Genomic DNA, 259,528 nt, shown 5'->3' with positions numbered 1-259,528 from the left:
CACGCGGTGCCCTCGCGCTTCCTCCCGGGCGCACGCCGCCCCTCGCGCCGATACGCCGCCCCTCACACTCGCGCGCCCACGCCCGCCCCTCGCACGCGCGCCCGCCGCGCGCCCCTCACAGCCGGTCCTCCGGCGCCCCTCGCGCCCCAGCCCGGCCCCGGGCAGCGAGATGGCGCGGGGCTACGCGCCCGGCCCGACCCGGTGGCCGGCCGTGACCCTCTGGAACCGCGCCTGACCCCCGCTGGCGACGCAGCGGTCTGAAGGCCCGGCCTCATCCAGCCGCGTATCCCGTCACGTTGTGGTGCTCCGTCGGGTGACACGGAGCGTGAATGTTCCCGAGCTCGGGGTGCTCGGCTCCTCGCTGCTAACCAGGCGTTTTGACACATGGGCATCGAAACCTATTGCACAATGGGTTGCTCGCTGACTGGCAGAGTCCAGTGGATTCCTGACAAGCTTTCCTTACGTCGTCCTGGCAGCACACGTGGGAGCGCGCTGACATCCTTTGCTGCTCCCCATCATGGATCCTTTCTGGCTCCGTCACAGCAGAGCCCACCGTTGGCTTGTTTGTCCTCTGCAAGCACCACGAGTCTTTCTTGTCTCTGTGAAACCAAGGCATGATGCTCAGCGAGTTTGTCACTGGCCTTGTGGGCACCCCAAACCAACGTCCCTTCCCACTGTGTGACCACCGTTGTTGCCATGCTCCCCTAGGCTTTGCTGTGCTATTATTGAAAGATGAATAATGCACAGTTGCACTCAACTTGCTGCACTTTTTCATAAGAAGGCGCTTTGCCGGCATCAGCCCTTATGGCAGAGGTGCCCACCTGTGAGGTGAGGTAAGGCTGGTGCTGAGGAGGCCCAGCAGCACCCAGCCACCATGCCAGCAGTGCACAGACCACATCAGCAAGGGCATCGGCAGAATGCTGCTTTCCCAGCAAAGCAGCATCAGCTCCGATTCAATATTTCATCACGGCACTTGTTTAAGAGCCCTTCATGTCCTCTGAGGTACCAAGTAGTGCTGAGTAAATGATTCAGAGCAAATCATTTATTCAAAACTTCAGCCTACATTTTCTGTCAGTCCAAGAACACAAAATGATTTTCTTCCTGCTTGGGTTCAGTCAACCCGTGTTTCAGAACTTGCTTTTAAATCCCAGGCAAAAGCCTCAGGTCGTTGCATGGTGACAGTCAGGGTTTCTCAAGCAGTACCTTCTGATTTGTTGGATTCATTTCCTTTTGTCCTTAGGATTATTTTTTAATATATAGCAATATATTATATTTTGAGGATATTTTGCATCTCAGAGCAGCCCCAGGTTCTGCCCAGAGAAGGGCAGCAGTGCCTGGAGGGTGTGTGCATGATGCGCAGGGTGCGAAGCAACCAGAAACTGCTGGAGCTGTGTGCTGCACATACAGGCAGCCCAAAGCACTGGCAAGCAGGGAAAAGCTGAGCCAAGGTGGTGGCAGAGGGCAGCGTCACTCAAAATAGCGCTGCAAACACCTCTAAAAATCCGAGTCCAGCTGCATGGGAGCCTTGTTAGCTTTTTCATGCCTATCGGGTAGCCTGTTCATTGGCAGAGCTTTCTCCAGCAGCATTTGGGTAGCGTATTGTGAGTAAATGTGTGTGATTAAAAAGCAGTGTGGTTTTCGTGAAGGATTTACACCCAATTTTTTTGTCTTAGAAAAACTGCCTGGTTCTAGTAATCTCTAGACCAAAACCAAGGAAAGTGGGTGAGACTTTGTTTTCCATTTCTCCACCACACAGTGAAACAGGACAGCGCCTGAGCCCTCAAAACAGAGAAGGGAACAATTATTCTTAGAAATAGTGCCTCTGGAAAATGCCTTGTATCTCACTGGAAAAGAAAGCCTATTCCTTCATCATGCAGAAAGGGAGATTTTACATATTTTAATTAGAACAGCTGAAAGGTTGGGAAAAAGAGAATCTACTTTGCTGTCAAGCTCTTTAGTGAGGAAAAGTTCTCAAAGTTCAGGAACCTGGAGGGAGCTTTAAATCTCCATGGCTAAAAATAATTTGTCCCTTAAGAAAATGCCGTGGATTTTTTCTTTATTTATTTCTTTTTCTTTTTTTTTTTTATATCTCTGCCTTAGATAACTTCAGGTCATCAGAACATGGAAGTTAAACTGGGAAAGTGGAAATCTTTTTAACTTTCTGCACTTCAAAATCTTTTCACTGTTAACTGGGCACTGGCTAATCCCTGCGGGGCTGCCATTTCACTCATGTTTGGAGGAAGTGGTGCAGCTTGATGAAATACAGCTTGACAAGATATTTGGGGCTACAGCTGGTGATACAGATGTGAGCTGCTTTCTCTTCTTTAGTTTTACTTTTTCTCCCCATTATCATTCTTATTATTATTACTATTTTTTGTTTGGGTTTCATCCTTTTCATTCCAGCAAACGCATACTGAGCAGGAACCCCAGGGCACATGCTTTGTTGGTGTATGGTCAGGACAGCCTGGTTCATTTGATGTGCAGAGCAAGGAGTCACATCAGGGGAAGTTCAGGCATTCAGGCCTGAATGGATGTACACCTGCTGCTCCCACCAAACTGCATGGAAATGCAAGTTTACATCCTGTTGTCGCGATATTGCTTTTATCCTGCAGTGGATGTGTTAGCTCAAGGGCCGTTTCTTTATATACTTGTAAAATTCAGTCCCTTTTTTCCCTAATACATTTTTATACACTTTGTATGTTTTAAATGTAACAATATTTTGCATCTGGATTTTCTGTTTGCACACAGATGTGCTATGCTCTGTTTAGCTGCTCCCATCAGAACAGTTGTTTGCTGGCAATGCTAACACGAAGCTGTACAGCTGGCAAAATGACCAAAATTACCCTTAGAAAGCCATCGTTTCTATTTTAACTTTTTCTCCAATCCTTTAGCACAAGCCACGCTGGCTTTCATCCTGTTACACTCATCTCTGTGCATCTCTGTGCATCACTGCACGAGTGCTGCTTGCTGCAGGAGCCAACAGGAGACAGATGACCGTGAGCCACAGACTCACCACTGCTCACAGATTGCTGCTCTTTAGTTTTGTTTGCTACTTGTGTGCTTGTGCCTGTTGCTCACTGCAGCCACAGGGTGCAGGGTGTTTGCTGAGCTCTGCTCCCTGCTTGCCATGCACACAGAAATCTGTGGGGCACACAGAACCCCTCTGATTTTAGCCATTAGAATGAATGCCTGTGAAATTCTGCATTTATGCTCTCTAGCTGTGATCTGGATAACTGTGTTTGAATGTTTTTTTCCTTTAGAATATAATTCTTAATTCTTTAAAAATAAAGTTTTAAAAATAAGTGGTAACTCCCAAACTAGTCATAGTTTACTTTGGATTAAGAGACTGAAACTATTTTATATTCCCTCACTGCCTTGCATTATTATGGTTAAGTTTTGTCCTTGGCTTACAAGCTTCCTTTCTCCAGCTACCCTAAACAACACTGCATTTCAAGAAAGCCACCAAATCTTGAGATAGAATTGGGAAACAATTGGCAAAGTCATTTTTTTTCATCCTATGCCAGCTGGGCAAAAGACAGCACTGACAAATGCTTGATTGCAAAGAAGGTTTCCCTGGTGGCTTGATCTGCAGCACCTGTCCCCACCGTCATGCTCCCCATTTACAGCCTCAGGGCAAGCCCTAAGGGGACCCTAGAGGCAAGAAAGAAGACAGGATTTGGGGTGAAATGTGAAGCTGGAGGATGACAACATTTCTACTGGACACTTTGTTCCCAGTGCTTTAGAAACAGAAGGGCCATTTGCAAAATCTACACTTGGCTCCAGTTCAGTCGCTCAGCAGGTCACAGCAGAGAGATTTTGACGGGGATCAGCTACGGGTGGTGGCTGCCAGCTGATGTGGATTTAAGGGTTCAGCCAGCTCGCAGCTTCCCAGGCAATATCTCAAAACGCTGCTGAACCACATAGCTGGATACTGTGCCTCTTCCTATATGCATCAGCCTCCAGGGAGCCTACCAGCAAATTGACGCAGCTTATCGTCAGCCGTGTTTAATTAGGAATTGCATACTGGGGACATCAAATCCAGTGCTCTATCCTTGTCAGGGCACTGTTCAGGCTGAGTTAGAGAAAAAGGCATTGTGGATACAACTGGAATAAACAGCCTGGAGAACAGGCATCCTCCCGTCTCTGCTGGCAGTCAGTTTCTATGCTGAAGCATGAGGGATTACACCCCTCAGAAAAATACAGACTGCTTCTGTCTGATGCAGTGGAGGAAACTCTCACCTAACAGAGAGATCTTGCCACGTGCCATCTTCAGTGCTACCTATCTGCTATACATCACAGTCTAATTATGGACGGTTGCTTTCTTTGCCAGCCTTTGTCTGCCTTAAAGGCGGTGTCTTGCAGTTTTGATCAGTGTGTTCTTTGGTTTTGAGTTCTGTTAAATCACAGAAAACACATGAATACAGAACATGCAGTATATGGCTCCTGAACCTCTAGCCCTCTTCCTGAGTCTTGCCCTGTCTGCTACCTTCCCATACTGAATCATCCTCATCTTTCCCTTCTTTCCTCCGGAATGAACTTGCATTATAATTCAGGACACTTTCTTTCCAGCTCTTCAAACCTTCATCCCCTTGAGCTGAAGCAGAATGGTGATGGACCAGAGCCCACCAGCAAATCTGATGCTGTACCCTTGGGCTTGGTCACCCACAGCCACGCTGATTTCATTTACATGCAGATTTAGCCTAAACAAAATATTGATTTCAGTGGAGTTTCTCAAGATAACAAAATTGCTTCTGCTACAAATACTCAATTTCTCTTCTCTGTGTAATGGAAATAAGGTTCTTCAGATGGGAGTAATTTTGCACTGCTGCTAAAACTGACTGCCCTGGGGACAGTATAAGAGAGCAGAAAGTATACAGTAGGACTGATTTTACTAAATAAGAAAAATCCTGATTTTGCGTAGTTCAGTCTAAGATTATTACTTGCTCACAGAAACCTCGCATTTTTCTATTGCAAACTTTTACAAAAGGGATCTGTTCTGTCATCTTTCCATACTCTGTATGGTTATTTATGAGTTTAGAGATGGAGCCACATCAGAAAGATAACAAGTTGATTATCTCTTATGACAATTCTATCACAAAATTGCCAGTGTCATGGGATTTAGAAGGACACCAAGGACAAAAGGAACAGCTTGTTTCATATTTCAGCTTCTAGCTGCAATTTCAAGCTATGACATCAAAACAGATCCTTTAGAAGGAGCCTTTAAAATAAATTCCTTTGCTTGTGCAAAGCCTACCCTGCCTTCCCCTTAGTACTTCTACCCATTATCTTTTAATACTTTCTTTTCTTTTTATGACCCCATTTTTATTTACAGTACAGCCCTTAATTTAGCAGTGCTGACATAGTTATATTATCAGTAATAGCTTAATTACCATATATTCATGACTACAGTGGTTAGGGATAGTAGCTATGAACATGACAGATTCATTTGCATTATTGTCATTAGCATGCTGCACAAATGAGGTTTTGTTTGTGAAGGAAGTGTTTAATGGGGCTATATTGCTTCCACAAGAACTCAAGACTGGAGGAGAACTGCAGGCTGCTGCCGATGCTGTGCTAGTCTGAAACTTCTGCAGATTGCACTGTGATCAGGCTGACAGATGGTATGCAATGCCTTTTTCCAACTCAGCAGAAATGAGAAAAATATAATAAAGAGACTACAGAGATTAGAGCCTTTATCAATGGGACTTGAAATCTAGCGCACCATATGCTTAGTATAAAAAGCAACATTTATCAGAAAGAATTAAAGCAGAGCATAGACAGAATTTATCTGCTATTCTTTGCAGAACTTGTGGATAGGTTTTAATCTGTAATTTTGAGCATAAGCTTAATTGCAGTGAGTAATAACTGGGTGCTCTGACATCTCGCCAAAGTAGGGAGGCCTTCCTCGCCGCTCTGGGAAGAAACCTCGCTCTGCATAATGGCAGTTTTGCCAGTGCGAAATGTGTTGGCAGCAGCCACTGTCCCCGCTGCTTCCCCCACGCTGCTGACAGGTGGCAGAGCTGACCCGGGGAGTCTCAGAAGCAGCTCCCTGACCATCAGCAGGAGTCCAGGGATGCACCTTCCAGCATTCTTAAATCAACACTGGTGTTTCTGCAAGGATCGTTACTGCTGCTTTCTATTTAATGTTTGTTGGTGGCAAATGATGAGGTGTAAAAAAGCCTTGGGGTACCCTACATGTTCGCTCAGTACTTGAGATCTAGTTTTATGAATTCTGCTGCCAAATATATTCCCTAAACATATTCCTTTCAGGTAATATGCAGAAATATCCATCATTCCTCATAAAATGCCAATCACTAATTCAAATGTATGTATAATGCTGTCTGCTGCACGTCTTTCATCTCTGTGCATTGTGTTTGCTTCAGAAAGGCAAAACTGCAGACCTTGATTTGCCAGGCTAGGTGCGTGTCTGATCCTCAGCACACAGGAGGTCTCTTGTGGTTATTTCACTTGCAGACAACCAGGTATTTATGGAAGTGTGTTCCCTAATCTAGATCAGAATTAAGGTCTGCAATAACAGTGAAGCCAAAATGTTGTTGTGAATCCCCTGTAAAGACGAGCCTTCTATTTACTTAGCCATGAGATGAGTGGTTCAGATGATTAAAGACATAGAAAGCAGTGTAACCCAGCAATGGTTCTGCTCCCACTGGGGCTAGAGGGAGATTTGCCAGCTCTTGTTCTGCATTTGCAGTATACAAAGCTACTAACTTTAACATCATAGAAGCAGAGATGACCAAGGTTGGAAAAGACTTCTAAGGTCATCTGGTTCAATTGCCCACCTACCACCAATATCTCCCCACTAAGCCCCTTATATTAGAACAACATCTAAGTATTTCTTTAATAACTTCAGGCCTGGTAACTCAACCACTTCCCCAGGCAGCCTGTTCCAGTGCATTACCACTCCTTTGGAAAAGAAATTTTATTTCCAACCTCAACCTCCCCTGGTGCTTGAGACCATTTCCTCTGGTCCTATCACTACTTACGCGGGAAAACAGGCCAACCCCCAGCCCACCAAAAACTGCTTTCAGGGAGTTGTAGAGAGCTATACGGTCCTGAACTTCCTCTTCCCCAGACTGAACAGTCCCAGCTCCCTCAGCCAGTCCCCATAAGACTTGTGTCCCAGTCCCCTCAGCTTCATTGCCCTTCTCTGAACACACTCCAGGGCCTCAATGTCTGTCTTGTACTAAGGGGCCCAGAACTGAGCAGAGTTCTCAAGGTGCAGCCTCACCAAAGTGGAGTGCAGGGGGATGATCACCTCACTGCTCCTGCTAGCAACACTATTTCTTATACAAGCCTGCTTCCTCTTTCCCTACTTGTTAACCAGCTCCTTGGGAGCCTGAACAAGAGCTCCTTTCAACCACGCTTACCTGAGAAAACAGCAATTTGTTTGAAATAGGTAGAAAGGTAATTCAACTTGTTTCTATTCTCTCCTGACACTCCAGAATGAGATAAGAGAAAAGGAGAGATGTGTTCAGTTTTCTTTTTCATCCATATGAGACTGCTGAGGCAGCAAGGCTATTAAAAATAAAATTGCACCTGGCTGAGCGTTAGGAAAGCTTCATCACAGAGAATAAATATAAAGATACCTACAGTATGGCTTACTTGGAAAAACATTCTGAGGCAAGACAGGCTTGATAAAGACTGGGCTCATCCTGTGTTAGGAAACTTTGAAATGCTGTGGCCAGGCTTCCTCAGAGGTTTCCAGCTCTCCAAGTCACTATTTATGAGAGTCACGCAGTCACATCTTGTGTCTTCAGCACAATACTGACAGTATGAGGGCCTTATCTGAGCAGTTTAACTTGTGCTCTCTGTCTCTAATGAATGGCACCAATGCCTAGGGACCAGAGATCCACGGCTGCTTTTTGGCCATTTTAGGCACACACCAGTCATGTTCAGTACAGGTTGTGAGGCCTTCAGTCAGAAGGGGGCAGTGACCACGCTGGCTCACGCTGAAGATCTGGCTAGCTGGCAGGAGAGTTCCAAAAGGGCCACCCAAGTGTTAACACTTCCTAGGAAATGCTTCCAAACTTCCTCAGCTTGCACCCTTAGGGATTCCCAGTCCTCAGATGCTGGCTTTCTACTTGAGCTACCTCAATGATCTTTTCTTTCTCTAAGCTTTTCTGCTTTCTTTTGAACTCTGTCATCTCCTGGCACCCACAGCACCCTCCAGCAAGGTACTCCACTGCTAATTTACATATTCTCTGAAAAAAAAGAGAAGAACACAAACCAAAACCAATTCCTTTTTGAACTGACCATCTACTTACTGTCCATTCCTACTGGTTGACTGCTCCATAGGAAATCCTATAGCCCTGGCTGCTCATGCTCTCAGAATGTGCCTGCAGGACACAGCTGGCAGGGTTTCAGAAGTGTCTGAGTGGAGTAAGACTTGGTCTCTGTGTTCCCAAGCAGCAAAAACAAGTATATTACTCAGCAGTATATTCATGCTATAAATACACTTCTTTTTCACATTAATTTATCCTTATTTACCACAGCAGATAACAGAACTCAGGGCTCAGATTCATGCAGCAATAAAAAAAAGAAAGAAATTTCTACCAGATTATAAAGATCTGTCATGTTGTCACTATGTTTATTTTCTCTATCTATTTCTCCTTTCTGTGCATTGCTTTATGCTTTGCAGGGCCCTTGGGGAAGGAAAAGTGGATACTGTTTTGAAAAATGTAAGTTTTTTTTTATTAAAGGATACAAAATTAATTTGTTCCACAGAGCCTAGAAGCACATTATTTGACAACTGTACTATACTGTGCAAACAGAGCACACATGGCCAAATTTATCGTGTTGCTTACCAGACCCTGATCTTTTGCTCCTTGGACTGCGGAGTCTCTTTTGCAATTAGAGAACATGGATTTGGCAGCACACATCTAACCGCAAGTTGCTGTTTTTTCACTTGCTTACACAAGGATAAAGCAAGGATGTAGCTACAGCTCTGAGTGAACATGAAAGAGCAGAAGTGCAACTCCGATCACGCTGGTACAAGACACCACACAGAGCTGGAGGCTGAACCACCAGTACCAGTAAGCTGATATCTGAGCTTAATAGCAAGCATCACCATCCACGCAAGCAAAGCAGAAGAGCATTTGTTCCTTGGGATATTTGTACTCCAGAAAATGGGAGGCAGAAATGCATGTAGTTGTGCTGTCTTGGGAAAGTGTCTGCATGGCATGGCCCCCTTTGGACACAGCTCCATTGGTCCTAGGTGGGCCACGTGCACGATGCACAGCAGCTATGCTGCCTGCGATTTCTCATTTCTGCTCTGTGTTTTTGAGTGTGACAAGGAAAAGCCCAAAATTACTCATATAGGCAGAAATGTCTCTATGGAAACGAGGAGACAGTTTAGTACAGTTTGGCCACTATTGACACAGAAGCTCCAATAGCTCAGGAGATGATGTGACCCCACACGTCTGCAGCAGAGCTCCCCAAGGAGCAGATCCACTGAGCATAGCACAGGGCGTAGAGGTTGGCCAAAACAAAGAGCCTTCAGAAACCTCAGGTGTCTGTGTTACAAAAATCAAATCCCTGGGGCCTCTAAAATACATGTGCAGGTCGCTCCAAAAGTAATGCCTCTTATTTATTTCAATGGAAACTACAACAGCTACAAAGAGTATGATAACACTATTTGGTAGAACAAATTCTCAGCTACAAAATGCTATTTTTCAACACAGTCCTACCACTAGCTATGTATTTTTGCCAACAAGAACCTGTATGCCAAGCTTGTAAAAATCTGCACCAGCAGAGGTGATCCACTGTTTCACAGCTGCTACGACAGCACCTTCAGCATCACATTGGTTCAATAGGTCCTGACAAACTTGCATGCAATGTTCATTCTATTCCTGTGTGAGCACTGTGGAACTCACCCAGATGAGATGAGATTTGTGCAAGCTGGTTCTTTGCAAAGCAAAGGCTCCATGTTCTGTCTGTCACAGCCTTTTTAAAGGATCAGATGTATAATTAGAAATTGCATTATGTTCACACACACACAGTAACTGGTCTGTTTTCTGCAGTCCCAGGTGGCCTGTGGTCCTAGTCTTCAGATGGAGAGTGCACAGATCTGCTATAGAACTGACAGTGACGCATCAGCTGGACTCACAGCCCCAGCAATCACTTCTCGTGTGTGCAGCACAACTACCTCCACCAACCAAGTGAAAATAATGTTATAAAAAACAGCTGTGCAGGGAGCAGTTAAAATCTTGCTACTGGTGAGCCACAGGGAGAGCCACCCATCTCCATTCTCACCAAGACCAGTTCCCTGCGTTTGCCTCAATCCATGCAGATAGCTTTCATAAAGATGCTGCTATATCCATTTTCTCTGCAGATATACTCTCTGTGGGGTCTGACTCTGCAGTCACTTGACTGAAAGATGAGCGTGAGGAATAATACAGCAATGAGACTCTTCCTGCAGCATAGCACCAGCCTTCCCTAGCAGCCCAGACTCATACTTCATGTGGTACAAAACCAATTTAAGTTGAAGACAAAATTGGAGGCATCCAGGGCTTCAAATATCTCCCAGACACCTCTGTGCCAGGGAGAAACTCAGCACTGCGCCCAAGCGGGGGGACAGTGCGCCGATGCTCCCCAAACACTGGCTGGGAATAGGCCCTCCAGGATCTTTTGGGAAAATCTGGGTACACAGGAAACATTCACAGGGATCCCACCACGTCCCAGACACCCACAGCTTCTGCCAATTAGCCCACGGCAGACAAAGTAATTAGTCTGGTCATGGTTTTGTTTTGTTTTTGTTGTTTTCTAGACCTAGTTCCATGGGAGAAGCAGAAGACAGTTTTAAGCATCTGCATCTGGTACAGATCTAACTTACTCTCTCCCAGAACCCGAAAAGCATTTGCTGGTCTCTGGACCTCTGCAGGGAGCAGGACAAGGCTGCTGCTTAAGGACCATTTTCAGTAACAGCAAGAGTTGCCAGGGAGAGGTCTGTGTGGAAGGAAATTCACCTTGATCCTCATACAGCATAGAACCTGCTGCAACACAAAAATTGCTCCAGTGATGACAATCCACTAAGTTTGCACAGCGACAAAAAGGCCTGTTCTCTTTTTCAAAGTCTGAAAGTAGCTGCAAAGACTTCTGTCCCACATTAAGGTTAACACTTCGAGACTTTTTTTTTCACTGATTCACTACACCCAAATCGTTAGAGTGTCTTCCATCTCTTAGATGATACTTTCCAGGAAGCTCTGACCAAAAGAAAGGCATGGTTTCCTCATGGCAGTAAATTAGCTATTAAAGACAATAACTGATCCGTTTGAGCTTCCAGATTTGCATTCCTCACCCTTTCATCTGTGGTCCCTGTGGCACTTCCAGCCGTGTGGTGAGCAGGCTGCAGTGAGGGCTGTGAAGAGCACACAGCAATCTGCCAGACTGGGTGGTGTTTGGAGGGACAGGCATTGTGTTGGGATCCTCTAGTAAACAGTAGTTATAATATGTTCCCCCATAGCTAAAGATGAAATAATTTCCTGTATATAATACAATTTGTGCAGGAGGATGTTGTCTGCTTCATTAGCTGTATACTGAACGTGTGCTCGTTTTCCTGCATTGTGCTTTACTTTAAAGTCTTATGTCTCAGAAAGATTCCCCTTGGAAATCATCAAAATTAAAGACTGAAACAAGAATGAATAAAGTCTGGTCACTAACTGCAGTTTTTTGGGGTCCTGGACAGCAGCAAAGAAGCAGCAGCAGCTCTGCCCTGGTGGGGCTACTTCAGCCAGGGAGGAGCTCATCATTTGCTTCCAGTGCTTCTTGCTGTACCTGGTGCCTCAGTGAACACACACAACATCTGCTGACATGTGGTACCTGTCCTGGGATAAACCCAGGCAAGCCACAGGGTCCCACAGAGCCTTGCCAAAGCCTTTATCCTCTCTGTGTCAGTCCTGTTGCAGAGCCACATGAATTGAGCCAGCAATGCTGGTGAATAATCTCCCAGTGTGGAATTTTCCTGCTCTCAAACCAGGTGGAACGTTTCTATGCAGTTCAGGTGGTGGTGAAGGAGAAAACAAATCTGTATGCTGCCCACAGAGAAGTGTTGTCTCATACCCACATATCACGTTCTCTCTGAACTTCTGATGTGCAGCTGCTTGTAAGCATATGGACTGTCAGAAGAAGGGGAAATGAAGCTTATGCAGTGTCCAGAGGCATGGCTCAGGACGCGATAGCAGCATGCTTCTCTGTCTGATGAGAATCCTACTTCTTGCGCAGTTTGCTGTAAAAAAAAGAGGGGGTTCTGTAAAAGAAAAATGATGTAATTACCTGTTTCTGGCTTCTTACCTCCCTCTGCTTGGAGACTGCTGGCTTTCATGTACAGAAATTGGGACACATCCCTCTAAGAGCTCTTGAGGGTCTTCAGGGTGCCTATGGGAGGAAACCATCCAGTTCTGATGTCAAAACATTGCATGCACATTCGTATATATATATATATACGTATATACAGTATATATATACATACATATATATATACTAGTATGTCTACCTATATAGGTATACGTGCCTAGGTCTATTTTCATGTAGAGACTAAACACTGTGGCATGGCTGTACATCTGTGGTGTTCTTACAGTCTCAATATTGTGTAGAGAACAAGAACAGAAACAGGAAAGGAAACAGGATTTTTGCTCCAAGCAAACAGCTCTTGACATATATTTAACTGGGAAAAGGCAGAATGATATTAAAAGAATAATAACACAGAAAAGCAAAAGCCCATTTTTCAAATTAATTAAACTCGTGTACAGCCCAGCTTCTTGGTAGACATCCTTTGAAGTGCACAGAACTACTGCTCTTGCTCAAAAGCTGAATATAAAGCACATCCTTTATCTGTACTCTCCCAGCCCACCTGTTCTTTATGGATTATCCCAGCTGCAGCCCAAGGAATTGTAATAAAACAGTAAAAGGAGGAAAAGGTGGAGGAAAGAGATGGCTCCACAGTCTCATCCCCAAGAATATCTGAGTGCAGTGAGAGAGCCAAACACAGGGTACACTGGGTGCCCTTTTACAGCTGTGTCCTCTGAGAGCCCCAAGCATCTGGAATCAAAGCAACCTTTGCACTCAGCATCCTTACACTTTCGGGTGGTGGGGGCAAAACATCTTCAGGAGGGACAAAATGGCATTTTTGCTGTCACTTGCAAAACCTGCCCAGTTATCACAGTCTGCTATCACAGACAGGGATCTCTTGGAAATAGTCCAGCAGAGGGCCACGAAGATGGTGAAGGGCCTGGAGCATCTCTCTTATAAAGAAAGGCTGAGTGAGCTGGGTCTGTTCAGCCTTGAGAAAGAAAGACTGAGAGGGGATCTGATCCAGGTCTATAAGAATCTAAGGTGTGGGGGGCAGAATGGCGAGGCCGGACTCTTTTCAGTGGTGAATGGAGACAGGACAAGGGGAAACGGCTGGAAACTGCAGCATAGGAAGTTCTGCACAAATGTGCGCAAGAACTTCTTTACAGTGAGGTGACGGAGTACTGGAACAGGCTGCCAGGGAGGTGGTGGAGTCTCCTGCTCTGGAGATGTTCAAGACCTGCCTGGATGCCGACCTGTGTGACCTGCTGTAGGGAACCTGCTTTGGCAGGGGGTTGGACTCGATGATCTCTGGAGGTCCCTTCCAACCCCTACAATTCTGTGATTCTGTGATTCTGCTTCATCAAAGGTATTCCAGCTGCTCCTGCCATGCATTAGTCCTGAGGACAATGGGAACAGCTGGGGAGAACAACTGGGAGATGTCTGCCTCATGGTTTCCTGCAGCCATATGGCAATTTTTAATGTAGTTTCAAACTGACCAGGCTGCCTAAAAAAGCAGAGGCAGCACTGGGCCACGAGTGGAGAAGGTACCAGCACTCCTGAGTGCCTCAGATCACCGACTGCGGCTCAGCAAATGCATATCCCTGGCCTGCAGCATATTTGCAGGGGGAAAAATTGGCTTGATAGTGTTTTCTGTGCGTTCTGGCAGCAGATATCTCTAACAGGGTCACTACCCGGAAAAGGCTGTAATGATACATCGTATATTCTGAAGGTGTCATTTGTTGGAATTGTCACTTTTATGGAGAAATCAATAGCATTTTGAAAGTGCTTTTAATGTTTTATACCACATGTACAGCTAAAGGAAAATAATGGACTTTATCCTCATTTACCAGGAATGACATGTTCCTATTGGAAACCAAAGTTTTAAAAGAACGATTTCTGCATCAGAATTGAAATTAGATATTTGATACACAGACATTGAGGCATTTGATGAATATCTTAATCCACTGCTCATGGAGCAGCATTACTTGTATAACAACACAGAAAATGGAGACATTCTTCCATGAAGGTTTTCAAATGGAAAATTTTCTTTGGAAACTTATCTTCAAAATAACAAGCTTTTCATACAATAAGTAAACAAACAAATAAATAAATAAAATAAAAGCTAATCTGCAGCTAGCTGTCCTGCTGAAATCTCTTGCTCAAGAATGTTTTGCTGAATTTAAGGCTATTTCTTTCATTGCTTCTCTTAGAAGGTGATGGTATCACAACAAACTGCTGATTAAAGTAAGGACAAGAGATACAAAACAACGACCACAGAACTTCCACCAACAGCTGTCATGCAGTGCCATCATTACTAAATCTCGTATTTCACTGTCATCCAAAACTGGATGACATTTTCACAGGCCATTCACCAGGTGTTCACCACTCCCTGATGCTCACTGGTGGCAGACTGCAAAATCTTGCCAAAAAAGGGTGAAAGCCCTCAGAAACATTCCTGGAATCGTTTATCTGCAGCAGATAGCCCAGGCACTTCCCCACGCGCCTCGAGCATTTGCTGAGAGGTGCTGCGGGCCCCCCAGCAGTGTGCCTCAGGTGGCACAGCCCCTCCACCACAAGGCTTCTGCGGCTCTGAGGGGCAGCAGCACAGAACGATCAGCACAAAAGGGGCCAGAACTGAGATTCTGAGAGGAGAATACGCTTTTAATTTTGCCTCTTTTTGTAAAAGGCCCACCGAAAACCCAGAAAAGTGAATAATTAATGCACGAGCCCTGGGAGCAACCTGGGCAGCACTTGCAAGGATTTATATTATAAGCGCAGTTTAATTGTGCCTGCTAGCTGTCTCCCAGCAAAGCGTGGCAGCATGGACACCTGGAGGGGACAAGGGAGCGGCATGCTGAGCTGCTTTGATGTCTGGGGCTTGTCCTGGCCCTCGGGGGCCCACAGGGTCTGCTGGCATGCGGCTGTGGTGAAAAAGGGGGTGAGGAGACAAAACGTCCTTGTGGAATGAGCCAGGAGCTGCACAGAGCTTTGGAGGATGAAGAACGGAGTGACCTGAGGTCTTTCCACAGTTCTAAAGAGAAAAGCTGACGTTGTTTCTTTGGTCTTTCTGAAAACCAAGGTCAGTTTTCTGTGGAATCAAATAATCATCTGGGTTGGAAAACGCCTTCCAGACCCCCATCCTGACCTACCGTGTCCCATCACTAAACCACACCCCTGAAACAGTTTGAGATGAGGACTCCACTGCTTCACCAGTCAGCCTGGCCCAATGCTTTACCAGAATTTCTGTGAGGAAAGTCTTCCTACCATCCAGTCTAAGCCTCTCCTGGTACAAGCTAAGACTGTAGAATAATGTAATTTTGTTAATCTTCAAGGTTTTGACCTTCTTCAAAAAAAATTAAATTCCCCATCTCCCTTTCCTCCAAGCCACAATTGCTAGATGCATTCAGATGAGATTCACCAATGATCTGTCTGATCTGTGCTTTATGATGAACAATTCCACCTACAAAGATCTTCTGGATCCAGATGAGTCTAAAGCAAGGAATCAGATGAGAAGAAGCTAATCCCTTCTGATAGTTACACCATTGTTTACACCACAATGCATTAAAACAACTGCACATGAGCATTGTCCCCATCCTTGTTAAGAAAACTGAAGACTCAAAGGTCACTCAGTGGTGCTGCCCTGCCAGGACCGTGCTGTTGGGGCCATTAGGATGTCCCATTGCCCGGCCAGCGCTGGTGGCCTCTAGAGCATTTGAGTCACAGAAGGAGGGTGCGCACACTGGCAGACAGAGAAATCTGCGTTTCTTTGCATCTCTCCAGTTGCAGGGAAAGGTTCTTTGCTTAGCGTTCAGCCCCCGTGTTCATAAGCTCTCTGGAGCCACACTGGAACAGGAATCAGCTCCCAAAAGACATTTTAAGAGTAAATAGTTCCAAGTACATTCCCAGCAGGCAGCCAGGTTTACTGATAACAGAATAGCTTTCAGGTTGCTAGTGCAGGGTTTTAGCTGTTATTCTGAGGCTGGAGCAGCGGCTAGACACGAATGTCATAAATTCAGCAGTGGCTCCGGCATGTGTGAGCTACTGGTGGGAGGTACTGTGGGAGCAGCAGTCCCTCTGCTCCTGTAGGCTTCTTGGCTGGTGCGATGCTCTTGCATCAATACTATCTGACCATAAATACCTACCCAATGCCCTGGCATGGGAGGCCCCACTGACCACAGGCATTAGGATGCCAAATGTGTTGGCCACCTGAAGGCAGACACATTCAGAGAGGATACAACATTCAGCAGTGAAATGATCTCTGTGGCAGCAACATCCTAAGTGAGCCGGCAGCTTCTGCGCTGCCTGAATTCAGTGAATGATTACTACCAATATTCCTAAATAACACCGGTCTTTCACAACATCCTCAAGACACTCTGTACTGTTTCAGATGGTCGTCAAAACAAGGCTGCATATTTGAGGTTTCTTTTCTGAAGAATTTGGCCATTATGATAGAGAACAATGTGAAAGAAAAAATATTGTGCATTTTGAGCAAGATAACACCTGCAAGACCCAGGTTAAGACCTTCACTCCGCAGTGCTACTGCAATGTGTAGTCTCCCACAGTAACAACAATATGACTTCATATTTAAATGAGGCTTTTTTAAAGGGGGAATCACTTTAATCCACCTTCAGAAGAAAATGGAGGTCAGTTGCCCAGGGCTTCATGGTGAGACTTGGCAGAGATGGCAACAGATGAGAGAACTGGGCTGCCAGCACCACAGCCTGACTCTTGGCTGTGTCAGCCAAATTGCTGGAGATTCACTAATTTTTTCAATTTTCTTCTGAATCTTCAGCAATTATGAGCTGGGGAGCTGAGGGCAGCATGATTCCCCCAGACTTAGAGTCTAAGCAGGTTCTTCATTTTCCAAGCTCTCGGGCAGGTTAGAAACTCATTTTTGTTGTCATATTTAGGCCCATTAGTAGCCTGTCATATCAATTATCTCTGATCCCGCTGATGATGCTTGGTTGGGCTCCAGCTCCTGACACACCACAGCGCTGCTGACAGCCGCCTGTTATTCCCAGCCAGTTGTCAGCAGATAAAAAAGTCATTACAGATTTTGTCACTGTCATTCAGTCCAGATTGGACAAATTAGGATGGAAAACTTAATGTTTCATGAAAACAGAATCACTGGCTACAAGTGGTCTTTGCTTGTGCTTGCTTTCTGCGCTTACTGTATGTAGTCAAACCAAAGGTTTTATAGACAGCTAAGAGTGAAGGAAAGTTGCAGAAAAAGACATAGGAGTCCTGGTAGACACCCAGCTGAACATGAGTCAACAATGTGCCCTTGCTACTGAGAAGGCTAATGGCATTCTTGGCTTCATTTGTCAAAGTATTACCAGCAGGTTGGGAGAGGTGTTCCTGCCGCTCTGCTCAGTACTGGTGAGGCCATGCCTGAAGTGCTGAGTCCAGTTCTGGGCATGCCAGTGCAAGAGAGACCTGGACGTACTGGGAAGAGTCCAACACAGGGCCACCAAGGTGATGAAGGGCCTGGAGTACCTCTCCTGTGAGAAGGGGCTGAGAGCAAAGGGGCTGCTCAGCCTGGGGAAGAGGAGGCTCAGGGGAATATCTCACCCGTGTCCATAATTATCTGAAGGGAGAGTGCAGAGAGAACAGAGCCAGGCTCCTGTCAGTGGTGCCCAGAGCCATGACAAGAAAACCAGACCATGGGAAGTTCTGCCTGAACATCAGGAAGCACTTCTTTGCTGTGCAGGTGATGGAGCCCTGCACAGGCCCTCAGAGACGTTGCGGAGACTCCTTGAGGATGTTTGAAAGGTTCTGGACATCGGCGGGGGCACCCTGCTCTGGGTGCCTTGGTTGAGCAGACGATGAATCTACATCTACAGAGGATGTAGAGGTTCCTTCCAGCCTCAAACATGTGATTCTGAGTCCAGGGCTTTCTTATGGCACACACAGTCACAGGCACTTCACTCTGTGTTTCAGCTGTCAGCATATTGTTGCTTGCCATGGCTACAGGAGTGGGAGGGACAAAATGAAAGCTAGAAATTATGAATGTAAACATATTCTGCCTTTTAATTTATTTGTGACCAATGACTGACTCGTCACCATAACCCACTCACATTTTAAATAGCATTTTGGCATGCTTCCCCCACCTAATACAATACAGATAATTCTCTCACAATGTACCAAAGATAATGCAATTATCATGGAGTTTCCATAGACATGTTTTATATTATCTACTTAAAATAATCCGATTTCCTTGCTGTAATGTAATCTAGCTATGACTTGGTTTGCCCTAAATGAGATATATGCTTAAAGACAACTCAGAAATAACAAACAAGGGGAGGATAAATGCTGTACCATTCATTTTGATTAAGACAATATGGATTCAGAGGAGTAGACCAAGCACTGCGTCTGGCTTGGGGAAGCATATTTCTTAGTCACTTGACAGCACGGTGTGTGAGGGCATCGCTGATTTCCAGGGGCAGGGAGCAGAAGTCGTACCACTGGACGAACACGATGAGCTCTTTGGCCAGCACACAGGGGATGAGGGCTGTGGGACCTGTGAATCTCCTTCTCCTTGAGACTTTTTGGGAACTAAATTATGAAGCCTCATTCCTTAACTATTTCTTTCTGCTCCTTGGCATCAGGGCCCTTGAACCAGGATCATCCTTCTGCAGCTCTTCGGCACCAGCTTTTCCTTTAGCTCATCTGGCATGGTGATAAATAAGGCTCCACAAACGCCAACGCTGTCAGTGTTGGAATAAGATTTGACAAATATGGTTAGCAGATTAAATAAGGATTAATAGGACTTGGCCACTGTGCTATACATGTCTACTATGGGAAACACATCTTCTTCACATGAGTTGGAAACCTAAGTGACCATGTCAAATCACCTGCATTACATCCAGGAGTTTCCATGCAACGTGTGAAATCCCCCTATCTTCTCCAGAAAATGGTTTGGGTTATTTTTTCCTTTCTCATCCTCTAACGATCTGTCTGCCACAAAATGAAGTTACAGTTGGCTGAAAACTGGATGAGCTTTCAGTATCTATCCAAACTTCCCATCTGACATTTGTCCTCTGCAACCACATGCATCCATCAATTTTTCTTCTCCTGTCTTCAAAACACTGCACCATGAATGAGCAGGAAGCACGGAAATTCAGAGGATTGACAGGGAGAAAGCAAATCTCCTATTTATTCAACAGACCAGACTGCCTCACGCTGCTATGCAGCCAGTGTGGCATCAACTGGGGTACATCCCTGGTGGGATCTGAGTTCATGTTCCTGCAGGTGGGATTCCAGGTGTAACAGGCTGCCACATTTTAGATCGGTACAGGTGGAGGGCCAACTTTAGTGTCAGTTGTACCCACTCAAGGTTTTGAGCATTTAAGCATTTAAGTACGTAGTTGGCTATATGAACATGGATCCCATCTCCTCATCTGCTAGATTTATGGCCATGCATAATGTCAAATACATCTCCAAAGTGGCTCAAGTGCTGCAGTGAGCAGGAATGAACATCTCACAAGCTTACGGTCTTTGCCAAACTGTGTCTTTGAGCAGATTTTACAGCTCTCAAGATGCCTGTATACGTGTTCCTCTAGCAAGACCTATGAAGCTGAGAGTGGCTGAATACCCATATAACCACTCCTCATCACCTCTCTGTCCCTAAGGGTCATGTCTGTCCCCATTTGGTTGATCTGGTCGATGCCTGCTTTGCAGGACTGCCTAAACACAGCCACCCTTCCAGGGCCTCAGTTGCGTCTCTATCTGGCAACAAGATTTGTCTCAACACCACCAATTAGGAAGCTACAGTTTTCTGCAGTAATCTGTTCCACGTAGGTAAAATAATACACACTATAAAAATAAATTCTGTTCTAAGCCCCTGCATTCATAGTATTTCTCATGTATGTTTTTTTTTTCTCTTTAAAATTATTCTGCCACCACTGAGCTGCAGCTTCTCTGCGCAGATGAAGATGCAGGAAATGCATGATACGTTATTAATGTACAGCAATTCCCAAAGCACAAGGCGCTGACGCATCTTGTGGCAGGTACTGTTAAAGCAGCAGAAAAACCTAACATATAAAGCAAGAGCAAGCCTTATTCTGGGAAGCTTTGCAAGCTACTGAAGTGAAATGCAAGGGGCAGGAGTCTCTGATGGTGCAGGGTCGGTGAGTGAAATGGTGAGTGCACCCCATCCACAGCTCATTAGTGAATTAATTAGAGGACAGGGCAAAGCTGCAGCAGCCCAGCCAGGCATGGTGCTGCCTTTAGAGCTGAAAGAGCTAAGCCAGCTCAGATACACTGCTTTAGCTTCTTAAATGCCAGAGACCTCCACAAAGCATCACTCACATGAGTTTTATCTCCTTAAACTCTAAACACTCTAATAAAAATGTGATTTAAAACTTTGAAATATAGGAAAAAGAAGCACTCAAAAGCGGATAAAACAGATTCAGCAGAGCAATTCTGCACACACATGAAACACTCACCCTGTACGTAGTTCACTGGTTTTATTTTATAAATTCTCAAATAATTCCACATGAATTAGTGCTGAATGTAGAATGGGAATCTACATGATAAAATGAAGTGCAGTAGCAGAAAAAAAATCCCTAGACCCTAAACAAATCTGCCTTCTGTCCTGCTCTGTTCTGCAAGCACAAGCTCGTTGCACCTATGAATTACAGTGTCTGGTACATAGGACACTGGGGATGTGATTTCATTATTTCACCAAGGGAGGATCGTAAAACCTGGTTTTATAACAACCATATATTTATTGCCTGAAAAATGCCTGGAGTGGAGATGGGCCCACCGCCGCATTCCCTTCCAAGACATTAAAATGGATTTCATCAGGTGGAGAATACTTATTAACTTCTTCTCAGCCCCTAAAGAACTGGCATCATTGGGCTGGCACAGGGACGAGCTTAGAGGGATGCTGGGGGACGTGTCCTTGCAGGCAGTGTCCCATGGTGCCCAGCTCAGATGCTCCATCCCTGCTGCAACGATCAGCACTGCACTTGTTCCCTCCAAATCAAAAAATACAAAGCTGGACTGTAATGTAAAGTCAAGTTTTCAGACTTCTTCCTTGCTTCTCAGAGGCCAGTGGGGCTGGAACGCAGCGTGGGGCTCCAGCCAAGCCTGACCTGCCCACCTGTGTGTGTTGTTCTACGCAGCACTAAATTCAGGAGATTTCTTTGCCCAGGTGACAGATGAGAGAAGTAGAGAGGTAGAGAGGCCACCAGGTTGTTTGATTCTCCAAATCCTGTTTATACTCCATTGGGGCAGAGCTGGGGGTGCTCAGAACCACCACTGCTCCCCACACCCGCTCCAAGGGCTGAGGATTGATGGAGGCACTCAGTGCACGCTAGCGGTGAGACAAACCATCCTGAATAATTCACAATGCCTTTTCCCCAGGCATCAAGCAGAGTACCTCTTATTTTTCACTGCTTTTTACTGTGCATGTGAGAGACTCTAAATTACAACTATCGGTACCTTAATTTCTTTAAAAGTAACTGCCTGTGGGGTGCAATGAATATAATTTACTTTTGTTTTCTAAGTTAAATAATCTTTGCATTGGTGCAAAACTCCAGCAGAGAATCTAACACCGATAGACAAGAACATACTTTCCACCCTTCTACAAGTGCAACTCAAGTATATATTGACAGTTGAAATGATTTCCAACCTGCAAATGAGTCAGAAAGACGTGAAATGCACTGACAGATGTCCTGGACATATTAATGGCATTCCCAAGTCTGCTCTCAGGAGGCAGCACTAACGGTTGTAACACTAACTAACTTTTTAAAGAACAGTGCCATGGAGCATTACGGTGTTTGCTCTGCGGTTACCATTTATTCTGGGTCAGGAAGCACCGTCACCCGAGACTTTGGCATCACAATTACATACGGGCAGAAGCATATGGGATGGAGCAAGGAGTTATAGAGACCTGAACCCAACATTTAATTGAAAAGTCACAGAAAAAGAGACCAAGGGCTTGGAACAGGAAGTATCTAATAAGCCCATGCTGTGTTAACCCCAGTACTGACCTGCCTGTGACACATTTCTAAGCACAAGGATTGGGGATGTTATTAAAGCTCTTAGAGACCTGGAGACCTCATCCAGAGCCATGTCCAGTCCCAATGCCAACAGCAGCAGTGCTGTATGGCACCTGAGCATGGTCTTCAAGGCTTCCAGGTGCTTCACTTTCCTGCTCAGCAAAGCTTAACATGCCATGCACATCCACACACACAAATATGAAAACTAACAAATAAGATGTAATTATTATTTTCTTCTAGTCATAAAGCTGCACTACTCTGGGAATCACTGTACTACAGCACTTAGGAAGGAATGAGTCTTGTCAATAACCTCTGACTGAGGAGGGCATTGGTGTCACCCCCCCTAGATGTTGCTCTCTCCACAGTGATGCCTCCCGCAGCCCCCAGCAGCCTCCAGGCCCCAGCTGGACCCACGGAATGAACACAGGGATGGGGAAACCCTGGACAAACTGCAGCACTTCTGCCCCATGCTCCCACCAGCCGTCCCTCATGTCTGTCATCTTTTTCTCCCCAGTAAAATCAAACCAGTACCATGAGTCCCTTCCCTCAGCTATTCCCCCACAGATGGGTTTCAACAGATTCAGGCTGTGCTCCCAGCTATGAACAAGTTTTTTGCTTTTTGTTTTTTATTATTATTATCAGCAAACCCTGCATCCCCTGAAGCCTTATCTTTCAAAACTAGATTTTCTTCCTTGCCTGAGGTCTCATTACACTTGCTGCCTCCTCCTTGTTTTCTGTCCTGCGCTGCAGGTAATTGTATCAATGTTCTTACTCTTAACTGCAGCAAAAATAAAATACTGCTTTGTTCTCTGTGCTGAGAACTGGTATGACTTCCTAATCATTACTTTTATCCAGAAGGTACCACAGCTCTGGAATTTACTTTAAAGAGGCATTTCTTTTCTTATCATTCATATCTGGCAAGAGGTGGGAGATGCTCACTTTGGTGGGGGATTACTATGGCACATTTGGGGTTGCTTCACTCCAAATCAAGGCATAGCTTTAGGAGAAGCCAAGATAAAAAAATGTTTGTTGCTCGCTAAAAATGGGAGAGGAATTGATTGAAACAATCTGCTTAAGATGGACACAAAATTAGGGCCGATCCATCTAGGCTGTAACTTCCATGCACACAAACCACAGGCAAACCCATGCCCGCTCGAGCAGGCAAACACACATCATTATTTTCAGTAACGCAGGTAACGCGCATTGCCAAATCGGTCAGAATTGCCAAACTACTTTTAAAAAGACATTAGCAATTTCTGGAGCAATACTGGAGCCATATTTCTGTGTTATTTTCTTGAGCAACCCTCATTTATTTGGGCTAGTTCCAGGCCGGCAGCAGGGGTGATAAGGCAGTAATGTAGCAGGTTATCAGCTATGCTGCTTTATAAACGCTGTGTTATCTACAAGCTGATCTTCACTCTGCAGAGAAGCTGGTGCATGCAAGCACAGCGGGCTGCAGGGTTATCACTTGTACGGCACTGCTGCTCAGCAAGGCCTTTCCGCCTTCTGACCAGGAAAGGACGCAGCCACATCCTTCCCATAACTTTGAGCAAACTGAATGCAGACTGATGGCATCCGTGAAGATCCCATTCTTAGCACAGAATGGCATTTTGTCCACAACAGCCCAGCCACTAAAGATTGCCAGACCACAAGCCAGGCCAGACTCTACGTTTTAGAGTTATCACTGCTTTCTTTTGTGTTTGCAGCTGCCACAGATCGTAGCACAACAGCCCTGATGGCGCAGGCATCCTTATAGCAAAAGCACGTTATGAGCCCAGCTTCTGCCCATGATAAGCAGGTTTGTGAACACTGGATGCAAAAATTCACAGCAGGAGAGCTGTATTTTTGGGTCTCACAACAGGTGAAAACTTGGAGGAGGGCGGCAGGATTTGGATGAAGGAAACAGCTGAAACTCCACCCTACATCTCTTGAATTTCTGTGAGTTTGGGATATGAGCTCACTGAATCAGGAATTGGGCATTTACTCTTCTCCCTTTGCACACTGCTCCAAGTAGATCACTGCAAACCCACTGCTGCCATGTCCCATCAAGTGTGCCTTGTTGGATGGAAGAGGACTGGTGATTAGATTGCACCGTACCCTTCAAGAAAGACTGCTTTTGGATTGCTTATGATTAATTGCCATGTCTTTTGAGCAGACCTCCTGCACCATCCATTTTGTACCCTGGGACAGAGGGGATGAGTTAGTAGAGGGGAGCCTGGCACTCACCCAAGTGAGGAAACATATCTTGTGTATGTGTATGTATATACACACATACATACATACATAGATGTCTTGAGCTTGATACCCATCTTCTTGTGCACTTACATCCATGCAGTGACTTTCCAAAACACCCTCTCATACACTCATGCTCATGCCTTTGCTTGTATGTGTAAGATGCCTTGCATGTGCAAGATGGGATGCTGCCTCAGCGGTGCTGGACTTGGCAGGGGCCAGCTGTGTGCTTCAGCCGTACTCAAGGGAAGTGTGGTGACACTTCAGGGACGTAGCACATGGGCAGCTGGGATGGTGCAGGGGAGACAACTGTCCCAAACTGATACAGAAAGCTGGGGAATCGAGGATATTTGACAAGCAGACTTAGAGCAGCTCTACAGAGATGGGTTCTCCACGCTTTCGTCTGTGGCATCTTACGAGAACAGGGATGACAGAGAGCAGCATCAGCACCACCAGCAGCTTGCAGCAAAGACAGGCTCTATCCCTCATGCACTGACCCAGGCTCATTTTCATGTATTCAGGAGAAACATAAGTATGGATTAAAAAAAAATGCCAGTTAACAGCATTGGTGGCAAATATTTAACACAGAAATCTGCATCAGAGCCAGAGCTGGCCCTTGGCCACTGCCACATGCCAGTTTTGCTCCTCACAGCAAGGAATGCCCACAAGCAAGGCCACACTCTCAAAAGCGTTCGGGACACAACACTGGCCATGGGGCTCTCTAGCCTTTGGAAACACTTGGTGAACTCCTTTTGGAAAGCTCACACCTTCCTCAAATTGTCCAAAACTGCTCCTGGGGGTTGCTTTGTACCCAGGCCCCACAGAGGCATGGAAAGCACTGCTGTACTGCGGCTGGAAACCCAGCGTCCCTCTCCCTTGTGTTCCAGGGTTACACACAAAAAAAAGGGAGAGCAAGAAGGCGAGTTCTCATTTTGTTGCCATAGCAGCCTGCTGGAGTATTTAGACTGATAGCATTTGTAAAAATTCAACAAAGGGTTGTGTATCTTTTGGAAATCAGAGCAGATGTAACACTGCCTGCCATATGCCACCAGGAGAAATCTATTGGCAGAGGAGACATCGTCGGAGAAAAAGCTGAACCCACATTGTGCAGTGCAAAATGTTGCTTTCCCTAGATTACAGGGTAGAGCTATAAAGAAGAGGAAATTGCATTCACATATATAATTGTCACAAGACATTGCTGGCAGAGCCACAGATGCTGCTATGGGTAAGAAGGTGCCTTAGCTGCCCTCTGCTACTTGATGGACCGCCACACGCTCCAAAGAAAAGGCTGCTAACATTAAAAATTCATTAACCCTCACAGGCAGTTTCACTCCTGAGAAGCCCTGCCCACACACAGACAGACAGACAGACAGATGGACCTCCTTGGCCTTCCCAGGGTTCACCGCAAGGCTGGGGCTGCAAGAGTGCTTTGCTGTGAGTGACCAAAGTACCACCTTCACTTAGCTGCCCTAACAACTGCACAGACTTGTCCTAAGCCAATTAGTATTTAGAATTAAGAATTAACTCTAAAAAGCCATTCTAGTTTTCATATGCACAAAATCAATCCTGTTTTCATTCCAGCATCACACTCTCAAAATTTCTTTCAAAGCTATGGATTTTGGAGCCTGGCTTGCACCTGGATGAGGAAGGGAAGGGCTGGGAGCTGCTTGGGGCTGTTGGACCAGGCTGAAGTGGGTGGTGTTCTCAGTGTTTATGTCCTTTGTTCTTCCAAGATAATACAATTTTAGCTCTCCCTCAGCTGCTCAGATGCAGTGTTTCATGTTTCTTTTCCTGGGGACACGGCGCAATGCCCAAGGAGCAGAACCCATGCTACAGAACCACTGAATTATCCAGCACGGAGAGACCTTCATCAGCCAGCCCAAACACGAACCCAGCCTGTCACACCTCTACACTGTGTCCTCAGTGCCACAGCCACATCTCTGCAGTGCCTCCAGGGATGGGGACTCCACCACATCCCTGAGCATCCCGGTCCAACGCTTGGCCAATGTGTGCCCTTGAGCACACTGGCAGTTCACAGGGACACGGGGTTGGCACAGGCGTGCTGCTGGATATCCTGCCAGCTGCTGTGAGAGTGTCAAGCTGAATCCAAGCAGCTCACTGAAGCCACACTGAGAGCCGAGGTCAGAGGAAATTGTTACCTGGCCGCCGTGGAGCAGGGATGGATCAAAGCCTGGAGCCACAGCATGCGGAAGCAGCAACGCTGCCAGCCTTACAGCCAACAGAAGCGACCTCATCAGCACGTTCCAAGCAAAAAGCCACTTGATTACATTACCAGCCCATAAGAAATGAAGCTCACATACCTTTTGAGAGGAAAAAGCCGCATAAAATCTGGCTTCTTTTTGCTGTGATGCCGCCAGTGAGTATAAATCACACGTGGTTTAGTTCACCTTTCTTCTGCAGCAGTTCAGGCAGTTAGCAACGGCATGTAGGCTATCCATCACTGCATACACCAATTAGCATTTCACTGGCAGCAGGGTCTCCATGAGCTCGCCATGAGCTCCTGGCATGCAGAGGACAATATTTGGTGCTCAGACCTCAGGGAACAGAAATTCAGGTAAAAGGGAGAAAAAATATTCCAGTGGGGCTCAATAAGTAGGGCTGCACCATCAGCACAGGGTGGTGATGTTAACAGACACTGAAACGTCTCCTCTAGTTAACTAGTAATAAAAGAAGCAATTGCTTTTATTTCAAACCCTTGCAGCCCACATGCAGGAAATCCAAGCATCTCAGTGGTATACCAGGTAAATGGTGGAATACCTCTTTAAAAACAATGTTAAAAGCAAAAAAGCCACAGTCTCCAGCAAGCTGTGCAACGATTGTGTGTTATCTGCTCAGTTCCAGGTTCACCTGAGGTTTCGGCAGTAGCGTGCAGAGCTGCTGCCATGTGCAATTAACACCCGCAGTTATTTTTACAGATGGTTCCCTGATTCTGTTCCCTAACTCGTGCAAACCAAGCATAGGTGGCAACTCGTCCTACAGACCACCTCACAGTGAAGACATTCTTCTGCCTCTTTTTCTGCCACAGCCTCTGGCACATCCCCTAGGAAGGTATCAGTCTCTGAGCAGGTTGAAGCTGGGGAAGAAGCAGCTGTTTTCATGTTTACAGTCACATTTCAGCCCTCTTTGAGGCAAGAAGGGGCTCACACTCCTGCCTTGGCAGCCTTGTTCCTTGGAAGCCACAGTTCGGGGCTTCTGAATTTTAAGCTGGTTGGGAGAACAGGGATAATTAGCAACAAGGCCTATGTATTACAACGTGCAATTAAAACCCATTGGGCTGTAATTTATGTCTTACCCTTCTGTGCGTGATAATTAAACAGTGAGAGGCTACACGTAGTGGAGCAGCGAGGAGCAGCGCGCAGGTAGGGGACACCAGGACAACAAACCCAAGTGTAGGAGCCACATTCTACCCCTGCACCCCTCGATCTCAGAGCAGCGGGATGCTGCATGCCTGTTCTCTGAATCGTAAATACCAGAACATCAGTAGGAAGGAGAGCATTCAGGAATATTCCCTGTTCCTGCAGTGTCCAGCAGAAGCCTCGATGTGTTTGTAAGATCCCAGCTCTCTCCTCCAGAAGAGCTGTGGTTTCCAGCCAGCTCTGCTTATGGTCGACAGCCTCGGTTTGCCAAGGGCAGCATCCCTGCCAGTGGCTGCGGGCAGCAGGGCAAGCGCCGAGCAGTGCCCAGGGCGGGTGGCTCAGCATCTGGCTTCTGTGAAAGATGTAATTAGCAGCAATCATCACACATGAGCAGCAGCACACTCGAGATCTGGGTGAGTTTGCATGCTGGGCAAGGGGATGTCTGCCTTCAAGTGAGAGAAGCAACAGCAAAATGGAGACAAATACAAAGGAGAGCCCGAGGCTGCAGGCAGAGCTGGGGGGGTTCAATATAAGACATACACTGGGCCATTTTTTCAGAGTTTATACAACGTACCAGCAGCCTGGCAGGGAAGCAGAACTGCATTTTGCCAAATCCCCTCCTATGTACGTCCCCTGGCCGCAGCCAGGCTTTGCCTGATACCCCACAAAGGATTCCCTGAGAGCACATGTAAGTTTTAATTTTTTATGGTGTCTGACAGTTATTTTTAACTGAAGCTGTGCTGGAGCAGGAAGGGGAAGAGTTGCTGCACCCCCAGCAGACACTTGTGGTTGTGTCAGCCCCAGACTGGGCAGCAGGGCAGGATGGCTGCTGGGGCACAGCCCTGCTGTTGGCTGCTTCTGATTCACTGGAAGGAAAATACCCAGAGTGACACCTGTAATGTCAACGTTCTAAGAAACAAGAAGCAAAGAAACTCTCACGGGCTCCACTTGCCCCTGAGACATCCAAGTCATTAAAACTCATCTTTGATGCTTATGAATTACAGTGCACGTGCCATCCCTCTGGAGAAAACAGAAGTGCAGAGCGGCAGCAGTAGCAGCCTGGCTGAGCAGCGCCATGGGTGCCACACACCGGCCATTACATGTCCCTGCTCCCACATGGCCCCAGCCCAACCAGCAGCAGAAGCCCAACTGGCCCAGTTCCCCACGCAGGCACTGCCAGAGCCGAGCTGCTCCTAGGAAGGCAACCCAAAGAGATCCTGTCCTGGATGGAGGACACGACTCGGGGTGGGTCCGGCCTTCCCTCAGCTGGTTTCCAAAACCGGGCGCAAAAGCTGGCTTAATTACGTTAGCAAATGGCTCCCAGGAAATAATTGCCGCTTTTATGGAAGCGACCTCATTAGGCACTGTTAAATTGGGCAGTAACAGACATCTGGTGTCCGTGACATCACTGCACCGGTGCAGGACCCGGCCGTGTCAGTGCTGCTGCTCCCAGGGCCGCACAGGATGTCGTAGGGCCGCAGCACCCGGCCACGTGCTGCCAACAGCTGTCGGAGAGGGGAAGGGGAAAAGCAGACAAGCCCTGACGGAGCTGAAAACGCACTGAAATCGATAGCCAGGCTGTGCGGCAGGAATGAAGGTAATTCATCACCTCTTACTGCATTATTTGTCATTCCTCTCGCCTTGCTGCCGAATGAACCTCCAGCTTCAGGGCAAACCCTTCTTGTGCACCAGGGAAACTCGGTCCCGCACTGCAGGCGGCTCCCGCACGGTGCCGAGCAGCTGCTGCCGGGCTGCACAAAGAGCCGCGCTCCGGCCCCAGCGCTGCGGGAAAAGCCCCGCGTGGGGGCGGCTGCGCGTGCAGCACCGGCAGTGCGGGCGGCCGCGAGCCGCGCAGCTGGGCCAAATCGCGCGCCACGAGTGACGCTCGGCACATCGCCGAGGGCAGCCAGCGCTCCGCCTAAACCGGGTGTTTCACACTTAGAAGCACGCTTGCACGCGCATCTGCGATGGGAAAGGAGCCTTTTCTAGCAGACCAGAGGGGCACGGCGGGCGCTGCGGCCGCGCCGCAGGACAAAGGCTCCGCCCGGACGCTGCACCTCTCGCCCTTCCCGCTCCGTCCCTCCGCTGCAGCCGAGCGCCACCTAGGGGCAGCCCGCCGCTCTGCTCCCACGGCCGCCCTCCGCCGGAGGAGCACCCTCAGGTCCCCTGCCCCGCGGGCCGTGCTTCGCCGGCGGTCTGTTTATCTCCTTCGCCGAGAACACGGCCCGCCCGCAGCACTGTCGGCACCGTTTGGGTGGCAGATGAGACGTGCTCCACGCTCAGCTGTTTATGAAGCACGAAAGTGTCATTTTACAAGCATCAATATTTAGGAAAGTCAGCGGCCCGTTCCTTCCCGCCGACAGCTGGAAGCGGTTCTGCTCAGCTCCAGGTGGAGATGCCGGTGCAAAACCAAATGCTGCTGCTAAATGCAGTGCTTTGGTTGAACCTCCACGGGGCATATGTTGCTTTCCATGAGCCCACCCGCTGGCCCCAGCAGTGGCAAAGTACTTCCTTCAAAGCACTCATCCGACACAGCAGGGATAGCTGCGGGGCTGCGCTGTGCTCTGGGACCACAAAGCAGCAGGAGATGCAGCTTGCCTCCAGTTTGCATCCAAATCACAGCAACGAGGTGCCAAACACCGCAAGGCCAGACCAGCACAGAACAGGCCAGACGTGTGTCCCCATCACCATGTCCAGGCAATGGCCCCGTGCCTCCTTGGTTTGGAGGAAAACAGAGAGTGATTTTTGAAGCACTGAGATTTTCTCAGTGCAGGACACTCTGCAGCTCCAGTGCCTCGGGCAGGTGAGGACCACACTGCAGGGTAACTGAGAGGAGCAGCCCCACAGCTTTGGCCTTTGGTTGTGTCACTCCACAGTGCCCTCTGGTAATGCAGCGGCACTGGTCAACCAGGAACGGTCCCTGGGTGACTGCTGTGAACTAAGCCCCATTTGGGATTGCAGCTGTTTGTCCATCACCTCTCACCAGGAGGGAGCTTTGCTTCTAAATGACAAACAAGAGGGGAACCAGATGAGATATTTTCCAAAATGCATCCCTGCCTCAGCATTTTCCCAGAGACATCTCCTCTCCTGCACTAATGGCTGCAGGAAAAGCAACAAGAGGAACTTCAGCTCTCTAATAACATTTTTGGGCTTCAAATCCCCCATAATTAAAAAAATACAGATGATTTCAGCCCAGCTCTGTGTCTCAAAGATAAACATTGCTTTCTTTCCCCAGCGGCCCCTACACAAAGGAAAAAGAGGCAAGAGGTTGAACCGAGCTCTGAATGCTGCTGAGATGCTTTGTTTGGGGTTTATTTGCTCTGGGCTACGGCGGCCTCCTTAAAACAAAGGCCAACCCCACACACACGTATGGAGAATAAAGCGCCAGTGACATTTTTAACATTACCCACGAAAACTTCCCTGGAATCCATCCCTGGTGTCCCCAGACATATGGTTTTGTTTCTTCTTTCATTCACACACACACACCCCATCAGAAAAAGGAAAACCAGCCCCAAATGTGCATCCCCAGCAGTGCTGCTGCTCTGTGCTCAAGGGGCACCAAGCTGAGCCGTGCTGCTGCACTCAAAGCCACCAAGTCACAATGCAAGCACAATGCCCACAGCTGTGCTGGCTGTTACAGCTCCATGTCGTGTTCTTACTTAGCTGTCACCACCTCTGCTTTCAGATAATTTGCACTGGCACTAATGCAATTACATTCTAATGATTATTTGCTTCTAGACTTAGGATGCACAGTGCAAGGCTTTGCTGTGTCAGAGTCCACAAAGCAGGTTTGAGGAGAAGGAGGGAGGTCTCCCATGTGTGATTTAGAAGGATGAGCTCACCCTTCACCATGATCCTGAGCTTACTGGTAGCCAAGGCCAGGGTGTGGAACAGAGAACCAAGCTGCTCTTCTGTTCCTGCTCCTCTTCTCTTTCCTTTGTGACTTTGTTCCCCTTCACACCCCATGTTCCTTCCAAAGCACCTCTGCAGAGCCTCCCCCTGGGCAGCAGGAGTAGGATGTGGGACAAGCAGTCATCACCAGGCCCCAGCCACCCTGACCCTTCCGAGTTTTACCCCTCTGAGGCCGAATTACCCATGGTGCAGAACTGGGAGAAACAGGATCTGCTTTGAAAGAAGGGCTGGAAGTCTTAATTCCTAATTAGCCGGTTGCTGGCACTCAGCAATTACCGCCGTATGGCATAGCCCAATTATGGTACTATTAACTTTAGTTCTCTGGAAATTCAGTGATTAATAATACTAATAATTCTGCTGACCTCAAAGTAATTGCAGAACATTAAAGGAGAAAACTGTTTCTAATTAAGCAATCCTCAATCCTTCTGTTTTCTCTATTTTTTGGAAGCTCCTGGTACCTCTCGTTGGGCCGTCATTGCCCTGGGGATGGGACTGGCAGGGGACAGGGTAGGCCCAGGAAGCAGCTTTTTCCCCCAAGAGGTGACATTCCTGGAACAATCTGGCATTTAAAAACCAGCCTGTGTGAGCCATAACCACATACCCTGCATCCAGCTACTGATGGGCTCTGGCATCCTGCTGAACGTGTGCCTGTAGATCTACATGCAGGCCTTACACTTCAGAGGCTTGCACTTCTCTTGGCAAAGGATCAGTGGAGGTTTCCCCCAGAACTTTTCCTCTAACACACCAAGTGAAGATTATCTCCTTCAGTCACTTCCCTAGATCTAACCACCACCCTGAAGGAGCCTTTGCAAGGCCAGTCCTTTGCTGCCATCACATTTTACTCCTTGCAAAATTCAGAGCAGTGTTCCTAACTATATAATGTGCACCCGCTTTGTTTTTCTTGGGGAGCAGGAAGGGAAGGCAAAAAATCTGCTCCTACAGAGGTCAACCTTTTAATCTTTTTCTCCTTTTCTAAGGCCCGAACCTCGTCATGCTGAGGGAGACGCATTTACTGTGATGCACCTGGGACAGATGTACCTGGGACAGCCTCTGAAGGATGGTGATGTCCAAGAGGGCAGGTCAGCACATTCCCAAGGGAGACCAGGTGATGTGGAAACCCAAACCAATGCTGCACAGAGCCCAGTCGGCCCGAGCTCACTGCGAGCTGTTTGGCAGCAGCTTCCTCCCAGCTGGGCTGCTACCAGGGTGCTTGTTGCAAAACGTCCAAACACTCTGCTCACACCCATTTGCAGATGGGCCACAGTTGGTTTGCTAAATAAGCTGGCTATTAGCAAGCTTCTGTAGCTGCACTGGGTTTTTGTTCTGTTTTTGGATGGGTTTTTTGGGGGTCTTGTTTCAGCTCTGGCATGCCAGAGAGATTTACAGAAACAACATCAAAAGCCCAAAAGTGCAGGGGATATATGCACTAAGCTGACCAGCAGCCTCCAGATTTGTCAAGCTGCTATTTATTAAAGCACTGGCAACCAAGGGTGGCTGTAACTATGTTAAGATCAATTCCAAAAGTCAACAGCGAAAAAATGCATCCATGCATCCAGTGACCACTTTCAATAAGCTTCCTTCCCCACAACCCCTGCTCCTTCCCCCTCGCAGCGTGATGGGAGAGGAAAAATAAATTGGAGGCCAAAAAAAAAAAAAAGAAGAAAGGACCAATACCTGAACAGAAAATATGTTGGTCTACTGGAGGCCGACATGTAGAACACCCACGGCTTCAGGCTGTTAGATGTGGGCTTCTGAAAAGCACTGCAGCAGCCAAAGGAGAGACGATGGGCAGAGGCTCTGCAGCTGCAGGCTGCTGTAAGCTGTGCTGTTGGTCTGACGATTGAACGAGGGAAGTCTGCAGCTCTGTGTGCAGCTGCAGGACTGCTCAGAGAGAAATCCAACAGTGACGGTTGAAGGAAGAGACTGGAATGATCTTTATCTTTATCTTGCAAAATCTGCTATCGGGTGAAAACATGAAGACGGATGCATGCGGCAGCAAGAACTAGATGAGGTGATTATGTTCGTTTTATGATCAATAAGGTCTTCATATTTAGAAAATCAATCATAAAACAAGCTGATCAATGGAAAAAAAAAATTGAAAACACAGCATCTGTTCATTAAAAACACACAAAATACTTTTATAGCTAGCTACAAACATAATGACAGACACTTATAAAGTATCTATATATATATATATATTTAAACTTAATTTTTCTTTCTTAGAATTAGAGCTGCCATTATCTTCAAAGACTTCAGGACTGTTTCAACAGTTGAATTACAAGACAGCTCGTTCAGAATTACAAAATAAGCTGGGTTTAAATAAAGAGGGAAAATAATCCACAAAACTCACTTCAATATAAATTTATATTAAAAACATCATTCTCTCGATGCATTTTCTGAAGTTGTGAAATGTTGAACTTCTAGAATTTCGATCTGTGCTTTGTTGGTTTGGACTCAGGAGTAAAGCAGTTCACTGCTCACTTGTTTCACCCATTTCCCCCACTGAGCTGCTACTCTGTGACCGGAGACTCGAATCCCAGGGCAGAGTCATGACCAACACCCCTCTGGGGATCCGTCCTGCTCTGCAGGCAGCAGAAGCCATGCTGCAGCTCAGAGTGCAAACAGCAGCTCTGGCCCTGCTCTCTCCAGAGGCAAAGCTCAGACACCGCGCTGCTTCCACTGGTGCCCAGTTATCTAAGCATCACCACTGCTGATGCTGAGCAGAGACCATGCTGAGCAAAAGCAAGTATTCAAACACCTCAGAATTTGGAGTAACACAGGGATTCTGCTTGAGTTAGAAGGGAAGGCGGTTGTCTTTTCCTTAAACCTCAATAGTCTAGCACAGCCCTCAGAGTAGACACAAAAGTGCAAAGCAGATGGGTTTCAATGCTTCCGAAAGCCTCAAAGATGGTGTTGTTGGAAGTCAGACTCTAAAACAAACTTAAGGTAAAGTCTTTTTGAAAAGAAATGTATTTTCTTCATAAATACAGTACAATTACATTTTACAATGTCTTTTTACTTTCTAGACATAAGAATGCTAGCTTTTAAAAAACAGTTCCTATACAAATACATGGAAGAGAAGCCCACCCCACAGCCCCCACCCCAGCCTGAGCCGCGCCAGCCCCAGAGGCAGGGGATGCCCAAGCGCCCTGGAGCTTTGCTGTCCTCACTCCCCCATGTGGCCACCATTTTGTAAGCAATGGAAGAGCACATCCTTTGGCCACAGTTACCAGGATTTGCCACATGGGTACCAGCAGTGGCTCCTGTGCTCTGTCCTGACTCGCGGATGCGGTCGGCACACTCAGCACGGGATCACGGAGCAGGAGGTATCCTTGGAAATTATTCTGGCCTAAAGCCCCGCAAGTTCCCTTCTCTCAGGCAGCCTCAAAATCAAAGCAAAGCTAATGCTAGGGCCTCACATTCTTCCGATTGCCTGCAGAGGCACAGGCCACACTGCATTTCAGCTCCCTGCCAGTCTTGCTTACCTCAGCCACCCCCTGCAGCCTCCTGGGGAGCAGCTCGGATCCCCAGGGGTCCCACAGACCTCAGACAATGACAGCTGTAGACCAGGAGCTGCCAGAAAGGAGCTGCTCAGAGTTAACAAGGAGACTGGGACAGCTGGGAAGAAAAGCTTCCCAACCCCAGCCTGCCCCCTGAACATCACATCTCAAAGGAACTGCCCGAGGAAAGGACTTGTGAGTTCGGCCGTTCTGTAAGTAGGGAAAGGAAAGAGGAAAAGTAACTACACTTGATTTTCTTGTTTTGCTCTACAAAGAAGAATATGTGGCTTTTTTTTTTTCTTTTTTTTTTTTTTTCTTTTTTTTAAGAAAAGCTACAATTCTGCTTCTAATATCCGAGTTTAAGAAAAACTCTTAGTCTAGAATTTTGGTTTGCAAAGAAAGTCATTGCAATCACTGTGTTAAAAATCACGTTCTACTAGAAACAAGCTCTACTGAAGAAAAAGGATCTAGGTGTGCAGTTTGTCTCCTTAAAGCGGTTTCTGTTTAAAAACAAAATAAAAATCTGTACAGGGAGACTGAGGACTATAGTACACATCTTCCTCAAAGAAAGCAGCGCTATTACATTCACATGAGGGTGGCTCTGAGGAAGCTCGAGGGGAGGACTACATTCCTGATGGCCGTGTTTGTCACACAGGAAGATGACCTCAAACTTCCCTGTCAAACGTTTTGGGGGTTTTGTTTTTGGGAGAAATCAAAACCATAAAGTAGGGCAAAGAACTCAGCTGAAGGAATGTGAAAACGCATCATTTGCTTCCAGATTGGCTTCCTTTAGCACAGAACCACTGAGATCACTGCAGTCCTGATGGCTTGGACTGTCAAAGGCCACCTGGCTGCCCTGTCCGGAGGAGACAGCCACTGTGCAGAATCTATCCTCTTATCTCCTATTTTTTGTTTGTAAAAATAGGATGTGGTGGAGTTCACTTTGAAACCAGTGAGTGACAGAGAATAAACAAACTATTTTACCTAGCCCAGCCAAACAGCCAACACCAACTGTGGAAAAGCAGAATGACAAAACACATTGTATCAATAAATGATCAGAATGTTCCTAGACACTGTGGAATCAATGAGAATCAAGTGAGCTGGAACTGTTTGTGCAGAGCCCTGCAGGTGCAGAACTTCTTTCTTACTGCTAAGAAACACTTGTAAAAATGGAATGTCACTTTTCCTGACTTTAAAAGAATAGAAAAAACACTTTTTCCCTCCTCTCTCACAGATACCCCAGTGGCATCCCATCTCCCTTATTGCTCAGTCTAAGCCCAAACCACAAAATATAATACAGAAAATGATGCTGAAATGGTAGAAAGATGAATATAGTGGCCTAACAAGAAAAGCTTCTCCTGCATTTCCAGCAATTGCAGCGGAGGAAGAGAAATCACTCAAAACCATCAGAGTGAGCACTACTTCATATAATGGGATGAAATTAAGTCAAGAGAAATAAACATAAGGAATGAGAGCAAAGAGGCTGTGAGCAGTTTGTCTAGAAAGGGGTGGAGAATTAAATCAAACTGATTATTAGAATACCCTTAGGAAAGGTCTACTGTACGCTGCAGAGCAGTGTGGACCCATTAGGAAGAGACAGTCCAAGCCTTAAAGTGCAGCTCTGAAGCATGTCACATGGCAGAGATGGAAGGGAGACTGGGCAGCCTGCTAGAGAGACCACTGGTAATTCCAGGTCACTTAGCTTTCGCCTAAATTTTGTACATAATATGCATTTTGCCAACTGACTTCTGGGGGTTAGGCAGGCTGAGGAATACTAACAAGCAGGAGATTTGCTAGAAGCAACAGGAACTGTTTGCCTTGCTTTTCCAAGTGACTGTCACTGGGGAGGACAAACAGAAACCAACTCAGGGCTGACTGTTAGGCACTGCTACGTTACCTGTGCAGCAGGGAGAAGGCACTTCCCTTCAGCTCACACCCCTCCATGGTAACATTCACATTGCACCTGTTGAATGGTAAGGCCATTTCAACTGGACACCTTATCAGTAGTGTCAGCTAAGTAGGAATTGAGGACATTCATTAGCTGTTGGATGATTAATTGATGATTTTCCTTTTTTTCTGAAGTGAAATGATCTGAAATAAAAATCTGGCTACTCTAATGTTGTCCAGAAAGCTGAGGCTAGCCAGGTTGCAGACCTGTGACTACTGGCTAATTAAACATTTTAACATTCAAGTAAAAAAAAAAAAAAAAAAAAAATTTTTTTTAGAAATAAATATATAGAAATTTTTTTAAAAAATGCAAACAGACAATAAAAAAAATACTCAAGCATTTACGTCTATTGGTCTTAGTATTTCCTTACAGCATCTGCAATCAAAGCACTGCTGTATTCTTGCTAGTCCCCAAGGATCTGAGAACCTGACAATTAGAATGTGTAACTTCCTTCTGTAATGCCTCTTGGTCTTTATTTAAGCTGCTTTCTTCAGTTAGTTAAAGAATATATATTTTGGAAGGACAGAATTTGCCATCTGAAACTTTATACACAGCTCTTGTTTAAACCTCTACCTCAGAGGCTTTGCTATGTAAAAAAGAATCTATTCTCTCCCAGAACAAAGGAGGGCATGGGAAGTAAAGAAAAAACTGCTAAGGATGCAGTAGGTTAAGTTGTAACACTGGAAAGCAACAGGGCTTGCCACTTGCACTATTGTAAACTGGGGGAAGCTCCACTAACTTCAATGGAATTACAATGGCAGAAATCTGATCTAACAGATCAGGACTGAGTCAGCAAAATGTCCTTTTTTCATTTATGTAAAACATGAATGCAATATATTACTTACTATCCACTGTATAAATTATTGAACAAGTACTTACGTATAAGACTATGGCAACTTTTTCGATGCAAACTGAAAATGTGAAATGTTACATTAATCACTGGAGTCTTTTTTTGTTGTTGTTTGTTTTTTTTTAAAGACATAATACAATCTGGAAAAAAAAGTTACCATACTGAAAATGGAAATCTTTCCAGGCTATGAATGACAAATACCTATTCTTACCCAGAGTGAAAAGATAAACTCCTGTGATCATAGCTCATATTTATGAAAGCTCCTCAGCTTGAGAATACTTGCATCCTGGAGCCATCAAGTGATGCTTCCAAATTAGACCCTGGCTCCATCACTACAAGCCCAATCTGCCCCTCTTATTGTGTTCACATTGGACAAACAACCAACACCTATGAGAGTAGGTACTTCTGTTTAAGAGACAACTTTAAAAATACTGATATGAAATATAAGATGTAGTGCACCTAAGTTATTGATTTTTATCCAGGCATTACCAGATCCAGTATTCAACAAATAAAGGGGATACTTTCAAATAACAAGCACTGTGGATTTTTTTTTTTTTTTTTTTATAATTTAGAACAAATTATAAATTAACCTGTCCATACTTTTGAGACATAATATACAAGAGCAAACAACTGAGTGTTCTTTTATTACTCAGGTACTACAATTTTTTCCCAATAAAATTGTCTTTTAAAAAAATTCTTGCTATTGAATCCGAGTTCAGATCCGGTACGGGCTTTCAGATGAGGTATTCTACCATCTCTCCATCTGGGAGGTCCTGCCCCATGGTTTGAACAGGGGCTTTTCTTTCGAGAGTACTGGAGTGGAAGAGTGGCCCATCTACGTGATGAGGGAAAACAAGAGAGACAATCATAGCTATAACTTCAATCACAGACGAACTGTGAGCACAGGATCAGAAAAATGAGGTTAACATTGTAAGCCATCTTCTGTCATTGGCCAAAAGGCAGCTAACAACTTATTGGTTAGTTAGTAAAACCCACTATTCTAAAATACATAAGGTATTTTCTGAAATTCCCTTTCAGCATCTCTCATGGATACACAACATCATATAAAATGGGAGAAATTTCATTTAAACTAATGCAGCTAGTGTACACTTTCACCACAAACAAAACCTGTTCCCCTGCTTCTCTCAATGCAAGATGCGCAGCAAACCAGCCAAATTCACTCTTCCATAAAGAGCAACATAATTGTAATGTGTCTGCAAGTAGAAGAGGCAAGGTTGTATAATCTGCATTGATTTGGCAGAGTGGACTGGAAAATGAGCAGTTCTTGCCAGCTCAGAGCTCTGTGGGAAGCAAATTCAGCCTCTGTGATAGTCACTGTCAACGTGATCTACTTACACCACTGCTGAAGTTGGCCCTGCAATGGGACAGTGTAATAACGAGACAGCTTTATCATGGTAGTTACCCTTCCTTCTTCTGTCTCCCCCTTAACTGAGTCCCCTTTGCTCTGAAAACTCACTAAAACCTGATGGCCAGTTTCTACAGCTCATTTTCATATGCTATTTAAAGCCCACAGACCACCCTCAACTTACTTCAGAGGAGACTTGCCCATATACCTGCTCCAACTCTGAAATCACGCTGTACTTCTCTACTCAGTGTGTCCATGCTTATCGCACCACTCTGAAGGCATTATTTTTTTCTTCAGAGTGTTTGAGATTTCTCAGAACAGGGCCAATTCTTGCCTCTGAAACCCACAACAAGTAAACCCAGCTTTCCCAAAGAGAAGAAGGAACAGCAGAGCCTGCTCGATGGAGCAGAACAGTCAGTGAGCCAGTGGCACAGGACCCTCTGGGAGAGAAGCTGAGCTTCCTTACCTGTTTTGTCAGCACTATAGGGCAGGCTGGCAGTGGGGAGCCGTGCTGGTGTGGGGGCTCCAGGGGAAGGTGCAGCTTTGCTTTGCTCGTTCCCTCGGTCAGTCTGGGTGCTGCAGTCCCGGCTGCCTGTTTTAGAGTGGGCTGACAGCAACGGGGTGGAAGGAAGGACAGGAGAGGGCGTGGAGGGAATGGATTCGGAACGATACTCTGTTCCCAGCAGAACACCTGTGTGGAAAAAGAGAAGGAAATTTCACAATCCCAAAAAAATAACTGGAATCAGTTCTCCCCATCTATGTAGTACTTGCTCTAGGATCTACACTTTAGCTGCCAGCTTTAATTTACCTTTCCATAGCACCTTTCACCACTTGGTGCTGAAGTACCTGAAGAGTAGCAGTGTTCTCATGTTGCTGCATGCAAAGGTAAGCGAGCTGGCTCTACCATCTTAATTCCCTGACTCTGAGCAGTTGCTCAGTTGCGGATGGATAAATCTGCACACCCTGAAATCAGCTGCAAGAGATTTTCATTTACTTATCAGAAACTTAGGGAAGGCTTATGGGTCCAACTTCTTTCCAGAAAGAAAAACATCATCTAAGATTCCCTTTGATATGATTTCCTTTCTCCAAACAATAGTGCCGAGCCATTCCAGGCAGAAGTCATGTTAGCGCGGGCACAACTCTACAGGACAGCAATCCTGATTTGTGTCTCTGCTGGCTGAAGGAGACTTTACACCTTCAGACAGCTGTAACAGCCCAGCTGAAAGCAAGTGCCTGGGAACTCTGAAAACCAGATCTCAAATATTGCTTATATCAGGTACCAAACCAAGTGGGAATTAAGGCTAAAAAATTTTCATGACTGAGCCTGGACATCAGAAGTCACCGCTTCCCCAAAAATGATTAAAGCAAGCAGCTGCTGCAAGTGTGTTCCTTTCTGCTTGCAGGCAGTTTTCCTGCATGCTAAGCTAGTCAATCTGTCTGTCAGACATCTACCTTCTGCTGTTCCTGCCTCCCCTATAGGCAGTGACTGGTGTACCTTAATTGCCACCATTATTTAAAAATTACCTAGGCTGCCTTTCCAGCTCTTGTCCTCCCTCTTCTCTTCCAGGATGGGAGTGCTGCTCAGAGTGGATGAGTGGGACAGCAAGCCCGAGCCAGCATTTGAGATTGACATCAGTGACTTGGCAGGCCTCATGGAGGAGAGCTGGTCTGTCTTACCAGGCTCCTTCCGGGAACGCTGCTGCAGGACTTTGATCATGGCATCCTTCTCTATGATCTGAGCGTGCAGAGTCTTGATCCTTTTTGAGAAGAACAAAGGACGACAATGTGCTTGAACTTCCATCGCTTTGGACTGAGGCCTCAGCACCCCACAGCTGTGACCTGAACTCCCCTGGGCATTCAGGGAGGCATGGAGAGGACACCCTAAATACCCTCCATGGCATAGTGTATGAGGCCTCCTGCACATGTACACAGAAAACTTCACTGAGACACCCCCTCACCTCTGGCTACTGGAAACTACTCTGAACAGGCATGGGAGAAGCTCTGAAGCAAGGCTGAGAGTTATGGGTGGGGCATGAGGCTGACAGAAAGAAAAGAAAAAAAAAAAAGAATATTCACAAAGTCTGGGGAGTCTGCAGTGAAAAAAGCCTGGGGAAAAACAGTGAAACAATAAAGAAGTGGCTCAAACTTGGGGTCTGATGAAGATGCCCTGAAGAGAGAGCTAGGCACGAAATCTAAATACAGATTTTGGATTGCTGTGCAGTTACTTCCTTGGCCAAACAAATGTCTGGCATTCTACAGTGTTGTAATTGGTGAAGACATGTGAACTTCTGATTCTGAGGCATCTGCCTGAATAATTAGAATCCCTGTCCTAAAGTAGCCAAATAAGAACAAACTGCATTTTACCTTCCCTCCATGTCCAGACACCTCCTGTTGGCAAGCAGGATCTCTTCTTCCTCCTTCTGAATGCGAGCTTCCAGCGAGGTGTCATAGCTAGGGTTAGGTGAGTGGCTGATCACTGTCGTATCCCTGGGAAAGAGCAGTAGAGCAGATGAAGGGCAAGCTAATCATGCTGCTTTCCTTCTAGCAGTGCTAAATGATTGCTCAAAAGTAACAAACAAGAAGTACTGTTTCTGAGTTTAGGCTGGTTCAGTGTCTTTTGAAAATCCCACTCCCAGTCCCTAATGAAAGAAGATATGCAAATAATACTAACAGTCAACTTGCTGTCTATCTCAGGCCAGTCTATGATCTAACTGATTCACTGTGCTAACTTAAATAGAATGATGGGGCAAATCCAAGGAGAGGAATAGGAAAAGATAATATAGATTGTTAGGCACTTTTCTTCCACTGGAAAAGTACAAACTTTGCTTCAGATGCAAGGTTTTTTCCCCTTCTCTTCCAAGAAGTGGGTATCTGAGTATCAAAGGGAACTAGGCATTGAAGTTTCTTAAGTAATTCTACACAACTTGATCCAAAAAACTTAAGAGTGGGGCTGAAAACAATTTAAGATCAATTCCATGTAATGCCCAATGTTAACACTGTAATGGTTGTTCACTCGATTAACCAAAACATAATATGCCATTCTATTTGTTGCTGTACAGTCAGAATGAAGTCACTGTACTATGCTCTAAAACACTGTATGATTCCTAACGCTTAGGAGCATGTTACTGACATAGCTGTGTTAACACAGTAATAATTAAAAAATTAGCTGAAGTCACCAATAGCTGCAATTCATTGTAATAAAAAACTTGCTCTCTTAGACCCAGCAGCCCTAAGAACTGTGTGGTAAATGCACATTTAACCCTGCAGAAGTTCAGACCAGGAACAGCAACACAGCAGCGTGAAGGGCATAGGAAGGTCACTCATCAAAGAACCCTAACTTGACCTGGGTTCCTGCCTGTGCTGTAAAGCATCCTTCCTGCAACTCCATCTTCCTAAGGGATGCTATTTTCTACCACCAAAGAAAAAGGAAAGCAAATTTGTGTGCAGTGTAGATGAGGTTACCACTGAAATTAGTGAAATCCCTTACAGCCTGTTGTTGAGAAGGCTATAATAAACAGCATGTAAACTGGCAGCAGTACTGATGGAACAGTTTATTTTAAGGGAGAAGGAGCTAGAAGGAAACGGAAAAGTAGAGGTTTGCTCTTTCCTGACTGGAAAGCATTCTTTGTTCGTTTAACAAAACCTAAACAGTCCTAACACATCCCCTCTCATTCCACGATAAACAATAGACCAGACCCCTATTTATCAATGCATGCTGAAAATATAACATAGCCTCCAGGGCCAAGCAGCATCAAGAGCCTTTAGAGAATCTCTAGGGAGGCAGAAAACAGTTCACAAGAAACTCAATACCCCAAAATAATAGCCTGCTTGGGGAGCAAGGTAAGTCTTCAAATGCTAACACAGCAGATCTGCAACTTTCCCCCTGTAATTTCAGTATGATCTTATGTGCTAGGAAGCCAGCTGCGATAACATCCCTATTTGAATCTCGTTCGTGAAACAATCTAAAATAAAATCTGCTGTTAAGAGACAGAAACTAGTGATCAATGAAATTACATGTAAGCACTACCTGAAGTTAAAGAGCTGCTCTCCAATAACAGCACTTGTTTACCAGCTAGCTGAAGACTTGGGCCTATTTATAACCATAATAACTGCTTCTATACAGCTGCATTGGAATGTGAGCTTGTTACCCAATTTCAGACACCCTTCCCCCTCCCACAAGAACTACTCTCCACACACAACAGAATGTTTTGAGCAGAATTTCCTAGTAGATGTTTCTGGTTAGTAACCATGTTGAGGACAATACCACAAAGTGATTTGCAAAAACATTCTGGAGAACAAGCAAGCCATTCAGGGAAAATGATGTGAATCACCAATCTCACTCCATCCCACATGACTTCAGCAAGGACTGACTCCTGTTTGAAAAGGAAAAAAAAAAAAAAGAAAAAAACAACCCCAACAACCCTCCTCACACATCTACTTTTGAAGCAACAGCTTCTAGGAATGGCTTAGGACAACTCTAGTCTGGAGAATGGCTCTGGCATGTGGTGGAACCTTCCCTTGCAAAAACGCTTTTTACAGTTAACAGTCACACAGCTCCCAGGAAAAGCAGCCAAGCTCCATTTGTATGCAGAGGTTTGAGAAGATGTGCAGACCACAAGGAGAGGTATTGTGGGAAGGTGATGTGACAACACTGTTTTGTGGAAAATATGACATCCAACAGGAAAAAGAAAATAATCCCTGTACTGTGAATAGTTTAATTTACCTCTGAGCAGCCACAGTTGCAGCTGCATCTAAAGCAAACTGTCTCATCACACTCTCCTCCAGGTACTTCTGTTCCCACTTGGTCATGTCAGCTTCCAGAGCAAGAATCCTTTCTTCCTTCTCGCGCAGGAGTTCCATAAGCGCTGTGGCATTGTACTCAGAGACGTTGGCAGCCTGAGATGTACCCTGACGCTGATTGTGAAACGCAAAGCAAAGACAAGTTTCAGGATGCACATGTTAGACTCAGGGTTGGTTGGTCTGCTTTTCTCTGAGTGGCAGGGGCTGGTGCAAGAACCCCCCCAGAGTGAATTTGCAGTGGCTATGCCACTCGAGGCAGTCTGGCCTAATATACCTGTGGAGCAGTGCAGCCTCCCTGCGTCCAAACCTGGAAACAAAAGCAATGCAAGCCAGGCTCCTTCTGTATCCACATGTTGAAGCTCAAAAGCCATAAAATACCAAGAACTGCTCCCAAGAAAGACAGCTTAAGTCACAGCACTTGTGGTAGAGCACTTCTTTGTGCTACTCCAGAGCTGGTAACACTAACAAGTGGGTATCTGAGATGGAAAATACTCCTTAAGGCTTTTTTCCACCTGCAAAGCCACAAGAACATGTCAGGGAGCTGGATATGCTACTCAGGTCTGATGTCTCTAGCCCGTTCTCACTGCCTAAAGTAACCACACTTACATCCATTCCAGCAAAACAGTAACTAGTGTACAAGATTTATCAGTTTTAAAAAAAATCCAAATATTTTTATGGCATTTGAATACTAAATCAATATGATCTTTGTATACCTGTGGACTAAGTAGCTGGTGGTTAAAAATAATTTAGTTCTAACAGAGGATCTGGAAGACAGACAACCTTTTCTCATAAGTCAATATTAAAAAAAATGGAGATCTGCTGTGCTGAAAGTTCAAAGATAAAATGCATCTTATCTGGGATTTGTGTGATACTTGACTTGAAGACAATTGGGCAGCTCATCCGCTTTACATTCAGCTCAGAATTCTTAAACCATGACAAGAAAGTTAATTTTTTGCTTTGACTAAGGCTCAAAATCAGAAGTTGGGCGTTCAGATTACTTCCTCTTCCAAAGGTAGGCATGGAAGAAAATTTACCAAATTATGTTAACTCCCATTAAAAGCACTACAAAATATAATTATTATGTAAATATCTGCTCCTACACAGATATGGCAGTTGAGGACCAAATTTAAACTAAACATAAATTAGATTATAGGTGAACTGTCGGGTTTGCAAGTTATTCTGGAAATATGATGCAGGCCTACATTGGATGCAAGCTGAAATAAAACTAAAACCTCCCACCCAATTTACAACGCCTCTGAACAATCTACTTCTCATCCATTTTTTTTCCCCACTGAAAAAGACTCACGCTACAAGAACATATTCTACATGAAGCTCCTGTTTCCAACAACTGCATTTACAGAACTGGTTTTGTGGTTTTGGCAGTTTTGTGTACTTTTTTTTTTTTTTCCTTCATATAAAAGTTTTTTGAAGGGCCTTTCATTTCAGTCCAGTTGTTATTGACTTTTACTTAAAATTTCAAACTGTAAAGAATATTTTAAGAATAATATAAGAATTAATACAACCAGGTTGCCTAAAATTACAACACCATCTAGCTATATGGCTCTCTTATCACAGGATGCACAGACTGTTGCTCTTTTATCTGAATTTTCTGGTTAGAAAGAAATAAGTAAATCAAGTCAAAACAGAGGCCAACATATTCGTTTCCAAAAGAAAAAATTTGCTGATTTTACAAGATGAAAAAAACCACTGCCTCTCTTTTGCACATGTTGTAGTGTCAAATCCTACAAGAAGCCTAGCCAGGGCCCAGAGAAAGACAGGATACCTGCTGCATCCGGAGAGATTCCAGCTCTCGCTCCAGCCGGGTCCGCAGCCTATGCTCCAGCTGTTCCCGTTTCTCACACGCTGCCTGCAGCTGAACCAAGGCCTGTTGCATCTTCTCCACTTTCTCAACATAGACCTGCTTCTTTTTGAGCTGAAACAAAAAGAGAAAAAACATAACATGAGTTAAATAAGGGGAACTTTTGGCTCTGTATGCCTTGCAGAACACAGCACTTGCAGCCAGAAGGATCACGTTCACATTACTGCTGTCAGGGTAACCTGGACTCCAAACAAGCCTGCTGTTACAAGCCCTTCCCATCTCCACTTTCCTGCTAGGTTTATTTCTCCTTCTTGTCCTCAGTATCCCCATGGTAGTGATGGGGAAACTGAGGTATGGATCTACTGTGAAAGACTGAGAGCATTAACAGGCTGGAAAGGGCACCTGAATTGGTGACGAAGGCATTTAAGTGAGTTGGTGCATGCTATTGAGGTACCTGTAGCAAAGACAGCAAATAGAGCTGGCCTGCTGTCATGGTTTGAAGAGTTAATCACGTGACACTTATCCCTCCCCTAGGGAGAAAGGGGGAAAAGGAAGAGGGGAAAAAAACCAGCTGAGATAAGAAAAACTGATTTACTAAAAGGAATGCAAGATAATACAGAACAATTAAGTGTAATAAATCAAAACGAACCAAAAATAAAAGCAGAGGAGAGAGAATCAGTCTGAGTCTTTATCAGCAGCCCCCCACAGCTCGCATCCCAGAAAAGACGAGAAAGCTTTTCCCCCATCACCCAGGATTGGAAATCATGTGGAGGCTCCTGGGAAATGCAGCACATCCCAGTGCATCTTCCTCTTGGAGAGTCAGAACTCATGAGAAACCAGGAAACACAGCTCCAAAGTGCACTGTGCCTCTGCACACAACAGCCTGCCGTGGGATGTCATGATCTGGAATACCAGGACACCTACAAGTTGGGAACAGCTTTTTCAGTGTAACATTGAAAGCTATTGGTGGTATCCTATTCCAGCTGTTCAACACTAGAATAATGAACAAGATGAAAGCACGCATAGAGGTTTTGCTGGCAGTCCTGGCATTCAACTACCATCTTGGCCTGCTGTGAGCTGAAGGGGCCTGTTCCATCCCTGCCACTGCTCTCCATTGCCCACCCTGCAAACAACTGCTATTCTACCTCACCACAACAATGAGAATTTCAGTGCTGAAACCCCAGGAACCATCTTAGCAAATTCAGTTCAGGGGTCACACAGAACAGAAATGAACCAAAATGTGAATAAAATATGAATAAAAAGCCAGAACCAACCCCAGGCCTAACTCTGCCCCAACAGGCAGAATACTGCACACTTAGGGACATAGTTTTCTGCTGAGGAAATTATTATGATAATTGCAATTAGCCGACCTTCCACAGCAAACCCAGGGCACTGCTTTTTTAGCTGTGAATGTCATAAAGTCTGAAATACAAAGTAGTAGGAAGAAGGCAACTTTTCCCAACAGCCACAACCAAAGCCTAGTGTAGCAGCACAGCACAAAACACAAGATTCTCTTACGCGGCTTCAAAGGCTGCTCTACAGCCTCATGGAAGAAAAGTCCATTGAGAGATATTAAAGAACATTACTTTGCGCTCAGGAAGTCCTTCTTGGAATTGGAAAGTATTCTGGGAAAGTACCATTTGTTGGTCCTATTTAAGCGTTCCCTAGGAATCTGCTGGAAGTCATGGTGCAAACAGGATACCAGGCTTGTGGGGCTTTGATCAGAATGAAATGAGTTGTTCTCACATTGTGCCTTCCCTCCGGAAAGGTCTTATCACGTGTTTCTTCAAAATCTTCCCTTTTCATACTCCTATTCCTTGAGACAACCCAGAGACTGCGGAGAGAGAAGTCTCCAAACACTATTAATCCCAGACATGGTATCCCTTTCTTCTCTTCCTAAAGTCAGCAGGCACCTAACCTCACAGCATGAATGCTGCTGCCCTAGAGGATTTTCCCCAAACAGCTATTTTATAATAAAAGTTACAGTAATAAGTGAGTAATCCAGCCAAAGGCCTTCCCACCAGTGCATGTACAGTAGAAAGGTATTTTTATGCTTTGATTGCTCAAGATTTCAAACTCGTTTGGGAGGGGAGGGACAAAGACATTTTAAAACAACTAAACAGTCAACGGCTGCTCTGCAGAAAATCAATGAAAATGTTACATTTAATAGATCTTTTTATTCTAGGTCTTAGCTGATTTACGACTCCAATAAGTACAGCAGTGTTACAGTCTGATTAACAGTAGCTCCAAATAGTTATGTAACTAGGCAGAAATGACAACCCACGAGTCTGCAGCAGAACCGGGACATGGCGAGTGCCTTGGCATTACATGGGAGCCTGCTTACCTGCACAAGAGTAAGAAATGACTCAATCGGCAGAGAAATACTGTGCATCAAGCAGAACAATAAGTGAAAACATGATCTCCCACTCTTCTGCGCACAGAATTAAGGGCAAGGGGGAAGGACAGATCTTTGGTTTCTCACTATCTACTGCCAAGTACTTAAAACTCTGTTCAGTCTTCTAACACAGTGTAAGCACGCTTTGCAAAAGGTAGCCGACAATACCATTTTCCTAGTTTCATAATTAATGAACCTGAGAACATATATAGGTGGATTAGCTTTTTGGCAAGCATTCAAAGAATAGCAAGCACCCAGCCAAAAAAGAATTAGGACACAGAAATTCCGCTGAAACGTTCACTTCATAAGTGCTCCCATCAGCCGAACCTGCAGGTGAAATGTTGCAACACAAGCTGTTGCCCAACTTAATTGCACTGCCTGCACATGCCTAACTCATGCACCAGACCTAAAGTACAGGCACAGCTTGTTTCGTGGCTTTTCATACAGTCTTTTTATTCCCCCTCACAAAATGCACTTCAACTTCCTGCATCAACAGAAATTGCGAACGTGAGAAAACTCAGGGCTTTTGCGCATTCTTTTTTGAACACAGAATTAACTCTGATTTTATCTGTCCTCTTGATGTAAAGAGGACCAGAAATAATTCTTCCAAGCACAGAGGGATTTCATTACCGTAAACTGACAGCATGATCGTGTTTTCCTAAGACAGGAATTGGAAACAGAATTTCCTATCGCCAGTGTGCTGCAGACATAAGAGAGATGGGAGGAAGGAGAAAAGCCAACACGCTGAGGCTTGTTCCTGGTCAGCAGCCAAGGATTCCCCACCCTCACTCACACAGCAGAGAACCCAAACTGGCTGCTCTGTGCCAAGGGCCACGGTAACATCTACCACAGGGGAGATGGCATCAAAGGACGCTGGAATTCCTTCTTCTGCAACAGACCTTGCAGTGAACACGTGCTCTAGATAAGAATTCATTCCTGAAGCTTTACAAGGATGCAGTCACACCCTTCCATCTATAATTTTAAACAGATTTGACAAGATAGTAATTTTCCTTTTGATGGTACCACATTTAACTAAGAAGCAAGCTCATGCACACATAATGTATTGTAACTATTTTGCCTTGAAGGGTGCTGTGAAAACACAGAGCATTTTATTTATAATAATATCTTTATTATAGTATCTCTGGAAGACCATACGATCTCAAATAACCTCGGTGCATGTCTGGAAGCAAAGCAGTGCACTTTGGCGTGACTACGTTCCTTCCCAATGTTTCCTACAGCATATGGCACAAGTCTATTAGTGCAGATAAGTTCTCATGGTCAGTCTGTGACTATGTTAGAAAACATCTTAGTGAGGTATCAGAAGCCAAGCTTTATCAACAAGATGTTCTAATTAAATCATTTAGAACAAGAGCAGTCACTCTCCAGTTCACATCTACTGTGATGTTCACAAGACTGAGGATGAGAAAAATAAAGAAGGCAAGGAAAGCGATGCTGCAGAAGTCTATAGCTTTGGTTTTGATGCAGGGGATCAAAACCACGATGCAGGGAATATGCCTAGAAAGACTCCCTGGCACCCTGATCAAGCATTTCTGTTTTCATTTCATTTCTCCTCTTCCTTGTCAAGATTGCTCTCTGCAGTTGAGAGGCAGCTAGGAGAAGCAGGATACACCTGGGATTCAAAGGCTTTGTTGCTCTGAGTCTGGCTGACCTGAACAGCAAACTGTCTCCAAGTTAGTCAGAAAGATTTACAGTCTGAAAATGTCTGCACACCAGTAGCCCTGAACTGCGGGGCTTCCAGCAATGGAAAATGAATCAACCACTATAAACATTCAGGAATGAAATGATTAAACAAATGCATTCACTAAACCTAGACAACTGAAACTTGTCATAAGAATTTTTCTGCTGAAGAAAAGATTTCTTAAGATGATGTAATGCTTGGCAGAAGACAACGTGAAGGTTTCTCTGCTACAGAGAGCATTTGCATGGTCTAAAAACAAGGGTCAAGGACAAGGTGCTCCTATCAGAATTGGACAATTATTACTCTGTCCAGCCGAAAAGGGATTAACGTTCTAGAAGTCCAATCAACCCTGTCCTCCTTCACTGAAGGTAGACTTCTCAGTAAAGTCTTCAGCAAAACACACTACTGCTGTTAGGGATCCTGGTCCTTGCAGAAGAAAAGGCTCAGAAGAAGGCATGGAGGTTTCATGCACACAGCGCACAGAGCAGGGGTATGCAAGGCTATGCAGGGATGAGCAATTTTCACTGCAAGTCGCTGGATGCAAGGGAGGCAGAGGCTGTAACATCCTCCAGACTGGAGCTGCCTCTGCAGTACAAATGTGCTCCTGGGCAAAGCAGGTGAGGGGGAAGAAAAGAACTTATTTTGCAGAGAGATTCACCACTTCCAGATGCGTTACTGAGCACAGAGTTTTTTTTTGAGGAAGAAGAGAAGACTTCCTGTACAGCTAGCAATGATTCAGAAAGCCTCCCAGGCACTCTGACAAACCCTTCTTCTTCATCTTGGACAGCTCCGATTTCACCAAATTGGTAACACTTGCCAGCATCTGCTCATCTCCCACCCACTACTTCTGATGTCTTCAAAGTCCTTTGTTTAATATATTCAGGGTGTTTTCAATACATTCTGGACTTATTCTAAAGCTGAATCCATTCATATGCAGCTGAAAATGTGTTTCCCCACAAAAATTTGACTGCTATGGCAGAAATGTAGTACAGAAAAAGGACAACAAGCATGTTTAAACCACCTCTCCCTCCTGCAGTTGGAATATATTCCTCTAGGATGCCTTTGAACCCTCAGTGTTTGAATTTAGGCCCAATAAGGCGCCACTGGCTTCAGCAAGAATGCATGCTGAAGCAATTTAGTAACACTATCCTCTTACTGGGGAGCAATGTTTGTTGCATGGGAATGTCATAATGTTGTCTCTCCATTCATTTGTGTTAAAAGAAGTTAGAACTTTCACAGCCACCTCTGGAAAATTACTAACAGGCAGAATATGGGAGGTAGAGACACGGCAATAAAAAGCCAGTTCTGTGTCGTTACAAGAAGAGGTCATTAGACACACACAGCAGTTACAGGGAAGAAGGGGAGTTTTCTCTCCTGACTACCCTACTCATCCACAACAAGACAACATCCAAAAAGTTGTTCGCTTTGAAAGCAACTCTGTCCTGAAAGGAGAGGTTACAAAGCCTGGAATATCTTTTTATAGACCCAGAAGTAATTAGGGAAAAAGAAAAAAAAGACAAACCTTCAAGCACACAAACTCTCCTATGGGTTACTTCCTTACAAGCCACAGCTCTGTTCTGAAAGTATCTCAGATATAATAAATGAAGTACAATAGCTGTCATTTCAAATGGATCTTTCTATGTCCCCTCTCAAACAGAACCCCCGGTGTTATCAGACACAGTGCACAATTCCTCTTCACAACAGCTGAGTTGGAAATGAATATAGTATCTTAGCTCTGATATCTGTTTTATGTTGAACTGTGATAGCTGACAGATCTTACAGTCTCTAAATACAAGTCACTTGGAGAAAAAATATTTCACTCAAGCTTCTTCCCTTCCTCTAACCCTAATTTGCAATCATGAAATAGAATGCCGAGTCTTTTCTATTGAAAGGAATAGGCATGAGAATAGCAAAGAATAGCTATAAATGTCTTCTTGGTTGTAGTCACTATTTTTCAAAACTGCCTCCTTAAAGCACTCATTAAAATGGTGGTTTTGTAAAGTAGTGAAGCAAGGGAGTACAGATCAAAGCACTAAAACAAAAATGAAATAATTTTGCTAAGTTGAACTGTTGTCTTCCATGGTATGAAACAACCAGGGTGAGTAGAAACGTCAGAGTCCAATAAAAGCTCTGAAATTCCCTTTCTTTTTTTTTTTTAAAAAAAAAAGGTGTAAAAGTAGTAGCAGTTGAACTCCCAATATCTAGGCCAAGTACTTTGCACCAAACTCCCTGGCACAATACTACCAGCCTGGCAAGGACTCACAACACGGCAGTCCTTACCCAGAGCCTCAGGCTGGTCAGGACAGTCCTTTCTGCCTTTGGCCCAGAGCAAAGCTGAACCACCTGCTTTGCTTGCCAAAGGCTCTCAAGGTGTATGCTAGCAGATGCTGGTTAAAGCATGGAAATATGACAATTTGACAGACATGGGCCATCTTTGACTACCCCCCAGCTACACATCTGCTGCACACTGCAGCCATTCAAATCAGAATGGAGACCGTCGTGGCAACCTGTGCTCCAAAGTGAGAAATTTTAGCTGCATGAGCTGCAGATATTATCACCAGCCATCTCTGTGATACACATTTTTAAGCCAACAAGCATTTTACCTCACAGACATTGGATTTATCTCAAAAGTCTTGCATGTAATGGAAATAACCTGAAGTTCTGATAAAAAAAAAAAACAAACAAAAAAACAACAGACATACTTCACTAGCAATACTTTTAATAAGCTGCTGACTTAAGCATTATTGTGCAACATTTATTAAAGGGAAGAATGAAAATAGAGATGTGAACACGGGTTAATTACTGGGTATTTTTATGTATAGAAGTAGTAAAGTTTAAAAATAACATATATAACATACACATACTTTGCAAGCCTGTCTAGAGGCATATTAAGTTTGTTTTAAATACCCATGATCACTCACCCCTTTTAGCACTTGGCAAAAATTCCATAATTTTAATGGCAGATCGTTCTGAACTTGACAAGTCATTTCACCATTGCTAATAGACATGGGAAATACTCTGAATTTCTATTTTTGCTTCCAAAAGCAAAGTATCTCCAAGACCATTCCTTTCTCCATTGCTTTTACCACTCCTTTATCTCTTCCTACTCTCTAATTTGAATGCTAAAAATCCAGTGTGCATAAAACTCCCAAAGCTCCATAGGAGTAGAGAAGTACATACGTTTTATACATGGGTGGCTTTGCTCAAACCCACAATTCAGGCAAAGGGTTTTAAATGGAACACGTAAGTTCCAATACCAACGCAAATTCAGTCATTGTGATACATGGCTTGTAAATCTCATTACAACAGAAATAAAATATTCTTTTCACAAAGGTTCTGCTGAATACAAGGCAGAGTAACTCTGCTCAATAGGAAGTCAAAACGGAAGGGAAAAAAAGCTGAAAACTCGCATTACAGGATGCAACTGAAATATGCACACTCCCCTCAGGCCTTGAGCCAGAGCGGCTGCCAAGCCTTAGCGTAAGAAACTCCACCCTCTTCTGCAGGACTAGTTTGGAAATTCCTGACAATTACAGGGACCAGCAACCCAGATGAGGCTGGCAGGAACAGAAGAAATAATTGACAAATTGTTTATATATCTTGGTCACTGAACACCACTGACTCAGACTGACATTCAGACTCCCTTGTGAAGGTGCCCTGAGCACAGCTTGCTTGGCTGTCTGTCGGCAAGTTACCATACAGCTCAGGGATTTCAGAAGTTCCCACAATTTAAAGCTAATGAGGCAACAAATGCTTTCTAATCCTAAGTATTTCATTAAAAAGTGATTTGGAAAATCTGCAAAAGTGAGTCTTCATCCCTTCTTTTTCCCTTATTCCCCCTCACCTCTAGGAAAAAGCACAGTTAATTCCAGCTCCCTCACTGAGACAGTTCCATATTCATCTACAACAGGAAGGGTGGCACTTCCTGTACACCCTGGGATCTGAGCAAAGGTCGGATGCAAATGACCACAAACCCTCATGCAATCTGAAGTAGGGCCTTTCACTCTGTACCAGCATAGGTGTGTTTGGGTATTTTTTAAGCTATTATGCAATCCAGTCATATTTACCTACCTATTTCCCTGTTCTTTGCATCAGCACCGAAACCACTTTTTGTAGTAAAACGATATGTCTTTTGAAAAGAAACCATACAATTATTATTGCCTCTGAAGACTGAAACCCTACATAGAAGTTTGACCTAGTCAACTGCTATGTATGCTGGCCCTGGCTGATTACAGCATCTCCACACAAGTCAGCTCCAAGCATGTGAATAGTTTGAGAGAACCCATGAAGTTGTCCTGGGTATTTAGATTCGTCATATGTGAGACTCTTAGAATCATTAAGTTGCTGAAATCCGAATAGGAGGCAAGCATATTCCACACATTGCAGGATCAATTGACAGAAGAGCCAAACAGAACATTTCACATGTTTTCCCTATACCTAATGCTCCCTGTCCCCAGAGACACCAAGGTGCAATTCCGCAAGGAAATACTGCCATCCTAATGAAATCACTGCACTTGTCAGCTGTGCATGAGGCTGAATGTGGCCAGTGATATTTAAGCATTCCTCTGAATCTGCTCGTCTTTCTTCACTATCACAGTTTGTTTTGTGCAGAAGCTGGCTCCCCAGTTTGTTGATACTAAGCACTGGACTAAGCTCTGCAAGCATTCCAGCACAGGATGCTTTTGAAGTGGCCTTGCCAGTGGTTTGCAGCAAATCTGAGGGCAGTCTGGGAGAAAGCAGTGCTTGTTTGGGGTGGGGAAGATGGGGTTATTTGAAATTGGGAACAAACGAAGGTGAGAGACATCCTATCAGTAAAATGGGGAGAAGAGAAACAGGATGGCATAAACCACGGTGATACATAAACCATGGAAATACACTTAATGTGATGGAGATACGAAAGAGAGGTGGAGAATGGCAAAGAAAGATAACTGAAGCGTGATGACTGGTAACCCAGCATCCATATCCTACATGGGCAGAGCAATTCCAGGAGAGGAGATACTGAGGGAGGGCCTCCATGAAGCTGTAGAGATTAAAATGATACTGCAAGGGGAAAAATGAAGGACAGCAGGGAAAGAAACAACAGGAGGTTTGGGGAAAAACTACTGAGGCAAATACAAAGCTTAGAGAAGAGAAGACTAAAATAAGATGAGTGCATATGTACGTGGAAGAGAATGAAAACAGGCAAGTTATGACAGGAAGATGCTCACTAAGTATCGGACCACTCCTCCTCTGTTGGCAGAAATGGATCCTGAACAGAGAAGAAGAAAAACAGAAAAGGAGAGGGGTCTGAGGAATGTCTCCAAGACAGCAAGATGCAGGTGGATGTAAGCATAGCCCTCCTGAGGGTGATCATGAGTGCTGGTAGGCAGGCAGATGGCAGAACTGAAGAAAAGAACAAACCTGCAGCAGAGGAAGTCTGCCTGGTCATGAAATTTCCTCCAGGGGCTCTCTATGGAGGAAGAGTAGGAGTAGAGGAAGCAGAGGCTGGGACAAGGAAATGGAGCCTTTGAGAGGAAAGGAGTAGGCAGGACAGTTAGTATGACGCAGAAGGGCTGTGAAGTGGGAGCCATGAATGACAGGGACAAGGCTACAAAAGAAACTACTGTGAAAGCTGTCCAGCTAAGCAGCTCAACTGCATTATCCCCTCTGGGAGGAAAGGGAAAGAAAACAACCAAGGTCATGTCATGCACAGCTTATTACGAACACTAGGCACATACAGTGATCGGCACTGCGCGCCATGATAACCTGGTGTGAGTGGAACACCTGGCTAGGGGACAAACTGCATTCATTCGCTATTAATTAGAAGTCCATCCAGATCTGAATTTCTGCCAAATTCAAGAATTTGCGAGGGCTGGGATTTCAGTTCCAGCCCATTTTTATCAGTTAAAACAAAAAGAAAATGAAACGTGGCTGCTCAGATGACAGAAATTCCAAGAAAATACAGATTTGTGGCTTATCTGTGAGCAGTTCAGAGGCTTAGCTAACCAACACAAAGCTAGGCCGATATAAACAGCTTTGAAGCTAGTAGATTTCCTTATTATTTCACAACATACACTTATTTCCAGAGTCACTTCTACTGGAATGCAGATTACCCCAGTTTCTCTCTCCCAGCCTCCTTACCTCCTCCTCCAGTTTCACCACCTTGGCCTGAGCATTGTTCAAGGCCTGGTCTCGGATCTCAATGTGTCTTCGCTGGTCTTCATTGGTGGAGCGTGCAGCAGCCAGTTCTATTTCCAGTTTCTCCTTTTCCCGCTGTGTTTCTTTGTCTACCAAAAGGAAGTGAGAGTTACCAACAGAAGGCACTCTTCTCTACTCAACTTTCAGGAGTTCTTTAATTCAGAGGTGAAGGAAAGATGGGGCAACTTCTCACAAGACACAGAACGCAAATCTATTGCTTAAGGGATAAAAATTATGTGGCTTTCAAGGAAGAATTTGTAACCCTGAAAAACAAGCATGTTACCTTCAAGTAACAATATGCCACAATGCTAGCATGGAGGAATAGAAGATGTATCACTCAGTACAGTTAGGTAATTTGCTCTGATTATACAGATGGTTAGCAAAACTTGGCACCTCTTCACCTCTGAGCTTTCAACACTAGAAAACAAACTGGGTAGTTTTAATATCCCTGGCTGGGGAGGATAGATGGTAAGCTTTTGTGCCTGAAGACGTTGTACTCCTGCTTGTGGACATGGTGTGAAGAAAAGGTGTTCTGCTTGGGGCAGTTGCCCACCTTCTCAAGAGAACATGCACTCACCCCACTTGGCAGTCAGCTTCACCAGAGGAACAAGCAAGGAAAACTCCTTGGTCCTCCTCTACTGCCCTTAAAATCATTTGGGCCAGGACCTACGCACCTGTGTTTGTCCTGTCACTACTTAAAACACACCTGCAGTTCAACAAGCTTTCTGCACAGTACTGAGAGCTCATGCTTAGTGCTCTAAAGCCACTCCAAGCACAGTGGCTGGTCACAGAATCACAGGAGTTGGAAGGGACCTCTGGAGATGACTGAGTCCAACCCCCCTGCTAAAGCAGGTTCCCTGTAGAAGGTTGCACAAGAAAGCATCCAGCTGGGTTGTGAACTTGCTTTGGCAGGGGGGTTGGTTGGTCTCGATGATCTCCAGAGGTCCCTTCCAACCCCTACAATTCTGTGATTCTGAATAACTCCAGAGAATGAGACTCCAGTCTCTCTGACAGCCTGTTCCACTGCTGTCACCCTCTAAGCATTTTCTCATGTTCACATGGAATTTCCTCTGTTCCAGTCTGTGCCCATCATGTTGTTGAGCTCCACTGAAAAGAGCCTGGCCCCATCCACTTGATACTGCCCATTAGATATTTATGTAAACAGTGCTGAAATCCCCTCTCAGCCTTCTCTCCTCCAGGCTGAACAGCCCCAGGTCTCTCAGCCTTTTTTTGTACAGGAGATGCTCCAGGCCCCTCTTCATCTTTGTGGCCCTCCACTGGACTCTCTCTTGGCCATCAGGGATCACTGCTCACTCATGGCCATCCTGTTATTCACCAGGACACCCAGGTCCTTCTCCGCAGAGCTCCTTTGCAGCAGGTCAGCCCCTAACCTGTACTGACGCAGGCACTTATTCCCTTTCTGCTGCACTCCAGAAAGTGCTGGACATAGTGGGAGTGCCCATGCTTTGTGTGTCAGGAACAGGTTAACTGCTTTCATTTAAAAAAAAAAAAAAAAAAAAAAAAAAAAAAAAACAACCATGCAGGATACAATAACTTGGAACTGATGAAATTATCACACAAAAGTGTAAGGCAAAGCCACAACACAAAGCTGATGTCCTCTGCCTATGCTGTCATTCCCAGCTCATGCCAACCAGCTACAATGATAACATTAACATACTCACTGGATACATAACCACAGAATACTCCCTGCAGTGATCTACACCCAGCACTGACAACACCAGAGAAACTACATTCCAGAAAGTAATATCCCACGACAAAGGAATGAGGACAAGGAGAGTAAGGCTTGAAAAACAGGAACTAGATTCTGGGTGTTAGGACAGACTGCATATGGAGTACACAGGCACATTTGTGCAAGCATGTGCATAACTATATTTACAGAACCACAATTACTCCCTTCCTTCTGCCAGCAGAAGAGCCAAGAGCAAAGCTTTAGCAATACAGAACAGCTAAAGATTCCCTTTTGCTAGGGAACTGATGCAGCCCACACATAGGTTACAGAAGAAACCTCTCAACCAGCAGCACCTCAGAGCTCTGCATAGCAAATTCCAACTGCAATTCAGAGCTAACCTTGGACATAAGAGACAAGGATAAAGGCTAATGCCAGTACCAGCCTATTCTGTTCAGTTCCCCATCTTTCCCATCCTAGCACTTCTCCTCCACCCAGGAAATGAGCCGCTGACAGTGTCAGCATGTTTAAAACGTATTGCAGAAGATGGGCAGAGATGAGGTAGGGTGGCATTACGCCAGAAGGTATCAATCAGTGCTGGCACTCTGCTAATCTGTAAGTGCTTGCAGCAAAGCTTTTGGAGGTTTTATTCCAGATTTTTCTTCAAATGAGTTCTGCCTCACCAACAAGTGCCTACAGTATCCCAAGAAATACTGGGATCGATAAAACACAGCACTAAGCTTTCCACATGCATCCAGAAGTAGAAATGGCACCTATGGCTTCACAGCTTTGGCCTTCCCACCTCCTTGGGCAAACGTATGAAATCCTAAAAGCCAGAGTACAATCACAGATTTCCCACTACCACCAGGAGAGCAGAACTCACACACTGACAGCTTTTTGCTTGCGATGTAAGCCACAAGGAATAAGCTATAGACAACACAAGAGGGGGGATACCAGCATCTGTCAGAGCAGAAGCAGCTCGTGTTACATCATAGAAAATCACTATTTTGCAATGTTACTTTCTATTGCATTACCTTTATATAACAATTGTGAAAAGTAAGCATTGTCAGAAGGGTGGGGCGCAGCACGGAATGAAAGGAAAGTTGGCTCGCTGCCATCAGCCTTGAGACATTTTTGTACAAAGGAAAAGCAGCATTTCACATCTGTCATTTTGGTTTGCCCTGTGATAAATCCACTGCTGCACACAGAATTCATGACACACAGCACAACATACTGCAGGCATTTTTAATTCCCCCTGCTTGTGCTGAGCCGGATAGTGAGCAGCAAATTAAAGAGGAGAGAGAGATGGGAGACCTTCAGGGTTCCAGTCCCACTGTCCATAAGTCATGCCAGGATTTTTGGCAGTCTGGGAAGGTTTAATTCCAAAGCTTTCAGGGAAGAAAATAGTTGCTCAAATTCTATTACACATTATGGAGTAAACACTATTTTTACAATGCAACCGTACACTACATTTGCTCCAAAATCTCTAGCAAACACCATCAGATAGACTGTACATACTGACAGAACAATAATTCTTAAATTTGTCCTCCTCTCTGCACTGCCGGTTTTGGACTGCCAGTGCCCCAGTTTCAGTCCTGGTAGGTCAGATCTGTCAGTTTCCTACATTCATCTGCTGCATGTTTATCCTTTTAAGAGTGACTAGAGCACTCCTAATGACCTATAATGACTGTATAACTCACTTTGTGCAAAGAGTTGAGAGATGGTTTTCCGATTGTCTTCAGACCCCTCAAATTCCTTCTCCGCAAGCTGCTTGTTGGCTGTCTCCATACGTTCTGCAGAATTTGTCAAGAAAAGAAATGCTAAAGAATCAAAAAACTTTCAAGCATTAAAGACTCTCAAGCTCAGGGAGTGGATCTTCTACACAGTCAAAAGCGAAAAGACTATCAAAAGCTGCCACTCATTTCTTAAATGTTTCTAATTACGTCCTTCAGAAAATATTTTGAAGGAGACAAAACAGATTAAACAGAGTTTAAAAAAAATCCTTTAAACAACTGTAACCTAATTTATGTTCATTTTTTTCTATTTTTATAGATGTTGAGATTCCCTATAGAATTCAGTATGAAGAGCTGATACATTTCAGTCTTCTGTGTCACAAATTTCACAAAAAATGGTTTCAAAAATCTCTTCAAATAAACTCATTTTTCCCACACAAATAAATCTCCCCACGTAATTAAAAGATTCCCTTATAATCCTCCACTACATCTTAATAGTTTGAAGATTAAACCACTGTTGTCTAATTACCTGACTTCAGAGAAAAACATAAAATCCCAGGGATAGCTTAGCAGTTCTGCTGCTGTAGGCTACTAGAAATTTGTATCAGATTATGAAAATAAAAATGAAATATTTATGCAGTGTTTTATTATGAATAAAATTATTTAATGCGGGCCTTTGTGTACTGTCTCTCTCACTAGCACTGGGCAATTTATGGCCTCATATTTTGGATGCATATTTTTTAGCTTCTGAAAACATGATCTTACTCCGAGACTACAGACAGAGAAAGAAGATGACATGTAGGACAATCAGATGGCTTTCGGAAAAAAATTAAACGTACATTTTAAAAGACCAATTATACACTTTCACAGATCTAACATTGCAGTTGTTTTTCACCTTTCAAACTAATGTTAAAAACTTTGACTCATATTAAGGTCAAATACCATTCAACACCGCTCTCCACTGCCAGCCATTCTGCAGCCTCAGCCTCTTAGCAAGAACCAGACACTAACAACATCTCACTTTGGAAAAGGGATCCAAAAAAACAGATGCCTATGTTGATAAGGAATGACAAGACCTTCAGGAAGAACAGACACTGCAATTTGTATGTCAGTGCAGAGAGGTCATTGGACAGGAAATAAAGTGAACATGCCTGGTGTGGGATTAGGCAGTCAGCAAAGCATCTTCCCATTTGGATAAACTGAACAAATTGCACAAATTTTGTCTAGGATAATAAGACAAGAGAATTCCAGGCCTGCATCTGGTTTATGGCATTTGGCTTATCACATTTCTTCTCAATGAGAAACAGGCTAGAAATGAGACACCAGCACTCTTCTAAACCTGCCTTCTCATACTCTCAGCAAATGCTTAAAATCCCAGACTACTGAATATACCCGAGTATCCAGTCACATCCAACTGCGTCTGCAGACATGACGACTCCCATGGCAACACACTGGCTTGATGAGTAAGAACAACAGTAAAAATACAATATTGAAGAAAAGTTTTACTTCATTCACCTCTCAGATCCCTGTTGAAATCATGAAGCCTACGAATTTCTCCTTCCAGCTTGTTTCTCATGGCCTTCTCCAGGGCATCCCGCTTAGAGGATGATTTCTCCAGGTTTTTGTATGCCTCTGAAACTTGCTGAATTTCTGTTTCCAGCTGCAGTGGAAGTGAAAACAAGCACACACTATTTTATCACTTACAATTCGTTTCATTTAATCTCAGAAGAGATTGCCTTCTCTTGTTTTCTTTGTTGAGATAAAATGCAGCTACACATCAAACGAAATGACAGAATCTCATTTTCTGAGGGATCCTCCTTAAGAATACCAGTGGCTGGAACAAAAATCTGGACCCTGCTTCCAGTCTCTAGTTCTACTTCCCCAACACAATCAGAGCACTAATACAGTGAACTGAAGAAGTGCAAATGTCATCTACTTTTTTTTTGTATGTCCAGAACTGTTTGATACTAGTATCAGTTTGGGCAAAAAAAAAGAAGATATATACTGAAGAAATAGCTAATGTGATACTGAGTTGGTTAAATAAAATAAAACAAGAAAGTCAACCTATACTAAAAAATGCTAGTAGCAGATCCTACACTGCTGATGAACTCTGCTGATCTGTAATTGTTACAGTCCAAAATTCACAATAAAACCTCCTGATGTTCTATACTTACACTTCCACATCTTAGTTGTATTTTAAAATATTCCATCTACGTAACTTGGGGGGAGGGTGGAACAAAGGCACACATAAACAACTGTAGTAAAATAAGTTTTCTCCTTCCTTCTAGCCTTCGGTGTAAAGCTGCTCGATTTAAGCTGCAGCAAGCAGCTGATCACCCAGAGCAGGGGAACATTCACTTCTAACTCTCCTTGCCAGGCACAGCTTTGCACTGCTACAGAAGTATGGATGCACGTACTAAGAGATCAATAGGGGCATGGAAGGGAAATCATTGGTATCCTTCTTTCATTATCAGGAAGCAGTCAAACATTTCTCTAAAGCATTTCCTGGTGAGGAACCTTCCAAATAAAATACAACACAATGAACATATGTCCCTGGAAAGAGGCAACGTAGAAAATAAATCAGCGTGGGAAGCCACACTGGTCATCTGAACTCAAACAAGTGTTTTAATCAGACACACATTTTTATGGTCCTGGAGACTGCTCAGTGCAAAGAGCACAGAAAGGCCCACAAAGTCCTAGGTTACAAGCAGCATTAGCCTTTTCACAGCTGCAAAGCAAAGCAAGGCTGACTGGCTGTGCAACTTTAAACTGTTGGTCATCCAGAAGTTATTTCTAAAAGGCTGCAATGAAAATATCCCTCAAGCTTATTAGTGATGGCTCTCATTGGAGCTTTTTATTACTGTTTTTAATGTACGGGAGAAGGGTTTTATCATCACCTATTCTACTTGTTCCATAAAGCCAAAGGTGGTAAATAGCTTGATCCAAAGAGACTTCTAAGTTTTCGTAGCAGTTGTGCAGTACTGAGGGAAGGCTTTTTAAATGACTCCAGTGACAAAGCGTTAGTTTCAGCCCTGCAATCCAAATGTCTCTAATGTAGCCATAGCAGCAGTACTTCTCCTGCACTATGTCCTGCCAGCCAGTTTTGCAGTCATGCTCCCTGTTGTCTACTTGTGTGACCATGTACTCAAGTCAGCTCAGATGAACCCTTCCCACAGTCTCTAAACTCTTTCAAACTGATGGGAAAACAAAGTCTGCTGCTATGTGGAAATAAAAACACTAGCTTTAATTAAGCAAGCCAAGCAGCCAGCCTATTTGAGACAACTGATGAGGATGCTCTTTTGAGCATGGTCAATTACCTGTCAGAATAAAACTGAAGGCTTTGATTCCATCTTCCGATGAAGTTAAGGACTGCCCAAAGGGACAGGATACAATTATTCTATCTACATATAAAAGACTGAAGTAGATACATCAATCCCTTAAGCAAGCAACATTAACAACTGCAGATTAGATTATTCAATTATGGATGATACCAGACACAGGAGAGTGTCTGACATTCAAGAACACCCACCTTCTGCAGTCGGGCTACCTTCTCATAACACCCATCCAGCTCCTGTCGTAGAGATCGGTTTTCTTCCGACAGGATTTCCACCATTTGCTGGGCCCTGGAAACTATGGCAAAAGGATCTACTTGCATTTGCTGATATGGGGAAGGTATCTGCTGAGCCCGGGACATCACTGAATAGGAATCGCCTTGCTGCTGCTGCGGGCCAAGGAAAGGCTGGCATAGTCGGTACAAATCTCCCTGATGGACTTGGTTTGACAAGAAAGGCTGCTGGGTCCGTGGCAGAATGCCAGGATCTCCCTGGCTTGGAGTCAGGGGTTGCTGGTGCTGGGAAGGGGACAGCCTGGATGGCGGTGGAGACTGAAGCAAGGTCAAAGATCCCAAAGATGTCAAGGAAGAAGTTGGACTGTGATGGTGAGGTGGTCTCTGTTGTAACTGCAGCTGTACATCTGGGTTCTGCCTGGAAAACAGAGAGCAGAAACTCCATCAAAGTCACATAGATGATGCATGAACCAAGTGATAAAGGCGTGAGCTGTATAGCTCCTATTCACAGGTATTTCCACATAGAAACCTCTCATGTTCAGGGCTTTGAATATACATTTGTTTAAATAAATACTTCAAAAATCAATCTGGTAGCAGAAAATCAATTCTAACTATGTGATGGTCATAATCGTGTGTCTATTTTATATAGAAACACTAAGAGAAATTCCATCAGCAACCACTGGCAAAAATTATTTTTACAACTTTTTTTCCACACACTGTGAATAAAATGGCTGAGCTGAGGACTTCTCTTTTGTCCTGAAAAATGCAATCTCTTAAATAGAAAACAATTAATCTTCTTCAGTAATTAAGGATACGAAGTTAAAGGAATTGGCTAAGCTCCCTGTTGCCAGGCCAGCACCAGTGGTGCAAGGTTTCCCAAGCATCAACCAACACGCCTGGTCAAATCAGACAGTTAAAGGACGTGAAAACAAACCTAAGAGTCAGAAGGAGCCTTTTGTCCAACGTACCAAGTGTGCTCACTGTTCCTAACAGTAACGTCCAGAGGATATCAAACACAGATCTAGACATCTGCAACACGCTTGCAGAGAACTAACTCCGGCTCACGTTTCATGGACTCTGGAGATCCCCATTTTAACCTGTGCTATGTTACCATTGAAAAAGCCTTTTTTAGAAACCGTGGATTTACCGTACTTGGATGATCTCAGAGGGCAGGCTTTGCTGCTTCTTCCCATGACATTCAATCTCTAACTTCTCTAGACATTCTTTACACTAGCAGCTGAGGTCTACCCTCTCCAGGCAGTCTCTTCTCAAGCATAGAACTCAGGCTGATACAGACCCACTCTGGCAGTTCAGTTCTGCAGTTCTGTTCTGATAAAATTTCCTATCCTCTGGGCTGCAGTTGAACCCTGCAGCTGGAAAAGTACACACTGCTCCACCTGTCTGGAGCTGCTGCAGAATACCCCCGTGGTTGTTTGTGCTCACAGGAAGGACCCTACGGAATGGCTGTGCTGAGCACACCAGGGATACTGATGTTCACAGCAGCCCCCAGCACTGCTCTCCCACCACACCAGGAGGGTTAGCCATGTGTCAGTTAACGGCAGCAGATGTGGACCTGAACTGGAAGCCAAAGGGTTACACAACGGGCTTCTCGGCCTATGTGCAAACACTCGGCATCATCCTTCCTGTCCTGTGCAGAGCGAACGCATCAACTCTTCATACCCGTCCAAAGAGGAAACGTCTGTATTACTCACATCTGGCTGCCAGTGCACGTAGGAGTCAATACGTTCTCAGGCAGGGTTCACCATTTCAGAGCTGCATCTCATTTTCCCTGCTTTCCAGCAGAGAAGGTGCAGAGAAACCCTCAAGGTGACATTCAAGTTCTCTAATGGGGAAACAAATCTACTCATTCTCACACTTGGGAAGAAACAAATAATTACTGCTCTAGTTACTGTTCTTCCCTTCCTCCCACTCAGGTGACTGTGGCCCCCAACAGCATCATCATTTCAGGAGCTGCATTTTCCCAGGAATGATTACATGTGGCACAAGGATCTCAGGGGTTACGCATAAGACAGTTGTGCAAGTAATTTCCTCAGGAATGTTCAAATTAGTAGCAGCAATTTGGTTCTTCCTCTCCTGGCAGGTCAGCCCCACTTAATGCATTTATTTCATTACTTTTATTCATCAGTTCTCACAACGAAGAATAAGGCAAAAACCAACACAGGATGTGCTCAAGGTCATCTAGTTTGTCTCAGGTGGTTTCCAACACCGTTCTCAGCTCACTCAGGTTAGTTAAAACTTTGCATCTTCACACACTCTCCAGCTCCTCCAACTCTCTCTTTACATGATGTCATGTTCCTCTGATTTTTTAATCAATTAAGGACTAATCTTGTTGTGACAATCTGTGATGGCCTGCAGAGGTTAGATCAAAATACATATGTTGCCAGTCTGCCTCCTGGCTGAAAACAAACCTTTCCCATTTTGAATCCACAAAACTCTTTTTGAAAACAACTTGAAGCAGTTATTCAGATAGGATTAACCCAATCTGCATGTGCTGGTAATATAAGCCTGGGGACTCTTTAGATAGGGATGCTGACAATCTGGGATATTTCAGTAAATGCATCTCGTCATCCTGCCACCAAAACCTTGCTGTTTCCACAGCATACGAGCCCTAAAGAGAGGAACTCAAAGGAAAGGAGGTCGAAGATGCAACAGTGGCAGCTAAATTCTGAAGGGACCCTCCTTGTACTGACATACTCAAAAACAACTTTAAAAAAAAAAATCTATTGTAAAGAACTCCAGGAAATCATGGCCAACTATTTCTAAACAAGATATATTTCCAACATTTCCAGCATTTTGGCACTCACATCCAAAGCCTCTCACATCTTCAGAATACAGCAATCTCACAGGTTCAAGCTACAACATGAGAGCTGGAAGCCCCAATTTTCTTGCATTACCAACAGCTTCAGAGTTTCCAAAGTGACACAAATTCCCAGCAAGATTATCCAACAGGGCTGATACAGCCCATGTTTAAAAAGAATATTTCCCAGTAACCCCCCAGTGACGTCTCAGCCTTTTAAGATCTTCTATGAAAACCTTCATCTGCACATTTACAGAACTTTTTAGTATCCTCGCTACTTTCAATTCTGTCTCACAAAATACTTACATACATATTCTTCTCATATATATTCTTCTCATATATACACTTCAAAATACCCAGCTCTGAGACCCTTCCCTCAGATTAATGTGAGAATTGTGGAGTTTATTTAGGAAGGCAGATGAACCCAATGGTATTGCTTGAGATTTTTTTAAGTCAGAGTCTTAAATCTTAAGGTACAAATCACTCCTGAGGTCACTTCACAGAACTGCTGATAGAAAGGTAGCAGAAACTGTTCTCCATGAGAGAAACTGTCCTCAGGTAACCTGCAGCAGTAATTGCAATTATATCATGCAAAAATGCAGACAGACTCTTGAAATACTTGAAAAACAAAATTACTCAGTATCTTTCAATTTGCCTTGCTGTCATAAACACCTCAAACCCTGAAAACAACCCTGCAATAATTCCTAGAAATGTTTAAGCTTGAGAAAAGAACTTTAAGGGCCACTTCATTTTGAATGCTATGACACAAGAATCTCCGCTTCCTTTACAGTCCCTGGCAAACACTGGAGAAACACGCCACGCGGGCCAAGTACAACTGTGGATTTATGGCTCCGCAACTACAAGGGTCACATTAGCTTTTAAGTCACAAAGATAGAGATACGGCTCTGCAAGCAAACCCAGCCAACAGGAGTGCAGAGGCTGCCAGGATTACAGGAACCAAGCCATGCAGAAGATCTATGCGCAGAGGAGCAAAGCGGGGAGGACAGAAAAATGAAGAGAGCAGAAAAGGTCTCTGGCTTGTTAAAAACCATTTTTTCCTTCCCAGCTTCTCCTGCTACATCAGGCTCAAGCCATCACGGGTCCCCACTGCCTCCAGCCCTCCCTGTGAGCCAGGACACAGAGTGCAGGAGGGAGCAGGCTCCGCTCAGCCAGGCGGCTGAAATCAAACTGATGCGGTTTTGTTCTGCCTCCATGCCGCACCTGATTATCCCCGCTTTGATGCTGCTCGGGGGAACGTGGGACACAGAAGGGATTTACTAATTATGGGACAAACTCTTAAAAAGTTTCTGTGCAGTCAGCGGGATTAATCCCAGCAGCACTCGGTCACTTGGGCGGGGGATGGCGCTGGAATCGGAGGCAGCAAGGCTCCTCAGTGCACAAGGCAGAATCCAACCAGCCCCTTCGTCCCAGTTCTGCCATGGGGGACACGACCGCTGCACGCTGAGGCCAGGACTCCTCTTAGACCTGAACGTTCGTGGCATCACCGGTGCTTAGGTACAATGGAGATGTTGAGGAGAGAATGGGATTCTGGAGCTTTGCATGCAGCCAGTCCTCTTCTGAACTTTACAATTTCCAAATAGCAGCGCAGATGCCCCTGGCATGCCCAGTATTTACATTAAACTAACACTGCTACGAACACATACATGTTCCCAAACTTACGCCGCCCAGGAGCAGGTGAGGCAAACTGTTTGCAGACTGGTTTAAACTTACCACACAGCCCATTCCTTTCCCAGAGCGGGGAGGGTGAAGCATGAGAATGTCGTGAATTCCCCAATGTTTATCTTGCTCAACGGGTTTTATTTAACCACATCGTTAGGTCACCCTCAAATTCCCCTGAACAATGAGGGGAAAACCCGCAGAAAAGGGTGTGGCTTCGCCAGCAGAAAGAAGGGGCTTTGTTTCCTTGCCGTGCAGTTCAAAAAATGCACACGTTTACCAATCCCAATTAATCCTGATAAACAGAGCTGCAGCCCAGGAAAGCTGCAGCGGCTGAAAATACTTTATCGCTGCAGAGAGGCTGCAAAGACGCACTGTCAGGTGCCAGGCAAACACACTCCTCACAGTCACGTGCCTTTAAAATGCTCATGCCACTGCCCAGCTGCACCTTTGGTAGCAGAGAAGATTTCTTGTCTGAATGACTGTTTCTCTTAATATGGGAGGGGACTCGCTCCCTTCCTTCACTACACCGCTCTGTAATTTATGGATTAGTCTTGCAATTGTTCTACTGCTTCAGCATTCGCTTGCAAAGGAAACCTCTTCTCTGTACAGCTATTTAGGTTAAAAAGTAACCTCATTAGATTCCCAGTGCTTTGAAGACAAATTTCAGTTGCTTCCCCTACTGGAAACCTCGCCAGCTGAACCTTTCTCCTCCTCCCCCCTCTTTTTTCCAAGCAGCCAGGATCCATCCAATACAGACAAAAATCACCCTGTCTAGAGGAGCTGACTGTTGGCATGTTTTCAAATACCTCTCCCTTGCACAGCAAGCAGGCAATGTCTCAGACTCACTATATTAAATATTAGGAGCATTTATGATGCAGCACAAGCACTAAGGATCTGTTTCCTTCCCCTGCGTGCAGATTTGAGGCCTTTGAATTTTCAAAAAGATTTGCAATGAGCTTCGACAATCACTACCACCCCCCCCAAACCCTTTACTTCCCCTCTTCCTGGCCTCTTTATTATTTATTTAGCCAGATCAAAGGGCCTTTTCATCAGGCTTGTATGCTGCTGAAGTCATTTCAGATCACAAACAATGGTGGACAAACTCTGAAAATAGCTCCCCATAGGACTAAGAAGGTTCTGAGCAGATTCAAATTCTCCAAAGCTCAGACTCTGTTCCCAAATACAGACTGGTTTCTTCCTCCCACTCCCCTGAAAACACAACACAGTATGTGCAAACACAAATGCAGAGAGACCTCACCATTTTCTTCTGTAGCAATTCCCTCCCGTTGCTCCTTTGTATTACTCTTTTAGGTTCAAAGCCAGGCCAAAATCATAATACCAAAGTTCCCTCTCCCCAGCCTTGGATAGAGATGAGACAGTAAGGAAGCAGGTAAAGGAGAGCCATATTTTCAATCCATGTGAATAAAACTTCATCTTCACCCACGTGGCCATCAGCATTTGGCTCAAGCCAAATCTACTTTCTAATCTAGAGAGAACCAGAACAGGCTGGGATTTCAAATTGTGCAAGGAAAATTAACAAAAGCCAAACAAGCAAGTCTTGAATGAGAAACAAAGCACACGCTTTCTACTCCTACGTGCTGGCCCACTGAAAAATCTGGAAAACTCTAAGGGAAGCTCTGGCCATTTTTGTCCCCCACACCATTACTGATTTCACTCACTTTCTTCTTTACTATGTGGCATTTAGGTGCAGCTTGAACCTAAAAAAAAAAAAAATAAAAATACTTTCCCTTGGCAGATGTAATTAAAGCACAGCTTAAGTACTGCAATAAGTAACTGCAAGTTTCTAGAATGAATCACACCACAACCTTTTTTTCCCCTTTCCTTAAAGCAAGCCTTCTGCGTGGCTCTGGAGCTGCATTAAACTTCCCCTTGCCATAAAATCAAGCTGGTCTGTTGTTTTTTGTTTGGGTGGTTTTTTTTTTTTGGTTGTGCATTTTTTTCCTCTCTAAAAGGCGTCAGGTCTCTCTAGCTAAGCCAGTGAAAGAGCTTACAGTTCTTCCAGACACCGTCTGCAGCTGAACACAATACATGGTCTCATATGAAAGAGATGAAATCTTTGCTGAAAGATAATCTACCTCAGGAGTGAAAACAGTGGACTGAGTTTTATGCTTTCTTTTCTTATCTGGCTGCCATTTTAAGAATCTTGCTTACCTGACTGACCCATACTCAGGGGGATGTTGATACCTCATCATAGGCCCATCGGATCTTCCCTGCTGGCTCACGCGATGATCACTATAGAAATGCCCCGAGTCCTGAGGTTTGCAGTTCATAGATGGGGTGGACACATTTTTGTAAGGATACTCCGGAGGAGGACCCCTCTGCTCCATCCCTTTCATGCTGGGCTGGGAAGGCGGCTGCACAGAGTTCTTGTAGAACTCACTGGAGCCAGAATTTTTATAAGGGTCGCTCGACTGCTGAGGAGAAAGTGGAGAGAGAGGGGAGAGCGGTGCGCTCGTGACGGGCGCGTGCGCCTTGACACCACTGGTGGCCAAGGACAGCTGCATCAGCCTCTCGCTCAGGGAACGGACGTGTCCTTGCTTGAGGTCCTTAAGTCCTTCATCCTGGTGGACCTTCCCTGGGCTCACCCGCTGAACTGTGGGCCGCCCTTCAGTCCTCATTTTTTGGTTGGTCACCCCCGTTACATAAAACGCTGCCCCGACACTAGCATGTGGCTGGCCCCTGAAATACTGTGACTGCACTTTGGCTTCCTCATAGGTCGGGAGGTCCTCGCTGTTCTGGAGTCGCGGGGAGAGCTGCTTCTCCATGATGCTGTTGTCCACCTGTATTTCCTGGCCCTGGGGCTCCTGACGGGCAGCATGAGTCACGAGCTGATGGTCCTGGGAGTTCAGCCCTTCGTTCTGAGATGCTGGACTCCCAGTGCTGTTGAAAGGGGGGGGCATTTCCTGTGGCTTGCTGGTGTAAGGCAAGAAGGTTACGGTTGTCATTTGGGTTTCCGTATCTGAGCTGCTCCTGCAGCAGGCGTTGTAAAACTGTCGTAGCTGCTTGTTCTTCTGAATTCCTCATCTCAAACTGTGGTGCCTTTTGGGTGGAATGTAAAAGCTGCCCTTGACCTAAGAAAAGGAGACACGGTTATTAGCGCCTGAGTAGATCAAGCAGAAGACATTTAAGAGCAATAGCTTAAAATACAGAAGAAAAAGGCAGGTTAGATTACCAAAGGTTCCCATAACAATGAGGGTCATTAAGGCCCTTAGACCTTCGAAAGACTTGCATGCTAGGGGGCAAAGACTCAAAGGTGATGAAAGGTGACTTGCAAGTCTATAGGAATATCAATCGACTGCAAGCTGCAGGGATGCAGGCTGAATACCTCAGACAGCAAGGCTGCTTTCAGGAGAAAGGAGACCCATAATTCACAGGATGATGGTAAAAAAGCCTGACTCTTGTTTGTTTTGCACTTATAGCTACCAACAGTAAAATAAGTTCCCCATATTTGCAGGCAGGCAAAGATAAAAGGGTGAAATCAGCAAATTGTCAGCTTTAAGGAAGGGGAAAAAAAAAGTTCAGTTGAGATTGTATATGGATCACAGGAAGTAGATGCATCTCTTAGTTTAGATCAGTTAAAGCAAGTAATGAATACCTGGATAGCCAGCAGATTTTTAGAGTTAATAAATATGCAGAGTGAGATCAGTTCCTAGTCTCCCTACTGCAGAAAATAGTACATAATGGGGCAAGTGAGGACTCTGTAACTTCCTGCTATACAAAGGCAACCAAATCCTCACACATCTTAATATCAGCTGAACACATGCAAATGCAAGAGGAAAGTAGTTGTAATCTTTTTTGTGCCTTAGGTCAGAAAAGTGACAGGAAAAAACACTGAACCAAGGAGAGAAATTCAAAGAGTGAAGAGATTCAACAGGCAGTAATCAACAGCAGTTAGCCCTCACTCAGTCTCCCAGTAAAGTCAGGAGTTTGTCAAGGAAGCTCATACCCATCGGCCTTGCATGAGCTGAAATATCCAAAATGAGTAACATCTCTGTGGCATTTAATTAGAAGCAGAGCTACTTCTGAGCTAGAACAGTTCAGAACAGAGCATGCTTTACAAACACACATCGGTATTCTGGCACTACCTTCTGACATCTTTTTTTCTGTACAACATTGTCCCTTAGGAAGAGGCAATTTGCTCACTCTAGCTCGTTCTCAGGCAGACCCAGGGATGAGCTGCAGGAGTCAGGAGACCTGGAGGTTTGCTTTGTTCCAGGTCTCCACAACCAGCCAGTTTCCTCCCTCAGCACTGCCCACCACACGAGTCTTCCCCTGGAACAAAGGCCTCGATGGCTCAGGCAGACAGAACCCTTCCGCATAAGTTAATGAAGAGAAAGGTAAAATCCACCTCAGCCCCGAGCTGCCTCATCAAACTATGAATTTGGGCCCCACCGAATGGCCAAAAATGTGATTCATCTGAAATCCTGTTTGAAGCGGCACATACCTACGTCCTTCACTTTGACTTCCTTGGGAAGGAGGAGCGGTTCTGGCACATGGGGGGACACAGCCTTCCTCCCGCACGTCCAAAATTTCCACTCAGAGATGGCTTCAGTCTCCTCTTCAGTGGGACAGATCACTTGATACTCTCCTCGCTTCCAAAATAATTCTGAGGAAAGCATTGAAAACATCATTTTAATCGGCAGACGAGACCCTAGAAATAACAAACCTTGGCCCATATTTAATATTTTTCTTTGTAGTTTCTTATTTTCTCCCAGAGCTCGGCAATTCTGATTGCTTTAGGATGAATGAACCCCCATGTCCCTAACAATCTACTCCAGCTGCTGCTTTAATCATGACAATTTCTGCTCCAAGATTAAATGCTGCCAACAATGCTCTGTTCCATCTGCGCCTCCAAGTGAAACAGTGATTAAAACCCTCTAATTCTTTAACTCCATTGTTTTATTTTTTTGCTAAGAATGAAAGCTGCAGCACAGATGACAGTACTCTGTGCTTACAGCTCCTTTTTTCAGTGGTACTGTATATGGCAAATTAGAGCAGAAATTCTTTGACGAGAGGTGCTGTGCTTACGTGCTTCAGAAACTTACCACAAATTATGCTTCAGAAATGACTGAGAATGATCAGTATATAAGCATTAGCTTTATTTTACAGACTGGGAAAGTGAGAGAAAGAAAAAGACACTGCCAAAGTCTATGCCAGAAATACACTGCAGATCCCAGCTCTAATTCCCCAAACATTCTTTCATTACGTTACTTTTCCCTTTCTGAACATAAAGAGCTAAAGAAACTTTAACCATTAAGGGGAGAATCAGAAAAACGTGCTTCTAGGTACATTATTCAGATGTAGTTAAATCTACTACTAAACGTGTCCTGAGCAAAAAGGCAAAGAAGCAAAAGAAGTGAAACTTGCTTGTGAACACTGTGTTTGTACTGTAAGGGTAAGCAATTAAAACTAGCAAAATTAAAAATATTCAGTGGGATGTATATTTTGACTTAATTTCCTGGAACGCTGTGAAAAATAAAACGAGCAGACGTAGCAGAGGAATGCAGACGTGGACACTTCTGCCACCATCTCCTTACAGCACACAACACACCCAAGAAAAATTATCTCACATCTGCAAGTTAAATACTTGAGGTGTCAACAGCAATTTCAAGGCACATGAACAATATCTAACCAGGGAACAAGGCTGTGTTGTGTGGTGTGGTACTTCAAGATGGTGGCTGAAAAAAACTTCTAATGTCAAATTCTTAACTGGTGACTGAGCTCGAGAGGAATATATTGAAAACAGCTGCCAGCAAATATGCAGCAAAGAACCTTAAACCAGGCATTAAGATAGCATATAACTAGAGCAGTTTCTTGCCTCCTTTCCCAGTTTTGCACAACAGAAGTGAAGGATTCCTTTCTCCCCCAAGCTGGTAGAGCTGACTCTTCTTTTTCTCTCTTAAAAAAAAAAAAAAAAAAAAAAAAAAACCCAACAAAAAAAAAAGTTGCCCTAAGCAACCTATTTTATTAGAGCATAAAAAGGCTTTTATTATGCAATATGATGCTGCCTTTTCCACCCAAAGATTTCTTTTGTCTCTACTGGAAAAATGCAGGGGGAGGGGGGCTGGTGGTGTTTATTTTCTTAATACAAAGATATAACCCAGCTTGAGATTCTGCCTCTGCCTCAAAGATTCTCTCCACAGACAAACGCAATCTGTGCACGCTGAACTCACGTAAACGCCGAAGGAAGCGGTGCTGTATGTAACCATCTCACACACACCGTTCCACCTCACAGCCACATGAGCTCATTCTGCTCTGCTTCTGCTGCTTCTGATCAGAAGATGGATGGGCACGGTTCACACTGCAAGGATCTGCTGGGAATGAATACTACCAATTTCAGGGCAGATGCAAAAATCAGCTCTGAAATCCAGAGAAAGAGGTGGATGGGGATGCAATACAAAGGTCCTCTGGCCAACAAACCCAGTTTCTTTGCACCACGCTGCCTTTCCAACCAAACGTTCTCTTTGTCTTAACCGTAAGACTGTCAGCACGAAGCCTAGCTTTTTTTCAATTCTACCCTATTATTTTTAATTAATAAAGAAAATCTTGTGCAATTAACTTGGGTGGCAGCATTCTTGGAATCCTCTTTCTGGGCAAGTTGGAAACTCGTGGCACAGACCAGTTAGCAGGGCTTTTTTATGTAACAAAACACAAAAATAAACAGCACCAACGGTTCTGAAGCCCATGTGCTATTTCTTCGGACATCAAATTCTATTTGCCTTTGGCTCTTCCAGCAATTTCAATACTAGTGTGCCAAGCACTGAAATTAGTGAGGTGCACTGGAAAAGTTGTTATGATAGAGTTGGAAGAAAATTGATAGGTTGTGTAAATATTCTAAGCAGACATCTTTTTGAGTTTAGCCTAAATTTATTAAGATGGACAAGGTTGAATAGTTGACTACACTCGGTTCATTTCAGTCTACCAAATCTTGCAAAACTACTGGCTTATGCACTGCATGATACATTCTTCATAACCACAAAGCCTAGCAATACTTTGCTTTCCAAGTGGAACATTCAGTTTTCAAACAATTCTGCTTTAAGGAGCCACCGCGGTGTAGAGTTCCCAGGCTGAAAAGACTTGGCAGTTTGCTCCTGTGCGTCATACCTCATGGCTGATAATCCTACCATTTTGCCCCAATCCCTACTCCTGAAATTATCCCTGGTCTATTTGTATCTGCATGTTTCCAAGCCCAGAACTGGTTGAACTAACACAAGAACTGCAAAGTGTTGGATACAGCCATGCTGAGGCCGAGAATGAGCATAAAGGAGAGCTTAACAGGTGCTATTTAACAAAGAAAAGGCCAGTTTTTGCAGGGCATTGTGTAAAAGTGTAGTAACCAAAGCTTCTGTGTGAAACATCATGCAGTTGTGCACAGGAACCGTGCCAGACCATCATAAGGAAGAGAAATTAATGAAGATTTTAAAAAGATAATGCTGCCAGGCTGTAAGGAACCAAAGCAGCACATTTCTATACAGCATGCAAATATTTTTCAGCATTACAAAAATAAACAAGCTTAGACAAGTGAGATACTCACCACTGCTTGATGAGTGGCTATAATGCTATAGCACAATTAACCTGCATGGAGCAATAATAACCTCACAAGCGAAGAGAAGCATCTCTAGCTTGTGAAACAAGGAGGAATGCAAGAGTCCCTGTGAGGGCAGCCTGTATACACTTGCCCGGAGTGACTGCTTAGCCAAGAAGCTAATTAGCTTACGCATCAGGTGGGATAGAAACAGGTTCATCACCTCAAAAGCTCTATAGTACAGTTAAGCACTTTCAGTTTTACTACCAAACTTTGCGTCAGTCATATACAGACAGAACAATCCAGTGACAGTCAGATTTCAAACTCGAGCACTCAGCAAACATAGCTTCTTCAGACAGAAAGTTTCTAAGGGGCCCAAAGGTTTTGCTAAGTAATTCTGTGTTTCACAAAGCACATACATGTAATACTAAGCCTGGCTGCCAACAGGTGATGGGATGCTTATCAGTCAGATAAAGTCCTAAGTTGTTTTTTTAGGTACAGAGTTATCTCCAAACATACCTGCATGCTGTAATAGAGAAAGGGAACACAAACCAGAGATGGCATGGAAAGAACAGCCTGTAAAGTCCTCGAGCAATAGCAGAGAGCAGCTCACATGCTAAGCCACTCATTGTTTAACAGGAATATGCCCTCACTACACAGCCTATGTGAAACTCAGCATGCAGATTGCTTCATACTGCAAAATTCACAATGCCTGTAAGATCACTGGAAACACAGCTCTTCTGCACACACACTCCCTTTGAATGGTTAGGAGCACAGGTCTCATAAGGGTGGGGTCCAAAAATTAGACCAGACTATCACTGCATGCTCTCCATTTCATTGCAGCCCTACCCAAGTAGGAGGAAGGGAGAGCACATAGACTGAGATAGTCTCTAAGAATAAATGTTCCCAAGGCCAATACCCAAATGCATGAGGCAGCACACAACAAATGCCAAAGCTCTGATAGTGCTTCAGTACCTGCTCCAAGCCAAAAGAAGCTTTAGGCTCCAGCCATAAGCACTTCCACAGCTTTCACTCAAGCATCCCATCCCTGCTTGCCTGGATCTGCTGACTGTGTCTCAGGTGATCTTGGAGGGTGGCACTGAGCAGGTGCATGGAGCAGAGCCAGCATTACTCATCTTCATACCAGAGGGACAGAGTCACTGGGCAAACAAGAAAAACTTCCTTCTTTTAACTAAAAACAAGAACAACGTCACCCGGAGGGGTGCAAATAATGCACATACCCTTTAAATTAGCTCATCTGGCAATGATAGTGAGAGCCACCAGAACACCCAAGCACTGGTCCCAGCTCTAATGACTCTGAGCCCACCTCGGCCCTACCTTGCCCGAGCCACCACCCGTTCCCCTCCAGCGCTTGTGGGACCAGGCCTCGGCCACAGAACAGTGCAAGGAAGCCTGGAAGGCTTTAAAGAAAAGCAGCAAGTCATTTGGACTTGGAAAGAAGTCAGAACACCAACACAGGAAAAGCCCCTCTAAATAACAGCACCATGGAAAAACTCAAAAGGCCTTAGAATTACTTCTCTCTCACTGGAAAGTATCAATTTCTTCACAAAGAGGTACCTATAATCTTAACTGACATAATTTAGGCTTGGCATTAGAAAAAAAGAAAAAAGAAGAAGGACTCACAGAAGCTGGTATAAATAGGAGTGCTTCATGACTTGAGGCATTTTGATAAGAACATTATGGAACTTCAGAAAGCTCGATAAAATTTTGAAAGTGAAACTCAGAGAGATGCTTTTTCTGAATACACTGCTCTAACAGAAAAACCAGTCTAGGTACATTCATCCAGCTGTCTGTACTGGGAATATTTCTAAGTGAATACCATACCATTCCCTTATTTAAACTGCTATGCAGCACTACCAGGCATATTGACACATCAGTGCAGACGGCCCTTCAGCAGCACGTACTGCCATTTCTGCATATTTCATGAAACACCAGCTCCAAAAGAGGCAGCAGGAGCTCTGCTGCTAGCTTCATAAAGGCCAAGATCTCACCTTTTAGATGTCATCTCAATAAAACCATCGAGCTTACACCGCTTTAGTCACACCAGGTCTTGTTTCAGAGATCTGCCTCCCAGTGCACACTGAACAACATTCATCTGCTTCAAACTTCACAGATTTCCAGTAATTATCCTTGTCGAATTTAGGATTTGTCATAAACCCAAGCCACAGTTTTAATTCAGCATAGAGCTTTGTTTTGTCTTTGTAGAATGCTCTGCTTCTTTCTGCTGCCAGCACTAAGGCAGTGCCCTGCTTCTGTCGTCAGCAGCCCCTGTCCCACAGCTATCCCAAGAATGCCCCGCACCGTTTTCATTGCATTGTGTGGTTTCTCCATTCCTTCACTGATTTAGTCCAGGCCTCTCCTCAGGGCTCGCAGATAATGGAAACCATGTGAGAGTAAAATGTAATCTTCAAACATGCAAACCAGTTTCATGTGCATTATCAGAAGTGAGCAAAATGTTGACAGCGCATCATTTGTCCCTGCCGATAGGATCAGGCTGCGTTAATTGCTGCCGAGTTTTAAAAAATAATTACAATCGGCATCTGCATCAAAAATGAAGGCAAAAATCAAACCCAAAAGCTTAAGCCCTGAAAACAGGAGGAAAACACTCCTGGAACAGCTGTAGCCCTTTGATGCTACTTTAAGGCTGTTTTTCCTCAGATGCCAGTTGTGACATCTGAAAATTTGTGTCAAGAGTTGATACAAATAAAACTTGCAGGCAGAGAAGGGTGTAGGGAAGAAATCAGCATGCCTAACACTAGCATGGAATTTGCTGGCTTTTTCAAGCACTACAATTTAAACTATGTTAAGCCCTTTTTTAAAAGGAGAAACTCTTCTCATTTTACAAAGCAGTTCTAAAGAATTCAGTGGGAATAGTCACAGAGCAAGGAAAGCAATCGTTTTTCCAAGGGTTGTCTATTTTTCTTTTCTTACTAAAGAAAAACAGCGAAACCTCAGCCCACATCCCAGCTGCTGCTCACCTGACCAAGCTGGCAATGCTGCTCTGGGATGCTGCAGGAAGGGAGCAAGCCCTGCTGCAATGCTGGGATGAGCCAGGACTGTGGAGCCCATTCTGCGACCTCAGTGGATAAAAGATGAACTGCCTTTTTTTTTGTCGTTCAAGCAAAACCCAACCATCCAGACCACCACATTTTTAGAAAGCAAAGGTGTCGTAGAAGTGGTTTGGGTGTTGTTCTTTTATCATAACCACTTGGGTTTCTCATGCGCACCTTGTAAAAATCTTTAATTACTTGTAGGATGATTAATTAAGCCTCACCACCACACTGGGAGGCAGACATTATGAAGCTCACCTTAGCACAGTGCGATTGGCTCAGCCCTGGCCTACATGGATGGTTTTGCTGCCCCAGCTACATCACTCAGGAATTGGTTTTTTTCTATGTAACTATTCCAGCAACCACTCTAAAGCAGATGTAGCTATGATAGGAAATGATGGTGTTGAGGTACATTACTCAGCAAAATGTCCTTGCTAATACAAACTTCATCACTACTAGAAGGATTTTTCATAATAACTGAAGCAGCAAATGTTTTAGTACAGATTCTGCCTAAATGTTGAGGACGTGGACATCCTAGAACCTGTGCAGGGAACTCTGAATATTATCTACAGCTGGAGAAGAAGCACTTGCAAAGTATTCCTGGTGGCTGCAGAAAAAGGAAATTAGAGCTATGCAATATTCCTCTAGTGAAAGGCACATACACGTTCCAGTTGCAGTGGGGCAGCGTTAGGAGCTCATAGCACACCGTGGATGCCAAGATTTTTATTTCATTTTTTTTAAACAGGATCCAAGTGCTCCATTCCCATCCTAACGCAGCAATGGCAAAGGGCTGGTATTTTCACACACCTTTGGAGTGCTTTTCCTCCTGCTCTCCAAGGTCCCCTTGACTTACCCAAAGGTGGAGAGGACTATGCAACTGCTCGCAGTCTCTTAAATCTTTATTATTCTGTAGTAAAAAAGAGTTTCAAAGTCATTTTTACCTAATACAAATTGTACACAGCAACAAGAAGCATTCACTTGTGACTACTTCAGTGAACTACAGATGACCAGTTCCTTGGGCACTGCTACAGGCTATCTGACACTGCTTTCATGTTCTGTCTCCAAAAATATGGAAGACGTTTCAGTTTTGGTTCTTAAAAAAAATAAAATATAAAACAATTAGCAAACCAAGGGAAGCTTTCCCATTCTGTTCTCCCCAGCCCACAGCAGACAGGCCAGCCCTAGTATGAAGCAGCACCATTTGCTCCAGCTGGCCACAGAACTGTCCAGATGAGCAGACGAAGAGAAGTCCACCAAACCCTGAAGTGAAAGGAGCCACTGAAATGTGCAATTACTTTCTCTGAGTCGCAAAGAATAATCCTAAAAGGTTAAAAAGGTTAACTAATCTACTTAAAAATAAGCTGCATAGAGACATAAAGCATTTTAAAGCAAATGAGAATTGCTGCAATGCAACTCTAGCACAGAAAGGATGCTACAAAATCTAATTAATCAAAAGCTCAAATTGGCTTATTTCATAGGCATTCATATAAGAGAACTGCTCAGCAATATCTTAGTCTACAATCAGACGTTACAAGCATTATACTGACACAAATACCAGCCAGTTTTATTATATCAGTGAGCCCCATGTCCATCTGCTAACCAACAGTGATGAACGTGATACACTTCAAAAGTAGTTTTCAAGGAAAATGACCAAAGACCTGCAAAACCTCCCAAAGAGATTTTCAAATACATGTTTTGAAGAAGAAAAGGCTATTTTATGCTTCGACAACCAACCTCAACGAGTCACTCTATGAGACAACAAAAGAGTAAAAGCAGCAATAGGTATGATAGGCATTATCCATTTATTCCACAGGACCAAGAGTGCAGGTGGTGTGTCAGCACAGCACAGGAAGATTCAGCTCTTTGAAGGAAGAGAGCCCTTGGTTCTTCAGCGCCAGCAGTAGAGGAGCTGCTCACAACCAACCATGACAACTGCTGCAAATGACAACCACAACCTGTGATCCTGAGGTGTTGCACAAACCTGCAACATAAGTTCTTCCTTAGCTTAAGCTATGTGCTCACACTGCTGTGACTCAACTACAGTATATTGAAGCCCTGAGAATTCTGCTTCCATGGGTCTTTTCATTTTGTTCTTTGTTTTCTGCTTTGTGCAGAACCTTTTCTTTTCATTCACCTATTCCTATTTGCTCACCAACTCATCAGTATGAACCCATCTCTCGCTTAAATCAGGTGCCTGGTTTGCCCTGAATGGCCATTTACATACAGATTCACACAGGCAAGTTTCAAATATATCATTACTTAAAAATTAAATTTGAGTATCTAGGTAAATGCAAATTGCAGTACTCGTGAAAAACTCCTCTCACCTACAGGCATAGTAAGCAAGACAAATACTATGCTGCATACTTGAAAATGATTTGCTCCTCGGGCCTCCTTCACACTATCATTCTCCAAAGTTGCTGAGATGTTTTTCTTGAAGACTACATTTCAGAACTACTCAGGAGAGCCAAGCAACATGCAAGATTTGGATATCTGCTGACTCCAGAGTTCTCCTACCCAACAGTGCAACATTTTCACATGGATACAGTCTCAGCATCAGATCTCCTTAAAGCACAAACCAAATGCTTACACAGAGCAGTTGATATGACCATGACACAGAGGCCGCGGTGCGACTTCCTGCGGCCAGCGCTGCGTTCCAGAGCTGGTTGGGAACGTGCTCCCTCCTGTCTAACAGGTTAACAACTGTGAAGCTCCTGCAGCCAGCCTGGGATCACAGGGCAGCTGTGAGCCTATTTGTTCAGAAAGATCATGACTTAGAGCCCATGACACGAAGATGACATATATGGGTACACATAGAGAGAAGATCACACATACGAGGAAGGCAGAAGTCTGATCAAAAAAGCAACTGCACGTCAGAAAGCAAGAGAAGCAAAGAATCCCAGCCAGCAGAAAACAAGCTCTCAGAAATTGCCTGTGGCCCAGATTCAGCACAATGGACTAAATCATTCTGACAAATCCTCTACTGCTTCCTGTAACTTTACAGCCCCGGCAATGGGCAATTTGGAACACTTCTCTGAAAAACCAAGAGATCCAAGTTCTCCCTTGTTTTTCAGGGCAAAGAAGAGGAGAAAGAGAGCCTTCAGCCTCTTTGCCAATCATCAAGAATGGCTGTTCTCACACTATTCTAAACTTCTGGTCTCCATGGAGGGGGGATACCTAGCAGCAAACATTGGCAAGTAAGGACATTCCACTCCCACTATATCGTCCACAATAGCAAGGAAAGAAATCTGTTAGGAAACTTCCGTTAGGAAACCTTTCAGAAAGCCTCTTCACAAGTGTCTGAAAATACCCTGAAATATGGGAATGTCCAACAAAAGTTGGATGGGGGAAAACAGGCATCTTACTTTATTCTGAAAGCATTTACACTTCACTCCAATGTGGGAACGTCTAATAATCCAAGAATCTTTTGCCAAGAACGAGGTCAGAGTTTTCTAATTCAGAACAGAGCCTAACACACCCTGTTCTACCCTGCACACAGAATCTCATAATTCACAGGTGTTTGGAACCAGGCTTTAGTTAGTTTAATACAAAACCTTAACACATAAGAACTTTCTTACATTGGGCTTCTTCTTTCCATTGGGTTACAGTTCTGCAGCTCTTCAAGAGCTGTCAGTATGAATGAAGCAAGAACTGCAATCCAGAGCTGTGCCCCGGAGAGATATGAACAGACAGACCTATTCGCAGCTACAAGTATTTTACATTAACATGTACTTGGGCTGTTGATAATTCAAGACTTATTAATTATTAGAATTAAAGACTTATTTCTGCATATACATTGATATGGCAACAACCAAAACCTATGCCAGATTTTGCTCTACGTTAATAAAAGAAAGCCTTTAATGAGCTGAAATTTTACTTCATTATAGTGACAGTGAGCCTGAACCAGGGGCCAAGACATCATGTGCTGAACACTGTACAGAGTTAAATAGTGCATGTTTTTCCAACAACAACAAAAAATCACCAAAACCAAACAACCCACATTACACTCAACTGGAAGTCAAAAAAAAAAAAAAAAAGAAAAAGAAAAAAAAAGAAAAGATAAAAGATAAAAGGGGGAAAAGGTTTATGTATGGAGAACATAGGGATTGCAGATTCTCAATTTCATTGTCAGGGTTCGGAAAACACAGCAGTAAGGCAATGCAACCTCACTTCTAAATAAACCAAAAGAGCAGTCAGACTGCTGGTGCACAGGAGAAAGAGAACAAGAGGACTATTAAGTTATCTACACTTCTGAGATTCTTGTACTTTTACAAAGTGAATGGCTTATGCTAATCAGGACGCATCTGAAATATATCATTCAAGTCTTCTTGGACAAATATAGCTCTTATTTATCCAGAAAAATCCCCACCAGCTGGCAATGTTTGCATACAGTGTTAAACCCAACTTCAAGAGCTCATGCATTATGAGTCATTTCACATTTAAGAACATTAGTTCTCTTAGCTGTAACTGAAGATGGAGTATCCCAAGAGAAGAATTTTTGTGGAATTTAACAATGCACTATGTTTCCGTCCTACTTCCTCCAGCACAAAGAAGTTGCACGCTTTTGTCAGTTCTTTTTTCCCCTACCAGGGCCTTGCCTACAGAATATCTTTGGAGAAGGAACAAAAGGATTTGCACCAATCCCTTCTATATGAATCAAATATTTATGCTACACCCTCTTCAAGCACTTTCATCTAGTAACCTGTGGAATGTGATCTCCTGACCTTAACACTCAAGCACATCTAAATCAGCTGCCCTTTGAGCTGCATTACAGACTGGAGAGAATTTTTATACATTCATATTACAGGCGTATGAAAACCTTGTGGTGCATCTGCGGCGCTCTGCAGTGCAAAGCAGGCCACGGGTTAGTCCAGAGTCACTCAAATACGCTTTGCAAAAGAGCAATACTCTGATTCCTCAAAGTTTATGGCACAATCCGATGTCGTGCATCACCACAAGCAGGTAGAATAAAGACCACGGTATCAGTACATTAATCAGCCACCACAACTCAAATATGCTTCACGCAAACACTACCAAAATGATGAGGTCTTGGCACTGCCAAAGGAACCCACAGCCCCACGTCCCACTGGATGGCCCCCACTGCCTGCTCATAGTGCAGTAACAGCGAGTTCAGGGAGACCAGACTCCTCCTTCTGTCCGCATGGGAATCCTTTCCTTTGTTCAAGGACAGCAAAAAGAAACCATTCTGCATTGTGTTTGAGGTTCCCATTAATGTTTTAAGGATAGAGGTTCTGTTGCAACTAAGAGTCTTGGAGAAAAAGAGGGAGATCAAGCACTCTGGATAAACCCCCAACCCTGACTTCTACCACAGGACTAGCTTTTTAAGGGCTAGCCATGAACCAACCCACAGCTAGAAGCAGCAGTCAATGAGAGAGCCCTGGTCCAAATATGACCCAAAGATTTAAAAGGGTCATGGGCTCAGCGGTAAGGTTCCTTTTTTTCTAGCAGTCCTGAACAACCAACGCAGTGTTGCCATCACTAATGCAGCCACAGCATAAGCTTGAGAAAATAGTTCTTGTGATCCCACCTGTGGTTTGGTAGAGAGACCTGGTCATCAGAAGAAGTCATGATGGTGGAAAACAGTGAGACAGCAGCCAAAACCTGTGTCCTGTCCTCTGATGGAGCTGGGTTGGACACCTGCCCCAGGCAAGCTCTTACACCTCAGCTCTGAGGGTCTGTCAGCTTCTGCCCTCCCCCGTAAGGAGAACAGCACACCTTTTCCACTCTCTTTTCCCACCTACATTCCTAAGGAGGAGAGGAACAGGAAAAAAAAAAAAAAAAAAAAGAGGAACAGGGAGCAGAGCAGACCGATCTTTAGCATTTCCTGTATCATCGGCAGGAACAACCCACGCAGTGGGGAAGAGCATGATGTCAAGGCTGGTTTCACTATATAAACAGCCAGATCCTCCTGCTGGGGGATGCTGCGTGCTTCCACGGGGAACAATACAATCCTCCCTGCAAAGGAGGAGTCCGACTATGAGCCACGTGAATTCCACAGGTTCTTCCCTTGCACAAAAGCCCAGCAGCAATGGAACTCTGGCCTAGGGAAGCGGGGACAAAGACAGAGCTGGGGGAGAAAGAAAGATCAGAAACTCACAGCAGTATTTCCACTTGTAAAACAGCACACATCCAGCACTTGGCCCCTAGAGAAAGAAGTATGCTCAAAAACATGTTTCCCTGCACAGATTGGGCCTCCTTCCAGTTATTATGTGCACATGTCCCTGCTGCACTTTCAGCCTTACTTGAAAAACACAAAAAACAAAGAAAATATCTTCATGTTCAACTCTGTACAGTGCCAAGCTTGTTACCAGCCACATCCAATAGGCTGATAAGAGGTGAATACACCTTAATTACAGGCTCAACACTTCCACACCTTGTGACACAAGGATTAAGGCACTTAAAGGAAAACAAACTCCAGCATGGAATGAGAAATTCCAACTGATAGCAGCAGCCCTACTCACATGCATGCATAGATCAACGTACACGATTCTCTGCAGAGCACCACAAGCAACGACAACCTGGACACGTGGATTACAACAAGCACAACAACAGTGATTGCTTTCTGAAAAGAAAGCCACAAGAAATGTGGCTGACACAGACCCACTTCAGTGCCTTCCAAAAAATTTTGCTTCTCCAAGTACACACGAGCACACAACTATTAATTTTAGTTAATATTTAGTGACAGCGGTGAAACGGTAAGGGTATTTTATGTGTCGGTTTGCAAGATGAAGAGCAGTCTTTGCAGGAGAGAAACAACTGCCAAAAGCCCACAGGGCCGGCCTGTCTCTCAGCTCTGGCTGCATCTCTGTGCCATGAGAGAGTCTCTTACCTACTGATCTGCTGAAGACAAAAGGATTTTCTTCTTTTCAGAAACTGGACACTTGGAGCTCGCCGGGGTGGCCACACAAAGCTGCCCTGCTGCCAAAGGTATTCTTTTCCTCGGGTTTTTGTTGTTGTTTGTTTTTTTACCCTGGAGAGTAAAGGGCAGAGCAGCGGATTCAGCAGGGGCAAAGGGTGGAATTCGAGACCCAACGGGTGAGCTGCAGGGCTCTCTCCAAATGATGTTGGCTTCAAGGCGCTTTTGCTTGCAAATCCTTCTTCATCCTCAGCGTCAATAAAACCGAAGAGGGAAGCAAACTATGTTAGCGGCACAAATGTACCGGGTTCCGCAGGGGCTTGGACGCGGTTGGAGGCGGATCCGCGGCTGGATTTTTCTTTTTATTGGAAACGAACGCGCTCAGAGACGGGCGACCGGGACGGAGGGCAGCGCTCCGACGCAGCCAGCCGGGCCGCGCGCACAGCCCTCGGCGCCTCGAGAACGGCGGAACGAGCGAGCAGAACAGCCCCGCGTCCCGGGCCGCGGCGTCAGCGGGGAGCGGGGGCCCGCAGCATCGCGGCTGGGGCAGACAGCCGGGCTCCCTCCGCTCCGCGCCTCGTCCCGCGGTTACCTGAGCCGGCCGAGCGCGGCGAGGCAGGGCGGGGCAGGGCAGAGGCGTCCCGCGATGCTCGCACACTGCTCCGCTCCGCGCCTCTCCCGCCTCTCTGTGCGCGGAGCGCCCCGCGGGCGGCACTCCGGCAGGGCGGGCAAGAAGCACGGCCCGCCCCGCCCCGCCCCCGGGCCGCCCCGCCCCGCGCTCTGCTACTCGGACGCTGGAGATAGTGGAAAGTGCGGCCAGCATACGTGGCCAACCGCGTAGAGACGGGATATTAAAGGAGTTCCCCCCGTATCGCATTCCGCTTAAAACGAAAACACTCATCACGCGTTGTTTCGCTCTGAGCATCCGCGGCCCCCTACCAGCCCGACACGGCAGAACCCGAGGGTGGCTGTGAGCCCTCCCCATTTTCCTCCGTAGGAGTAACCACACAGAGGTGATTTTCACTGAAGGCTTCAGCTCCTGGAGGATTTCAGCTTAGAACACAGCGTGGCTTTACACACATGATCCGGCCTCCCTCGTGCCCACCTCCTCCCACAGGGGTAAAAGGGCCCCAGGTGGCTGTGAGGATCAGCATTTCAGCTGCATCAGGGAGATGCAGCCTCCCTGCTTAGGAGGACCTCGTGCTAGAGGGCAGCGCTGCTCTCACAACACCAACTCCTGCTGCTGAGTGCCAAAGCCCCGGTTTTGAAACGGGGTGAGCACCTTTACCATCTCTGATGCTGTAACGTAGGCAAATCCCCAGCCTTAAACGAGAGCCAGATAACAAGCTAGGTCTTCAACACAGACGTGTTTGTGTACAAACCACAGTACCCTGCCTTCCTCGCCATGCACCGCTGCCTCCCCTGGCCTGTGCTCACAGCACAGCCGGACCCTTCTGCTGAGGTCACTGCCAGCTGCGGGCACAGGAGGACAGGCACAATGTGGCAGCTCCCAGCCTGGCACCTTCTGAAGCCACATGGCTTCAGAAAGGAGCCAAAGGAGGATGGAGAAGCAGCCGCAGCGCACCCACAGCAGGTCAGGTATGTTAAGACCTGACTGCAAATACGGAGCCCATTAAGCAGCGCCTGCTCAGTAAGGCTTGGCCTAGCGATCCATTTACAAAGGACTCAGCGTGCCAAAAGCATCCATATGTCAAATCTCTGTGCTGTGAAACTTGGCCTACAGACTTGAATTCATCCAAGCTCTTCGTGCGAGAAAAGATAACCTGGTCCAGCCATTGACCCTTCAGCTGCGCAAAGGAAATGACTCCTTTCCAACATTCACAACTCTTACTGTTTAAAAGAAGAATCTGGAAAAAAAGTTCAGGAAGTTAAACTTCAGAAATGCAGCCATATATAAACATTGATTCTTTTCCCCTGTAATTGATTTCCATGCACTGGAACGCTGGCGGAATAAATGCAGAAACATATGTAAACAACTCATTAACATCACATAACCTTAGAGTTTGCAAAAAAGAAAAAGGAAAAAAAAAAGAGGACAGAACAAATTAATGAAACACATATTTGCTAGATGCTTGGGGTGGATTTGTAAGGGAATTACACAGCTACAGTCAATTAAGGAGTTATAAACTATGCTTCAATCACACATCCTACCTTCCTCCCACACACCACAAGAAAATGGAGTGGGGAGTAAAGAGAGAAGGTAGAGTCATTGGAAGATGAAAATATTGCTTCATTCAGGCACTGAAGAGCAGCTAGCCTTGCCCGAGGCACGTTAACCTCAAGTCATTCGCTGCTGTTTATTCTACAGGGCACTAGCTGCTCGTGCTTAGCCCACACAGTTGGAGATAACAGCTTTATCGGAGCTGGAAAAGAAGATGCACGAAAGGCAGATTCTCTCTCTAACAATCCTGTCCTCCCGCAGCTCCCTCTGCCAGGATCCCAGCACACACAGGCTGGAGGAACGGCTGCCACTGGAGGAAGCCAGCAGTTTCCACACACATCACGCCACAATGTGGGAATTCAGGAAACGACACAAGAAAGGGGCTCCTAATAACTGTTCCAGAGCACTCGGGCCAATTTATGCAATCACGCAGAGGTCACAGTCAGTGTTAAAAAGCACAAAAGAAAGTGTCACAACAGCAGCTATTTCAAAGTAGGAAAGTCAATCTCAAGCTTACAAAGCACTTGGATGACATGGAATTGCTCCACCTACAATTTTTTAAGAGGTTGTCCTTCGCATTCTTCAGAATTCCTCCATCTTAAAGTTCCTCCCTCCAGGAATCTCTGCTGCTCTGTGTCCTTTGTCCACAGCAGCTGGAGCTCAGGAAGCTGCTCGCATTATCCTTCGCCTACAGGCAGGAATCCCCACCCGATCCCACATCCATCCAGCACGGTGAGAAGAGTGCAAATTAATTTCTGTTCATCCCTGGTCCTGCGCCAATTTCACAGTGCTTTTCTTCTGGTATGTAAAAAATAAACCCTTAACAACACTGAGAAGTGCCAGAGAGCTGCTGGATCAGACAAGGCATTCCCTCCACCACCAAGGCTGGGAATTCTGTGTCCGATCTGCAAATTCATTGTTGAGTGAAATAATGGCCCTACATTAAATTCATGTTTGCATTAGGTGCAAAGCCAGTTCTCATTCACTGTCAGGGGGCAACGACAGATATTCATGCACCACCACCAGAATCAACCACTGTAAGACAAAGTTTATGGAAATGCCAGAAAAACTCTACTTTTCAAAACACAAGAACAGGAAGGGTTACTACGTGCTCCTCTGCCCTTCCCTCTAAGCTCTTAATTACAGAATCATAGAACAGTCGAGGCAAGAAGGCATCTCTGGAGATTACCCATCCCAACCCCCTACTCAAGAAGGATCCCCTGGCACATAGCCCAGGGTTGTGTCCAAGTGGCTTTTGAGGAACTCCAGGGAAGAATTCCTCCATCTGGTGAAACTTGGCCTCTTTTCATGGAGCATTTTGGAAGCAGGTGTGTAACCGGAAGAATGCTGAACATCAGCTAGCTACATCAGAAACAAACGAAGTGTTCAGCTTTGCTCTACCTGCATTCGCAGCCCAGTCCTCTACACTGTATCAGCTTGACAAAATAAGGGCTTCAATATCAGTCTGGACAAAGAGATTTCCTTACACGATCCTTATTCTCCTGCAGTACAGCCTGGAAGCCTTTAATGTCTATCACATGGTAAGATCCTTGATGTATGAAAGCTGACCATCTCCCTTGTCTCTTACGGCTTTTTTTAATTATGATTTTCTAAAGAAATCTCTCCTTAAATTCTGATGAATGAATTAAGAAATTCCCTAAACTTCCAAAGGATTTGGATCCGAGTGCCGTGCATGAATCAGGCAAAGAGGCCCCAAACTTCTACACAGTCTTTGTTTGCTCTTGATGGCTAAAGAATGTATGAAGTCACATGAGAGAGAGAGATGTACAGCAGGTTCTGCACAAAAACATTTAATAATCCTGATATGGCCAAAACGATTATGAGGGGAAAAACATGCCTGATTTAACACCAAAAATCCTAACCACTTTCACATCTCCAGGACTAATAATGGTCCAACAATTATCAATATATGTCTTGTGTCTTCCACAGAAACAAGGGAGGGAGGCAGCATCCCTTTTTGATTTCAAGTTTTGCAATTCATTTTTGATACTGCCATCAGAATCAGACTGAGACGTGGAAGAGGCCCAACTAAAAGTAACATTTGGCTGGGAGAAATCTCTTGTTGCCTTGGGAGGTCCTAAAATTGGTCTGAGTGATACAATGAGCACCGCAAAGATGCTAGAGTTCTGCTGTCTGCAGGAACGGGGCTACCTTCTTCCACTAGGCAGAAGCTGTGCTGAATAGAAAACAGATTACTTTCAATGAAAAATAAAGAGGAGGAATAAAAGGAGAGAAAATGCTGTGTATAAAAAAGAGCCAATGCATTAGAGCAAAACAAAATTCTATTAAATAATTGCTTCAAAAAGTGGCAATTACAGTTTCTCTGCGTATAGTGCTCTTCTGAAAGCAGTCTTTCTCCTTTAGTGAGCTACAGAAAGATTCATAATTAGAGGCGGCAGCAAGATATCAAGTAACAGATAGTTCATTAGCATTTTATGTTAAAAAAAACTAAAAATAGAATTACAGAACAAAATCTGATTTGATTTTACACCATTTCAGAAGCTTCTGCAGGATTCTGGAAGAGCACCAGCACTCTCTGCTGGTCATCTTTGTTCAATAGTTATCTAGAGGAGAAATGAGGCAAGAAAATGCATTGTTTTTTAATGTGAAATGCCATTTTTGCAGTAAGAGGATGATTAATTAGATCCCTACCAACTGAGCAAACAGCAACTAAGAGCTAGTTATGTTTCTGGAAACAACACAGTCATTACTAAGAAGTGTATTTACTACAGTCAATCATCGTTTGCTGGAATAAATTTCACTGTTGCAAATAAACATCTGATGTTTAATGCTTCGCTTTGCAGAAAGCACTTTGCTGAGCTGCAGCACAAAGACAAGCTGGTGTGAGAAGTTCCCAGGATGCCAGATTCCTTCCTTGGCTCCTTCCTGACTTTCCATCAATTTCAGAGCTATGCCAAGAAAAACAGCTCTTCTTAAAGAAGCCCAGTGCAGCACCGGCATCTTCCCCTGAAGCTACCACGCTTCAACCCAAGCAAACCTGCTCTGAGCCCATCCTTGTTACACCCCTCCCCAGGAAGACTTCTCTCCCTCTCCCCACACACATCCACACGTTACCTGCACCTCGTGGGCTCCCTCACTGCATCCATGCCAGAGACTGCACGGGGCAAACACGTTGACAGCAAAACAAAATAATAAAAGCAAAGCCAAGTACCTAAGTGACAGCTGTCCCAGTTTCCAAACTATGTACAGATCAGGCATCAGCAAGAAGGGTTAAGACTGGCAAATTGAATCCATGTGCAGCTCATGAAAGTGTGGGAAACAAAAGAGACAATGTGAGTTAAGGACAGAGTATTCATTAGCAAAGGGCTCAAGTTTCTTGGCTTTTGCTGCCCTGCTTCCCAATGGCTATTTTTTTCAAGGTAGCTTTTTGTTCTTCAGTTTTGTGGAAAGACATTATACTCAAACTAACAAACTACAGTTCCACAGTACATGTGGAACTGCTTACAGTAATTTGTCTTTTTAACTCCTGGGGACACGAAAGCAACGTCAGAGATAGTTTTCTGCTGGGCTACGGTGGGCTTTGGGTCAGAGCTTTGTATGACATAGCTGATCCAAAGACCCCACACTCCTCTACAAATACTCATTTACACTACGGTATTAAATAGGGAAATCTGATCTGGAGAAAGAGGTCTCAGTCACTCAGAGCAGAGCCTGGGGCACAAGCCTATCCACAGCCCAGTGAGTGATGGAGGAGCACAAGAGGCATCAGTGAGTACCCATGGTACGTCTGCAGCCATCCACCGCTTGGGAGACACTCAGAGCAAGCACGCCAACCTTCTGGTGCCAGGGCTTCAGGAGCAGCTCCATCTCGCGTAGGACATTAATGTGGTAACATTAGGATCTCTTATTGAGGTCCCTACAGATCAGAAGAGTATTGAAAATTGAGCCTCAAAGTCCATCCTTTGGGTCCCCAACAAAGTAGAATTCAAGTAATTCTTACAGGGGAGTCGATTTGCTGGTGGAGTTCTGGAAAAAGCAGTTGAAATAGTATGCTGGAAATTGAAACTAAGGTTCTATTTCACTGTTTGAGGCAACAGATATCTATCTACCAAGTTCAGCAAGATGTGCTGCATTTTTCTTTGACTATTTTACTTTTTGAAGTAAAAAGTAAGAAAAAGGGTTCTCAAATTAGAGCAACAGCTGAGAGCCCTAAAAAGAATATACAAGGTGGGAAAGTAGGTAATTTTAACACAACTGCAAGTCAAAGTCAGAAATAATTGTTCTAATGCATTCTGTTCCTGACAAATCTGAGCTTCAGAATTGCTTTGCATCCACTGAGAGTCCTAAGGAACTTTGAAAGCATTTAGGGATCACCTGGCAGAGCAGGGCCAGCAGCAGCAGCCAAATGCCAAGCAGAACATTCTAAAACACTGTGTGAGGAACAGATTCCTGCCTAAGGCGTCAGAGCAAGTTTCCCATCGTGCAAAATGGCTAAAGGTTTCAGACCTCAAGTTTTCTACTTGTTAAGTTAGTATTTTGAATATGACAGGACTCAGCAGGAGACCATTGATCTACATTAAATGAGAAGATGCTAAAAGCCCCAAGAACTTGAGTAACTGTAGGAAATTAACATGCTTTTTTTTTTTTCTTTTTAAATATTAACCATACAGCCAGACTACTCTTAAACATTCTCTTTCCACATTCATATCCACACCTTTGCTTTGTAACATTCAAATTCGGTATTCAGCTCTGTCCCTTGATCATTAATGCAGACTCCTAAGCTTCAGACTTCAAAGAAATGCACGCGTAAGAGTCACAGGCACAGGACTGGAACAGCGTCAAAGCCTCCCTGTGCAGTAACCTCCATCTTCTGTTTGACTTCACTGTACAAATACTTCGTTCTATCAAGACTGGGAAATTCAATGATTTAAGTGGGGCTTCCCACAGATTAAGTTAATAAGGGAATCCAACAGTGCCGCATCTCCTTCCGCCTTCCAAACACTGGTAAATGAAAGGAAATAGGAATGTCTCCTGGGGTAAGAGAAAGACGTGAGCTCTCTACAAATGTGCAAGGGAAGAAACCAAAGGCTTCTTTGTGTGTATATATACTTTTCCAGGAATCCTCTCCCTTCGCTTCTCCCATAAGTGGCACCAAGTTTTTCTAAGAATGTTATCACATGCAAAGGCAAAGCCTTGTCCACGCAGCACTGCAATTGGCATCCACAACTGTGCTGGTTTAGTTTTCTTCCTACATCCTTCTAGACCTGCTCTTCCAAGGCTTTCTGTCGGCCATCTGCCCCATACGCTGTTTCTAATGTTATACTTTTTCTTCCTTTGACCTTCCCCCTTTCTCCTGCTCTCATCCTCCCTCTCTGCAGCTCCCAGTGCTCGCATGCCCCACTGCCTTACTGCTGTGGGTGCCCTCTTGCCACGTGCAGTGCATGTTCAGTGTCGCCAGTGCTTCCCAGAGCTCCAGCCATCCCTTACTATTCTGAGCTCCATGCATATAAAACAATTACAGTTTAACACAAAACATTTGGGTTTGACAAACAAAGAAATTATGGCACAGATCGATCAAAATCAGACCTCTCCTAAGCCCTAGGGGACTCAGTTAATGTAACTTGCAGTCAGCACCCCTTTGAGTTTGAAAATTACACCTACATCTCCTGGCTGAGACTAAACCTCTGTACGAGGCAATCTAAAAGGAGTCTGGCAGCTTTAGGTTTGTTCGTAGCTGCTTGTGTATTCCCAGCTTTCAAGGAAATTACCCAACACCAAACTAACACAGGTGTGGTTTCTTTAGTGGTAGGAAAGCTTATACAGCTCTTCAGATTCTGCCATTTTCACCTACAAGACAGTCTGCTCTCTCTCTGAATTAAGTCACATGTTACAACAGGATAGTGTGAGAAGCTGTTACAGATGTATTTCAAATGTCTTACGATGCCCCACAAAACAGACTAAAGTGACAGTACTGATGGCAAAATGTACTATGACTTACGGACAAAGTGAACTAGAAAGTCAAACTCAGAAATTTCTCTGCTAATGAGAACATTGCAACTAGGTCATCACTGAATGCTGTGTAACCAGGAATCAGAGCACAAATATTGCCACAGAATAATTAATATATGTGACAGCAGGTTCTAGGAATGAGAACAGGAATTTCACCCACACAGCCCTACTGTTGAATTATACAGATAAAGAGCAGACCTGAGATAGTCAGCTTCCAGAGGAGGCATGCAGGTAAAACACAGAGATCCAGTTTAGTACAAGCAATCTAGAGCCTAAACTCCCAGACATGAAAGCTCACATCCAACTTTAATGAAGATAGCATTCAGAGTGAGTTTCGGGGTCATAATTCTATTTAGGTCACGTATGAACTTGATTCAGGACACAACTTTCTTTAACTATCTTCTGGACTTCAGTTTGAGCAGCATTTCTGGATTTCCAGTAATTATTTCTCTTGTGCTAAAAAAACTACATTAGTTCCACCTCCAACTCTACTCAGTTCAGACTGCGGGTTTCAGTAGCTCTCTAAACATTAGACTTTTATTCAAACCAGAATGCTTTTTGTCACAGACACCCTGACCCTCTCCCTCTCTGGGGTCCTGCACAGGCACCTGGCAGTACCTGCTGCTGGGGCACACAGGTCAGGAGGGCAAAGAGCTGCAGGCTAATGGGACTCTGCTCTGATCAGAGAGGTTAGGTTACAAGGCCATGCCTTTGAAGACTGACTTCTTCAGTGTGGCCCTCTGGTTTACAACTGGGATTTCTTTTAATTAGATTGTATTATTAATTATTTATGACCTATATTATCTGCTGCCCAAAGCCAAAAGATATCAGCCTTAATGAGGATAATTGGAATAGTTACTTTTTTTTTTTTCCTTTACCTCTTTTGTAAAGCACCTTGGGCCTTACTGATTAGAGGTGCTAGGACAGGATTAGATGTTTAATGAAAAACTATTATTAAAACGTGGAATAAGAATGAGGACTGAATTAAAATAGAATTTTCTATTTTCTATTGCATTAGGGATGAGCAGAGGATCATTTATTAGAGGTGACACAGAAACTTTTAACCTCAAAATCAAATGGGCATCTTCTTTATGCTCCTCACGGTGGAGGACTCCAGGCAAGGATGCCAAGGGCCAGAGCCTGGGACCAGATGTTGTGAGATGTGAAGACAGCCCCCAGGCACCTGTGCCATGGAAACACTGGGTATCCTGGCACCCACTGTTGGTTCCACTGGATTCTGGCTACCTACAACATCAAGCAAAAGCAACAGCTGCCAGGTTCCTGCATGACTACACATTCAGCCTTCCGGCCTTCCACTCTCTCAAAAAGATATTTTGGAATTAGCACAGATGGGACTTGTGGCTCTGCTCCCACCATATGGCGAGTCTCACTGAGGATATTTATACGCCTACCTTAAGCAGCCTGCCTATAAAGGCCCAATCTTTCTACCTGAGGCAGCACAGGGATGGCTGAACCCAGACTTCAGGGGGCTGCTGGAGCCTTGCATCTCTAAGGAGCAGGGATGCAGATACACAGCTTCCAACACTTCTGGGATCATCAGCCACAGACTGACGTTTTCTTCTCTCGGGGCCAAAGTCGGAGGGTTTTGAGTCCTTTCTGCTTAATTTGGAATTCAGGCAGAGGCAGACCAGCAGGTGCTGTGGACCAGCAGGAATGGGAGAGGTGGGCCAGGAGGCACTGGGGCCCCAGGGCTCCTCTATGGGACTGCAGGAGCAAAGCGTCCCCTGGCACTACAGAAAACAGACATGGGAAGGACCAGGACAGCTCTGTTCTCCCCTTCACACACACACACACCCCTCTGATCCCAAAGCAGGTACTCACAGCAAACCCTCATAGCCTTCTCCGCTCCTCGAAGCTTTCCCAGGAGTCTTCCTCGGGACTCGCAACGTCGGGCTGAGCCCAGTCTCCGCCTCCCTCCCCGGGGCAGCGGAGAGCCGCGGCAGCCCGCGGGGCCCGAGGCGGGGCGGAGCGGCAGCCGTGCCCTCAGGCCGGGCGCGGGGCGGCGGGCAGCCCCTGAGGGAGGGCCGCGGCCGCGAGGCGGGAGCCGGCGCCGCGTTCCCCTCTCTCTACCCCCAGCGGCCCTTCTGCCTGTGGAGCCCGGCGCCGCTCCTCCGCACCTGCCCGAGCCCGGCATCCCGGCGGGCGGGGCGGCCGCGGCCCCTCCGAGGCGCGGAGAACCGGCCTCACCGCGGCGGCCCGCGCCTCCCTTCGCTTTCTCCCTTCCCGCTCCTTACCCGGCGGGCGCCTGCCCCGGCGGCCGCCCGCTCATCCATCCTGCCGCTTTCCCCGCCGAGGCGACAAAGCCGGCATGGCAACGGGAGGCGCCGCGCGGCTCTGGGAGGCGCCTTCCCCAGGTCGGGTGGTTAACTTTCACCGGGCGGCGGCGGCGGCACCCGACATCCCCCGCTGGGCCGGGCCCTGCAGTGGCTGCCGGGAGGCGTAGTCCGTCCGCCCCGCCTCGGCGCCGCGGGCACCCGGCCGGCACAGCGATGCCTGCTGGACGCCTTCGGGCGGCGGCTTTTCGGCGAGCGGAGGGACGGCGGGTCTGCGCGGGACTTGGCGGGGCTAAAAGCTGAGAAGTCCTCCTCAAAACGCCGAAGGAGCCGTCGTTACCGCAGATAACGCGGTGAGGAACGCCAAGGAGAGCGCGCAGGGAGAACAAAAGGACCCAGGGCTCACCCGTACCTCCAAGGTGAGTGGGGTGGCCGGGCTCACAAAATGGCTGCTGCCCCACTGGAGGCCCCTCACAGAGTCACAGAACTGCAAGGGTTGGAAGGGTCCTCGGGGCACCATCGGGTCCAACCCCCTGCTAGAGCAGGCTCCCCGCAGTGATGGTGTGCTCCCATTGACTTGATTCCCTCACCTGAGGTCTTCATAAACAGCGGTGAGATCCCCTCTCACCATTCTCTTATCTGAACAGCTCCAGGTCTCTCAGCCTTTCCTCGTAAAGGAGATGCTCCAGGCCTCACTTCATCTTTGTGGCTCTCCGCTGGACTCGCTCAATGATCTTGGCCTTTTATGAACTGGACACGGTGCTCCAGATGTGGCCTTACCAAGGCAGAGCAGTGGGAGGAAATGCTTCCCACGTCCTCCTGGCCGTGCTCTTTTCAATACACCCAGGATATCCTTGGCATTCTTGGCCACCAGGCCACACTGCTGGCCCATGGCCACCCTGTTATCCGCCAGCACACCCATATCCTTCTCTGCAGAGCTCCTTTGCAGCAGATCAGCCTCTATAACCTGTACTGATGCATGCAGTTATTCCTCCTTAGCTGTAGGACTCTGGGCTTGCCCTTGTTCCTCTGTGCCCAGTCCAGATCTTGCTGAATGTCAGCATAGCCTTCTAGTGTGTCAGACACTCTTCTCAGCTTCATATCCTTGTTGGAAAGGCTCAAGTTTTGATGGTTGTGTGGTTATAAGGGTACCTTTGCTACAGCTGACCTCTGGCCAGCCAGGCCTCCAGCCATTACAGAGCTTCTGCCCCACTCTGCCAAATGAAGGCTGACGTCCCCTCCTGTTACCTCGAGTCACCAGTGCTATGACCCTAGGTTTCATTACTGGCAAATGCTATCAATTACACTTTTTTTTTCTACACAGAAACACTTTCTCTACCTCCTGCTATTTACAGCAGATTTTACATGGTACATAGAGACATCAATAAGAAAGCACATGTTTTTGTGCTTATTATTATTTTACTGCCAACTGCAAATTTAGTATTTCACCTTGACATTTGATGATCTCAGCCATGAGTTCTTCGCATTTTTTGCCTTATTATTACATTTATTATCAGTCAATGTATATGCTAAATATACTACCTTCATCATGTTGCAAGCTTTCTGCAACCACTTTATCTTATAACCTCTCTTCTGTTTCTACTCAGCAGCGTTACCCCAAAACCATTCTCAGAAGTACTGGACACCTAAAAGCACAACTGTTGGAGATGCATATCTAGAAAAATTGTCTCAGATCATAGAACCATTATGTTTGGAAAAGACCTCTGAGATCATCCAGTCCAACCATCTACCTACCACTAATACTGGCCGCTACTGTGTCCCTCAGTACCACATCTACACGTTTCTTGAACACCTTCAGGGACACTGACTCAACCACCTCCCTGGGCAGCCTGTTCAATGCATCACTACTCTTTCTGAGAAGCTGTTTATCGTAATATCCAACCTGAACCTCCCCTGGCACAACTTAAAGCCATTCCCTCTTGTCCTATTGCTATTACCTGGGAGAAGAGGGCAACCTCCACCCCACCACACCTCCTTTGGGGTAATTCTAGAGAGTGATAAGGTCTGTCCTGAGCCTTCTCCAGATTGAACAATCCAAGTTCCCTCAACCAGTCCCCGTAAGACTTGTGCTCCAGAGGCTTTGAGGCCTCTGTTGTATTGTGGGGCCCAAAACTGAGGACATTACTCAAGGGAGGGCTGAGTCAGGACAAGCACCTTCCTGGTTCTGCTGAGTACACTGTTTCTGTATGAGTTAGGTATGCAAACAAAAATAATCTAGAGAGAACAGTGTGATTCAAGAGGATGAAAAACAGAGTAATGGAAGCACTTTTGGATACCTCGAAAACATTTTACCACTGCAATAGTTAATTACTAAAAAATGCTACAGGCAAAGGTTAAATATCTGGAAATTGTTGTTAATCAGCTGCTGGTCAAGTGCACAGCTCCTGCAGTCTTGTGCAAGGACGTTTCATCCCCTTTGCTTTGACATCTGAAAAACTAAGCATCTATCTAGTTTTGCTGTTGGTTTATTCTGACACATGGACCTGAGAGTGGTAGTAATTAGAATAAGACATGGAAACAAACAAACAGAACATTCTAAGATATGAGTAGCAAGCATCCAAAGTCAGTGCAAAAATATTTTTAAGTGCATGCATTTGTGTTCATGGCACATTACAACTCCTTGCCATATTTAATTACAGATGCTTGCTTTTGATAAAGAGGAGGAAGAAAAAAGAGGAGGTAGCGACCACACATTGACCTTTCACTGTGAATACCAAAGGAGATATGGAGGGTAAGTCTTGTTTTTGCTCCATGGGGAGTCAGCAACACAGGGTTCCAAGAGTGAGACTAAAATGAGCCGTGCTCTAACAAGGCCTTGTTTGCCAGAGTCAGACAAGAATGGACCGTTACAAAACATGGTGGAATATTTGTTATTGTAGTACTGGATTTCCAAAATCCATAGTCTTTTTGTGGCTGACAAGCTCACTCTTTTCTTTGCCTCGTTACTGCAGCTGTCGGAGGTCTGCACCCCTGCCTGGAAAACATGAGCAGCAGCTAGAAAGCAATTCTAGCAAAAATCTGCATCATTCATGCGTAATCAGACAATGCTTGGGAGATTTACAAAGGAGGGAGGAGGTAGAGAAAACTCACAGTGCTGCAATCATTTACATTATTTCTAGTTGCTTTGCAAGTGTCACTTTTAGGATTAAAATGCATTAAGTATAATTTTCATATAGAACTTCGTGCTTTAGCTCAATTGGGTTTCAATTTGCATCCTGTGGTGACCAAGTAACATTTGGCAAATAGACCATGTCTGTTTATAACACATACCTCCATTTTGTCTTGGTAGTACTGTATACATATTTACTTAACTTGAAAGCGTACTCTGTATTGCAGCTTACTGCTTCCCTCAAAGATTCTCTCCACAGCTCATCCTGGATGCTTTGTTCAGCTCAGGCCACACCTAACACCCAGGATGGCAGTGCGATACTACTGCAGGGAAGCCACTAGGTGTAGGAGCAGACAATCACTGCTTTACACGTTTCTGTTCAGTGATCCAGGAGGAAGATACACAGGCAGCTCATTTGAAGCACTGCATTCTTGTAGTTCATAGGATTATAGAACAGCCTGGGTTGAAAAGGACCACAGTGATCATCTAGTTTCAACCCCCTGCTATGTACAGGGTCACCAACCAGCAGACCAGGCTGCCCAGAGCCACATCCAGCCTGGCCTTGAATGCCTCCAGGGATGGGGCATCCAGAATCTCCTTGGGCAACCTGTTCCAGTGTGTCATCATCCTCTGTGTGGAAAACTTCCTTCTAATATCTAACCTAAATCTCCCCTGTCTTAGTTCAAAACCATTCCCCCTTGTTCTGTCACTATCCACCTTGTAAGCAGACATTCCCCCTCCTGTTTATGTGCTCCTTTCAAGTACTGGAAGGCCATAATGAGGTCTCCCTGGAACCTTTTCTTCTCCAAGCTAAACAATCCCAATTCCCTCAACCTTTCCTCATAGGAGAGGTGCTCCAGCCCTCTGATCATTTTAGTGACCCTCTGGACCCGATCCAAGAGCTCCACATCCTTCCTGTATGCAGTACACCAGGTGGGGCCTCACAAGAGCTGAGCAGGGACAATCACCTCCCCTTCCCTGCTGGCCACCCCTTTTCCAGTGCAGCCCAGAACACAGTTGGCCTTCTGGGCTGCACATGCACACTGCTGGCTTGTGTCCAGCTTCTCATCTATCAGGCCCTCCAAGTCCTTCTCCACAGGACTGCTCTCAAGGAGATCTTCGCCCAGTTTGTATAAAGACCTGTGATTGCCCAGACCCAAGTGCAGCACCCTGCACTTGGCCTTATGACTGCTGACTGAATCAAAAACACTTTTGAGTGTTTGTAGCCAGTCTGATTTTGGTATATTGCTAGGTTTCATTCAGGGCCACCTCATGCTAACCCTAACCCTGTAGCAAGCACAGGGTTACAACCTAGAACAGCCAAGATCAGAATCCCAACTTTATACATTTGCACCATATTGGTGCTCCTCCACTGACAATGCTTGTAGTTCTGCAGCATGCTTCATCTGTAAACACAAGCCTGATTATTCAAACTGTATTTTACTATGCTTTTTTTTTACCACTTTTAGTGGTTGACTTTACATCAACAAGAGTATTGCTGTTCTGTTTGTATACGTAAGGGGGAAGGTAAGAATCTTGAGTTCTTACCTGTCTTCAAACGTTCCAAAATATTTAGGTTAGAGACTTCAGCTATCTACTATGCAGCCATTTCTCTCTACAAGAACCACATTTTAAGATATGCCCATTTTTTACTACTCCTGCTATTTAAAATTTCATCTTCTCTCTTATTTGATGACATGAAAGCTTTGATGTAACAGTAGATGTTTAATAACTTCCTCACCAACAAAGTTCACATTCATGATGACTGGATGCTTACAGATCTATGGGGTAAAATAAATAATTTACTAACATTATATTTAGTGCAAGGAGAAAGATCTGACTCCTGTTGTAGAATAAGGGTATTTTTAACGTAAAATCTGAAAGAAAGACTACATACCAGCTGTCAGCATTTTAAATATGTTTATTCAGCAGCTATAACAGTCAGCCTCCAAAAAATTGGAGTCCCCTTTTGTTTCTGAACCGTGTCAAGTGACAGAAATGCCTGCTAGGAACATTGAAGAAGCTACGTGGTGCACTCCTTTCTGAGAAACAGACATGTCTAACAGGGATTAATCTCTCTGAGAAGGCAAAATATAAATATATACACTCTAAATCCACAACAACAGTTTAAACGCACTACAGTAATTCAAGTGGGATAAGAGTGAACAAATCCAGATCATGTAAACTGCAGCCATAAGATATCTGTTGTCTTCTCAAATCCTGTCCAGTTTCGGTTTACATTCTGTGATCTGTCTATGGCAGAGTTGAAATACAGAAGCATAGAAGTGTTGAATCTCAGGGGCTGTGCACAGTAACAGGAACTGGGGTGATAAGCTGTTCTCTACACGTTGCTCAAGGCATCCACGCCAGGAAGAACTTTACCTGTGAGTAGTTGAAGAATTCCAGTAAAGTTCAGAAGGAGAAGTACTTGGCTTTATGCTTACAACTGCAATGTTTACACATATTCAAAAACCAGAAACAAAATCCCCCCCAAAACACCTCGAACTACAGGTCACATTGTTTCTACAGGCATTCCTGCTGCTGTTTGTGGCAATCACTACATATGGGTTAAACTGTTCCACACAGTAAATACATTTTAGGGTTCTAGTGAGTATCCAGAGCATATCTGCAGACAGATTCTTAGCAGCCAACAATCATCAGTGTTCAATTAATGATAACAGTTGTTTCTGTCCAAGTTCCTGCTAGGGGCAGATCCAAATACTTTAAGATATTCTTCCATTAAGTTTGATGGCAAACAGATTTTTGATAGGATCTGGGAAGTTGTTGCATAATTCCTTTAATCCCCAGCAGCACGTAGATAGGATTTTGGAGTGTGTGGTGGAAATTTAATGAGTGAATTAAGAAAAATAAACACTACCTTCTCCAAGACTTCTACTGTGACTAAAACATCTGTGTCCTGATAATTAGATACATCATTGCAAAGGGCAAGAGTAAGGAACATGCTCATCTTTGGGTATGGGTCCCCAAATTACTGAAGTGCAATGTTTTCTGAGGCATTTTCTTAGCTTTTTGTTGTTCTTCATTATCAAAGAAGGACATTTTCTTACCCCCTTCCCCCCCCCCAAAAAAAAAAACCACTACTTTTGAATGCTTGAGCTGTACAACAGTACTGAATTTTAACACTGTTCACAGCCCACTAGTTGTTTTAGTAGCCTTTTTTTTTTTTAATATATAGATATCTTCAGAAGATCCTCTAGTTAGCTAGACTTCCGTTACATTTAAAAGATCACACACAAGCCCACACTTTGGGCCAAAACTTAGACAATTTTGTCCTTTTGAATAAATCAGTTGCACAGTGCTTCCTTCTAGCCATCTGCATTCTTTCCCTCTACCACCACTCCCTAGGCAACAGAAACAAAAGCTCTGTCTCACATACAACTGCTGGAAACCAACAGCTGCAATGCAGTTTGTTGCAGTTTCTCTTTTACAGAGACGCTGACAGTATTAGATACTTTACACATACTGGGAAAAAGATAATTACCAGAGGAAATGAAAACCCATTTAGAGAACAATGTAACTCACTGGAAGAGCTCTAAATCCTCACCATTTTGGATTCTCAGTACTCTTGTGCAGGTTTGTTAAGTGATCGCTAGAGGGCTCCCCAAACCAGGGGATTTCCAACGATGCCCTCAAAAGGAAGCTTCTAACCAAAATTTGAAGTTATTCTGATCCCTAACTCAAACTGAGCATTGCAAACAGTCTGCTTAGCATGTTTCAGGGAATCATCGATAAGCAAGGAGCTGCTCTGAGAGCTGTACTACTTTCTTTTACAGCTTTTATTGCTGCATGGGAGTGACAGTCTATGCTCTTTGCAGGAATATTCCATTTTCTTTTCTCTTCCTCTAGGGGGACAAAAAAAGAGCTAGGAGGATCTTATATGCAACTCCATTTGTTGAAACAAGACGACAGTTATTCTGTTGTTGTGCCTTCCTGAATATCAACATAAGGCATAGCACCCAGAATTACCTAATTTGCTCAAGCAAGTCAAAAGAAAAGAACAGTTACCCTCTAGCAGTTCCAGGCTGGCACCACCTCCAGTGCTGACATGGCTAACTTTATCTTCAGTGTTCCACTTTGCACAGCATGTAGCAGTATCTCCACCACCTGTAGTACAAGAAAAATTAAAAATGAGCAAGGCAAGAAATTCAGTTTGTTCAGCTTAAGGGACACAGCCTTGCTACAGGCTGGTGGTGCTCCCAAATCCTCAACATTAGTTCATACAGCAGTTTTTAAAGTCATACTCTGCAAGCTGAGGGGGAGATGAAAGCATTGCTATAAAACAATTTGCAAACTATTGTTAATGTGGTGCTTAGCAGGCAGAAACTTACTGCTTTTATAAAGACAAGAACAATCATGTGCAACTACTTACCAATAATGGTGATGCAGCCCTTTCCAGTTACTTCCACTACTTTGTCCATCAAGGCTTTGGTTCCTTTGGAGAACTTGTCCCATTCAAAGACTCCAACTGGACCATTCCACACTATTTGCTTGGCTCTTCCTACAACTTCAACAAACTTCTTAACACTTTCATGGCCACAGTCCAAGCCCTATGACAAGTAAGAGAATTCAGAGAGAAGCTTTCTAGCACCTTACCTAGAATCACCAATGCCTTACTGATGGGATCCTCAAATGCTTTTTTCCCCCCCTCCTCTTTCATTTGACACTGAAGTTAACAAGGCTCTTGGAACGCCTGATGGTGCTGATTTTGTGCCCCCAAGTTTGCTGCCAGTTCAGATACTGCAGACTAATCACAAAGCAAGAGTTTCTCTCGGCACTGAATACCAAGGAATAGAGATCTGCCAGAAGTTACTTCTGTGGGGTGGAATCTGGTGTGGTATTTGTATTCTGAGTACAAATAAGTCATTTAAAAAAAAAAAAATAAAATCAATGTCAGATGCATGAAGCCTTACTTAGAAACTTTTGCAAACTCTAATTAAGTTCCAGTCAAATAAAAGGGACTTACACTCCATTTAGAACTGAAAGTTTTAGAGGAATGTTGTTGTTTTAATCCAAATCCCACAAAAGCTACTTTAAGACTTAAAATTGTATCAGGAAAAACCACATGGTTTTCATTTTATGAAACAAAAGTATTTCATGCAGTTAGACTGCCTTCAGAAACATTTGCAAAGGATCACAGTTACTCTTATAATTCCTACAAGAAGTGTTTTTCTCACCTCAGTGCTTCCTGTTACTATTTCTAGTCCCTCATCTATTAACACCTACCATCCAGCCAGCAGGAATGCCTGAAGCCACAGTGGCTTCCCCAGTCTGTGCATGCTCATCGAATTTGTCTGCAGTGATGAAGTCCACTGGCAAGGTAATCTTCACACCGTTCTTCTCCGCCTTGGCCATCAGGTCCTTGACAATTTTTGATCCCTCTTCATCAAACAGAGAATTGCCAATCTACAAAATAATTATGTGGAAAAAATAAAAAAAGCATCTGTTGAGCTACTGGACATTATTTATGAGATGAACAGCAGCCATACCATTCAGACAGCAATTCTGGAGAGCTCTATTAGAGCACTAAGACATACACAGCAAGGCAATTTTTGCAAACAGGCTGTTGAGCAATTTCTGGGTGCTCCCTACTCTCTATAGGGTATACTCTCTAGCTATATATACAGGTCATCCTTTACTAGAAGCAGACACAATTCTCTTTCATACCTGCATGTTGTTTAACACTTTAAGAAAGGTGAATGCCATTCCACCGCCAATGATCATCTCGTTGACCTTATCTAACATGTTACTGATCAGCTGGATCTTATCCTGAACTTTAGCTCTGGAAAAGAAAAGGAAAGAATGAACAGTGTAGTCTCCACCCCAGACTCCTCAGGCAGACCTTACTCTATCTTTAATTAAGACAGAACAAAGCCTGAAGGAAGGACTTACTGCATAGAAGTATAAAGCAGAATTTTTCAACTGCTATTCAGTAACGGCAATACTGAGATATTGCAAGGTCATTCTGAGAGAATGATTCAACAAAGAAGTTACGGGGAGTGGGCAGAAAGAATGTGGCAACTCAGCAGGCCAGCATTAAACAGTATCTGATAAAAATAGAATAAGAAGCCCTCAATTTTTCTCCCATTTAAATATAAATTTAGCTTGGCACTTTTTGACTATCCAGCAACACACAGCAGGGATCAGAGCACTGCCATTCACAACTACTGTCCAAATCTAGATCTACTGTACCAGTGGATCTCTACCACAGACTAAACTCCTGTAATCAGTTCAGGTCCCAAACCCAAACTCACAACACAGATTCAAACTAGTAGGACAAACAGCCCTGCCCAAAAGCAGTTGGCTGCTTTTAGCACAAGATATGAATGATAACAGAATAACAGTGCCACAGTCACTTTTTGTAGGAGTGAAAATAAGCAGCACTCAGTAGACAAATCTTTCCTCTTTTATGTCACATGTTGTTACTCAAAAGAGCGCTTCATGAAGGCTTTAGGAAATTACTTAGGAAATTAGGCAAAACTATGGCTGGTACTGAAGAGACTTGCTTTACAGCCTCAGTTTGGCTCTGCTTTACCTAATGACATTTTTATTCCTTTAGTTAACTCATCTCTAGAACAATTATAATGACACAGATTTCAGTAATAAAATGCTTTCAGACCTAATCATTAGGAATATGTATTCCCTCTACCATCCTAACCTTAGCAGCTGTGGAGATCTCTGGTGTGAATCAGCCCTCAGCCCCAGTTTAAGCAGTGAAGTTGCTAATGCTGCCACACTGTGGGAACTGTATGATAAAGGATTGACGGGAGGTGCAGACCCAGGGCAAAAACCTGCAGGATGCATCTTCCTTTGTGAAGCTCCAGGCAAATGAAATGTGAAAGTGATTTAGATTTTTCTTTTTTTTCCTTTGTGTACAATCCTGCTCCTAGTGCTGAAATTACTAGAAATTACTTCCCTGCACATGGCTTTTTGTTTGCCAACACAGTTCATCTTCACCTCATTTATTAATACAGTTATCCTCAGTTAATCTTCCGGGTCCAGTTTTGTTATACATAAGCAGTAGCCAATCCACAGCTGATTCACATGCAGCTCTAAATCTTGGAGAGGCACCAATGAAAAGCAAGCACTGCTCGTTGTAATCAAGATCATTGAAACATTTAAAATTTGATGCAAGAAGTGAGCCTTACTTCTTTGAAAGTATATTTATTGGTATAAAGAGCAGGAATAAGCCACATACTTTTATCATCAAGGAAATGCAATGTTGTCCAAGCTTTGTGTTACTGTTCAAAGTATTTAAATTCACTTGGCAAACTGAAACACTTATTTCTACGCGCAAATCAGACATTTGGTGTTGTGCCTTCAATTCTCTTTGTACACTGGCTGCTGCTGAAGAGCAGAGGCTCAGCAAACTACAGTAGGTCAGCACTGCATTAGACAGACAGTGTCAACTTACACAGTGCTGAGCTTGCAGGATGCCTGTACTCTGAACCATGGAGGAAAGGTCACTGACAGTGTTTCAGGGCCATCAAGTGTATCAGCTCTTCTGGGTCAACTGTACAGCAAATTGCTGTGGACTGTCCCTTACTTAGGGAACATAAGCAAATCTAAGATATGATGAGCAGACTCAGTCATCACAAGGGTGAACACAGTAAGCTAGCCTCCAAATAATCCAGAGATTTCAGGAATTACCTGAACATCTGAACTGTAGGTACAGTTCAAAGGAAAGTATTTGTTTGAACAAAGCCAGAAGAACTTATCGTTCGTTCCAGAGCTGTTAAAGAAAAATAAGTATGGGTATGGTTGGTATGTTCTTGAGCCTTACCCTCCAAGAATTGCTAAGAAGGGTCTCTCTGGACTCTCAAGGGCCTTTGCAAAATAATCCAGTTCTTTCTTCATCAGGAAGCCAGCAGCCTTCTGAGGAAGATGAACACCTACCATGGAGCTGCAGAATAAAGGTAAGAGTGAGGAAAGGAAAAAATGTAGCATCACTAACAACCAAAAAAGTGAATTCTAGTCTTAAGAGCTCAGTTGTCTCCTGCTCTCAGGGAGAAACTTTAAACCATACACACTATAGACAATTACCTCCACTAAGTATCACTCAGGAACAAACATAGCAGAACAATAATGGAATAGCCTCAAGAAGCTAAACTTCAGTGAGGACAAAGCTTGTTTTTCCACAGCAGGCATAATTCTACAGTTCTGCCTATGGAATGAAAACAGATACATACCTGTGAGCACGATGGGCAGTTCCAAAAGCATCATTGACATAAACATCTCCCAATTTAGAAAGAGAGGCTCTGAAAGCCTCCACTTTTGCAGCATCAGCTTTGATCTAAAAAGAAAAAGAATGACAAGTTTGTGCTACTCACATAAAACTAAAGTGAAATCCAGTAATTTATAAGCAATGGGCTTCTAAAAAAGAAGGAAAAAAAAACCGCGAAGACAGATCAGCTGAAGAAATTCAACTGTGGGTGTCTTCATTTCGTATGCTCTTTACCAGTCCAGTAGAAACAAAAAAGATGTTTAAATAGTTTTAACTCTGTATTAAACTCTGAGAGCTTACTATTAAAGCCCTGAGGACCACTGCCATTTCCAGCTGCATCAGTAAAGCAGGCATGGACTGCAACCTTTTGCTCTCTCCAACAGATTTCTACTTACATGAGGTGAAACAGCTAACACATAAAAGGTATGCAAGAGAAGTCAGTGCTGAGATGAGACAAAACTCATTCAAATTCACTCATTTACTGAACAAAGAAAGCGTGGTCTCTAAGCACTACAGGTAAAACAATGAGCTGATGGATTCATTTTGCATCCCTGCACTGAGGATTAACTTATAAATAGCCTGCACACTACAACAGGCCACAGTGACAGCAGCCAACATAGGAACACTGGAAATGAGCTTAGCACGTACTAGGCAAGAACAGACACATTTCTGTTAAGGGACTTCCTCCATCATCCAGGCATCCTACCAAATCCTAAATGGGAAGTAGTTCAGCTTTGCATGCCCTTTAATTAACACAGCCTGAGCAGAACACAAGCTAGAGGGACCATGCAGATTCTAGAACAATGCTAGAACTGTTCCTTCACTCATTAAATTGCCTGGCTGTACCAAGAGATGAAATGCTTCTGTTAGAGCATCTGTAAGCACAACATGAGACTCTGAATGAAGGAACCACTACCACTTGATTTGCTTTGGACAGACATTTTCCAAGCATCAGCTGACAACCCACAAATTTGTATCTGGACAACCCTTCCCTCCCCTGTGGGCAGGGCATGATGGTTAAGCTGAGAAACTCATCTGTCAGCAGTACCCTTCTGCATTGCCCAGCTGCAACACATGCTTCTGTATGCACACTAGTACACAAAATGAAGGGACTGTTTCTCAAAGCAAATTAAGTTCTTGTCCCATTCTTCTCCCCGCCACCACACTGACTTTCAGTTACACATGACTGTGGTTAACTTCGAACCCACTCAATTTCTTATTTTCATCTGCACAGACTTAGTAAGCTACTCTGGGCTATTTTCTTAAGCTACTGGATTCCTGCACCAGCCTCTAAAGGGCACCACACGGTGTCAGCACTCCCCTCCATGCGCTGAATATGAAAGGAGCCAAAATCTATGTAAAGTCACCACGGTCACTATCGCTAAGAAAAGCAGCTGTCTGGAGCAAACATTCTTCTTGACCTTCAAGAAAATGTCAGAGGTACAAGGCAGCCAGATTCTTGATGGCTACCATAAGAGCAGACAGGCTTATAACGGGGTTTGATAATTTCTATGTTGCAGAACATTTGATCAGCACATTAAAGAACTAGCTGAGACAAAATTGAAAAATTCACTGTGGCTAGTGCTGTGAGAATGACAATCTCCAACAGATGCAGAATTTTATTTTAGACATCTCCACAGCTTCCTGGACAGCCCTATTTCATTCCTTTTACAGACTACAGACCCCTGGCAATCATTTACAGCCTTTCACTTAAGCTGTTTCATCTTGGATATTCAAAGCATTTGACTCAGACTTTTCCACTGCATAGTGCAGGTGTCAGACTTGTTGAACAAAGGTTCTCTCTCTGGTTCCCTTCTGAGAATGAAATCATAAACAGCATTTTGAATGAGCAACTAGTTCATTGTCAATCTGCTGCAACCAAGGTATTAAGACCAGAGGAGGCACACGCAGAACCTAAACTTGAAGTTTCACCTTGTTCCCAGAAGCATCCTTCCCTTTCCCTTCTTCTTCTACATGGAATCGGAGGTTCTCCAGCAGGATGATGGAGCCATTTGCAGGATTAGCACAGGCCTTCTCCACCTCAGGACCAACACAATCCTTCAGGAATAAGACTTCCCTGCAAAGACAAGATATACACTGTCATCCCACTAGTGACTCTCTATCCAAAAGGAAAGCATCCAGGTCTGCTCACAGGGAGGGACTGATGCACGCTGAACTGTTCTGCTACTTCACCTGCCCAAGAGAGCTTTAAGCTCCACAGCTACTGGAGCCAAGGAGAACTTGTCAGGCATGGGAACTCCATCTGGGCGGCCCAGGTGACTCATCAAAACCACTGATTTGGCTCCATGATCCAAGCAGTGCTTGATGGTAGGGACAGCTGCCTTGATTCTGGAATGGCAGAGAAAACCAAATGAAAAAGGATTCAGCTAGAGTTTGCCACACAAGTAGACTTGATAATCACTCACACAAGAGTCCTGGAAGTTGTTCTTCAAGAAGGTAACAGAAAGAGAACACGAGAGCTAGGTAGAACGATTACTTAACATCCTCCCTCTCATGTTCACACAGTTCAGTGTACTTCTGAAGACAGCAGGGCATCGCCACCAGTACATTCCTAAAAGGGACACTGGGCTTCTCAGCAGCCTACACTTGCTAGGACAAACATCTAGGAGACTACCACACTTCACAGAGCACAGCTGCCCTGGTGCTAACGCAGCCTATTTCCTTCCCAGGGAAACTGACAATCCCTGAAGCACAGTCATTACGCATCATATACCAAATAATTTCCCTATCCCACAGTGTTTTCAGGTTTTCTGCTGTGATCTTCCATGATAACAGGAGATGGAAGTCAAGTGTACCCTGTCATCCAAATGCTGCTGATAGCTCGTAGCTAAAAATTGTCAGGAAGCATATGAATACTACTGGGCTCCTGATCTAATCACTGATATTGAATCAATAAGAAACGATGGGAATGCTGACCAAAACTGTTATCTGCCTACAAATGATGAACAAGCAAGATAAAAAGACATTGTATATCCCTAATTCTAAGCCCTGTGTTTTCATGTGCAGCTCCAGAACAACTATGCTGATGTAAACCAACAAGTTAACAGAGTAAGGAGAGCAGAAAGTCTTCTGGATGCCACCATCAAGTACAGCAATCAGAGCCAAACAGACATTTGGCTGTAACGTGGCCATAATACTGCAACCATACTTCAGAAATAATGGTTAGGATCCATACAGTTAAGTGGTATTTTTAATGTGCTCTCTACAGTGAGAAGGTCTGTGGTAAGCGTTGTTTGCAAACAGCTGCAGAAGCATTTAAATAACCATTCTGAGTCAACTCTAATACTCTAGTACCAGCAGGGACAGTGTAACCACGGTACCACTCCAGGGACTGCTAACAGAATTGGGATAAAATGAGAGAGAAAATGGACTTCGGGTCTTCATTTTTGGATGAAAATTGGGTCTCACCTTTGATTGTTGGTTATTTTGTGATCCTTCATTGGAACATTGAAATCAACCCTAAAAAAAGCAGAAAACAAACAAACAAAAAAATTAACAAAGAATGAAGGAACTTGAAAGTAAAGCATCTATCTGGAAATGCAGTATCACTAAGGTTAGAGTCAGATTTTCAGCTGCTTTGTGCACAAGTTCTGTTACAAAGACCCGTGTGTTATTAACCATTTATTCTTGTAACGACAGTACAACTGAAGAACAAGCAGCAGGCTGCATACCACCAATACAAGCCAACTCTCACGACCACAGCAGCAACGATGCCAAGGCACAAAATAGACTGAACGAGCTGCCCCACTTCTCCTTGTGAAACCCATGCTCTCAGATCACCGCCTGGGAGCTTTCCGTTCTTCGCAGCTCCAATCCCCTCGGAGCCGAGCACTACGGCCGTAGGGAAGACCCTACCTAGATGGAGAGGTAGCTTCCCCTACACGCGCCAGAGGAAAGGATAAAGGGGAGGAGTTCCGCCAGCCATTTCTGCCTAGCATACCTCGTGCCCACGTGGTGAGCAGCAGGAAACCGGTTGTGTAACAGCTCAGGGCAGAAATTATTCGCAGAGCGGCTTCTCTTCTCCCTGACTCACGCAGGGAAAGCGTGGCCAAGGCACGGCGCTGAGCAGCACCATCTTTTTCCTCCCGAGGAGGAAGGGAACGCCTAACCGGCTGTAACGGAGTATCAGACCCAGTCAAACGCACGCTACAGTTTATCCTTCGTTATTCCACACCTGCACCAAAAACACCCCCATTTAGTAGTCCTTGGATTTTCTTGCTGCCTGCTCGACACGGAGACACACGGGAACGACAAAAGCCGCCAGCAAAGCGGGAGGAGATGAGCAGAAACAAATCGACCCGGCAGCCAAGCACAACGAACTAAGTCTACAAACCGGACACAAGAGCACCGTTACCGCGCCGTCATTCCCCAACGGGGCGTAACAGAGCAGCACAGAGCAGCGCAGAGCACGGCGCGCTCCCCGAACAGCGAAACCGGGGCGTGCAGCACAGCGACCGGGAGGCGCCGGGAACCGCAGCGCATCTCTCGTAACGCAGCACGCGGATTCGCTCGGTGGGACCGCAGCCGGGGCCTCGCCGTCCCCGTTTACACGCACGGGGCGCGGCCCTGCTGCTCACCTCATGACGACCCGCTTGCCCTTCACATCCACCTTGTCCAGGGTGAGCTTGTTGGAGAGAGACATGATTACCACCGATCGCCGACCCCGCCGTCCGTTCCCTGCCGCCGCCGCCCTCACTCTGCCGCGCTACCCGTCTGCGCCGCCGCTACGCCGGCCGTCTCGTCCGCGCCCGCTGCTGATTGGACCCACGGGGTCCGCGGCGTGCTCCTATTGGACGAGCCGCCCGCCCGTCAGCCATCCGCCCGCCTCCGCGAGAGGCCGCGCTGCGGCGGAGGCCTGGTCACGTCCCGCACGGAGCCGCTGCCGCGTGGGGGCGGCGCGGAGTGAGGAGGGGCGTGCGGCGCTTCGGGCCTCGTCTTCGCGGTGCTGCGCTGAAATGAATCCCCCTTCATTTCCAGTCTTATCGAAATGAATGCTTCTAGGTGTTATTTTAGGGCTAGTTCTACAGAAAGGGCGAAGACGTGCCCGCGGGAGGGGAGCCTTGAGCTGCAGGGTGGGCACCGACCCGCTGAGCTGGGGCTGAAGGACCAAGAGCAGAACTGACGACTCGTGGCTCGGCCTAACGTTTGTCGGCAGGTTGATGCGTTGCCATTCTCACTCAACACGCTTGTGAGGAAGGCCTGTTAGCAAGTCAAATGCTTGATCTTTGCTGTTCTGCTCTTTACTGAAGGCAGGGCTACATGTGGCTGAGCAGTCTGCAACAGAACAGCGAGAAGGGGACACAAAAAGTGTGCTTACAAGAATCAAAACATGAAGGTATGCAGAGAGCAAAACTAACGCATTCCCTCACATGTGGACTGAAACATCCCACCAGTGCTGGAGCAGAAGCTGAGGAGCCCTGTGGTGTGAGAGGTGTCTGAAGGCTCCGAGAAGGTGGACAGGCCTCAAGGCAGGTCAGAAACATCCATACAACCAAGTTATTTGCCAATCCCCCTGGCATTATCTACAACTTTAAAGTAGTCTGGGTTCAAATTAAAATAGGTCAGATAACGGTCTCAATACACTGCAAAGTAAACCTAGAATGGATCCAAGGGCCCCTCCTGCGAGTTCAGATTAGTAAACCTGCTCTGAACCTCCAGTAGCCAGCAGGGATCTTGTAAGGCAGAGATCAGAGTGCAGCGCTGTATCACCAGTAAGCTAGGCAGTCTAGCACCACTGATGCTATAGTGCTGATCACCACCAAATCAAATGCTGAACTGGTCCCAAATCCAGCTTTCCCACAGTCCAGATTTGCTTTCTTCAGTACTTGAATTTATTCAGTATTACAAGGTCTTCTTTTGAAAAGCTTGTGTGCCATCTCTTAGCAGTAAAAAAGCATGAAGGAGAAATGTCATAGTGCACACAGTAACCTGAGCACCCGCAGTAACACAAGATGCAAGGCGGTTTTATGGCAAAGCTCCTTGAGGAGAAGGGGCAGTGAGACTCTTGCTAGCCCTCAGTTAGCAGAGAGTGGTCAGGAATAAAGGACTGCACAAGTCATTTTGACTGAATTTGGGAAGAATCAAATAGTAAAAATACTTCAAAACTATTTCCAACATAGAAGTGAAATACAGGAATAGAAATACAGGAATAACGTTCATGCTCTTCCAGTGCAGTATCCTACAAGGATAAGAATAATAGAAAACAACCAATAAAATGCAACTCGCTAGGACTAAATCCACTACAAATATATATGTATGAGAGGCCAGTACTGTGTAATGTCTTTGATAATCTGAAATTAGGATCTTAGTGCAGCTATAAGGGTCCGTTGATTTGGGGCATCACTGCAGGCATCATTTGTAAGGTGGACTCAGGTTTTACGTTTGCTTGTTTCTTTCTCTGTTTGTTAGGAAGCAGGCAGGAGGGAAAGGGTGGGAGGAAGTCACTTAAGAACTTGTGGGGAGGAGGAAGAATATAATTTCAAATGGGATATGGCTGGGAATGTGTGCGTTGTCAAGAAATTAAAGAAAGGAGAAGCATTACAGATGTGTGTTTAAGACTCAAAGCTGATTTCCAAATTTGAGTCACCTTTCTGTCCTTCCTGTGTTGTGAAATATCTACAATATACTGCAAATATTTAAAGAAAAAAGCCCGTGCAAACAGTTCAAAACCTGTGCTTTTAAAGTAACTGATACAACAAACTCAGGAGGGCAAAGAACAGGTAAACTAAAATAATAAAAAAAAGAAAAAAAAAAAAAAAGCAAAAAAGGATGTGGAGTGAGCACTGTGGTGAGTCATTTCTGGGAACACGAAGCAGAAATGTAGCTTTCAGGGACGCAGCCATCATCTGCAGCATCCTGTCTGCTTTCACCAAAAGGAATGAGATCGCGGCAAGTTTAGGCAGACTGTGGGCTTCTGTGCACCGGCCTTCGTGTTTAAATGAAATGAGCAGAAGGGCTTGGAGGCCGGTTATCTGGGTCTTCTGTGCCACGTGATGCAGCCATCCTGTTTTTAGAACTACTGTCTGTAGTTTAAGTTTATACTTGAAAAAAAAACAACCAACAGGTTTCAGTGGAATTTGCAAGATAATAATTTTGTAAGAAAGCTACGAGGGTGCTTTTTAACTTTCTCCTTGAAATGGAAGATGTTCAGGAAGGAACCTGAACTGCACCTTTCTCTATTGTAATTCAACCAGCTGTGTTTTGCTCTTGACATTTACTACTGCCTAAATCAAAAAAGGGACAACAAATCAGTGTAACCAACAGTCAGGAAATAATAAAAAGAGAAATCCGCACTTATTGCCGCAATAGCTCCGTCAGCGATTGGACGGCGAGCAGAACGTAACTTACTGTGCAGTTCGGAACGCAGGGTGCACCGACAGAAGCACGGCCCGCCCGACCCCCGGTGCGCCCAGGCTTTCCGCGCAGCAGATGCCGCTTCCAGACGTTTTAAGGAGCAGGGCCCCCTGGGGGGAGCTCCGCGGTTGCTCACTGGGCACTAATGGCGTGCCAGCGCTCGCCCAGGGGTTTCACTGCTGCAGCAAGGAACAACGAAAAGGTTTTTCTGCCTCCCATTGCAAGTATTGCTCCCCAGGCTCTGCCAGGTGCTCCCTCTGTGTTCATCGCCTAATCCTTTTCACTTTGTTTTCCGATTTGCTTTATTATGTTTTAATACATTTCTTTAATTGCTCTTAAACTTCCTGACGTAATGTCTGCTTTGTTGATTTGTTAATTGCTCACTAACTGCTGAACGCTGAAATAATCTGGTCCTTTTTGCCTGTTTCTCTTACCTTCTTAATGAGGACATTTGCTTTGAGCACAAACCAAAGTTCACATAGCTGGGCAGGCAGGCTGTGGAAGCACGGGATACAACAGAGGAGAAAGAAGGTAGCACTGATTTCCTTCTTTGCTGCTTTTATCTTGTGAAACTGGCCGTGGGAGACTGCTCTGCTGCTCCGGCACACAAGGCCTCTCTGACAAAGACACAATTATTTGCAGCCTGTTCTCTGTTCCCTGAAGATGCCTACTGAGTTCAGTGGCTCAGCAGACTGTACCTATTTTGAACTCAAGCATTTTACAGCAAGGAATGTTCTTCCATTTCTCAGAAGCATCAGCCAACCACAGCTCTGCCTAGAATCCTGCTCTATACAAGTCCCCTCTCTTTTCTTGCATCTGGACGTGTATGCACACAGCTCTCAAGCTCTTGTTCAGCAGTTCATTTTAGTTATGCACTTAATGGGACACAAAAATCTTATCCTCTTCAGGTGTTCTCACTTGTCATCTGGAAGAAATGATACAAATTCACAGCTACTAAAATTATCCAGTTAACTAGAAGGAAAAAAAAAAGAACACTGACAGTAGCACAGCTCTGGCATCTGGACAGATGCTGAATTTTGCCTCAAAGCCTGACCTTCAGGGCTCTCAGACTGCTCTGCTGAGACATTTTCTATAAACACTACTGGAAAAAAAAAACAGGGAAGAATGCATTTAAAATAAACTTAGCTATACTAAAAGCTATACTAAAATAAAAGCACTAAAATAAAAAAAGGGCAGGGATTAAAAACAAACATGAGGATTGCTCTGAAAGTAATGCCTCCTGTTTTATTCTGTTGGCTCACAATGTCAAGATGCAGATGTTGGTAGGCTGGCAGTGGAGGGGCAGTGGAAAGTAGAAAATACCCTGGAGAAAACGCCAGCCAGAGACCAGAGCCTGAGGACCAGGTTAGGGTTACAGTGAAGTAAAAAGAGCAGCTGGACAGAAGAGCTGAGAAGGGAGCCTTCCTCACTTACCAGTCCTCATTTCTTCAAATATTGATCAGAGTAATTCCTGTGCTGCAGGGGATTTGTGCCCAGTCCAAGAAGTATTCTGTGGATGGAACCTGGCCATCTCCACTACAGAAAGACAGGAGTACTCACACTGAGCTCTTTCACAGGTTCGTGCCTGGCACTTTTCCTTGAGACATGGTGTGACTGCCTGAATGACAGCGCTTCAGCCAGGCCCTTCTCCATAGTAAAGGCAAAAAGGGCAAGAGACAACAGGCACGAACTGAAACACAGGAATTCCTGTTTCATCTCAAAATAGGAAAGCTTTTTTTTCCTTCCCCTGCTCTGAGCAGTGGTGGAGACTCTGAAAGGTTTGACGAGACTCAGTACTGGGCAGCCTGCTGTGGCACCTGCTTTGGTAAGATCTGCACTTCTTGTGCTCCATTCACAATCTTCAGCAGCCTTCCAACACCAACTACTCTCATTCTGTAATAATGAGATGTCCTTTATGTAAGGATTATTCCCCAGTTTCCCAGCTTTCACTCAAACACACTCTTTCAAGTAGGCTGGGCGTGCTGCTGCAGGGCATGCAGCTGAGTAGCGTTGGAAGCACATGTAAGAAAACCCTACTACTCATCCCTTAGCCAAATCAGGGGAAAAAAACCAAAACAACACTGCTTCACCTTTCCAGTTTCAGAGTGAGTTCTTACTTGGCGAAGACAAAATGCATGCAATATGAAAGGCCTTCAGAATCATCCTGTACACACACACTTCAACCTGCTGTACGGTGAATCCAACATCACCATGTCCCAGAGATGCCACGTGTTGCCCTTTAATTTAACAGTGTGGAGGAAGGGATGGGAACAAATTTTGAACAGCTAGCTGCAGAATCTGTGAAGTCAGCACACAAAGTAAAGGAGATCACAGAACATGAATAAAGATAGATCTTTTATTATACAGTTTATAATTATCACTATAATAATGGAGGAACAATCTTAAAAGAATAAGAATTATGAAACTGCATTTTCCTCAATATAAAGAAATGTAACAGTACTAAATTAACATTCCATAATAGCGTTCTTTTTTCCATTCAAATTTAAAGCATTAGGATGGAACTTGTTTTAAGCAACATCTGTAATAAATAAAATTGCTTGCTTTCACTGTGTTCTGCCAGCTTCACATTCTTTTTCATTTAAAATTTCAAGTGTCTACACTTTTAAAACTTTATTGGTAAGATTCGGAGTGATGCTTAAAGCCTTAAGAGTGTGTGTGTATATATATATATATATATCTTTAAATAAAACAGGTTTTATAAATAGTTACAGAAAACAAAACAAACGAGTAATACATAATTCCATTTGTAACTGTGTTTCCAAGAGATATTTTAGATTCTTGAACTCAAACAGCCTACAAGAGGAGTTAAGGGACTTACATAGTAAAACATTTACATTTAAGAACACATTTACCTCCCACATTATTTCACTTGCACTGTACATTGAAACTGAAAAATATTTTGGTTCCTCACTGTAAAGCACCTTGTAAGATATTTTCATCACAAGAACAGCTTTCTGCAAGTCAGTATTACACATCAGGCGAGCGAGAAGCAGGGCTGCACAGACAAACTGTTCTCAAAGACCTGGACTTCCTTAATCAGCTATGCTGCACTCAAATGCACTGTGTACTAAATTCAAGTTCAAAAGACATTTACAGGCAGGTTTTCTTACAGAGGAAAACTGGATTGAAAAGGACTTCCAGGCTCAGTCTTGACCAGTGCTGTTAGCAAGAGGCATGGCTTCATGTGAGCTTCTGTCAGAGGTTTGGTTTCTACCCATACCAGCTCTAAAAATGTATTTTGAAAGAACGGAACAAACTCCTCATGCAGCTTTATCTACAGAGCAGGGATGAGATCCCATGTAACTGCTGTATCTTTGCAGTAAGGGCACGATGTCTGTCACTTACAGACCACATGCACCATAGCAGGGGCTGGAGCAGCACCCGCAGCAGTGGAAGTCACTGAAAGAATGTCAGGATCTGCCTTGTGCCTTTGTGTGATTTAGATGACCTGTTATCAGCAAAACTCAGACAATAACTTGCAAAACATTTCCTGTTTCATCTGCAGAATCTTGCTGAGAACAACACTGAGAATGAACAACATTTAACACGACAACTGAAATCTTTGGAAACTGTTTACACAGCCTTAAAGCACAAAAAGCTGCTTGAGAGCATTCTGTTGGCCTTTAGGTAAGTATCCAGTTTGAAAGAAATAGCTTTGTTGCTGAAAACCAAGAAAAACATCTTCGTGAAATGGCTTTGCAGTAGTGCATCTCAGAATTTCATAACACAACATATACATACAACCTAATGGGAGTGAAAACCTGTACTCACGTAGAGATATTAAGAGCCTAATTCTGAGACAGAAATATTTTGTTTCTTAAATTTGTGGCAGCAATCAATTTTGTTTGTCCTCACTGCAATATAGCAACGTATACTGATCTACTAACAACAACATAACCCACAGCACAGTTCTGTTGTTTTTACACTGGTATTTTTCCTGTGTGTTAAAAAAAAAAGTTAAAAAAAAGTAAAAATTGCTTTTGACTTATTATGTGCTCAATCTATGCACTCACAGATTAAGTTAAAAATTAGACCATTACAGAGATCCCTGTCCTATTCTGAAATGGATATTACATTTTAGTGGCACTGTTTGGAATCACATGTTTACACCATTATTTGTATCTTATGATTTAATTCAACAGTATTGAACTTCATAATTGTTTTAGATTGCTGTCTCAGCATAGGATTTAAAAACAAGGTTTACTAAATACCAAATAGGTAGCTAGCTACTGGGTGATGAACACCAACTTTAGTTCTCATTGAGAATATTTTAAATATTCATGATTAAATGATCAAACTTGCATTTTGAGATTTCAGTTCTGTAACAAATGAAGTTGGTCTTAATTCACAAAGCCTAAATCTGAACATCCCAAACTAAAAAGGTTTGGATTGATGGAGCAGATTCCGGACCATTCCTGGCCCACTTATCTCTACAGGCAACTGGTGTTAGTGCAGTATCTGAAAAATAAGTTCTCTGATGAGGTTAGATATCCCCAGAGACTGACCTGTAAATATTTTAAAGGTAGTCTGTGTGACACCAAACTACTCTGGCTTGTTTAAGGAGAGCTAGTTGATTTTGGCAGTAAGCACTGGCTACATTGCTGCCTTTTTAAAAGCTAAGCATTTCAGCAAACAGCACGTCACATTCAATGCTCAGATCTCTGTTGAAGAGATTGTGAGTTGAGAAAGAGCAAGCCTCCCAGCCTGCTTGATCTTCAAACACACAATCTTTGTAGGAGTGTACTAGGGCAAGGATGTACAGTGTTAAACCCAGGTTTAACCTGATGTTAGGAAGCAATCACTAAATCTCTTTTGAAACTAGGAGCAAGAAAAGTTGGAACCAGACATTTATAAAAGAGATGGTGGCGTTCGAGAGGAATGATTTCTGGTACAATGCAGGCTGTGGAAACAAGAGCAGTCCTAGAAGTTTTTAAGTAAGGCACATCTATCTGCAAACACAGAACTTACAAACTGCCACATCTGTAAAATACCGAAATTTTTTTAAACACAGCATTAAATCTGACTGTGTATAAAGAAACCCATTTAAAAGGCTGGAACGCACATTTCTGCTTCTTTAGTTTCCTTAATTGTATTTTGACATTCTGCCAGAAGATTCTGCACTTCAAGCTTCATGTAAACACAGCTCTATTTGCAAGCTTCTGCCTCTTTTTTTTTTTTTGACAAGTCTAGTTAAAAAAAAAGTAGTACACTAGAAGGCCATTGGAAATAAACTTATTTTCTACATTAAAGAAATACCTGTATAGATAAAATTAAACCCCAGAAAGGCAGAAAAGCATCTGTAACAACGTCCAGAAATGATCTTTGCTTGCACAAGCCTGTAGGCAGTTTTCAGGTTGTTTCGATTATTTTTTCCATTTTGTTACTTCCTTTCTCTTTTCCTTTTGGAAATCATTCATAACGTCGTGTCATCATCTTCTCCAAAACCTCCCACCAACAGTGAGTGCTTATCTGGTTCGTTAAGAACTATGCTGTTCACTGACCGCTTATCGGAAAAGAGAGAATTGATGGAGGCTCTGCTGTAATTGATGATTCGATCCATTAAACTCAGCTTACGAGGGCCTGTCCCAGTGTCATCAATTCCAATATGGACACTGATTTCTGATGGGCTCTTCTGCTTCATTTGGCCATGGGCTCGGAGCTCCAGTTTCTCAGAACTTGGCTTCTGGTACCTAAAGAAAGGAAGAAACAGAAGAAGGTCAGCATGTCTTAGGTTGAAGTAACAGACACTAAAATATGGAAAGAAGCTAGCTTGTAAGTGCTATTATTATGCACACACACATTTATAATACCATTTACTAAGCAGTGATAACAGTTCCAGATTTCACAAAGCTTTATAACAAGAAGTTAATTTGGTGCTTTTTGGCCAGGATGCAGAACGGGTAAGGCAGACATGTACCACTCAGTACTGAACTGCTTTAGTGGAGCTGAGCATCTGCAAAACGTGTATCAGCAAAGCATATTACTGAGAGCAGACTGCTCCCTGAAACCCTACACGTTAACTGAACTGCAAAGAACACCATTCCTACTCCAGTGCTCCCAGCTGCAAAGCAAGAACAAATTGTTCATTCACAAATGCAGCTTAGTTTATGTATCAACAATCCCCAGTGCTGCTGCACTGTGTACAGCTGAATTGCTTTGGGAGACTCACTTCTCAGAAATCAGCACGTGCTGAGGTTTCTCCAAAATATACAAAGGGCACTAAGGAATTTTAAATTGTGAATGCTTCTGATTTTTACAGTTCTCTTCATGATAGAAATTACATTTTTAAACACTACTGTCTGAAACATTTTTGGTCTGATTACTCTTCTCCAGTAAAGAGAAAACCCACCACAGATGTGCAAAAGTTGTTCTTCAAGAAGTTTCACATATCATAGTCCCACATTCATTTTCAATCACTTAGAGAAAAAGGTCTGAGCTTCAAATCTAAACTACAAATAACAACATTGCTCGTACTCACATCTTTAGCAGCAAAGAAGAAAGCACAACAGAAACAGAGGAGGCAGCCATTGCTGCAGATCCCATCCAGGGCTGCAAAACCAGACCAATGGGCAAGAACACACCTAGAAAAAGAAAATGATGAGTTCAGGGCAGGAACATGGCATTCTCCAAGTACAAATCCACTGTCTTCTGTAAAAACCCAAACTCCACTACACTGTCTAATTTTAGTTCCATTTCAATTATATTTATGAATATACTTTCAGCATAGCGTTAAATGACAAATGCTTAATATAAATATTTATATTCTAGCTCAGGCAGAACCCATAAGCGAATACATCTGAATTTGTCGTTTATATAGTATGATATATAGAAGTAGGCATGCCTTGCCAGCCTTCAGTAAAATGTTTGTTCACAAGATCGGGCTCACTCAATGAACAGCTTATTTTAAAGTGGGTTTATGTGCCAGGTGCATCTATAGTAGCTGTAATATCAGAGAGGACAGTGCACAAATACGTCACTGCACACTGCAGGCACAGAACTCTGCACTTAATGTCAGTCAGAAACCAAGAAAATGGATTCTATCCCATACAGAAATACATTGCTGTCATCTAATGACTGAGCACAATTTTATTATCACAGGGAAACATTCACATACCAGCAGCTATGGGAACTCCAACAAGATTATAAATTAGCGCAAAGACAAAGTTGATCCGGATCCTTTTGACAGTCTTCCTTGACAAATCAATACTTGCTACCACATCCATCAAGTCATCCTGGAAGTCAACATTTATTGGGAATGTCAGATATAAAAAGCATACACGTGCACCACCACCACATTCCCACTTTAAAGCTAACTGCCACGTACCGGATGTTAACAGGCTACACGTGCTGAACTTTCTGTAGGCTGATCTATTATGTCTGCGTAGAGCTCATACAATGAGCACCAATTTTGTTCCAGACATCCCCACAACCCAAATGAACATACACAGCACCATCTATGTGGTACAGCTCTATATGTTTACCTCTCTGTCAAGGTATTGTTGATATGTGGGAAGAAGTGACTATAACATTGGAGATATTCCCATATGTTCCTTAAGTATAACTCACTACTGCCAAAAGTCACCTCACTTTTAGTTCCTTGGCCACTTCCAAGCTCTAACTGCCCCCAAATCTGTAGCAGAAAATAAGGAAAGATTTCTTCATAGGACAAGTACACTACTAAACATCAAGACAAAGACAGTACTTAATTGTAATTGTTTATGAAGGTGCTACACCAACGCAATTGAAATTATCACACACACCTCTTTCTTACCTTAATGAGAACCACGTCAGCTGCCTCAATGGCTACATCAGTGCCCGTGCCAATAGCAATTCCCACATTAGCCATAGCGAGTGCTGGGGAGTCATTGATACCATCTCCAACCATGGCCACCCGTTTTCCTTCATCCTGTAACTGTTTCACTTTGGCCACTTTATGAGAGGGAAGAACCTCTGCAAACACTTTAGAGATGCCAACCTATGGGGAAAGGTAGAGAGAGAGAACACCAGAATAGCTTTCTCACTAGCTATCGCATTATTAGAGGTGGTAGCTTGTACTATAGAGGCCGAATGTCATGCTCATGAGCCAAAGATCAAATCCATCTGATATGAAAATAAGTCTCATTTCAAAGCTAACATTACTCCCATTCAAAAAGGATTCTTCAGTCCCCCTTCTTATTCACTATACATTACCATTTTTCACCACACATCATTTCTATGCTAGCCACATGCAGCAGCAGCATGACAATATCTGTTCTGCAAGTGGGATGTAGCAAGCTTCAAACCACAACACAGACCTAACTGCTTACCTGAGAGGCAATGGATCTTGCTGTTTTGCTGTTGTCACCAGTCATTAGAACAACTTCTAAACCCATATTCTTCAATGTGTAGACTGCCAGCTCAGCTTCTGGTTTTACAGTATCAGCAATAGCTATCAAGCCACACAGCACTCCTTAAAACACAAAGGAGTTTGTAGTAAGTCAGGTTTTTTTGGGGGTTTGTGATGGGAGAAGGGAAGTAACATTTTCTTTAGTAAGATCACTTGCAGAAACACTGCTATTGACAACGAAAGGTGAAATGTGAACAGCTATCAGGGCAGCAGTGTTAAAGGCCACAGAGTACAGACTGTTCAACAGGAGAATTGTTTTTTTCTTCCTTTCTTCTACTTTGCTCTCCTTCAGGTCTTACCTTAAGTTCACACCTCCTATTCAACTGAGAAAGGCAGGAAGAGGTTTTCTCATATGAAAATGTTTCAAAACTTAGCTAATCATGTCTTTTCATCCCATTAGTCTACTTCAGGTATAACTGTTAAGGCATTACTACTTACCAGTTTCTATTTAACTGCTGACTAATCAACCTCTGAATGAAGGATAAGGCAATGAACTTACCATCAACAGCTATGAGAACTGCTGTGCGACCTCTCCTCTCATGTTCCATCATGGCTTTGTCAACATCATTTTTAACAAGAAGGCCATTTCTGTTCATCCATTCCCGGTTACCAATGAGAACAGAGTATTTTTCAGAAGTAACTGCAGCTGAAAGAAAAACTCTTGCCATCATACAGATGATTAGGAAGCTTCCTGCCAGCTAATCCTACTCGTGGTCTCTCAGTACGCACTGAAATATTAGTGAAGAATTTAAATACTATTGAAAGAGACAAATTTTCCCCTTCAAATCCATCTTTTCAGGTGCTCATGACAAGAACACTGCTAACATTTCATCAGCAATAGGCAGTTACTACTTTGGTGGGCTGAGAATCACAGGTCATGGGGCAGTAAAGCGAAGTCTCTTTCTCAATGCTTTTAATTTATTGTTCTAATACAGTTGAAAGATCTAACAGTGAGCTGCTCTTGATTGAAAAACAGATGTGCAAATAAACATGATTTTGGTTAGCAAAGAGTAACTTGGGATGAAACTAGTAAGTAAAGAAGAGAGAGCTAAGAGACAATTCCCCATGATTTTCCAACTCCATAGTTAATAACTTTAGTTGCACTTATACCAACAGAATGTTTTTATCCAAATATCCCGAGTGATGTGTGACCATGAAATAAAGAAATGGCAACTCTATTTCATAGGCGACTTGATGCAAGCCCAGTTTTCCAGGGCAGAAAGAAAAGGATCTCATTCTTAAGGATCCTGACTAAGATCCAAAACCAAAGGCGTCTTGCAATATATTTAATCTATGAACTGGAGTCAGCTTACTTGGTAAGTCAGCATCAATAATCAGAGCAGGCTGCACCAATTCCTCCTCGTGTTCCTCAACTTTTACAAGTGTCACATTTCTCATATTGTTTTCTTCAACCATTTTATTTTTCCTGTAGAGCAGTGGTTCTATGTTGGTGACTTTACAGCTAATGCCACAGCCTGGAACTACCTGAAAATCTGTACATGTCCCAAGGGTTTCTGAACCCAGTTCCTTCAGAAAAAAACAAAAAACAAAAAACCAGAAAAAAGCAAAGAAATTTAAATATATAGAAACATGCAACATTTACAAAATTCACAAGTTAAAGTATAATCTAAGCAGGAGAGCAGAGAAACATTCAATCTATCATCAGAATGTAAATGTGAATATCCACTGAATCCAGAATGCGATCAAGGGATTTACAATGGCCTCACAATTTCCAATATTCCATTTGAATACATCCATCGTTTCCTAAATGACTCAAGACCATTTGTACTTCTCAATTCATGCAGGAGAGGTTTATCTGTAATACAAACAATTTTGCCTACACCATTTACCTTTTTGCAGTATTTTGTTATTGCTGCTCCGAGAGGATGTTCACTGTTACTCTCTGCAGTTCCCACAATTGCCAGCATTTTATTATGTGGCAGTCGATTACTCTCTACGAGGTATTTCACACGCATCACTTCTGGAGTGCCATGGGTAATCGTACCCGTTTTGTCAAATACGACCACATTTACCTGCAGCAAAACAGGAAGACACCATTCAATGACAAAAGCTTCCATGCACAGCTAGCTTGGAAAACCTCATTTTTAATCCAACTTTCTAATTTGCTGTTTACAGTGATGTAGAACTCTGCTCAGGCAGGAACTGGCAAAATGCTACTGCTACCAGCCTGCAGAGCTTGCGTACAACAAACCCCCGTTTCTTACCTTATGTGCCATCTCCAACGGCTCTCCTCCTTTGATCAGTATGCCATTCTGAGCTCCTACTCCAGTACCAACCATCACAGCCGTGGGGGTTGCTAACCCCAGGGAACAGGGGCATGCAATACACAAGACTGTGATAGAGGCTTGGAATGCAAAGCGGATTATCACTTCAGCTGCAGAAATGCTCTTATTGTACCCCTAGTGACAGAAATTCGTTTTATTTGCAAAAGAAATTCAGCAATGAAAACAATGCATTTAACTACACATCACCCTTGATGTAAAAAGAAAAAAGAAGATGCAAGATGAAGTATTAAAACTGAAAGCACAGGAAAAATTATGCCACAGCTAAGATTAATTACAAAATTCATTATTAGCATCCAAACTTCATTACATACAGCCTATACTCCTGACTTGTTTTATTGATGACATTTTCTTAAATAAGGGACCACACTCTACGACAGCTCTTCTGAACTTCAATAAAACATACCTCATCAAGAGTTTATGCTACAGCAAAGACACAGAGATCGTTCTCCTGCAACTAATACACCCTGACTGCAAATCTAGTCCACAGAAAAAAATGAGAGCTAAACAACCCCAAGGTACAAATCAGGATTCTCAACCTCCTCTGCCATTCACATGGATATGAATTCCACTGATTTCAAAGGTGAATTTACACACAGCTATGCTAAGAAAACTAGAGGCAGAATTGGAGCCTACGATGCAAAGGATTTTTTGCCCCCCACAAAGAAGGAAATACTAAACCTTGAAGCTTCCCAATTTAATTTTTCTGTTCAGTTTTTTTAAAAAAATAACTTCTAAGAGTTGATTAATTACTGAACATTCGGTATGGGAAAACGTCAGAGCGAAGTCACAGTACAAAATAAATATAAATTAGAGGGATGAAAATAATTTCATGCATTTCCACCCAACAACCTGCAAGGATAATCTAAAAATGGGACTGCTGCAGCCTAATAAATTTGTAGGCTTATTATAAGTGAAATATTTCAGAAGTCACTGAAGGAGACTGACTTACCAGAAAATATTTTTCTACTATTTCAAAATCCACAAATCCAATTATAACCCAGGCAAAGAGGGTAACCACAGAGACAACCACAATAAAAGGAACAAAGTAGCCACTAATTTTGTCTGCAAATTGTTGTATAGGAGCCTAGGAAAAAGAAAAAACAAGTGTCAGCTCCATCAACACCATTCTTACTGTCTTCTATGCCTTCAGACGCAAACATAATCATAAACAAAATATCAGCACATTTGGCAAACCATGCTTTGTAACTACATATTTACTCTGTAAAATGATGAGATTTCAAACAGTGAATCATATCAAAGTTCTCATTCAGTTTAAAAAAAAAAAAACAAACAAAACAAAACCAAAATTCATGGTCCAGCTGCAATTCAAATCTAAACAACCTTAGCCATTTTGCAAACAATTTGGTGTGCTGATGCCCAACTACAACAAAACCCAAATGCTTAGGTTGATGCTACTGTACCTTTGAGGTCTGGGCCTCCTCCACAAGTTTAACAATCTGTGAAAGAGTTGTGTCAGCTCCAACATGGGTTGCTGAAATCAGCAGCGATCCGTTCTGATTAATGGAACCAGCAATAACTGTGCTGCCAGGCTTCTTAGTCACAGGCATCGCTTCACCTAAGGAAAGGTCAACAACAGATAACTGATGGAGCTTTTGCACCAATGTTATTTCTGGTAATAACTACTGACTCTTATATTAAGAAAAAAAGTTAAACTTTTCATCTTCAGATTCATTTAAAAGAAAACAAAAACATGTTTACACTTGCAAACAAAATAAATGCTCACCTGTGATAAGAGATTCATCTACCATAGAGTGTCCTTCAATAACACGACCATCCACTGGGAATTTGCCTCCTGGCACCACTTTGACAACATCACCCCGCTGAACCAATTCAACATCAACTTGCTCCTCACTGGAGAGTTTTCAAACAAGCCATTGTTAACTGAAGCCACCCAGGCAAAAGCACATAAAGCATAATTCCACCAGTTACCACTGTGAGCTTAACAAAGGCTGTTTTACAGAGCACTAAGCCTATCATATGTTAGTTTACCTTCCAGCTGAGTAAATCCACTTATTTCCTTACTAGCAAAAATTAGTAAGATTCCAATAAAACAAACTGCAGTGATGCTTACTTTTCTGCATTTTAACATTTTCAAATACAAATCTACCAGCAAATCTGAAGTCATTTTCTTCATAGTTCTACAGAATTATAACATTTGTCTGTGAACTTAATAAATTATCAACAAAAATGGAACAATAGAAAATGCAAATGACGAAGATACCTTAAGAGAATGTTATCGGGGCCCAAGGTAACAATAGTTGCTTCAGTAGCTTGTAATGAAATTAGTCTTGCCAGTGCTTCTGAGGTTTTACCCTAGAATAATAATTTTCATATTTTTCTGACTACGGTATTGCAAAAAAATTGTGGGGTAAACAACAACTTCACATGCTGCAATTTACTGTTAAGAAAATAAGTTCTGAAAATGGATTTGTATTTCTTCATATTTTTTACTAGTTCAGTTATTGAAGACGATTTTATAACAAAAAAAGGTTAAAAAATATACAAGGCTTTTGCATTTTTGAAGTATGCACCACTCTGAAATTACACTCAGTGTCCAACAGCTTGTAGATATGCTGCTTTCCATTCAATGATGTCAAGAACAAACGTTTACTACGTACTGTAGGCAGCACAAAACTTCAGCCTTCTACCATCACTACTGAGAACTGTCTGAAATACAACTGCCATGCTATGCTCTTTTTGCCCATCACAAGTACTTTTACATCCCTTACCTTTGCAACGTGCTCCAGCCACCGGCCCAACGAGATGAATGCCAGCAGCATGGGAGGTGTGTCAAAGAAAGTCACAGGGTTTACTTTTGCTTTCTCAGCCATTGCAACTAGAAGAATTACAAATGAGTAGACGAACGCAATGGAGGTTGCCAGAACAATGAGCACATCCATGTTTGCAGTTCTGTGCTTCAGTGCTTTGTATGCCTGTATATAGAAGTGCCAGCCTCCAAATATCTGTAACAGTAATGGCACCTGTTATATTCTGTACACACCATCGTAACACACAGCAGCAGTATTTTGCTGAGAAGCAATTTTTTTTGTTTTTGGTCATTTATCTTCTCCATCACTTATTGAACAAAGTCCCGTCTCTGCTCAAGAGCTACATCTTAGATCTTCCCTTCAGTATTCCCAGATCACCTCATCTCCATGCAGTTCTACCAGCTCCTTCCCATGCCCACTGGCTACAGCTAGACAAGCTGCCCAGATGCTGTCAGACTGCATAGCACCCACACACTGACTGACCTGTCCTTAACAGCCCCCAGCACTGTTTATGTTAGCAGCAGTGGTGGCACCACAGAAGTATTTTCCTCTAGAGTAAGAACAGCCACTTGTCAGATTTAATTTCCCAATGTTTTTCATCTCGAATGTCTAACCCCAACAAACTTGGAGTTGTCTTACCATATTGCCACTTACCTGTACAGGGACACAGAGTAAGAATGACAGAAAATTCATAACAGACAGTCCTGGCAGGAGCTGGTGTTCCAAGAACATAGAGGAGTGAATGGCCTCCATTTCCTCACTACTCATGTTGAGATGTCTGTGAGCATCTGAGAGTTGACTGTCCACAACCATCATGTAAATCATCATCGCCATGACAGGGATACAGAAAACCAGACTCACAAAAAAAGACCTTCTCCACCTTAGGTTTAAAAATAAATACATTTGTTTTGCTGTCAAGTGCTGAATAACATTTTAGCTAGCAAGTCCTTACAGACTAACAAAATTTCATAAACTTTACTAAAAGAGAAAATAGACCAAAAAAGCAAAGATGTTTATATATAATCTAAATATATTCAGGAATACTTACTGCCTTATTTCCTGTCTGTGATCTAGATGACTAGCAGATCTATCTTTTTTCACTAAAGCAGTTGTGAAATCTAAATCCTAAGGAGAAATAAATGAATAAATAATTAAATGAGAACAGTGAAATTTTAAAGACTGACTGCACTCTTAGTAACTTATGCACATATTACTGATAACACCAGCCTGCACAACAAATCAAATGATTTGTTTCATTAACTTGTTTCATTCATTTGTTAGTTTTAGATGACTGCTTTTATCTCTGCACAGGTCAACTCAAGAAGTCATAGTCTGATGTAGAAATCAACTTTTCTAAAACATTAAAATGCAAGTCTGAAACGTGACTTTCAAAAAATGATTATTCCTGAAGTACAGAAAATGAGGGACAATGTCATGTAATTTATTTAATCTTTTTTCTGCTACAGTGTTTTACTCTCCTGCAAAACTACAGGTTAACTTCAAATAGCCTGGCTTCCCCAGTCTCTCTCTTTAATGGAGCACTGTTTCTGAGCTGTGAGAACGCTTACATTACCTGCAGAAATCTGCACTGAGAGCAAGACAGTGGTGGAGCAGAATTTTTTCCCTTTGATAGCTTTCCCCTCTGTTGTGGAGTATGAAACTATTCAAAAGACACCAGTTGTTTTTATCAGATGTGGTGCCTTCACAAAACTAACCTTTATCACTTGTATAATATCTCGAGGACCTATAATCTCAGGATCGTATTTAATATGTGCTTTGTTGGTTGCAAGAGCTACTGAGCAGTATAAAACACCATTAGTCTTCATGAGGGTGGATTCTATTTTGTGCACACAAGCAGCAGATGTCATTCCTCTCACCTGTAAAATAAAGGTTTCCTTTAGTCAAAGCAAAAAGTTAATGCATCTTTAGGAAACAGAAAAAGAAAACGTGCTTATAACAACCCTGACCTACTTATTGCTTATGTCTGAGGTCTGAAGCAGCAACACTGGAGGATCACTTATGAAGGATGAGAGCACTACAGAGGAAGACTTAGTTATTAAGCTCTGCTGAACCTCTGCTGCCTCTTCATGCTCAGAGCTGGGACCTCTGTGCTAGACTCAGCTACAAAACAATAAATAGACAAATCCTGCAACGTGCAGAATAACTCCACCAAAATACAGGGGTTTCTCTTTGACTTCAGCATAGTAGTTTGAGCCAACACAGTCTGAAGGACAACCTTAAAATCAATACACAGTTTGTGATACGTACCTAATGCACTCCTATGGTTTGAATTTTATTTATTTATTTTTTTACGTTAAGCTCTATTGTATTTTTCAAACACTAAGAAGCAAATGATTACACAATCATGTTCAATAGATAAAAATAAAGACAAGGGTAGTTGTTTTTAATTATTAGCTTACAACAAGATCCAGAATTCCATCTCCTTCACCACTGCTTTCCATCACGGTCGCTCCAAATCCCAGTTCCCGTATGAGCTCTGCAATCGCTGAAGGGTGTGTGACAGCAGGATTGTACCTCACTTCTGCCTTTCCTGCCATTAGGGCAACAAGTACTGAATGTATTCCTAGAAAAGAGGGATGTGAAAATAGTTGGTGTTTAAGACAGGCCTCTGTGTTTACGATAATGTAACAGCACAACAGCAATCCAATGAAGTTGAGAAATCTACCACATTTCAGGTACATACAAATGAAAACAAGCATTTCTGCAAGATACATCACCAGTGCAACAAAAGCTTGGGAGTGCAGATGTGAACGATGGAAGTGCTACTGCAACTGGAAAACACGCAGCTCGCGCTTACCGCTTAATTACAAACAATCATTTACTCTGTATGAAAAGATGACCCACTTATGAAAAAACCTAAAATGTACTTCAGCCTATTTTTCTGATTTAATTATAGCATTTCAAAATTCCCTTTGCTCAAAAGAGAATTTGAATGAACGTGCTTTGGAAAGCGTAAATCTAACAACGTGCAATCCTACTGCACTAAGTTAAAAGGAAAGTACAAAAAGCTTTTAGGATGGAAAAACAATATTCCAGGTTCACTTGGAATATATCCATCTTCATTATGATAATTAAGTACGGTCTATAATAATGACTCCTCATTATACTTATGCAACTATGTGTTCCTGCAAATTTACACTCTGACAGAAAGACAGACATCATTGTCTTGACTTGCAAAGCTAAAATTAGCTTATCTCTCTTTAATACTGCCATACTAATAATACTTCCATACTAATACTGCCGTTCTCTAATAGTTCCATTTGCAATACAGACATAAATGCTTCTGGTTTTTAGCTTGCAGATCTGGGCAAGTCACACCAATAGAAGAGATCTGTTTCAGTTTCAAGAGGATTCTTATTTGATGTCTATACATTCTCTTTAGAGTAACCCAGCTCCTGCTTTTGCAAGGGATGCTCCAGCCAGCATGCCAACACAGAACCAAGAATTACATTCTCTTCTCATCCTATGAGCCAACTGCAAGTAGACTGCGTTCTCTCTTAAGAAATTTGTTTCAACAGTACTTCTTTTGACAAACCCCCAATTACAAACAGCACAAAAACTAAATGTGTTCTCTAAAAGAAATGCTTAGAAGTGTAACAGATCATACTGACCATCTTCTCTTCTCAAATTTCTCTCAATGTTGGCTACACATGAAGCACATGTCATTCCTGTGACTTGGACGTAGCACTTTGACAAGCTCTTGGACTCCTGTTTAGCAACAAAGCCCTGTGACATTTTGGAGGTAGGCACAGCAGATTCTGGCTGCTCTTTGGGTGTGGGCTGAGTTATTCCCGCAGGCGGTCCTGTCTTTTCTGAAAAAGAGATTGAAATTTGTGTCATTACATACAGAAGATGAAATTACCTACGACCTGGTACTACGTAAGGCATTACTACACACACATTTTCAGGCAAAAAAAGTCCATCTTGCATCAACAATAGAGCAACTCTATACCTTGCCGGGGCAGAAAGTGATCAAACTTAGCCTAAGTTTAGAGTACCATGTTAAAAATATAGCATTGATTTGTACACTTGAAGTGGTACCAACCAAAAACAGGCAGTTTTTTTTCCCCCATCCTCATGCCAGAAAATTAAAATTTGACTATTTTATGAACAAGGAGTCTGTGATGTCAGTATCAGTTGCTTTGATGGAGTTGGTAATTGATGCATTGTTTTATGAGGCTACAGAAATACTGCTGGCTAAAAAAATTATAAAAAAGATTCCACAGATTCTAGATTATTTTATCACATATTTTCGCAATACTTGAGCCATAAAAAACCCCCAGTCTTGATTAATCTTTTCTATTAAGAAAATCATGGCCATATCTAACTGTCTGTTCCAAGCAACATTTCTCAGTCCAATGAAGTGTGAAGAAATTGTCTTCAGGCCCATTCCTAACATAGGATAGTGAACAGCAGTCAACATTCAGGCACTCATGGTATCGTATTTGCTGTGCGACTTCATGACAGCTGCTTGTTTAAAATCCTGTATTCACAAAGTACAGAATTTATAAGAACAAAAGAACCTAAAACCAAGTTGATTTAGCATTTTAACAGGTGAAAGGAAGTAGTGCCTAAGTAGTGCAGAAGTTTAACTAAAATTTGGTCATGAAGTGTGCGGCCCAGTGAAGGGAATCTGTAGGTCAGGTTGTTGGTTGCACTTGATGATCACAAAGATTTTTTCCAATTCAGACGGTGTTCAGACCACTGAAACTTTGCCTGTCTCGTTAAAATTTTTCACTTGCTTTTCCTCATTGTATTCATCCATCTTGTGGTACATCCTTTATCCTCTTTGATAGGTTGCAAGCTAGACATCTGCTTTGCAACCTTAGCTTTATATGTAATTTTACTGACTTTACCAGAGGCACAAGGTTCATACACATTTTGTACAGAAATTCAGTGTTTTTGGCTTTAGAGAATGGCTCTCAAATCACAGACAGCTGCTTCTCATATCAATTCAGATGCTATATTTATGCAGGAGCAATATAAAAGGAATTAAATGTGAGTATGTGGCTTTATTACTTTGGTTACTGCCATAAAATATCTCACTTGCTCTATTCCTTAAAACTTACTGAATAAGAAAAATGAAGCTTCATTGATCCCTCAAGAAGTCGCTTCCCATTAATACTCACCTGGATTATCTCTGTAAACCTTCTGGATTTTGCTACCTAGCTATCTGTTCCCACTGTGCAATTACTTTTAGCATACCAGATATAATGGCAAGCTACATTTTAAATTTCTTCACTGATATCCACACTTCAGGTTTTTGTCACTCTCAGTCACGTCAAAGTCAGGTTACAGCCCTTTGGTTACTCCTCACAAGTTTTTCCTCTAATAATTTGCTACTAAAGAAACTAGCCCAGTAATCTACTATTCTTAGCAGCATGCAAAGGCCCTTTTACCCTCCACGTTCATTTCATGAATATCAGGCAGCAGCAAATTGGGACACCATTTGAATATCAATATTCCTATTTATATTTCCAGATATCTCAATCATTTCTTATCCAGTTCAGAATCTTCAAGGAAGTGTTACATGTACACTTAACTCATTCACTAACAATGAAGACATAAAGTTTCTCTCCACGTGCAGGAAGTACAACATGCTAACTGCTATTTTCATCTTCAGTGGTATCAAATCCCAAACATAAACACAGAATGGCCCGGGTTGGAAGGGACCTCAAGGTCACGAATCTCCAACCTCCCCCTGCCACATGCAGGGTCACCAACCTCCCCATTTAATACCAGACCAGGCTGCCCAGGGCCCCATCCAACCTGGCCTTGAACACCTCCAGGGATGGGGCATCCACAACCTCTCTGGGCAGCTGTTCCAGCACCTCACCACTCTCATAGTAAAGAACTTCCCCCTGACATCCAACCTAAATCTCCCCTCTCTCAACCTAAAAACATTTCCCATTGTCCAGCTCTTATTTACCTTTTCAAAGATTTGATTCCCCTCCTGTCTGTAGGCTACTTTTACAAGTTTAATATGTCATTACCTGGCAAAGAAGCATCAAACCCCATATTTTCTATGGAGCATCGCAAATCTTCTGGGCATGTCTGCAGAGGGTCATATTCTATAATTCCATTACTATTTGCCAGAGAGACATTAATAGATTTTACACCAGCCTTTTGGGAAATGACTCCCTCAATAGACTGCACACAAGAATTGCAAGTCATTCCCTCGATGTTTATCACAACGACTTGAGTAAGGGGCTGGCCAGCATCCTTCACAGACTTCAGTGGAGACGCCAGTGCAGGGAAAAGTGCTACATTTTCATATTTGTCAAGAAGGCTGACTTTAAATGTCTGTGGGGACACTGCCTCTATGGCACTTCTCAGTACATCTATGGTAATTAAGTTTGGGTTGTATTTTACAATAGCAGATTTATTCTCTAATGAAACAACTATATTTGTTACTGATGGGAGCGTTGATATGGTGCTTTGAATATTGAGGACACATGAATTGCAGTGCATGCCATCGATTCTGAAGACAGCAGTCTTTGTATCATTCACATTTCTTGTGTTTTCTTTCAGTGGTGCTGTGTCAGAAGCTTTGGTCTGAGTATTCTTCAACCTTTCCAGGTCAACTGCGTTGAGTTTAAGAGGTCTAGGCTGCTTTTTGAAAGATGCTGTGAAACCTGCAGCTTCGATTTGGCATTTGATCTCTTCTGCTGTAATTAGATGAGGCTGATACACAACAACAGCTTCCTGATTGTCCAAGGACACTGAAAATTGAACAATAAAAAGGAGTGTGCATTACTGCCTTAAGCATAACAAGCATTCTTCTGTAAGAGCAATAGATGTCATCAAGGGTTACAAAAAATGCTTCAAATATCCAGAAAATTAACTGGAATGGAAAGAAGATTTAAGTGGCCCAGTACATTTCAATGTTTCAAAGTGATTTAAGTTCAGTCATTAATTGTCTGAACAATGCCACAATTCCTGCATTTTCTTTTTTCTTTTCAGTTTTTGCTCTTGCCCCAGGATGCTCACAAATGACATCACTATTTCTTAACAGATACATTCTTTTATCCAGGGCCTGCTACATTACATTCATGTTAAAGCTATTTACACAGATAATTTCCTTTTGGATACAATTGTGAGACAATATTAATTTTAATTGGAAAGAAGATATAAACTAATATTAACTGCAACACAGAAAAGACATCTGGTATTGAAGGATTCTATGACTGAAAATAAATGTCAAGAACTCTACTACTATTCCAGTTTCCCTATCAAAACAAACCACTGAATGCTATCATTCACTTAACAGAAATATCCTCACCACAGTTTGGTTCCCCTTTCACTTCTAGTCCAAATTAAACATGCAACTATGCATCTTGTACCACAATAGGTAATTAACTGTTGTATAGAACTAATCTAAAACCAAGGTATCCCCAGAATGCCATCAGAAGACAGTATCTATTTTTACAAAAAAAAAAAAAATCTATCAGAAAGGCTTTACCTTTAATCCGTTGAATCCCTTGCAGTTTGCCAATCTTCCCTTCAATAGTGCTAGTGCAGGAATGGCAGGTCATCCCGTCCACTTTCAGGCGCAACAAAACACTACTTGCATGAGACCAGCTGGGATCTTCACATGTTCCTGGAGTTACTTCTGGTGGTGAAATACTTAAGCCCACTCCTGGGACCATTTGGACAATCTGCTTGCCATTTACAACCGAAGAAAGGAAAGTCACCACTGCAGATTTTTGATCAGAAGACATCTTAACATCCAGGATACCTTTGTTCTTCAGCAGTGCGCTACGAAGCTCTTTAGATGTTAGAGCTGATTGAGTAGGAATAGTAAGAAAAATTGTGTCAGGTAAAACAGGTTGTGGGTTTGAACCAGCTGATGTAGCATCAAACCCCATGTCATATATTGCTTCCTGCAGCGTTGCTGGAGTGTGCAGTTTTGAGTCATAAATAATGATGGCATTCTTATCTTCTAGAGATACCTTGCAAAGAGAAAAATAACAAAAACCAATTTAGCAAATTGTAATATTAAGAAATAAGAACTAATAACCTGCACGGGATTATGAATGCTATTATTTGCAGATGTTAGTGATACTTGTCCAGTATCATTTTATCCATCACTACCCACTCTGAACCATGAAGCCATACCAATGGCCATCACACAATAACTTCTGCTCATGTAACAACACGGCTAGACAAAGAAGATTGTTTCTTCTCCTTGCCAATTTCAGAATCCTTTAAGAATCTGTCAGGCCACGTTTTCTTAAGACATCCAGGCAACATCAATACATCTTATAGTGAAAGAAACAAAACTTGCAGAGTCAAACTCTCTAACTACTCAGTGCAATTCAACGGAAAGCAAATGAGCCCAGAGAAAAAAGAAATTCTTAACCGTTTGCACAATTTTGCAGTTAGTAGTAATATAAAAGTAATTACAAGGATAGGAGAAAAAGTTCTTTGAAAAATCCAGAATATTTAAGTAGCAGTGAAAGGAGTCCAATAATTCTTGGCATTTTAAGCACAGGTTATTACTCTGCTTTGTGGAATAAACTGCAGGCTTCAGAGAGCAAAACTCAGTTTTGAAATTAGATACGTGGCCAACACCAAAGAAGCTGGTTTTTTTTTTTTTTATCTCTGTACATTCTGGCAATCCAGAAACTTTCTGATTTAGTATTAGCCTTTCACAGTCAATGGTACAAACATCCACAATTTAATTTGCTCCAAACTGATGATACATCAAATACAATTATTGCAGGTTCCAAAAGGAAAAGCCTCCTGCCAGAGGCCTAACACAGTCATTAAATTCTATCTTTTCTCTGGGCAAAGCAACAACCTAAAGGCCACAGACATAATTAAATCACACCAGATAAATGATTTTAAGAACAACCTGTCCTCATTTTTGTCCAAATTATGAGCCTTAGCAGCATTAGGAATATGGACGCTTATTGGTTTCATTGCAGTTGGAGGCAAAATTACCTAAATGCAGCCCTGCTTGTCTGTATGAGCAATCCAGTATTCACCTCTCTGGCTCACCTAGTTCATAATCGCTCAACATAAACATACTTTTTGTTTCTCAGAGAATTCTTAGAAATTCTAAAAGCAAATCACGTTTCTGTAAGCATACATGAACTCCTACTTCACACAGAAGTAAACTGTACTAACTGGCATTTTATTTGCCACTGTACATTCATTTGCACTGAATGGTGAACCACGAGAAACCTTTTGAAATAAGCTAGTGGCACCAGCTGTATGCCCCCAGATGCAGAGTGCCAAACATGGCTAAGGAAAGTGTTCATCTCTGACATACCCACTAAAATGGAAACAAATTTGACACAACCAAGAAAATACTATTTGCCTATATATATTTGCCTATAGAAAATACTATCTAGAGTAAACATCAACTACTACAGAATGTTACTGCAAGATTTCACTATCTAGTAATTAAACTTAGCAATTTCATGCAGCTGTAATTGTAAGGACTGCTCCTTCTTGCACAAACTAGCCGTAGGATCAAAAGTTATCTCCTCTGCACCAAGAAAGCATCACAAGTAGAGGTTAACATCAAGGCAGTTCAAGGAAGTCTGGATAAGGGCAAACCAAGTAGCTCCATCAATTGCTCAGGACTATAATTGTGCTGTTATTTCTTTTACTGGACAGCACAAAAGAACGTGAGCATTTAGCTTGTTTTAGTAAGCTTCTCATTATTTCACAATACTGAATTAAGCACTGAAATTCGCACTACTGAACTGAGGCAGAATCTTACTTGAAGAGTAACAGATGACAACTCGGCTCCCTGCACAGCTCAGTTCTGTGCAGTACAGTAAGCATTAGCTTTTCTCTTGCTTACACCAGATAAGAACAAAACTTTCTAACAAAAGGGCAGCGTTACTTACTTTGATGTTATGGATGCCATTCATCTTCCCAACATGCTGTTCAATGGCCTGAACGCAGGAGTGGCACGTCATTCCCTCCACACCAATAACTATGGATCTTGCCTCCATTGTCAAACTCTACTCAGGTCTTCTCATCTCTGTTGGTCAAAAAGAATTATGATTTTTTTCTTAAATTAAAAAAACAAAAACAAAACCAATCTGCTGCAATTTAGCAGATGATGTACCTGGCCACGTAACTCTAGTAGATTTCAAAATCTGATCAAAATATGATGTTGGGCAAGACTTAACAGGAAGGAGGCATTTAGCTACTTGGTCCTATGAATTTTCAGATAGACAAAGTGATTGATTTGTATTATAGTCACGATCATTTAATCATATGCAAGAAAGCTGTGACTCACTGGTGTGAGATTAAATTACTTGGAAAAGAAAGCACTTGAAAAAACAGATTAATAGAGGACAGCATATAAAGCACAGGGACAGGGGACGATTGTCTCTTTTGCTATATTAGCAAGAGGAAGTAATGCTGGAACTAGTCCTCAGGAATAAAACAAGCTTTTTCCACATCTCATTCAGAAATATTTAATTTCTACTCCTCTCAAATAATCATTATTTTTGCTTGTCAGTACAAGACCAGGAAAAAAAGCCAAAACAAAAAACAAATTAAAAAAACTCCCACTAAGCCTGAATGAAATTTGCCTATAGAGATAATATCAATTGCAAAAGAATTCATTTGTGCAACACATAGATTAAGTAACAGAGGACAAGATTTTTTTAAACCTCTGTAAATTCACATTTTTTTCATTATATTTTCATATACAGCTAATGAGCAGGATGAGAATCGGTCAAACTGGCTGCATTGAAAGCATCAACAACTTCAGATGACTAACCCAACAGCTGAAGTCACACACGTGCTTAGATGGCTATTACCCTGGGGACTTGTCTTTGAAACCAGACTACAGTAAGTAAGAACAGCATTTAACAAAATTAATTTGTTCTCTCCTTGGTAGCATTTCACAACTGCGTCTGAATGTTTCTGGTTTTGCTTTGAGACACTCTGAAGCCACATGTGGAATACTGGAAGGTTTCACTGTAGAACCGGGTTTACCTCACCTGCATAGAATCTCCAAGTGCTGAAGCTTAGCCAACAGGTGAGGACAGTGCAAACCTTTGAATTATAGTAAGATTTCCAATGGATTAAATAAATATTTAATTCAAATGCATTCTATGCGAAGAGCCAGGAACACATTGCATACTTGTTGACCAGATACTAGCACGTGCAAATTTAACTACAATTACTAGGTCAAAGCATACAAAATAAACATGCAAACATCATAAAAGATAGTCTGAGAAGCTGATTTTAAGGATTTCCCTAGTGCATTCCCTGAAGCCCACAAATGACCAGCCAAGTGATCTGAACTGTAGTGTCAGCCTTTGTATTCCAGGAGGCAATAACAGTTTTGTTGAAGAACCACAGTGTATGCCACAGGGGACAACAGGAACTCACGCACATCGATGATAAGCACGGCTATTGGATAGGAATGGTCAGCAAGTTGCTGAGAAAACCTCATGGTCATAAGGGCTTTGAACACCATGAAGAGCTGCTTTTACAGCTGTTCAACCGAGGAAAGTTTTCCCCTCACAGTCACAGAAGTCTCAGCAACATTCCCACAGCTGCTCAGATCCTTACCAACCCCCCCAACAACCCACAGCACCTGACCTTCCTAGAAGGCATCACGTATTTACTCAGAATATATTGTGAAGTGCTGATGTTTCATCCTGCCATCCAAATAACGATGAAGTTGGGAAGCAAAAAGGCTGCATGTGCACCTCAAGGCTGATGGCAACTGTGGGATCAGAAGCAAAAAGCAGCTTCCTGCTGTAGCTCTTCTTCCAGACACGAGCGGGAGTGTGAAAGGATGCACTGCAGAACACGTGCATCCTTTGGTGGTCCCAGTGCCGAGAGATCCAAGGGAAAGCAGCAGGCAGCAACAGCTTCAGTTATTGCTAAGCCCTGAAAATCAGCATTAACACTTGCACTGGCTGGGCTGTTGGGTTCTGCTGACTCTGAAGATAAAACAGCAGCTTATATTAAATAAGGCATCACGTTATGCTGTTCTGTACAGAAAACGATAACTTGGTGTGCTATAACTTGGTGAACTAATACGATAACTCTACCTAAGAGTTAGTACAGGTCTCACTTCTTGCCTATTCTGATGATCTGAATTATCAGCAACACACAGAAATAGGTAATATTTACACATCTATAGAAATAGGGAACCACACTTGAAACACGAGGGAGTAATGAATCAGTAGAATAGTGCATTTTAAGAGCTTCCCATATGTCCTTTCTCAGGCTTGTCTGCATACACAAAAACACAGGATATTTTGTAAAAAACACTATAAAGCTAACTAAGGAAACATGCTTTCATTTCATCACCTGGCCTTTATTGATCCTTCAGCTCTTCCACGAGGAATGCTCAGTCCATGAAGAACAAACAAAGATGTAATTGTAATTCCACAGTCAGGGAGCAATGAATCTTCCCACAAGGCTAAAGTACAGGTGAAGTTTCAAGAAGTACTTGACTTGCAGGGTATTTTGTAAGCACAACAATCAGACACACAGAACTGAGCTACCACAGCCTATCATCTGTCATCTCATAGTCTGCAGAGAAGTGAATTTAAATTGTCATAAACTTGGGACCGCCCTGACAACTGCACTATTACTACATTCAGAAGAAATTTAAAGTAAGGAGAATTAAAGTAAGGAGAACAATATCTGTGATCTGCTATCTAAAATTAACACAACACAGGTTGGTGAGATACGTTGCCTTGGATGAGCTGGTGTACAAGTGCAGGGCAGCCTGAGAAAGCCTGCTGGCTCCTGCCTGTCCTCGGGGTTAAGAGTGAAGCTACAGTAGGTTACAGTCACTTCCTACAACCAGCAAGGGTACACTTGTGTCAAACTAACAGCAACTACACAAGCAATAGGGTAAAGTAACATTATTAAAGTGTTTGCAATACTTAACAGCATTGCTATTTCTTTTAATGCATAGGTGAGAATTAACTGTTTATATATAGAGAGAAAACACTATAAATACTTTAAAAAGCCCAGACCTGGTATTATTAGTGTGTGATGGGGAAAAGTATTTCCTCCGTTTTCTGGGGTTATTTCCTTCCCCATCTGCTGTTGACCCTACATACAGTCAATTCCACCACTCTTCATACAACCTCATGTTTCCCACTTAAGGGGTAATATGTGGAAAAGGAAATAGTTGCCGTTAGTCTGCCTTTCTAGCCTGTTATAACTAAATAAGGTTCATAAGGTGACTTCAAATATGGTATTTGAAAATTTGATTGCAGTAATTCTGAACCTGAATTGCCACGTTAAGATCACAAAGCACACTGAAATCCTATTACCTTGAGAGGATTTGATGTGCACTGTTTTGTATAGGCACAGTTCTTCCTTTAAAATAAAATAAAATCTGCTGGCGTTTGGATTTAAATAATAAATCAGAAACAATAAAGTTTCATTCATTTCACTGCCCCGGGGAGGGGTTTGTGTGTGTTTGGGCTTTTAAAAGACTGTTCTCTTAGGAACAACGGATCAGGGCACCACGCCATTAAGCACAGTATAAACACAGTAGAGAAAATCCTCACCTTGAGGGAACTGTAATTCAAACATGCACTCAAACTGCATCCAAACCTTGTCTGCATTTCCAGCACTCTTGATACAATGTTAAGAGACCTGTTTTCTAAGGAAAGGATGGCATTATTATATAGGGAATGTATACACACTGCCTTTTTCCTCCTGCTACAAAACTCCCAGGAAATAACAAGTTAAAACTTGTTAAAAAAACAAGTTAAAAGCTAATATGTTCTTACACCTATGACAGTATTCTACTTGTGTATATTCCTCTATAACACTCTACCTCCCCTTATGAGCACTTCCTTGAAGAAATGCTTCCGCTGAAACTTAAAAGACATTTTCCTCCTTCTGACAATAAGTTACAACATATTCATGACTAAGCAGCCTGAAAAATGTTACACCAATAAATTATATGTACACAAATGGCACACAAATATTGACAGTTTAACACCATTTCTCCTTAAGTGCATTAACATTTTACCAAGTTGAAAAGAAAAGAGATACAGAAGTCAAAATACTCTTCATGAGGCTGAGCAGCAATCATAGCATGGCTTTAGTTGGAAGGGAGTCCTAAAGGCCATCAGTCCACTGCAGTGAGCAGGGACACCTACAGCTCCATCAGGTGCTCAGAGCCCATCCAGACTGACCGTAAGGCATCTCCATGGATGGGGCACCACCACCTCTCTGGGCAACCCGCTACACTTTCTCACCACCCCTACTGTAAAAACTTTCTTTCTTTCAATATATCCAATCTAAATCTTCCCTCTCTTTGTTTAAAACCATTTCCCCTTGCCCTGTCGCAACAGACACTATAAAGAGTCTGTCCCCTTCTTTCCTGTAGCTTCCCTTTAGATCTTGAAAGGCCACTCTCAGGTCTCATGGAGCTTCTGTTCTCCATGCTGCACAGCCCCAGATCTCAGCCCGTCCTCATAGGGAGGTTTTCCATCCCTTGGATTTTTGAGGCTCTCCCTTGGATGTGCCCCAACAGCTCCAGTCTCTCCTGTACTGAGGAACAGGTGGAGGGTTGGCCTGGGTGATCTTGGAGGTCTTTTCCAACCTCGGTGATGCTGTGATCCCATGACTCTACTTCTGGATGCAGCACTCCAGGTGAGCTCTCACAGTGCAGAGCAGAGGGGCAGATCCCCTCCCTCACCCTGCAGGCCTTGCTGCTTTTGATGCAGCCCAGGATACAGTTGGCTTTCTGGGTTATGAAGGCACACTGCTGGCTCACGCACAGCTCACCATCCACCAGTACCCCCATGTCCTTCTCAGCAGGCTGTACTCAATCCTGCTATCCCTCAGCTCGTACTAACAGCAAGGGTTGTTACAACCCAGGTGCAGACATTTAACTTGGATTTGTTGAACTTCATGAGTTTCACCTGGGCTCAGTGCTCAGCCTAGGTCTGAGGTCTCTATGGATGGCATCCCATCCCTCAGGCGTGTCGACCGCACCCCACAGCTTGGTGTTATCCACAAACTGCTGAGGGTGCACCTCAGCAATCTTTGTGTGCTACAGCAGTGGTTTGAACTTGGAACTTCTCCCTTAATGCATCTGGTGCTGGTAGTTCTATGGAATACACATATGTACATAAGCTGTCGTATGTAGAGTCTTGTTATGCTTGTAATCCACATTTGCTATCAAAGTATTTGTGACTTTATTGAACCTGCAGTGCAACTTTGCTAGTATTACATTACTGATCTTACACTGCCTTTGATTGCTGCTGCTAATTAGTGCTACAGTCTCAATACCTACTAATATATATTTGCTTGTAATATCTGTAATAGCTTATTATCTACACATATACCTGCCTTACCAATTGCTAACAGCAGTTTTAGTAAGTAAAGTACTCTGAAGCATGCTAAAGATAGGTGAAGTCAAAGCTGTCAGTTACAACCTCACATTGACAAGAAAAGATGAGCAACGTAAAATAGAAGCTACTGGTAAAACCTGAAACTCCCACTTTACATCCCCAAAAATGCTTCAGAGTTTCTCAAAGTTTCTCAAAGTTTATCAAAGCCAACCCGGGCACTGCAGTGTAACATCACTACAGTGTAACAGACACAGCGAACATGCTCTGTGTCTGTTCTATGGATCAGCAGGGATACGTCACAGAACGACTGAGTGCACTCCTTGAAGGACACAACTTTAGCTTTCACCAAAGTTTTCTACACGTATTTTGAATTTATAGCTTTTGAAAGATGCCAGCAAAAGCTGGGCAGCATCAAACAAATGCCAGGCACAGAATCTGTCAGATTTAACTACAGCCTTGGGGCTCGATAAGGTTTCCAAGCGGCTCAGTCCTACCTAAAAGCTTCATTTATGGCATCAGAAGGCGAATTTCCTAATTACATTACGTGGAAGAGAGTGTGCCTAAATGGCCCCAAAAGCACGCACACACACACAAGAAGAACAAAGGACAGCATAAGAAGACAAAGCTGTATCATCTTATGAAAATACTGAAGTTACAGGGAACCTGGTCTGACAGAAGAGTTTTGTGGGTTTTTTTTCCTTTCCCTGACAAATGGTTACATCTAGAAGTCAGATCAGATTAATGAGGCTCACTCAGTGTGGGAAACTGCACATCTATAATAAATATCTATCACAGACAGCTGTATGAGACTATACAGGGTAATTCATGCTGCTCAACTCTTAAGCAACTTCTGCTTGGTCAGCAGACTGGAAACTTCCCTAAAGAGTTTTATTTCTATAGCAGTCAGATGAAAAAAAAAAAGCACAAACTGAATATATATTATGTCAGTTCTAAGGACAGTTTTATAACTATTCCAGACAAGTTCTTCTCAAATTGTTTCACCTGCTCCTGTCCTTCCACTAAACTCTTTGAAATGGATTTTTGGAGAACGTGAATGCTCCCCTGGAGGAATCATTATGAACATTAGGAGCAGAATATAATTTAGCAAGACTTGCTACATGAGCACACCAAGGTCAGCCCAGGGCTCCCATTCCCAGGCTTAGTCTCAAGATGCAACACATACTGCACTGCAGAAGGGAAAATGGGAGTAACACCAGTGAGTACTGTGCTATGCTGCCTCTTCCTTCACTTATTCATCACCTGGTGAGGAAAATCAAGTCCAGGTCTTTTCTCTACAACTGGATAAAGTACTCTTTATTTGTGTGTTCCTACACAAACCGTGCTGATGCTCTCACCCAGCACAGACGCAGCTGGTGCATTACCACACCGCAGAACCCCCCAACGGCTTATTCACATCCAGGATCACAATGCAACAGGTTCCCAAGCATAGAAATACCATTTAGGTGACTACGTAGACTTTTAAGAACAAGTTCACGCTAACGAATTACGTGCAACTTCCAGAACACGAGCACAGAGCGGCTACGGTTTGCTGTATTCGCATCCTCATAGAGGAAATCTACCGCAAACCCTCACAAACAAGCGCTGGCCTTCTTCCAGCACACCGACGCTACGTGTTTGGTGGAAGCATTGGAAAAACCTACAGCGCAGCAGAGAGAAGGCAAAATGCTAGCTGTCCGTACAGCAGCTCGGAGCCGGAGGGAAAGGAGCTGGAAGAGCCTCCCGCCGCGCCCCGCTCACCCACAGCCGCGCTCCGAGCCCCCCAGGCGACAGCGGCACCGCTCCCCGCCTACCCACCGCCCGCAGCGCACGGCGACGCCCCCCGCACGCTTCCGAACGCGCTTCTTCCACCCAAAGCCCAGCTCCGCACCGCCGTACCGGCACCGCGAGCCGCCCCTACCTCCGGCACCGCGTTCCGAGGGAGAAGCCGCTCCCGGGCAGGCCGCGAGCGCCAAGCCGCACCGAGCGCTGCGCAGCGACCGCCCCGCCCCGCCGCCACGGCAGCGAGCGGCGCCCAGCTCACGTGACACGCGCGGCCGCCACGTGATGCCGCCCCGCCGCCCTGGTAAGCCGGCAGCGATGAGGGCGGCCGGTTCAGCTGTGCGCCGCTTCATAGCGCGCGGAAATCGCGTTTCGGTGACTTCGCTGTTTACGGAGGCCGCACTTAGCGCTAAACTACCCCCGCCATTTTAATTGGCAGAGACTTGCACCTGAAATCCTGTATTTCAATAAACGTCAGCGAAGAGCAGCGCTGAGCTACCGGCTGCCACCAGGGGTGTGTCTGACCAATTCAGAGATAGCAGAAACACACAGCGCTTGTCAGCCCCGAGCGAGGCACAGCTCACCCAGAAGGTGGCAAAACTCGCACATGAGGGAAAAGGATCCAAAGGGAAACACAAAGGTTGCTGTCAGAAGGCCAGCCGCACCCTGAAGGAGCAAGGTGAACTCTGCAGGCAACTATACTGTATTTTTGGATCTCTCCATTATCCTCCAGTGAAAGGAACAGCTGGGATTATCTAATACGGGCCATTTAAGTCTTCTTATGTTTCTTCAGCACAAAGACACAACATAAAGGAAACCTCAAAGAGCCATCCAGGTTTCTAGGTATATTTATTAGACCAGGAATGCCACAGCACAAGTGGTACCCATGGAACAAATGCCATTATGTTCATGCACGTGTGTGTTTTTTTTTCTCCTGTGAAAGCTTGGACCAGTTCATTATAAGCAAAAGAGTTACTCCCTCCACTCTTTAGGAGTGACTCTGCCAACTGGTGACAAGCCCCACTCAATTCCAGATTTTGTTAGCACCTGTAGGAAGATAAAAATCAAGATGATTAACTCTGAAATCAAAGAAACATTCTGATACATGGATACTTCTACTGGTTTTGGTTTAGATTTCTTGTACTAGAACGTGTTATTGTGTTCATCTTTCAGTAAGGAAGTGGGAAATGTTTACTTTACTTAAACATTACTTAAATATTTCAGTTTTCTACTTCAAAATACTTTAGAACCAAAGGTCTAGGATGTAAAACCACATCACTAAAATTCACTAAATCACTAAATTCATTTCCTGTACATGATCCAAACTGTTTTCACCATAACTTCAGTAAAAATTAAAATTAATACCATAACATATTCAGCTAAAACTTCTGCCTGAATAGCTAAGGCAACCTGTAGGGGAACTGTTGGACCATGGCCTGAACCTCTGATTGACCACCTGAGGCGAGCACTGAGTCAGCAGTGGGACCACAGGTGAAGGCAATTCTACTTGGAAGGGGTGGAGCCTGGCTGCCTCTCCCAGACCCCATTTAAGGACTGACTGTGACTGGGGAAGAATCTCTTTCTGGAGATTGCTCCTTCTGAACCTGCACTGCTGGTGAGTACTTTTCATTTATCTCTGATTATCCTTTCCAATATGATAATCTTACTAGCCTAACTTCTCTATATGCTTATTGATCATCCAATACTCTACAGCATCTGCATAATGATTTTACATGACCCAAGTGAAGTAGACAATGCTTGCTCCCAGTACATTTTAAAAATCAATGAAATGTGTGTAAAAACTCAAAACACAAAGTAATCCATCTCTATTTCTGTCACACTGCTAGTGACTTAAAAAAAATAATCCGAAATTCTTACCACTTAAGGTGTTTGCAACAGGTGAGCCCTTCAGAAAATAGCTGACAAGCTTACAGCTGCATCACAACAAAGTGGTAAAGCAAGGGAAGACTTACATATCCCCAGACAGCAGCGAAAACTGCTGCTCCGCCAATCAGCACCAGATTTCCGTATTTATCATGGAAGTTCGGTTCATGTTTGCGATGAGTTTGTCTTACTGCAGTATGCTGAACACCACGAGCTAAGGAATATTAAAGAGAATTAGAAATATGGGAGTCAACTCAAATATGAGCTCAAACTACTCATAATGCTCATCTTCCACCAACAGAATGGCAACAATCAGCATTGAAAACTTTAGAAATAAAATTATCTTTAGCCTATTGGAACAAATTCAAAGTATGGGATTTTTGTGGCCCTGCTTGTGGCGGGGGGTTGAAGATTCATGATCCTTGAGGTCCCTTCCAACCCGGGCTGTTCTGTGATCCAGAAAGCCTTACATTATGTTGTAGTCTTCCCAGCCTCTCCTGTGAAGGTTATTCCTGAAATTTGCTTCAGGAAGCAAATCCTTTGTTACCTTTTCTTTCCTGTGGGTCCCCATTGTGGCAGTTCAATTAATAAAACTGTGTGACTATTTATCTAAGAAAGTAATTTGAGTAAATAAAGCTTTAATTTCAGAATCTGTTTTTGAGATTTCATATTTAGAAATTCTTCATTTTCAGTATGTGTACTCAAACACTTTCAGGAGGAAGCCTATCATCAAATTAAGGGGTTGAAGACTGTGGGTTTTAGAAACACATTTCTCATTCCCTTTATGATTTTTGGTGTGAAGGAAGCGAAGTGAAGAAGAAAAGGGAAATAGCTTCTCATTATATAAATAATTAGATATGGGAGGATCTCTTCAGAGGATAGGAGGTATGTATGTTCATTAACGTATAATACATATACGTAACATTTGTCTTATAAGATAGTCTTATTTACGAATCAAGCTATCAGTAGGCACAGTAAATTGCACAATAGTTGTACACAAATGAATTGATGAAACAGTGGTCTGTGCATACAGCCATTATACAGCAACTATTTTTTATATAGGAGTTTCACACATACCGTCTCAAAACATGACTGCCATCACTGCCCTGATGATACCCTAAATGCTGTCACATCCACAGAGTGCTCTGTGAACGTGAGCGTGCTGCTTTGATGTTGAAAACAGCTGAAACAGCTCAGCACCTTTAAAGGACACAATAACTGCTTGTGAGCCAGCACCAAATGTGAGAGGACCGGATCAATTACTGGTGAGTCTGTCACCAGAGAGACTGCTTTACTCTTCAGTTTAAGCATTTGGCACTGACAGCACTGAGCACCTCTCCATGCACTGTACATGATCTGGATGTGCTTTCAGATCAAGGAGGAAGAGCACCGAGCAAGGGAACCCAAGGTCAGCTCGACTAAAGGCGGTAAAAAAGAGGAGGAAGAAGAGGTAGAACGAAGAGACGGCAGCCTCCACCCGCCACCATGAACCTCACGGAGGGAAGCGAGTCCAGAGACGCTTTGGGAAGGGACCCGGGCCGCTGGGAGCCCTGACAGGGACGGCGGAAAGCCGTGCGGAGCCCTGAGGAAAAGGCCTGCCCCAACTTCCCGAGAGCCCCAGCACGGCTGCGATCCGGAGAGCCCCTTCCTTACCCGTGAGGTTGAGAGCAGCCCTGGCCACAGGAAACATGGTGCCGAGCACGGACCGACCGCGGCCGGCGGATGCGGGTACCCTTGGAGAGCAGTGAAAAACAAAATGGCCGCGCCGGAAGTCGCCAATGCGCTGCGCCGCCGAGTGACGCCCTCTGGAAAATGTAGTTCCGCCGAGGTACCAGGAGCGGCGGGGGAAGCGGCTTTTCGCTACGAGGGAGCCCTAGCGGGGAAAGCTCTGTAGCTGAGCGACATGGGGGCTCTCGCTCTCTAGTATACAGATTGAGGAGCCCCTCTTTGCACAACACCAAAAAGCAGGCTTCCCATGATGAGCTGGCGCACCGGTGACGAAAGGATTAAGAGCCTCCCCGCGGCCGCTGTGTACGCAGTGTCAGGATGGCCGAGTGGTCTAAGGCGCCAGACTCAAGGCGTGCTGCGCCTTCCCATGGCGGGTTGGGTATTCTGGTCTCCGAATGGAGGCGTGGGTTCGAATCCCACTTCTGACACCACTTTTTTTTCTTTTTTTGTACCACTTTATTTTATTTTATTTTTTTTTCTGCACCAGTCCCCATCCACACTATCTGTACAGACGAAGGACTTCGAACACGATAAGAAACCGCGGTGAGCTCCGTAGCACTAGGACGGCGTTCTATAAAACGTATGTTCTCAGGCAGAGGAAAGTGTGAGCGCTTGATTTCACTCAGCCCGTTACCACCGGCCGAAGGTTTTACATATGCATTTACTTCACGTTTTTAACCGCCTTTCAAATACACGGCACAGCGATAAACACGCGCTTATAACAGCAGGGACGGCTCTGAGGAGCGACGAAGCTTCGCACAGTCTTATTCCATATTTCTTTTCGGTTTCGGAGGGACTCCCGGCACGAGGTTCACCTGCAGCCGGGAAGCCCGAGCACCCCGCAGCTCGCAGTGTTTATAAAAGCAGCCACACCAGCACTCCATGACAAAAAATTGCAGCGCATTACCCTCCTCGTACCGCGTGCAGCGTAACGCCTACCCCCGTCTTGCGGGAACCCGCCCCTCCACGCAGCTCCGCCAATCCGGCTTCCCCAGCTTGCCTCCTCCTTATTGGCTGCCGCTCCAGAGCTGAGCGCAGAGCCCGCGAATAAAATGCCGGCAGTGAGACGCGGGCTGGTGCTGCAGCCAATAGGAAGCAGCTGGGTGGTGTCGCGACTCTGTGGTCGGCCAGTAGGTGCGAGGTGGCGGTAAGGGGCAGCGATGGCGGCGCTGTCGGTGTTGGCGCTGCTGCTGCTGCTGGCTTGCGGCGGGCCGCGCGCTGCGGGGCAGAAGAGGAAGGAGGTGAGGCGGCGGTGCGCGGCCATCACGGCCTCAGCGGAGTGCCCGGAGCCGGGGGGGTGAGGCGGAGGCGGGGTTGATGCGGCGGAGCCCTCAGGCCCTGGGGAGCTGCTGGGGTGCGCTACGTTTGGCTTCCTGGTGTTTATATGGAACTTCTCTCGTTCCAGTTCCTGCCCGTTGTTCTGTTGCTGCACACCACCAAAAAGACCCCGCTCCCGTCGGTTTGATTCCCACAATCGAGATATTTATGAACATTGCTGAGGTCCCATCTCAGCATTTTCTCATCCAGGCTGACCAGCCCCAGGTCTCTCAGGTCTCTCAGCGTTTCCCAGTACAGGAGATGCTCCAGGCCCCTCGTCATCTTTGTGGCTCTCTGCTGGACTCTTTGGAGTTCTTTGCCTTTTATGATCTGGGTGCAGAGCTCCAGATGTGGCCTTGCCAGGGCAGAACAGGGAGAGAGGATCACTTTCCTCATCCTGTTGGCCATGCTCTTTTAATGCAACCAGGATATCACTGGCTTTCTTGGCTACTCTAGCACCTAGCTCCTTTTCTGCAAAGCTCCTCCAGCAGGTTAACCTCTAACCTGTACTGATGCATGCAGTTATTCCTCCCCAGGTGCAGAACCTATGTTTGCCCTTGTTGAACCTCACCAGTTTTCTCTGTGCCCAACTCTCCAGTCTGTCCAGGTCCTGTTGAATGGCAGCACAGCCTTCTCTTGTGTCAAGGCAACAAACCTCACCATTAACAGCATAGGAAGGTACTTTGGAGCAGGCAGCTTTCATCAGTGTGTAAGCACTTGGTGTAAATTAACATCCTTATTAACGATGTGACTGTAGAAGGCTCTGTGCCTTTGAGAGCTGAAAGCTGAATGAAGTATCACAATGTGTAGCTTGTGTTCTTGTAGAATACAGTGCAGTATGCAAATCTTCAAGTCCGTGCTGCGAGAGGTTAGAGGGAAAAGCACCTACAGGAAAACCAACACTTTGATTTTCTTTTCAGATGGTGTTATCAGAAAAAGTGAGCCAGCTGATGGAGTGGACGAGTAAGAGATCTGTGATACGAATGAACGGCGACAAGTTCCGCCGTCTTGTGAAGGCACCGCCCAGAAACTACTCGGTGATTGTGATGTTCACTGCTCTTCAGCCTCACAGACAATGTGTTGTGTGCAAGTATGGCCTTCATTCATCAACTGCAACTTGAAAGTCATCATGTGATTTGTAGGAGGTTAAATTTAAAAGAGTAACTCTCATGCACATAAAAGTACATGATACTAAAGTATGTTATATATTATTTTTGATATTCTATGGGAGTACTTACGTTATGTTGAGGGAAAACAATGTACTCAGTACTTATTTTGCTCCTAAAGTAATCAGAGAAAATGCTCACAGTGCTGAGTTTCTGCACAGAGAGGGCGAAATCTCTACTTTACTGGCATGTGCTACTGAAGAAATGTTTGCAGGTTAACTTGGTGGCCTTGCAGTCTAAAAGTTGCTATTAGTTAATAATGTTGATTGACATTTTATTTACGCTGATAATTTGCTAGTCTTGACCCGCTTCTGTAAAGGTAACTTCTGTACCAAATTATTTCAAATAATTGGTGTTCCATCTTTCTGATGCAGACAGGTGGACGCTTCTGTTCATTTCAGTGTCCCCAGGATTAGCAAATCAGGAGTTTCTGGGCTGCATTTCAAAAATTTCTTTGGAAATTATCGTTGCTGCTGGTTATGGACGCAGTGACACTTGACCTGTATCTTGGCCTTTAAAGTACAATGGTGCTAAATGCTTTGACTTTTTTTTTTTTTAAGGTGTAAAGCTGGCCCTGATTTTGTTTTAATTTTTTATTTTAAACATGAGAAAATAAATGTAAGGGGTGGGTGGAGTGCCCCTTTCAGTGGGATGGAGAGCTACTGCTCTTGCAGCTGTTCAGTAATTTGTGTTGGGGCTGACACACGACACACAGCATCTCACTTTGTGTGTTCACAGGCAAGCTGATGAAGAATACCAGATTCTGGCAAACTCCTGGCGATATTCCAGTGCTTTTACCAATAAGATTTTCTTTGCTATGGTAGATTTTGATGAAGGCTCAGATGTGTTTCAGATGGTAATGTTCTCTTTCTGTTCTATTTTTAACTTGCGTTTTGAAGAATGAGGGTAAAGATGTGTATAAAACCTGTCACAGTGATTAAAGACATGTTGAATTACTGAGCTCAAAAATTAAAAGCTACCACTCAGATGAGGAGTGAGATGACGAGATGAGGGCAGTGGTACTTAGCAGCAGCATTAATAGCACTGAAAAATATGAAATTGGCACAAAGGATGTGCTAGCTTATCTGACTGTTGCTTTAGGGTCTGTCTCTCTCCTTTTTTATGGATTCTCCTACAGTATAGGAAGAGGCAAGATAGAAAACACTGAAGACCTTAGGAATGGTTAAAAAAGGAACAGTGGATTAGTTTTTCAATACTGATTGACTCCTACTCTTTTTTTTTTATTTTGCTGTTCTACTAAGTAACAAAATAAAAAGTACATTTGAGAACTACAATTGCAAGCATACATGGAATGAGAGAATTCATCCTTCACTATAAGTTTCAAATGTTAATTTTTCTTTAAAGAGATGCTCATCTTTCTATTTAAAAGCTATGCAATTTAGGTAATGCTGTTTCTGTAGATGAAAGCTTTTGGAAAGGGAGGATGGAAACTTTCAGTACTCTTGCTTTATTTTCCCATAGTGTTTCATCAAAAATTAATTCACTAAGCTATGACTGGTATAAATTACTGCACATATTCCTGTCCTGATGATTTCTTTCTAGATAGTGTGTATAGAATAAATAGCTTCAAAAAACACTGTAATGCTCTGGGGAAAATAGTGTTGGGGAAAGATCTTAATTAGGAAAAGGTTAATCAAAAATCAAAGAAGATGCTATAATGTCACCTTATGAAGGAAAAGCTTTAATGTCCTGTTAACTGGATGGAACCTCTGAAATGCTTCCAGACAAAGGAACATCAATTAATTCAGAAAGGAAGCTCAGATGTGTTTAAAAAAATAAGCAAACAACAGCAATGTCCCCAACTATCCAGAGCAGCTGGCAGCAGAGAGCAGAAGTTATTTCTGACTGCTTAAGAGAGAAAACAGCTTGGCTTACATGAAGGAAAGTACAGAATGGTATTAATTACTGTCTTAGAAAAGGCAAGAAGTTGGTCTCATTTCATCAGATACAGAAGCATAAGCTGCTGTACGTGGTGCACTTTGCTAAGGTGTCTGCGCAACTTGTTCACTGAATACTCGTGCTTTCTAATGGACTTGGTGGCTGTTGCACATGCAGATGAACTGGAGGCACGTGTTGCTTAGTAGAGCTCTGATGGTGTTGTGTTTTCTGTGGATTTTCTAAATGCAGCTGAACATGAATTCTGCTCCAACCTTCATTAATTTCCCTGCCAAAGGGAAGCCCAAGCGAGGTGACACGTATGAGCTCCAGGTGCGCGGCTTTGCAGCTGAGCAGCTTGCTCGATGGGTGGCTGACAGAACTGATGTCAATGTAAGTGTGCACAGAGAGGGACTTCATCCCTCACCTGCTCTGCAGCACGCCCCGTTGTGTTATTCTGGCTCTGATATTTGCTAATTGTGTTTTGTTGATAAGTCCAATCTCAGATACTCTAAACAGTTATTGCCTGCACAGTCTTCCATCCCTGAGAATGTCCCAAGCAAGGCTGGATGGTGCTTTGAGCAGCCTGGTCTGGTGGAAGGTGTCTCTTCTGAGAGTTTCTGTTGGAGCACATAACCACATTTTTAAGGTTCCTTACCTTGTGTTCTAGTATGTTGTGTGTAGCTGTGTCTGATAAGATGGTAAAAATCATCTTTCTTGTGTTTCTGAGAAAGGAAATTGTTTCAATTAGTAGGTAAGGTAGTGGGATGTAAAGGAGGAAGAAACTTTACGTACTTTTCAGGTCAGAGCTTCTTATAGAAACTTACGGGAGGTTTCTTTCAGAGTTGGTATTTTTCTCTTCTAATATGTTGGGGTTTTTTAGGTGTAAGGATGTTACATGTTATCTTGTTCAGAGAAAATGATGAAGTTACCTTCTGTGTGCAGATTCGTGTGATAAGGCCACCAAACTATGCTGGACCACTGATGTTAGGACTGCTGCTGGCTGTCATTGGTGGCCTTGTGTATTTACGTGGGAGCAATCTGGATTTTCTCTATAACAAAACTGGCTGGGCATTTGCTGCTTTGGTGAGTAATTGTGATTCTTGTCTGCCTGTTGCTCTGAGTTTTATTGCAATCAAACGTTTTTGAAAAGCTTTTGTTTAAACCTGCTGGATGACAGTGAGGTACATTTAGCTTTTCAGTAGCCTGTTAATATTTCATCTCTTTTGTTTGTTTGTTTTTTTAACTCAGATGGTACTTCATTGGATGCTTTCTATACTAATAAAAGGCCTAGATTGAGGTGGCATTCCAAACTAGCACTTTTTGGTATTAAATTAAAAGAAGTGGAATGGAAAAAAATTCTTAAGGAGTATTTTATTCTTTCCTTTTCAGTGTTTTGTATTAGCAATGACATCAGGTCAGATGTGGAACCATATTAGAGGGCCACCCTATGCTCATAAGAACCCCCATACAGGACAAGTGGTAAGTCTAATTTCTCTATTTATATTTCTGCCTTTCTATTCTACAGAATTACATCTGTCCTAAAAGAGACAAGTCAGAATGCAGATTCTATTCTTGACCTCATTAGAGAGTTAGTGAGGCTAACTTGGTCTTTGACAAGGGAAGCTAGGGGATATTCAGTGCAGATATGGTCGGCCTTCTTTGAAATATCTGTGAAAGAGGGGTTTTGTAGGTGAGCTGTTCAAATGGAAAGGCTGATGGATTCCATTCAGGATTTAGATTTAACTACAATTAATATTATGCTTTCATTGGCTGAAAGGGAACTGCAAACTCTTACCTTGCTAATAAGCAATCACAAAAAACTGATTTTAATCTGAAACAAAATGTTCTGTTGTGTAATTGGTATGTGATAATGGTTACCTAGGCTTAAATCTTCATGGGAAAGATATTAATAGAATTTTTAGTTAGGTGATTCATTAGTTCTAAAAGATTGATGTTGCTGGTTTATGGTATTTGAAGAATAATGACAGTCATTGCCTAGGTTTTTTTCTGCGTGTGTTGGTTTCTGTTCACAGAAATAAGCTTTTTGGGAGCTGGAATAACTAATTCTTAATTGGGCTAGAAATAGTAAGGTTAATTTGCTATCTAGCAACTATCTAGCTCAGCTTCTTGTTTGAAACAACTCAAAGTGTTTTCATGCAGCAAAGCATTAAATAGCCACCATACAGATGCAGGTACTCTGCAGAAAACAGGACATACTGGTTCAAAAGTGTTGCCTTGTTTTAATACCAAGAGAGTTCAAGCTCTTTTTGTGTGAGGAAACTTTGATTATTCTAGTAATTAAAGAAAGCTATGAAGATGCTAAAATAATGCTGGAGGGTAAGCCATTTGGTAACCCCATATGCTATCACCTTTGCTATCAAGTTATTTGGGATGGAGATTTCCCCCATGCTACTGTAAGCATTTCTTTAATATTTCCTACTTTTCTTTACCTCCTCCCCACTAAAGAGTGAAGGGGTGTGTGTGTGTGTGTGTGTGTGTGTGTGTATTTAAGAAGTTGAATGTTTTGGAGGAAGGTTTGTTTTCATGTTTGCTTTTCGGCATTTAATTACCTGTGATACTTCCTCCTTTTCTCTCCCATTCACATTTTATCTCCAGTGATGAAGAGAGATGACAGTTCTTAAGTAGCTAACAGAAAAATAGAGGTGTGTGTTGGATCTTATATATTAAATAGTGCTGTTGTTGAGCCTGGCAATTTCATACTCAACCTGATCTTCCATATCTCATGCACCTATCTGTTGACTTCCATGAATTTCAAACTTTCTGTTGACTCATCCAGTTGGTAGACTTCTAATGAAAACAACAAATGAAAGCAACAGAAGTTTCCTGTCTGAGCCAACTGAAGTTCTAAGTCAACAGAAGTTCTCATCTGTGAAATATTTTCTTCAAAGTATTTCTGCTTTTTTTTTGTAACACTATTTCTGTTTAGCACATTCCTCATCCTTTTTTTGATCTGAACATGATCTGTCTCATGAAGGAGACATTGCAAAATGCAGTTCCAAGCTCTGTAGCTGCTGTTAATTGTTTCAAAGTTGACTCCAGTCTTTCTAAAACTCAGCTGCTCTTTGTCTCTTGCAGAGCTATATCCATGGAAGCAGCCAAGCCCAGTTTGTTGCAGAAACACACATTGTTCTCCTGTTCAGTATCCTTACTGAGACACACGTTGTTGGTGGCAATTCTTCTGTTAGCTTATGCTGCTGCCTCTTCTACAAGTGTTTTGTCATGGTTCCTATCTGTCTGCTGATGCTGGTGCAGAAACTTGTGGAGACTGCTGACAGCTATGGCTTTCTAATGACAGTGATCTTTGAGAAGAGTGTTTACTGCTATCTCACCACCGTCTTCCCTTCTCAGTGACCAAACTGGATGGGTTCTTGTGGAATCATAAGGCCCTTCAGGATAGCCCCTTTTCCTTTACATGTTTTGTCTTTTCAGTCTCATTTAATTCTCTCTTTAGCTTTGAATTATTTCCTCTATTACTGATGGGTTTTCTCTTATTTCTTGGCTTACCTTCTTTGCCTTTAACCTTAGCTCTCATTCATGCTAACAAGTCAGGATTTTTTCATGCTGGTATTAAGCCATCAATAGAGGTAAGCAGAATCTTGCTGGTTTGAGATTTTTCTCTTCTCATTTGTATAAAGATGTTTCTTTAGTGTGTGCATTGTCACTTCTACTCATACATGCATGTGTTTATCTGTCATCTGTGACTTGAGTCTTCCTTGAATCAAACTCTCCTTGTCTTGTCACTTGTGCCAGCCTGTGCCTTATTTTACTTTTACTAGGGAATAAGTCTTATTTAATACTTATATTATATAAATATATATTATATATTATATTATATATAATATAAAAGGGGGTATTTCCCTCGCAGTTTCACTGTCCCAAATTGTCTGCATTTTTGTGGTACACAGATCTACTTAGCAGCATGCTTACCATGGGCACGAGTGAGTTTCTCTCTTAAACTGTATGATTCAAAACTATTTTATAAGCACCTGTCTTCTTCAGTACTCTGTAGTGGCTAACAAGCTTCTGTTGTAACAGTGAGGTTCTTAGTAACTGAGTGGCTTCATCTTTCTCCCTTTTCTCTTAAATCTTTTCAAAATCCCAATTTCACCAAGAGATGCATTTGTGTGGTTTTTTTTTTTTCCTTTTTGTAATTCAGTGACATAAAATGGACAATTTAAATATGCTGTTAGGAGTTAAAAAAGCTTTCAACTCTGTGTATGTCATATCAAATACTTATTTAATACTGAAAAACTCAATTTAGTAAGAGACTTCCAGTCTTTTTCTTGCTACTGTTGTACTTCTGATGCATTCAGTTGAATGTAACATAATTTTTAATTGGTGCCTGTTTGCATTAGATGTCATCTCCTTCAGCCCCCGTTGGCACCAATAAGTAGTTCTCATTTCAGAAGAAGAATTGAGGCTGAAACTTCTCTGGTTTTGTTGTTTGATTTTTTTTCTTAACGGTTCATTCTTTGCAAATGCCAGCCCTTTTTTTTTGTCTGTGCTGCTTTAATTTTTGATAATTTTAATGATTTCTTTTAATTGAAGCTTTAGAAATGACTCAGTCTTTCAACTTGTTATTTGAAAGATTCCATGTTAGATGAAAATACTCATTTTATTAATTCTGTTAGTTGAGTTAAAACAGTTTACAGTTTGTAAATTCCTTTTGAGAGGGAGTAAAACAATGGTAGGAGTGGACTTACCTCCCAGAAGGAAGAAGTCCTGTTTCATTACAGGCTGAGAGCATAACCTTAAACTTTCCTTTGAGACCTACTATATATTCTGGTTTATGCTTCAAACTTTGTGTTTATTTTCTCTTGGGTTTTGATGATTATGAACAACTTCAGTTTGCTTTTTTTAGCCTTAGATTTGTTGATTAGAGCAGGAAGTTTGTGATTTTTTTCAAGCTTGCAGGATTAGGAATGCAAGTATTGTATTAAGTCCGGTGTATTTTGTTGATATAGCCTTAAACAGTGTCCACAGATGGTGGTGTTACTTTAGGAATGGTTCTCCTCCATGAAGCTGCTACTTCTGACATGGATGTGGGGAAGAGAAAGAGTAAGTACTACTATTTTTCTCTCCATCTAGAGGGGTCACATTATGTGAAAATCAGGGTATTTAACAGAAATGCTTTTATGCTGTTTTTTTTTAATTGTGAATATTGGTCAATTTTAGTATTTATTATTTAGTTTCAGACAAATGATGAAATCCAGGGTTTCTATGGTCTTTTCAACGTTACAGTTGATTGCATAATAGTAGTAGAATAAGTTTCTATTTCACAATTGGTTTTCTTCAAGGAAGAATTAAAGAAGGGGAAAAAATGATTCAAATGATTTAATGTTATGGTAGCTAACGAATAAGAGTAGAGTATTCCTGGTGGTCTAATGTAATACTGGGGTGAGCTGTTTAAATAAAAACAAGTCAACTTAAGTTGCCTGCTATAAAAAAAAAAAAACAACCTCCAAGAAATGATCATGAAACAAAATACTCTTGAATGCATCTGACAATAACTTGTTATGTGTTTCATTATTCTGTGTGTCCAGGAGAAGATAGCTCCAGTTTTCTTCTCTGCCCCATTTTATGGCCATGTTAATCTCATTTTGTTTGTCTGTGCTTCAGTTAAGGAAAAATAAACTGTGTATTAGGTTCTGTATGTCTTGTGTATTATTTGAGTCGCAGTGTATGGATCTGTCTTTTTTTCTCCTCCATTGCTATTAATGAGGGATATTTCAGGATAAAGTGCATGCAGATCCCATGCTAGTCTTAGCTGAGATACTCAGGAACTGGTTTTGATGTGTACCAATTCCACTCGCGGGTCACAGCAGCAGCAAAACCAACAGCAGCGGTTTCAGTTTCTGGATATTATTAGTACATGTGGACCTCTGGTGGGGATGAAGTGAAATAGATTTCTGCTTTACTCTTGGACTGCATGCATGTGTGCTTACTTGTGTCCTTGCCTTGACAGGGAAGGATGCTGTTGTATGCTTTCCACCTTTCAGTCATTTCAGCAGTTTTTAGATGTGCTTAGCAAAGAGCAAGATAGGCAGATGTAAAGATGCTTTTGGGCCACTTTGTTAGCAAGTGAGAGAAGGGGCTTATCATCTCAGTGAAAATGGGCTTAAAGTATTTGAAAGAGAATGATGTCGGTATAGCTCTTCTAAGTGACTACAGCACAGGTTTAATCTGACCAAACTTGTAAATATTGCAGAATATTTCTGTTAACTGTGGTATTTTTGGAGAGAGCTGTCACTTAACTGTTGTCTTACTCTGCATCTCTTGCAGTCATGTGCATTGCTGGTATTGGCTTGGTGGTGTTCTTTTTCAGTTGGCTGCTATCTGTCTTCAGGTCAAAATACCATGGATATCCATACAGGTACTGCTTTTCTGCTGCTTCAGTCACTGTGTTTGTGTGCATTGTGGTACAGCTGCGTCACCGGAGGTGGTTATGGAGAAAGAGGAGTAAATACAAATGAAGGCTTTGGGGGTGGTAACAGAAATTTTACTTGTGCTTACAAATGAATCTGTTCCTGTGGACTGGTATTTGCTTCTCTTAATGTTAATATAAAACAGAACGGAGAAAGAAGCTAAATATTTCTTTTCTCCCCCTGAAATCTGATCTGGTGAGAAATATTCTTTTAAAATAAAAGCTGCTCTTGCTGCTCAGAGCAGCAATGTTGGCTAATAGTGCAGAAATACAGCATTTAGTGGATACCACTCTTTTTCTGGCCAAAGCGCAGATTATGCTGCACTCCTTTTTATGCTGTTATGTATTTATAAAATATTTATATTCTTATGTTGGTATCTCAGCCAATTATATTGAAATAAGTGCTTCTTTACTACATTCCCTCAGTACTCATACATTCTGATCATTAGTTCTTACTGTTGGGAATAGGGAATGTGACTGATTATTTGAAGCTGCAAATATTTCAGGATTGCTTTTATCTTTGTTGAGTAGTTAATTTATTTTTTTATATTGATGGATATAGGGGTCTTGTTTAATGTATTTTGAAGGAATGAATACATATTGAGGGGCAGCTTCTAACCATCTTGGCTCCTGTGAAGTTTCTAGTGTGTCTGGAAGGATAATCCTGATTGGCATTGGCAAATATATGGTGTTCTCTCTGTGAGAAGCCATAATGATGGGTTACTGTGTCTATTAACAGAGTGAGAGCATCATTGCCTTCCTAGAATTCTGTAGTACGTGTGGACACTGGAGGTTTATTTTGTCAAGATTTCTGTTAATTTATAGCTACCACCAATCCTTACACAAACAGTTGATGAGTCTCACTATGATGAAGAGGAATATTTCTGGCTCCCAGTCTGTAGCACCATGCCACTGGCAGATCCTCACTCAGCTTTTTCACAAATTGTGAAGATATCTGCCTTACTTATCCTGCCTAAAAGTTCATAGCGATGGTCACGACCTGAGGTGGGGGGGTATGCCTTTGTGTTCAGCAGGAGGTGGGAGTTATGGGATAGAGTGCAAAAGGAGTGCCTCAGCTGGAGTAGATTTAAACAATGAGGCAGAGGCTAGCTGCTAAAATCAGAATCATCCTCATTATCTGTTGACAGTATAAGTATTTATTCAGTGATCTTGCTTTCTGAGACTGGGATCTTATGATTTTTGCTGTAGTAAAGACAGAGGTCTGAAGATAACTTTGAATGTCTGAAATTATTGGCTCTTATCACGGAAATTCAAGGGCAGCTGCTCTCTCTAACTCACTTGTGCTTCTTGCCAAACAGTTCTTAGTGAAGCACACACAGTCACACTGTGAGAAGTTAGCCAGAGCTTTGCTGCTCCTGAAATTCTGCTCAAAAAGCCTCTTGTAGTTTTTAGTATTCTTCCACCAACTCCTCAGAAATATCCATCACCCATGAATTACAGACTCCTGCTAACCCACTGTTGTGTTCCTTTTACACCCACAGGCTGGGAAACCCTTTAGGTCATGGCAGTAGTCAGTTCTTTCATTTTTGTAAATGTCTCTATAATAAAATGTGATACTGTATAATCAAGATGTTATAGTCACAATATAATTGTGTATAATCAATAGGTATCAAGATGTTATAATTGCAATATAATCAAGAGAGTAAGGCAAAGCAGACAACGATCACAAAAAGAGAATAAGTGGAAGAGCTTACCCTTGGGTTGAGCTCACCAGAAGATACCAAAAGAGGGGATCTCCAGAAGAGATCCTTCCCCACTGGTAGCCAGCTCTTCAATAGGTCTAGAAGGGGTGCATCCTGGCTTCACCCCTTCTGGCAGCACAGTGAATTGCCTTCACCTGTGCTCCTCTGGCTGACTCAAGGCTCACCTCAGGTGATCAATCAGAGGTTCAGGCTGTGACTCAGCAGTTCCCATACAGATACTCACAAATACTTCTCTAACACCAAAAGAGTTAACACTCTTCTAACGAAGAAACAATCTTCTAACGAAAAAACGTTCTTCTAACGAAGAATTTCTTGTTGAATAACTGATTGCCTTTCATTCTGTTCTTTGCAGTGGTCTAATGAGCTGCTTCTAAATTTGGAGCAAGTGTGATATTGCTGCTCTGGCTTGGCTTGAGGAGTATTAGAAGTCTTGCTTTTAAGTAACTTTCTCCACAGCTATTTACGCCTTTGTTTTTCATTCTGATCTTCTGAGAATATGTGGAAAGCTAAATAGGCAGTTGCAGGCCTTTGCTTTTTATAGAAGTAATAAATGTGTGCTTTTCTTTTTGTTCTTGCAGTTTCCTAATGAGTTAAAGGATTCCAGAATCTGTAACACCAGGAAGATGGTGATTATGAAACTGCGTAATAGAATGGAAGAGCTAAAGATGTGTGGTTCATGCTACCTCTCTTTACACTGAATGAGATAGTTAAACACTGAACCAAAGACGACTGCAGTGCCTTAGATATAACAAGCAATGTGCATTGATGGACAGAGTATTAAGATGCAAACTCTCTTCCAAGCTTTACATCTTCTGATGCAACTTTAATGGAAGGCAAAACTTTGCATTTAGAATTACTATGTTTCCTTAGACTAACAGAAATGGTACTTTGAATTCTATTGGATAATCTCTTTTGCATGTCTTTTCCCCTCAGATACTTCTTGCTCATCCTTGTAGGTGACAGTAGCTTCTCTGTTGTGCCTGTGCATGGTTGAGGAAGCTTCATGTACCTGCATGTCACTTCCTTCAGTCTGTGACCCTTGGAGTGTACTGCAGATTCCATTTCAGGATGTGCATACCCTAAAGGTGTATGTGTCTATTTTGAGAAGAGCATTTAACTACAGTATGATGCAAGAGACTGCTTCACAGATGAAGGAAGACTTTATAACGGGTAGTAATGGCTCCAATGGTAAAATTTCAGTCAACATTGTACAGGGACCTACTAATGAATTTTATACTTGATATTCAGGACTGAAAAAAATAATCAAAAAATTTAGTGTATTACTTCTTCTCCCTAGTAAATAGGCAAAATTTATGCTAAACTTTGCTGTCTATAACTTGATTGAAGTCCCTACTTGTTACAGTGCAACTCATTCAATTGTTAAAAACTTTCTTGTCAAATAATGAAACTACATCAGTTCATTTGTAAGTATTGGTTCACTAAAAAGCATTATCTCAGTGATCAACACTTCCCTTCCAAAAATTACAAAACATGGAAAGGTAATTAAAGGGGTAACTAATCTGTTGCATGAATTACAAGTTGCTAAGTGGCCTTGAAGTTACTGCTCAGCATCTGCTGTCAGATTGCTGGTCACAATCCAAGTTCTCACATTCATTGCTTTTTCCGAATTATTTTCAGCCGTATGTCCTTGGAAGGATATGGGAGTGGGCTGAGATATCTAACCCCAGATGTTGTTACTCTAGGAGAGCTTTCTTAGCCTTATAATTAAATGGATGTGCTTTTTGCTCTTTTATCTCACAAAGATGCTTTTCCTTAAGGATTTTCTAGTTGAAGACCTTGTGCCTCAGCCCACGCTGTTTTGTAATTCAGCATCTGCACTACAGGAAATGTTTGTGGCCTAATTCAGCAGTACTGCCTTTTGTAGACCATGATGGCCTTGGTGGTTAATAGTCAGAGGAAAATATGAGACTGGCTTCTCCTTCTGCCTGTCTCTAAGGGTTACAGGATGTGGATACTTTGGATTTAAGCTGAAAAAGAGTTTATCATTCAGAGTAGAATGTTGTTATTATGCAATTTTGCTACATTAACACATCTCAAGTGCCTTACCTGTTCTAATTTAGTTGTTTGACATTTCGACTTGTTGGTGAGATGCATTTTTTAAAGAAACCATACAGAATGAGAAGTTTTAGTGGATTGGATAAGTTGTGTGGCTGGATTTTAGACAACTTTCAATAAATATTTTTTAATCTACACTGGTGTCTCTCAAATTTTCAGACTGAAAGAAGATATAACAAACCTATTTTTTTCCACTATTGCTTCAGTGTGTGTTAATAAGTATATATAGTAAAAAACTGAGCGTGGCTGAGTAGATGGGATTAATAGTGTGTGTTTATGCAGGAAATCACAACCTGAAGCATCTCTGCTAGAGGTTCTCTCATGTAGCCAACGAACAGCACAGGGGCTGTATATTTTTCACTTGTACCTCAGGAAAGCTGTCAAAGACAAGACTTGGCTTCCTGGGGTCTTTGGCAGGTGGTGTTCCTGAAAGTGGAGCCCAGTGAGACTACAGTTACAGACTTGAAAAACTTAGTTTCCTGCCTTATTGGCATTTTAAGAAGGCTTCCAGCAACATTTGAGATTGGTTGTGCTTTAGTTGTTAACAATGCAACAAAAGCGATACACAATCTTGTTCTGAAATAATGTTTTCTATGGAAGCTTTCAGATTTTTTAAGTGTTGTGTTTATTGTATTCTGTCCCTTTCAAAAGCATTTATCGTATGGGCCAACTTTAAACAATCGTGCGTTGTGTTGGTTGATGGTGGGGATGGTTGGCCTTGCATTTAAGGCATTTCTCTTAGAATCATAGAATCATAGAATCACCAAGGTTGGAAAAGACCTAAAAGATCACCCAGTCCAACCGTTCACCTATTCCCAATAGCTCCCACTAAACCATGTCCCTCAACACAACATCCAGTCTTTCCTTGAACACCCCCAGGGTCGGTGACTCCACCACCTCCCTGGGCAGTCCATTCCAGTGCCTGACCACCCTTTCTGAAAAGTAATACTTCCTCATGTCCAGCCTGAATCTCCCCTGCCGTAGCTTGAAGCCATTCCCCCTGGTCCTATCACTAATGACACGAGAGCAGAGGCCGACCCCCAGCTCACTACAACCTCCCTTCAGGAAGTTATAGAGAGCAATGAGGTCTCCCATGAGCCTCCTCTTCTCCAGGCTGAACATTCCCAGCTCCTTCAGCCTCTCCTCATATGGCCTGTGTTCCAGACCCCTCACCAGCTTTGTTGCCCTCCTTTGAACACGTTCCAGGGCCTCAATATCTTTCTTGCAGTGAGGGGCCCAAAACTGGACACAGTACTCGAGGTGCGGCCTCACCAGTGCTGAATACAAGGGAACAATCACCTCTCTGCTCCTGCTTGCAACACTGTTTCTGATGCAAGCCAGGATGCCATTGGCCTTCTTGGCCACCTGGGCACACTGTCGGCTCATGTTCAGCCGAGCATCAATCAATACCCCCAGGTCCATTTCCTCTATGCAGTCCTCCAGCCACACCGCCCCAAGCCTGTAGCGTCGCCTGGGGTTGTTGTGGCTGAAGTGCAGGACCCGGCATTTGGCCTTGTTGAAACTCATCCCATTGGCTTCAGCCCAGCTCTCCAGCCTGTCCAGATCCCTCTGCAGGCCTCGCTACCCCCAGGCAGATCCACACTTCCAGCCAATTTGGTGTCATCTGCGAATTTACTGAGGGTAAATTCTTAATTTAATACTTCTAATACTTTTCTCTTTCCATGTTGGCACATGGAATTAAAATAATGCTTGTTGTCTTCCCCCTGCAGTTTTTCTGCTCTCTAGGCAGAAAATGAAGCACGTGGAGAAAGGTTGAATTGTGATCATTGAGAAGAAGACTGAGTGCTTCCACAGACCTGTAGCAGATCTAGAGAGCATATATTCCAGAAAGAAGTTATTTGCCTTGTAGAGCAGTTGAGGTAATAGTTAGCTATATGCATCTCTCCTGACTGGTTAGCATAGTGCATTGATCCAGACCCCTTCTGTCTTCTCCAGGGTGAACAAGCCCAGCTCCTTCTGCCTTTCCTTGTAACAGATGCTCCTGTCCGTGTTTCCATTTCTTACCATGCTTATCTTCTGATAAACAAAGAATGAGCTTTGTTGCACATTTTCTGCTCTACTTAAAAGCTCACATCTTGACCATTCCTGTAAAATGAATTTAAACAGTGTTGTCTTGTTCTGGTTTAACTGTACTAATTTAATAGTAGTACTTTAACTGTACTACTGCAGAATGATCTGAAAAAACGTATACATACTTGATATTTCTAGGTCAGGAGCATATACACTTATTAAAATAATTGATAACTGTACATGTCTTTAGCCATGTTTTTTTAAAGTAGGCTAATATCTACTTAAGAAAACTAATTACTGCCCCTATGACAGAAATCAGGCAATGATAAGGTTCAACTGTAGTCTGTGATTTACTAACTTGCTCTGAATCTTTATTCTTCCAAGTATATTGGATCAGCAGTGCCCATTAGAGCCTTGGGGGAGGTGGTCCTATGTAGAGGTGAGCTTGACTGCAGGTACGCTGGATGTGCAGAATGTTTTTCCAGAGGTGCACACAGTATCTATCCATATGTGGATTTGGGTGAGCTCCTGCAACTTGTATTTTGACAATTTGATGATAGGGTCAGGTTTTGTCTTCTGGACTAATTGTTGGGAGATCTGTTGTTTTATGCTGCCCTTTCCTCACAATTGCTTTCTAATGTGTATCTTTGGTTATAAGCTGTGAATTCAAGACAAATTTATTTTTAAAAAATACCTCTTGCATTTCCCAAGAATATTGAACTTTATTGATTACTTTATCTTTTTACTTCATAGTTCTAATGTAGACTCTGCCATAAAGCAGGCTCAATCCCTTGAAAATAAACGTTTTGTCTTACTTAAATCACTCAGTTGAAGTACTAATGCAGAACTAAGAATAGGTAGTGCTTCCAGTTTAATATACCTATTGGGTGGCAACAGATTAAGATGGCTTTTTGTGTTTATTAATGGAATTTGTTGCAGTCAGAATTAGCACTGATTTTCAGCACCTAGATAAAAGCGAGTGATGGTTTGGTCTTTTAGAACTGCAGCTTTGACTGTGAGATAGAATCTAGGAACAAAAGCCATGAAATCAGTTTTTTTGGCTAGTAATAGCATTCAGTAAATGCCGGGTGCAGTTTTTGGCTAAAAAGCTACGTTTTAAAGCAAATTCTAGACTTGTTTGTAGAATTTATCTGAGATATGTGGGCGTGCGTGTTCTGAAGTTTGGAAATGCTATTTGTTTCATTGCACTTGCCTTTTAGAATGAAATACATGCTAAGGAGAGGTTATACTTCAGTTGACAAGGCTTCCACTTAATGTGTCTTTCCTCATTTTGCACACTGTTAGGAACCTAGGTGAGTGGGTACCTTTTATATTTCTATAGGAAGAAAACCTTAATTTTCAAGGCTGGTTATATTTTAAGAAGTGACTAATTGTCATCTGTTTCTAATTCTACCCCATGCTGGACTTGGTGTTGGTGACCCATTCTTCTCTCTTGGCCTTGTGGAGAGATACAAGTGCCGGGCTGCTCCAGGCACTGCAGGTTGGCAGCGTTCTTATGGGAGCACATCACTTCTTCCCCTCTGAGCAGCAGTCTCTCCTGGTCCTCTGCTGTTCATACAGATTTTAACATCTAATAGGAACATGGGGGCTGCTGGTAGAAGCAGGGAAAGTAGTCTTGGCGTACCTAGATCTTACATGATGCTGCCAGCAAGGACTGATCACTAGGCTTCTTTACCTGAAGAACTGTTTTTTTTTTTTTTTAAAAAAAAACATGTAAATTCTAGCAGTGCTGAGCTCAAGTGAGGCTCTAGTGAGGAGAACAACTCATGTGCTGCTCAACAAGGTCTACCTTGGTTATTGGGGTGCATTTTTCATACCTTGCTATCCGGGAATCCCAGAATAGAATCACAGAATAACGACTTGGGTTGGGAAAAAAGCCCACCCAGCTGCTCTTCCCTGCTGTGCTCTGAAGAAGGGGTGTGGAGCAGCAGGGTCTGGGCTGAGGCCAAGGCCCATGCGGCCACGGCCCTGCGTGCCCTGTCACGACGTTCCTCCTGCGTGGGCACGTGGCTCCTAGGGCCGGGCGCACCGAGGCGCCATCGGTGGAGCCCCCTGCCGGTCAAACTCGTCAGTGCACTTTGTTTTGAAATGATGTCATGGGACTCGGTGCGTGACGTCAGCCCCTCCCCCCCGCTGATGTAACCCTCCCCCCAGCCAATCGGAGCGGAGGAAGCCGGGACCGTGACGTAAACGACCCTAGCAACAGCCTCCGTCGGAGCGGCCCAATTAGAAAATCGCTGGGGGCGGCAAGGAGCCAATGGGAGTCGGCGAAAGAGGAAGGCGGCAGGAGGCAGGTCTCCCTCATCCTCTCTCCTACAAGATGGCGGCGGCGCTGGCGATGGCGGCAATAACGGCTTTGTCTCCTTTCAGCGCCTGAGCGCGGTCCCGGCCCGACACGGCCGCACCGAGCAGCGGCGGCGGAGACATGACCGCAGAGCCCATGAGGTACGACCCGGGGCCCGCAACCGCTGGGGCGTCGGGCGGCGGCCCCCGCCGGCCCCGCCGAGGGGAGGAGGGGCCGGCGGCGCGCATCGCTCCCGCCGCGTGCGCGGCCGTTGCCGTCGGCCGACCTCGGCGGCGCCACCGCTCGGCTCGGTTCGGCCAGGGCGGGGCCGGGCCGGTGCTCGAGGCGGTGGGGCCGGCGGAGGCCGGGCTGGGGGAGGGGGCGGCGGGAGGCCGAGCGGGAAGCGCAGGGGGAGGGGACGGCGGCGGAGGCGGCCGGGCGCGGGACGGCGGCGGGCGCTCTTCTGGTAACCGCCGCGCGCGGCTATCGTCGTCGGGCGGGGAGCGGGGCCGTGCCGCTCCGCCCCACTCCGTCCCGGTCCTCGCTCCCGGCCGGTGGGCGCCGCGGCGCCGTGCCCTGCGGCTGTCAGCCCCCGCCCCACGTGTCCGCTCGTAGTACTCTGCCCGCTCCTTCCCGCGCCCTTCGCTGGCGCGTCCCGCTCTCGCTGAGGGGCGGCACCCGCCGCGCCGACGGGGATGAACCGTTCTCATTCGGCTGCGTAAACTAAATAAGCTGGTATAAACCGAGCCGGTGCCGCCAGGCGCCATGTTAAAGCCTTAATGCAGAGTTGGGCTTGGATGTTTTCGGTTTGTAGTTAGGCTGAAGGGGCTGATCAGCGCTGTCAGTCGCACAGAAATATTCCACATGCCTGAGGCAGCTCGTAAACAATAAAGCATTGTTTCTGAGCCCTCAAAAATGTTGCGTCTGACTTCAGCATCAAACAAGATGTTAAGAAAGAGGAGCAGCATGCTGTCGTAGGTACCGAGCCGCCAAGTTTCTTCTGAGGTTGTATTTGTGTTTCTTCACCCCCGGTTTCAGACTTCCCCTGAGCGGTTCAGTGATGACCACTGAGTTTAACAGAAGTTAAAAGGTGGGAATTTTTTTTTTTTTTTTTTTTTTTTTTTTTGCTCTTTTGTACTGCTTGATTTTAATGCCTCAAAATTTCAGAGGAAACAATGTATGTACGTAGATTCTAACTCAAAAACATTATAGTATCGTTGTTACTGATGCTGATCACGTGCTAGATGCAAGTCATAAGCACTACAAACATACGTTATGTGCTGCATGACTTCCCAGCAGCTACCAATTTCTTCTGCGTGCTTCAAGTTGTAAAACAGGGGTTGCCCATCTCTCCCTCCTCCCCACGCCTTTACAGCATTGGGACAGTTTATACCAGCTTTTTGTTGGATTGATTATTTTATTTGTAGGCTGAAATGCAAATAGAGGAATTTTCTTCTTTCATCTTCAGTCTTTGAAAAGCAGGAGTGGAGTTTGATTTCTGTATGGCATAAAGATTTTGCTTCAATATTCTTGTGTTGACGTAGCACAGGAATTAATGGGAAAAGGCTGCTTTAGAATACGTTGCAGTGGAATTTAGATAATACAGAAGGTCAGACCTTTACCTGCAGGTGGAAAGGTTAAATTGGATTACTTCAAGAGTTTCACTTGTATGCTTGAAGTTGAGGAAGTATGTTCAAGGTGGATTTGAGTTTGTATGTAATCTCTGGGTTGAATGTCCATGCAGTAAGTAGGCCCTGTGACAAACAACCTGTACGTAGCTGCACACAGTATTTTTTGGTGCTCCAGACTTTTATTCTGCTCATTAACTCAGTTCTCAGTCAGTGCAGGTGTCTTTGATGATCCTTGTTCCACACAGAGCTCATCTTGAGTTTTTTAATGTACGGGAAAAGTTCTGTGCTAGGTACCAAGCATTATGTTGTTTGGTGCTGTGGTTTCAGGGTTATGAGCACATTGATGGCAAGAGCTTTTCTCTTATTTTATCAGTTCAAGTTCTGCTAATACTAGAGAGAATGGGAGGGTAGAGGAAAGCACTATGAATGCACTCTTGATGTATTGATGCATTGGAACAGAAGCAGAGGTGCTCTCCACTTGTTTGCACACACATGCAGGCACGTTTCTCTGCTCACACAAAGTGTTCTTTGCTCTCATTTCCAGCAAGCCGTGCTGGTCTGCCAGCTGCTGCCTTTCTGTCATCATGCACCATCTCCCTGCTTGTTTGTTGATTGAGATTTTTGGACCACAGTTTCACATAAAACTTGCTTTATTTTTCTTTTTAAAATGGAGGGATCTTTGTTGTAAAGTCCAGGTCTGTTCCTACCAGTCATTTCATACATTGAAGTGAATAAGCACAATAGAAAAAGAAAACAAATTTTGAGTTTTGGACCATCCAGGAGGTGGTGTTCCAACATTACCTATAATTTTCAGGTTAACTTTTTATGCTTTAGTCTTCCCAATGTGCAGTATGGGTTCTGTATTCCTTAATCACTTGAATTTCTTTGTTCTGTGTGAGTTATATTTCAGGATTGTACGAGGCATGCTATTTAATGCCACAATAATCTAACAGGAAATAAGTCCATAGTAATTGTCCGTGTTGTCTGAAGGCACAGTGCGAGTTAGCAGGCTGTCACACAATCTTGTCAAATGGGTGTAAGCAGATTCTGTGCTTTTCTTGAGGAAATAGTCAAAACTTTAGGCTGGCTGTCACCTTGTGTGCCAGATGTGTCCTTGAGCCAACGTGTTCACACAGAAGTGAAATTCCTCCCAGAGAGTCTTACTGCAGTGGCTGTTGCTTCTGTTTCTGTATAGTACTGTCTGTTATGGTTTTGTGTACTTTGTGTTGTGGTTTCTGTAGGGCTTGAGTAGAGGTGCCTTATTCTCCTCTGAGATAATATGGTGTGAGAAAGGAATGGCCCTAACCTTACTGAAACTTGAAATTCCCATTTTCATCACAGATTCCGTGTGCACTTGCAACACCTGTAATGAAGGAAGTAAAGGTTGATGCTTTTTCCTTGTATATAGCTCACCAAAAGAAAGTACCTGAACAGAAGACAGTGCTAACATGCTATGTTCACCACGAGAACAAACGGCTGTGACAAATGATGTTTGTAGATGGGATCACTAGATAGGCCTTTTGTAAGCAGGGAGGCCTAGGGATACTGCTGACCCTCATGAAATCCCATTTCATATCGCTGGAGTCTGTGCCTGCAGGTGGTTTAGAAATATGAATCGGTTCATGGGTCAGTCAGTGTTGCAAATTCTGGTGGCAAGTCAGGAGGGACAAGACAAAATTGTCAAAATTCACTGGCAGGTATAATGGGAGACTTAATATTGACTTAAAAGATAGTGAGTAGGTAAAGTTCTCTAATTAACTAAAGGGCAGTACTAAGCTGTCAGAATTTTTTTGTGATGTCCAGCCACAAAAAGTTTTCATGCAAGACAGATAAAGGATTGATTGGTGTGAATCTTTAGTGTTATTTTTTAAGAAAAGGAGCGTAACCATGGAACAAAAGCCAACTTCAGTTCACAGGTTGTTGCCCAGAGTCGGCTTCAGTGCCGTTCAGGAAAGGCAGTTTATTTATCTGCAAGCTGCATAGCTGTAGAATTTTCTGTCTTAATACATCTAATGCTAGAAGCTGTATTGAGCAGATAGATCTGCTAGAATGCAGAAACAACAATTCTGGCAATAAATTCAGCATTGTTAGTGGGGCAATCTGAGATGGCTGTATTTTTGGAAAATAAAAGAACTGTGCTTCAGCAGGGCCATAACCCTGAAAAGTGGGTAATGGGTCTGATTGGTAGTTGTAGATCTGGGAAACTAAGGAACCAGCTTTAATTCTTAGGGTTTGTGGTGAATGATGTCTTATTGAGAACCTTTTACAAACTTCAGAAAGTGGAGGACAAATGAAACAAAGAAGATAGAATTAGAGACTAAAAGCCATTGTGTGGAGTCTTTCTTTCCCTTCAAGCAAAGCATACTTCAGCTTTTGTGACAGTACTTTGTCTTGTAGGTTACATGTATGCTAGTTTCAGCTTCCTTTCCTGAATTAATGTATTGAAATACACAGTATGCCATCATTTTTGTCTCAGGTGAAAATACTATATTTAGGTTTTCACATGGTTGTCTTCTGTTTTTAAGTTTACAGGCTATTTTACCATTGAAATTACAGACTTCCATATAGTATTCAAGCCTACTAAAAATGCAGTTGTAAAAACAAACCAAGAACCAAACAAAAAAGACCCTTCACTTCCCAGCAAGGCATGGTAGCTCTCAGCCAATCTTGTTACAGTTGTTTGGATGCCATCTCAAGAAAAAGACATTGTGTAATCTTCTTTGAATGTAATAAAGGGTCTCTTAGTGATTTTGAACCTTTCCCCTGTGTGTCTGGAGAGAACTCAGTCTGTTCACTTGTGTGAACCTCTTGTGCTGTGCTTATACTCCAAAGTTACTTAATCCTTATAATCAAATGTCTTGAACTCTATTAGGTATTACTTGATTGAGCCCTGAGGACCAAAGAACAATCCTAACCAACATGAAAAGAGCGAGTCTCTGTTAATGAAGCCTTAACCATAGTGTCTGCAAGTTCAGCGTAGTGCTAGAGGTCTACCTCTTTTCAGTCAGAGCTTCAGTATTCAGGCTCCTTCTGGCTGTATCCAATGAGTTCAGTGTAATCCAATGCCATCTGAGCACAGGAAAGTTGTTTTACTGTGAGAATGGCCAAGCATTGGAACAAGTTGAGCAGGGAGGCTCTGCAGGCTCCAGCAATGAAGGTGCTCGGCCCCGCTGGCCTGGCTGTGTTTCTGGCAGCTGCTGTAGCTGATCCTGCTTGTGCAGGAGATCTCACTAGGGGGTCTTCAGAGCTGGAAGGGATCTCCCAGCCTCAGTGCTTCCCTGGTTCTTAGTGTCACATACCTGCCAACTGTAATTTTGCTGTTGCAAGTTCAGGTATCATATTGCTACTACTGAAGTTTATAAACCTCCCCAACTGAGACTGTGATTAATATCCTCTGTCACCTGTGCTTGCAGAAAGATTTGTGCAAAGGAGCAGTGAGTTAGGTCAGAGAGCAGGTCTAGGTTCAGCAGAAGAAATGGCTGCTTGTAATCTGGGTTGGTTTCTGTGCTTAGGTTAAAACAATTACTTATACAGTGAGTGTGGCGTAGGTGTAGTGATAGTCTCCTTTTATTTTCTGGTTATGTGTTTTCTCTGAGAGAGGCAGGCTTCTGATTAGGGAACAAATTCTTTCCCAGATTTTGTCATCCTTTGCTCTCCTGCAGGTCTTGCGCCATTTTGTTCATGTGTGTTCAACCACAATACATCCTTATATCAGGCTGAGTCTTAACGCTTTTCCTTACAATCATGAAAAACGTCTATGAGGGTTTGCGGGTGACAGAATACTGGCCTGATTATATCAAGACTTTAGCGATGTGAAGGCAAATTACATGCTGGGGGGAAGGAAGGATACCTTCTAACTGTTCTGGATCTGTATGTTGAATTAAATGACATCAGCTTTGGCTTTACTTATAGTAAAACAGTTATTTTTTAAAGATGTTCTTGTTAGTAATATATTAGATACAGGAAGGCTTTCAAAAGTCATTTCTTGTCTCTGTCAGGGCTTTGGATGCACCTCTGCTAGCATTTAAAACAAGTTCATTTTTGAAGAGTCTGTCTGCTTGATAACACAAGGGGCCTTGGAGTGCACGAACAGGTTTCTTCTGGGTAGAACTGAGCTGAAAGATGTGCTGCAGCAGTCCTGGTGTGCTCCAGCTGTGAATGCCTGAGCAGTCTGCAGGACTGGGCTGTAACTGAGTTAAAGCAACGCGTGTAGTGTGGTAGTGGGTAGCAGCTGTTGTCAAGTCTTGTGCTCTGATGGAAGCCTGGTCTTTTTCTCTATTTTCCTCTTCCTCTGTTCTTAATTAAAATATTCAAACTTCTGCTATGGGTTGTTATGTTTGTCCATCACAGAGATACTGTTAGAAATAGATGATGTTGGCCTACAGTCTGGTGGTTTTAAAGATCATCTGGTCTTAATTTTCTTTATTTTTTTCAAGTATTGTTTAGTTTTGTCTGCTTAATAGTTGCTACTCTGCAGTATTTCTTTGGAAATGCCAAGGTGAAAAATAATTTAAGTTGAAGCAACTGTAAAGATGGTTTAAAAATGAATTTGCCTAAAATCTTTAAGGCAGCTGAGAACTTAAAAGCAAAACATTTCGCAAAAGCATGTTTGTAACCAAACTGGTGGAGTTGGATAAAAAGCTGGAAAGCGCTCCTGTATTGTTGGCTTGCAGAGCCATTTGTAACCCAACTTTGTCTGGAAGGTGGTGGGATCCTGTGTGTTTTTTTTTTTAAAAACAGCTCTAAAACATTCTTCCAGATTTTGACAATAGGTGGAGCATTCTCTACCTACATTTAAAAAAAAAAAAAAAAGAGCTATCTGAGGGGAGAATAAATAGAAATAGAAGGTGATAACAAGTTTCTTCCAGCGCAGTTTCACAATGTAATCCAACATGACCCGGTTTGCTGCCGAAATGAGCAGTCCTGCCCTTCCCTGTGCCCTGGCCATGAATTTGCAGCACCTCTCCTGCCACAAGACACAGCGGTCCCGTGAATGTGTAGCAAATCGGATGCAAATGGAAACTGTTCTGTAGCATTTTATTTTGTCTGAGGTGGTTTGACTCGTTACACACAGAGTGATCATTAGCTAATGCGGTTGATGGGTTAAGCATAGGGGGACAGTAATTAGCAGGCATAGTGAATTCAGTCTGTTGTGTCTAGCTAGGTGAGGACACAGCACTTCACCTCTCCCCTGCACTCCCTCCTTGTTCTTCTGCGTTGTGTTCATTTGTCATAGCAGTTAACATAATGCAGACTGTCTCACTCGTTACTGGGATAAATGGTGTCCCAGCCGTTGCTGGTTAAGGTTACAGAACTTGCTCTGAATTTAGGTGAGGAATTGTATTCTTGGGTGATAGTTTCTCAAGGTCACAAATCAAGTTCATGGCCAAACCAGTAATAGTAGGACATGTCTTCTTTCATTCTTGTTCTAATTAAGCTAAACTGTGTTGAAATAGTTCTAGACTGATGGTGAAGCTTTTCCTTTATATGTGCAAGCCTGAAATGGCTAGGAAATAGCATAGAGATGGTTGATTCATGGCAGAGTGAGACTTGCTTTGCTTATTACTTCTAAGATGTTATTAAGTTTTAGACTCCTGTGCATTTTTTAATGCACATTTTAAATGTTGTGATCTATTTATTGTGTCAGTTTGTGACAATATGTTAAAAAGAACAAGGATTTTGCTGTAAAAGGTTTTATACAAAAGCAGGGAAAGCATTGCTGTAATTCCTTTGGGTTGAGGTGCAGTAGCCCTTAGTTAAGTTTAATCTGTTACTCCTTAATACAGGCTGATGCTACAAAATGCTGAATAATCCAGAGGAAAAGCAAGCTGAGGAGGCATTTTAGTATTAGTTTGTACATTCTTTTAATGTGCTAGCATGAACATTTTTGTTCTGGAAATGATGCTTCTAGACTAGTTAGGATGAGAGGCAGTAGTTGGTAGCTGATCATGTTCTAAGCTGTTAGTCACAAAGACACATGTAGTGTTCTGAATGTTTTATATAGAGAACAAGGATATTATAACTTGTTTCAGTAACAGCATTTTTGATGATAATAAAGAGAGACAAGTTATTTCTAAATAATAGTTAAGTTGAAAGTTGGGAGTTAATATTTATTGATGTGTTCAGAAAACAGTGGAGATGGTGACAGCAAGGGGATTGAGCTTCTGATAAATACTCAAAGGACACTACAAGCTGTAGAACAGGGCAAGAGAACATTATTTCCTGTTGCTGTCAAAAGACAATTTTGAAAATAACGGGGAGATGGGGGGAAAAAGAAGTGAAAAGGAGAGACGTCTGTAGCCTTTAACTGGGCTGACTTATGGAGTGGATAATACAGTTGAGCAGTCTGAGAAACCGTATCTAATAGCAGACAAGGTCTGATGAGTCAGACTTATCAGCTGGCAGATTTCTGGGAGTTGATAGCGTCTGGAAGGGAAGCAGCAACCAACAGCTGAGAGTGGCAGCTTGTGATAACGGGGTCTGAGGACATGACTGCCCTTGGTCTTACTCAGGATAACTGCAGCCAGGAAAAGGCACCTGTCCAGGAAATTGTGGATGCTATAGGTGGAAAAAATGAGCATGAAATAGGTGACATAAAATGCAAGGGAATAGAATGTGTATGAATCATGAAGGAGTATGCCTTTATAGCAAAAGCATGGGGCAAAACTGTTGCCTTTTTACTGTGATGATTGAGGAAACAGGACTGGTGATTCTTGGTGTCTAAAACTGCCTGGTGAAAATTCCAAGCATAATACTCATGAACTGATCTGATTGTGCTTGGTCGTATTTGACAAAATAAATGCAGAATGCATTATATATATATTTATGTATGTATGTATATGTATGTAGTTGGTTTAATATAAGCTTTGGGTAAGAACAATCTCACATGTTCACCTAGCTAAAACCAGCTTAAAATGTTTATTGTCTTTGTTAAGAGTCTGTTGGCTCTTCCTTAGAGTCTTCTGTGCTTTTTTGTGTATGTATCAAAAAGGCTACTTTGTTGTTTTGGTTTTTGTTTCTTTTTAGTGTAAGGTTTAATAAAATTGTATGGTTTTTATTTGCTTTGTAGTATTAAGTGTTCAGGTCATGAGTAACTTTCCCCTGTAGATGTGTGTTAATTGAGATTCAACATCACTCCTTTCAGGCATGCTAAATTAGCATGAGACCTACAGTAACTTCAAGTTTCACTTCTATCTTGACAGTGAAAGCAAGTTGAATACATTGGTGCAGAAACTCCATGACTTCTTGGCTCACTCATCAGAGGAATCTGAGGACACAAACTCTCCTCCAGCACTATCTAAAACCAAAAGCCTAGGTAAAATGTCATTTTATGTTTTAAGTTTAAACATATATATGATTCTGAAGTCACATATCTTTGTGTTGTGATTTCATTGTATCATGCTTCACCAGGGCACAGTTATGCAAAATTCCAGTATGATTTAGTTAAGTGGTTCTATTTTGATAAATACATACAGCCTTTGACACAAGATTTCTTTCAGTTAAAATAATGCGTTTAAATGTGAATAAAGCTAATTCTGCTGGTAGTTTGCCTTCTCTGAAACATGAGATGGCAAACATGCATGCATTTGCCTGTGGTGGGAGTTCCTTTTTCATCTTTCCTGAATGTGAGGGCAGTATTTTGTTTCTTTTGCTGCAGTGAACTTTTTGCAGTCCTTGTGGTTGGGGCAGAAGATGTTGAGATTGTGCTTTCATAATTATCTGAAAAAGATGCCTATATTTATTTGGAAACATTCAGAAACAAAATAACCGAAAAAACATGCTGGACTAAATCAAATATGGCATTAGAAATTTGTACTTACAAGTTAAACATAAGTAATAAATTTTAAATAGTGTGATTGCATTCATAAGAAGCAGAATTTTTTCATAGCAGTACCATATACAATTTGTTTCCAAATTTGACTGGGTACAGGTACACAACTTTCCAGGCACTGCTGTTTCATGAGCTAAAAATTATACTGAAATGATAGAGTGCAGGAGAATGGGAGTGTGTTGGCTGTGGTGTGGAGTTTATTTTTAAACTGTTGTTGTAAGTAATAAAGCTGTGTGTTTGCTGGTGTGCAGTTTTTCTTTTGATGTTTATCTTGAGACTGTACTGCCATGTGGTCCCGTCTGCCTTGTGTCAGCATCTGACTGAACCGTTAACAAAGGAGAAAGTAGCACACAAATAATTTCTTAAACAGAATAAGAAATCGAACTGCTGTAGATGCATGCATTTAAGGTGAGATTTTGCTACATAGCATACTTTTTTTTAAAAATTTATTGATATATTTTTTTCCCTTTATCCTGTATAGATATCAAATAGAATTTGGCTGCTTGTCTCAGAATTCAAACATACTGTGAAACAGAAGTACACAGAGGTTGTGGAGCTGTTGGAGTGGGTCCAGAGGAGGGTCACAAAGATGCTCAGAAGTCTGGAGTGCTTCCCTTATGAAGACAGGCTGAGGGAGCTGGGCTTGTTCAGCCTGGAGAAAAGGAGGCTGCAGGGAGACCTCATTGCAGCCTACCTGTATTTAAAAGGGGGGTTAATAAAAAGGAGGGGAATCAACTTTTTACTTGAGTAGATAGTGAGTAGCACAAGAGGGAATGGTTTTAAGCTTAAGGAGGGAAGGTTTAGGTTGGATGTCAAGAGGAAGTTCTTCACAATGAGAGTGGTGAGGTGCTGGAACAGGCTGCCTAGAGAGGCTGTAGATGCCCCGTCCCTGGAGGTGTTCAAGGCCAGGTTGGATGAGGCACTGCACAGCTTGGTCTGGTACCAGATCTGGAGGTTGGTGGCCCTGCGTGTGGCAGGGGGGTTGGAACTTGCTGATCCTTGGGGTCCCTTCCAATCCAGGCCATTCTGTGATGCTGGAAATCTACACTGACTAATTAATAGAAGACGTGCTTCATTATTGTTTAGATATATATTTTTTCCAAAGAAAGAGCATATTAAAGTTGAAGCATGAAGGATTAAACACTTAAATATTAGAAAATGCCGGAATTAACTGTGCAAGCTTACTTCCTAGCTTTTTGTGCATAACATGATGTCTCTTGGAAGTACCCTATTCATGCTTTTTTTTTTCTCCACTGACTGCTTTTTCAGTGTATAAATGATTGACGTGATTGGAGCCAAATCAGGTTTACATATTAATGGATCTCATTTTTGTCCAGAGTATGGAGGATAAATTAGTTATTAGGTGTTGTAAAGGGTAAGAGATGATGATGGAGATGATTGTGTGGCTCAAAGGATTTGGGACATGTCCATGACACACACATAAATCAACTGAAATGTGTAACAGATGCTTATGGAGTACTTAATCATGTGGAATTTAGTGTACTGTGATGCGTATGTGGTAGCAGCAATAAGTAAAGTGAACTTCCACAGATAACCTTAATTCTGGCTTTTCTTAAATTTTGAGTACTTGATTTTACAGCCTTATGTTGTTTCTTTATCCTCTGCATTCGTATCGGATGTCTCTCTCCTCTACATTGCGTGGGTGCCAGCAGGAGGATCATTGAGAGAGCGTAGGAGAGACTGACTTCCTGCTCTTGTATCAAGTGACCAGCCTCTGCCCGGGAGCAGCAGTCAGGGGAAATTCTGCGCTCTCATAGCCGTGGAGTGGATGGAGCATGTGCAGTTTGGTCAGCACTAGGAGCTGTGAGGGGGTTCGGCATGCTTGGTCATTCTGTGGGGATGGCGCATGTACAGTCCAGTCACACCCAGGAGCTGTGAGGTGGAGGAGCATGTTCGTTCAGTTGCTTTTGGGAGTAGCACACGTGCAGCCTGAGGGCAGAATCTGCACAGCCTTGATCTACCGGCATCAAATCGATCCGTGCTGAGCCTGTACAGACTGTGGCATGTCCCAGAGATTTAGTAGTTGATCCAAAATGAGGCACAGATAGAAGGTGGACCGAGTCCCACCCCCAAAGGAAATGGAACTCTTCTGCCACGTTTCAGGCTTACTCCTTCGTGTGGTGGAATGCCTACAATATTCCAGAGGAAATTTCCCTTTTTTAAAGGGGACAAAAGCTTGGCGAGCAGAAATGGCTGGATAATTTATACTAAAATTTATCCATACAATTCAGTTTTAAGTCAAATACCCAGCATGAAATTTTCTAGTAATTTTTTTTTTGTCTAAAGTAAAATAAAATTGTTCAGCTTTTTCCCCAAGTGTAGTATGTCAGGAAAGACTAAGTTACAATGCTAACAGTCTAATGTTATAGTAGGAAATGATGATATTTATTCAGTGTTTCTGTTTTCTGTTATACTGTCACTTGCATGTTTCTCAGTAGTACATCTGTTACAATACTACTATTTTTATACCTTTCAAGCAACTTCGTGCAAATGTCATTAAACCACTGAACTAAAACATTCCCTTCCATCACCTGGACTGGTGGATGAAGCAGATAGTCAGAAGATATCTGTCTTTAGCTTTTATATTCCACGGCTACTAGGATCAAGAAATGAGAATTCTCTTTCGTGTCCTGATGTTTGTGCATAGCTCATAATCCCAAATTCAACATCGTGTTTTTAATATTAAAATGTGTAAGAGAAATCCTTAACTTCTTACAGATTAAAAAAAGCACTCTGTTACCCCTGCATACACAGTTGTGTTCTCATGTCTTGAAATTCACTTAATATAGGCTCTCTTTCAGCCTTTCTTACAAAACTGAAAGTTATTTCAAAATGCTTTCTGTGAAATTTAAGTCATGAAGTCAGTTTTATTTCACTGTTGTACAAAAGTTGATCTGTGAAAGTCACACAGCCATCTTTATTAATGCTGATGAAGCATAAAAAATGCTGTGAGATAGCATGTGAAGAACTAATAATATTTCTTCGGGTTCAGTGGATTATTTTTCTTTCCATAGGTAAAAGTAGAGAACCTGAAAGAAGTCCAACCTCAATGGAGAACAGTCGAGAAGAGGTAGGAATAAAAACGCTTTTGACTAGTCTAGAGTGGCTAATGTGTAGGAAATATTGCCATTAGCAATAAGTGCTTCAAGAATATTGACAGAGCCATATGCAGAAAATCTCCTGTTTGCTGAATAGAAACTTCAGCTGTAAAATATACATTTAAAAATAGTTAAAATTCGGAATGAAACTGTGATATGGGCATGCAAACCAGCTTATTTTTCCGTCATCTCCTTCTTTAAATTATTGAAATACTCAAGTTTACTTGTTAGTCTTATGTACAACAATTCCTGTGTAAAATGTTTCTTAATGCACTTTTTATTTGTTTTTAATTATCTGTAAGAGGTGGTGACTTCTGAGATGCATTGTTGGTGCTCAAGTGAATGGAACAAGAAGATGCTTCTGTTGACAGGTGACTTGATCACAAGTGTGGTGACTTTTTTTTTTCTTATTTTTTAGGGTGGTAGTTCTTCAGAAAGAGTCACGTTCTTAGGATCGTCACGCTCAAAAAGGTTGGTGTGGAAAACAAAAAGAAAGAAATTACTTTCTATCATCTGAAAGTATGAGAAGTCTCTGTGCTGTGCCAGATGCTGGTAGTATGCACCATTTGAGGTCCACAGAGCTAGCAGAGTTCTAGTATGACAAAGGCATTGCACCATATTTAAAATGCAAATGATTTTTCATGGTCAGAGGTTGAGATCATAAAGCTTAATTTTTATTTACAACAATACAGTGGGATTATCCTACATTTTATGACTATTCAGGATTTAACAATTGCTTAAACAATTATTACTTTTCCTCTTGCTCTTTCAACACATGGGATTCTTTCAGTGATGTAAGTTGGGGCATACAGAAAAAAGTTTTAGGTACCTTATTGGTGGAGAACCAAAATGTGCTAAAAGTTGTCCTGGGCAGGAACTGTACCTTTGATTTAAAAATAAATAAATAAATAAGAAATCTGGAGTTAACTGTTTACCAATTTGAGACTGCGGAAGAAAAATTGTATGCGACCTAAATAGCATCAGTCAAGCCTCCTCTAGTAAAATTCCTGCTCATTCTGCTGATGTTCTTTGTGCTTTTTTTTTCTTTCTTTTTTTTTTTTTTTTTTTTCCAAATTTGTTTATTATCCTGGTATACTGTGTAGATCAGTGAGCTCTTCTAAGTGCCAGCCTTGAACAGCTTCCTTCTTAGTGTTCTCCACAAAGTGTTCTGTGTCTCTGTTTTCAGTCTTACAGTTAACCACGTTTGTTCGTTGTATCACACCTGTTGGAATTAAATGACATTCTTCATTCTCTGTTGTCTGTTTGGCTTGATTCTGTATTTGCAAGTTTGGTTTTGTGTTTGACTTTAATTTCTCCCTTCTGAATTCATTCTCCTGCCAGTCTTTTTTATTTAGAGCCTTTCAGTAGTCCTGTTTTTTTTACTTCCAGTCTATCATTAAAGGTATGGTTGCTCATGCACTTACTGCACTGTGTCTGATACTGAGAAAAACAGCATCCTGCATTGACTTCAGTAGTTCATGTATTACCTTCAGACCACAGTAAATTACTCTCTATCGATTAATATATTTTTTCCTGCCATGACATAGTATATTCATTCGTGTTAAGGGGTTCAGTTCTGAATTATTTTTATGTGAAATTTTGGCTACCGGTTTTCATATTAAACAGTCAGCTTTTTAATTTCTTTCTGCACTTCCTATATTTCCTTGCAAGTGTCTTTTCAGCTGTGCTGTCATTTGCTAATATCTGTGTGTTCTCTTCGGGCTGCCTGTTAAAATTGGAACAATGTTTAAGATTTCTGAGCATTCATCCAATTGGGTTTTATTCTGGCTTTTTTTTTTTTTTTAATTTCAAATAAAAGTGTGACTTCCTGCATACCTTTTTAAAAACACATCAAACCTTGATCTGACCTCCCAGAAACCCTCAAACCGAATAGTAGGCATGTGAAAAAACAGTAATCCTTAATTCATTTATCTACTTAATTCACCTAAGAGGGTAGAGTTCCATGTCCCAATACCAGGTAAATTGCCGTGCAGCTTATTTATTATAATACCTCAGAGCATTCTGCTTTATGTTTTAAATCGATGAAAGTGCAGGTTTCCCCAATTGGCATGGTGTTCTGCTTGCAAAGTACCAGGCTTACCTGTACCACAATATGTAATATTTGTCACAGTATGGATTTTTTTCTGTCTGTGCAGGAAACCTACAGTTGTAACAAAGTATGTTGGATCAGATGAGGAACAAATCTTAGATGAGACTGTAAATGAAGATAATTCAAATGAAAACTCAGAAAATGATGTTGATATGAAAAGCTTGCCTAAAGGTAGTTCACGTCCTTCTTTATTTCTGAATTCAACAAATAGAAAAGATTATGATGCAGCATAGGTACTTAAGTAGAATGCACATGTATTAGTAAAATACCTCTCCTAGATCCTGTTGACTTTATATATAAATATATATAAACGTTCGTGTGTGTCTCCCTCCCCTTGCAAACACTTGTAAGAGGAAATCCTGTTTCCAAGCACTTTTAAGTTTGAACCCATCATACTTAAAGATGTCATGTACCAGGATGTGCTGATGGCTCAATTTCAAATGCTTATGGACCTTTGTGTGAAACCATCATGTAACAGAGAAAAAATTTCTATTCTTAGAAATCTCAAACTCTGTAACTTGCAAATCATGTTTGTTTTAATTTATTTTATTCTTCTGGCTCTGGAGTTTATTGAGAAATAGAAAAGTGAGACTAAATGTGGGGGCAGAGTCATTATTCTTAAGGCACCCTTTAAAATAGTCATTACTATAAACCTACATTCTGCTCTCTTTAACTGTAGTGAGATTTTGATTAATCTCATCTATTTCTTACCTCTGAAAGTTAAAGAAAACCTTGGTGAGACTGCTCCTATTTACTCCATGAGAAGCAGTTCTTGAAGTACCTTTTCTCAGAATGTTAAATTATTTCTAGGGTCTTTGTAACGAAAGTGTTAAAACCGAGTTCCAGGTAGGAAAGATGTTTTATTTAATTCGTATAATTTCAGTTAGTATTGTACTTTGTTAACATAAAAGTAGATTTTTCTGAATTTTACTAAAGAAAAAAAGATTCTCTTGCTTTCTCATTTATTTCATATTGAAATAAGATGAGGGAAACTGGATGGAAGGGGAAATAGAGAGAAGAGTAATTACTTTAAGGCTTCCGGTAGGTTTAAGTGACCCAACTGAAGTCCTTTAGTTGCAGCATGATGCTGGAGATGCTTTCCCAGCAGTGTGATAATTCTCTTCTGCACATATCACATCAGGGTAGGCAGTGCAGTATTTACTTCTCATGGCCTTTTCAGTCTTCAATTTTTGTTCTACAGCTGCAAAATGGACACAGCTTGAAGTGTGTGGTGTTTTATTTATTAATTTATTATTTCCTTTTTTGTGCTGTGAACACCTGTACATTCAAAACTTTTGAGTATTAGTCAACAAACTGCACTTTTTTTTTCAAGATACTATGTTGACATTTATTTAAAAAAGACTTTTGCACTTAATTTGGATGTGTAATGGTTTCCAATTTCTAAATGAAATTATTCTAGGTACAGTGGTTGTACAGCCTGAGCCAGTGCTGAATGAAGACAAAGATGATTTTAAAGGGCCTGAATTTAGAAGCAGAAATACCGTTAAAATGAAACCTGAAGTCCCCAAAAAGCGTGGAGGTAAATACAATTTAAAACATTTATTGAAGTGGGTTTAAATTGCTGCTTTTGACCACATTTGGTACATCTAAAAATTGTTCATATTTCTAATAAATTATCCTCAAAATACCTCCACTCTTCTGGCTTTTTGTTCAATAAAGGATAATAGCTGGCTGATATTAGCCTCCATTGCTGCCCCTGCAATGCAGCAGTGAAAGCTAAGAACAGTTCTCATTAAACCTCTTGTTTTCAGTAGCTATAGGATGCATCATTAGGTACTCCATATGGACCCTTCTGGCTTTGTATTCAGAATAGTTGCTTACTTGGAAGCAGATGTTACAAGTATTCCTTTTTTTAAGGAATTACATTGGAATACCACTGGTAGGGGAACGCTCACTCTCCAAGACAATGATCGTGTTTGAGCAGGGACACATATAGACATGACTACCTGTCAGTGGTAACAAGAAAGCTCAAACCTCTGATGGAATTCAAAGGCTTTTACAGATTTTTTGAAAAAACTTGTGGGAAATTCCCAACCAGTAGTGCCCTTTTAAGGATTGTCTTTGGACAGCTGCTTTGCCAGCTTGGTTTTGTATAGCCTCTGCTAAAATTGAGATGTTATGTAGGTAGTAATTAGTAGCAATTCCTCTCTCTCATATATTTCCAAAAGTTAGATGGGCTCTTTTACATGCATTAGATCTTCCTGTTGTGTCATTTGAGATACCTGCTCTCTTTTTAGTGTGTTACAATTTCGTAAGTGCTCTTTATCTGAGGATGAAGAAAAGTAAAACACAGCTATGAGGAAGTATGTAGGGGGTTGTGCTTATGTTCTGTTGCATCTCTAAATTATTGATCTTTGAAAGTTAGTTCAGTTGTATAAATAGAATACTTTCTATCTAACGTAGAGGGTTATTTTTTACAGTTGTGTTGATAGCAGTTTTACAAGAGATCCAACTAAAATCTTGAGGGCTATAACATTGCATAGGGCCGGTTTGCTTGAGCTTTATGGTCTGTGTGTGCATCCTCAGGACAGTTCATTTGACATGCACTCCCAGCTGTTATTTTTCCATCCCTAGAGAATTTGATGGCATTCCGTTGTGTATCGGGACTAGCTGATTGTGCTAGTTCCTTGCAGGAGGTAATGGTTTTGGAAAGAATATCAAGAGTTTGCTTAGACCAGAGTTATCAAGAGTTATCAGGCTTGTCAAGAGTTTGCCTTTCCTGAGGTCAAGCTTAGCTCCCTGCTGGTAAATCTTTGACTGTTAAGCTCCTGTCTACTTTCTAGAAATTGGGGTAGGTACTGCCTGCTGCTGTGTTGTCCCGGTTTCCAGAACAGGAAAGGTAGGACTGCAGTCCTGACTGCAGTCTGCCTCAAGAGCAGCTGGATTAGGAATGTATTTGAAGGGTTTTGATTTGTGACACCCACAGAAATAGTAGCGCAGATACATTTATTCTACACTTGCTACATGCAAGTTACATGAAGTGGCCACTGCCTTTCTCTTGCTGCTAGAATGGGATGCTTGGCCTGTGCTCAAACAAGATTAAGCATTACTGCTTTAAGCAGGTAAGCGTGCAGTCCCAGTAACTTGATATCCAGAATTCTATGCACAGTACACATAGATAAATAATAAAATATATTTTTTAAAAAGCCAGCACACCTTTTTCTTTGCAGATTGGATCTTTCGTATTTTCATTAGGATTTACAGGTGTAATTTTATAAGAAATATTAGTAGTAGTGGAACTGTCCTGCCTTTCTAGCATCCAAATGGCCTTAAGCAGTACTATAAGGCATTGTGCCAGTCCTTACTTTCAGGTTTCCTGTCCACAAAATGGTTATGACTGTATCTTTACTAACAAACTCATAGGTAGGAGTGTTTTTAAAACATTTTCTCAGTGCTAATGAATTAGTTGTTACTTAATTTCTTCAGACCATTATCCTTTGTAGTAGTGATGTGATTTAAAGATTGACCTCATAATAGATTCTTTTTTCTAGTGCCAACTTGCAGACTTTAGGAAGAAGGCAGTAGTATTTCCCCTCAAAGTTATAGAGAAGTTGGAAATGGCTTGAGAATTGACAACAAACAGCTTGTTCCTCTCAGTTTCTTGTATCCATTTAAGGACTGCCATATTTTAAAAAGTCTGAGTAGTCCTCTATGCTGCTTGGTATAAAATAAGGCAGTATTCTTTTCTGAGTAGTACAGTATGATGCATGTAAGTATTTGAGATTTGCCAACAGCATTTGGAACAGAGGCACTTTGAGGTTGTAAGGGGTGCTTTGCAGATCTACAAGCTCTGCAGTACATGCATGACTGCATTTGAGAACAACAAACTCTGAATTCACAATTTCAGACCTGGTATTTTCACTGCATTGTAACAGTGTATTAGTTCATACTGGACTTCAGTTGATCTGAAATTGTATTTTAGTAGCAACTAGCTAGTAGCTTGTGCGGTCTTTGCCTATTTTCACTCAGTTCCTTAATATTGTGGTATTGATACTTGGCTATAATTCAGGGGTAGTTGTTCTTTAATGTATGGCCTTTACTGAGGCTACAACCATGAAGTTAACTATTTGAGATAATTTCCTTGTGTTACTTACTGTATGTGACAGCACAGAGCATGTTACAGTTAAGCAAGGCTGTGTCAAACTTCTGTCCATTTGATCCCAAAATAAGTTTTTGGTAGCATATAGATTTAGTGTATGAACTGTCTGAAATGTTTTTCCTTTTCCCTGAAAGCATCACTCCTTCTGAAAAGTGTCTCAGTAGTACTAGTTAATGGGTTTGAAAGATCGGCAGGTCGCAAGCCTTCCAGTGCTGAATTCACCACCTTTGAAAATGAATTGGGGGATTAACATTAAGAGATGTTTTCTTAACTAAATGTAGGTACAGCACCAGAGTAGTACACAGAATGTTGGAGGAGTCAGCAACATGGTGAGAACATATGTGTTATAGGAAAACTGTAGCTTAAAAAGAAAAAAAAATCAAAAAGGGAACAAAAAGTGAAGAAGTGTATTTCAGACAGTATTTATAAGCATTTCATTTATGTAATGGTTTTCCATAGTTCTTGTTGAGAAATTAAAACTATATGTGAGAGAATCAGCACAACAAAAATGTTAATTGAAATGTTACTTTATGAACTAAGATTTAAAGAGGAAAGAAGTGCAGAATATCAGGGTTCATTTGAAAGCTTTTTAATGGTGACTTGCATATTTAAGTGTATTCTCAGTAGTTGACCAGCTAATCTCTATTAAATCTCCCAAATGACAAAACTTATTTTGGTGCCAAGTATTAGGAGCATAAAATCTAGAAGAAAATTATTTCCATCTTTAAATGGTGAGTGATACAGAAAGATCTCTGTAATGGTAGGTGTTAAAGAACCTAACAGAAAAAATACTGTAAGAAAATGAAATAGGTATATATACAGATTTTGTTTTAAAAAGACGTCAAAATGAAAAAAAATAACGTGTGGTTTATAATCCTCTCTATAGAGGAAGGACTGCATGGAATTGTAAGCTGTACAGCTTGTGGGCAACAGGTGAACCATTTTCAAAAGGATTCAATCTATAGACATCCTACATTGAAAGTTCTTATTTGTAAGGTATGTGGTAAACAGTTCTACAGTTTGTGTTGTTTGTTTTTGTTTGAAATGTCATGATTAGTGGATTTGGGTGGGATTTTTGTGGGATTAGTTCTTGCTTTTTAGTTTGTAAATCTTTAGCTTATAAATTTTTCAGTCGTTAATTGCTAAGGAAACCAGAAGTAGAAAATGAAAAAGTAAATGCAGCTTAGAAATTAATATTCCCATTTTTTTGTATAGTCCAGCTAAACTTACTGTGTAATGCATTTTTTTACAGGTGTAAGTCTGTACTTTCAGTGAATTCTCAATGTTAGACGGTCTATCTAAAATTTGTGACTACCTGTAATGTTATTGTAAGAATAGATTCAATTCTGGATCTCCTCATAAAGCACTACATGTAGAACAGTGTTAAAGTAAGATGTGGAAAGATAGCTTTAATCCATTTCAGTTTCAGTTGGACAGGTCCAGGACTGATAATCTATGGCAACCTCTGTAATAATGGTCTAGTCCATAGTCCTAAACCAGCATCTGGTTCTGCAGTTACACAGTTATAGTGACTTCAATTTAGGTTGTAAAATGTCAGTAATGGAAGAGACAAGGAACAGGGGAGGAAGGAAATTTCGACCTCCTGTTGTGGAAAACTCTGAATTTTCAAGGAAGTGTAGAGATATGATCTATCTTCAGAGATTCTGTGTTTATAGATAGTCTCAGACATACAGAGATGCAGATTTCAGTTACAATGCACATTTAGCATTCCCTTTTGTTTCCTTCTTTGTGCTTCTTCTCTGCATCCTAGTTAATGTTACACATTCAGCTGGCATACTATCCCAGACATGTCCAGTCTAACGTTCTGGTTCATTTCTTCTACTCATTCTGTCTTGTTTCTTTCTATAAAACATACTCAGAAAAATTAGCATACTGAATGACTATTTTCAGTCTCCGCTAGAGCCCTCTTGTTCCAAGATTTGAAAATCCTTAATCTGTAATGGTACACGTTCATGTGATGTATACAAGTATCCAGTTCATTTTTGAAATTTATTTAAGGTGTTGGGTTCCATAACAGCTCTTGACTGTTAAGTCTGCAAGTTAATTACATCGCATATTGTTTCCCACCATTTTTGTATATGTTTAATGAATACGACTATATGATTGTGTGAGAGAGTAATGGAAGTTCTTACCCGCATGTTCTGTGTCTTCCATGTCTTCTTTCTTGCTGTTCTAATAAACAGCTCTATGCTTTGGAGTCTTTCTTCAGAAACTGTGTTCTCTTGACTCCAAATATTCTGTCAGGATTCGAAACATCAGCTTTTATTGTGGGCTCTGTTTTTATTTTATTTTATTTTATTTTTTATTTGATTGAATGGATGTTTAACATTCCATGTAAAGAGATGTAATCACTTTAAGTTAAGAGATGTCAGCAACTGAACTTCTGATGAATTCTCAGTTCACTGGTTCATGGAATGTAAGGGCAAAAGTTAGCTGATAGCTTGTATTAATCCATGTGCAAAGCAGAGCTTCAAGTTTAGGAGAGCTTTCTTTACTGATGACTGGAAAAAAAGTCAGAATTTAATTCAGAGGCTTCAGCAGATGAAGCCACTGCTACTGCTACATGTGCATATTACTTTCCTACAGTTACCAGCTTTTCCATGAGGATACTTAGTCTGCTCCTGGAAATCGAATACTTGGATGTTAACATCAGGATGAATACTGAAGACATTTCTATTTAAAATTTTGTGGTATCAGTGGCAAACATAAAGAACAGGTAGCAGAAAACTATGTAGGGTTGTGCTGGGGAGATGTAATTTTCTTTCTTAATGTGATATTGATGTTCCTGGAAAATTGGCAGAAAACACTTTTCTAGGTTGAAGGCTTTCAGTTGATGTTCTAGAATCTGCAAATATTAGGCCATAAAAAAGAATCTGTTACTTAATTTTCAAAAACCTTATGCCATCTAAATAAGAAATCACGATTTGAAACCTGTTGTATCTAAGAAAGATGTTTTTTAGGTTCATAATGAACTTTAAAAGATTAGAATATTGAGTACCTTTGCAAGTGATGCTTTCAGTGCCTCTAGTACATGTTGAAATTGTATGAGTTACTGAAATCCATTTGACATAGTAAAAAATTGCTTGTTTTATCTCTTTATTTGCAGACATGCTACAAGTATTACATGAGCGATGACATTAGCCGTGATTCAGATGGAATGGATGAACAGTGTAGGTAAGTGTATTGAAACTTAAACAACACTCAGATCTGCTATTTTTTCTTTCTTGCTTTAATGAAATTGACCACTACAGAAGAGTTCAATCAATAATCATTTTTTATGAAGGATTGCTCAGTCAGTGGGTTTTTTGGAGGTATTTTGTTGTTATTTTAAATAATTAACTGGAAAACATTTTGTAAAGAAATCTTGTAGTAAACACTTGGGAGATACCAAGTTTTTGAATTACATGTTACCATGCAAATATTTTAATTCAAAGGTGGGGGTAGAATCTCACGTTCTAAACCCTGTGAGTCACAGTAGCTTACTTTTCCAGATGTGTAACCCAGTCAAAATTCTGTAGTTTTTGCTGCCTGTGCACTTGCTTATCAAGTCAGTTTTCAGGTCTTCATCAAAGACCATGGAATCTAAATGTAGGTGATGTTTTTTTCCCTTCGTTCATGCACAGTAATACACCAGTGAAGGCTAGAAAGACTTAAGCTGATTCTTTTGCTTGAAAACAAACCAAAAAAATACATCTCGGCCAGAACATGGAAAACCAGGTTTAATTACTTTGTTTAAGGTTGTTGCTGAAATTGTTTAGCAGTTGCTGGCCTTTTCAGCTTTTTGAACTGTTAATCAAGCACCTTAATGTTCTGACTTTGTAATTCAGTTGAGTGCTTTTCAGTTTCATGATGTTTATCATCTGAATTTTTAAAAAGTAGCTGCATCATCAGTGAAAAATATGGAAGCTTCTCAAACGTCACCTTGATTACAGGGAGATAAGACTTTTATATTTCTTATGTCTTGTTTCAGGTGGTGTGCTGAAGGTGGAAATCTGATTTGCTGTGACTTTTGCCATAACGCCTTCTGTAAAAAGTGCATTTTGCGCAACTTGGGTAGAAAGGAGCTGTCAACCATACTGGATGAAAATAACCAGTGGCATTGCTATAGCTGTCATCCAGAGCCTCTATTGGACTTGGTGACTGCGTGTGACAGCGTGTTTGAAAATTTAGAACAGTTACTGCAACAAAACAAAAAAAAGACCAAAGTTGAAAGTGAAAAAAGTAAAATATATGACAATACAGTCAAATTTTCTCCAAAGAGAAATAATTCAAACTGTAATGGTGAAGAAAAAAACCTAGATGATTCGTATTCAGGTTCACTAACATATTCTTATAAAGCACTAATGGTGCCAAAAGACATGCTTAAGAAAACAAAAAAACTGGTTGAGACTACAGCAAATATGAATTCCAGTTTTGTGAGCTTTTTGAAAAAGGCTGCAGAAAATTCAGAAGTAAGCCCAGCTGTGCAACTTCGTCAGCTAAAAGCTTTTAGATCTGTGCTGGGTGACATCAAGAAAGCTCATGTGGCACTAGAAGAAGGTCTGAACCTGGAGATTCAAGCTTTGGATGTTAAAATCAAAGAGAAAAATACCAAAGAGAAAAAAACTGATGTTAGATCAGAAAAAAATGAGGTGAAGAAAGATGAAGGAAAGGAACATGTGGCATTAAAAGGGGATGACACTGTTAAGAAGCAGAAAAAAGTTGTATCAGAACAGCCTGACAACGAGCCAATGGATCAAGATGTTTCGACAGTAGAAAAAAAAGACAGCAAGCGTACAAGTGGTGAAGATAAAAGGTCTGGCACAAATGAGGAACCTCAGTATGAGCCTAATAGTACAGAGGCTTTAGACATGGATATAGTGTCTGTTCCCTCATCTGTTCCTGAAGATATTTTTGAAACTCTAGAATCTGCTATGGAAATTCAGACTGCAGCAGATGAGCAAGGGAATGGAAATAGCGGAACAGATCATGAGCATCCAAATACAAAATTGACCACTCCTTTGAAAGATACCAAAGGATCTAAACTGAAAACATCAGCTAAAGGAACCAAGGAATTGATTGTGAAATTGACTCCTGTATCCCTTTCAGAGTCTCCATTTAAATCTGAAGATCAAGACAGCAGTCTGGAAAAGGGAAGCAAGGATGAAAGAACAGAAAAATGTGATTCTGTAAAGCAGAATAGTAATGCTGATAGCGAACGTTCCACAGAGAATGAAACAGTCTCACTTGCAGAGGAATCCGATCTCAGGAGATCACCCCGTGTGAAGACCACACCTCTGAGGCGCCAAACAGACGTTAATCCTTTAACATCAAATTCAGAAGAAGATAGCAATGACACAAGCAATGAAAAACGTAAGAGAAGATCATCAAAACAGTCAAGAAGGAAAAAAGATAAAAGAAACTCTTCTGACAGCGCAGTTGATGGCCCTAGGCCTAATAAACTTTGTAAATCAAAAAAGCCAGCTATAGTAGATAATAGTTCAGATTCTGATGAGATGCCAGCTGTTCTTAAAGAAGTAGCTATGATGAGTCGCAGTTCTTCAGATATCGACAGCAATAGCGAATTACCAGCAAAAGATCAGAAGACTTCAAGCGTTCTGAAGGATCAACCAGTGATGGACGAAAATGGAAAGCGGAAAAGAAAAAGTTCCAGTTCTGGTTCAGATTTAGATGCCAAAAGGGGCAAGTCAGCTAAAAATTCTGCTACCGCAAAAAAGAAGCGGCAGAACTATTCAGATTCTTCGAACTATGATTCTGAGTTAGAAAAAGAAATTAAGCATTTGAGTAAAATTGAGTCTGCAAAAAAAGCTAAGAAAAAATACTCACGGAAAGAAGATAGTTACGATTCTTCTGAAGAAGAGCAGAGAAAGAAAGTTAGTAAGAAAAAGGTCTCTCCAAAGAAACAAAGAGGTAAATCTTCTGAAGATGATGCTGCTGAAAAGTCATCTCCAGAGAAGGAGATTAATCATTCATCTGAAGATAAAAAAGTTAGCGTGGGGTCAGTTGCTAAAGAAAAACTAAAGAAAAACTTAAAAGAAGAAGCTTTGAAGGGTAAGCTTGATGAGTCTTCTGATGCTGAGAAGTCCTTACTGGAGAAAGAAGAGAGTAGTCCTAAAAGTATTAAGCTAACTGAAGCTAAGAAAAACAAGGATTTTAAGAAGAAAAAGGCACAGGAAGATTCTTCTTCAGAGAGTACTGAGCAATATGCAAAGAAGGAACACAGTTTTGATTCTTCAAAAGAGAAATTCAAAAACAAAAAAAGATCAGAAAACAAAGAGAAGAAATCAGAAAATTTGAAACAGAAAATCTTAAAGAAAGAACAAGAGGATTCCTCTTCTGATGTTGAAAAGTCATCTCCAGAGAAAGGAAGTTGTAATTCTTCTGAAAATGACAAGACTAAAAATGAAACAGTGGTTAAAGAAAGGAAAAGGAGGAATGTGAGAGAGAAAGTACCTAAAAGAGCACAGGTTGATTTATCTTCTGATGCTGACAAATCTCCCCTGAAAGAGGAGAGTTCTTCTGAAGATGCTGTGCAAAGTAAAAGACGACCTGAAGTGAAGGAAAAGAAAAAAATAAGCCAGAAAAAGAAAATTACCAAGAAAGAGCAGAATGAGTCGTCCTCTTCTGATGAGGAGTCTTATGAAGACAATAAGAAAAAGATTAAAAAAGGATCTGTGAAAGAAAATAAAAGGAGTAGCTTAACAGAGAAAAAGAAAATATCAAAAAAGGTTATTGTCTCTTCCTCCTCCTCATCTGATAAGGAAGAAAATGAAGAGCAGAATTCCACAGGTGATGGAAGCAGTGATGAGCAGAAAATTATGCCAGTGACTGAAAATTTAATGCTGTCTGCTGGTACAGGATTTTGTCAGTCATCAGGTGTGCAAAATATTTTTATTTACACCTATTATTAACCAATGAATTATGGACATTTGTAAGATTTGGGTAACGGTCTAATAATCCCCAACTGAATTATCTGTAAGGAGATAATCATACGCTTAAAAGTTTGCAGCCAGTTAAGTTTTTGAATTCTGATAGAGAAATGGCCGTGTCACTTACCATATAGCTCATCATTTCTGAAGTAAAAGGTGGAGAGGCTTAAGAAGCTGTAGTCACAGTCTGTAATTCCAACAGATGTTTCCTTGTGGCGTGGCTTTCAAAAGTGCTTGTATTCTTTTTGGCTGCTCCAGTACTGATAGCAGAAACTAGTTTTAAGTAAGTAGATACCTGGAGAATTCAAATGAATTTAGAGCATATAGTTATGCAGTTGAGATGCCTCTAAAACCTGTGGCATTATAATATACATTTAGAAAGTCGTGGAGATTGTGCATCGTGTGACCTTTGCAGCATTAAAGCACCTGTTGTCAATTAACAGAAACGTCATCACTTACTGTTTTCATAGCAGTTTACTTAATATTGCTGCTCTTGTTTTTTTCAAGACGAATTGCTCCTTCATCAATGCCTTATATCTTCAGGAAGTTAACAGAAATGTTCAGAACTACAGGATTTGGGTGGTTGGTTTTAGAGAACTTAAAAAGGAAGGGTAATTTTCTTGTTACCTGGACTCTACAGATGTCTGTAAGAAATGAATTTGCGAGTAAAAAAAACCCTGAACTATTTGCTGTTGATTGCTGTAACAGGGAAGTTGTTTTCTATTTGCTCATTTCTAATGATGTTTCAGAAAACTTTCTGTCCATGACTTTACTGTAACTGTTGACTCCGGTATCTCCAAGTCATTAGTGAAGTTGCGAGTTAAAAATGATAACACTGTAATGTATTTGTGAAGACAGCAGAAGGATGATGGTATTTTGGCTTTTAGAGAAACTCATTGTAGGTAGAGCCTTTTACGTATTACTGCTTAGTGCAAAATGAGGTAATTTTTGTGAGGACAGTAATTTTTAGGGAGAGAGGGAAAAAAAAGTATATAAAACATCTTATTCTTTCTTCTTCCTACCAACTTGATACCCATCTCTTCACGGGCGTTTCCTCCAGTTTACTTGTGAGAAGTTAGTTTTTGCAGCTGAAATGCAGCTTTGGATTTATAGAGCTATAGGAAAGAAAAATTGGATTAATGATATTCTGCATAATTACAGAAATAACAGGTGGAAAATAAGTTTCTTACTTTGCATGTCATACAGCCTTGTACTAAGTTTGTTTTTAGGATCCTGCAATGAACTGGGTTTAGGTAAGTCACTAGATGTATAGTACTGGCATTTGCAGTTTTTTTCCCCTGACAGCTGAAATTGTGCTTCTCCAGTGATATCATTGCTGAAGGGGTTATGCAAAGAGTTCTTTATGAAAGCAATTAATAATGGACTGTAGTCTGACAGTAACACATACTCAACAGTTCTCAGCTTCATTGGAGCATCAAATAGAGGGATAACAATGTACAAATGGGAAGAATAAGATGGTGAGGTGGGATAATTAATAATCTGATAGAGAACTGGGTGATTTAGTCTGAAGAGAGGGTGATAAAGCTGGGGAATCTTAAGTGCTGTCTTCTTAACTACTTTTGGGTGAGTATAGAGAAGGCTGAGCCAGGTGCACAATGAAAGGATGGGTGACTGAATGGAAGTTGCAGCAAGGAGATTTCTGATCAGATACTCTGAGAAAATTGTTCGTGTTGAAGGTGGTCATTGCCTGGAAGTGGTTGCCCTGTTGATCTTTGGAGTCCCTGACCTTGTGGATACTCAAAACTGGACGAGGCCGGATGAAGACTGATCTCACTGTGCAGTTAGCTCTCCTTTGAGGAGAAGCTGGAGTAGATAATATTCAGTGGTCTCTTGTAACCTTTTATGTTGTATATTTCTATGAGAATGCAGCTTTGCTATATGATTATAAGAGAAAGCAAATTTCCTTTCAATTTACTTGTGGTTTGATAGGCAAGTAAGTAAAGGCATCTCTCCTGTGGTTGAACAAGCTCAAGTTGTTAAGTGAGGCTTAGAATTGATTTAACCAGCAAGATGCTTCTTTTTATCCAGGCCAGGGAGTGAGGGACTTCTGTAATCATCTCTTAAAGTTTTGTCAAACATCTGGTTAGTGCTAGTTCCAGGACAGGCATATGTAAAAACAACTGGGAGCAAGCCTTCTGCAAACTGATTTTGGTCTGAAGAAAATATGGAAATGATGAATGAGAGGATATCAGTTCTTTAGAATGTTAGCATCTCCTTTTCTGAAGCTTGATATTACTAACTAAATTTGACTTACATGTGAGTCAGGGAAGAGAAAGGGGGAGGGTTTGGGAGTGTGCTAGAAACAATCTGCTATGTGGAATCCTCTCTGTTCAGTTAGGGAGGCACAGATGAACTTAGAGGCACATGTCATATTCTATAGTTCTCCCCCTGCTATGTGTTGCATTTAATTGTCCTGTGCTGTGAGACATTAACCATATTGTACAGCTGAGTTTTGATACTTGCTGTAAGGATAACCCATGTAATTCTCAAAATATGTCTTCACATGTACATAACAAATGTATATGCTTGTCTTTAACTTTGAAAGCAGAGATAGGCAAGTATTATTGTTCTGAAGTGTGTCTTAATAGCTATAGAGCAGCCTGGAATTTTAGTTGGTGACTTTTTGTTACAGAGCTCCTCAAATTGAGCTAATAGCTTCTTACAATCATCAGACAACTTATTTTTATATGGGAATTCTTAATTGTGGAGTCATAGAATGGTTTGGGTTTGAATGGACTTTGAAGATCATCCAGTTGCCATGGGCAGGGATGTATGCACTGTGTTATTTATTACAGGTTTTACATTTATTAAGTGTTTTTGTTTCCCCTTCCTCACACAGGAGATGAGGGAGAGGCTAAATCAAGGACTGTTCCAATGGAGGAGGAGGAAGATGATGATGATGACGATCCTGAGAATAGGTATGATTGCATCCATAAGGACCTTAAAAAGGTTTATATAACACACCCTAGGCGTGGGCGCAAACCGGCGCAACGGAAGAGCAAGCAGGTTGTAAAAACCAGGACTACCTGCCTTGTAAAGACTCGCTCACAGGCTTCCAGCAAGTTTGAACAAGGGGCCAGAGAACAGAGGCCAAAATCCAGAAATGCAAAGAAAGTATTTAGAAGTGTTAACTAACACACCTTGCATAGGGTGTGTTATAAACACACTGCACCGCTGTCCATTTTATGTTCATACTGAAAATGTGGGTGTTGTGAGAAGTGTTTCATTCAGGCAGGTAAAAACGTACTGCTGAGAAATGTGAATTTCAGTTAGTTACAACGTGAGTAGAAGGAAAAATTTTTTATCTGTGCAGTATGCAGTGCTGAAATCTTCACATACAGAGTTTGGTTTTTAATGTTGCATAATTTGCTTTTTTATTTGAAACACATTTTCTCAATAAAGAGAAAAAATGTATAGAAAGCATTATTATAGATATTTGAAGCTTTTATTTAAACTGAGTTCTAATCCATTATAGAATAATTGAACTCACTAATATGTTAGCTAAGCCCTGATTCTACAAAGAATGTGCAAAGGGGCAGCTGATACCAGAGACATCTTAATTATACATGTTAAGTCTTACATAAATATCTTCAAATTTGTGGCTTATGTATTGCTTCGGTCTCAAGTTTAATAAAAGCAAATTTATGTAAGATACACTTAGTTTATTAAGACATATTTTACCAATACTGTTGTAGTTACCAAAAGTAACCTGGCTAGAAAATGTAAAAGCTTCATTTCCTAACAAGTTAATGCATAACATAAAGCATTGCTCAACTGTGAGCTGGAGTTTCTTTTTTGAAGTTATTGTAGTTAGATTAAAGATTTGATCAACTAATTTTTATACAGTATTTCAGAAACTGATTTTTTTGCCATTTAGAACGTGTGGGACCAGCTTTGTAGCTTTGCACAATTTCTGATGGAGTCTTTTTCTGCTTCTGAGCCTTACTAGTTTAGAATATGGGATCCTTGTTTCACAGAGTTGTATGTTTTGGTGTGTGACTGAAGTAAATTTTGGAAACGCTGTTTTATATCCTTTACGCACCTCAGTTTGGCATCAAAATGTTGCTAGTAATGTAGCTCTTGCCTGTTTTCAGTCATCAAATTTAATTTTAAAGAACATTGCTTTTTAGGGTCTTGACAGCACAGGGTCATAAGCAGAACATGTAAGCATTGGCAATACAAGTGCTATTTCTTTTTTTAAAGACTCATTAATTACAGTCCTGTTTTGATTCTTTTTTTTTCTTCTTTTTTTGCTTCTTTTTTAAATGTTCTTGGGTTTTTTGGTTGATAACAGCCTACACTGTCAAAGTTCAGTGCTCACAGTACAAATGTTACTGAGTGATCTTCACTGTTAGTTTGGGCTAATTGATATTGAATAAATTAGAAATATCAATTTAGGTTTTAAAAATCAGTTTCTGTAATTTCATTTAAAGATGAATCTTTGTTGAAGTTTTTATTTAGGGAATATTCTGAATATATATTTTATGAAATGGGGAGGTGATGCGTCAATAAACAGTCCTGTCAATCTTCAGACAAGTTAACTGGTAACTGCAGTCTAATTTTACATTCAGCATGTGTTGCACTTAGCATCAAAATCAGAAAGATGAAATGTAAAAAGATGGAACAAATTTGAGAAATAAATAGCTTGTTTTTCTGTTTACTCAACACAGAGTGTTTAAATAGTTCACCTACTATTCAGATAAGTTGCCTATTTTCTTCCAGGCCAAAGAGGGGATATAGTAACTACTGGGTATTTGTAGTGTGGGAGCTTTCATGTTTACAAGTTTCTAGTTTAGATGTTCTGTTATTTGCATTCCTTTGGATGTGCATGACGTGAATATTACTAGTCTTGAAATAATTTTTTGCCAAAATGCAATATCCAAGTGGGTCATAATATGACAGACAGTGCTGTATGCTTTCATCTTATATTGTGTAATTATCTATTATTGGTCCTTCTGATCTTTTAAATGATACTGTTTAATATGTTTGCAGTAGTTTTGTTTATTAAGAAGTAAATAGTGTATTTAATGCAGAATGCCTTTAAGTATTTGATGGATGCAATAAATTTTTGTAAAACATTTTTCTTGTCCAAGCATTTAATTTAATACAACTCTGACAGCTTGAAAGTAAGACTGTTTCAGCACAGTATAGTATTTAGAAGAAGTTTGGCAGTTTTGACTTTTTTTAAGACGTATATGGTATTCCATGCAAACATTAATCTCTCAAAATATGTTTTAATTGGGTCTAAATGTTCAGCAGTGGATCAGCAGCTCGTTTAACACAGTAACCTTAGAACTTTACTGGAAGAAAGGTGGCTTTTATTAGCCACGTAGCCACGTACTTTTGTTCTCATAGGCTTGTTTTGGGCAACTTTGTTTCTACGTATTCTTAGTAGGTATTCATGAACACTACGTGTGAGTTCATATAATCTAATTGAAGAAAATTGGAGTGTTAGCATTGTCTGGTCAAGATTTTTGCAAGCTCTAAGCGAGTCCATCATATTGGCACTTCAGAATTCATGAGTGACGATGGTACGAATTGTCTTGTGGATTTTATCCCATGTCAGGAGAGGGTGCACCTAGTATTCCATTTTTGCTGAAATGTCTGAAGGATTGCTTAACTTAAGGGAGTCTTGTGCTGTTCATAAGCAGCTGCTAGGTAACTTCCCATTTGCCTCCTTATAAAAACATTTTTTCCTTTACTGCAGTTGAAAAATACATAATAACCAATTCATTTATGAAGGTATATTTTCAGTGTTATTCTTACAATGGTGTAGGATGTTTAAATCCTGATTAGAATATATGTATATATAATTTTATGTAAGAGTTCATTTTCATGTCCTGGTTGAGATTACAGCCCCATTCTTCAAGCTCTATATAAAGTTGGAAAGATGTCCTTATTACAAATCTTACGATGTGTTTAGACAAGATGCAGTGGGGCTAGGCAACGTGACGTGCTCAAGGTCACAGTAGCTGCATGGTAGAAATGAATGAAACCAGGTATTCTTTACTACCTGAAGTCCTGGGCTGGAGGTCATACAGTTCTCTGTTTTTCTTATTTAAAGCTTTTTGCAGCGTTCAGCTGTAAAATCTAGTTGGCAAAAGAATGTGTTTTATATCCTCGGTGCAAGTACGTGTTACCTTTTGATAGTACCTAGGTGTGTTGTGCTTTCTGCTCCATATGGATTGCTCTGGGAGAATGGCAGTGGAGGGATTTTCACACCATCGTGACTTGTTTTTCTTGGTGCTTACAGTTTGATGTTGGTACAAATGTTAAAATGTTACATCAAGGGCGTTCAGTTTTCATCCCTTGGGAGCCTGGTCACTTTAGATGGCTTTACATCTTGTAGTAGAAATGTGCTCATTTACTTGGAGTGGCACATTTTAACTTGTTCTGAAGTTTCAAAAATTCGGTACTGAATTTACTCTAAATGATGTAAACTGTTCATTACATCAGTCACTTGTCAGATACATTAACAAGAGTTAATCTGCCTGGTTCTAATATTGCTTACACTTCAATTCTGATTGGATGTGTGGTTACATTAAAAGTAGGACTCGTGAGTTCTGTACGTGTCTGAGCAGTGTCTTACATTTTTTGCCAAATGCCATACCAGTGGAAAGCACGAAAGAGAATGTAGCTGTTGTCACTCAACAAATAGTTCCATTTCCTTTTGATTAGAAGTAGTTGAGTCTTTATCCTAGTTAAAAATATATAAAAACAAGAACTAATTCATTAACATTATACTAAATAATTAGAAACTAATAAGCTCACCCAATCTGAAGAGTTATAGTTGATTGGTGGTTATGACGATGGTCAGTAGAGAAATAGCTGCACTTTTTTTTTATAGGTACTAGATTTTATGTCTGGGGGTTTTCTCTAGGTGAATGATGTGTTCACTGTTTTTGTTTTTCTTAAGTATTTCGTAAAGGTAAAGGTCAAATAAAAATGCTTGTCTTCTCTTGTTAAAAACCAGTCAATCTTGTTTAAAAACAAATCAGTACATTCTTAAAAGTGTCTTGTGTGAAAGGTAAGTATCCTTATCCACACTGAAGTTTTGTTATTTGCTGATACAATTGAGTGTGACACATAGCCAAAGGCAGTGTTACAAGGCAGTACTTTCAGGACCGAATTTGAAAAATTTGCAGTTATTTTTGGTGTTCCTGCATTTTTCTCTTCCAAAATACAGCACTGGTGATACTCTCATTTTTTAAACGAGACAGGTGTCTAAACTGATGCTGTCTGAGTTTCAGTGTTAGTTTGCGTGAAAAGCTTTAAAAACATAAAGGAAAGACAGTGGTATTCCAAGCAGTTTCTGTAGAAAGTCTTTTGAATCTTTAAAAGATGGAAGAAACATAATCTTAAGTTCTTACGTGACTTATTTATTCCTGATGCTATACATGATGTGATAATTATTTGGAAAAGAAAAAAAAAAGTCCCTTTTCAAAATCCTCTATGTAATGCAAACACTTTCAGAAGAGAATGTTACTCATCTATGGATTTCATATGGACCACTTTCTTTGGGTTCACAGTGTGATCTATTGACATATATAGAACTAAAAGCTCACCTGTAACATTGTGTTTTAGTTAACTATTTCTTTGCAAGCCATTCCAACAAAAAAAAAAAGGGAGGGGGGAATGGAGGGGTGTTTAGAATGGTGGATGGTTTGTGACACGTTGAGCTATCTTAAGTGGCTTCATGCTGTTTACCAAACCATTTTACTTCCATCTTTTAATAATAATCTGCATCAGCTTTAGAAACTTTCTGCAAAACAGTGTTGTTAAAATAGAAGATAACAGTGTGAAAGGTATGGAAAATCCCTGGGAAAATTCCTCCCGGAAAGTTGTTTTGTTTTAGAGATCTTCTATATGCTACAAAATGAAATGTTCTTTAAAATCATTTTCATAGTACTACCTAAATGTAACAAGTGTAATTTTGTAATACATAAGCAGCTGTATTTTAAGAGATCGACGTTCGTCTGCCAGTTCCAAGTGAAGCCTAGATTTTGGTTTTTGGATGGTTGTTCTGACTTAACAAGACTCTCCCATTCTGAACTTGTGCATGCAGTATACATTAAGTCTCCCAAAACGCAAGACAGACCAGATCTGACCTAGGAAAAAAAGCTTTTCATTTAATATTGATAATCATGTAATGGGAAGTATAATAATTCTAATACTTATATGAGGAGGGTTTCGTTCTTTCAGGACTTTTTTTTCCCTGGAAGTAGGAGTTCTCAGATAAGTCCACTATTTTCCTGTCTGTTTGGCACATCATTTCATACTTTCCCATGGATGTATATATTCATACAAGGTGGTTGTTATTTTTCTTTTTTTATGTTGCAAGAGCATGTAAAGAAACCGTTTTTTCCATAGTAGCTTTTTGCACATTAGCTGAAAACGTTACTGTGCTGAGATGGAAGTGGGAAGCTGTGGGGTTTGTGGAAATAAGGTGGTAATTTTCTTCTGAAGAAAAGTCCCAGGATGTTTGATAAACCTTTTACATCAAAGATTTTTTAATCTTTAATGAATCTGTGTAGACACCTGCACACACATACTTACGTGTGTTATTTTCTGTGTAGTTGCTGAAGGCAAGTGCTTGTAGTTGTAGAAGAGATTCAGCGTGGTTTCTTTCCCTCCAGGCACTTACTGACAGTTCTTGAGACTCGCTGTGTTACAGCCATTAACGCAGCATCTCTCTTGCTGTAGAGTGGGCTCAGGCACTTGGAGTGCTAACACAGTTGAAGGCAAACTGTGTAGATACAGGGTTTTTTAAGCCTGTGAATTAATGCATGTTACAGCATTCCTTTTTCTCTGTAATTAAAACACGCTTTCAGTGATACATTGCTTTTAAAACTGTTGCTGTTTATGTAAATGCTAACTGTGTAGATTCAGTGCCTCAAGAAATTAAGGCACTTGTAATGCTAAATTTTGGGAGAGGAAATGATTAGAGAATTAAGATTTTGTCTTTAATATTTTTGTTACAATTAGACCTTGTATATGTGCCTGTCTTGGCAGAGATGAGGAGAGATAAGAGTGGGGAAGAATAAACCAGATAGACCATGAATGAAACAAAATATTTGCTTGTAAGCTTTATAACTGTTTGCAGTCTTACTGTAAGGTGTGAAACTTTCAAGAATCATGATACAGATCTGCTTCCTAAAAGCAAGTTAACACAATGTATTTAAGTCAAGATTTTGCTTGTATATCCTGTCTTATCACAACTTTTCATCGTGCCTTTTTTTTGTTCAGCTTTCAAACCTTTTTTTGAAGTTCTGAATGGTATAGGATTACATTTATCGTTCATAGATATGTTTGAACAATGAAATACATAGTTTTTTCTGTTTTACTTCAAAGAATTGCCAAGAAAATGCTTTTAGAAGAAATCAAAGCCAATCTTTCCTCTGATGAGGATGCATCTTCTGATGAAGAGTCGGATGAAGGAAAAAAGAAAACTGGAAAGCAAACTGAAAACACAGGAGACGATGGTGAGCATCAAATGCATCTAGAAAAAAAGTGGTGCTGTAGTGCCTGTCATAATTTCAAAGGTCTGTTAAGAAAAATGATTATTAAAATTTTCTCAGTTTTCAACAACAACAAAATTGATATTGCTAGTTAGTAAAGGGACAGAGGACATAATTATGACTGTCATTTCTTGTACTCTTCTGACAGTGTTGGGTTTTGTTTTTGGGGTTTTTTTCAAGGACTCTGATTGTGTAGCCAGTTCAGAAGTCCTAGGGTTTTATGAGGAATAATCTCTGAAGAACAGTAAGACATGCAAATGAATAATTCAGCCAACGGCTATAGTCATTGCAACAGGCGGTGCAAGTGAACAGGCAGTGTAAAATATTTAATGTTTGAGAGAACAACTCTGTGTTGTCAGATACCTTTTTGAAATAGTGCAGAAGTAAGCTTAAGTGCATTCTGATTGTAATTCTTACCAAATTTAAGAAAAGGAAGACCAGTTTGCATATTGTACTAACTTTTTTTTTTTTTTAATCTCTGACAGAAGAGAATGAAAAGGAAGATAATTCTGAATCGAATTCAGAGGAAGAGGACTCAAAGAAGCCCAGATACAGACACAGACTGCTGAGGCACAGACTGACAGTGAGTGATGGAGAATCTGGTGAAGAAAAGAAGGGGAAACCTAAAGAAACAAAAGAAGGGAAGCGCAGAAATAGAAGGAAAGGTATATGATCCAAACATTTTTGTCACCGAATACTTAGTTCTATAATACAAGCCCAAAGCAGGTCAAAATGTAGATCTGAAACTCTGTAACTTTTAAAATCTCAGTGTAAGCTTCTTTGTGTATTAAGTCTAGAATTCTCTTTTCTGTATTTGGTAAATAGCTCTATTTAAAATAAATGACTGCAGGTTACATCTATCTTCACTACTGTATCCTCTCAATTGGATTAATCTTTTTGAGTCTTAGAATGTTAATTTCAAATACCAGAGTGAAACCTAGTAACTCTGATTTGTGGAAACTTAGCGTTTCCCTTTGTATAATTTCTCTTTCCTTGGACTGTGAATAGGCCCATGCATCATCAACGTTTACTCCATGCTGGAGTTTAAATGTTGCAAGCTTTAGCTGAACAGTAGATGGCACTATGAAGTTATGCCTGTCTTAGCTTTCGTCTTTCCTTTGTTGCATGTGAGAACAAAGGATATCAACCCCTAGCACTTAATTGTTTTGAGCAGAGGACCTGAGGAATGGTAAAAGTAAATGCTTGCTTCCACACTGGTCATTGTAAATGTTGACAGTGGTTCAAGGCACTAGAACTATGGTTGCACATTGAAGATGTACTTCTCACTTTCTAATGTTGCTCTACCAGAAACGTTTCTTTCTTCAGCATTTTTTAGCTTAAGTCTTGTGAATTAGTCCCAAGTAGAACAGTACAACTTCTTCCACCTCACAATCTATCTTGTCCTGTAGTATTATGTTTCACTAAGTATGTAGAAACAATCTTTTTTTAAGTTTTGTGGCCCCTAAAAGTTTGGCTTTCTAGTAAGCCGTGCTCAAAGTTGAACTAAATTAAAAAGTTGCTAAATAGCATGCTGATTTTAATTACCTATAAATGCCAGGACTAACTCCTAAAAGTAGTTATGGAAATATTGCCTAATGCTGATGTTTTTGGTATATTTGTAATTGTCTTTTGAGTCCTTTTTATACCTGCATTACCTGAAGATCTTCAACCCGTAAACACAGCAATATAATTTTGTATGTTGGTAGTAAATAGTTCTTTTTGTGTGAATTGTGGATTGGGATTATAAAACGATATCTGAAACACTGGAAACAAAAGCTTTTATTTAACTGAAGATCATCTTTTGTTCTGTCAACTTCCTTCTGTTCCCTATCACTCATTATCTTTGAAATGCGAAGCTTTCCAATATAATGCTGTCTATCATTTGCTCATAAGCTATGCTTAGGTATGTTAACATAAAAAGAGCTTAAGTCTTGCTGGCAAAACATGCCTCCCATCAGGGCTCAGTGCTTATGTGGTTTCTACTCTGTATCCCCTTATTATTACTGTTGCTTCTCCGTATGCGAGGTGGGTTCCATAGTTCCTTATATGAACTTTTGTATTGCTTGTTGCTCTTGAGTGCTTGTTGTACAATTAGAAAATATGTAATGTTGCTTGCTTACTTTGTAATAATATTCAATATGAAATCCTACTTCACTTTTAAAGTGAGCAGCGATGATTCAAATGGCTCAGAGTTTCATGAATCTGCAGTTAGTGAAGAAGTCAGTGAGTCTGAAGATGACCAACGTCCAAGAACAAGGTATGCAGAGACTTAACTGTGCTTATGTTATGCTCGGGTCTTGGGTTATGTTTTTCAGTAGTGCCATCTAGGCAGTGAGATTGTAAAATGTGAAGGCTTCTGGTGACTTATGTGACTTTGGATCAGTTTTTAAAACCTTTGATACATCTTTGGTATCTACTAATTAACTTTGCAGAAAACGCAACTATTCTGCATTTGTACTGCAGTGTGTGGTACAGGGCAATTTGATGAGGCAATAGGAAGAATGTTCAGGAAAAAATGAGTGTTTTTGTGCTAGTTATATTGATCATGGAATGGTGGATTGCAGTAGTAAACTGATACTTCGTGACTGAAGTTCTTCAGAGTTGTGTGGAAAAGACTGTGACTGTGTTTGTCCAGTGAGCAAGGGGAAGGAGAGAGAAGAAAAACTGACTGCACAGAAGGAGTATGTGTTCTTACATAGCAGTGTAGATCCTGTGATTGTATCTTGTTTATCAGTGAGGCAATCAGTTACCATTATGTGTCAGTAAGATTCCTGTTTTTTTATAGGTCTGCCAAGAAAGCTGAGGCAGAAGAAAATCAGCGCAGTTACAAACAGAAAAAGAAACGAAGACGTATAAAAGTTCCAGATGATTCTTCAAGTGAAAACAACAATAAGGTAGTGCATTGTGCTTTGAATTAATAGCTGGGAAAAGGAGTTCCTGTTTCTCATGTCAACTGATTCAGGGACTTGGGTATCTCAAATTTCTCTGTGCAAAGTACAGTAAAAAATTATAACTTCTCTCAATGGTAAGTAAGTTAAAATTTGTAAAATGGCATCACTATGGACAGAAAAAAACATGGTTAACTGAACCCATTTCCTGTTTAGATGTTGATTAAAATATATATGTTTTAAATGGGCAGTATATTTTGAGTAGATGGAATTTCTAGAATTAAATTTAGAAGATGACAAAAGTGTAGGCTCTGCTGAACCACTTTAGCACCAGCAGAGCAGCAAAACAGTTATTTATTAACTCATTATTTAATATTATATGATAACAGTGTCTTCAATACTGCTTTTGCACAACTGGGCTTTTCTCAGAATACATTATAGTTAAGGTGGCACTTCTTTCTTGCATACAGACTACCTGATTTTTAAAAAAAAAAAAAAAAAAAAAGCAACCACAATATCTTTTTTTTCCTATGAACTAAAATCCACCAGTGTGTATAAAAATTTCTTAGGGCTTAATTGAAAATCAAGGATTTGATGGTCTGTCATAACTTTCCTGTTAAGACTTTATTTATTTAATTTGCAATAGAGTAATTCTGAAGATGAGGAAAATGATGATTCAAAATCTCCTGGAAAAGGCAGAAAGAAAATTAGGAAGATTATTAAAGACGATAAGCTTAGAACAGAGACACAAAATGCACTTAAAGAGGAAGAAGAAAGAAGAAAACGTATAGCAGAAAGAGAACGGGAGAGAGAGAAGCTGAGAGAGGTATGTTCTCTTTTTATTGTAAAATGGTAGGAGGTTGAATTGATGATGATGTTCAAGATGTCATATTTCTAGTTTAATTTTAAAGTAATTTTAAGGATGCTCACTTGTAGCCTCATAAGTTACTTGTAGTTTGCAGCTTAACATTAGTGGCTTTTATTCAAGGCTATTGAGATCCTTTGAAAGCTGTTTCAGTTGCCTGTTGCTTCGCTTTCCATGGGGGAAAAGCCATCTCCCAGAGCAAGCTAATGATGCATGGTAAAGAATTAAAGATTTCTCGTAATTAATGATTTCCATTTTTGCTGAAGATAGTGACTGTCAAATGCTTGACATATTATTCACATGTGAAGTATTCCTGTGATGCACTGTTTCTGATTATAGGTGATAGAGATAGAAGATGCTTCACCTCTGAAATGTCCCATTACAACTAAGCTGGTTTTAGATGAAGATGAAGAAACAAAAGAACCATTAGTGCAGGTTCACAGAAGTATAGTTACCAGACTGAAACCACACCAAGTAGATGGTAAGAAAAAAGATTTAAAACACTTGTAAAATTCTTTTTTAATTTTATTTTTATTCTGGCTGAGTGTCCTACACGATCTGAAATTGGAATAATAAAAACTTCTTGGCAGGCAAATGCCAGAATGTCATGTTTAATGTTGTGCTTTTGGAAGATCTGAACAAAATTAAATGAACAACAATTCGTAGTTATATTTTACAGGCAGAGTCCTAAAAATTTGAAGTTAGAAGGGCCCTTAGTATTATGTCATAGAATCATAGAATCGCAAGGCTGGAAATGACCTGCAAGATCATTTAGTCCAACCACCCTCCCATTCCCAGTACCACAAGCTACTAAACCATATCTTGTAGTAATTCTGTAATTCTGTGCACTGTGCACTGGTCAGATATAAGTATACCATACTGTTGAGGAATTTGATTGTCATAGTTCTTAATCAGGATTTTAAAATCTCACAATATTTTCCTGGCTTTCTTACCAGGAATATTTTTCCTAATACCTGATATATCTTGATTGCATTTTCTGTTTTTTTGGTTTTTTTTTTTTTTTTGTTATTTAATGAAGAAAAGGAGAATGACCAATCATGATTCTATCAATCACCCAATTCTGTTCATTGAAATCTTCCCCCAAGTTCATGATATCCACTACTTCCATTTCAAGAAGAACCTCTTGTACTTAGTTCAGTTCTTAAAGGGAGGTGCTCTGAACCAGACACAACGGAGCTGAAGATTCATCTGTTCTGAGTATAGCATGGGAGAGTACAACTCCTCCAATATATAAGCAGCAAAGAACAACAAAAAAAGTCACCTACTAGACCCTTTTTTAATTTAGCATTATATTTTCTATCCTTTTTCAGCTGTCTTTTTAAGTATAAAGCTGTACATATGATTTGTCTTGATCTAAATTTCTCCTTGCTGATTACCAAGATCATGGCAGTCCTTCTGCAGTACCTTTGCCAGTGCTGTTCTGTTTCCTCTTTTCTCTCTGTCCCCAAGGTTGAAGTAATCTGCAGTCTTCACAACAGTATTTTTTGATCCAGTTGTATCATCAGCAGGATCTGTGAGGGTAATTGATTTCAAAGCAAAACTCATCTCAAACACTATCTAGTTGACAGAAATGGATCACTAATTACCCCAAGAACTGCTTTTGTGAGAGAGATGATCTTGCAGTGATCACTCTTACCAACTGAACTTTAATAAAGTGAATGTTTACTGAGAAAATTTTCAAAAATTTTATTCAGGTGTTCAGTTCATGTGGGATTGCTGTTGTGAATCTGTTAAAAAGACAAAGACATCTCCTGGTTCTGGATGCATTCTTGCTCACTGTATGGGTCTGGGGAAGACATTACAGGTAAGAAACAGAAGTCTTGGTTTCTGGTTTGTAGCTTTTAAAAGCTGATCCGTCAAAAAGCAATTTTAATGACTTTCAGAACATAGTGAAAACTTATTATTTCCTTGGCAGTGACTTGGAGAGGGCTGTTGGAGGATAAATGTTTTGTAGAAAGGTTTTCAAAAAGCAGTTATGTTTGGTAGTATGTAGTAGTGCAAGTTCTGATCAACACTTGTGCTTTTGCTTTAAAAAAACAAAACAAAACAAACAAGATTAAATAATTGCTGAGGTTCACTTGAGAAGTTCATGTGCATTTGTAAGTGATGTGAAGCTTACTTGCAGCTCTGTATATCAAAATAAAGCTAATAGGAGACAGGGTTTAGAGAACTATGTTCCTAAGCCAGCTTAATAACCTTAAACCTTTGTTTTGAACAAATGTTTTGCTCTTTACAGTCATTCCCATTCATTCTCTTCAGATTGTTTTCTTTTTTTCTTCGTTGTTTTTTGGACTTATTTGCTGCATTGATAAAGTAGCAGTCTGTCGGGTTTTTTTAATTATTCTTTTTGTTTAATGTTGGGCTCTTAGTACCTGTATTCAGATTCTTTGTGATTTAATATCAACAGCATTTTGTTACAATCCAGAGTTTACTGTATTGGAGAAGGGGAGTGTTGGTTTGTTTTTTACATCACTAATGTACGTTCGTGTTTTTGGATTGTTGTGCATCACAAACAATATAAGACTACAGATTTTCCCTGCCGTGGCAGTAAACCATACAGTATGTTTTCAATCCTTTTTATCACTTGTTTCTTTTCTTTGGCTTTAGAGCTCTTGGCTTTCTGGGATCTTCTGTTTCAAGCCCCCATTGTCATTTCAGCATGTATTCCTTCTCTTTTACACCTCTGAGGATTGCTTTTTAAAAGTCTTATAGACTACTGTCGCATATTTTTTAAAAAAGATTTCCGTGTTTGAATCAATTGGCTTTTCTGCCACGTTAAAAGTTACATGGTGAGCAGATCCCCTTTTCTACTTAGTCTGTAAAACCAGAACCTCAATCCTCATCTTAAAATATTTCTTCTGAAACTGATCACCCAGTTGCTCTAAACCAGTGCTTCGAGGCTCTTTTTCTTGGGTCTCTTTTAACCATTGCAGATGTCGGGTTACCTTGACCTTCAAAACAGGAAAGATCAAAAGCAGTTTTCTTGAATTCTCTGCATCTCAGTACCCTTTTAGAGGAATAAGGAGTGCTTACTTTTCTGTTTTCTTATTTCCATGTGTCTATCCTCATAACGAAAATTATGGGTTTGCATTTAGCATCATTGCAAGTACTGTGAGCAGAGGACTGGTGAGTTGCTTTTCTTGCTGCTCTGCTGTCAATTTGTGCCCAAGAATTTCTGTAGCAAAAGTTAGTGACAGAAGAAATGCTCCCTTTTATTCTGGGGAAGACAAGTGAGAATTTTTGTGAGAACTCTGAAGAAGAAAGAAGCTTTAACTGTCTTAGCTATGCTTAGAGAGGCTGAATCCTTATTTTCATAGGTGCAAGAGTGTGCCCTTATCTGGTGTTATCAGTTGCCTTCGGAATCTTCTTTGTGTCTCTTGACCTACTGGAAGGTGGCCATTAGTATTTCTTCCCGGAAAAAGCTGCCGTTTACTATTAGACTAAGATCGCTGCTGATAAAAAGCAGAGCCACTTTGGACTTCCTGTCATTGGCCTTCACTGATACAATGCTTCCTCACTTCTGGAGATGGGAGCTATACCCTTATCAGGATATCTGGCTTCTGAAATGAGTTATTGCGAACCTTTTTGAATCACGAGAAAACTGATTTGCCGCTTGTGAAGATGTAGGAATTGATCAGAATTGATTTCAACGTGAATTCAGTCAGGACCTTTCTTTGCCAGGCGCATTTCTTATCTGTAACATCATTTGACAGGAGATATGCCAAGTGCTCTGGTGAGTTTGTGAGTGGCAAGTCTAGATGATGGAGCAGGCAGCACTTGTACAATGCCTCATTCTAAATTCTCTCTTCAAATGTGCCAAATTTGGATGCACTTCAGTCATTCTCTGGAGTGCAGTCTCTTTAGCGTGCTGATGATGGTTCTCAAAGAGGTTATTTTTTTCCTACAGTGAGGATGGGATCCTCAAAGCGTCTGTGAGGAAATGCCATTTCACCATCCTCTTCCATCTTGATCTGTTGTGGTGAAAGCTTCCCCCATTGGGTTGGGAAGCCCTATCACCTGACCTGAAGGCTCAAGATCTGTTCATTCATAGAGAGGTCAGTATATCAATGTACCGGAATTCCAAGCTGTATGAAAGATTTTTGTGCCATAGCTGGTTTCATAACCCGCAGGTGACAGCAGTCAGTAATAGAACTTTGTTAGTAACTCCCCAAACAAAATGCTGTAAGGTGCTGTTGATGGTCAGCTGATCATTGATATATTTATATTCAATATGAGGTCTGTAGTTGCTCTTTGCCTTAGCAGTTGATATTTGGCATAGTCAGCACATGAAAACGCTGCTGGACAACAGACTTGGCTGGACTTGATGTCCTCCATTAGCTTTAAGTGAGGCTGAGGTATGCTCTAAGACAAACTCTTCAGCGAGAATCTAGCAGGCAGGATCTGTTACTCTTTGCTAGAATTAGCTATGTCTTGATGGGTCAGGTGTTTTCCCGATTCTTGTGTCTTCCCTCTAATCCATTACTGAAGATGGATTCTTCCATTCCTACATCTATTCTTTTAGGATTCTTCAACAAATGGAGTTAAGTAGGAAATACCTATTTCTGCCATACTCTGATTGGTACAAATTTTATTTAAGGCTTGTTGATCATGAGAAATCTTTTTTCATGACCTGAGAATTACAGGACATAGTTACAGAGCGCTTAGGGTAGCTCCCTGAGATTCTTTAGATTCCTTGGATTCTTCCATAAAAAAGGAAATCAAAGGAGGCTTGGCATTGGTGTTACTATTTTTAATTTTATTTTTAGCTATTTATTTATTTGAGTAATATAAAGCTGTAGATGAACAGAGAAACTGCGTTCATTCCCTGTATGTACTGCTTAGGTCTAACAAGCAGCAGTCTTGCTTGTCTGTGGTGCACAACATCTGGGCAGCGCGTATTTTAAGAACTCCAGCTGCAATGTATTTTGCTTCACTCTTCTAATAAGAACTGAGGCAATGGACCTCAACTGTTGACAATCCAGGAGCCTGTAGAAGTGGATGTTTCCTTTGAAGAGCGTGTTTTTGCATGCTTGATTCTGATTTACATGTAGTTATTTAGGAGTTAGATTATACTGGAGATTTTCAAAATACAGCAGAATAGAAGAACTTTCAGCATAGCAATCCAATCCAGATTGCTTTGTGTTTTAGGCTTTATGTGCTGTATACAGTAAATCGTTTGAAATACATCATGGTAGAAGTTACTTTTATATGTGATCATGACAGTCTTTTTGTCTCAAACTCGATAACTGCAAAAAGCCACAACTATAAATGATTTATCAAATGTTTTTGTGGTTCCTTTTTGTACCTTCGGTAATCACTTCTTAGGTGATTATTTTCCAGTCCTGCTGTACTCAATAATGGCATTTATAGTTTCGCACCTAAGAACTCAATCAAAGATACGTTCTAAGCAGATTTTGTAAACTGCAGAGAAGATGGTCAGTAAATGGTTAGGGAAATGAAACAGGGACTTGCTGACTTGCTGGTTCTTGGAGGTGTAGGACTTCTGTGTTAAGTCTTCATGGGAAGTTTCTTTCTGCATCTGAACATAAAATGCTTTTGTACTGGTAGTAAAACCACTTTTGACATGTGAGCATCTAAAAACAGTTGCGTGCAGTGCTTCAGCAAGTCATGCAGTTTGATGTGGTGTATTAAATGAGAGTTATAACATACTGAGTTTTGATCCAGAGAACTTTCAAGGTGTTCTACAGCTGTTGGTTACAGGGCAGCTGTCACCCTTAAAAGGGTGATCTGAGAGCTTTTAGCTGTTTTGGGATCACTTTCTGTTTTGTGCCAGCTTTTTACGTGCTACCCCCAGTCCTATCTTTATTTGCTACTCCTAAAAAACAGCCCAGCAGAAGTATTCTGGAGTGGCATCAAAAGAGGTCTTTTTTGCTAAGCCTTAAGAAAGTGTTCTCATCTGTCAGGTAGGCTTTGTAGGGGGGTGAATATTTGGAAAGTATTTCACTAACCTGCTTTAGAATTCATTCCTGATTTTGCTACCGGGGTTTAAATCCTGGAAAACCTGATAAATGCAGTGCAGAATTTGTCCTACATTGGAAAAGCTGCTAAAAACATAAGACTGAAGGTCACTTTTAAGAAACTTAATGCAGTTATGCAGTCCAAAGAAGTAAATTTATTTAAGGTTTGGGGTGAGTATTGAGAGAATGCCTATATATTGCCTAATAGAGCATTATAATTTATGAAAATGACTGATGAAATGTAAAGGGGGGAGGGGTTCTTGTGGAATAGTTTATCTGTACAAATAATTCAGTTATAGAAGTTGAAACTTCTATCACTATAAAAAGAATTTAAGCAGCCGTGTAACACAAAAGCAGTAAGTATGTGAGTTTAGAATACATATGTAGTAGATTTTAAGCAGCAAGTTGTTTAACAGAAAATAAGATCACTGTTGGGAAGTTTTATACGTGAAAATATACATATGTTTGTTTCTTTTTGTCCTTCAATGCTGAGTGTTTCATTTGTTATTCTGTTTGTTGTTCCTCTCGCAGGTAGTGAGCTTTCTGCACACAGTCTTGCTGTGTGACAAGCTGAATTTCCGGACGGCTCTTGTAGTGTGTCCCCTGAACACTGCCTTGAACTGGTTGAATGAGTTTGAGAAATGGCAGGAAGGTTTAGAAGACGATGAGAAATTAGAGGTATTTTAAGGCTTAAAAAGTGTTCTTGAAATTGAAATAGCTGAGTGTTATACATAATTGGGAAGCTCCACCACTCAAAATACGAGCTAAGGAATGTACGTTAACTATGTGAAAAATTTACTTGCATGAATACTTTAGGTATTTAAGTTACACCACTGCTTTGGAATTTTAAGAGAAACTCAAGCATATTTTTCCTACTTTGAAAGGTCTGTGAGTTAGCAACTGTGAAACGCCCTCAAGAGAGAAGCTATATGCTGCAGCGTTGGCAAGATGAAGGAGGTGTGATGATAATAGGCTATGAGATGTATCGTAATCTTGCACAAGGCAGGAACGTGAAGAGTAGAAAACTGAAAGAAATATTTAATAAAGCTTTAGTGGATCCAGGTAAGTGGAAAATTAATGCAAATATGCATTTTGTCTACTGTGTTTTCAGATTGGAGTATATGAGCTAAGTAAACATGCGTTATACACGTGACATTACTAAGATCACAATGGTTGGTTATCTCTAGTTGCCCTTTAATGAGTTATGGAAGTGGTTGTTGAGAAAATACCCCATGTCCTTTGTAAATAGACTGTAATGGTCTTTCTATTAGGTCCAGTATGGAAACAACCCCGGGAATATATTGCAAGTGTGAACTGTTGGTTATTTTAATCTGCAAATTTGTTACAACCGTAAGACTACTTTGTTCTCACTAGAATTCCACAGTTAGTGGAGTATCTACTCATGAAGAATAGTTGAAAATATACCACAGAAATGTGAACAAATACACATTATTTAAGTGCGAATTGATTGCAGATAAAGCTTTTTTTTTTTTTCTCACTTTTTCAGCTTATGGAATGGATGTTTGGTTTTAAGCTCAGCTGACATCAGCAGGCTTTTTTTAAGATGCATATGTGAGCACTTGAAAACATATAAGTTGATGAAAACCGTTCTGCTTGGTGATCACCAAGAAAAAACAACTGGAAATTCAGGATTAGAAAATTTCACCAAAATGGCAAAATTTTCTTTCATGTTCTGATGTGGGAACAGATACCTGAACTAAGTAAAGTTATTCACAGCACAGTATATTTTAAGTACTCTATTTCAAAAATACCTTTGCCTTAAGTTTGATATTGTGTTAAAGTCAATTAGATTGGGGAATGCTGATGTGGTAGTAAGGGAAATAATGTATGTGATTCCAGAAGCAGAGTTTCCTAGATTTTAATTATCTGACTGGATTTGAGGTTACTTGACTTTTAGAGTGTGGTAGATAACTTTTTTTTTTTTTTTTTTTTTTTTTTAAAGTTTTCTTATAGCCATGGTTTGGCTTGTAATTGTTCTTGGTGAGCTTGATTTTTGTGAAGTTCTGAAATCTGTGCTGGTTGTATTTGTGTTGGGCCTCCCAGAGGTGTGGTTTGATACTACAGCTAAAATGATCTAACAGCTTTGCTGAGCTGTAGAGGAGTTGAGCCTTTTCTCTACCAATACTCTTCATGTGCTTCATCCCCTGCCTTCTGAGCAGAATTGACATGGTTACTTCTGTAGAGAGCCAGTTCGAGAAGTGAAAATATTGTTTTTCTGCTAATTGGACTCAGGGTAGCTCCTGTACAATAGCCAGCGAGGTATTTTTGTGATCGTGGTGAAGCTACAGGCATTATTTAAGCAGTGAAGAAAATACAGTTTTGCCAGGAGGTTCTCTGGGTTCTTCTGTTAATGCCTCAATTGAGCTTGGAAAAAAACCAACCCTGTGTGTCAGTTCTCTCACTCTTTATCTGCTTTGCTCAGGAGTTAAGAATCTTATCAGGAAGATCTCTGAATTTCCGTTGACTGCAGCAAAGAATAGAGGAGTTGAGATACTTTCAGAATTACTGATCTTTTTGTAGGTTACTTTTCTTCTGGAAAATGTAAGGGAACCATGGTGTAAGAGTTGATAGTACGTGTGTTTATAGTAGTATTGTCCCTTCCTTCATCAAACTGTGAAGTGAGGTGGCTTGCTGGCTGTGGAATTTTAGGGAAAAGACCTGGTGTCTTGTGTGATGGTTCCCGTGCCATCGCTTGTGAATCTCTTTTGCTTCCTGCACCCTGCTTGTGGATGTGTTGGTCTGTTCTGATCCTGTGTAGACAGCTTAGGACAGTGTGACTGAGCAGTATTTGTGATGAGGTTGTTAACTTCTATCGGTTTAAGCAGGTCCACAAACTGCAGCACAGTGTGCCCTGTTGGTTTTGGACCATGTGAACACGGAAACTTGCTTTGGTTACTTGGTAGGGGGGATGCAGAGCATGAGCACCAACGTTGAAACAACTCAGTATGTTTTTATGTTGCTTCAAATCCTTCTCTTTTTAAATTAATCGCAAGGAGACAGAAATATTCTTCTGTTACTAGTCATTACTTTTAAACACATTTGGATTGTCAAAATCGAAGAGAAGGATCTTGGACCAACCATTATTTGTTTCTTGCTATCTGTGATTCACAGTGCTGGCTAGAGAGCAGCCTGCCAGTAGAAGAGTTACGAAGCAGTGTGCTGGCTTACTGCTGTGACACCAAATAGGGAAACTTTTGCTTCTGGGAGCATTTTTAATTTAAAAAGTTGCAAATTTGATATTTGAGCAATAATTTAATGATTTGTGTCTGGTTAAAATTAATATTGTTAGGGTAGACGTGTTCTGTAGCGGAAGCTTATATGGCACTGTATATTACAGAGGAGAGAACCAGAGGGGAAAGGTTTAGCCAAAGTTTATGGGTGGGGAAATAGTGTGGGAAACGATTTCGTTAATTAACTAGCTCTGTCATGTGAAATAATAGAAGGATGGTGTGCTCATGCAAAGCAGTAAATTATTTCCCATACTGCTTTTTGCAGCTGATAAGATTGTTTGGTGTATTGCTAGCTGCACTGCTGTGCTTTCGATGATTCAGTAATTCTGTGGGCTTTTCTTGCTACTGCTAAAGCTTCCATCACTGTTTAACTTAAAAAGATCTTTAATCAACATTTGTATAAAGCAGGCTTAAATTCTTGTAGGCTTCGAAATAAAAGGAGAATTGTGTGTATATATTCCTATGTATCTATCAATGAGTGTGCATGAATGAGGGCAAGTACAGCTAGGTTAGGAAAGAGAAGACTATGGTCTGAAGGAAGGTTGGAGGCTTCCTAGCCTGGAAAATGACTAAACCGGTGAATTTTCCATCATGTAAAAGCTGGTTAATAGCAGACTGTATGATATGTTGCTTTTTACATCAGTTGGACAAAGGAGAAGATAGAATGTATCTTCATTGGCCCCATAGATCGTTTACATTGGGTATCAGGAAGTGTATTAGAGGTCACAGAGTTTCACTTCTCTCAGGGAGAAGACGTCCCGTTTTCCTAACTGCTCTGTCAGATGAAGAAAATGGGCTAAATGGTCCCTCAAGGTCTCAATATTTTACATTCTCTTTGGATAATTTCAGAAATGTATTGCCCATAATGAAATTCTTTTTTTAAGAGCAAGAAAAAACCACAAATGTATGACAGTCTGTCACTGAATTGTAGCCAAGATGTTAGTTCAGATAGCATTGCTACGTGACTGCCAAATAAATGAAGAAAAAATATACTAAGATATTTTTTTCATATTTTGACTGTCATTTACTTAGTCTAAGCAGGAGGGGGTTTTGCTTTGTTGTAAATTAACTTTGTTGAAATTAAAATCGCAGCCTTTACTGCAAACTGAATTGTTGAGCATTGGCAACATTTTACTTGCATCATTAATATTTTATTTTCCTTTCTTGCTAATGTACTTTGAGTTTGATTGTAAAGGAAATACACTAGACCAAATCAATGTCTGAGTGCTATATTAACGTATAAGCTGTCAAATCTGGTGGGGAGATGCTGCAAATCTTTGTGAATTCACTTGTCTTTAATTCAGATCAGATTTAATTGTGTTTGTATGTCTTAGGTAAGACTTTCCATTGCCCTGCTTACCCTTATTATTGATAATGACCTGTTGCCCTACTGAAAAACTAGTGTCTATGTTATTTTTTGTTTTAATTGACTGAGCATCAGTAGGTGGCAGCATAAGCTGAATTTAAAGAACAGCTTTCAGGAGTTAGGATAGAGTGAATGAAAACGCAGGCATGCCCTAGCTGCGTGGATAGACAGTCTCTAAAGGACTGTGTTAGAAAGCTGTGTTTAATCCTTCCCTGAAGATTTTACAAGTAACAGTCTGCAGTTTACCAGATTGGTTTCTGGGAATGCCTGTGTAAAGAGTAAAAAAGGAACTAAATAATGCTTCAAAAAAACAAAACAAAACATAATAACTGTTAATAGAAAAAAAAAATTAGCTTCTTTAGGCTGCCAGTTTCTTTGAGGTTATAAAAGGTGGAAAAGATCTAACGTTCTTACTTCTTCCTAGGCCCTGACTTTGTTGTTTGTGACGAAGGGCACATATTAAAAAATGAAGCATCTGCTGTTTCTAAGGCAATGAATTCAATTCGTTCTAGGAGAAGAATAATTCTGACAGGAACACCACTGCAAAATAATCTTATAGAATGTGAGTAGTTCTCTTGTTTAAGATGTTTATTTCTTTGGATGTACTCTTACCTTTCAGCAATATATAATTACAGATAGATTTCGTTTGAATAGAAGAAAAGAATTTGACATGATGAAGATGTTTTGCTGTGTTTATACCAGGGGGGAAAAAAAAAAAAAGTCCAGTAAAGGCTTCCTGCATTTTTCATATCTAATTATTGTCTGAAGATGTGCTTCCATGGAAATTAAGTAGACCTGGTCTTGCAGAAGGATCAGTTTGAATTGTTCTTAACTATTGCAGAGCCGTGTTCTTAGTAAATTTGTTAAAACAGTAATTTCTGTTTGCTGTCTCAGGAACATTCTATATTAGCTATTTATATGCAATATTTCTGTCTCATAGCATGCTGTAATAGTTTTTTAATAATTAATATGTTATTGAATCTATTTCAGAATCTTTACAAATATGTGTTACTGTGTAATTGCTTTGGTGTACAGAGGCCCTCAAACTAGTTAGCATCCAAGATGAGGAAGTTTTAAATCTGACATTAAATTTAGAAGTTACTTTTCTGCTTACAGTGTGTATCAATTTAAGATGCCCTTTTCTGAAAATGTTGCATTTGAGCATTTCTGCGTAACAAGAAGTTCTTAGCTTAGGTATAACACATTAATTTTGGTTTAGAATTAATCCCAATATTGTACTTGTGCTTTTGAACAGTTGGAACTTGATCTTTTTGTTCTAGATCACTGCATGGTTAACTTTATTAAGGAGAATTTGCTTGGTTCAATTAAAGAATTCCGAAATCGATTTATAAATCCAATTCAGAACGGTCAGTGTGCAGACTCCACTCTGGTGGATGTCAGAGTAATGAAGAAGCGGGCACATATTCTCTACGAGATGTTAGCTGGATGCGTTCAGGTGAGAACAGTTGCAACTTAACTAATTAATTCAAATAGCTGTGGGGAGAGGGAAGAGTTATTCCATCTTGTTCTGATAAAAGCACTCAAAAGTCTTTACGTTTGTTATTGGAGTATTTCATGAACAGGTTTGTTTGTTCTGCAGTGTGTTCTGTGTAGCTGCAGTCACTGATAGTTGATTAAACAGTCCCAGGGAGCTGGGCGAAGTGGTCACAGTGGATGGTCCCATGTGCAGTTAGCTCACCTCCAAAGAAATAGAAAGGTTTATGGCAGTGTGTAAAAGTGGTGAAGGACTTCCTATAGGAAGATGATGATACTGGAAATACAAATATTAGCACACGCAGTTCTATGCATCTGTACAGCAGTGCAGGAGCACAAACCAGTCCTCATTACAATTTACTTACGTTATGGAAGAGACAAGTAGAATGGATGCCCCTATTGTAAATATAATGAAACATTTAATTCCCTAAAACTGGAATCAGTGGACTTAGGACCTGTTACAGAGAAAGTAATCCTGCTGCAAAATCAGTCCTATTAGCCAATGCCCTTACTGTCTTTTCTGGGCTGGAGAGGACGTAGATTGTGAGCAAATCCTAGGTCCCTTCAGGTGCTGAGCGCCCTGCACTCATGCAGCATTGGATGGAGCCTGGGAGAGTTTTCCTATGCCACACTGCACAGAGCAGATCCTGTCTGTGGAGGGAAGCTCTTGTTGGGTCAACTGTGCAGTTTCTTTACAAGAAAATTCTGTTCCCAAGGGATGCTGCCCTCTCAGATAAAGGCAAGGCCTTGCAGGTGGTTTATCTCCAGTACCAAGTGGGAGCTGCCCACAGGCTCCTCTCTGACAGCGAGCTGGCTGAGGTCATCCTGCAGCCAAGGAATTTGTGCTGTGCAACTGAAGCTTGAAAGCTGTGCTGTGTGTGCAGCACTGACCAACACCTCCCAGGGCTGCTGGGGTCACCTGCTCCTGAATAGTGTCTTGGTCAGGATCAGTACACCAGGTACTGTTTGGATGGAGGGGCAGATAGCAAGAGAATCAGAGTCTGTAAAGTAGAAAAAATGAATAAGTTTTGCTTTGCCTGAAACAAGGAGGTATTCAGAAATGACATACTCTAAACCAGAGGATAGTTACCATGAGTGCACGTTCACCTGCAATAAAAGCATTGGTATGAGCTGCTTGACTTAGCCATGCTTTCCCAGGAATGGTTTTAGAATTAAAAAAATGAAACATAAAAGCACCTGGGCAGTTACTGAAACTGCAGTCAACTTCTGAGGGATTTGGAGCTGAGGTTGATCTGGAGGCGTGCGGTTGATGGGTCCTTCTCCTTTTTAATTGGACATCTATGTTTATTACTTAAGGTGGGCTTCTACAGACAGTGCCTGTTAAATAGATTGATAGAGTGATGTAGTGGGTTATTTTTTTTCCCCCCTTTGTGGTAGGTGAGCATCTGAATAATTGTGATTTATGCATGATTAATGCCTTGTTGATCAAGTAGCCAGAAGTTCTTAAGTAATCTCAGTAATCACTTTTCATGTTTATAATGACTAAAATCTCACTTGTAAAATTACAGAGGAAAGATTACACAGCATTAACAAAGTTCCTCCCACCAAAATATGAGTATGTTCTAGAAGTTAGAATGACACCTATTCAGTGCAAGCTCTACCAGTATTACTTGGATCATTTGACAGGTATGTGTCTACCGCTCCTTCAGGTAACAAGATTAATGGTCATTGGTTTGGGTTTTTTTAGTATGTATTATGTGCCCTACAGATGAATTTTTCTGCTTCATCTAAGACTTACCTTAACTCTGAAATTTGAATTGCTGCAAAACATTTGATTGCACATGAATATTTTGGGGGGGAATTGTAATGCATGCATTTCAGTAGTAGTCTACTTCCAGGTTGTGGTTCATCTTTCTTTTTTTTGTTTTCTAAACATAAAATGTATTTTATTTCATGTTTTGTTCTTCCAAGAACTAAGATAATTGGCAGTGAGACCGGAGGAAGAAAATTAAAAATTGAGATGCACTGGTGAAAGCTCACTGCCAGCTGTCAATTTCCTTTTCTGCTATCCCAGCTGAAACTATTATTTGTCAAATGTCTCTTTTTTGGAACACTCTTTCTAAACCCTCGAGTCTGTTTTACACAGTAACCATTTTTGCTTCTTCCCAATTAATGTAATCTTGGTTAATTGAAATTAGAAGGTGCATAAGGGGGGAAAAAAATATGTTACTGTGGGCTTATGTACTGTTCCCTTATGTGAGAGATAAAACTCTCAGCTTGTAATTTCAATGTATCAGGGTGTCCAAGCGTCAACACCTTGTAGCACCTTGTAGCACCATATAGGACTACTAGAATGGGAATGTGCTGAATTCCAAAGCAATGTCTAAGGTGCTGCTGATAGGCTTTTGCCAAAGCTTTAAAAGCTGTGTTCAGTTTTTGCAATGGCTATGAAATATATTACACAGTCTGTTGTGTTTTTTTTCCCACCTGTTAAGCCACCTGTCTCTTGCTGTGGCAGGATTTTTTAAAAATTTTTTTCTATTCTTGATATTCTCAGAAGGAAAGATTCATTGTAGCTCATCAAGCTGTAATTTACAGCAGTGGGAAATTCACTGTGCTGCCTTAATGACTGTAGGTTCTGGGCAGTGCAGCTTGCAATCTCCTAGACAAACTGCCAGCTATGTGTCCCTTCTGTAGTTGTGTTGTGTGATGCTGCTGTTTGGTGCAAGTCATGGCAGTAAGAGTTTTGAAGCAAAAGTAATTTCACTTCCATTGGTATCTCCAGTGGTAACTGGACATCTTGTAATCTGCCCACAGCAGGGCTTGGGACTGGGAGAGCCATTCTGTGACTGTAGTTCTTCATAGCAGCTGCTAATTACAGAGTTGGAGTGGTTCTGTAGGTTATCTTTGGCCTATTTCTACTACAAAGCAAGATTGGTTTTTTTGTTTTGTTTTGTTTTAGTTATTTTCAGCCTCTCTGAGCCTGACTTTGTGGTCTGCCATGCTTTTAGATGGAAAAGTAAAACCTTTATGGATAATTGATGAGCATAAAAATCAGTGCTGGATGTTTACAACTATTTTACTCTGTACAGAAATGTTTACAGATGCTGTCTTTCAGTTCCTCCTTTTTCAATAGGGCAGGCAGCTTCCAAGAGGAGGTAGGCCTTAATCCACTATTTGTTAAAGCTAAGGGAAAGATTTGTTCTGGCAAAAAGCTTGTTACAGTGTGCTTCTAATTTGCTTAATTGTTGGAACAGTCTATTTATTAATAGATTGTGTGTGCAACTAACTATAAGAAAATGCACTCCCTAGAAGTTCGGTTAATCTGTCTAGACTTCGGAGGGCTTGATAAAATTATTTGAACCTAAGCCTGCAGTTGTCAGAATGGGTGGTACTGTTTCATGACTTAGCAGCCTTGTTGAGCTGCTTCAGCCCCCGGAGCTATCAGACAGCATCATTTCCTTTCTCTCTCTGGATCTTGGGTTAGTGTCCTGCCAGTCTGGTAAGCACAGTCAGCTCATCCAGCGGTCGGTGCCACAGGTGACATGGGAAACAGAGAACTGGGGGAAAGGAAGGAAGAACTGCCTCTAATGAGAAGAGAGCTGTGTGAGCTAGCCCTGGCCCAGGTCCTTATAGGAGATCTCTGTAATGGTTGTGGAGGCCCATGTTAGTTCTCTGGATTACTTACGTATTTAAAGAGTTCTTCCAGAAAAGGACATGCTCTCTGATTTTCATTAAATAAAAAAGCAAATATAGAAGAATGGCTGCTTCTCATCTGCAAATGCTTAAAATTGTTTTCCTGTGCCTCATAATAGAGGCATGTAACTAAAATCACATTTTAGATGCTATTTTCTAAGACTTTCAGTTTTTCCTTCATTTAACAAACAAATTATATTGTTTTACTTTCACTTCTGAACAAGTCTGTAAGGAGACATTAACTTTGTGTTTGATACAGCAAGTTTATCAGGTTAAGTTTAGCAAATTTGAACTTAAGAATGTCTATCTTCTATTTCCTTTTCTCAGCATCATAGGGAGGCATAAATGTGAAATTTCTTAAGGCTGTTTTATGATTAAAACAAAGCAAGAAGTTGATTTGTTAAAATATTTTTTACACATCTTCTGGCATTCCCTTATCTATTGAGCAAATGCTCTGAGTAAGCTTTGTGCCTGCTTTGTGCCATAGACATTTGATCATTTTGATGTAGCAAATACTGTTCTCTTGTAGGCATACATGCCTTGTATTTTTTATACAGTAAATACAAAAACCAATCTGTTTCAAGAACCAAGAGTTATTTTGCTGCTTGATGGGTACTTGACACTACAAAAAATGTCCGACTTTGAACATTCTGTGAAGTAGTGCTGATTTGTGCTTGGGCAATGCAAATATGCTGGCCATTTTGAAATTCTTTATTGTAACAGATCAGTGCAGTGTTATGTGTTAATGAGGGAAAACCAAAATGAAAATAAATAGCAAATTTTATTTTGTTTTCTAGTTGGGCTGCTTTATGAGAGCTGATTATACAATCTAAATAGACGTGATAGCCCTTCTAGGAGGATTTGGATTCATTCCTGTATTGGGGAAAAAAGTATATTGATGTAAGATTGATATCATGTTTCTCATGGTCGAGAAAAAAGGGAAAAACTAATTTTGACAACTTTAACTGGGAGAAGAACTCCTTTGAGTAATTTCACCTGTTCTACAAGAGATGTTACAATATGGTGTGCATCTGGAAAGAACACTCAGTACTGTGCTAGCAGATCATTCAGAGGAGGAGCAGTATATGGCTAATGTACCTCAAGGTTTCATTCTCAAACCTGAACTTCATTGTCAGGTGTAGGTGGCGGCAGTGAGGGTGGACGAGGCAAAGCTGGAGCTAAACTGTTCCAGGATTTCCAGATGTTGAGCAGAATATGGACTCATCCCTGGTGTTTGCAGCTGGACTATATTAGCAAAGAAAATAAGGTAAATTAGATGTATCAAAATACTCTCTATAAAGAACTTTCCAAATAAGCTATGCCAAATGTTGGGTAAAGTTTCATCAAATTAATGGAAAGCTTTGTTGCTGTGGGGTAATTTTACTGCTGTTTTTGTCATATTTTTAGTTTCAGCATATGTTGTCATTCTTAAAAACATTTTGAAAGGCTGTCTTTTTGTGCAACTTAACATTGTCTTAATGACGAACAAGCAGATGGCTGAAGATTTAATAAAAGCTTCTAGATGAACAAACAGTAAAATTTCTGTTTTTTCTCTTTTAAGGGCTACTTTGATGAAGACAGTATGGATGACTTCATAGCTTCAGATTCTGATGAAACTTCAATGAGTTTAAGTTCTGATGATTATGCAAAGTAATTAAGTTTTTATTTATTGTTTGTTGTTGGATTTATCTCCCTAATAGAAGAGGATGTCTATAAAAGTAAATGATCTCTCTAAAAGTAAACGTATTTTTACGTGTATGTCCTCTAGCAACGTGATTCAAAAAGATAAATACATAGGTGTGTACTGCTATCTCTCTAGGAAAAAAAAATCCAAGGGGAAAAAAGGGAAGAAGGAATGTAGTTCAAGTGGGAGTGGCAGCGATAACGATGTTGAAGTCATTAAAGTCTGGAATTCAAGATCTCGTGGAGGTGGAGAAGGAAATGCAGAAGAACTTGGTAACAACCCTTCAGCAGTTATAAAACCAGAAGAAGGTGAGTATAGTATACAGGTAAATCAAATATCATGCAGTTTCATTTTGGAAAACACAGTTTGAGAGGGCTGTTGTGCTTTGTGCAAAATGAAATTAGGGAATTTGCCAGGTACTCCTTCTGTGCTTACGGTTCCTGCTATTTCTAATAATGTGCTCCAACTGATAACTGTTTGAATTCAGAAGTACGAAAAGATGCAAAGTTAAGAGGCAACTATGGTGCTTTTCCCTTTTTTTACTATGCTAATGAAAGAATATTGAAAACATTTAACAAATGTGTTTGTCCTTCACTGTTGCACCCGGAAGATGTAACGTCCTACAGGTGTTGTTAACGCAGTGGTGCGTTAGCAGGTGAGCAGGCAAGAAACCTTCCTAAAGAACTTTGCAGAAAGACAGATGATGATGGTGGAATTTTTTTTCCTTTTGTAGAGAAATAATATAAAAGGGGGGAAATAATGACTTTTTCCCTTCTATGTACTGCTGTATATACTGATGTCTTCTACGTTAGCTTTGGAAAAAGAGATTTTAAGTCTGAGTATTGTGAAAGTGAGAGGAGACACGCAATCTTGTGGTACAGGAGGTATTATTGGAACACTTGAAGGCTTCATCTGTGAATTCTCTTAATAGATAGTCTTGGTGTAACTCAGACAACTATTAACTTTTCAAGAATTTCAGGTGTTTATTTCAGATTCAAATCACTTTATGAGTAGTTGCTTTTCAGTTGCTATAATTCAAATGAATTTTCAAAGATGCATGGTTGTTGGAAACAAAGGTATCAATTTATACTTAGGGGGAGGATTGCAGATAATAGAATTCTTTGTCTAAATGTCCTGTAGCATTAAAAAATAACATTTCAAAGCATTTAAATGGAAACCATGCCTTTATCTCTGACTTTTGTGTGTGTGTTTCCATAGGTAAAGCTACTTCCTCATCCAATCCTGGTAGCCCAGCTCCAGACTGGTACAAAGATTTTGTCACTGATGCGGATGCTGAGGTGTTGGAACACTCTGGGAAAATGGTTCTTCTCTTTGAAATCCTTCGAATGGCAGAGGAGCTTGGGGACAAAGTGTAAGTCAGTTTTAGAAGTGTTTTAAACAGTCTTGTAAATAAGTTGGTCTATTTTTCATTCAATCTAGAGATTAGATGCTATAGCTCAGGTTTCTGAAGCTCGCTATTTCCAGCAGTTTTTGCATGCATACATGTACTCCCCCGAAGTCTTTCACTGTGTCCAGAAAGATTGTTTGTTTGAAAGGTTGTATCAGAATGAGCAATTTGTTACAATAATTAACCCCAGAGTTTAATTCTGTGTTTCTGTTTCCAGCCTAGTGTTTAGCCAGTCCCTTATATCGTTGGATTTGATAGAAGATTTTCTGGAGCTGGCTAACAGGGAGAAAACTGACAAAGAGAAGCCTCCTATCTATAAAGGTGAGTGTGAGCTTGTTTGAGCAATTACAAAGCAAATTATTCTTTTCCAAGTCTGTCTTCATTCCAAAGGGAATGGAGTTGAAGTAATTGCTTTCATGAGAAACATTCTATCATTCCTGAAGTTGGCAGAACTGCTCTTCTCCTCTGCAGGTGGTCTCTGCTATCCTATTATGGATTCTTGTTTCTGATTTCATTCTGTGTCATGTGTGCTTAATATTGCCTAGGCAGTTAAAATGTTCATCATCCAAAATGAGAGAAGGCATTTTATTAAATTCTGTATAAAAGTGACGTTGTATGCTCATGCATGGCAAATTCTGGTCCTTCCTACTGAGAGAGAGAGAGATAGTGAAGGAAAATGATAACACTTTCAAATGGTGTGGTCTGGATACTGAATGCAGAATGTGAGTTTGGGCTTTATACGTGCTGCAGTACATTTTGTTATGGATTCTGTAAGAGAGCAGTGTCTTTAATTAATTGCTATGCTAGCGATGCTTGAATGGTGAGGGATTTCTCACTAACCAGACGTGTACTCTGAGCTGTGCAGGATTTTTTATTTTCCTCTGTGTGATCTTACCCGAATTCCTGATGATGCAGTTTGTTCTTATGCTAAGTTTCAGTTCACAATAAGTGCAGATTGAAGAATTTGTTTGAATCTCATTTCTTTCAAATATCTTATTTCTAAGTCTAAGCATGTATAAACATTTCCATAAGAGAAATGTGGCTTTGGTGGTATGAGTGCCATTAGATGAAGATCTCCAGTATCTCTCTCACAGATTTGTTCCCACCTGCTGCTTCTTTAGCTTCTGAGTGTTTGTTACCTTCCCATGTAATTAGTTGCTATCCTTTTTTCTTGCTTTTAATGTTTGTTCCTTCAGTGTGAGCTCATTCTTAAGGTTGAGGACTTTTTTCGCATGCATATTCGGTAGATCTTTTACTAACTGGCTGTAATGGTAAGATTTACCATATACAGACATTCATAGAATGGCTTAGGTTGGAGGGGAGCTTACAGATCATCTGGTTCCCTCTGCCATGAGCTGGCTGCCTCCACCAGCTCAGGCTGCCCAGGCCCCATCCAGCCTGGTACTGAGCACCTCCAGGGATGGGTGCCCACAGCTCTCTGGCAACAGTGCCAGGCCCTCACAGTCCTGTGAGGCAGTTCTGGCATGACTCATAGCATGATTATAACTTGGCATCTTTAATTTCCAGTCTGTTTTGTTTAATATCAGTTGTTAATTTTTACAAAAAGATCAGAATCTTAAGAAATAAATTATACTACTAAGGTAATACTATAATAATGAATAATACATTTTTTTCTTTAAGGTAAAATGCTATTGACAAGATTTACTCTGCTTTTGAATCATTTTAGACAGGATTGGGTTAGGATATGTAGGAGATTTGCTTTTTGCTTTGCAGATGTTTATTGTTTTCACAAATGCAGTTGCCATTATTTTCTGTCATATTGTGTTTTATATTTTATTATGCAAGCCTCACTAAATAATTTTCAGGCCATGCCTTTGAGAAACACCTGTATTTTCAAAAAAATGTTTTCCATCATGGATTCTTTGTCTTGAATTACCTCTAGTCTTTTCCCATTGCTTTGAATTGTTAGAGAATGTCATCTTTTTTGCTCCATGTTTGCTCTTGCACTGAGAGAGAGAGAGAGAGTTGAACATTTCCAGTATTATCAGTCTGGTTATCTACATAACCAGCATTTTAATCATGATTCTTACTTATAGGTGAAGGAAAATGGTTCCGAAACATTGATTACTATCGCTTGGATGGTTCAACTACAGCTCAGTCAAGAAAGAAATGGGCTGAAGAATTTAATGATGAAACTAACGTGAGGTGAGGTCTCTTCAGACAGACGTTGTTGATTTTTTTTCCCTTTTTTCTTTTGTTCCATATTTCTTTGTTACTTGTGTTAGTTTACTGACCTTTAACGCTATGCCTTTGAAGTTTCGCAATGCTGCCAGGTGCAGCACTGCTTCATGTAGTTGTTTCAAGCAAGAAACTGTTGACTGTCCCCTCCCTTCAGTGTGCTTATTTGTTTACTTCAATACTTGTGGCTGAATTCCATATTGATACTTACTGGAGGCTGCAGGTTCTTTGTAGAGATGAACTGTAGCTTTTCATCCATACTTGTACTTCAGTTTGGCTTTTGAGTCTAAAGTCTTTATCAGAGACAGAGTTGTGCTTGAGTTACCCTTTGAGCTAGCCAGAGAACAGTTTCAGTAATATGGGGTATACTTTTCTAATATTACTATTGAATGTGATATAATGTGAATTTGAAACAGCAGAAATTTAAAGAAAAATAAGTCTTTCCCAGCAGTTCCTGTTAACAGTTGATTTGTACCTGATCTGTATTTCTGAGGGTATGTTTTGCTAAAAGTTTTGTCTCTTTTATGCTTAGTACAACATCTTAATGATGTTTTTTGAGCAGTTTCCATGTATGACAATTCTACAATAACAGCAACAGTAATTTTTTTCCAAGATATTAAACATCTGCAACTTTTCTTTGTTCCAGAGGCCGCTTGTTTATTATATCCACTAAGGCAGGTTCCCTTGGAATTAATCTCGTGGCTGCTAATAGAGTAATCATCTTTGATGCTTCTTGGAACCCATCATACGATATCCAGAGTATTTTCAGGGTTTACCGCTTTGGGCAGAGCAAACCTGTGTTTGTGTACAGATTTTTGGCCCAGGTACGTTTCTGAGTGATGATTTTGTGATACTCTGGTCCTGCAATCTGAATTGTAATCTCTAACTGTTTGGATGTCTGTTGAAGTTAGTGGTGATTCACACTGATCCAGTCACCTTCCAGCCCAAATCTGGTAGCTGTATTTGATGTGAAACCACTGAAAAAACTCTTGAAGGAAATAGCAGTGAATTTAAAAAGAACTGAACGTATTTCCAGTAAAGCCCATCTCATCTGGCAGTCTGTGTAACACCACTCTTAGCAGTGAGGTTCACACACTCAGAATAACGCTTTTACTGTTTTAACTTGCACACTACTGAAAATTTGTGATTTGAATGGCTGCACAAAGCGTAGTTGCCTTTTGGCAGCAGATTTGCTCAGTGTGGCTGACTTCTACAGACTGGTCTCAAGGCTGCTGAAGATCCAAAGGAGAAAGTTAAGGATTTGTTTTTAATATAGAAGAAAGCATGCTGTCATGTTTGGAGAGCTTGTATTGCAGCCTAAAGATCAGAAGAATTGTTCCTAATTCTGATGATCACTGATCTGTGCTGTTTTTAAGCAGTAGCACCATTATTTCTGATAGGTAGTTTCTTGCTTCACCTTTCAATTCAAGGATTTTTACAGTATAGACTGAAGACCTTTTCCCAGTAACAGTACTTAACTCATGATCAAGTCACTGTTCACTTGCCAACTTAAATACGTTACTTTTTGTAACATGTTTCTGTCAGATATGCATTTTTTTTTCCTTCAGGCTTCAGTCTATTTTTCTCTTCGTGCACTTTTGAACTGTTGGTACCCTTTTTAAATTACAGTGTTTAGAACAGGCTGTGCTGTTCTCATACTTTCTGTAGTCATCGTCTTTAAGAAAAAAAATTCCTTTTTCATCAGAGATGAAGTTTGTTCTTACACAGCTGTGATAGATTAGACTTGACTGCTTCTCTTCCCCTGCCCTTCCTACCCAGCAATATGGTATCTGTCTTCCTTTTTGTGGGCTGCTCAAAACAACAAAATAAGGTAGGTCCTCTGAAAGTTGACGCTTTTGTCACAATTGGGGAATTGGAGGGAGACTGTTCTCTTCTTCGAGGCATTCCTGATATACAAATTTCTCATGACAGTCAGTAGCAGCATTTTTTTTTTTTCAGCAAACGAAGTTTTCAGGTGGCTTTGTAGGTAAGGATTGAAAAAAAGGGGAAAATAGAGCAACGTTATGTTGTTCTTGCTCTTGTATCTCTGTTAGTATTTTCCTACATAGCAGGTGGTTTGGTATTTGTATTAAAGCGAGTATCTGTGTTCTTTAGGGTACGATGGAAGATAAAATCTACGATCGGCAGGTCACCAAGCAGTCCCTGTCTTTCCGGGTTGTGGACCAGCAGCAAGTGGAACGTCATTTCACTATGAATGAGCTAACAGAGCTGTACACTTTTGAGCCGGATTTGCTGGATGATCCGAATTCAGAAAAGAAAAAGAAGAGGGACACACCAATGCTGCCAAAAGTAAGTCGGCGTACATTGCTGGGAATTAAACACTATAAAAAAAGCTTGTATCTGTTTTAGAATGTGGGGTATTCAACCTTGGAAGGAGAAAGAGTGCTGTGTTGTCACTTCAGAGTAGAATTTTTCACTTAGAAATAAGGTGAATACAATTGTTTACACTAAATGATAGAACACCCTGAATTGGACGGGACCCATAAGGATCATTGGGTCCAAACTAAGTATGCTGCATGGTGAGAGTGCTGATCCTCTGTGCTCTGAAATAACAGGAATTAATGATGTCAGACCTTTTTCCAACTTGATGATGAATAAACTTTGAAGATGACAGTAGATTGTTTTCAGTGAGGCTTGCCTTAATCTATTTGTGTAATGGCTGTGGCATGTGTGGTAGTGGTTCGTTGTTCCTGCTTCGCTTAGTAATGGCTCAGTATCCTGTGCTGTTCATAGGGAACCAAACAGCTTACTAACCAAACTGGAAAATAGTCAGACTTTTATTCCTATCTCACGGTGAAGTTCAGGACAAAGAATGGACTGAGCGTTTATTTTACTCTCTGTTTTCCAAGTTTGTTTGTATTTGAGGTTAGGCTTGTCTGATTTATGTTCATTGTGTTAGATGTCATCCACATACACTAATTTAATGTGGTCTTCTGGAGGCTAATTGATCAATAAGTTGTTGTGCAGTTATCTGTTGCTCATCACTTGGTGAAGAGCTTAGCAGTAAAGAGTAAGGTTTAAATGTGTGGCCCACACTTAGTTTCCTGATTACATCTCTGAGTTATGTTTAGGTCTTGGTGTGGGAATGGAGGTTTTCTAGTTCATAAATTTATTAATTTTCAAAGAGAAATTGTATGCTCTCCATTCTAGACTCTCTGTAAACCCTGATAATAAATGGTGGCTAAGCTTTGCATTGGCATTCTTATTATTTAGGCCATTCTCTGAAATTGAGTCTGTCAGACCACCTACAGCATCCGTGCAGCTGCTGGGGGGATTTGGGAAGCGGGAGCCCTATAAATGTTCGTTGCTGCTGCACATTTGTTTCAAAACCCTTGAAAACAGACTCTAATGACTGTATCTGGGCTCCTTTTATTATGATGTTTCGCAGTGTAAGCAGTAAGTTGGAGATAACAGATATTTTTTTTAACTTCTTAATCAGTGCTTTGAATAAACAGTCATCTCAGTGGGTAAATAATCAGTGCAGTCATTATATGTTGGAAGTTACTTGTTTTTATTTACAGTAATAGATCAATTCATAAATGTGTGGAAGTTTATAAGCTCCAGACGTAGTTCAGTATTTGATTTGAAATTAAGTTCCACATTAATTCAGTTTAGCCATCAGCATAAGGTTCACATCAGTTAAATTGAATATAAGCTTTTAACCAAGTTGCTGACTAGAAATAAAATGCCTGTGTATAGGAATTCTCTGATTTTTGTTGTTTTTCTTTTCCCCTTGGTTTAGCACATGGTACTGAACAAATTTTAAAATTTGTCCATCTTTGTGTGCATTTCTTACCTGTTTTGTTTTGGATTGGTTGAAAGGACAAGGTGTCATCAGGTAGATTCATCTCGTCTTAGCAGTTTGTGCATTTATTTGTTGAAAGCAGTGTTTTGCCTTCCTGGTAGGCTCACAAAATGTGGAAGGTAGCTATTACTCCCCAGTTATCCTTCCCTTCCCTTGTGTCCCACAATTAGGCATGGTTTTGTGATAATGAGGAAAAGAACTGGAGGTGTGGAAGTGTTCTAGAAGTACACAGCTTGCAGTGCACATTCCTAGCTGGGAGGCAGAGGAGCCTCCCACGTGCGGCAGCCAGTGTTTTCATGTCATTGCTTTGCTTGTGGGGAGTCCTTCTGGTTGTCAGGGGGAAAGAGGTGCTTGAGGAATGTTAATAAAAAAATCAGTAGCTGTCACTGAGCAAAGCATTACTTGTGGTTTGGGATTTGGCCAGGCAGTCCAAGGGGAGAAGTGAAGTCTGTCCTGTAAGGCCATCTAGTACACATGGGCAACGAGGTGAGGTAATCAGTGATTGCTGGGTAGTCGATCCAAGACAAAATGCAGATGTTTTAGGATCTGAGTAGGGTGGCTCCCAGTGCTGAGCTGGCATTGAGCAGCTCTGCCTGGTTGGCTGGTGCCAGTGCAGTGAACTGTTGCAAAGTAATCTGTATCAGACCTTTGTTTCATTTGGTCTTAGACTTACCATGAAAAATGTAAAGACAAAACTCTCCTTAGCTGTTTTGATGATCTCTGTTTCTTAATCATTGTTTTTGCTGCATTTGTCTTCCCCTTGGCTGATTGGGACGTTTTATTTTCATTTTATCCTTGCTGTGCACACCAAACTGAGCGAGTCCAGTGACTTCTTCCTTGATTTCTGCGATCTTTTTATCTGAACTGTGGCTCATAATTGTATGGGAACTGCTGAGTCACGGCCTGAACCTCTGATTGATCACCTGAGGCGAGCCATGAGTCAGCCAGAGGAGCACAGGTGAAGGCAATTCACTGTGCTGCCTCCCCTCCTAGACCTATTTAAGAGCTGGCTACCAGTGGGGAAGGATCTCTTCTGGAGATCTGCTCTGCTGGAGTTTTGTGAGCGAGCCCAGGATAGGGGTAAGCCTTCTATTTATTCTCTTTTGTTGTCATAGTCTGCTTTGCCTAACTCTCTTGTTTATTTTGTGATTATAACATCCTTATATTCTTTGATTATGCAACAATTTATGTATCATTAGTTTTACTTTTGTTTTCTATTTCTTTTGCCCTCTCCAGTTCTGTAGAAATTCAACGTGAACAGTCAAAAGTAGATATCAGCTGTAGGAAGTGCTGTGATGGACGGTGGATGATTCTTTAAATCATACAAACTTACTCATCCAGAAAGCTCACTATTCCTTACCTATGTAGATATACACAATTCAGCTTTATCACTGATTTGGTGAATTTAATTACAAATCTGCTGCATTTTTTGTATGGGGAAAAAGTTGATTATAAAGACTGATACGCTTACAGAAGCGTTTTATGGTAACAGCCGTTTACTGCACACTGCCTCAGGGTTAGAATCCTCAGATGTTTTTTTCCTGGTAAACTCAGTGTGCCCAGCCTGATCTCTGCAGCTTTCAGCTGGAAACAGAGGCCACCCAAACTTCACCTGTGTTGCTCTGTTCCATCAGTGAGCTGTCTGCCCTGTGCTCGCAAAGGCTGAGCTGCTCTTCTGTAGTTGCTGGCAAAAGTGAAAGAGGAGTTAGGCTAAAAGAAGGCTTCTGTTCTTCTTTTCACAGGTTTCATGTATGATTTTCTCTGTCTTCAGGCCTCTTCGTATCTTTCACATCTTCAAAGCATAGTCTCTTGAACAGTGACACCATTGTGTAATGCTACTGTTGTGGAGACAGCAAGGTCAGGGATTACCGTTGTAATCCATCCAGGCAGTGTGAAATGCGCAATGAAAGCACGTCGCTGTATTAAACTCATTTATCAGAGGCACAGCTTGAATCTGAGAGAGCGGATTCAGAGAAACTCTGCTTGATTTTGAAAACGTGTCCATGAGATGTTATCTTTTTTAATAATCCAAGGTTCAATCAAGGAACAGTTTCTTAGAAAGTGTTGTTAATAGCGAGGAGATGTGGAATGGTACTTTTATATAAAAGACACGTGGCAAATGTGGAGGATGGAGGTTTTCCTGGAAGCTAATCAAAGTTTTGTGTCAGATTTGAATTTCAGCAGCAGTTTTGTGCACATTGCAGTCAGAGCAGCACCTACAGGTTGTCTGAGGAGCCTCCAGGGAGGAGGCACACGGCCCTGCCACGCTGCCCTCACAGTGCTGCTTCTCTGCCCTCATCCTTCTGAAACCACTTCTGCATCTTGAAAAGGAATGTATAACAGGACAGTTTTAGTGTGGATGTTGTTCACTCGATTCAGGTGTGTGATGTTGGAGTTCAGAACTGAGTAGCAGTAATTGTTACCACGCATGAGCTGTATGCAAATATGGTGACTCACTGCCTAACGGAGGCTAGAGGTGTAAGGTGCTTCTTAAATTACCACTGTACACAAACAGTGAAAGCGTAAAGCAAGAGAATTCCCTTTAGTGTATGATGTCTGTACTTCAGGTGTTTCATTTTACTTTGCTGTGAATTTAACGATGGATTGCAAGTCGTCTTTAAAGGTAGTGTGATTTGACTGGGCCGTTTTTGTGTAGATCTCAGGCATTTAACACTCAGCTCCCACGGGACTGTGCACTGGGGAACCCTTGGCTGATACACAGCTAATGCTGCACTCTTCACCATCAGCACTGATAATTGGACCCTGATCGATGCCACAGGCGTTTGCACTTAGGCCAATGCAATATTGAATTTGGAGCAGCAGATGTGAGGTAGGAGCTGGACGAAGACAAAACGGGCTCTGGGGGCACCGCTGTCCCTGTGGTGCACGTGTTCAGAGCAGCCCGGTCAGCGGGACGCAGTCCCAGACACAGGTTGTGGTAAAGGAGAACTTGGCTCAGCTGGGTCGTGTAGTGCAGATTGGAAAAGCAGATTAAAACAACAGTTCAGTTGAATGTAGTGTAATCATTATTTTATACTATCTTGGGACCCAACCGGGGCATGGTTCTTACTGTACTTCTGTACCAAGGGAAAGTATTGTGAATTTTGGGAGAGCTATTGCAGTCAGAACCAGGAGAACGTTTGTATTTTTATATTTTTTTATTAATATGTTTATTTTTTAACCTTGGTTAAATTGTTTGAGGGGAGGAAAAATGTTTAAACTACAGCGTAACTGAAGTTCCTCTCTGGAAGTTTTCCTTTCTAATGCATTTATCTCTCCATAGCATTTAATTTCTGACTGGATTTAAAAAGGACAAATGAAACCTCTTCTAAAAATCTTAATAATTTAAAAAATGTCATCAGTTTTTCATGCATTGCTAGGATTTCCTCTTAAAAGTTAATCAACTTATGTCATTATCTCATCAACAAGCTAAATAAATGAAAAGGAATGTAAGTCTACTATATGTGAGGTAAAAGTAAGTTTTTTTCATTTGATAGTTGTCTAAATGGCAGTACCTTCCATATACCAATTTTCAAGTTCCATCATATTTAATGCAAAATAAAATTCAAACAAAGAAAAGCAAACATGCAGTTGGTTGTAATTTAAACCACATTTTGAAGACTGTTGGCCAAGTGAGCATGGATTATATTCCAGTATTGTTTTCAGTAATTGTGTTACCATGGAAATTAATGCATATGCATGTCCAGAAACCCTCCTCACACTGATGTACAGCTCCAGTATGTTGGGAGTGCCTTAATTGTGCTCCCTTGCTTTGGTAATAGCTCCATGACTTCTTCACCCACTTCTTCCAGCTGCTTTCTGTATTTCCCATTATCGCATCCCTTTTCTCTCTGCCCTTCTCTCCCACCATCCCACAATCCCATTTGCTGCCTGTGCCCATGAGTCATGAGATATTACCCTGAATGTTTCTGTGAGGAGCCAGAGCAGAAAGCACTGGTTCTGATTTAGGAAGGCTGGTGATAGCAGAGGGATGAAGCAAAGACAGCTTGCAGACTGGCTCAGTTACTTGGCGTTAGCTTATGGTTACTACAGTTGTGTTTTAAACATGCACTGAAACGAACACATTCCTGTAGCTGTTGTGATCCACTTGCAGCTCGGTGCTGTTGCATCGTGGTTGTTTAGGTGCCGTGTTTCCAAGTGCCAGGAGGACAGCTTGTGTTCCTGTTTGCACAAAGGCCTGTGTTGGTTTGGTCTGTAGATATCTGTGCAATTGTGCTGCAGAAAGACAGTCCCTTCAGCATATTCTCTGTAATTCATTCCAGAGCTGGTTCAGGAAGTTTGCTGGATTGATGTCTATGTTTTATTAGCCCTAGGCTGAATGCTGAGGAGTGTAGGAGCTTTCTCAGGCACGCTGATCTCTGAACAGCTGTGGAGACAGGATTGTATATTCAGTGCAAATGGGGACTGCTAAACCATTGTGAACTTATTTACCTTGAAACATCAGCTCTTCCCATTCATTTTCTATTTTTATGTCATCTCTTAATTGAGATAATGATCTATTGTTGTGTGTCATCTGCAGGCTAGCTGGGTAGTTGGGCGAGTAGCTTCTCAATTCCAGGAAATGCTCAGCTTGCCAGTAACTTTCCCTTTAGAAAACAGTAGTAGGTTTTTTTTTTTATTTTAAAATACATTTTAATATATATCTTAGCATATCTGTAAACAAAACTGCAATGGTTTGTAGTTATAAAGAATGCTGTAAGCATTTCAGTTAACCTTAAAAGCAATTAAGCATTAGGGGTGCTGTGCAGCATAGAAGGCAAAATGGCTGCCTGCTGAAGAAACCCGGTTGTACAGCAGTGTGACCTCTGGTAGCCTGAGTGGCTGAGGGGCGGTTTGTCTGAACAAACATCTTGACAGCTTTAAGAGAGCTGCCTTCTCTGCACGGAGCTGGCGGCCAGCTGGTGGGCTGAAGTGCTGCTCAGCGTTTGGAAGCCGGTGGAGGTGCTCTGTGGCTGGTGGATGCAGGTGGCTGGTAGGCCCTGTCAGGTACCCAGCCTGAGCAAAGGAAAATCATTTCGCACATTCCATTCCTTTTAGTTTCTTAAACTGCATTTATTGTTGTGGAATCTGAGTACATTCCTGTGGTTCATTAAGTGATTTGACTGTCATCTCTGCAACAGATTGTTAATCCATTACCCTCCCTCAGAGGAAAGTTGTGCTTCTAAGTTCTTTTTAAATTTTGTTTCTCTGGAGAGCTTTGAGCTGCTATTAGTGAAAATTGGGTCGGAGCAGTGAGGCGTGCACCAAAAGTAAACACAACAGAGCTGTCGAGTGACTTTGTGTTGTATCATCTCTTCTTCATTTGAACAGGATACAATCCTGGCAGAATTGCTTCAAATCAATAAGGAGTATATAGTAGGGTATCACGAGCATGATTCACTCCTGGACCATAAGGAGGAAGAGGAGCTCACGGAAGAGGAAAGGAAGGCTGCCTGGGCAGAATATGAGGCAGAAAAGAAGGTAAAATTATCTATATAAGTTTGCTGTACACAAAAATAGCCATTCTGTATTTCAGTGCCGCTGACCTTTTCAGTTTGTTTTGGGAAAATAATTTTTCTGATAGGCTAGGAAGTAGGCATGGGAAGCAGGCTGTCTAGAAATATGGGGACACTGTGTCTCACTTGCTCTCTTAGTGCTATTCAGTGCTATTTCTATTTCTGTACTACTTATGCTAGTGGGTATCTTTTTTTTTTTTTAATTTCATGATGACAATCAGTTGGAGTCCTGTGTAATATCTCACTTCTGCCATTTAAGGAATATTTGTAGTGCCATTAAAGGCATGTAATTACAGAACTGTTCACCAAAATCCCACAAGCATACGGGCATCTGCAACAAAGGATTTGCCTTTTTTTTTTCCCCCCCTTATTCCCTGTATCTTATTTACTGGATACTTTATGGAGTGGTTGAATGAAGAAAATAATGACTTGGTGAGAGCACTAGGGAGTGTGTGTGTGCATGTGTTAAACTGTAAAAGGTTAAAACTGTATGGTAAAAGCAGTTTAGTAACTTGATGTAGCTGGAGTTTAATATAAAAAAAAAATAATAATAGTGTCTTGAAAGGCTTAGTTCAGGTCTTTGCACCTGATCAGAGGTCTGAAAGTAAAAAAGAAAAAGGAAAAAGAAAAAAGAGTATGTAAAGTGCTGCTGACCACCTTGAATGAACAAGTGGCAGGTGGAGGACTAGGAGTAGGCAATAGGAAGATTCAGTCAGTGTAAGTGAGCGTGGAAATTGCCCCATGAGAAATCCAAGTGGGAGATAAACTTGATATTCCTGTTAATAAATTCCCCACTTCAGTTCTTCACAATTCTGTCACTATCAAGTCAGTATTGATGCTAGGTAGTAGTTTGCAATCACAAGATGAATCTTAAACAACTGTAAATATGCCAACAAACCTTGGCTGTTCTTTTCTTAGCGTACCAAATATTTAAGCTAAACTCACGTATTCGCTCAAAAGGAGGATTGAAGTTTCCCTGTGCTTCACGTGTCCTTTTGACTGATGGCACAGACTCACCTGTGTGCTGATTCACGTGTAGTGAGTGAAGAACGAGATGTATTCCAGTTGCTTGTGCAGACAGGTGTGTGCTTTGTGTTTTAGGGCTTGACCATGCGTTTCAACATGCCGACAGGGACCAACATGCTTCCCACTAATTTCAACTCTCAAACGCCGTATATTCCTTTCAATTTGGGCGCTCTGTCAGCGATGAGCAATCAGCAGCTGGAGGTGAGCAGTGATCCAAGTAATGTAACACCTGCGTTGCTGTGAGAGTGCCTGTGTTACTCTGTTGCACGTGGGTGGTGAAGGTCGTTCTTAGATACCCTACTATTATATAATTGTCCCCTATTTTTAATAATTACCTTTTTTGTTGTAGTTTCTTATTGGTGAACTGATGTCTAAGTTCTATGCGTATAAACTGAAGTACCTATACCTGTGTGGTATCTTGGGACTGTGGGAAATTCTGCATTCTCTGCAGATGTGAATTACCACATTGAGCTTCTGGGCCTCAGTCTCGTGTCTGAGAAGGAATGGCAGAGAGGAATACGTGCTCCACTCCCTGCTACCCTCAGTTCTTCCTGCTAGGATGCCAGGCTGTAACTGCAGTGGTTGAAGCGCAGTTGTCTTAGGATACCTAGTAGAGTCTGGTTAAGGAGTTTGTAGGAAAGAACTGAAAGCTGCTAACAAAGAATGCAGACTGGGGGACCCATGTCGTGTACATCTGTGCGGTAATGGGCCCTGCGAGCCAGCACTGTGCTAAAATATTTCATGGCGGTTTGAGCTCACAGAACGTGTTGAGACCGCAGCATCATCCAGCTCAGTGCTGCGGAAGATTTGCCTGTGAAGAAAAGCATCAGTCTTGTGATGATCTGAAAACATTTGGGTACCTAAATATTTTTTTGATATAAATAATGTCTCCAGTACAAGCTGCTGGATTGATATGCGTAGTTCAGTTACTACATAGTGAATTTCATTTGTGTGAATGTTAGAAGCTATTTTGTTACTCACTGGCTTGTGCAAATGAGAAGAAAAATGTAATTCAAATGTAGGTATGTACACTGGATATGCAAATATAAACAAGATGACAAAGAAATGCTTTATTTGCAGTTAATTTACTGATGTTTTCTCAGGACCTCATTAATCAAGGAAGAGAGAAGGTTGTGGAAGCAACCAACAGTGTAACTGCAGCAAGAATTCAGCCCCTTGAAGACATCATTTCAACTATAGTGAGTACAGCAGACAACTGTAGGTCTAGACTGGGAGATGGGAAAATGTTGGATGTTATCACATAAATGACTGTTGTATGTGATGATTCAGCTATATTGTTGTGTTATTAATGACAGTGATTTCCAGTTTGTGCCAACCTTTATCACTGCAGCTTGCAGTAACCCTTCACGGCATCTGGATATCACAGAGCCTTACCAACCTAACACTTAACCATTACTATTGGCTTTGCACTGAAAATCCCAGCTTTCTACAAACAAGTATCTTAATTGTGCAGAAATAAGAACCATTTCCTGTTTCTTGTCCTTGGAATCTATCTTGGATTCTTGCCTTTCTTGTTGCTAGTAATCTAGAGGCGTATTACTGAAACTGGTAGTTTTAAGAGCTGTTAACTCTTAGTTTGAATTCTGGGGAAGTATAATTTTGCATTTTGTAGGAACAGGGCTGTGCTTTAACTCCTGATGCAACTCTGAATATAATGCAGGACCTCAGTCACCATTATGCTTCTATCAAAATGACTAATGCTAAGACAATTTTTTTCCTTTTCAGTGGAAAGAGAATGTAACACTTACAGAGAGCCAAGTGCAGGCCCTGGCCCTGAGCAGACAGGCAAGCCAAGAGCTTGATGTTAAGCGACGAGAAGCCATCTATAACGACGTCCTGACTAAACAACAGATGGTAAAATGTCTAATAATCACTTGATCGACTGCCCACGTTTGAACGGAGATATTGAGTGTGAACTTTTCGTGTGTGTGTATAGGGGTCTATGTTTAGGTACATAAATACTTACTCACAGGTTGTGTGTTTCCACGGGTCAAGTATTTGCTGGCATTGTGTAATGGTGTATATGATGTAACATCGGGAGTTGTTGACTTGTGCAGTGTGCTGGATTGGATCCCTCAACCTCATCGAGGGAGACTCCGTGAGAAGATCGTTTCAAAAAAACCCTCACCAGATTTTTCTCTTGAAGTAGTTTGCTTGAAAGTAATGAAGCTTGAAGAGAAATCTAATTCCCAGAGCTAAAGATGAATCATAGAAAGTATTGGGAACATCTTTTAGCTTAGAATTATTTTGCAAAATCTGGAAGTTGCCCAGTTTATGTCAATTAGAAGAGTTTCTCTTAGGCAAATGTGCAGTGATGATCCACGTGCAGGACTTTCAAAGGGCTGATAAATAATACCTGACAAAAAAAGCTGTGATTTGTTCTATGGAGTCATTTCACAGGATAGTGCAAGTAGGAACTTGCCCAAACGTGGTATGAAATGCAATAGGCAAATCATTAAGAAAACTTAGCCCTAAATGGTGTTACTAAATGGTTTCTGCAGCAATCAGCTGGTGAATACCATCGCATTAGTGATGGTGATAACAATAGTGCTTTTTCATTCGGCCATGCGATCCTGAACAAATTGATTTTAACTCTGAACTTGATACTTGCAGCGTTGAGGCAGGTCGTGACTTCTAACAGCTCTGCTTTCCCTTCACAGTTGATCAGTTGTGTTCAGAGGATACTCATGAACAGAAGACTTCAGCAGCAGTACAATCAGCAGCAACAACAGCACATGTCTTACCAGCAAACAGCAATGAGTCATCTCATGATGCCAAAGCCTCCAAATTTAATCATGAATCCTTCCAACTACCAACAGATAGATATGAGAGGAATGTATCAGTCAGTGTCTGGTGGTATGCAGCCGCCGCCTTTACAGCGAGCACCACCCCCAATGAGAGGCAAAAATGCAGGGCCTTCCCAAGGGAAATCGATGTGATTTTGCACTAAAAGCCTAAAGGATTGTTAAAGTCAGAGAAAGAACTTTTATTTTTTTAGGAATCAATGGCTTAACAGAACTCAACTGTAAAAAAAAAAAAAAGAAAAAAAAGAAAAGAAATGGAAAAAAAAAAGTTTGGTTGGTCCCCTTAAATGCCATGTTCCATATTAGTGCTTCAGCTTTGTTTAAGTAGGACAATGTTTTCCCTTGTTGTCAGTGATGTTGCCTAGAATCTTCTTACATATGTTGAGTACAGGAGATGCCAAGTTGTTTTCAGTGAAAACAAGTGCTCCCATAACAGTAGTATCTCCGCAGGTTTCCTGTCTAAACTCCTATGCTTGCTTTCAGTAGCTGTGAAGCTATCATCAGATTTGAGAAGCTTAGGAAGGACTGCAGGTCTGTACGTTTCAGTATATCATATGTGAGTTGTGCACAGCTGAGTTCTTGATTAGACTTGATTCCTCAAATTATGGAATACTTTTCTGCTTACCCATTTCTTAAAGTTAGTGGGAATATTGTAACAGAAATAATTCAGCTTCCTTTTGAGTGAGGTCTGGACTCATACTGTATCATCTATGCTGACTGAAGCATAGGAACTGAAAACACTCTGAAACAGAAATGAGTGCAATATTCTTAAGTACTACTGCTCTGAAACTTGTAAGTCACGCAGTTATATAGAAACTGTGTATACAGCCTTAAATAGTGACTTGGGGAAGAAGAGTGATCTTCCTCAGTCTTCTGCCATTTTTTGTTTTCAGCTTTAGGTGATGGAATAGCAGCTGGTGGTCTGGAGGTGTTTTTCCTTTTTCTCTGCGGAGTCCAGCACAAATTTCTGTTAACTCCTTATTGCTGGTGCTGCTGTCTCGTCTGCTTGCCAACAGCGGGAGACAGGCCAAGAAAACAAAATTCCTGGTTTTTGGGGGGTTGGAATACTGGTGGTGGGCAGGGGCAAACCCTGTTACGCCATCAGCTTTAAAATGGCACAACCATTGCTGATTTGGCACTGGAAGGGGCTCTCACAGCTTCCCAAGGTACCAGGGCAGAGGAATAACTTTTCCTCCGCTACATCAGAGTTTTGGTTATGCACTCCTCTCCCTTCCCTTTCGTTTGTGTGAAAACATACCTTAGTACACAAAGAGCTCGATTCTTTTGTTTGTTTTTACATAGACTGCAGATGAACTTCTGGTTTATTATATATCATTAGCACTCTCTTTAGCCACAGTTTTTGTGCTCGTGGAGATCTAACTAAACCCAAACAGGGCTTTTTTGAATATAGCTTGGTTGGCTCTTCCCCCACAGAATAAAAGCGTTTGTAATTTGGGAGTGAAGGACGGAAGCATTTTGAGGCGACGGTGTACGGAGTACAGGGAACAGAGAGAGAATGCTGGAGGAGCAGATGGATTTGCTGTAGATGTTGCTGGATCTTCTGGTTTGCTGACGTGAACTAAAACTGTTCTGGCTTCTGGAACTTAATTGACCTGGATGAACAGATTTCTTTTGCATCTAAATATGCAAATCTTACGTGATATTTCATGTCGTGATCAAAACTTGGTTTGTGGTCTGGACAGTTTCTCTGATCTGTTGCAAAGGCTGACGTTGCCATCGGACTCTTTGTTACAAGATGCCACAAATGAACCTCTCCTGTGTTCTGGAGCTTTGCCAGCTCTACTGTTAGGTTTAACCTGGGGGGAAGGGAGCAAAAACAGGTGTATTCACACTAGAAGAAATGCGAATGTGAGACTCTGAGACAAACATTTGAAGGCAAATGTACTCTGGGCAACTCTCACTGATGTTCCTATGCGTCTTGAATAAGAGAAGTATCTTCTACCAAACCTGGGAATGTTCAATGGAGTTTTACAGTAACTCAAAAGACTTAAATGTGGAAGTTTTAGGCAACATTTAACGGCACATTTTTTTCATTCTGGACAAAACTATGGATAACAGAAGCATAAGAAGAAAGCTGAGATAAGCGTTGAAGTAAAACTTGGACCACTTTGCATACATGTTTCTCACTTGACATTTTAGCTGCATAACAACGTGCTTTGAGTATAACATCAAGCTTTAACAAATATTTAAAGACAGAACATACATCAGTAAGATAACAAAAAGCTCATTTTTATATTTGTTTTAGATGTTTTAACTAGATGAGATGGCTTAAGACGGCGAATAAAAATGTTGCTTGTAATACAATTTTGCCTGCTAAATTCTCCACATTTTGTAACCTGTTTATTCCTTTGGATGTAAAGCGTTTTTGCTTAGTATTGTGATATTGTATATGTTTTGTCCCAGTTGTATAGTAATGTTTCAGTCCATCAACCAGCTTTGGCTGCTGAAATCATACAGCTGTGAAGACTTGCCTTTGTTTCTATTAGATGGCTTTTCAGTTCTGTATTAAATATCTTAAGTACTATAGAAAAGGTGTCACCTCTTCCTATAAGGCTGTTTTGTAATATATATAAGGACTGGAGATGTGTTTTTAAAGGACGAGAAGCATTCAAGTATGAATCAAGTATCTGTGTTTTCACCATTCAAAGTGCTGTTTAGTAGTTGAACCTTAAACTATTTAATATCTCATTTAATAAAGTGACCAAAATACATCTATGTGCCTTGTGCTACCTTTGCAGTTCCGCATCATCTCCACGTAGACTGAGATCTCATCTGCTGAGAACTGCGGACTGGTGCTGCGCTGCGAGTCAAGCTCTCGTGTTCTGCCTCAGTGAGGTTCCTGGTACGGGACGTGGATGTTAATTGTTAGGGAGGGCAGCTGAGGGGACAGCTTTCCAGCTTGTGTGCATTAGCAGTGCCTTCTGTACTGGTCTGTTAGAAGCCACGAGCAGCGAGGTGTCGCCCAGCAGAGATAAACCACTGAGCGCAAGGGGAAGTTCTGCTTCCTCTGATTTGAATGATGAACTTAGGTCTTTCAACCTCTTTATTGTACTTCTTAATTACTTTCTTAGTTATTAAATCTCACGTGCTGAAGCCCGCTGTAGCTTCCGGAGAGCTGTGCTGCTGTGAAAGGCTGAAAGCCAGCTGTGCTTAGAGGTGCTGTGGCTCAGAAAGGTCTGCAGAGCTGCCTTCAGTGGCTGCAGCCCAGGAGATCTGCAGCAAAGGGTCTGAGTCCTGAGGCATGTGGGATCTGTTGTTTCTGTTCCAGCATGGGACCTTGCTTTGTCTCCACGCAGGCTGTTGCCACACAGCAGCAACACAAAGTATTTTTTCAGCAGGTCAGAGCCCCCTTCTTGCTGTGCATGGTGACATAGGGGTGTCTGGAAAGCAGGGGTGCAGGAAGGTTTTGGCAAAGAGCTGAGGTTGAAAGTGAGGACACTGCACTGGAGAAGGGCAGAGGGACTGAGGGCAGGGTGAGATGGGCTGGGGCTGAGTGCAGGGGGAGAGAGGTAGAGAGGGAGGGAAGGATGTCCTCATTTTGCTCAGCCCCATCAAAGCCTGACCTTCAAATGCCCCTTCGGTTCTGTATTCGGTGATGTTGCACGTTGGAGCTGTTGGAGATGCTGAATATGAAACAGTGTGTGGTACCTGGGCTTTACTCAGCCTAATTGCAGTGCAGTGCCTGTTTGTATAATGGAATTGCACAAACGTGTGTGTTGTCTGTGGATCCTTGCTGACACCCACTGGAAGCAGCACAGGCAGAGACGTGTGCTTGTTGTGCCTCACCATCATCGGCCACACTTGGATACGTGACATTGGTAACAGTGAGGTATGGTTAGGGAGGAGCACAGGATGCCCCAGTGGTTCGGCCTCGCAGATCTTTGACACCAAACTACTCAACACAGGTACAGAACTACTTGCTTTGTGTTCCCATGGTGAGAATTCACAGCTCCAGAGCAGTTCCTTGCTTTGAGAGAAACACAAAGTCTTGCACAACTTGCTTGGTTGAAGTCCTGCTGTATGACTTTGTTCTCATTCCCGAATGGGGCAGCATTTCGGCTGCTGGTGCCATGCGGATCGCGGCTGTTGTGCTGACTTGTGCTGATTGCTCTGCCCACCTGACTGCAGATGTTTTTGACTTTACCTTAAGATCAGGATCAGGGGCTGCATCTGTACAGCCTAGGCCACAGGGTGCTTCCCCAAGGGAGCTGCCCTGCCCTTGGGAGGGCTCTCTGGGATGGCTGCCCCAGTGACGGCAGCATTTGAAGAAGTGCATCGACCTACAATGTATGTTTGCCCCAAAATGAGAATGACTTTCAGCACATGTCACCCCCGTGTTTCTTCTGACCCAGTGATTTTCCAGCCAGCTCTTGGCAAGCGTTCTGTTCACCGGAGTGTGTGGAGAAGTGATTTGCCCACATCTGTGGGCTGATAAATGGCACAGAGGCACCAGGTAACGCAGTTACTACCCTTAGTGTTCTCAGTGTCCTGTGGCTTGGGGTGAGCACTCAGTAATCTCACTTTATTTCCTCGCAGTGCCTTTGTCCTCGTGAAGCTTTCTGGACTGACAGGCAGACACTGCCCTGCACACTGCTCCTGCCGTCAAGATGGCCAATATTCAACAAACCCTCCAGTCCAGGAGTCAGCTGCAGCTGCTGGGATGGGGGAGAGGACATCGCCCTTCAGATCAGGTCCCAGGCTTCTCTTCTCCCACCGGCACTGCCCGAGGGATGCAGGTGTCCGTTCCTTGCTAACAACAATCTGGCCCTTCTCCTTCGGGGATGTGCCGTTGCCAAGTGTCCTTTCATGATTATGTTGGCCGCCATTGGCAGCGATAGCACGTCTCTTTCTGCCCTGCACAGCCAGAAGGGCACTTCTTCACCTTTCAGCACAGGCTTTCTTGACTTGCTGTGGAGCTTTGGGCTCTTCATTGTGTTCTGTAGGGGAGGCAAATCCCCTCCACTTCTCTCCTGCAGAGGCACTGGGTGGCCCCAAGCCGCTGGCAGCAGGGTCACTGGGAGGATGTCCTTGAGGCCACCTGGGAGTCACCATTTGTTCCTCCCAGCTGTCCCCACACCTTGGCTCACCCCAAAGCCAGGTTTGTGCTGCAGTGCGCTCAGTGCTGCTCTGGCCTCATGCTGAGAGTTTTCCTCCATGTCTGCACCCCTCTGTAGTGAGACTCAGGAAACCATCCGACTCTGCTGCTGACGTCCTCTCTCCTGCTTTACACAGCTGTTCCCAGGATAAAGTTTCAATTATTACGTGCCCAGCTTTCTCCAATTGGAGAACTGCTAAAAAACCACGTCCTTTGCTCTGTTTATGGTTGTATTTTCAGATCTGTGGGTTTTTGTGTGTGAAACAGCCCTCTCAGGTGGGAACGAAAACAGGCACTAGGCTGTGCAGGAGGAACAACATCTCTGAAGTTTGCCAAAGTGTGTGTCAAGCAGGGTGTTGGCAGGATGAGCGGCTGTGGGCGATGGCTGAGGGGGAAGGTGGTCAGCTCTGCCTCTGTGCAAGGAGTGAGTGTGTCTTCATGCACACACAAAGGGAAAGGGAAGTATTGCACATGCTGTGCATCGCCGGCTGCACCCTCTGCAACTCAGAGCGCAGTCAAAGTCTGTGGTCATCGATTCTGCTGCTGCTACGGTCCCAGTACAGTCACATTACTCATACGTTTAAGTATTTTGCTGAACCAGAACCTAACTCAGTAAATTCCTGCTGGAAGTAACCATTACAGTGGGATTAAACAATGCTGAATTTCCCCTAAAGAATGTCCCACATGAGAAACGGTACCGACCTCTACAAAGCTGTTTTCAGTGAATTCTTTGCAGATTTGCTGCTTACAAGTGCTATTTTTTGAACCCGGATCCCAAAAAGGAGTTCTGTGCCGTCGCTCTTGCGCCCGTGCGTCCCTTTGCAGCAGGAGCCTCCTTCCAAGTCTGATCCTGGATCCTGACGTTGGAGGACCAGTTCAGTGGCGTGGACCAAATCAAATCTCTTTCAGGTTGTCAAAAAGCACGTACTTGGCATTGCTCAGATCAGGTTTTACCTTCATTTGAAGATGAGAAACAGCATCTTCAGCGTTAACTTCATCTTCAGGTGTAAAGGAAATCAGTGGCTGCAGACAGCCAGCAGGGTCATTGCCCCCTCCCTCAGTGGCCCCTCTGGGATTTGCCTCCCCAGACAGCCAGGAGCACCAGCAGGATGCAGACGGTGCTGCCAGGATGGTGGCAGAAAGGCTGCAAAGTGAAGCTGGAGAGCTGAGTTTTCCCTTTGCTAAGGTCAAAAGTACACTTTAGGACACTTTTTGTGAACGATCGTGCTCCTGACATGGCTGCTGAGGATTAGATGTTTCAGCAATGACTCAGAGGAAAAAGGTAAATAAACATTTTTTATTTCAAACACGGGATTAAATTCCTCCATGTCTAGATCATTCAAGGTAAAGCTCCTTTAATCTTTTCATTGCAATCTGCAGACTGTTGTCTGTGACAGCTGCGGCACCGGCTGGGACGTTGGGTAGCAAATGCTGCAGCGGGGACATGGGAGGTGGCAGAGAGGACAGAAGGTGGCCAGGAGCGCCGGGCCCCAGAGCGGCCGCCTTGCTAGCGGTACGTGGGCTATGAAGAAGCCGGATTGTTCCTTCTGGGAACGTGGGGAGTAGAGCTGAAGAGGCTGAAGTTTCACCCAAACGGCTTTGCAAAGTGGAGGCTGAGAAACTGCGGTGTGAGAAATGAAGCTGTGGTAAGGACAACCCCAGCAAGGACGTGAGGGCGCTGGCTGTGCCAGCGAGGTTCCTTTCTGCGCAGCAGTGAGGCGAGCTCCTGAGCAATCCCATCTGGGTCTTCGTGGGCTGCACTGTGCTGGTGCTTGGCCTGAGGACATCTTTTGTCCCTGCTGCCTCAGAGGACCGGATCTGCAGTTCCAGGGTTTGTTGGATGTCCAGCCACTCATTCCAGTGGGCTCACGCTTACCAGCTCCGTTCCAGCTGCACTTTTGATGTTGCCCTTGTACCAGTTTATAAAATTTATCTTTACCATCCAAAGCCTTTCTGTAGATGGTGTTCATATCAATCAGAAAATACTGGGTTATGGAGTGCCAAAAAAAAAAAAGGGCTAGCAAGAAATCTACAATATAAAGACAATTTTATTGCCAATAAGCTCTTAAAACTCTTTTTTTTTCCTGTTTCAGTAGGACCTTATTCTTCCTGATGAAAATCCGGTCATAGCATCTTTCATTAAAAATAAAATTATTTTGAAATAAATAAATATATAAAATAAATATCATATACATTTTATAAATAGTTTTGTCCCTATGCACAGTATCCATGCTTACATCTGAATAATGTTCCTCACCCCATTCCCACCCCAACAGCAGGAAAAACCCCACACACCAGGACCAGTCCACGTAGTATCATCCATGTAGCAAGCTGCTGGGCTGCTGCAGCAGGGTGCCTTCTGAAAGGCTGCTTCTTAGCCAGAAACCATCCCGAGCTTATCAGAGGCATCTGGAGCAGTTCTGTGGTCTTTAGTTTTCCTTCCCTTGAATTCTAGTTGGTTTATTTTTTTCCCTGGTTAACAAGTTTGCTTGCCTGTTTGTTCTTTTAAGCAACCATAACACTGACTATTTGGCCTCTCTTACAGCCACCAAGTAAAGAAAGTGAACAAAAATGAAAGATTATACGTAGGGTTCCCTCCCTTCCCCTATCCCCACCCCCATAAATAACCCAGGTTTGATATACATGTGAAACAAGGAGGAACAGCAGTGTCTGGATTCAACGTAAGTGCTTTCCTATGTCATCTACATTTACAGGAATGATGGAATGACTATTAATATAGTGCTCTGGGAAAAAGCTTGGGAGCCCAAGTATGTACATCGATAGGGCAGCTGCAGGAAACATCACCTGTAGTGGAAGAGGTCTCTGTACATTGCAGGTATTTTAGCAGGGTCCACGGGCCTTGGTAAAAAGTGAGTGAATTTCTGATGTCTCTTAGTCCTGTACCCCTCGCGGGGGGAGCCGTCCTTGTTCAGAGCCACGTAGTAATGCCTCTCCGAGTCCGCGTGCTTGTAGAGCGTGGAGGCGTACGTGTTGTACCAGTTCTCTTCAAACTGCTCTCGGAAAACACATTCCCTTGTGAGCTTCTTCTGCGTTGGGGCAGAGGTGGGAGAAGAAAAAGATATGTGTCAAAAAAAAAAAAGAAAAAATCTTGCTATTTCTTCCATTTTATTATTCTATGGTTTTCTTAGCTACCTGCTGCTGGCTGCCCTGAGAATGGAGACTGTGCTGCCAGGGATGATTCCTGTGGGTGAGAGCTAGAAACTGGCACGTGCCTGGACTCAAAGGCCTCTGAAGGAGGAGGAGGAAGGAGATGGAAGGAGAAAGTGTATTTTGCAAAGGCTTGCCGTTAGAAACAACACAAGGCTGCTGCAAAACTCTGAGCATGGCAGCCAGGTGTCTGCAATGGGGTGTAAATGTGGAGACTGCTGTGGGACCGGCAGCATTTGTGTGCTGTGCAGGGGGTGCCCACGCAGAGCTGCATGCAGCAAATGTGCTCTGTGGAAGGGGCACCTCCTGGCAGGAGCAGACTGCGCTGCATTGGAATGATTTAAACAGCGGCGAGTGCCACTTTGAAAGTTCAAGGCACATAATAAAATAATACACACTGTAACATGAATGAAAGCATTCCTCAGGCCTTTCATCTTCTGAAGCAGCAGATAGCTGTGATGTGAGGCCATAACAAGACTCGGGGAGGTCTGGATGCCTAACCTGGGAAGATTTACGGCGGCGATAGGTGATGCGATGAGCGCGTGCCAGCAGCGGCACAGAGCCAGTGCGCGGCTGAGGCAGCCCATGCTGGGCGCAGGGATGGGTGCCACGGCTGTCACACAGCCACAGCCCCTCTGACCCTCACCCAGAGAACAGCAGCACGTGATGGCTTTCAGGCACTGCCCACCACCCAGATGCCACGTGGGCTCCTCTCGCTCCCTCCATGCCAGCTCTGGGGCTGTGCTCCAGTGAGGACCCGGTGTCCCCTATGTGATGGCCTGGGAGGGGCTCTGGAGGCCTTCCAGATGAAAGGCAGTCTGCAGACGTAGGATGTTCTAATATTACAAACACTGTACCCACACAGTAAACTATTTAGGTAGGGAATGTGTCTTATCTGTGCTGTACTAAGTGCTAAGTAAATTTTATTGCCTGCAGTAGACGTTTTGTAATAAGATACAGGAGCTCACCTGCACTCAGAACCTGTTTTGAATGTTTTGCTGCTAATTAAATCAACCCTGAGGTAACATGTGAGTCCTCCAAGAGCCAACCCCACAGCTCTCATCACCTGAGATCTGGGGAACTGCAGGTTTCTCTTCCCAGACCTATGAATGAATGTGGCTTACCCCCCTTCTCCCAGAATGGCACCTACTCAGCACACATGGGAAGCTGCTGCCTGACAAAGAGCAATGCTGCTGCCTTATCCCCGTGTGGTGCCTGCTTCTCTGGGGTTGCTTGGTGGAACTGTGGTGGCATGAAATGTTTTCAGAGTCTGAGGTGACTGCAGGATGTGCTCTCCTAGCACTTCTTCAGTTGGTGTCCGTGTAACAGAAAGGCTGGGACGTGGGTACTGGGGAGCTTTGTCCCCATAGGAGCAGCACTGGTGTTTGACACTGCTAATTCAGCACGCAGGGCATGCAAAGTGGGCATGGAAGGAAAAAGTGAACTTGGCTGAAATCTTATAAATACCATTCCACTGCAGCCTCCTAAAATCCCATTGTAATGCTAATGCGACTGCCTGGTGCGTTTCATGTGCAAGATGCAATGACAGAGCTCCCATAATTACATCTTAAGGCCAATTCTGCTTCCAGAATTCCTGTGCTGTAAAATTCTATTTTTGTTATTTCTATGATGCAGCATTAAGACAGGTCCTCATTTTTAATTAACTCTGTTTGTTGGTTCATGATCAGAACTGCAGGGCTTGAAAGCAAAGGATAAAAGCAAGTTTGTTCCCTCATTTTTGGCAGGCATGAGTTAAAAAGATGCAATTCCAGAAGCTACTGAACAACCTTGCAGTATAACAGTGCAACTGAACAGTGGTCCTGCTGTGTGGTTGTAGGTTGAGCTCTGATTTCTGAAGTGTGGTTTAAAATATTTGTGCTGTTTTATGGAATCCTGGTGACTTTTTATCTGTCTTGCACTTACTTTTTATTTAGGGTAGATGTTATTAAAGTAGTGAAGTGGATAAAGAAGGGTTAACAATCCATGCTAGTCCTTGATTCTCTCATATAAAATTCAGCACCTGTGTCTCAAAAGTAGCAAAGGGGACTGCAGCAATCTCAGTAGATGGAAATGGGAGAAGAAAAGATGACAGTAACTCCTGGTTTATTGTTACTGTTCTCTATGCAGAGTTTATCTGAAGGCTTCTCTATATGCACAGTACACAGGTTTCAATTTCTACACCTTGAGATTAATCTGACTTGGTTAGAGGAAGTACGTGCCTTCCACTTTGGCTTAAAAGTGGTTTATTTTATTTCACTTTAAATTCACTGTGATCCACCCTTAAAAATCTGTATCTTCACCCAGCACAGTGCTGTGATCTTGAAAGACACTTTTTAAAAAAACCCACATGTGTGTGATGGGTTGGAGTAGAAGTGCTGGGCATCTGGACTAAAAACACACAAAGTTTTCAAACAGAAAATTTACACTAGTGAAAACTACCTAGAATGCAACTAAGTTTTCAAAATAGAAGTGAATCCTTCTAGCTAGCTAAAAATAATTATTTTATATTGAACTGAGTTAAATAATTAGAATTAAATTAACCTTTAGGTTAATTAAATGTAGCTAGTAAGATGCGACATTCTGACTATAATGCCAGCAGAGCTCCCCTTCCCTGCAGCACTGGCCCACTTTTGCACAGTGCTTGCTCTGCATGCAGCTGTTTCTTTCACCCAGCAAAGCCCCAGCAGATGCACTCTTTCTGGGACTAGCTTAGGGTGGATAAAGGCCAATACAAATTCTCTAATGTTGGGCAGAAAAGCAGCAAAGTGTATTTCTTCTGGTTCTATAGTAGCATGAGCTGCTTGCCAGAGCAGGGAATCCCAGCTCTAAGGCATATCCCAAGTCAAGGAAGCAAATGACAAACAAACTTCCCCTCTAAGCCTGGATTGGAAGCAGGGTATTTCTGCTTTGTGTATCTTACAGCAGTCCCGAATGAGGCAGAGTATCCTATAGGTGATGCTAGGGAAGATTTTATAGGTATTAAGGAGCTTGTGTTGAATGAAACTAACAAGAAGTTTACATGTGGCTTTTGGCAAAACACAGAAAACTGTAGTCTTGAAAGGGCACTTCCAGATAGTTATGAGAAACTCCCCCAGACTCCCAGAAGGGGTTGTACAGAATGTTATAACAAAAACAACACTCAGACCGCACTTCCAGCTTCCATTAGAGAGCTATAATATAAATGTCAGATCTGCAGATACATGCAGATCCCTATCATGTGGACAATAAAGCTGATGTTAATCATGAAACCACACCATCAGCACCTAGTTTTATGCAAAATTTCCAAATACCCAGCTTTAATTGACCATTCCTGTCCTGTTTTTGAAAGGCTGAACCACAGCGAACCCCACAGCATTCCAGGCACTGCCCCAAATGGTGCCTGTGTGCAGGGCTTCAGGGGCTGCACCACAGCATGGACCATCACAGCGTGTGTCCCCCTCCCTGTGACCCCCATACATCACAGCTGTCACTGACACAATAACAGGGTGAGACGGAAGCACGCGGCATCCCAAGGGCATCAGAGGCCTGGGACAGGCACAGCTTGTGACACCAGTGAAGCCTCACAGCCCATATTGCTGCGTCTCTTACACAGAGTTGCATTCACAAGACCTTAAACTTACCGACCCATACAGCTCGCCTCTCTCGTTCATGCCGAGGTAGAGTCCTGAATCCACTCCACGGATACTAACCAGCCCCACCGCCAGGCTGATGAACTCCAAAATCCCTGAAACAGAACAGCAAAGCAAATCACACAGATGATAAAACCCACACAAGGCCCAGCTGACAAACACAAAACAGCTTTTCCAGCTATAAAGCGTCTCAAAGACCCTGCTTTATTCATAACTGCACAGTTGTTAAATCTACACTCCTACATGCATGTAGTCTGGTAAGTTTTTAATCCATTTCTCCCCAGCATCATGAACTTGGTTTTTTGAAGAGGAATTAACCTTTCCTAACGAGAAAAGGACTGCTCACCTATTGTTTTTGTCACATACACAAAAAAGACAGACATTTGTGCTTGCCTGATTAGTGTTTTGGATTTCTCCAACAAAAGCAAAGTGACCCTTGTCCCCGCTGGGCTTCTGGTAAGACAAGACAGTCCCACAGACTTTAAAGTAATCATTACAATAGTAATAAGGAAACAGGCACTGAAGAGGTGTCTGTGAGGGCTTCCCTGTTCCTGCAGCTCCGGTGAGCTACTTGCTATCCCCAAATGTGTACAGATGTCACGGGTAAAGCCAAATTTCACATACACAGGGGTTGAAAGGCACCTTTTGCAGCTTCGGTGCTGGGGAGCTGCTGGTTCTTCCTCCCAGGCATCTTTTTGGCTGGAAACGTCCTCCCCAGCCCCATGAACCTGCCCCCGCCCCCCGCCCCACGTCTGCTCTATTGAAACTTCAGAGAAGCCCCAGGCACGTCTAATGAACAGGAGAGATGTCTCCTCCATTGAAGAGGACAAAGTTGCTCTAACCTTTAGCTTGGCTCCAGGTGTCTTAATATAGCTCCCAAAATGCCCAGTCCTGAGCAATTGCCCCTTACTGCTCCGATCAGGTTACCTCCTGATCCTCTTAAATGTATGCCTTGGTCTAAAATCACCTCATGACACACAGCCACCTGAGCCGGCTGACTTCAGCAGCAGTCAGCTCTCAGCTTTGGAAATGTATCTTCTGCTTGGTCAGGTGAGGATGTGGTGACTTTCAGAGGGTAACCGTGTCACCACCTAAATATAGGGCAGATCCCTGCCGATGGACACCTTTGCGCAGAGCAGATTGTCAGGCAGATTCTGGCTGCCATGCTAGGGGCAAGAATTCCTCTTTCTGCCTCTTGTCAGGCCTTCTGTCCTCCTTTTGCCTTGCCTACTACTCTTCAGTTTGCATGTCTGATCCAGCACTCCCTGCAGCCAGCAGGTGCTGCACAGTGGGACAAAATATGGACTTAAGAACTGGAATTCCTTGAAATAAGCAGGGAAACAAACAGAAAATGCTTTTTAGGTCAGTGCAGAAATTTTCCCAGCTGAAATGCATGCTCAGCCACACTGAGAGCAGGATAACCTGTCCTCCTTCGGGCTTGTGGTGATCAATGCATTGCCTATTTGATCCTTTGAAGCAGAAAGCAAGCACAGTCTTCACAAATGTCCTCTGTTTTCTTCAAGCCTCTCCAGCAGGATCCAGAATTATTGGCTTTCTGGAGAGCTGACTCTTTCCTTTTCCTTCTCCCCTGGGGACTCTTTGCCAGGAGCAGGCAGTGCCTTCACAAGCCAGGCAGGCAAACCAGGATCTGGCTCTGCTCATATTGCATCTGGCTTTGGGTATCCATGTCTGAGAAGCATGGTCTACACGGGAGGGAAGATGTGCAGAATGAAAGTTTTCATCTGCTTCCGCTACCCACCACTCCTGAAACATGAAGCAGGTTACCGAGCTGCTGTACACTTCCATGTTCCACCTGTACTACAGACATGATGTCAGCTGCTGCTTCTGAATAATGATAACTTCACTCCCCTCTTTTTGAATAGTGGTATCATTATCCAGAAGAATAAAGTAAAAACTAATATGGGGGAAAGGACCACAGGGACACCTAGAAACAGACTGTTTCCCAGGCTGCTGACAAGTCAATGATCAAGTGAAAAATATCTGGTATCTGGAGAGCTGTAGATAGGCAGAAATGTCGTTCTCAGCAAAACTGTTTTTTTCTTTTTTAAAATTTACCTTCTCTCATGCCTAGGAAGCAGGAAAATGTTCCTCATCCTGTTCAGGAACAGAGGGATGATTAAGGAAGGAAAACAGATCGCTTTTTGTGAGCATACCCACCAGCGTGCTTGTCTGTGGCACCTGAACCCAGGAATCCACTGACTTGGTATGGGCAACCCAGGAGCAGCACTGACCCCCCTCTCTGAGTGGGGGAGACACCTCTCATCTGGAGCAGATGAGGTCAGTGCTTGCCGTTCTTGTGAAAGAGATTTCTTCAAGGTGGGCCTGTGACGATCTCTTCTGACAACATCACTTGTAATACTCCCTTTTTCTGATCTCAGAGCGGTACTGAAAGATGTGCGCTGAAGATAACTATGTTGAAATAGCATTAAGAACGTATCTTAAACCCACAGAAGTCAGGAGATAGAGCGAAGGCTGAAAAAATGTGGGCAGATATCCACCCTGTCCTTAACTCACTCCAATTACTAGGCAAAATTGCAGCTTCCTACATGTGATCTGCAGTAACACACGGAGCAGCCATTGGGGCCAGATGGAGAATTTTCTTTCGAATTGTAGCAGCGTCTTGGTGGCAGACCTCTCCTTTTAAACTTTTTTTCCTCCCTTTCTCTTTTTCCCTTCCCCCAGGACTCGCCTCATTTTTTATGCTTTGATTATTCATCCTGCTTGTTCTTTGAGTCTTTCTAGATGATATTCGGAGAGATTTGATTAAGACTCCAACTGGATTCATTTAACACCAAAGCACTCCATAATCTCCCAAGCGCTGTCGCAGCCAGACCCACGCTCTCGCATTACTATAAACTATCCCTCAAAGAACAATTCAGCTCCTTGCACCTGTCTCTTCACACACAACTATATTGATGAGTGGGGCTACAGAAACAACCTCAGATGTTGTATTAATGTCTACAAACTCAAAGCTTTGGCTAAAAAACCTCAACAACTGTTCATAACAGGTGCACAAGAGTCTGAATGTCAAAATCTACTGCAAAACCTTCTCCGGAGGTTTCGCTGGCTTTTCTAAGAGACTCTGTTACGGGTCTGTTACCGGATTTGTACCCAAGGAGAGCTTTGTTTTTCTCCCTTTATCAGTCTCCAGTACAAACTCGAGGCTGTTTCCCTTCACTTGTAGTGAAGAGTAGCGCTGTTGGAGTCACCTGTTGAGTGCTGGTGTAAAACAGACACAAGGCAGAAAACGAGTGCTTCCTGGTGGCAGAGATTTCCCTGCAGAATTTATCTCACTTTTCTTCTCAGGATTCTTCTCATAGGGCTGTCAATGTCAGTCCAAACCCTCTCCAGCCTTTGACCATCCTTTATTTCCTTATACAGGAAGGTCACTAGCAGATGCAGTGAGAACAGACATGGTTTTAAAAATGCCTCCCTTTTTTTTCTGGAATGGCTTAGATGGAACTTCCAGTTCAGAGAACTCATTTGGGCACTCAATCTAAAAGAGCTTTCTTCCAATGGTCCTGGAGGGCTTCACTCTGCACTAAGCTTCTTCTAGGAAAAATAAGCTGCACGCTGAGTTCTCGTATGAATCTATATTTTTGCTAGTATAAAGTGTCACATTCCAGAAGACAGGTGTGACATCAAAAAGCTCCAATCGACAGATGAGAGGCAGTGGTTACTGTGATTGCTCAGGCATTGTGGGTAGATGCTGCTGCTAGTTTTCCTGTGCCCCATGAGTGTATGCCTTGAAATCTGAGGTACAAATGAATCCGTCCCTCTATTCTGCATTACCAGGGCTTTGGCTCATTCTTTTCCTTTCTGGAAGACTTCTCTGGAAGTCTGGTAACTTCAGAGCTGGCTGTGCATGGGAGGGTGCAGTTACTGTCTGTCCTTTTCCTGAATGCTTTCCAGCACTCAGAGATGGGGATACAAAGTCCAGTTCCCACCTACATCCCATCTGCAGCTGGATACGTGCCTTTACTGTGGCATCCCAAGGAGCCATCTGTGGAACAAGCATGGATGAGTAATATGCTGATGTGATCTGGGAGCACCTTCCAGCCACGTGTGCCAGATCCACCAAGCCAGCACAATGGATTTCTATTTCCCCAGGTGCCCCTAGACTTCAGGCAGCTTTAAACTGCTACCCTGAAAACTTCTCTACCCATAGTTCTGTAGTTCCCCAGAATCATGCAGGCTGCCTATTTCTGCAATAAGTTACTGCTTTCTGACTGCTGCACGCAAAATTTAGGAATGCATTGATACATGACATCCTAATATGAACCATACCAGTAACATTGGAATTTAAATATTCATGGCTACTGAACGCAGATGGTGAACACTGTGTGCCAATACGTTATTGCTTTGAGTCTCTGCTGAAGCGAGGTTCAGTCCAACTTTATCTGAACATGAGGATTCCAGTCTAATCCTTTGGGGCTTTGTCATGCAATTACAACAAATAACTATTTATTTTACACTGCCTTTGGGAAAACCCTGAAGCAGAAAACTATAATATTTTATATCTGAAGTCTGGTCTAGTTTACGTAGCTGGATGCTGACTGCTAAAACACTTAGGGAATGCCAGTGTTTCAATTTATTGAACACACTGTGTGACTTAAGCTTAAGTGCGCAAAATTCATGAAAAGTTTTAGCCCGTTTAATGCATTTTTCCAAAGTTTGTTTGGAAATGCTTTCAGCTTTTAAAGAAATGGAACTGAGAGAAGCACTGCCATCTGAAACAGTTTACTGTATAGAGATAGGTAAAAAGAACTGATATAAAGGCTACGTGGCAGATTAAACTAAAAAGCAAACAGATGCCATGGGTTTGCTTTCAGTTTCTTTTAAAAGGTCAAAGATATGTGTCTTTCGGGGGTAATTAAAGAACACTTGCCCCATGAGCCTATTAGTACCTTACTCTGACCTGCAGGTTATGACTTTCTTGTTGATTTAGGCAAGGACACGCTACACACACACACACCTGGTGTTTATGGAAAAGCACAGTTCGCAGATAAGCTTTTCCAATTGTTCCAAAAACCTGCCTTAAACTAACAACAACTGCAGCATCAGCAGTAGTGTTGCTGAAGAATCAGAGAGGACTGATTGCAAACATTAAAGTCAAAAAAAGAATTCCCTTCAGCAAGGAGTTAAATCGCTTGAAAACTGTAACAAGTCTCGCGAACACTTCTTGCAACCTGTTGACAACAAAGCTGAGATCACTGGCATGGGACTTGTTGATGGCTTACCCAGACACCTGCACTAGATGCTGAAATAGCGGGAATTTTTCTCAGCTGTGCTCAAACTGTACTCCTTCGCTTGTGGCTTGGGATGCATTTTTGGAAGATTACATATGGTCTCATTAAAGATCCCTACTCTTGTGTGACACTGATACGGACTCGGAAGTCTTCCAGCTTTATCCCAGACAGTAAGGTAAATCCGCAGTGCTCTGCCTGTTGCTCCATCTTCTCCTTTCAGAGGCCCCCTAAGCATTTGTCCCCTTCAGCTTCCCCTCTCCTTTCCAACAGCCTCCCAGAACCAAGCTCTGACACCAACCCAGCCAGCTGATCCCTGCCTGCTTCGGGGGGAGACGCTTCTAATGAGATTTATGCACGGGGGGGAAATCACATTAGCTCATAGATATCTGCGGTGGCCAAAAGAAAGGTGGAAAAAGAAAGAAGGAATGAAAGAAAGAAAGAAAAAGCCAGGAATTTCATTTTCCGATGTGCTCCCTCCTTTCTTTTGCTGCTACCTTCAGCGGCACGGCTAGAGCTCGGCTGCACACCCCGTGCACCCCCCTCCGCCTTTTTTTTCCCTCTTTCCTAAGGCACGTTCCTCGCACCTGCGGAAGGGCTGAACGCCGGGAGGGCAGCAAACAGGAAATAAAAGCGCCCGCACAGCCAGGGAAAGGCCGGTTCCAGCGCCCCGAACAGCGAGCGGGCACCTGCCGGGCCGGCACCTGCCGCCGCGCCGCGCCCTTACCGAAGCGGCTGTGGTCCTGCCGGGTGCCGTGCACCGTGCCGTTGGGGAAGATCTCCAGGTGGAAGCCGGTGCGGCAGTAGAGCTGCCGCCGCCGCAGGATGCCTTTGAGGTGCGCGAAGTCGGTGGGGGAGCCCCGCTGCAGCCGCCCCTCGATCTGCCCCAGGCGCTCGTTGAGGAAGCCGGGCGAGTCGGCGAGGGGCAGCCCGCCCAGCGCGGGGGGGAAGCCGTGCAGGTCGGGGTCCAGCGCGCCCAGGAAGCCGCCCACCTCGGCCATGGGGCCGCGGCCAGGGCCGGCCCCGCGGAGCGGCCTCCGAGCGCCGAGCGGCCCTCAGGGCGCGGGCTGCTGCCGCCCGGCCCCGCGCTGCCGGCCCCGGCCCTGCGCCGCGCTGCCCGCGCCTCCCATCCTGGATGTGTCCCGCGCTCGGATGTACACCGCACTTATATACGTACACACTCCCCTTACATTGACATATTGGATATTTAAATGCAAGCCACACCTCACTGGCATCCCCTTTGGCTATGGGTTGTGTGTGGGGGGTTTTTTT

At 42.3% G+C, this 259,528-nt stretch overlaps 8 protein-coding genes, 1 long non-coding RNA gene and 1 other non-coding gene across 14 annotated transcripts; 4 read left to right on the top strand and 6 right to left on the bottom strand.

Annotated features, from left to right (window-relative positions):
* Positions 1-38,757: 38,757 nt before the first annotated feature.
* On the bottom strand, positions 38,758-85,789 carry AMOT (angiomotin). The gene is given in 14 exon segments (XM_042824881.1): positions 38,758-38,967; positions 39,965-40,189; positions 41,023-41,255; positions 41,863-41,985; positions 44,222-44,412; positions 46,082-46,231; positions 56,332-56,477; positions 59,776-59,868; positions 61,324-61,468; positions 63,338-63,791; positions 70,044-70,778; positions 70,780-70,963; positions 72,337-72,498; positions 85,336-85,789. Coding segments are annotated over 12 exon segments (2,733 nt in total). The 5' UTR covers positions 70,917-70,963; positions 72,337-72,498; positions 85,336-85,789; the 3' UTR covers positions 38,758-38,866.
* Positions 85,649-86,239, bottom strand: LOC122163860 (artemin-like). Its single transcript, XM_042825390.1, has one exon. The coding sequence runs from the start codon at positions 86,237-86,239 to the stop codon at positions 85,649-85,651; it is 591 nt and encodes a 196-aa protein (XP_042681324.1).
* A 14,623-nt stretch (positions 86,240-100,862) lies between these two features.
* Positions 100,863-111,928, bottom strand: PGK1 (phosphoglycerate kinase 1). Its single transcript, XM_042825230.1, has 11 exons — positions 111,800-111,928; positions 110,631-110,681; positions 109,395-109,550; positions 109,134-109,278; positions 107,167-107,270; positions 106,761-106,880; positions 104,645-104,759; positions 104,204-104,383; positions 103,350-103,527; positions 102,986-103,084; positions 100,863-101,341 (listed from the first exon to the last, which is right to left on the bottom strand). Exons 1-11 carry the CDS (start codon positions 111,862-111,864, stop codon positions 101,301-101,303), a joined length of 1,254 nt encoding a protein of 417 aa, XP_042681164.1. The 5' UTR covers positions 111,865-111,928; the 3' UTR covers positions 100,863-101,300.
* Positions 111,929-112,163: 235 nt separating this feature from the next.
* Positions 112,164-135,179, top strand: LOC122163567. Of its 3 annotated transcripts, none has more exons than XR_006169984.1 (4): positions 112,164-112,694; positions 118,102-118,223; positions 131,755-131,840; positions 134,630-135,179. It is a non-coding gene; the product is annotated as an uncharacterized LOC122163567 (long non-coding RNA). The 3 variants fall into 3 exon arrangements; XR_006169983.1 differs by lacking the exon at positions 112,164-112,694 and adding an exon at positions 114,634-114,777; XR_006169982.1 differs by lacking the exon at positions 112,164-112,694 and adding an exon at positions 114,634-114,823.
* ATP7A (ATPase copper transporting alpha) lies at positions 116,918-145,415 on the bottom strand. The gene is made up of 23 exons (XM_042824870.1): positions 145,337-145,415; positions 137,962-138,098; positions 135,561-136,050; positions 134,092-134,820; positions 131,710-131,910; positions 130,498-130,661; positions 129,793-129,954; positions 129,126-129,202; positions 128,732-128,957; positions 128,039-128,272; positions 127,531-127,622; positions 127,033-127,160; positions 126,710-126,864; positions 126,238-126,372; positions 125,208-125,402; positions 124,833-125,015; positions 124,296-124,509; positions 123,482-123,628; positions 122,903-123,045; positions 122,368-122,571; positions 121,711-121,828; positions 121,075-121,177; positions 116,918-120,286 (listed from the first exon to the last, which is right to left on the bottom strand). The coding sequence occupies exons 2-23, from the start codon at positions 138,067-138,069 to the stop codon at positions 120,010-120,012; spliced, it is 4,485 nt and encodes a 1,494-aa protein (XP_042680804.1). The 5' UTR covers positions 138,070-138,098; positions 145,337-145,415; the 3' UTR covers positions 116,918-120,009.
* Positions 145,416-146,029: 614 nt separating this feature from the next.
* Positions 146,030-148,844, bottom strand: LOC122163721 (cytochrome c oxidase subunit 7B, mitochondrial). Its single transcript, XM_042825177.1, has 3 exons — positions 148,735-148,844; positions 147,171-147,295; positions 146,030-146,244 (listed from the first exon to the last, which is right to left on the bottom strand). Exons 1-3 carry the CDS (start codon positions 148,769-148,771, stop codon positions 146,170-146,172), a joined length of 237 nt encoding a protein of 78 aa, XP_042681111.1. The 5' UTR covers positions 148,772-148,844; the 3' UTR covers positions 146,030-146,169.
* A 277-nt stretch (positions 148,845-149,121) lies between these two features.
* TRNAL-CAA lies at positions 149,122-149,237 on the top strand. Its single transcript has 2 exons — positions 149,122-149,159; positions 149,192-149,237. It is a non-coding gene; the product is annotated as a tRNA-Leu (tRNA).
* Positions 149,238-149,949: 712 nt separating this feature from the next.
* Positions 149,950-163,571, top strand: MAGT1 (magnesium transporter 1). The gene is made up of 10 exons (XM_042825288.1): positions 149,950-150,050; positions 151,047-151,216; positions 152,031-152,148; positions 153,441-153,581; positions 154,134-154,274; positions 154,581-154,670; positions 156,288-156,351; positions 158,196-158,270; positions 159,495-159,585; positions 161,939-163,571. The coding sequence occupies exons 1-10, from the start codon at positions 149,970-149,972 to the stop codon at positions 161,952-161,954; spliced, it is 987 nt and encodes a 328-aa protein (XP_042681222.1). The 5' UTR covers positions 149,950-149,969; the 3' UTR covers positions 161,955-163,571.
* A 4,240-nt stretch (positions 163,572-167,811) lies between these two features.
* Positions 167,812-243,808, top strand: ATRX (ATRX chromatin remodeler). 3 transcript variants are annotated; one of them, XM_042824810.1, is made up of 35 exons: positions 167,812-167,933; positions 176,606-176,718; positions 180,270-180,325; positions 180,772-180,824; positions 182,510-182,634; positions 183,884-184,003; positions 187,470-187,579; positions 189,711-189,778; positions 190,575-193,480; positions 196,394-196,472; positions 202,906-203,036; positions 203,558-203,737; positions 205,236-205,329; positions 205,858-205,966; positions 206,607-206,786; positions 207,165-207,306; positions 208,541-208,650; positions 213,356-213,502; positions 213,709-213,886; positions 217,866-218,003; positions 218,722-218,897; positions 220,465-220,582; positions 223,729-223,859; positions 224,154-224,242; positions 224,412-224,584; positions 225,495-225,648; positions 225,902-226,005; positions 227,742-227,850; positions 228,530-228,707; positions 229,999-230,193; positions 237,041-237,190; positions 238,327-238,452; positions 239,355-239,450; positions 239,998-240,126; positions 240,933-243,808. In XM_042824810.1, the coding sequence occupies exons 1-35, from the start codon at positions 167,914-167,916 to the stop codon at positions 241,209-241,211; spliced, it is 7,266 nt and encodes a 2,421-aa protein (XP_042680744.1). In that variant the 5' UTR covers positions 167,812-167,913; the 3' UTR covers positions 241,212-243,808. The 3 variants fall into 3 exon arrangements, with proteins under 3 accessions (XP_042680744.1, XP_042680745.1, XP_042680746.1); XM_042824812.1 differs by lacking the exon at positions 167,812-167,933 and adding an exon at positions 168,643-168,862; XM_042824811.1 differs by lacking the exon at positions 183,884-184,003.
* A 5,008-nt stretch (positions 243,809-248,816) lies between these two features.
* FGF16 (fibroblast growth factor 16) lies at positions 248,817-259,257 on the bottom strand. The gene is made up of 3 exons (XM_042824813.1): positions 258,984-259,257; positions 252,981-253,084; positions 248,817-249,239 (listed from the first exon to the last, which is right to left on the bottom strand). The coding sequence occupies exons 1-3, from the start codon at positions 259,255-259,257 to the stop codon at positions 248,994-248,996; spliced, it is 624 nt and encodes a 207-aa protein (XP_042680747.1). The 3' UTR covers positions 248,817-248,993.
* Between the last annotated feature and the right edge of the window lie 271 nt (positions 259,258-259,528).

The sequence above is a fragment of the Centrocercus urophasianus genome, unplaced genomic scaffold (assembly GCF_019232065.1).
Source record: "Centrocercus urophasianus isolate 14NV4802_14NV808 unplaced genomic scaffold, USGS_Curo_1.0 seq_24, whole genome shotgun sequence".
NCBI classification, from domain to species: Eukaryota; Metazoa; Chordata; class Aves; order Galliformes; family Phasianidae; genus Centrocercus; species Centrocercus urophasianus.
The sequence above is the reverse complement of the archived record's forward strand: the minus strand, read 5'-3'. Positions and strand labels throughout refer to the sequence as shown.

Coding starts and splice junctions, on each gene's coding strand:
- LOC122163860 (XM_042825390.1), bottom strand. CDS start 86,239: ATGCGATACGGGGGGAACTCCTTTAATATCCCGTCTCTACGCGGTTGG.
- PGK1 (XM_042825230.1), bottom strand. CDS start 111,864: ATGTCTCTCTCCAACAAGCTCACCCTGGACAAGGTGGATGTGAAGGGC. Junction 104,760..106,760: donor TTCTTAGCAATTCTTGGAGG/GTAAGGCTCAAG, acceptor TTTCTTTTCCAG/AGCTAAAGTTCAGGATAAGA. Junction 104,384..104,644: donor AAGTGTTAAACAACATGCAG/GTATGAAAGAGA, acceptor ATTATTTTGTAG/ATTGGCAATTCTCTGTTTGA.
- ATP7A (XM_042824870.1), bottom strand. CDS start 138,069: ATGGAGGCAAGATCCATAGTTATTGGTGTGGAGGGAATGACGTGCCAC. Junction 126,373..126,709: donor AGGAGGCCCAGACCTCAAAG/GTACAGTAGCAT, acceptor TCTTTTTCCTAG/GCTCCTATACAACAATTTGC. Junction 123,046..123,481: donor AGTTCTCATAGCTGTTGATG/GTAAGTTCATTG, acceptor TTGTGTTTTAAG/GAGTGCTGTGTGGCTTGATA.
- LOC122163721 (XM_042825177.1), bottom strand. CDS start 148,771: ATGTTTCCTGTGGCCAGGGCTGCTCTCAACCTCACGG. Junction 147,296..148,734: donor GGCTGCTCTCAACCTCACGG/GTAAGGAAGGGG, acceptor AATATTCCTTAG/CTCGTGGTGTTCAGCATACT. Junction 146,245..147,170: donor TCGCTGCTGTCTGGGGATAT/GTAAGTCTTCCC, acceptor ATCTTCCTACAG/GTGCTAACAAAATCTGGAAT.
- MAGT1 (XM_042825288.1), top strand. CDS start 149,970: ATGGCGGCGCTGTCGGTGTTGGCGCTGCTGCTGCTGCTGGCTTGCGGC. Junction 154,671..156,287: donor ACCCCCATACAGGACAAGTG/GTAAGTCTAATT, acceptor TGTCTCTTGCAG/AGCTATATCCATGGAAGCAG. Junction 158,271..159,494: donor GGATGTGGGGAAGAGAAAGA/GTAAGTACTACT, acceptor CATCTCTTGCAG/TCATGTGCATTGCTGGTATT.
- ATRX (XM_042824810.1), top strand. CDS start 167,914: ATGACCGCAGAGCCCATGAG. Junction 187,580..189,710: donor TGAAAGTTCTTATTTGTAAG/GTATGTGGTAAA, acceptor CTTTATTTGCAG/ACATGCTACAAGTATTACAT. Junction 220,583..223,728: donor TTACTTGGATCATTTGACAG/GTATGTGTCTAC, acceptor CTTCATTGTCAG/GTGTAGGTGGCGGCAGTGAG.
- FGF16 (XM_042824813.1), bottom strand. CDS start 259,257: ATGGCCGAGGTGGGCGGCTTCCTGGGCGCGCTGGACCCCGACCTGCAC. Junction 253,085..258,983: donor GCAGGACCACAGCCGCTTCG/GTAAGGGCGCGG, acceptor GTTCTGTTTCAG/GGATTTTGGAGTTCATCAGC. Junction 249,240..252,980: donor GAGGCGAGCTGTATGGGTCG/GTAAGTTTAAGG, acceptor GCCCCAACGCAG/AAGAAGCTCACAAGGGAATG.